The sequence below is a fragment of the Cottoperca gobio genome, chromosome 23 (assembly GCF_900634415.1).
Source record: "Cottoperca gobio chromosome 23, fCotGob3.1, whole genome shotgun sequence".
Taxonomy (NCBI): Eukaryota; Metazoa; Chordata; class Actinopteri; order Perciformes; family Bovichtidae; genus Cottoperca; species Cottoperca gobio.
In genome coordinates, this window is record NC_041377.1 from 9,584,007 (window position 1) to 9,869,690 (window position 285,684).

Consider the following 285,684-nt stretch of genomic DNA (forward strand, 5'->3'; position numbering starts at 1 on the left):
TGGGCCGGACCAGTAAAATCACAGCACAATAACCTATAAATAAAGAATAATAAGTTCAACAATATTATGCCTCAGTTTATCATTTGTGTGCATTACAACTTTCAGATCACAGTGTATCTACAAAGGCACAACACATTTAGTCACAGGTGTCTGGAACTGAACAATAAGTCAAGATCTAGAAATTATTTTAAACTTACATTAATTTCCACATCTGTGTAGTAATCCTGACACACGACGCCATACAAACTAAAGTGGGAACTATTAACGAAGAAGGTTAAGTTATCCTTGTAGATGTAAACATAAAAAATATATAAAGGTTGTGGCTCTTTTGTACTGAAGCTGCTGACTGACATTATATTGCACAATGTTAAATGTCCTTAAATATTTCCACTGTAAATATTAATTTTCACAGAACTATATTCTTCAGGGTGTCTGAAGCAGCATTTTACATTAAGTCGGTTATTAACTAAAATAATTTTAATTATTGTGGCCGATCTCCAGCTGTGGGCACCAAGAATCATGACAACCTGTGTGTGTGTGTGTGTGTGTGTGTGTGTGTGTGTGTGTGTGTGTGTGTGTGTGTGTGTGTGTGTGTGTGTGTGTGTGTGTGTGTGTGTGTTACAGTCTATGGAACGCACTAATTTCATGCGACCGTCACGGTTGATTAATCCGTAATGGTGGAGATAGAAATCTTTTCTAAAGGGACGGAGCAGATGAAGGACAAAAATAAAATAAGTAGCTAACATATTAAATAAAAGAAACACGTGTAATAAAATAAAATGTGTAAGCAACCATGGTAGAAATAAGTAGCAGCATAATAAAAGTAAGTGAGCGAGCAGCCAGTAATAACAGTAATAAAGAGGATAAAGTATAAACTGTACAGCCGGGCTTTATCGCTCCTGGATGTGTCCATATGATTTGAGAGGAGAGATGTTGAGTCAGAGCTCTCGGGGAGCAAGATGCCACATTAATGAAATCATAAGTATGATGTCACAGTCTTCATTTTTGTATATCCTGTTTTATTTTGAAGTGTTCACTCCCCCTTATGTCATGTCTAGTTGTACTTCCTGTCTGTGTGTTTTCCCTCTGTGATTGTTTTGTTCCTCCTGTGTCCGTTCACCTTGCCCTTGTGTTTTAGCCTCTTTCCCCATCTGTGTCTCGTTCCCCTCGTTTAGTGTCTGTGTGTATATATCCCTGTCTTTCCCAGTGTTCCTTGTCAGATCGTCATCTAAGTGTCACCCTTGCAGATGTCTCCTTGTGCTTCCTCGTGCTTCCCGTGTCATCCTGGTTTGTCTTTTCAGTTTACTGTTTACCTTTTGTTATTTTGTAAAGCTTTTTGGAATAAAGCCCTCTTTTTGTTATCTCCTCGTCTGCCGTCTTGCATTTGAGTCCTCATCTTTTTGCTACCGTGACATATGATTGTTGAACTTGTGAATTGTGTTGATCTTTAAAACAGGACGGAGGTCCGTTGGAAGGAAATATTATTACGGATATATTCCAATATTACCAGCTATTGAATGTAAACATGTTATTAATATACTATCACAAAACCCTTCTTTATTAAGAGGCTAAAGAAGCCTTCGTATTTTAAATAAGTCAATGTTAATGTTGTGTGTTTAGCTCACTCTCATGGGGTTAGTGAGAAATGGAGCCGGATTTAAATGTAAGAAAGAAAATACTTTTTAATCCTTTATTTATGTATAGAAACCTTCTGCTTTGTGATTACCTTATTTATTATTAATTTTCCCAAAAACAATTGCCCTATCTATGATGCAATACAAATATTTGGTTCATAACTAAATTGATTATATTTTGATGATTAAATAATAATAATTGCAAATATTATGGCCAGGATAGTTGTGACATGACATTTTCATATGGTCCCATGCTGAGGGATGAATGTGAATATGTATTTACTCCAGCTAAGATACGAGAACATGTTTGTGTTTTTGGGGTGAACTGCACCTTTAAACCCACATTAAAAAATTAAATCCAGCAGCTATACAAGAAATTAGCTAAATGATGGTTAGAATAAGTTCTGATCGAAGAATAAGAGAAGGAATCTGAGCAAGCATTCAGTACGTGACCCTTTTAGATACTCGGATATATTTTGGTCAGTACAAAAACAGTTCTGAGGGATGAAACTCTGCCCGAGTCGACGCTTGATGCCCCCCCAGCCATGCTCCATTGGCCCCCTACAGTGACAAACAAAGTTGGAGAGAGACCTTGTAACACACCCAACTGGCATTTCGACTCCCTGTCAGCTTCTGTCTGAGAAAACAGGAGAGAAAAAGCCGGTTGGAGCCTGCGGAGCGAGCGCAGCTGTCACAGAGCTGTTTGTCACTGAACACTTACACCCCATTTGTGGAAAAAGGACAGAGGAGCAAAAAGCAATCACTGGGCAATTTAGCAGTCTTTTAGCCTTCCATTGTTGCTGGTTGGGAGCGCAGCACAGCGAGGGGCGCGCGGCTGGGCTCCTATCTGATGCCATATATACACAAAACCTGTTAGTGCTTATTAGAGGAGAGGGAGTTTCTATTTCCCGGTAATGATAAATGAATTCATAGACATCACTTAGAGGCAGGGTCTCATTTACTGTGTTCAGATGGGCGGCTTTGTTTCCTGCCTGAGCACAAAGCAAAGCAGTGAGCGTCGATGGAAACACGGAGAACAGGAGCTGAAAGCAGCGAGGAGCCTGACATCACTGTTGTTGCTATGCAACACCAACTTCTACAACAAGTTGCTGCATCTAATTAGTGTTTATCCAGCGAACACGTGAAGAAGTGTTGAGTAAAAATAGAGAAGATGAAGAGAGATTGTGCGTTAGCTGGACTCTTTCCAGTAACTGTGATTTACTGAGGTTTTATATTCACATAATATTTACAATAGTATCCCGATAATCATCAAACATGCTTAAAACCTTACATTTAGTCAAGAATCAAATACTTGTATTGAATCACAGATGAGACAGGGAGCATCCTTTCCCTGAAAACAAACCATCCTAAATAAGGTAATCATAAATCATAAGGTTTCCATGCATATTTAAAGGTTTATCTTACATAATGATGTGTTCATGTTTTAAATCTATTTTCACTTCTCTACCATGAGACTGAGTCACACATGTGAGGACATTAACAATCCTGATAATTCACCACCATTAACTTTGATCGCAGGGCACTTTCCTCTGCTTTATAAGTGAGGCCAGACTCGTGCAGATAACAACACCGACTGATTATTGTCTGGCAGTTTGTTGCTGCTTTAAACAGTCACAAAGGATTTCGTAGTTGAAAAATATAAAAACTTAGCGTCAAAAGTAAAACGAACTGCAACACGGAACTTTGTTTAAGTAAGTATATGATTAATTAGACTCAATGCTGCAAAGAGAGACATTAAGTAACTCAGCGTTAGCAGCTGGAACACTCGTTGTCTTTGCAACTCCAGTGCAGAGGGTTGTATATTTATTATTTATTTACATTTTCAGCAATACCTGTTGCCTTACGTTCGACAAACAGCTCGTGTTGGCCCGTCACACTCTCTTGAGTGTTGGTGGGATACTACTCAAAATCTTTTTTATTGGCAAGTAAATTTGCACCTACAAGGAATTTGCTTTGCTAATCGTCAAATATATACAAAAATTAACATTATATACAAAATATAGACAGAAGGGACAAAATATAGAATGTAGACAATGTGTAATATACAATATAAGCAGTACGCTCATGTAACGTGTAGAGGGGGAGAGGGGGGGGGGGGGGGGGGGGGGGGGGGGGGGGTGAGAGACAGTGTCAGTGGGGGTCTCTGGCCTTGTTGACGAGGCCGACTGCAGAGGGGAAGAAACTGTTTTTATGGCGAGAGGTTTTGGTCCTGATGGACCGCAGCCTCCTGCCGGATGGAAGTGACCTGCAGATTGCAGCTGATCACCGTCTCTGCAGAGCGAATGACACGCTACAATCTGACCTTGTCCCGGTCAGTGGCGTACCAGATGGTGATGGAGGAGGTGAGGGTGGACTCGATGATGGCGGAAGTAGAAGTTTTTTGATGAGGGAGTTGGTGTTCAGCTCCCACTTCAGGTCCTGGGCGATGATGGTGCCCAGGAAGCGTAAGGACTCCACTGTGTCTACAGGGGAGTCACGCAGGGTGATTGGGGCAGGTGTACTCGTGCGGGACATCGATGTTGACGACAGGCGGCTGCATCAGATTATTAAATAATTTATTTTACTGGCAATCAGAGAAAAAAAGATCCGATAATTATAAAAATGCTGTGGATAAATCGAGCTGCATTGTGAATCACAGCCTCACAGAGCTGTGGGCTTCATCACACCAACACTCGGCTCATCCTGCTGCAGACAGCAGCTTGTTCTCCGTTGTAATTTGAATGTTATTTCTAACCTCAGTAAAGTAGAGTTCTTAATGATTCCTGATATAATAATGTCCTACATATACTGAAATGTCCTGCTTGGTGACTGAGTTTTACATTTCTAATCTCCATCTCGGTCCCTCTGTACTTTACTGTCAGACCCATCTACGTTTAATTCCCCTCCGTCCACTCCGCCCCGGCGACACGGCTGTGAACACAGCGAGGAACCAAGTGCTTTTGGGCGTGTTGTCACCAAAGGGTAATTAATCTGTCAGTTTATGAACCTCCACGCCTCGCGCTCATTTCCCTCAGCAGCAACATTTGGCCTCCATCCGTAACGTTTGTGGGCAGTAAGAGGGACGCTCCTTCAGGTGGAGTTTCACCAGCGAGTGTGAAGCAGTTTGTTCGTGGTTAATGACGCTCGAAGGATCGTTTGGTCATCTGCTGATGAGCAGAGCTGTGAAGCAAGTTAGGAGATCACAGAGCGTAGTGAATAATGAGAGAGAGAGAGAGAGAGAGAGAGAGAGAGAGAGAGAGAGAGAGAGAGAGAGAGAGAGAGAGCACCATTATGTTCATATCTGGCTCTCCGGTGGATTCCACAGTATTTTTATAATTAAATGATTATTGGTGGCAACAGGTGCTTCCATCACACCTGTAAGAAATCTCTGTCTTTTTACAGGAACCACGTGAGTCGCCCGCAGAGCATGTTCTAAAAATAGCACTAGTCGCCATGAAGCTCCGTCTAAAATTTGTATTTAATAGTTTTGCTGTTTTAAAAAAACAAAACAATAACACTTGAATTAGTCTTTATTTTAAAATGAGAATATTGAATAGAGATTTTAAAAAACAAAAATGTGTTATGTATATATGAACAGTTCATCAGAGCTAAATCTCCATTTCCCTTCAAATCAAATGTATTTGTATAGCCCAATATCACAAATGATACATTTGTCTCAGTGTGCTTTACAGACTGTACAGGTTACGACACCCTCTGTCCTTAGACCCTCGCATCGCACAAGGAAAAACTTCCTAAAAGAAACCCCATAATTAAAGGGGGAAAAATGGAAGAAGCCTCAGAGAGAGCACCTGAGGAGGGATCCCTCTCCCAGGACGGACAGACGTGCAGTAGATGTCGTGTGTACAGGATAAACAACACTTTTCGCTGAGACGCTAGCGGGAGCAGCTACGATGGGGCACTAGGTGCGTTTTTTATGGCAGAAAAGTGAAAGAAAACAAACTATTTTCACAACGATTCAAAGGAAGAATTATTTTTTACGACAGTGTAAGAAACGTGTGTATGTCTCATTTGCGGGGCGACGGCAAAGCGGCACATTGTGGAGACACTTCCGTACGTGTCACAAAGCTACCATGCTAACTAACTAACTAACTAACTAACTAACAAACTAACTAACTAACTAACTAACTAACTACCAGCTGCAGCACTGCGGGCAGAACAAGCTGAGAGTTAAAGCAGCTTTGGGCAGCAGCATCTCTTTTCACGAGGCCGGTGAACAAGTCACACAAAGCAACAGAAGCTTCATTTAGAGCTGCAGATTATTAATAAAGAACAAGAAAGCCTTTTCGGACGGAGAGGTGTTGAAAGGTGCAATGATATTATTGAAAACACTGTTCAAAGAGAAGAAAGGTTCAGATGTCATCTCCACTCTCTGATGTTACAGTTAGTGTAACAGGATATGATGTGAAGATGTGACAGTTAATGATTTCTTAATGTTTTTACAGAAGTGATATTTTGTACTAAAATATAACCGGTGTGATTTTGAACAAAATGCTACAAATGTTCTCATTCATACAAAACTGTCAATAAAGATATTTACAAAAACATCAGAGATGTGATAACTCTGACTTTCAAATGTTGAAATAGATTGAGAACATAAATAAATAATGTTTAAATATATCTGTTTCCTATCATGGTAAATCATTGTTAATAATCATTGTGAGGAATAATTAATCATTAACATGTGATCAGACAGTCTCTTTACATATATGAATATTTATTATTATTATTATTATTATTATTATTATTATTATTATTATTAATGGTCACACAAAGGTCGGTGACCCCTGATTTACACTAAAGTTGGCGTTTCTATGTAGATGAACCAGTGACTGTCAGCTTCCATAGACTGCATTATGATCCATCACATTATATATCTAGTCTTTTAGTCTATTGTTCATTTAAGATTGTTGATTTGTGAACCTTTGATGTTTCTGTGTTTAAAGTCAGACAAGACCCCCGTGATGCACATTGCAGTTCAGAGCTCTCTGCGCATAATGTTTGGAGACTCTGCTCTTCTGGGACTAAAGTGCCTTTCCAGCCGTTTACTTCCATCAGCCACTGCTCATGTCGAAGGTGTTGAACACTCACATCTTTCAAATATCAGTCGAACAGTGAAAGCAAACACATAATCCCCCCCGAGTCCTTGTGTTAGCGCTCTGCTGAGCTACGTCCGTGTGTTTCAATTACAGTTGGACTGAAGGGCAGTGAAGGACATGGTTAGTGAAGGAAAATGAATCCTGCTGAATTGTACAGGGACTGCCCACACACACACACACACACACACGCACTCACACACACACACTCATAGGTTGAGCTGTTTTTGTGAGTGACACATTGAGTTGATGATCATGCCACCATATTAAGCAGTCCCTATAGAGGCTTAGTATTGATCCAAACGAACTCCAGTGACACTCAAATATGTCGGATACATGTTGACCAACCGGTCAGCGCTTCATCTCGATGTGTCATGTGTCGGTTGTGATCTGTATCCTTTGTGTAGAGTTTATGTGCGTCATAAACTGCTCATTTAGCGAAGAAGCTAATGTGTCCTCGTGGATAATCTGCTACAAATGACGTGTTTCATTTCCTTACAGGTTTTATTCTTTGTTTTCATCGTCTGAACTACAAACGTCTCGCCCTCCAACGGACAGATCAGGCGCGGTAATAACTTCCATTAGCCCCTTTTCACCTGCTCCATAGTCAGGATTCATTAAGCTTTTCAGTTTATTAATCCACATGTAGTTAAGCGCTGAGGACCTCCAGGGTCCTGCTTAACAAATGAGATATCACCTGCCCCGCTATCAGCCGGTGACATTCGTACAGCGTGACCTTATATTCTGGCGTACTTCACAGAACAGTCAGGCAGGGTCGCTACCCTCAAACACACAAATTAGCCTCAAGTTAGAGAAAACTTTCCAATTTTAATTAAGACATGTCCTAAGTTTGGTTCAAATTAAGAAAGAGAAATGCTTGAGCCACCGTTTTACTAACACTTGACTTAAGAACTAATAAGATGATTGACTTGACTCTCCGATCAAACATGCTTCTGGGTGGATGAGATCTCCTCAAATAAATCATTAAGAAATGAAATGCACAGGCCTACCCTCTACCACAAAACAAACGTCCCATGGCCTTTATTAACTCTGGCAGTGTTGGTTGGTTGGTCTGAAACTGTTCATGAACTGGTTCGTTCTACCTTTAAACCTTTTTCCTATCAAGGGCCATTTCATTTATTACAACATCCTTCGAGGGCCGTACTAATTATTGATCTCATAACCTCTGCAATTTGTTTTAAGACACAGCCCATTCATTTCACCTTTCTTTTATGTGCAAAAAAGCAACTTTTTTTATCCATGTATCTTTCTGTTCTATCAGAAATCCTTTATTAGTCCCACAACGGGGACATTTATCTTGTCACAGCAAAAGAACATATGAAGTAAAAAGGCAGAACACAATAATTAAATAGAATAAAAAATAATATACAGTAAGTACCAAGAGGTTGATAGAAACTAAAGGGAGTATTGTAAATGGCAGTGATAATTGCACAGCAGTGGTGGAATAGTCTGTTCTTGGTGTGGTGGTCTACCTCTCTATCTGTCCATGTTTGTATGTTCCGCTCTGGAGAGAGCTGCTTGTTGGGCCAAACTCCGCCGAAGAGCGTTAACTTTATCCAAACGCACTCGTGCCTTTCAGCTCGTGCAGTTCGGCATGTTCGTGCTGTAATGACGCTCAAGATTATTTTTTATCACCGCAAGCGCGTCCGCACAAACTAGGCTCACTGGCCTTTTACTTCCTCAAAGAAATAATTGTTCGTCCATTTCTCCTGGAAAGTGCGACACATACGGCCAGGAGGCCGGCGGTTCCCCACCCCTGCTTTAAACTAACCAAACGTTTGTTGCATAATAAACTCGGGACAGCACCAGTGTCACAGATCACCTGTGGTGCGTTTGAAGGTGTGTGTTCTACATTCTCAAAATGTAAAGACTTGCAGACTTCTTTTTCACAGCACATGTAGCTACTGAGGTTTCTGTCCAGTCGAAGCTGAATACTGTTTCAGTACATTTAAGTTTTAAAAGGACATTATTAGTTTTTCCTTCATTCTTCACCTTCTCTTATGGCAAGTACAGGTTCCATACTTCTACTTATATACACCCACTCGTGCTACATTACCCTCTTCTACTTCTAAACTTACATACATAACGGCGTGTTTACTGTAACACCCTTTTATCCAAAGCAACTTCCAGCAGCGTTACAACATCGGTGTCTCTGAGCTCCACTGAATAGTGTAGTTAGAACAGTCAAAGTGGCACTTTAATAATCCCCACATGGGAATTCATCTGTGTTTGTTGCTTTAGTTAATCATTGTTATTGTTAAAATAAAATAAAAACATGACTTTGTCTTTTGTAAATCCATTCAGTAAATCAGTGTGATGTTATATGTCATGTCGACACCGCCCTAAATAAAAGTCCACAAACAACATCTCATGTCTCCCAGCCGTACCCGAGCAGAAGAGTAAAACAGCCCGAGCACCGTGAAGATGTTTCTTCTCTCCACAGTCTGCTGACCGTCGTTGTGCCTGATGTAGTTGCTAGGAGATTTCTGACGTAGCTGCAAAGTCTCTATAAACCAAGTAAATATTCTTTTCCCCTCGTCAGAAGTCAGGAGACTCTTCAGCTGGAGCTCTGACAGACGGGATCCCGTTGACCTTTGACCTTACTTTCACCTTATTAAGAAAGTTCTCAACAGAATCATTATGTAATAGATCTGCCACCTCTTTTCCTGCGGGGTCAAACAGAGAAATCCACCGGCAATCGGTGTAAATCTGCGAAAACATAAAACATATGATTTATAGCATTTATTCCTTTAAGTGTCGGGTTAGGGTTCCTCCTCAGCCTTTGAATCGTCTGTAGTGTAGAAATGAGAGAGCGGGACAACACGTCACGTGGTGACCTTTAGTAAATCCAGCATGAGGCTCTTTGTATGGGCTCAATGACGGAGAATTTAAAAAGGGAAGCAAGAGAGAGAGAAGTGTGTGTGTATAAACCTGCACTGCACAGGCAGCATGTCCATCCTGTCCACCAGCATCATCAAGCAGACATGGTTAAAGTATTTAAAGTGACAGCAGCACCACCTCCATCAGGCTGCCAGGTGACTACAGCAGGTACATGCTCGTGTCTTACAGGAAGTAACGTAACACCATGGTGCAGGGACACAGAGGGGGGGGAGACATGAAGATTTAAAATTATTGTATTGTATAATAGAGACAATGGGGAGCTTTGAAGGAAGTGAATGAGACAGAGATGGACACTTTGTCTCCCTCCTCTCTCTCTCTCTCTCTCTCTCTCTCTCTCTCTCTCTCTCTCTCTCTCTCTCTATCTCTCTCTCTCTATCTCTGCTCTCAGCGCTCACCTCCCCCCCAATCCCATGTCCTCTCTCTATCTCTGTTTCCCTCTCTTTCTCCGTCTCTTTCCCGCCCATCTCTCTGTCTGTTCTGCTCTTTTCATCCTCATATCTCTCTGGTCACCTCCGTCACCTCCGCTATGGATCAGTGGAGAGGGGGGAGAAAGAGGAGAGAGGGAGAAGAGGCTGGAAGAGATAGAGAGAGCCGAGGGGAGAGAGAGAGAGAGAAGGAGAGAAGAGAGAGAGAGAGAGAAAAAGAGAGAGAAGAGAAGGAGAAGAGAAAGGAAGAAAAGAGAGAGAAGAGAAAAGAGGAAGAGAGAGAAGAGAGAGAGAGAGAGAGAGAGATAAGAGAGGAAAGAAGAAGAGAAAAAGAGAGAGCGAAGAGAGAGACGAGAGAGAAGGAGAGAGAGAGAGAGAGAAAAAGAAGAGAGAGAGAAGAGAGAGGAAGAAAAGAGAAAAGAGAAAGGAAGAGAGATACACATACCTCTCTCGTATATCTCTTCTATGCCCCCCTCTCTCTCTCTCTCCCTCTCCCCTCTCTCCCCTCTCTCTCCCCTCTCCCCCTCTTCTCTCTCTCCCTCTCTCTCTCTCTCTCTCTCTCTCTCTCTCTCTCTCTCTCCCTCCCCCTACTCTCTCTCCCCCCTCTCCCTGGTAGATATGTACAGATGTAGTCTATTAGCCCTATTAAGTCGATAAACTTAATTATTGATATTTTATGAATAAAAGTTAAACTTGAACGTACTGAATCCAGAACTAGAAACCATTTTTTAAATTTCAATTTAGTTTGTAAGACGTATAAATAATAAAAACATTAACTGAACTTAGTTTGTTTGTTTCGCTACAAACCACCTGAAGTGACACGTGATGGCTGCGAGCTTCTGTGAGGAGTTAGTGAGGCGTGTCTTCAGACTCACATCGAGCTTCACAATAGCTCCTCAGAAACATATGAGTGACGTCAGGGAGACGACGTCCATGTTTTATACAGTCAGAGTCTGTTTTATTTCCTGCTTCATCTCCATACTCTCTGTTCAAACTGCTCCAATTATCTTACCCGAGAAGAGTTCTATAGGCTGAGCATGTTAGTCCTTGTGGACGACATTAAGGTGCACGGTTGCAAACACTGTGGAAACACCGCGGCAACGCCTGCATTCACTCCGCATCCCCAAAGTGTCAGGAGTTGCTTGGCAACAGGCACAGAGGTGAATCGCAGAGCTGAAATGGTGGCGTCTCAAAGCAGAGAGACTCACCTCTCGGATTTGGAAGAAAACAAGCAAAAACACAAATAAGCTGCCAACTGCTGAGGCAGCTTCACTAAATACTGCAGATCTGCTTTTCAGAGCAAATGAAAAATGAATGAATGAAAATCAGAAACATGCATTTTGTCTGCAGCTGTTTCAGATCCGCAAGTATTCATGGGACAGCTGCAGAGTTTTTAGGATTTTAACCAAGACAAAGGTTTTAAAACATTAAGTGTGGAGTGAAGCCAGGAAATCTCAGGTGTTGGCAATCAAGTGCAAAGTTAAGTCACAGAAGTCATTATGTACTTGTGGTCATCTTAAATATTTCAATATAATCTTATATATTGTGTACGATATAAACAAAACAGGGACCAACCTTTCAGGAAGTTAAAGTCCGGCGCGTTCAACACAATGCTAGCTTTAGCTGCTAATGCTACGTCCAACTAACCCATAATAACTGTTGTTGTGCACTGAACAGTTTTCTGTGTCACAGTATTTGAAATAATTGATTTATTTTAGTTGCACTTATATGACATAAAACAGTATCGTGGGATTACAGATGTGTCTGTATTGTTTTCTATCGGATCATAAACGTTGCGTTTAAATCAGGATTAAGTATCACCAGTGTTTCCCCTACCATTGTCGCTGCCCCCCGTCGCACGGTGAGCACCCCTCCAAAGCAGTAAACCTAGGGGAAACACTGATTCACCTATGGTTACTGATGTTCTGCTTCATTTCCACTTTGATTCAACATCCATTGCATTATGTATATTTCAGTAACAATACAAATATTGTTCTGATACGAAAGAGATTTTTTATTCCCACGTTGAAACAGTTTAAAATCAAACGGATGTTGTAACTTGTTCCGTCTGAACACACTTCATACATTTAACGTTGGTAGTGATGAGTGATGAGGGATCAGAAACATCAACACAACAACAGACACAAGGTTTCTGCCAGAATGAAAAGTTGCAAGAACACAATATGCTGCAGTGAAGGAGAAGCTCCTTTTATTAAAAAATAAAAAACATCTTCTTTGCATCCATGGAGACGGTGAAATATTGAGTTGTTAACCTTTAGTTGAAGCGGCCGACAGCACAAAGCTTCGTCCTTGGAGCTTTCAACAGAACTTCTGCAGCAGAATACGTCGTCTTTTCATCTCTGAGCTTCTGAATAGAAGTCCTTCCAGTCATCCTCCCATGCAAACACACACACACAGGGAAAATCAGACATTTTAAAGCCAAACAGCTGCTTGCAGATTAGTTAAAGGACTGTTCCAGATAACACTCAGGTAAACTTGATCAACTTGATTCAAGGGGATAATTGTAATGGTTGAATACCAAATACAATAATCCATGATCCAGATGCGAGCCGTGTCTCTGAGGTCTGATGCAGTTGGATCCTGAGCGCTAACCTTTCTCCTCCTGCTGACCTGAGCGGAGTCCTTCCTGTGGATTGACATATGGCTCTGCTTCAGGAGGAAGCCATCTGGCATAATGTTGGCTGGCAAGCCTTCACATTTACAGGACACAGGAACGTCTTTATGTATCCAGGGAAAGGTTATTACTGTGGCCGCTTCACTTCACCTGTACCTGCCTTTGCATGTAGATGTAGCAGCCTGTTTAGTACATAGTATATATGTTGTTTTATGCGTTTTTGAGGCATTCATTTCCATTTGATTCAGCGTGATCTTCAACTTATTAAGTGTCGTTTGAGGTAGATTCTCTGCAACAGGAAACACTGTGTTTTGGTTCTTGATACAGTAATTAGGTCATTGCTGTACGTCTGTATGTAATTAGCCATGTAGCTGTAACTCCAGCAGGAAAGATGTCCGCTCTCGATATTCTTTGGTTTTAAACCAAACGAAGAAAGAAGAGATTATGAACAAAGAGATTTTTGGACTAAAGATAGAAACGCGGACGGTCTGCCACGGACTCCAATCCACAAAGAGCAGCCGGACCTTCATCACGTTGAGCAATCAACACACAAAATATAAAGCGTACGAGTTACTGGATTACTAAATGACCTCACCCGTTAATCAGATGAATCGATTTCAGAAATGCCGTTGTGTAAAATAGCAGAACCAACCGGAGGAACGTTAACTGTGCAAACTCGTACATGGAGATGTGGTCACACAATTACTTTGTTACATATATCGGGACAGAAGGTTTGTGCCGGTGAGGTTTTTATCTGTAAAGGTAAACAAACATCCTCCTGGTTCAAGTTATCATTTGGACAAATGTTGGCAGAACTGACCAGAATGTACAAGAAGTCGCTGGTCTTTGCAAATGAATAGAAGACAAGTTTAGTTTTGTGAACGGATAGACACACTGTGATCCGGAGGAGGATGGTGATGAGAGCAGCTCAGCGCTTGCTGTTTATGGCGTCTGAGTAAACATTGTGTTTATTGAGCAGAGCCCACACACCTGGTCAGTGAGGGAAATAAACCTCCAACACAGCTGTACTTCTTCCTGCTGCAGAACTGAAAGGGGCCGTGTTTAAAGAATTCAAGTTATTATCACAGATGTTCAGACACAAGAGACAATGAAGTAACAACACAAATACAACGGTTTATTTACACTCTGCTTACAATGGAATGTGTTTTCTTGCAGGTTTAACTCATTTGAATTAAGTTAGTGTTATAATGAGAAGCAGTTTCCTTTGTCTTGTATGTGTGAGAGAATAAGGCTCCAGTGGTCTCCAGTTAAACTTAGTTTATTGGGAAACTTGCTCTGCAGACGTCACTCACCTGCAGCGAAACCTGGAAACATCTCAGCAGCTCTGACCAATCAGAGAGTCGGTCATCTGACCGGCGGGGACTTGATTACATTTGAACAAACATTACGGCCCCAGACCCCACGAGGCCCTCAGAGCTTTCACTGTGTGCTAATTTGTTTATGGGGATTTGATTACTTGCAAATTAGTCTAGGAATATGCACCACTGATGCACTCAAAGGTAAGGCTCAAGTTCAGGTACAGTATTACCTCATCGAGAGGCCTTGTCTTGTAGAGAGTTATAAGAACTTAATTATTCTAATTGATAATGTGCTTATAACATTCGTATTGCTAAATTAATTTATGTTTAATCTAATACCACAAGCTAAATGTAGGATTCTCTGCTATTCTATACTAGCAATGGATCAAATGTGGAAGTAAAAAGTTGCTTTGTGACAAGCCAACAGAGAAGTATCCTCCAGCATCAGATCCCTTCAGCTCATTGTTACACCGAGGAGCCGCCGCTGTCTGGACTCTGTGGCAAATTGTGGCCAAACTTAAAGTTGGGGATAGTTTAACTTATTGTGGCCAAGTGATGCGAGAGAGTCCCCGCAGCCAATCAGTGAAGAGAGTTCTCTGACGCACACCGGTCGTATTTTATTTTGCCCCCCCCCCCCCCCGACGCAGAGCATTTTAATTATTGCGGTTAGCCGCACTTCACCGCTCCCCGGTGTGTTCTTCCGTACTGGAGGTAAAATTTTAATGTGCCATTGAGAAGCTTCAGACTCAGTCGAAGAGGGAGGAGAGGGGGGGGAGGGAGAGGAGGGAAGAGGAGGAGGGAGAAGGAGAAGGAGGGGGGAGGGAAGAGGGAAGAGGAGGAGGGAGGGAGGGAGGGAAGGAGGGATCTCTCCTGTCTGGCCTCCTTTCTCTCCACAAATGGAGCCAATTGGTCTCTGGTTAAAAGCTGCTCTCAAATGCCTCTTTTTGTTTCTCCATCACCCAAGTTGATGTCTCTATTTTAGGACCATGGAAAGTGTAGTTTTGTGTGTGTGCGTGTGCGTGTGTGTGTCAGCTGGGTCTTTGCCCCCCCACTTGCCCTTCAAACAGCATCCATCCCCTCATAGATCACCATGGCAACAGGGCACTCTCAGGACAAAGGATGAGATATATTATTATTGAGATGAATATAGATGAAAGGGGGTTTTGGTATTAAAACTCACTGTTTACAAATGTAATTGTCTCAGATCAAGAACAGTGAATAATAAACACAGATATCGAGTGTGTACGTTCTCACCTATTTCATATATGTTTAATATGGATTAGTGCTTCACTGTAGAGCTGCATGAGAAACTAAAGTTATACAGAAGAATTGGCAACTGAACATCTTTAACTTTTTAAGTTTTTACTCACAAGTTGAAATCTTCAAATCTTTTGTCCGAGCAATCGTCTAAAACCCAAAGATATTAAGTTTACAATTATTGAACAGAGGATTTTTGTCATTTTTGTATTTTATTTATCACAGCTGGAGTCTCCTCTCCATCTTGTGACACAGAAAGGCAAAGTGCTGTACATACAGGATGTAATGCAGGTAAAACATTCATGATTTACACTTCAAATGCTGAAATGTACAGTAGATGTGACACATACTCCATGCACTGTATCTCTGCAGAGGTTGTGTCTGTTTCTTATGTAAGTCAAGTGGGTACACACACACACACACACACACACACACACACACACACACACACACACACACACACCACACACACACACACACACCATCTGCGGCGGGTCTGTCAGAGGCAGGACAGAGGGGGACGCCTCACATCAGCACACGTGTGACTCGTCCTCAGCTCCGTTCTGTCTTTTTGTTTCAGCTGTTTGAAGAGTCTCACTTTTTATTGGCTGTTTGTGGAGAAACAGCTGTGAGAAACTCCAGTGTTGCCCCTTTTAGTGCCGCCATTAAACAGTAAAACAAGTGTGATGAGATATATGAGCGTGACAGCGTTGATGGCTCGCTCTTCAATACACAGGACTCTTTCTGTCCCTGGAAAATATTTTAAGATATTTATTGTTTTGAGTAGGTGTTGCTAAGAACTTGTTTCATTAACTGGAGCAAAGTGGAAAGCAGCATCCCGGTCACGACCTACACACCTCACACGTAGCGTCAGAGTCTCTCAATCTCAGGCCGTTACTTGGCACAAAACACCTCAAACTGCACGCAGTGAGGAGCCATTGTTCAGCCTCCCCCGTCAGTCACCAGCCTCTCCATGTGTCCTCAGCCTCCACCTCCTTCAGGTCTTACAGCTTTGACCCTGATAGAAATCAGCAGTCATCTCATGCAGAAACCCATCAAAATGTAAATGTCTGTTTTGTAGCAGTGATGCTGTCATCAGTGCTGATTTTTCATTTGTCCCCTCCTTCTCTGCGTGACACCAGCAGCCTCAGTGACCTTCTCCACCAACACATTTCACCCATCACTATTATTAACCAGAGACCATCTTAAACTGGGGTCACAACGGCCCCTACCTTACAATCGTGTGAGGACACGATTAACCCTAAACCGAGCGAACCCGAGTAAACCCGAGCAAGAACACAGATCTCTGTCTTCTCTCTGTACTGTCTGTAGTTTTGTATTTCACTTAAAATAAATAGTTTCAAGTGCTGAACCAAGGCTGAGATGACTAAAATATAAATATATGAAAGAAAAGATTGTTCTGGCAACTAGTAGCAAAACCAGTTTTTAACGTTTCACCAAATTATTCTAGCAATAATTTGAACGATGCTAGAATGACATAAAAGAAAACACACAATGTCCCTTTAGAGGTGCCAAAGGTGGCTTAAAATATTCATTTCCGGTCTCATCCATGCTTGCAGGGCTTGCAGTTGAAAATCTGTCTGACTTTTAAAACTCCATCAGGTGAAAGAAAGCTTCATGTGGTGTAAAGCTCTGAAGATGATCCTGTTATTACCTGAGCTTGTAAAGACGTTTGTGATTAAAGCAAAGAAACTCGTATGTTTTACAACCTGATGCTATTTCTGACATTGACCCTCAACTCCCCGCTGCATCCTGCTACATCCTGTTCCCTTCACACAGCGGCTGTAACTGAGACCATTTCATGCATTTAATGTTGTATAAATATGACTCCAGGCCTTTATTTGTGGTCTAAATTTCTTTAAACAAGATTAATTCAGGGGACGGGATCAGACACCAACACGCAGCGAACAGACGAACCAGTCACAGTTAAATATAGTTGACTCTGTTTACAAAATATTCCAGTTTTTGCTTTTATCCCGAAAAAGACAATATTCCTACTAAGATGTTTACTCAGCAAATAACAATAAATATTCCACTAATGTTGCTGTTTACATGCAGCTGTCCAAATAGCACTTTTCCACCTGTAACGTACCATCTTACCTTTTCTTTTCTTCTTTCTCGGTTTTTTAGATATTTATGATTGTTTTTTTATCATCGCTGTTTATCTCTATTACCTGTATTCTGTTAAAACAGTTAAAAACAATCGTCACCATCGTCGCCGCCGCACACACTTTAGTTTCATTATCTACATGTCTGCTGCTGTGGAAGTCATTTGAAGGTCTTCTGTAAATCTCTACGTTATTACCTCCCGCTTCAATGCGACTCAAGAATTCTGGAGTAGAAATGTTTCTCTCTGTATTAAAGCAGCTTTTTAGATCACAATGATTGTCAGGGACAATTCAGTAGTCGCAGGATATTGGTACCCAATTGCACTGCCTTGTCTCAATGGAAATTAAATTAGATTTGTAATCACTGAATACAAAAAAGGAATTGGAAATAAACACAGTGTGAAAAAACTATTCAAAGATGATTTAATTTAGCACTCGAGCACAGAGCGAGTTTGAATATATCTCACTTCCAAATACCGTTTGGAGTGGAGCCAAAAGGGGCTGATTTAATGTCACACTAAAAATAATAGAAGTCATATTCAGTATTACATTTTGAGATTTAAAATATTGGTGCAATAAATGTTGCTTCATCTCTGAACTGCAGGTCCAGAATCACTCATGAAGAGCTGCAGCATGACACATGTCATACATCATGCACAGATGATAGATCTGCCACTTCTGTGACTCAGTGTCATGTTGTGATATTACACAGTAATGTTTACCATAATATGGCTGCGATGCCGCTCCACGCAAAGCCCCGAGGTGGATCCACTGCGCCTCACACCTGCTCCACAAGGTCAACGGTGAAATGATGAGAGTGAAAAGTGTCTCTTTTCCTGAATGCAATTCATCACTTTAGCATAAAATGCTGCTGTAAACTAAGACATGCAGGTAAAATGCCACGAGGTAAAGACATCACGACGTTACGGAGGAGCCGTGTCATTTGCATCATTCATCTTTATTGCGCTGCTCCAAGTCGCAGTTCATCAGTCGTGCGAGACGGGAAATGAATCTGAGGTTTTGCAAAGCGCAGATAGGAAGGAAACAATGTGGAGCGGAGAGGACTGAGGAGGAGGGGAGGGGACGCAGGGTCATGTCCAGACGTGTGCTGATGAAGGTGGAAGTGTTGGTTTATTGTGGTGGGTTTATGGAGAGACGCACAAGAAAGTTATTATTGTCTTCTGTCAATCTTTGCATGATTTCTTTGTGGGTGGACTTAGAACTCATAAAACATTGTTTACACACTAAGACACATTATTTTAACCACTTTCAAAAAGCCATGCATACACATGTTTTTGTTTTGCAACTCTCATTCATGGTGAAAGAGGCCGGTTAGCATGTGAGAGGCCTGATGTGCAGTTATAGATGTAAACGTGCTGAGCACATAGAAACCTCTGTGTGCTGCAGCAGCTTGTGAGTGAGAACAAAGAAGAAATCTGATTTTATAATCTAATGTCGATCCATCAATTTGCTGATTGACAGAAGAAATAAATTGGAAACAATTTTGATCAAGTATTTATTGGTTCCTTTAGTCATGTGTGAAGTTAGTGTCTTTGGGTTTTTGAAAACAAGACTTTTGAGTTTGTTAACTTGGACTTTGGGGAATTGTTTATTAATAATTATGGTATACGGCTCCTTCTGTAAGACGGGGTCACACTGAGGTATTAAATGGCTTTCTGAACTTTAGTGGTGCATATTGTTCTTTTGCCATCTATACTGCCGGGTAGCTTGTGAATTCCACCAAGGAATCAATAAAGTTTTATCCAAACCTATAATAAAACACGATAAATCATTTCTTGATTATATTTTGTATTACAAGAGTCTTTAAAGTAACTGAAGGTATCAAATAAATGTAGTGGAGTAGAAGTATAATGTAGCAGGGTATGGAAATACAATACAATACTGATAATAAGCATTTCAGGTGATATCAGGCGTCACTGATGAGGCCGTGAGACGCTGTGGATGATACAGAGAAGCAACGCTCGCAGCAGCAAAGTGATGAGCAGCGTCCAAAATCTATTCAGATGTTTCCTAGCAACAAGATAATCTGGTATGACAGAGCTGAGAAACAGCAGCACTGTTACCTGTAGGAGTTGTTCAGAAGCTGCATCATTTTTGTTAAGATGGTTATTGGATTACCCAACAAAAACAAAACAAAATGACCTTTGATGCGTGGGAGTGAAAATAGTTTCTTCCATCAGTAAAGTTTCCAGGTTGGCAGTGAGAGCGAGTTCACTTGTGTCTTTAATGTCTTTATTATCTTTATCTTAATGTCTTCCTCACGTACAGCAGCAGGTCATCAGTATCCACTCAGGGGCTCGGACACAGCTGAGGCGCACGATGCCACAGAACGTCATCGTTCATCGGTGCGGCTGCTCACGTCCTTATATTTATAGTTATCGTCGTTAGTGTGGACGGATTTTTTCTTTGTGTTGATGAAGCCATGACGCTGTCCGTGGTGCTGAAGCAGCAACATCAATGTATATATATATATATATATATATATATATATATTAGGGCTGTCAAATTAGCGCGTTAATTTTTTAATTAATTAATCACAGAAAAAATAACGTGACAAAAATATTGACGCAGATTAATCGCTCTCTTAGATGACCCTTGACTCTTTACGCCACGACGCGGTGCATCGGTGCCTGAAATATCACCTCAAAGCAAAGCACTTAGCAGCTAGCTCGGAGCTAGCTAGCACCGCCGCTGATGCTAAAGTGAGCGATCCATCTCGTCATCTCTCGATCAGGCGTCAAATGTACCAAATGTATTGCAATGGACTGCAGGTGGTAGAGGACAGGGGGTTAACGGAGGCTTCACACATCTCAAAGACACAACTTTAAACATATTGTTTATTGTGCAATGAAAGATTTTATGCCAGATTTAAAGTTGCACTTTATGTCAAACTGTTGGTCTGTGTTGTCTAAGATAAATGTGGCAAACAAGATATTGGAGAAATAAAAGACGTGTTGACAGTTTATAATGCTACTCATTGATTCACTCATCTTCCAAAATCATTTGAATATTTTTAAATGCTTCTCACAGCAAATATTGATATATGTGATTAATTAATCACAAAGCTTGTAATTAATTAGATACATTTTTTTAATCGCTTGATATCACTATATACCTCAAGGGTCCGCAGTCACATTACTGTGGTCTCAGTGTCTGTAACCTCAAGACAACCTGGACCAACACAGATGGGCTATTTAAAACACGAGCTGTTGCAGTCACATGGTCTCCTGTCACTTTCCAAGTAATGCCTGCTCTCTCATTTGATACAATGTGATTAACAACCAGTAAGTGATATAATGAAAACTGAAGACAGTGTTTATTTGAAGTGTGAAATAATCTTGACAGTTCAGTTAGTATTACAGCAACACTGCTTAACACCTGTGTAGGATATAGACATTATTATTGAGCACTTGGCTGCAGCCGACTGAGGTGTTTTGCTGTTTTTTATTTATTTTTAGACGTGCATATTTTCTTGTCAGAGCAAATAAATAGACGGTGGTGAAGAAGAGAAGAGTTATCAAGTGCTCTGTGCAGCCGTGATGAATGTGTGGCAGATGGGATGAAAGAGACGAGTTGACGGCATCGTTTGTGTGAGATTTTCAGGTACGTGTTGCACAAGAAGCAAGATCCTTATCACCCACACACACACACACACACACACACAGGTCTCTGTCCCCTATGTTGGAATGAAAGATAGGGTCATGTCAGAGAAAGGAAGTGTGACTCAGACTCTGTTCACACCTTATTCATAAGCGCTCCCTGTTGTAATCCATGTCTGGTAACAATGTGACCTGACAGCAGCTGTGCAGGCGAGTGACAATAACAGAAGACATCACATCCCGCTCGTCTTCATCACCTTCTCGTTTGTGTTTCACTGCACTGATGCGTTCCCTTAAATCACATCGCTGTTTGTTTTTCTTCACATTCTTGCGTCTCATCGTCCTCCATGGAGCCAAAAACAGCTATCTCAGGTGAAAAGACGGTTTTATTGTCATGGCAACGCCAGCAAATTGCAATCTGAGTGTTAAAAATATAAAGTTGAATGTGGGTCACATGCTTCAACAGGAGGGTTTCCCAGATGTGGCCCAGATCAACGCACAGAACTGCTTTTAGAAAACATCAGATCTGTGTCATATGGAACTGTGAGGTTGTGTGCTGCGAGGTTGTGTGACTAAGGTTGTGTGCTGCAAGGTTGTGTGACTGAGGTTGTGTGAGGTTGCGTGCTCCGAGGTTGTGTGAGGTTGTGTGCGGTTGTGTGCAGGGAGGTTGTGTGCTGTGAGGTTGTGTGCTGCGAAGTTGTGTGAGGTGTGCTGTGAGGTTGTGTGCTGCGAAGTTGTGTGAGGTGTGCTGTGAGGTTGTGTGACTGAGTTTGTTTGAGGTTGTGTGCTGCGAGGTTGTGTGCTGCGAGGTTGTGTGACTGAGGTTGTGTGCTGCGAGGTTGTGTGCTGCGAGGTTGTGTGCTGCGAGGTTGTGTGCTGCGAGGTTGTGAGACTGAGATTGTGTGCTGCGAGGTTGTGTGACTGAGGTTGTGTGAGGTTGCGTGCTCCGAGGTTGTGTGAGGTTGTGTGCGGTTGTGTGCAGCGAGGTTGTGTGCTGTGAGGTTGTGTGACTGAGGTTGTGTGCTGCGAGGTTGTGTGCTGCGAGGTTGTGTGCTGCGAGGTTGTGAGACTGAGATTGTGTGCTGCGAGGTTGTGTGACTGAGGTTGTGTGAGGTTGCGTGCTCCGAGGTTGTGTGAGGTTGTGTGCGGTTGTGTGCAGCGAGGTTGTGTGCTGTGAGGTTGTGTGCTGCGAAGTTGTGTGAGGTGTGCTGTGAGGTTGTGTGACTGAGTTTGTTTGAGGTTGTGTGCTGCGAGGTTGTGTGCTGCGAGGTTGTGTGCTGCGAGGTTGTGTGACTGAGGTTGTGTGCTGCGAGGTTGTGTGCTGCGAGGTTGTGTGCTGCGAGGTTGTGTGACTGAGATTGTGTGCTGCGAGGTTGTGTGAGGTTGTGTGCGGTTGTGTGCAGCGAGGTTGTGTGCTGCGAAGTTGTGTGAGGTGTGATGTGAGGTTGTGTGACTGAGTTTGTTTGAGGTTGTGTGCTGTGAGGTTGTGTGCTGCGAGGTTGTGTGCTGCGAGGTTGTGTGCTGCGAGGTTGTGTGACTGAGATTGTGTGCTGCGAGGTTGTGTGACTGAGGTTGTGTGCTCCGAGGTTGTGTGAGGTTGTGTGAGGTTGTGTGAGGTTGTGTGTGGTTGTGTGCAGCGAGGTTGTGTGCTGTGAGGTTGTGTGCTGCGAAGTTGTGTGAGGTGTGCTGTGAGGTTGTGTGACTGAGTTTGTGTGCTGCGAGGTTGTGTGCTGCGAGGTTGTGTGACTGAGGTTGTGTGCTGCGAGGTTGTGTGACTGAGGTTGTGTGCTGCGAGGTTGTGTGCTGCGAGGTTGTGTGCTGCGAGGAGGACGAATACAAAAATGTGGCAGGTTGATAAGAACACGACTTTCCAGGCATTTAAAGCTGATTTTAAATACTAAAGCTGCATGACAACAGAAGAGTGTCAGTGAGAGTGACGTGTGGGTCAAATTGGTTCACCTCTCTGTCACCACCTCGATTATCCAGAATCACACACGCCACACAGTGAAGGCAGGATGGCCTCGGTTCACACCGCCAGAAATGGGGGGCCAATTACAGCGGCCAGTTACCATGCCGACTGGAGGAGGTCCCTTTCTATAAAAAGCCAGTAGTGTGTTACTTTACATAATTCCAGTCACTTTGGATTTTCCACTCTGCTCCTCGAGACTAAGGGAGCTATATTACTGAAGCAGGTTTAAGGAGGCTCGTCCAATCACTGAGCCGCAGGGCAGCAGCTCCTCACGTCACTTCAGACCTGCAGCTCGACATGACGCAGGCGTGGCAGCTCCAGGGGGGGCTTTTTATTCTGATGTGGCCGGTGGGCTACGACAGCAGACACACCCCACTTAACCCATGTCTGCAGATCAGAGACGAGTGTTGTGGGGATGCTTTCAGACTCAGGGGGATCGGTACCAAACTATTTTAATTTGATACAATATCGAGACTTTTTATTACAACCGATACCGATACCGATCATTTGTAACATCGACTTCTTGCTTCTTCACAGAATGCTTTGTTTCTACGCCCCCTGACTTTATAGAGAATAGTGCATCGGACCATGTGTGCATGCTCGTAGCTCATAGGCCAACACACGAACATAAAACAGGTTTAAATGCCAACATCTGTCAATCAAACCCTGATGACATCAAAGTTATCAGAAAGACTGCAGAAAACATTATACAATATAATAAATAAATACATATATTACTGTTTTAATGAGAAAACTGTTACTCAATTTAAATGATCAAAATGAAAATAATCCTTAAAATGTCTTTTAAAAACGTACTCCTAATCTCAACAGATTTTGGAGATGAGGAAACTAATCTTAATATGTTCTCCTCTGTATTTTGACAGTAACTAAGATAATGGGGCAGCGCTCTCTCTCCTCCAGCTTGTGTAAAGTCGTACAGTGTTCCTCTTCACTGTTATGGGCTTTCACTGATTTTCTGGGGGAGGAAACAAAAGCAACCAGCAGCCCTTGTGACTGTCGTGGAGACCCAGTGACTAATATAGCAGCTAATCTGGTTCCTTATAGACGGATGTGTTTGCCCTGCTGGCTATTTTTAGTACAGACCAGTGAGTCATTTGATGAAAAGAATATCTCTCTGACTTCACACTTTAAATGCTTCCACTTCAGATTAATTAAAGATGAGTGGGTTTAAAAATGTGTTTAATTCGGAGGTGCTCTTACCTGCATTCCTCCTCTATCTCCCGACGCTTCATCGCGGACGAACTGCAGCTGTACTGAAGCCGGGAGGCTTTCTCCACATCACAGACACGGTGCATATTAATCTTACTCTGGTGTCAGCCTGCTGGCAGTGATTTAATTAGCCAATTAATGTTAAACAGAGGAATCGCACAGATTAGGAGCAATTCATATAAAAAATTATTATTTAATTGTGTTTAACATATAGATGTTCTGGGAGCGCTGCTCTCCCTCTCTGGACTTAATGGGGAGCGCTTGTTTTGGGTGACGACTGGACTGTCTGTACAGTGTGAAGCCCTCCACCGCTGTAAAGTATGAAACTCATCTGCTTTATGGGGGGGCTGGAATTAATGGTCAAAGTTTTCTCACACTTAACATCATTAAAACTAAAGTGCCTGTATTGACTTAATGTGGGTTAATAGAACATTATGTTAAAAACAACATTAATTGACCTGTTGAAGGTTCATTAAACACCACAGGAGTGCAGAGGACTTATAGCTCCTCCACGCTACACACAGGTCCAATATGTTACATTATCAGAGAGTATAATGTAGTATTATGTAACATATCAAAGTTTAAAAGGTCTTAACTCCCACATTATACACATTACAGTTGTCTCATACTGCACTAGCTGTTCTCACTAATCACACTGAATGAACTCAATCACTCAAATATGATATTTAAAAGCATGGAGGTTCGTCCACATACTTCCAAAATAACTTTAATTAAAGGTCCACTTACTAGCTTTTCCTGAGCTTTCAACCCTGCCGTTGCAAATTAGTTGCATATAAACGTACTTTGTGGGAGACGGGGTGCATGTGCAGATAAAGGCTCATTTTAAAAACCTGGTTATTGAATGTGATCTGCAGAATCGTCCAATGTTGATGTTATTGTCTGTCGATAACGTTGAGTTAAACACATCACACTTCTGCCTTCCAACTCAATTCATATAGAAATGGCCCCCCCCATTACTCCATTAAAAGTCCTCTACCGACTGTTTTAATCCAGAACAGTCACATGTGTAGACTTTGGACCACTGGCTATATAAATAGAATAGTTTACAATTTAACTTCATCAAGATATAAGAAGAAATTATTTTGGTTTCCCAAAACTGCAATCAAAGTTATTCAATCAAAGTCACAATGAGTTTGAACAATATATGAACTCAAAGACCATTTACTAGCTTTCAGACGCATCTCACAGCCTTCATCATCATTGAACACAAACTGATGAAGACCATTCAAAGTATTGTTCCCAATACCAATAATGAACGTTCATACAGAAAGTGAAAAGATTATAGCATTTAACTGAAACTTCAAATATTATTACTGCTTACCAAAGTAGTTATTTTCTACATTGTCTACAACCAGCCAGAAGCCCAGAGGGCTCATGGGAGAAAGCTTCTGCAGACTCAGAACCGATCAATAAACTGCCTTTGGCTTGATATGGTGTCCGAACTCTATAATAAAGAGGATTCATATCGTTACTGTTACGTGCCAGGCAGGTTGTGTGTTGGTCTTGCTGTGTTTTTCTCTCCTCCCCCTCTTCTCTCACCTGTCAGCTAATTAGGTCGTGATTACCTGATTGGCTGACCTATCAGGAGGAAGGGCCCTCAATAAAGGAGGACCAGGAAGAGCTGGGAGAGTCTCTCTTCAGCCTGTGTCGTGGTCTACTGCTGTTACCGTTGGTAAAGGTTCAACCTGTGTCCAAATTTTAACGCTGCTTTGTCTGCCGACCATGTTCAAGATGCAGAAAGACTCTGATGTGATCCATCGACATTGAATCATGACACACGCACTCAAGATGTTCACTCAATTAGCCTAATACAATCTACATGTTCGATCTGAAATGGAGTTGACGCGTGTCTCCGATGTCTTTCAGTGTTGCAGCTAACTACAATGGCAGCCTTCAAACATGCTGGACCACACCAGATTTCTCTACCATTATCTCGTCTCCTCTCAGCATCTGCTCTCTGAATGTGTCCGGAGAGAGAAAGCACACTTCTCTTGGCCTGATGCTTCAGAGACTTTATGTCCTTTTCTGTCAGGAATGTCTGATGTAATGTGTCAGACCATCTCAGTTGACAGGACTGACTCAGACTTTTACAAATAACTAAACATTTCTCTGGTCGACTGTTTATCTCCACCAGCTGGTGCATGAATCTAAATGACTGCTTTCTTCACTTTAAGAAATGTTGGATTCTGGCAGAAATGGCATGAAAATAGGAGCTTGTTGAGTTTGTTTATGGTGCATCGAGTTATGCTAAGCTAGGCTATCTCTGCTGTGTCTACACGTGACACTAAAGATTTCTCTTTCAGTCGGACATTGTGTTCGCGAGCGGTTTGTTTTGTTTTGTCCAAACCAATTAGTAGTGAGTGACTGATGTAAAGGTCCCACCAGCATTAGTTTCTGTGGACCTTGAAATTGCTGTAGCGGCTGTTAGTAGCAGTTTACTTTATGTTGGAGGAAGAAATATGCAGATTTAAGAGTTGTTCAGGATTTCTGTGAGTGGACTTACATCGAGCTGTTTGTCTCATCCTCCCCCTTTTCTGTCTTACGTTCAGATGTTTGGATACATCTGGATCTTGGATACATAGGCTGCAGAACACAGAGAGAGAATACCAATGTTCTCGTTGGCTGCAGGTTTATAGCAAACTGTGATTGAAACTTTAATTTTGGCTCATTAGAAACAACAGAATCTTGTACAGGTCACAGTCAACTCCAGACAGAACTTTTCTTTTCCATGTCGTCTCAGTATGCATTATAAACGTCCTATATTCTCACTGATGGAGGAGACAAATGGGAGACATCACAGGGCCACGATGGGACCAAAGCAATCATAGTGGTCTGAGAGTCTGGGCGATTACACAGCGGTCGACATGATAGAAGCCTGTGATTTAGGGGCCAGAGAGGAATGACAAAGTCACCCGGCAGATTAATGAGCTCGCCATCCAGATCGAGGACGCCGCCACTTGGTCCAAACCAAAACATTTAGAAGAGAGTGACCTGTAAAGAGAGATGTCAGTCAACTGGAAGGGGGGGGAGCCATTTGTTTCCATTCCTACGTGAACATCAGCTGAGACCTGAAACAGGTTTTGAATAAGTCATCGCAAGCAGTGATCAGTAATGTGGAGGGATTTAAAACAAGCTCTGCTTGAGGAAAGCACTTAAAACCAACACGACGACCAACATGGACGACATGAAAAAGATAATAGACATTAAACTAAAAAATTGAGATTTGCAATCGCAAACCGTCTTGATATTACTGACCTGTGAGAGAACAGAGTTAAACATGGAGGCCATATTATATGTGTTATACTGTTATACTGGGTGTGTTGAGCAACCTGTGGTGCACGTCGCTACGGTAGCCATTATCTCTCACCTGTTGTTTGTTCATCATCAGAAATGTATAAAGTACGTGCCAAAGTGCCAGGACCTTCAGATCCACATGACAACTACACAATCAGCTAATCATGCATAATTAATCGGTATCTAACAAGATGAAATGCAGATCGTTAGTGTACCTTTGTGTCTGACTGTAGGCTGTGTGTATTCACTGTGTATTGTTTCGTGTTAGTTCAGCACTTCTTCTTGACAGCTGTTTTGTCATTGATTGAGCTAAAACTAGTTCATAGAAGACATTAGATATTTTATAAAGTTGTCCAATGAGGAAATGTTATTGCAGTTCGTTAGCCAAGAAGGAACTCTTGTCAAAAATAAAGACAGGACATGAATCTAAGCAGCATGGATTTATTTTTCCTGGAGACTTCTCCTGGACTTTTTTTGGCTCCACAAACTGTAACTCAACTCTTAAAATAATGTTGGTCTCAGAGAAACTTTTCTGTCATGCGACTCCCCGGAGGCTGTGTCCCTCAAGCTGGAGAAAGGGGACAGAGTCTATATTGGTGCGCTCGTCTGCCATTGATTGATATAGGCACACTATTTGTATGCAAATGATCCGTCATTCAGCTCTGAATTGGGCAGTTAATGGTGTTCTCGGGGCGATCTGTCACTCTGTGTATTTGACAAGGCTTTCTCATTCACCAGCGAGTCTGTGGCATCTTTACTGATTCTGTGTATTGTGGCGCTGATCACTCAAGAGTGCTCTTTAGATAACCGAGAAGACTTTCACACACTCAGCACACACAACATAAGAGCAAAAAGCAAACTACCGCATACATAATGGCTGATGTGCAGCAGGTGCAGCTTGTATAAGTGGTCGGGGAACAAAACATGACAACTTTACTCTGGAGTTGAACCAACGCCTCTCTGACTGTTATTGTATTTACATTACACAACTGTACAGCTTTTCTCTCTCAGGGCTCTTTTCTGTCTATATTTAAGTTGGTCTGGAGAATTTATTTTCCTTAACAGATGCATTTCACGGCATGACAAAATTGGATGCAACAATATGGATTCCACGCTGCAATTTTCTTAACGTATTGTGTTTGTATTGCATCATTGAAATCAAACTTCTGACGCCGTATTTCCTGCATAAGAAGTCGAGTATGTGATATGCACTCAAGTCATTTAAGTCACACGCATTTCAGTGTCAAAAAAGGGGAGAAACAGGAAAAAGGTTAGTTCTCTTAGTCTTCTGTTTAAAGAAGATTGACACTAAAGCTCTGGAGAACTACAATAACCAAGAATCTGATATGTCCCATCAGAGAAACAAAGAACATCAGTTGATGCTAACAGGCTCCTCACTGTTTCCTGTTGGGACGGACTTCTGACAGCTGTGATGGCGGCCATGTTTGGCCCGTCTACCTGCCACAGAAGCTGAGCTGAGCTGAGCTGAGCTGAGCCATGAAGCAGAGCGATGTCTGCTGAGGAGTTAAACACAAAGTGACTGCAAGACGGACGCTGAGTCAGCAGAACGCTCCCATCAAAACCACGCTCTGCACTAAACATCCACTTCTACAATGACAATCATGAATTAATCCTTTGACATTGTGTGTGTTGTATGATATTTAAGTTATAGTTGTAATCACAACAGAAGCTGCACAAGTAAACTCACGTTTTGATAAAAACATAATTGCAACTGCAATCTGATTTCACGCTGCAAACAATGAAAGTAGTTGATTTAATATCTTCCGATGTGTTTTTGGATAAAAATTTTGCCTTTTAATAAAAACCGTCTCAGCTCAACAGTTAACATTTAGATTTTCTTGGTTCCAGGAACTCACACAGATCATGCCGATCCGTAAACTCCAGGCTCAAGAAAGTATTTTCATAAATGTGACATTAATGAAAACAGTTGACACCAACAGGAAGCAAACCTTTCAAAGATAATTTATTGTGATTATGCAGTTCTGAGTTTTGATTCAGGAAGTTAAAAGTGTTCCTGCTCTCCCACAGCTCCACCAGGGAGACGCTGTTAGTGTCCACTGAGCTACACCTTCCACACAACACCCACTCACTTTGGTTTGTCATATTTTAAGAGATTTTCTTTCTATAAAATTCTAATGAAGGTCGTCCCACGTCAGTCCGGTGTTAACCCACTGTGTGTCTGAATAATGAGGGAACACTTTTGTTTGGAAGTACGTCATCTATGCTTAAAGCTCCGAGAGTCAGAAATAGTGCTGGCATAGTTGGCTGCTTAACCGTGACTAAAAGAGGTCACCCACCTCAAGCCATGAGGAACATCAATGAAAAGGAAACACTTCAAAATATATATATTCCAGTTATAGTTGATCAAGGGCTGAATGAAAGGAAACCAGTGGCACTGGCGCTACATTGGAACAAAGTGGCTTTGTACTTCCTCTTCCTCTTCCCTGCTTAATCAACATCAATCAAAGCCCGTTCCTCTTCTCCACAGCCAACAGCAGAGGCAATGCACGTCAAACCCATTAGCTTCTTATTATCTCTCCATTTTAAGTTACACCTGAGATGTACAAGGACGAACAAAATCGAGATGAAGGCTGGCTCCAGCTGTACCTAAGCAACCAGCAGCTGGTTCTCATTATCAGAACTGTACAGAATATAACTTAATTTGTCTTGTATACATGTTGGCTGTCTTACAGAACAACGTCCAACTGAAGAGTTATCTTTAATTATACTAATTACTATGAACTAACACTGGATGCTGGCGTGGAGCAGCCACGGGTTAGTTTTTGATCATCATAACAAATGATTACGCGTCAGAGGTGTCCATATTTACGACAGCGGTGTACAAGAGGAAGGCCCTCTGACTCTGTAGGGGCGCTAGGATTACTACATAATGTCGCTTTCAGCTGCTAAATATTCCACCATGTCCACCAGCTGGGAGCTGACTACATATTTAGTCATGTAAACTTCTACGTGATGACGGGTAATGCAGTGAAGAGAAGTTTTATGGGGCGGTCGGATGTGCATGTACAGAGTGTCACGGAGAAACTACAAAGTTTTGATACTCAAAGTAACCGATACGGTGAAAAGAGTCCATCTGCACATCACTGACGTGAACGAGGTTAGCCCTGAAGTTAGCAACAGCTCCGGCTCACTTAAGGGGGGCTTCAGGGGGGGGGGGCAGATACCCTGACCCTTTAGTGACAGGCCACTCCTCAGATTTTTTCAATTTTATAACATTAATCGGTCAAAACGTAGGGTCGGGTAACGTTCATTATTAACATGTGCAAAGTGTTCTCAATAACAATAAGTCTTTGGGCTGAAGTGGCTTCATACCCAGAGCTGACACACTTTATGAAAGTGATCCATCATCTCTTCCTCCTCCGAACTGGGTCACCTTCAGTGTTGAGTCACTGTGTTGTTATCTAACTCACCTTTACTGCTGTTCTTCTGGCCAGCAGGTCAGAGAAGACGTGTTATTGTGAGAGAAAGACACATTGGACATCGCCTCTGCACGGATCTGTTGTCTAATCATGGTGGTGGCGTTCTCTGTCAACGTCTCCAGGATTAGCTCTGATAGGTCAGCAGAGGTGCACCGATAAACTTAGATTGCATTTTACTTCTGGTCGTGTGATCATCAGAGAAAGGGAAAGACTTTGAACAGTTTCCTGATTTCCAGATTTGTGACATACCAGCCGTTCATCCATGACACAGCTCGAAAGAGAAGATGCTCAAAGAGATGCGGCGTCTGTCAAAAATAATGCTCATCTTCTGCACACACAGCCACTTTATGTGTTGACAAGCTCTCTGAATGCTGACATCATGCAGCACCTCCCTCCTCGTCCAAAGAGACAAGTCTTTCAACCCTGGTCCTGTTTGATCCAATAGAAATAAGAAACAGCGTGTTGTATCCAGGCAACAAGTTCGTTGCCAGGTGACAGATACAGAGGTCCTGAGACTGCGTGCAACAAATCCACATGAATAAGACGAGAACATCAGTCACCTCCTGTAACTCACACATATCTTTGATAATCCTGCTTTGATCGCCTTTACCAGAAAAGCAAACAATGCACGCCTGTTTGCCAACATATGAACAGTGAACACCCTTTTTTGTCAACGGTAACAAATGCAAACAACCCAACACGTGAGCAGATGAAGTGACAGGAAACTGATCCCGCACCTTTCGCAGACCTTAATCAGCATGCTTAATTGCCGCATGGACTTTGATGTACACACTGCTGGCTTATCAGAGAAGACATATCCGCCAGCAAATATGAAAACAGCCATAAGTGGTGGGATTATTAAACATGTTTTTGCCAGAACGCCGGGCCTTTCATGTGGCAGCCATGAGCAGAGATAATGATCATTTCCAAGGCGCTGTGTGGAGCGACTGTATACTTTGATTTAGATGCAGCTGCTTTTGTGGGCCGGGGGGGAGAATATCCTAGTTTACGGTTTCTGGTATACATGGGACATTAAAGCTGCACTTATCGATTTCTTTTATATTGAAAAAGAATCACATAACTACATGTTTAATGTGAAAGGTACCTCTAGTGACAACACTTTTTTGCTTTTACTCCGCTTTCATCAACCCTGTTTTCATAAAAAGATAAGCCCATTGTATGCCGTCTGTCCAGAACTAAAGAAAAGAGAGTTAGTAACTAGCTTGTGAAGAAAGTTGTTAAAGCCATTTAAGTAAAGCTAAGCACTTTGAAGTTCATACTGTTGCCACCACCATAATCAGACATACAGGACCAGTCAAAGTATGTATATATATATTTAATATATATTGGCTGTTGCTGCTCTGACAGTCATAACTGTGTGCATTTATTAGTATTAGCATTAATATTAATATAATATATATATTATTTTTAATATATATACATATATATATATATATATACACACATACATATATATGTATATATGTATATATATATATATATATACACATACATATATACATATATATGTATATATATATATGTATATATGTATGTATGTATATATATATATATATATATGTATATATATATATGTATATATATATATACACATACATATGTATATGTATATATATATATATATACATACATACATATGTATATAATATATATATTTTTATTTATATAATATATATATTTTTTTATATATATACATATATGTATATATATGTATGTGTATATATATATATATATATATATATATATATATATATATATACACATATATGTATGTGTATATATATATATATATATATATATATATATATATATATACACACATATATGTATGTGTATATATATATATATATATATATATATACACATATATGTATGTGTATATATATATATATATATATATATATATATATATACACATATATATGTATGTGTATATATATATATATATATATATGTATGTGTATATACACATATATATATGTGTGTATATATATATATATATATATATATATATATATTAAAATATATATATTATATTAATATTAATATTAATGCTAATACTAATAAATGCACACAGTTATGACTGTCAGAGCAGCCAATATATATTAAATATATATTATAGAGTATATACTATATATTATATAATGTATTACACATTTTAGATTATGTATTATATAGTATCATTCAATCACGTTTTGTATTGTATCCTTGTATTTCCTTTTATGGGATCAATTCTTTAACAAGACTTTTAGTCCTTGTGAGAAAGTGTGTGAGCGCCATCTAGTGGACACACCACTGCACTACAACAGCCAAAATACGAGGGAGTTTCTAGAGAAATGAAACTTCCTTTCCTGTGAAGTGACTTCTGTTTCTGATCAGCTGTCAGTCGGTTTTAAGACTTTTGGTGGGGTTTGTGTCTCTACACACGTGCCAACACTAATAAATGCACACAGTTATGACTGTCAGAGCAGCAACAGTTACCTGTTCAACAAACACCTGCACATGAATAACCTGCAGTCTTTATTCATACGGTGTCCTGCTTAGAGGCACAGGGACCTTTTTTTTGTATTATTTATTCATATTCTGATTGTGAATTCATTATTTAATAACCCAGAATATAATTATAGTGTCTTGCGCACTGGAATTATTTATTAGGCTAAATGTTTATTCTGTAACACATTCCTGACACTCAGGAATGATAAACCTCAGTCACACGTGACTGAAAATTACAATAAATAGAAATGTAAGAGTGTTTCTTACCGACAGAAACTCTCTCTGAATGTATTTGTATCCATAATAAAAAGGTATTGGGAGAAACAGCTCATGAAAATAAATGTTTGTATTATAAATGAAGAAAATTGTTTGTGGTCCTTTTTGTTGTTCATATACAGATATACAGATTTTGAACTAGATGGTAGATCAGAAAAAAAAAAAAAAAAAAAGCTTAGATATCAGGGACTGAATCTGTATCACATTATTTTTCATATAAAAGCAGAATTCTTTTTTAAAAAAAGTGAACAATCCAATTACTGTTTTAAGTAATTTTGCCCGAGTCACCTTTATTTATATTCCAGTCACACAAATTAATTTATTAAATCCAGACCTCATTATACCCAAAATAAAAATCAAAACAAAGAAAGTTACTATATTTGAAAATAAACAAGAGAGCTTCACTGTTACTCCAATATGCTTCAGCAACTTAAGTATGATGTTGAAAAATAAGAATGATTTAAATGCAAACAACATTTGTATCACAAATCACACTAAGCTGCAGAAAGTCTTACTGTGTTTACATGTGCTGAAATCTACAAATACATGCTGTACCAAACAAATCCAACATTTCTGTTAACATCAGCTCTCCTTTAAAGAGGTAAAAGCAAAACAGGACAGTCGGGTGGTGAGATGTCTTATGCATGCATTTCTTATGCACTAGTTTTAGTGTCGTGTTGTAATTTTAATCCAAAATGCCCTTGTTCAAACCTCCCAGAGTTCAGAGAGCAGACCTCCTTCAGAAGACCTCCAGGTCTGCAGCATTGTAGACCACCGCTGTGTCCTCAGTGCCAACAGCAGTTTCCTCCTGACCCTCCTCTTCCTCTTCTGCAGCATCCTCCAATGACTCCAAGGCCTCATTGGTATCACTGGCGAAAGTCTCCCTGGAGACGTCATCGTGCTCCTGCAGGTTCAGTGTGCCAATGGCCTGCTTCATCTTCTTCGCCACCATGTGCCGCCTCCTCTTCTGGGCGGCCTTCTTGCTCTTGCAGTCTTTCTGGTGTTCCTCAAAGAAAATCTTCCTGATCTGGCCCTTGCTGATGCTGGGTGTGTTCTTCAGCAGGTAGAGGTACACCCCACCAGGCGTCCGTCGTCTGCTGCCGTCCATGGTGTGCACACCGCCGCTCTCCTCCAGTGTGGCAGTCTCTCCGAGCAGTTCTATGGCTTTTTTATTCCCGATGACTTTAACTATGCGCTCTATCAGGTCTTTTTTAGGCTCTTGCAGCCTGTGTGCGATCTCATCCGTCACCCTATCCTCAGGGTCGTCCTCTGTGAGCTCACATCGGCCCTTGATGTCCATCTCAGCCCTGGGGCCAAGTCTGTCTTTAGCTAGCCTCTTCCTCTTAGTATCCCCTCCTGCCCTATCCTCGGAGCCTCTCTCCTTCATGTACTCCTCCAGCTGGGAGTCCAGCATGCTCACTTCTCCTTCATTATTCACCTGTTTCTCCATCTCCCTCTCCTTGTCCATGATCTTACGGGCCAGGACAAAGTTATAAGTCTCCACATTCCTGCTGGACATGCTAACTTCACCTTCCATGCCAAATATGCCCAGTTCTGCAGTAATGGCATCCTGACACTGCTCCTCGACCACAGAACCCCAAATGTTGTTCACTTTGCGGCCTCCCAGCGCGCTGGGGACGGGCATGCGGGTCAGCTCTGCCCGGGTGGTGCGGGCAGGCGGCAGGGGGGCGTCGGATGCTTTCTGGCGCTTCCGGCGCCAAACAGCCGCCTCCTCGTCCGACGAGTCCGGGTCACTGTCGCTGGACTCCACCGTCCTACCAGTGCTGCGGTAAGCGGCGGCAGAATGCTGGGCAGCGGCTCTGCTGTGGAAGGACTGGCCGCTAAAAGTAGGAGGAACCTGGGCTGTTCCCATCTCAGTATCCGACCCCGACCCGGAGATCTCTCCATCTTCCAGATCACCGTCCATTAGATCTCCGCCACCCGCCATTTCTTTTCTGGAAGCCACACCAAAGATAATGGCTGTTGACTGTTGTTTCAATGCATCAGCTGAAGTTAAGGCTACGAATTAGCTATAATAGCTTACACAACCGTTAGCAGCTAGCGATACTACACAACTTAATATTAAACCTGGCAGAGAATCAAACAACGTAATGTTAAAACAGAAATACCTTCAAATATCCGACCGGACTCTCTGCCCTGCTTGGGATTGTATTTGAGCCTAGTTTGTCTCTTCCACTCACAGTGAACTGAACTGCTATGAAGAGGTTGACAATAAAAAGACAAACTTGAGACCTCTCAAGAAAATTCGCGCGAGGCTAAAGCGACATATCCGCCTTCCAACTGTCACACCCTTTCAAAATAAACGCGACGATGGGAAAAGTAAAGCATATTATATACTAATTAGTTTAATCCTACTATCATAGAAATGCAAAACATTTTACTGCACACTTGCTTTTCAGATTTTAATATCAGATAAAGTCATTTCGAAATCAATGGTGAGAGAAGTAAGAATAGAGAAAATAAGTAAATGAGCAAAGTGCACTGAATTTTAAATCCATCCATTTAATTTTTTGCTTTGTCATTTTAACTTTTTTTTATATGTTTATACAAAAGTATGACTACTTTTATCTATCTTTTTTTAATCATCTGAAAATCTTTCGGTTTTTATTTTTAAAATAAAATCAGCTCGTCATTTCCAGCGCATATAGGGTATGATTATGTCATGGAATCCGCACATGCGCAGTGTGACAAATAAACAATATGGCGGCGTCCTTACAGCGACTCACGTCTGCTGGGAGATATCTTCTTTATAGACATTTACTGAAGACACATTCTTCAAGCAGGGTAAGACGTTTGTGTTTACAGTAATGTTTTTGATATAATACTTCCTCGACGGTTATCAGTGTATAGTGTAACGGAGGGAAACCTCGTCATGGCCGATAGGCTCAGTGTTTGCTAACGGTTAACGTAAGCTAACAGCTGCAACATGCTAGGCTAGATTCGTTCTTAAAGTTTCGGTAATATTTTAAGTTTTACCTGTGTAGTACAGTTAAACGACGACATAGGTTAGTTGCATGCATTATAACTGACAGGTGGTTGGTAACAGCTAACCCCAGTCTTAAATGTGCAGTATCATCATGACTGGCTGTTAACTCCTGTGTGTCCTCCACCTGCAGCTCACAGCTGTACCACACAGACTCTTGGCTACCCAGGCTGCTCACCAGGTGGCACTAAATGTTCCTGAAACCAAGGTGACCACTCTAGAAAACGGACTCCGGGTGTCTTCTGAAGACGCTGGGCTTACCACCTGCACAGTAAGTGGAGAGCAATGACTCTCTAGTCCGAACCATCCTGAAGACATTTAAGGCTAAAGTATGTCTTTTGTTTTTTAGGGTAGAAAATGTATAGGGATCACAGTAATGATGTAAACAAATAATCTTTTGACCGCGACAAGACGGAGACAGAGACCTTTTTAAAAAGTACTATTGAGTACTACAACACTGGTCAATGCAGAAGGCAGCTTCAAGTATTTGTAGATATTCATTGCTGACTTCTTCCAGGTGGGCCTCTGGATAGACGCCGGCAGTCGCTACGAGAATCAGAGAAATAATGGCACTGCACATTTCCTGGAACATATGGCATTTAAGGTGAGATGGAAACAGTGCAGCAGTTTATACTTCTGCTAATTGGACCTACTGGGTTGTCTTCGATTGTGTCTTATTTGCAACAATTATAAATGTAAGTTTGCTTTAGATTTCTTTTTAAAGACGTGAGCAAATTAGACACAGATGAATTTCTCAGGGTAATATAATGCAAATGTTTATGACATGGAGCATTATACGGTTTATGCTTTGCGTGTGTGTGTCAGGGCACCAGGAAGCGCTCCCAGCTGGATCTGGAGTTGGAGATTGAGAACATGGGAGCGCACTTGAACGCCTACACGTCCCGAGAGCAAACTGTGTATTACGCCAAAGCTTTCTCTAAAGATCTTCCACGAGGTACAGTGATGAAGAAATACATGTTTTATAATCAATAATGGCGAAATCATCAGACGAGGCAGATGGACCAATTTCTACTCTGTAATAGTTTCCTTAATTTACCAAATTATAGCACAGCACATTGAACATCACAGACTGATATGTTTGAAAAAGAAAGTCAATGTTCCATTAATCTAAATACATGTTCTCCCTCCCAAGCTGTGGAGATCCTTGCAGACATCATCCAGAACAGCACACTGGGCGAGGCAGAGATCGAGAGGGAACGAGGAGTGATCCTCAGAGAGATGCAGGAAGTAGAGACCAATCTGCAGGAAGTGGTCTTTGATTACCTGCATGCTACTGCGTACCAGGCCACAGCTCTGGGCCGGACCATCCTCGGCCCCACCGAGAACATCAAGTAAGACCAAACATTCAAATGTAAAACCACTTCGGTCTACTAACACGTGTTGATGACTGTAAACCAAAGATGGAGCTTCCTGCTTTAGTACCATCAAATAATCGTGTTACACATTCTGTTCAAAAAGTCAACAGCAAGTATTATTCTACAATAGATTTATTTTATATCTACGCTAAATAATTAGTTCACCTACTAATAATGTATCGTAGTATAGTATCATTAATAAATATATATATATATATATATTTATATATATATATATATATATATATATTTATTTATATATATATATATATATAAATATATATATATATATATATATTTATATATATTTATATATATTTATATATATATTTATATATATATATATATATATATATATATATATATATATATATATATATATATATTTTTATTTATTTATTTTTATATATATAATTTTACACTGTAGAAGCTATTGCCTTTTGTATTGGGGAATGTGAGCATGATTTTGTTAAAGATAATAAATATGTATGAATGACATTTGGGTCTCATGTCTTCTCGTTTGTGTTTGCAGGACGATCAACAGAGGAGACCTGGTGGAGTACATCACGACTCACTACAAAGGCCCCAGAATAGTGCTGGCTGCTGCTGGAGGTCAGAGCTGTTTATCTCCTCACGTTTTATAAGTTGTTATGTTAGTTTAATATCAAACGGCATACTGAGATAATATTCATACCAAAGTCAAATATGATGTTTGTTCTGCGATGTGTTTTTGAAACAGGAGTTTCACATGATGAGCTCATCGATTTGGCCAAGTATCATTTTGGAAAACTTCCTGGTATATATAAAGGTGAAGCCCCGGCACTTCCTTCATGCCACTTCACAGGAAGTGAGGTAAGTCTTGTTCTTAAACCAGGTTGTCTAGGTTCAGTTGTTTCTGCCGTTGCATTGTAACATGCAAAGTCTTTATATCTAACTTTGTTCTCTTCACTGTAATGTTAGAATAACGCAGTTTTACTGACACTAGTGAACGTGTTCTGCTGTCGCTTCAGATCCGTGTGCGCGACGACAAGATGCCTCTGGCTCATATCGCCATAGCCGTGGAGGCGGTTGGATGGTCGCACCCCGACACCATCCCCCTCATGGTGGCAAACACACTGATTGGAAACTGGGATCGCTCGTTTGGTGGAGGTGTGGTGAGTACTGACTAAACCAGTCACTGAAGTTTGGATTTCTTACAGAGCTGCACTATTCTTGTTAATCAAGATCTAATGACTTGTGAGGATTTAGATTTTACATCAACAGTATACATGATATATAAACACACATTGGGTCAGCAGTTTAGTTTCCAGTTAAATTGTCGATCACTTGTTAGACCAATATTGATATATAAATGAGAAACCTTAATAAAACTCCTTTCAGCCAGTATCCTGTTTGACACAGTACAGGTTGCGCCTCCATCCTGTAACCTTCCCTGTTGTGTTTCGTCCTTTTATGAACCCAGAATCTGTCCAGTAAACTGGCTCAGATGGCCTGTCAGGGAAACCTGTGCCACAGCTTCCAGTCCTTCAACACCTGCTACACAGACACGGGCCTGTGGGGGCTCTACATGGTGTGTGAGCCTGGAACCATCAACGACATGATGCACTTCACTCAGATGGAATGGTGCGTTTAAACCAGAAATGCTGAGTTTGTTGTGGTCAAAATATAAAACCTAACTGCAGGTGTGATGATGACGACTCTTGTTGCTCCTCTTCAGGATGTCTCTTTGCACGAGTGTGACGGAGAGCGAGGTGGCACGAGCCAAAAATCTTCTCAAGACCAACATGCTCCTGCATCTCGATGGTGAGGCTGCGTCAGGCTGCACTGATCTGCAGAGCGTTGTGCTTCTTTTACTGATTCTTTGCTTTGTCCAGGATCCACCCCCATCTGTGAGGACATCGGCAGACAGATGCTGTGCTACAGTCGCAGGATCCCTCTGCATGAGCTGGAGGCCCGAATTGATGTAAGTAAACTGTCAAACCTAATAAAGACCTACATTTAAGTTTGAATGTTTTCTTTCCACTACTCTGAAAGAATACATTTTATTGAAGTAAAATAGCTCAAATAATTGTAGGAAAATATACAATTTCATTGGACTTTCCTCAGTTGTGGTAAGTTTGACTTTTTTTATTTCAAACAGGCAATCGATGCTACGACCATTAAGGACGTGTGTACCAAATATATCTTCAACAAGGCTCCTGCCATCGCAGCAGTTGGTATGTTGCATCAGTATAACTTGTACATGTTGTAGTATTTATTTACAGAAACACTTATCCTAATTCTTTTTGTGTCTCAGGTCCAATTGAACAGCTGCCAGACTACAACCAGATCCGCAGTGGAATGTTTTGGATGAGAGAATAAATAAAACACATTATTTAAGTATCTGCAGTATTTTTTTCCTCCTTAATTTTTATTATAAAATAAAGACCAACACAATAATGTTAAAATAACAGATCCTATTCTTTATGGTTCTTGTCATTTTTTACTCTTGCCTGAAAGTTGTTCCTGTGCAGCTTTCTTGGCTTTAACCATCTCCACCAGTTCCTGTCAGAGAAATAGAACAAGTATTTTAGAGGCTGCTGAATAATATTAGTGTCAATTTGAATTGAGTAGTAACACCACGGACAGACCAGCGCTTTCTTACCTTGTACCTCTTCATACAGTCTTTCTTGGTTCGTCCTGGAACAGCTCCAGCAATCTTCTCCCAGCGCTCAGTTGTGCTGACTGGGTAAGTCTTCAGGGCTTGTTCCAGAAGCTTCTGCTCCTCCGTGGTCCAGGAGGCAGCGTTACCAGCAGCTGAGGGACACATTGATTATTTTCCTCACTTCAACAAAACACCACAAGAGGAATAATTCTTCAGATACTCACCATCAAATCTCTCCGAGGGCACAGCATTGTCTATGGTGGGCGCGACTGCAGAGTGTTCCTTCTTGAACTTCTCAAAGGCTTTTCTGTTTATCTCATCTTTCTGCCCTGGATCTGTGGAAACATGCAGGAAGAAACGTTATAAAGCAACTGCAGTTTACCGTCACTTCATTCTGCATCCATGGATGTTAAAAAGACCAAATATGTGAATTCCATATAACCTCGTCTGTACATACAACTAGCCAGCTGTGTAAATCTTATTATCTGAGCTCACCCAGCCGTTGTAGATTCTTGGCTTTGTTAATGACGTCTTTAGCCGTCCTCTTCATGCCACTGGTGGAGTGTAGATTCATATAGTTCGCAATAACTTCCCATCTGGAATGAAAAAACCAATGTTTCTTACACAAGAATAAATGCCCACATATTAACAGTCTTTCTCCCCGAGTAGCATCAACAAGTGTATGGAATATAATAAATAAAAAGCCAGTGTTGTATGCTTTGTGGACATTGTGCGAGTGTCTACCTGGCGTTGGTCCCAGCAGGGAACAGGTTGACAGCTTTGATGAGCAGCTGGAGGTCCTCCTCGTTCCAGCCCTTCCCCCCCGCTCCTCCTCCTCCTCCTCCACTGGCATGGTCAGCACTGCGGGACGCCTGCCTCATCTGGACCTCCGCCTCCTTCTCCCTCTGCAGCTGGGCATTCACCTCCTGAACCTGAGGGGAACACCACCAACATGTTTGTACACTTGTGAGGTCTTTGCTGTTTATCTCTGCTATCAAATAAAAAGGGAAATGCCACAAAAGTGTCTTTTTACCTGCTTCTCCACGGCTACCTTGCTGTCCTCCTTGGAGCCTGAGGCCAGGATGTCGTTCAGAGACTGCATGCTGGAAACACACAAGTACCATCAAACACTGCTGCACATCTCCTGGAAGCATTGTGAGGGTCGTATTAGATTAACTTCTACATCCAGGTGATTTAGTTGACTGTACCTCGTCAGTTCCAGGCGATCACAGAGCTTCTCCACCTCCTCCATCATTTTTACACTGTCAGTTTCTTCATCACCAAAGTAATTCCAGTTCTGTGGAGTTCGAAAGCAACATTAAACAAAGCCCTATTACTGACGCAGTAATATGACTGTCAAAGAGCTTCACTGAGAGTGCACCTTGCAGGTCGTCCTGAGCTTCTGCCTCTCCTTCTTGATGGCCTTCTTCTGGATCTCCTTCTCTTTCTTGGCCTGCTGAGCGACCTGCTTGGCCTCCTCTTCCTCCTTCTCTTTCGCCAAACGAGCAACTTCCAGCTCTGCCTGCCGGGCCTGTAAGACACGAGGGAAACTGACTGATGAGCATTACGTCACTACTAAACATTACAGACAGTCTACCCAAAAACCAATCATTGTCATTTTAGTTAAAATTATTTCTTATTTATCTTATATGGGAATGAGAGATGGAGAGATGGAGACAGAGCACAAGAGAGGGACCGAGGGAGACACAGACAGAGCGAGAGCGAGAGACAGCGAGCGAGAGACAGCGACAGCGAGCGAGAGACAGCGAGAGAGAGACAGCGAGCGAGAGAGAGACAGCGAGCGAGAGAGAGACAGCGAGCGAGAGAGAGAGAGACAGCGAGCGAGAGAGAAACAGCGAGCGAGCGAGAGAGAGACAGCGAGCGAGCGAGAGAGAGACAGCGAGCGAGAGACAGCGAGCGAGCGAGAGACAGCGAGCGAGCGAGAGACAGGTTTTTATTTTTTTTTTTACTACATTTCAGTCTAGTCTTTTTTTGTCATATTATATGTTGATGTCTTCAGTCCCTTCTGCTTGAGTCACGTTAAAACAACGACACTACGTCTCAGTTGACGGATGCATATAACAACTTCCACATGACATGAACACAACCGGAGCCTCGTTGCGATGATATTGATTTGCCTCCTACAGACAGTGAACGGAGGCTTAATGAGACTCACCCGCTCCTTCTCGTCCTGCTCTCTCTTCTTAGCTTCCACTTTGGCCTTCTTCTCAGACTCCTTCCTGGCTTTTTCTTCTTCTTTGAATTTCTTTATTCTAGGGTCGAGGCTGTAGGCACTATCTGCAGTGAAGCAACACACAACCCATGAGTCTCACAAACATTCAGAAGTGTTTACTGGATGCTTTGTACAGACATTAAGTTTCATTCATGTTGCAGTTTGTGGCTCTGTACCAACTAGTGTTCGCATTCTGTTCATCTCCTCCTTCTTCCTCTGACCTCTGGAGGCTCGATTCTGCTTCTCAATCCATCTCCTCTCATCTCGACTGCAAAAAAGAAAAACACATCAGTGAGATCCTCCGGTTATAACACGAGGTCTGAACTGTGCATCAGCGCAGTGCTGCTCACCACTCCGCCTTCTCCTTTTCCTCTTCATCCAGGTAGGAGAACTCCCTCCATGAATCGAAGTTGTACCTTTAATGGAAATTGACGTACAAGTTAAAACACTTTGTTCTCAAACTAAATGTCATCTCTCTGTTCTGGCACCGAACAGAGAGATGCGTCTCATACGTCACTTAGTTCTGGAAATAGAATTTAAAATGATTAAATGATATTCACAATTTTCAATTACACAAAGAAAATGTATGCAACAACATTTTCCACTCGCAGCGAGCCGATTGGCCGACACAGAGAGACGTGAGCGATCGGGGGAGTAAATGTAGGAGGGGCCTGATCCTTTATTGTCGGTGAAGCCAAGTGTGTTTAAGGAATATTTCTGTAATGTTTTGTTGTGATCAACAGGGATGATTATTGTACTTTACTCTCTTACAAAATAAAAATAATAATGAAGATTCGTATAAAAAAAATCAATATTTCTTTTTAGGAATAAGAAGAAAAAAAACGTTCCCACTTACCAAAAAGAGTAAAAATTATCGACTTCTTCGAAAGAGGACTCCATGGTTCCGAGTTTGGGCACGTGCTTTTTGGAAGACCATCTGGCATTTCTCTCGAAAACGGGAGAATACACGTCGGTAAAGTTTTCTTTGCCTTCGTTCTTTGAAGGCACAGCGTTGTCGAAGGTGGGATCTACACTGTCGAAGGCTCTCCTCTTCACAGGGTCCGACAGGATTTCTATAGCTGAGGTTCAAAGAAAGACAGAAAACAGACGGTGAGTTCAGGGCCCTCCAGTAATAACGTTAGCGCTGATAACCATCCGTCATATACCTTTAGTTATACAGGTAAAGTAATCGTTGTCTCCTTCTACAATCTGCTCTCCTGCAGCTTTCCTTTTGTCAGGGTGGTGCTTCAACACAATCGCTTTGTCTGTTGAGAAGCAGCAGAGAATAAGTTTACTTCCACAAACAGATTAAAATGATCCACAAGAGCAGGATAAAGAAAAGTACTCACGTGCAGCTTTGATCTGTTTCTGTGTGGCTTTGTACCTCAAGTGTGGGACTCCGAGGACAGAATAGTGATCTTGATTCTGATAAACAAAAGTAACGAGTAAGTAAAGCGTTCGAATGATAAGCTGATGTGTCGCATTCATTAGTTATATTTTTTAGTAGTCAGTAAATTAATTCTACTACAAGTGAAGGTCCCTGAACCTACTGTGTGTGAACACGTGTCCAGTTTAGAAGTAGAAATACTGACCAAATATCACAAAAAAGGTACCAAAGTGTCATTATCATCCGCATCATGTTTTACTAATCAAAACTCTAGGGAGGGTTAGAAATAAGCCGTTTGTTGAGCGTCTCCTCTCGACGGATACCTTCCAGTCTTTTGGATCAAGTGTTCGGAGCATCAGGTACTCCTCCAGCTGAAACTCCTCATCCTCCGACTCCTCTGAGGACTCCTGTTCCTCCTCCAGCTCCTGGAAGGAGGCAGATGCATTCCTGTTCCTCCTCTTCACGTAGGCCTCAAACCATCGACCCACAGGCTCCACCTGGATCTGCACAGAGGCTGGGGGGGGGGGGGGGGGGAGTGAGAAGTGAGAAACCCTGCTCACAACGATACGGAGCCCAAACTGGATACTACATTTATTCAAGGACGGTATTAATATTTGACTGTTTCCAGGTATATAAACACAAAGGGATCTCCAAGAACTGACACATTTGTACTGAGTGGGACATTTTACAGCAACAGTCAACAAACTAAATGGCAAAACTATTTCTAAATTACCTCGAACTCATCTTGGGCAGTTCCCCACTGAATTATTTTTAAGAAAGGCCCAGACTAAAAAATATTTAGTTGATTTTAAGTGTTTATGCTGACTGACCTATTTCCAATAAACTTATGAGCACATCTGAAGTGGTTGTTTTGCATAATAATTTGTGGAGAAATGTTTTTACAGATCTATCGATTAAATCAACTTCACGACAAAATCTTATAATTATTAGTCAAATAAGAAAATCTTAAATCGAGGACCTTCCTAGTCTTTTTATTTATTAGCCATCATATATGCTGCTCAGTCAACAGCCATTAAGTGGGAAAGACAGGGAACATGAGATAAGAGTTTGATTTTTACGTGGAATATATTTGTATTTCCTTCAACAACAAAAAAAGAACCACAAGTGCTACTATGGTTTGGGGTGAACGTTTCACCCCTCCCCTTTAAAAAGGAAAACCTACAGCTATTTTTATCCTCATTGAAAATGGTGACAGGCTGAAGGTACAACAGGTGTTCAAACATTATGCAACACATAAGTCAATGAAATGTCTGAAAGTGTGTTAAATATCAAAAGGTGCCAACTAGCAACAGTTCAGATAATGTCAGTAGCTCTAATAAAATCACTGCAGCAAGTACAACCATGATGGGCAGCAGAAAGCAGCTCGGGTACATCAGGAAACACGGGGAGAAATATCAAGTAGGAATAAACCCAGAAACAACACACATTGTTAACACTAAAGCGACTTACTGTCCGCTCTTTAGCTGCGTGCTAACGATCAACACTCTTCATATATAATGTGGTAGCTTAGCTAGCTAACGTGCCCGTTGGCCTGTCAGTACTTACCGGCAGCGGCTGCAAACACAACCGTTTCATCACCGTCCCGCACTTCTAACAACATCTTAGAAGAATGGGCTACACGAACATTCAGGTGCCGAAATAATCAATTGAAAGTGTTGAAAGTGCAGAAGTTGTTGGCCCGATCATTAACACACCACATGGGCCTCTCTCTCCAAATGCCGAAAAACGAGCTGCGCTGTCACGCGCTTAACGACTCCGTGTCGGGACGATGGTTCCTCACTGTTGCAGTTCCGCATTAAGCGTTTTATGAAACATCGGCTCTTTGCTAAAAAAAACAACAACATACTAATATTAATTGAACATTTAATTAATATTTATTACGAAAAATTATATGAGCATTATTTATGTGACTCAAATGTTTTTATTTTATTGGTGGTACATCCTCAATAAACCTCCGACCTGTATTTCCGGTGACTGGCGGAAAGCGGCGGAAACTGAAAGCTGCTGTGTAATTGTACAGTTTAGCTGCCGGAGCAGCTCGGTCTTTTTGTTAGCGACAGTTTGTTCACAGATTTAAAATGCCGGACTATTTGGGAGACGATCAAAGGAAGACTAAGGAAGTGGAGAAGGAAGATGCACCTATCAGATGTATATCTAAAATATTATTTAATATCATTCTTAAATGTCCTTTTCTGAAAAGGAGCGTCGACATTAGCTACTTGGCTAACTTTAGCTCTGCTCTTTAAATAAACTGCTACGTGTTTACCACTGGCCACAATAACCGGTGTTAAATGTAACATTTAGGAACTTTGCCGTATGTGAATTCCGTTACTATAAAATGTGTACGTGTATGTTAATGAAAGGCTTTTGCTCATTTCGACAATAGAGCTAGCGGCCCAATGACAATGTCAGAATGCAAACTCATTTATGTTGTTTTTATCTCCACAGCTTTGGATGAAGGGGACATTGCCCTGCTGAAAACATATGTAAGTACGTCCTGAGCAAAGAATGAGCCAGTGTAGTTGTTAAAGCTGTGAAATTGGTTACATTTGCATGTGCTTGCTGTTTGTCGACAGGGTCAAAGCACCTACTCCAGACAGATCAAACAAGTGGAAGATGACATCCAGCAGCTGCTCAAAAAGATCAACGAGCTGACAGGTGGGGTATAAGAACATAAATATGCTTCAGCAGAAAATGTGTTGCTAATAGTTTTTCCTCAGTAGACTACTAGCTTCAGATGTTGGATGCTGGATTGTGTTTGAAGAAGTTCCTGTTGTGTTTTTTGGCTTTGACAGGCATTAAGGAGTCCGACACAGGCCTGGCTCCTCCAGCACTCTGGGATCTGGCTGCCGACAAACAGACTCTGCAGAGTGAACAGCCGCTACAGGTTGCAAGGTGAACTTATAACAGTATAAGATGTATTGCGCAGGTCTTAACAATATGTTACTATGTTCCTTCCAGTGCAAGAGAAATCTTTTGTTTTCATGTTGGAATTTGTCAAGTATATCCATTTCATAGTCCCAAATGTTTCTGTGTATTATTTAAACAGATGCACAAAGATCATCAACGCAGACTCTGAGGACCCCAAATACATTATCAACGTCAAACAGTTTGCCAAGTTTGTGGTGGACTTGAGCGACCAGGTGGCCCCAACGGACATCGAGGAGGGCATGAGAGTCGGGTGAGGCAGAAGTGTTATTTCAATCGCTCTAATATAGTTTAAAAGTCACATTTATGTCAAATATGTAGTGTAACAATCTGCTCAATGTCCCCTCTGTTCTTCCAGTGTTGACAGAAACAAGTATCAGATCCACATTCCTCTGCCTCCTAAGATCGACCCAACCGTCACCATGATGCAGGTAATGGATCTAACGTAGGAGAGCAACACCATGAAATCTGACGTTTAAACGTGTCAACTGTGCATTTAGATTATCTTTGTCTTTTTTCTACATTAAATCACATTTCAGTCATTTCTATCCTTCACAGTTTGTGGGTTTAAGTCGGAAAAGTAATTACATTTTAGTTTTAAATGTAGTCTTAGATCTCACCATTATAAAACAGGTTGAATGATTAAGAACGCAGCTTTACTCCGATTCCCTGCAAACTTGAGGCGTTATAGTAGCAGAGGTCAAGAAGTAGGAGTTTAGTCTCGCCAATAATATTGTCACAGTTGGTGTTTTTAATGACGACAACTCTTCTCGTCTTAGTCAAAGAAAAAAAGGTTGACAAACATATTTCATCCTAGTTTTCTTTAACGAAATTAAAACTGCACTGTCCCATAATAAGCTGTAGCAACAACTCTTTGTTCTCATGTTGTAGGTGGAGGAGAAGCCTGATGTGACCTACAGTGATGTTGGTGGATGTAAGGAGCAGATTGAGAAGCTGAGAGAAGTGGTCGAGACCCCCCTGCTGCATGTGAGTGTTCAGAGGAAACAAATCCCACAGCCAAACCACTACCGGAGCTTTTCCTAGACACAACAATCTCCCAGACTGAGGAAGACTCAGAACTGTCCATTCAACTGTTTTGGAGCGATTTTAATAGATAGACCTGCCATCACACATTTAGTTAACAGGAGTGAATAAGACAGCGGATCTATGCCATGTGAAAGAGTCCATCCTGATTGATCATCCTGCTTCTTTCTCCTCTGCTCACCAGCCTGAGAGGTTTGTCAATCTGGGTATTGAGCCTCCAAAAGGTGTGCTGCTGTTCGGGCCGCCCGGCACAGGAAAGACCCTGTGCGCCCGTGCTGTGGCCAACAGGACCGACGCCTGCTTCATCAGAGTCATCGGCTCAGAGCTGGTGCAGAAGTATGTGGGAGAGGTGAGTGTGAGAAGAGTTGGAGAGAAACCCCAGGCCGAGAACAACAGCTGTTGGATCTTGATAAATATTTATATTAATTTTGGATTCCTGCGTTTGTCTGAAGGGAGCCAGGATGGTGCGTGAACTGTTCGAGATGGCCAGGACTAAGAAGGCATGTCTGATCTTCTTTGATGAAATTGACGCCATCGGAGGTAAGGCTCTCCCCACTGTCCCATCCTTTTTATGTTCATCTACTGTATATTTTCTCTTATATATTAGTGTTATGATCCTTTCATAATATCTCAAGCTATGCTCACATCAGGGCAACATCCTGAGACATAACAGTGCCATGTCTGTAATATAAATCAAAACGATAGTAAAGAAACTAAACTGAATTAAAAACAAATAATAATGATGATAATATCCCCACAGAACATTAAAAGCAGAATACAATCTTCCACATTAACGCGGGACTTTATCCTTTTGTTTTGGAACCTGCCAGGCGCTCGTTTTGATGACGGTGCTGGTGGAGACAATGAGGTCCAGAGGACTATGCTGGAGCTCATCAACCAGCTGGACGGCTTCGACCCTCGAGGCAACATCAAAGTGCTGATGGCCACCAACAGACCGGACACTCTGGACCCGGCCCTGATGAGACCCGGACGTCTGGACAGGAAGATAGAGTTCAGCCTGCCTGACCTGGAGGTGAGCCGTCACAAGACATGCAGATATATTCTCCTAAATCTATACAACACTGTCAGCTCATCTCTACTTTGTGTAGCAGTTTCCAACTGCTTTTCTTTTGTGAACCTCTCGAGCCTCACCTCCCATTTGTTTTGCGTTTCAGGGTCGCACACACATCTTCAAGATCCATGCCCGCTCTATGAGTGTGGAGAGAGACATTCGCTTTGAGCTGCTGGCTCGCCTCTGTCCCAACAGCACCGGTAAGACACAGCAGCAATCAATCGCCGTCATTTGTCTCCTAAAAACACATACTTTCACTGTAGCTCTATTTTACATTAGTTTTTCGTCGCTACCTATTCTGAAAGTTTCATTCGGGGACAAAATAACACTGAAGTTTAAGGGGGAAAATTTGCCACTTTATGTGGACGTCCTATTGGTGTTGATGGTAAATGTTACTCCTCAGTGTGTGCTTGACTGAGAAAACTGAGTTCTCCTGCTCAAGTACCAGAAAGCATTGCACATGAGCTTCTGAGTCCCTGCTGATTGTACATACACTTTAAAAAGGTGGTAATTTTTCCCTTTGATCTTCTAAGATGCTTAATTTGCTGGCGTGGACTATTGATTACTAGTTACTCAAGATAACAGTAACAAATGTGTCCCATAGTGTAGTACTGGTGCGTGGCCACAAGGCTGCACTGTAACAGCAGTTTGTCACTGTCCAATGAAAAGCTTGGTGTTGTACCTCATCCAACAGATTGTAAAATATCTCAGATGGGTAAGAAGACCTCTCTATTACAGATACAATGATTGAAATTTTCTTTGCCGATTCCTTTTGTTTTTTGAAGGTCTGACTGACTACTGATTTCTTTCTAAGAACTATAATGGACAGCTTACAAACATTTTTGTACATTGGAATTTTATAATAAAAAAAATTCTATTTTCTCAAACTGCACCAAGTTACAGGATCTTCTTGTTATCAAAACGTTTTAAACATCATGCTGCACAGTTGAACCTGTTTGATTTTATCTAGATCTGAAGCCAAGAATATTTTAGCACTCAAACATTAAAAGCCTTTTTTACTTTCTAGCATCTCACCCTGAACCTGAAAAGCAACAAAAGCGACTGAACTTCTTCACAATATTTATTATTATGGTTGGATTTTAAGTTGTGATGTGTGTGTGCGTGTGTTCCCACCAGGTGCTGAGATCCGCAGTGTGTGCACAGAGGCTGGCATGTTCGCCATCAGAGCTCGCAGGAAGATCGCCACAGAGAAAGACTTCCTGGAGGCTGTTAACAAGGTCATCAAGTCATACGCCAAGTTCAGCGCCACTCCCAGATACATGACCTACAACTAAGTGTGTGAGAGAGAAGTTCCACTTTGGCTTTTTACTGTCAGAAGAAGTGGAGAACGGAGTCAAAAAAATATTGTCCTTTTGTTGTCATTCTTGTTCAATTCAAAATAAAGTTTATTCCAGATTTGAGTCTTAAGTGATTTGTTAAATAACCATGTGATCGTAACATTAAAGGCATCTGTAACATCTCAACACATACATCCTGCAACATACATATTACCTAACGACAGTGCTTTTGCTGGTTTGAAAACAATTACACAGAAATACTAAAATCCATCAGAACACAGTCTTTACATTTGATACCAGCATGATGAAAAGTCAGCTTTACACAAGTTTCCACCACAATGTGGAAAACCCCAAAACAGCAGCTTGCTTAACAATTGACTTCTCCCAGCAGAGCGTTAAACAAAGACTTTAAAGTGCAACTCTAAACGACCCCAGAGAAAGAGGAATAAGGCTGTAGCCATGTCACCTAGAAACTGTATTTTACTGCTTTATGCACCTTAAGTTACAAAGGTTGTCACACTCTTGGGTGCTTCATGAGAGGAAAAAACACCGTATGAACAGTTCATCCTGACTGCTGCTGCAGCATCAGTCCATCACATCTTCAGTTGGGTGCAGAATCTCAAATCTGCTGTGGGTTGTCAGTGATTTGAGCCTCGACAGTGGAGTGCAGCATCGTGGACGGTGGGGAACACCATTTCTGGAGTCATGACCCCAGTGAAAAACTGTATGGAGTCCAGCTCAGACAGAAGGCTTCCTTGTAGATCAAAGCAGAGAGATACAGTTCTCAAACAACAGTATTTACATCTGAGCTGTACCATAAAGGGAATACTTTACCCAAAATGATCATTTGTAAATCAGTTACCTTGAAGAAAACGTAGTTTTTGTCAGATGCCTCCACGGTGAACAAACAATTCAAAAACTGAGAAAAGTCTTGACTAAATAAAATAACGCGAGACAACAGCAAAACTAAACTCACAACCTTTGCAGTATATTCCAAGTCTTATTTAACCTCTACTTCCCAAACGCAGGCATTTTCCCTTACAGTTTAGAACAGGGGTGCGCAAAAATATTTGTATCTACAAAAGCGGAGCCCTGCAGAAAGAGTTTGGGAACCACTGATTTAGTGGGTGAATTATTACTTTAATGAACGTGATCATAGCCCATTAGCTCAAACCAACAGAGAAAAGTATCAGGATTACTTACTGCTGCAGCCGGCGATCACCACTCGAACGTCCACAGCTGCATATTCCTTAACAACCTGCAGAGACAAATACTTACATACTCACTGAGGGGAAATACTGAATGCCAGTGTTCCTGCTACAACATGCTTCCTCATGCTTCTGAACTGACACTGCAACAGCACAGGATATATCCCTAACCCGAGCCCTAGGCATAAGCCGGCCATATTTTCAGACCAAATGTGGTCCCAAAAAATGTTCACAACAGACATAATAATAAGTAAATATTTATATAGCGCTTTTCAAGACCTCAAAGCCGCTTTACAATAGTAGGGGAAGTGGGGGGGAGGGGTTAGGAACGAGGGAAGAAAGGGAAAGAGAAAAGGAAAAAGTAATAATAATAATAATATTAATAATATTAATAATAATAATATTATTATTATTATTATTAATAATAATAATAATAATAATAATAATAATAATAATACGGTTAACAGGGGGCTAGCAAATGATAGTTGAGAAGAGGTGCGTCTTGAGGCGGGACTCGAATATGGAGAGGGACAGAGTCACAGATGTCTTGGGGGAGGGAGTTCCAGAGCCTGGGTGCTGCCCTGGAGAAGGCTCTGTCTCCAAAGCTGCACAGTTTGGATTTGGGGGTGGAAAGGAAAGATGAGGTCAGTGAGATAGGAGGGGGAGGATGTAGATTGTGAAGAGGAGGGGGCCGAGTACTGAACCTTGGGGACGCCTTGGGTGACTGGTGCTGTGGCAGAGGAGTGGTTGTGATGGGAAATTAAGTGGGATCTGTCGGGACAGGTAGGACTGGAGCCACCTGAGTGCAGTACCCTCGATACCGATGTCCTTGAGTCTGGAGAGCAGGATGTTATGGCTGACGGTATCAAAGGCTGCACTCAGGTCAAGGAGGATTAGGATGCTGAGGGAACCGGTATCAGCAGAGGTGAGGAGGTCGTTGAGGACTCTGAGTAGTGCTGTTTCTGTGCTGTGGAGGGGGCGAAAACCAGACTGGAGGGGTTCAAAAAGGTGATTGGCATGGAGGTGGGAATGGCAACAATGCGTTCCAATGTTTTTGACAGGAAAGGGAGGTTTGACATTGGGCGGGAGTTGTTGAGAGGAGGGATCCAGTTTTTTGAGGATTGGGGTGATCGCCGCTGTTTTGAAGGCAGAGGGGGCGGTTCCATGGGACAGCGAGGAGTTGAAGAGGTGAGTGAGGTAGGGGCAGAGGACAGAGAGGCAGGACTTCAGTAGTGGAGTTGGAAGAGGGTCAAGGGAGCAGGTTGTGGGTTTGGAGGAGCTGATCAGTTGGAGGAGCGCCGTAATTAAGCATTAAGCCCTGTAATGTGAACGTAGCCTGAGAAACCCTGTTGTTGCAGTGAACCTGACGTTGAAAAAAAGCCGGTTATAATAACCTGTTTGATGGCTTTGGTTCCCACAGAGTCGATGAAGCTGGCAGGCGTCCAGTCCAGAATGATGGAGTGAATGGCGCTGAGAGGTTGAAGGAAGGCGGCGTCCTCTGACTCGAGTGGCATGTTGTGTCCGTCCTCCAGCTGACCGTTCCTCTGCTCCTCCACCACATGGTTATAGGACAAAACCTCATGAGTCACTCCCCGCTCCTTATCCTGGACCAATCAAAGAAAGGGATTTCATAAGAGAAAATATTGTCATGTTTGAGTCCAAAAACATAGAAGTTCAATTCACTGTGGTATTAACAGGTTTGATGAAATAAATCTCTTTAAAGAGTTCCCTCTTCCTGACACTACCTGCCACTACTTGACAGACACATAAATGCAAATATGCAGAATGCTGACACAACAAAGCTGACTGTGTACCCACGCAAAAAAGAAACCAGGGAGAGCAGAAAGCAGAGAACTCACCGCGCCACACGTCTTCAGTGAAGGGCTGTGGTTGCCGTTTGCCTTTTCCTTCTGCTTTCTTTGGGCTTTCCGGGCAGCTTGCAAGTCCTCAGGGTTTACTCCCGTCTGTAAAGACATCATGGATATTAGTAACACGCGAGTGAAACAGTTGGACTAGCTACTAGAATAGAGATGCAAAACAATTCTTGCTTAAGGCCCTGTCACACATATCCGTATGGCGGAAACATATAAGAAAATAGCTCACAATTTGTCAGAGTCCAACTTTTCATTGGATCGGAAAAGTGAACGTATACAGATACGCATGTCTAACCTATTGATATCGTATCACTTACTAATACAAAATGTATCAGACGAATACCCAACGAATGCATAACGTATACACAAATATGGTGTATAGAAAATATCGGCAATACGCTGGTTTACGTTGATATAAGGTAAGGCATAAGTAGTATTCGTTAAGAGCAGGCGGAGTTACGCTGGGGTGCGTTGTTGAACGCTGAGACTGTGAAAATGTTTTGCGCATGTTCAAAATTTCCTGACGTACCCAACGTGTGCCTCATAAGTTATGCAGACGTTACACATAAGTTACGTCACGTTAGACATAAGTGAATACTGAATACGTACGTGAATACCTGCGTGAATACAGTACGTGAATACCTGCGTGAATACAGTACGTGAATACCTGCGTGAATACAGTACGTGAATACAGTACGTGAATACAGTACGTGAATACCTGCGTGAATACGTACGTGAATACCTGCGTGAATACAGTACGTGAATACCTGCGTGAATACAGTACGTGAATACAGTACGTGAATACAGTACGTGAATACCTGCGTGAATACAGTACGTGAATACCTGCGTGAATACAGTACGTGAATACAGTACGTGAATACCTACGTGAATACGTTAGAGGTAAGTTAGATATAGGCTACGTCGGCTGACGGTGAATCCTACAGCCAACTTATTGATAACGAGTGGATAACCTATTCCTACCCTATGTTAAGATTATGCCTGACGACGGAGTAATTTATTAAACGTGAACAGTCTACAGTACAGCTAGCGCTCAGCTAGCGTTTTGGGAGCTTATTGGGGTTTGAATATAGTATATAGGGTCCCTGTGAATAGCTCATCCTCACCTCTTCACAGCACGTCTTGATGAATACATCAACCCATCATCAGAGAGCATGGAGGATGCTGAGAGGCTGCGACAAGAGTACATTCTGTTCTCCAGTATCAGCATGATGTGAACCAAATGGCACTTTTCCAGCTCCATTGGCCAGACGCTCTGATACGTTTTGTATAAGTAAGTGACATACGTATAATAATTCGTTATGTATTCGTTATGTATACGTCAGCTACAACACCGCTGTGGAAAAGTTGGACGTATTTGGACTCTGACAAATTTTGAGCTACTTTTCATATACGCCGGCATGTTTCTGTCATACGGAGCTGTGTGACAGGGCCATGTAGTAATTATTCAGTCCATGGGGAACTTTCTTTTATCATTTAATAAGTTTTAAAGCAAACAGTTTGCAATTGTTTTGTGGTGAGTGGTTGAACTGTGTTGGTGTTTTCACACCACATACTTCCTGCACAGCTGCAGTCTTTATTGTGTAACCTGGTTTTTCCAGATAAAATCTTATGTAAAATGAAATGTTTTGGCGAGACCAGATTGAATTAAAGGTTCCATATAATATAACTAAAAAAGACGAAACCGTTTTCACTGACTGAAACTAGACTAAAGCTTTTCTTTGACTAGAATGAGACTAAAATACTTTTACTCAGAACTAAAACTTGAAAAAAACTATATTATGTTGCATTGATTAGTGTTGGTAAGTGTTTCTTATATTAGATTGATTTATTGTACGCCTCATTGGAAATGTTGTCTTTGTACATCAGAGGTAAATACAATACACACCTTTAAAAACAACTTTTACCTTGTGTACAGTATTTTACATACACACAGGGCAGGATTACCTCCTCCTTGAGGGTGTACACACACACACACCTTCTCTCCACACACACACACACACACACACACACACACACACACACACACCTTCTCCTTGAGGGTGTACACACACACACCTTCTCCTTGAGAGTGTACACACACACCTTCTCCACACACACACCTTCTCCACACACACACCTTCTCCACACACACACACACACACACCTTCTCCTTGAGAGTGTACACACACACCTTCTCCACACACACACACACACACACACCTTCTCCTTGAGGGTGTACACACACACACCTTCTCCTTGAGAGTGTACACACACACCTTCTCCACACACACACCTTCTCCACACACACACCTTCTCCACACACACACACACACACACACACCTTCTCCTTGAGAGTGTACACACACACCTTCTCCACACACACACACACACACACACACACCTTCTCCTTGAGGGTGTACACACACACACCTTCTCCTTGAGAGTGTACACACACACCTTCTCCACACACACACCTTCTCCACACACACACCTTCTCCACACACACACCTTCTCCACACACACACACACACACACACACACACACCTTCTCCTTGAGGGCGTTCACATAAAGGTCACAGTTGGCGAAGTAGATTGAAAAGTTGAAGTAGAAAATCTTAATCCCCTCATTTTCAGCTGCCTGGGAACAAAACACACGTCACAGGCGTTCAGAGTTCAGACCAACAGAGTCGATGGGAGACTTTTAGCCTGTGTTCAGAGTTCAGTGTTTTTTCCTTTGACGGACTCACCTCTTCATACTCATCCACATCACAGTACAGCCCTGTGCCGGGAACATGGCCCAGTATGCCACTTTTAGGGCTGGAAGATGAGGAGAAAGTCAGAAACACTAATAAGTCTGATACAGAAAGAAGAAAGGCCAGTAGATTGGCTGAGGAGGGCTGCTCTTTTGAACCAAGGGCATATCAGGAAATAAAAAAAGAGAAATGTTAGACTTGTACTTCGCTCCAAGTCTAACCTTTCTATATAATGATGTGATGGTATTAGTAACACAGCTAAACACTAAACACACATTCAGACTAAAGACTTCTGCCTATAATCAGTACCTCTGTGTTCTGTAGATGACCGTTAGTATGGCGAATGCGAGAGCCACTAGGAGGCCATAATCCAGTCCCAACAGCACAGACGCTACGAAAGCCACCAGCCAGATGGCCTGAGAGAGAGAAGGGAAGAAACAGAAATATACAGATCACACACTGACAATATCACATTACATTAAGCACTGTAAAAGTGCAGTCTGTCTTCCTTTAACATTGTTAAAAGGTTCAAACAAATTTAAAATGTGCAAACCCTCCATGATTAACTCCACATGGTTCTCTTTCCGAGGGAACAATTAGATTAAATATCCCTTTATTCTCAGATTCATTAGGAAACTTGCGTCACAAGTCACACACAAAATAAATATTCTGATACAACACAATGCAGGCAGATTGATGAAGGTGTGAAAACATATGAAACAGTAAAAGAAAGCAGGTTGAGCTTGATTTGTCAGACTGACCAGTTCGATCTTGCTGGTCCTCCACAGAGCAGGAATGTCTCTGATCTGTTTGAACATCCCCAACAGGTTCACCATGATGATGGCAGCCAGCGCAGTCTGGGATACAGAGATGATAATACAACATTTAACTAAACTAAACAATGCATTAACTAGTTTTTGAGCCGTCAGCCACCGTTTGTTTAAGTGTCTGCAACTCCATTTGCTGCCAGACAGGTCGTCATCAGCAACAGCTTCACCCACCTGAGGGAGCGGCTGGAAAACAAAACCAATGGCCACCACCACCAACAGCACCACGAGCGACGCCAGCAGCCCCGCGATCTGAACACAAACAAATAACTGTGTCAACATTATCTCATTCTAATTATACTTTTACAACCCCAAATTAGTCAAGTGAGACTGTGTATGAGTTACCTGTGTTTTTCCACCAGTGCTCTCCTGCACCAGGCTCCTTGACATGGAGCAAGTGATGGCGAAGGTTTGGAAGAAAGAGCTGATGAAGTTACACAGGCCGAGGGCAATCAGCTCCTGAAAGCAGAACAACACAAAAAGGTTCAAATACATTAAGTGGAATCAAAATGTGAATGTCTTCTAAAGCTCGCAGGTGCTTACATGCACGCAGGGTTTTCTACAGTTTAAGGAAAGTTAGATTTAAGATTTTCTTTTCATGCTACTCGGAATGAAATCCAAGACCAATTTTACGCACAATTTTCCCGCTATACAGATCTGCGTAAAGTTAATGCGAGAGACATTTGGTAATAAAAATAATAAAAATAGAGGTTACCAATTATTTTGAGATTTTACAATGCAATGTCAGAAAAATAGATTCATAAAATCCTACTTCCCAAGGGTTAACATGTTTAAAAGATTGATATAAGACATTTTAATAAGAATTAAGGATCTATTTTTAGATTAATGTTTTCAATGCCTTTTAAGACTTTTTAAAAGGATTCCCGTGAGGGGATCAAAATTGCAACGCTGTAAAGGAAAGGGGTGCGCTGGATTTAAAACACAAGACAAAACAAGAGTGTCATTGCAAAACTGAATGGAGCAAAATAATCGTTTTATGTTGATTATCTTGAAGCCAAAATCGTAATCGATTAATTGCACAGCCAGGATGTGTGGCTCGTCAGCAGCTCCTCAGATGTCCAGACTCACCTGGTTTCCATCCACTTTGTAGTTGTGCTTCAGAGCAAAGGTCTTGGCAAGTGAGATGCCCATTGAGAATCCTACAATTGCAACAGCAAAGGAGTCTGTAATCAAACTGGGTAACAGAGAGAACTCTGGGGCGGCAGGAGGGAGAAGCCTGAGAACACATAAGAACATAAGACGTAAATAGACTACAATTATATAGCGCTTTAACTTTGCGATGACTCATAGCGCTTTACAACACACCCATTCACATGTCAGCGTACACACATTCACACAACACTTCGACATGTCGACTGGGGATCGAAACCGCTGACCCTCCAACCACTGGACGACCACTCTCCCTCTTGAGCCGTAGCAACCCCCACTTGTACTACATCCATCTAAGTGTAATATTTGTTTTCCTTTTTACGGCTTGATGTGGTGAACAAGAGCCTAAAACTACAACAACATACGAATGTAACCTACCCGGTCGGTATCTTCCCAACCACGTCCACTTTGTACTGATCTGATAGGGACAGTCCATACGAGACGCCGGTTGACACGATGACCACGATGATCTCTCCAGGAATGGGAATGGGCAGCTTCTTCTTGAAGCGCTCGTTGAGGTCTTTGACACCATACAGGAAGACGATGCACACAAGGCCCAGGATGAGAGTGGTGACATTGGTGCTTGTGATGTCACTGAACACCGCCTTGACGCTCTGGGACGAGAAAAAAACGGCAGTAAAAACTGAGTTTTCTTGAGGAATCAAGGAAGCACTTCTTGCATTCTTTACAACTATAAACCCTTCACAAGCTCAGCCCCACATAAAACTCACATAAATAGCAGAGAGGGGCCCACTGAAGCGCTGCGTTTTTACCCCCAGCAGGTACTTTAGCTGAGAGACGACGACGTGCACTGCTGCTGCTGTAGTGAATCCTCGCACCAGGGGCTCTGTGAGGTAGATTGCCACAAAGCCAAACCTGAGAAGGCCCAGGACAAACTGAAAACATTTAAGAAAAGCAAGAAGAAAGAAAGAGGTAAGGGGATAAGAACAAGCTACATAGTTTTGTTTCAAATAAAAACATGAAATCAAGGTGTTGATACGTCAACAGTGATTCAAACACCCTGCTGCTTTGTGTAAACACTGTGTTATAAGCGTGAGATGTTTAACCAAACAGACACTCTGTGGGGGTTAGACCAAATCAACAGGCTTGTCATGATAACCAACTTGGTTGGACGATATAATTTCCCAGAAATAATTGAGATAAACAATATTGTCATTTTAAAACCATTTTATGCAACTGACATAATGACAATATAATAGGATAATTATGCAAATAACCCCTTTCAAAGAACAATGAATCTTTAATTCTTAAAAATATTCAGATATTGGAATTGGAATGTGAAAAAAATATTAAAATATCCTAAATAAATAAAACATAAATAAAATAACACCACAGAACCAAAACAATAAATAAAATGGGCTCTCTTTCTCTGTAAAAAAAAGTTTGGGGTGTTTTTTCCGAGGCTGACCTGGATGATTCCCACCAGGGTTGTGAGCACGACGGCCACCTGCACCCTCCTGGCATCACGAGCCTCCACGTCCAGGACGGCAGACAAGTTGGATCCGTTGGCAGGCATGGTGTAAAACATGGAGTCTGGGGCCTCCCTCACTGCGACACCCCCGATCATCAGACTTATCACTGCAAAGGTGCCTGCAGAACACACACACACACACACACACACAGTCTGTCAAAATGTATTATGGCTGAATGGAGGAAATATTTAATCTTTCCAGGCTTGGTTACAGTTTTATGATGTCCACTGTAACTGAGAAATCATGTAGTGTCCCTTTAAGTGGAAAGGCCATCTTGCCCAGCAGCCAAGCTATTCCCTCTCGCTCTCTGGCAGAGACCAATTTTACAGTGCACCCAACTGCTTCCTGTTGTTCACTTCAGATCAGATCTTTTGTTGCAAAAGGTTGAGCAGGTTTGCTTTATTGTGCCCATGTGTCATTTGGTCCTAAAGGTAAGAGATGAAATGTGCGAAGGCTTGAAGCCCTTTCCTGGAAAGAAAGCAGTCAGATGGTAGTGTGGCAACTGAAATTTCACAGTCGTGCTGCTCACGTCAATTGTGGCCACAACAAACACATCAAACACCTCCTAATTAAAACGTGAGAAGGGATGGGATGATTTAGGATTTTCTAAAACACTCACATCGTGGTGAATATCCATCAGGATAATCATGAATATCTGCTTTTAGATGTTGTGCTCTGGACTTATGGAATGACCTACACCACACTAGGAATTGTTTTAACTAATCTTGATGTTTGTGTTCTTATATTTATGTTGTTTATTTATATAATATGTACAGATGACATCTACGGCATGTTTGTCCGTTCTGGGAGAGGGATCCCTCCTCAGTTGCTCTCCCTGAGGTTTCTTCCACTTTTGGGGGAGTTTTTCCTTGTCTGCTGCAAGGGAGTAAAGTAAGAGGGTGTGCTGTACAGATTGTACATTGACCAAAAATATAAACGCAACACTTTTGTTTTTTATATATTTATATGTATGTATGTATGTATGTATGTATGTATGTATGTATGTATATATATATATATATATATATATATATATATATATATATATATATATATATATATATATATATATATATATATATATATATATATATATATATATATATGTATATATATATATATATATATAGATGAACAAGCTTTTAAGAAGCTCTATATATATATATATATATATATATATATATATATATATATATATATATATATATATATATATATATATAACTGGTTCATAACTTAGATGACTTTGAGTGGAACTGTGGGGTCATGCACTTTAAGTGTGTGTGTGTGTGTGTGTGTGTGTGTGTGTGTGTGTGTGTGTGTGTGTGTGTGTGTGTGTGTGTGTGTGTGTGTCCAGCACTTGAACAGCAGCCCAGTTATCTAGAATTTAAGGGATCATGTCCACAGCAACTTGTCATCAGGCCAAGACCACTTTACAGTGCAGTCAACTGCGTCCTGTTGTTCACTTCACATCAGATCTTTTGTTGCAAAAGGCTGAGCAGGTTTAGGTTATTGTAACCATAACTTAGAGCTGACATTTGAGATGACTTGAAGGCCTTTCTAGGACAGAGAGCAGCCATATGGGTGAAATTTCAGGGGTGGGGGGGCTGAAAATTCACTATCCCGCTGCTCACGACAGCTGAGGAAATGGATATCCCTTTAACTCGTAGTATGGATCAGTCTGTCACTCGGGAATCTTCAGGTAGTATGAGTTGATACCAGAGTAGGGCTGTACCCCCTGCGTGTGTGTGTGTGTGTGTGTGTGTGTGTGTGTGTGTGTGTGTGTGTGTGTGTGTGTGTGTGTGTGTGTGTGTGTGTGTGTGTGTGTGTGTGTGTGTGTGTGTGTGTGTTCTTTGCAGGTCATGTGGAAAGTTGCTAATGTTTAGCCTTATAAATCAATGGCAGATTTACTATAAAAAAAAAAAGGAAAAACATTGGGTAAGGAACTTTCCAGGCAATATCTTGCATAAGGCCAAGTATTCCTAAAAATCTGTGCTCGCATTTAACTGTAAGTTTAGTTCTCACCTATGGATATGTGTCTGGACGTGCCAAAGAAGGTATACAGCAGGACGGGGTAGAATGAGGAGTACAGACCATAAACTGGAGGCACAGCAGCCAGCATAGCATAGGCTAGACCTGTGGAGCAGAGCAGAGGGGAGGGAGAGATGAAAAATAAACAGACCCAGAAGACAAGTGCATCACAAGCTCAGAGCTACAGAGATACCAAAACAAAGACGGTGTGAAGCTGAAAGCAGCCCCCCAGGAGTTGGCCGCTGGCCCTTCACACGTTTAACCGTTGTGTCATTCCAGGTGAAACTAGCCTGGTCAAACTTACTACTGTACAAAGCTTTGGAATACATTTCTGGCTTCATTAATTTGTGAAGGTAATGTTTTTAAAGCTTTCAAACATACATGGATGACAAATGAATAGGGGTGTAACGATACATCAATGATCAACAATCTAATATTATCATCATCTTTAAGATATGCCTTTATTTTGAAATTACCATGGCACACATTTACCATGGCACGCATGTTACCATTTCAAATTTAAATTCATTTCAAATTGTCAAATCATATTTTAGTTGCTTTTTGTGAGTTGGTATAAATGTAACTGATCGTGTTAAATGGCCAAATGATCCACTGACCTTGAGGGAGCTGCACAACTCCTGTGCTGAGACCAGAGACCACATCTGAAAACAGGTACTGCTTGACTGGATAGGATGGCAGCCATGTGAGAATAGGCAGAAAGCTAAAAACTGCCGCCTTGGCTTTCTTTGATGAACACCTGAGCGGAGACGAAGCGAAGTGGATTAACTTTTCAGTTTGTAATTTAAAATAAATTAAGCGTGACTTTTCCTGCCCAATTATAGAAAAGGCATCTTTTTAACTACATACAGTCTTCCTGGAATCAATGTTTATTTTTGGGAAATAGTTTCTGGCCCGACACACTGAAGAGACATATTTCTTAAATTTCACATCCTGCCAAAAACAGACATCCACTTGAGTGAGCGGGGAGAGTTACGCTTACCAAGGAATTCAAGTTAATAAAGAGAACTATGAAAAGGGGTCAATCATGTCAGCACAGGACAACGGACTATAAAGAGAAATTCAAACCAGTAATATACTGCTCATTCATTTTAGTCACTCTAGTAGTGTCAGCTAAATGCCAAAAAACAACATAGTATGTAGACTGTAGGACTATTTCCTTTCTGACTCTGAACCATACACTGATTCAGCACTTCAGCAGGACAAATCCAGAGGTTAATAGCTCAGTACAAACTTACCGGAACTGGTGGGCCAGCCTCTGTCGGAGGGTGGTGCAGTTTTCTCTGCGGTTGAGCAGCTGTGACCGGATAGCAGCTTCATCATAGACCGGGCGCTCTATCCTGTACATCAGCTGTGATTCTGCATCCTCCCGAGCGGCAGCTTCTTCTTGCTCCATAACAGAGGCAGGAGGGCAGATCGTTTTGAGTTTGTGTCTCTCTGATGTTGTTTATCTCTCCCGCTTCATCTTCTCCGTCATTGTTCTGACCAGTTTATCTTCATTCCTTTAACCGCTCCAACTTCAATCGTCTGTCTGCACTTGTCTTTCTGGTCCGAGGGCAAGAAAAGATAAGTTTTTTCCTTAACTGCCACTGTGGCACTTCACTGACAATTCTACCGGCCACTGGCTAGAGTTTTAAACACGGAGTCAGTAGTACCAGACTGTAGAAATATACCCTGTAACCTTAATCCCTGCCTATTTTTCATTTAGCTTTAATTGCTTTTAAAAATATACAAATTTCTTAACATAAGGAAAACCTGCCATGGTGGCCGGTGGCATTTCAGTCAGGTGCTTATTTCAATCTCCACCCAGTTGTTTGCCATTGTTGTGCAACAGAGATTTTAGAGATCTTTAGTTAGGAAGGTAGCCTATAGAAATATAAACCAGGCTCATGTGTACATGTGTGACTGAAATCCACTGCAAGATTTTCAAAGAGACACAAGAATATAAGTATATAACTTAAACAGAAAATAAACCACTAAACGTATGATACTAGTCACTGTGTTGCTATATGATTATAAAGTATATATGCATGACTGCATGGTTCATTTACAGTAAGCTTTTCTCCTGTTATTGAAAACACCTTTATTCAATATGAAAGTTTTGCACACTCATTTCTGTATCCCTGAATGAATGAGTTAGCTAGAAGACAAATGGGTGATGCCAACAACTTTTTACCAAGTAAGTAAGATTAGCGTTTAATGTGATATTCCCATATTAAAAATGGTATATTCGGAATAAAGAAATTAAGTAATTAACTGATGATATACCAGACACAGACAAACACTTAACCAGGCATGTTCTGGGGTTTTCAGTGAACTATCATCATTAAAAAATTAAGCAGATTTATTTATTGTTGTTTTTCTATCAAGTCTCGTCACGAGTAGCTGAGCGCTCGAGCGTCTTCCCGTTTCCTCTCCTCCACGATAGCTAGCTAACACGATATTAATAAAGGACAAACAGTCATTTAACTAATGTGACATCTGAATAAAGACGAAGAAAAACGAAGCAATGTTCGTTGTACAAGTATAAACCAGTGAACAAGCAGTGTGAGAGGCTTCTACTGTCCCTCCACAGCATTAAGCTAACATGAAGATGCTAGCAGAGCCTTACCTCCGTCTTCCAGCTCCTCGGGGATGCTGCCGGCTGAAGGACAATAAGAAGATATACACGGACCTCCCGAGATGAATTACCAGGGCAAAGTTCTGGAGGACAACAGAGAGCAGCAACCTGTTAAACTACACAGATAGTCTACGCCGAGAGGACTAATTACTCGAAGTGAAATTCCTCTCCACCTTCCGGTCGGCAAAAGATAGGCGTTGATTCTCACGCATGCGCAGTCTTCTTCCACTCAGGCCAGTTTGTAGTCATAAACGCTGTGAGCCATGGCTGCCTTTTAGTTCAACCTTTTTTATTCATTTGTTTATTATTTAACTATACATTTGGCAAAGGTTAGATTTATTTTTAGTAGTCATAATAATAAGTAATAATAAGCCCAACAGCTAGGCAATTGGGCATTTGTGCTGTGAATGTTTAAAAAAGTAGGGCTTTTCTAAGGGAAATTATATCACAGGTACAGGCAATTGTAATTTAAAAACCATGCCCCAGTTTAAAATATGTAATTTTTTCCCCCTTAACTGCCACTGTGGCACTTCATTGACATTTCTACCGGCCACTGGCTAGAGTTTTAAACACTGTCAGTCAGTGGTACCAGACTGTAGAAATATACCCTGTAACCTTAATCCCTGCCTATTTTTCATTTATCTTTAATTTCTTTTAAATATATATATATATTTCTTAACATAAGGAAAACCTGCCATGGTGGCCGGTGACATTTCCCTGTTTTCCACCTGATTCTCATTAAGGTGGTTTGGTGGTCCTCCAAACCACCGTCAGAGGGAGAGCTCCGTGTCTCGTGTGGATCTCTGGCTGGGGGCAGGGAGCTGGATGATGAAAACAAAACTGCCAGCGTCATGACGTAAGTGTAGTACTCACGAGGTGCCCTCCTGTGCACGGATTTTCTCACATACACCAAAATGAAGACCCCGCCCCCTGCTGATACTCCGTCAAACTTCTTTAAAAAAATTAAGTCCCCATCTCACTTTACTGTAATCTATCCCACTGACAAATCTTTTGTTTACCCAACAGATGAAGTTGACTGAGATGTCACACTACTTGTTCCTTATTTACTTGTGTGTGCTTTTATCTGCTCAGAAAGTTTGTTTTGCTTCAGATACAATCTTCAGTAAGATCACCTGTAGTTGATATTCATAAGTGTCAACACACCAAACCATTATTTATAAAAGTCCTTGATCATATAAGTACTTTTGTCCTCTGCAATATCAGTGATATGAAATATCACAATCATTAATAAGAAGTATAAACGCTACAGAAAAGGCAGTATAGAGTATACATGCTTCATACAGGCCTTCTGTATTTAGTGTTACATTTGAGACAGTATTAGATGCTGCCGTCTCTCGTTCTGTATTAACAGTTTGTTTCCATTAGGGGGCGACAACTAACTTTACCAGAGGAGGGAGAGAGAGAGAGAGAGAGAGAGAGAGAGAGAGAGAGAGAGAGAGAGAGAGAGAGAGAGAGAGAGAGAGAGAGAGAGAGAGAGAGAGAGAGAGAGAGAGAGAGATAGATAGATACTTTATTTATCCCGAGGGAAATTCAAATTATATTTAATCATAATATAAAACGTGTTTTTCTTGCTTTTCACTGTGGGAATAAGAAACATATATGAGGCAGTGCAAGATCGCTGTATCAGTTTGATTTATAGTATGCAAAGTTAGTGTGAATTAAATAGCAACCTGCAACAACTATGATAGAAATTTCTGTTTTCTTTAATTATGTTTGACTTTAAATCACAGAGTCACTGATGTTGATCAACTGTGATCTCAAAGCCTGTTTTATAAATGTTTTATAGTGCTGTTTGTTCTGTGGGGCAGTAAAAACAGCATTTATCGCTCTTTGATATCATGATGGGTTTTCTCTGCGTCTTCTGGCCACTTCCTGCTTCCTCCAGATGAAAGGTGCTAATGATGGACGAATTACAATCACAGTGATCTCTAGAAACAGATATCTCCATATGAGTGCAGAATCTCGTGTTAGAGCGGGCTTCGGTTTCATGCAGGTGAACAGTGTGTGTGGAGAGCAGAAGAAGCGGATGCAATGGCCAAAATGCAACGTTGGAGCCCATCAGCTATTGTCTCAATTTATCTTTATATTAGCTCAAACTTAACGTGTAAACTGGCTACTTGTGAAACATTCCCGTTGTAGAAGTCATCTCTTAATTCCAACTTCATTCTCACATCCTACATTTCTAATCAGACTGTAAACAATGAGCATCTCCCAGAAGAGGAAGTCTTGGCCTGGATATCCGCTGGCTACACGGGAACCCCCAATATATTGGCCGTTGCCCCCAGAGGCTTATTGTCGCTGATTTGTTCAGAGAAAGCAATCACAGTGTTGCTATTTAAAACTTGCTGTGTCTCAGTTTTAATCAGGCAACATTTTCTCATAGACTTCTATACAATCTAACTGCTTTTTGCAACAAAGGGACTCACCCCATATTAGAGATATGGGAGAGAATATCAAGTTTAACTTCTGCATTGGCAGGAAGAACCTTTTACCTACATTTCATTAATCTCAACTCGTTAAAGACTGTTCATGTGGAATTATTTCAGTGAAAACAATGCGTGTGTGTGTGTGTGTGTGTGTGTGTGTGTGTGTGTGTGTGTTTATGAAGTTTCCATCCAATCAGTGCGACCTCCTCTGTGGGAGCCTTGTGACATTAGGACCCATAGAACTGACAGCATGACCCCATCTAATGTCCCTTTTGAGCTCAGGTTGCTCAGCCAATAAAAATAGCTTGTTTCATTGGCTCATACGCAGGAAAACATTCTTGAACACAAGATTTCATTAACAACGATATTCTTCCAGGAGAATTCCCTCCATGTTTGTGAACTGATGGAACTGATGAACCGAATCATTGTCTAAAGATGTTCAATTAAAAATGTTGAATCCCCGACATAATGCTGAGATTAGTGGTGTGTTCTTTCCTTATACTATTGTATTTACAGACAGTTTAACACCATATGATTATGTACAGTACTCCACTCGTCTATGTGATTGTGTGTGTTGTTATTCTAAATACTCAGGTTAAAACCTTCGAGCAAAATTGCTCGTTTAATTTAAGTTTGAATGGTGCTGACCAATGAGTTTTGCAGCTCAAGCAAATAAGTGTGTTAAAATGTCAAACTTGTCCTTTAGCATTAGTTACAGAATACACACACACACACACACACACACACACACACACACACACACACACACACACACACACATACACACGCACACACACACGTCATGTCCCTGTGGAGGTAACACATCGTCCTCAAGAGGGAGACAGAGGACAGATCAGTGTGGACACGTCAAAGACGGCTTCAGTTGTAGCTGCTCTTCACTGTAATGTACAACACCACACACACACACACACACACACACACACACACACACACACACACACACACACACACACGTAATTATTCAGTCTATGGGGCACTTTCTTTTATCATTTAATAAGTTTTAAAGCAAACAGTTTGCAATTGTTTTGTGTACAGTTTTCTTTTTCGTTTTATTAGGCTAACCACTTTTATTTCTGTTGTTCAAATGGAAAGGTTGTCATGCACTTTGGGCAACCAAAAGATAGGTTTCAAAACATTTATAGTAGTAGTTGTATAACATAGTTTTAAAGAGAGTATATGGCCCCAGGTGAGTGGTTGAACTGTGTTGGTGTTATCACACCACATACTTCCTGCACAGCTGCAGTCTTTATTGTGTAACCTGGTTTTTCCAGATAAAATCTTATGTAAAATGAAATGTTTTGGCGAGACCAGATTGAATTAAAGGTTCCATATAATATAACTAAAAAAGACGAAACCGTTTTCACTGACTGAAACTAGACTAAAGCTTTTCTTTGACTAGAATGAGACTAAAATACTTTTACTCAGAACTAAAACTTGAAAAAAAACTATATTATGTTGCATTGATTAGTGTTGGTAAGTGTTTCTTATATTAGATTGATTTATTGTACGCCTCATTGGAAATGTTGTCTTTGTACATCAGAGGTAAATACAATACACACCTTTAAAAACAACTTTTACCTTGTGTACAGTACTTTACATACACACAGGGCAGGATTACCTTCCTCCTTGAGGGTGTACACAAACACACACACACACACACACACACACACACACACACACACACACACACACACACACACACACACGCTAAAGCACAATGATTACACATTGTGTACACTTTGTACACACATTTATTTGATGATTGGTGATGAGGAAGTGCAGCAACATGAACCTGACTATAACTGAAGCCTTTATTTAATTATATAAACATACTTTATACTTATTACTTTATACATTATTGTAAAGGAGAAGTTAATAAAACAAATCAAGAATATCAAAAAAAAATAAAGTGAAGCATTCAAACGCACAGCCATGTCTCAAATATAATTAGTTAATAAATAAATTCTAGTTTCTAATTGTAAACATGTTCTTGTTGTGGCAGCTTACACAATTTAATACTTTCCCAAAGCAGGCAACATCTGTTAATATCTGATTTTATGGTTCCGTATCATTGAATATTGCCACGAGATAACAGCCCTCAGTCTATAAAGTGTGACTATCAGTATGAATCACATTTATAAAGCTCATTCTAAAATAAAGAGCCTTTTGTTTTCTCGTCTTCAAATAAATCACAATCAACCTTGAAGAGTTCAGGAAGGAAATTTCCATCCTGGAATATTCGAAGATTACAGCTGCAGCACTTGTTTCAATTGATAAGCAAATGAAAAGCGGAGTTTCGTGAAGCTTGTCTAATGCGATATTCAAAATGTGCATTAAATATGTTTATGGAAACTAATTTAATGTTAGTCTTGGTCAGGTGAGTGAGTTTAGGATGGTTGAAATGTAAACCTTCATCCACTGACCTGCATGCTCCACACTTGAACAATGACATTAACCCAAAAGGTAACAGGTCTTCATCAGTCCAGCGGCTTTATTCTTTTTATTTTTAAGATTTATCCATCATCTTAAGTCAGCCCACATCTTCTGGCTCAAGCTCAACGTGGATTTCCTTCAACAGACGTCCTACTACACTTGTTTGAGTGTGACTTAAGGACTTGGAGAGGAACAAAAGAATAAACACGGCACACCACTCACTGCTCACCGTGCGGTGCTTGGAGGCATAAACACTTCGTTTCCTCTGATGAACCACCGGACGTCTGACAACAAGCTGGAGACAATGTGCTTAGCTTAGCATAAAGACTGAAACAGAAGGCAGATTTTTATATATATTTATATATATATATATATTCTTTTTTACATTTGAACAGAGTGCTATGAAAAAAACACACAGTATTCCTCTCACAAATGAAAAGTTTTAAAGCATAAAACGCAGCCCAATTACACTACAAGGCCCTTACATGGCCTATTACCATTAGCTTGTTTTGGATAATGTTAGCTTATGTTAATGCTAGCTTGTAGGTAGATATTGCAGCCTACCTGACTTAAGCTTTGTCCACAGGGACGCAGGTATTTTTTCTGTGTCGTCCGCACACAAACAAGTAAAGTCACTGGAAACTAAGACTTTCAGAAACTCTGTTTTCAGTGGTGACGGGAAAACAGAGTTGTTGGGCTGTAATTACATGTGTGTGTGTGTATTGCAGGATTTATTTTGAGAATGAAGGAGGATGACACCTCCTAAAGTGAGTGTGGACTAGGCCTGCGTTAGACTGTACGACTCTTCTTTACTTCCTGTAACGTTTCAGCCTCCACAGTACAGGCTGGAGACGTTCTGTTTTATGGGCTTCTTCATTTACCAGGATGTTTTCTGTAATGTTTTGCATTATCAACTTACTAAGAAGCTACTTAAGGAGATGTTTAAGCCACTGGGGAGATTGGGGTGGTCTAAGGACGGAGGAGTTTGCTCACTATTGTTGGGTTTTGAGCCCAAAGGGCGCTGAGATAGTCTTTCAATTGAATCCAGTAAACTTCTAGTTGATCAAGATACTTATTTATTTAAAGTGATGATGACAGCAATGTCAAAAAATACCCTCAGCCGAGGACACTTTCACACACCAAGTCCACAGTCCGAATCAATAAAGAGCCAGTTAGCTGTCTGTTGGTACAAGTGAAAGTGTTACAAAAACATCATAAACATTTTGCTATATTCTCTACAGAAGGGTGTCGTCGTCCCTCATTGGTCCATGTTGGCGCGGTTATGCCCCTTGGTGGGCCGTCTTGTAGGTGGCGAGATGGAGGTGGACCTGAAACTCTTTGAAGAGAACCTACAGTGCTTCATTCATGACTAATATAGTGCTCATTATACATTTGTGCAGAAATACATGTTGTGCAATAATACATTTTGATTGAGGTGTACGAGTACATGTGATAATCATTAAATGTGACACAATACAATCAGGAGTTTATTTACTTCTCACTATATAATCCCAAACTCAGATCCTAGGGGGACGGGGCCTTCTCCATCACTGCTCCACCCTCTGGAACTCTCCTCCTCACTCTCCACATTCATCTCTTAAGACTCACCTGTTCAACACAGCCTTCAACCAACTGACCGTCTCTTCTCCTTATCCTCCCTTTTTTTTCTTTCATTTGTTAGTTTATATATTTATCTTTGTGTCACTCACTCTGTCAAGCGTCTTTGAGTTTCTAGAAAAGCGCAATACAAATCTAATATATTATTATTATTATCATTATGATATATATAATCCCCTATACAACCAACATGTACTTAACGTATTTCCTTGACGCTTCACTGAAGAAGTAACAGTTTAATAACTACACAAAGACTTTTTAAATTCACATTTCTCTGTGATCCACCCCAACCTTTTCTATCATTTGAAACGAGGTTACATTGTGTCACGAAAATTTTAACAAAACGTTTCCGCTCATATTTAAAGTTATTCTGTTTGTTCTTTACTGACATTGTCCCACGTGAGGCTGTAAACATTGTATCTCTTGGTGTAGCTGCTCCTGAGTTAAAGCTCTAAATGTCCAGCGACAGTGTTCAACTAATGGCAGAACAATGTTTACTCTGTCCTCACGCATGATTGTCACAGAGAACAGTACATGGCTGCTAACATTAATCACAGAAGCAAACATGCTCATATACACATCTTTCTCTCCCACACAAGAACACACACTTTAAATCTCAGTGAGTCAACGCAGATATATAAAGACGAGAGGAGCAGAGATGTTAGATCAGCTTTAAAGACACTTGGAGGATCATGCTTTGACCCGTCTGCATCAGTAAGTGACATTTTAACTGCAGTAGATCTGTTGAATCACAGCATTAAGAAGTCTTAAATATTATCTACTGAGAAATGTATTTATGTTTTTCTCTGGAGATCTTCATTATCAGCTCCTTGTCATTCATCTTTGATTGCATCCGTTATCCTCGAACACAATCTCCACCAGTGTCACTATTTATTACCTGCGATGGGTTTAAAGTCTGAGCCATAAAAGACACCTTTCATGTGTCGAGCCTCAGTTACTTAGTGTTTCATGTACACAAACATTTAGCTGGAGAATCAGTTGATGTTTATTCTTGAGGGATTTCCTGATTGTACTTCTTAGTAAATCTGCCGTTTGTGGATCATGAACTTGTGTGGTTCCTCTCAACGTCTCTGCTGGGTTTCTATGTCGCTTCTCTCTAAACTTTTCCATCTGTAATCAAAACCGTCCTTATGTGTGAGTGAACTTGACCTCCTGCTGTCAGAAGAGATAACAGTATACAATAGTCTGATAAGTGTTAATAATACTCTGATGTTTTACAGCATCCATGAATGTTTTTCTGCTGTACAGAAAAGTGTAAATAATGAAATGAGTGTTTCAGTTTCACTGGGACAAAGTTAGTGTCCCGAGTAGAACATGCACAGAAACAGTTGGAGAAGCTAATGTGAAAGCTTTGCAGGTACCGTAGGAATAAATGTAGTTTAGTTAAATAACAATACTTACTTAGAAAATAATACTATAGAAAAAGTATTTCAAACTACAAATTGTCAATGCGCCTGTGGTACCAAATTTTAACCTAATATAAAACAAAAAGTCACATGCCAGTAAAACATACCACTAAGTTGAGTGTATTTCATACATTCTCTGTCTGTCTCACCACTTCTCTGTCTGTCTCACCACTTCTCTGTCTGTCTCACCACTTCTGTCCGTCTCACCACTTCTGTCTGTCTCACCACTTCTCTGTCTATCTCACCACATCTCTGTCTGTCTCACCACTTCTGTCTGTTAGCAGTCCAGGACTCTCTGTGAGATGAAGCTGTTCTTGTTCTCTGCTTTCTTTTTGGTTGCCGTTTGTAGTAAGAGTACATTCTCTCCTCCCTGATAAGAAACAGATCATGCAAACATGCTCAGAGAATCATATCTGCTGATATAAATGATACAAATGTGATTGTTACATCAGGCCTGTGAGCGCCAGTTAGGACGACACGTCTGAGAACAAGATTAATAACAGTAACATGACGAAGAGCAATGGACTCTTCTGTGTTCATCACTTAAGAACAGGAGAAATTAAATGTTTTATCCAGATAATCTTTCTAAGTTCCTTACAAACAGAAAGAGTTGTCAGGTGAGAGTTTGAGTTTCAGGTTACAATACTCATTTTGTTCAGCACTTCCACTTGTTGAAATAAGGACTACAAGCTTTCCTGTTTACTTCCAGGTGAACAGCTCATCAGACACATTAATACAATTAAAATAAATGTTTAGCCAAAAGAAAGACATGACTTGCTAAAACACAATATATGTACGTTGTGTTTACGGAGATATTAAAACTCTCCTGAAAGAAAGAGTGAATGATTTTAGTATTTAGAACATGTAGCAGTGATGCACTTCAGCCTCTTGTGGCAGAACTGAGTATTACAACAACAAACACTTAAATACAGAAATAAAAATAAAGATTTCACCTGCAAAAAACTTTTTTCCCACGTGTCCTCAAGTCACAGGAGAGAAAACTATTTAGAACAGACTTAGAAAATGTATTTGTGTCACTCACCCCTCAGGGTTTCCGTAGTACTCCTTCACATTACCTCAAACTTAACTTATTGTTCCAATAATGACAGGATAATACATTTATAGATTGAGTTCTGTGTTGTATGTTGTTAACATGTTGAAGAGTGAATGCAACACACACACCGACACTGTCTATGAGCACATTCTTCCCTTCAGTCACTTTATTATCAACGGAAAAATATCCATACCAGGTGGAAAGTGTCTGACCTTGGTGTTCCAGCAAATATCAGATATCAATCGTTGTACCATCGATGTTACTTACTGAACATGGTGCGATTAAACCAAAGCCATATAATTAGATCACACTGGTTTATAACGGTCATTTGTGTGAGCTCCAAATTTAACCCAGCAGTTGCTGCTCCAGTGTGTACGAACACGTTCACACATGAATACATGTTGAAAACATGTTTTGGAATTTGTCCTAAAATAGAGATTTTCTCATGAACCTGTTCTGACCCGAGCTTGATCCTGGACAAACAACAGAGACACACACACACACACACACACACACACACACACACACACACACACACACACACACACACACACACACACACACACACACACACACACACACACACACACACACACACACACTATAAATGGTCTTCAACACAGGGGATTTCAGGCCATGTACGAGGGCATCAGTATGAGGTCAGAGTGGACATAATTAAGACGGGTCGGGGAGAAAATACTCAGCATTAAACGCACAACATTCACCCATGAGCCTCACATCCACAGCTTCTATCTAAAGTCACAAACTCACGTTCACAGAGAGAGAATTAGAAGAAACTGTGTCACGAGTTTGTTAAAGTTACTGATCTGTGTCTGCACGTTTAGAATCAGTGGGCTGTCTTGTAGTACCTTACTTTGTTTGGAACAATGCACATTTGTTTCTTCTATTTTAACTTTGCATTGTATGTTTTCTTATTGTGCAAATAAACCTCCCTCAAAGCGTTTCTTGATGCAAGTTATATTTCAGAAGCAACTTATACTTTTAAGAAGTGATGGGGACATGTCCCCAGCGTCCCCAGTGTGAATGACACTCACTGGATAAATGAATCTTGGAATACAACGGTTGCATTCAATAGTTTTTTCCTCAAACAATCTTGGTTCCTGCAGACTATTTTTACCCTTGAAGTGCACTGCAGAGCGCTGCAGCCGACCTTCAGCAGTGTTTCCCATCCTGAAAAGCTACTTGATTTCCACTTCATAACAATGACCTGCCCTGTCCTGTCCTGTCCTGTCCTGTCTGTCCTGTCCACATCCTCCCTATCGGTACAATATCTTCCAAATGCTCTTTGGGGGCGGAAAGTCTCTACTGAACGTTGCAGGTTACAGATATCAGTAGGAACAATGGTCAAGGATAAGGCAGCCGTCCAGTCGTTGTGCTAAACAAGGACTTCATCATAGTTGCTGTTAATAATTACAGTCGTGATAAGCAGCTGAGGTGGCATTTATTGATGGCAAAGCTGCCTGAGGTCCCAGTTGATCTCCAGGAGCCGGAGGAGGAAGAAGAGAAAGTGGAGTTTGGATTTGAGACGCAGTTGGACACTTTCAGGTATGTGGGACAAGCCGTCTTGTACCATGAAGATAGGAAAGTTACTGGGAAAGAAAATGTTACTTTTTTTTTATGCTTTTGGGTTTGAAGTCTTTAAAATCAGATGATCTTCATAAGCAGCCGGAATTCCAGCGATGCTTCAGATGCTGGTGTATTCTGGCTGCTGTTGATGTTGGAAAAGTCAGGGAGACATCTCAGTGGTAAAATTCAAAACAAGCCTCTCTGGTGATGTTGTTTCTAGAGCTGAACGAGAGCCGGACAAACCCGACGCAGGTCCAGACCTGGCTCCTGTCATTCGCTTCTATTTGGAAGTCTGGACCTTTGTTGTTTGCTGTTAATGTTATTTGATAAGTGGTGTTCAAAGGCGAGGCAGGACCCTCTTCCTAACCTAATGTGATTAATGTATCTCAGAGCCACATAGAGACGAAGCGGCGGTCCTCCAGGCAGCAGAGGCGAGATGGTGAGACCGGGAGCTCAGCAGTATGTGGTGGCCAGGCCGCTGTACTCGGAGGAGTCCTTCGCAGAGGACCATGAGAAGGTTTACAGGCACCGCAAGACCATGCTGGACCACTTCAAGCAGTACTTTACGTAAGGCACACGCAATGCTTTTGCTTTTTGTGGCTCGTCATCACTGCACAATTAACCCCTGAAGAATGTCCTTTTTGGAAGTTAAGAAGGTGAAGAAGAGGAAGAAGTTGAGCTTCTGGGTTAAATTAGCTTCTTGAGTAATATTTATATTACTAAAACTGTACTTTAACTACCAGTACAACATATATATATATTTATCCACCAGTGTATTAGACTTTCTGAATTGTAGTGTGGTGTAAAGTATACATTATTTTCTTGAGAGATGTCATAGTAGCAGCAAGGTTTGAAAAGTGACTAATTTGACCCTGTTCTCCCCTACAAGGTGATGCTTTACTTTAACCCAATTCTTTTTCTTGCTTTCCTGCCTCCAACTGTGCTTTGTGTTTCCATCTGTGCAAAGGAGCTATTGTACTACTTTAAGTAATCACTTTAAGATCCGTCTGTCAGGTAAACACACCTCGAGCTTCAGAGACAGCGAGTGTTCCCCTCACTTGATTTCACTTGGATTTGTTTCTGCCGTTGCAGATGTGACGCCAAACGAGCCAAGAACGCGGCTCTCTCTCTGCTGCCCGTCATCGGCTGGATGAAAATCTACCAAATCAAAGAGTGGCTGCTGAGCGACATCGTGTCCGGTGTCAGCACTGGACTGGTAGCTGTCCTGCAAGGTAAAAGTTCACAACTCACTTTAAAGTATCTGAGTGTAAGCTGAACATTTCATTTATTCTTTAAACCAAACAGACATATATAACTTCTGTATTTCATCATGTCGCTGGCAAATACTGAAAACAACAGGTGCAAATTCACATTAGACACCAGACATCTGAGTCTAATACAATATATGGAACATTTTGACAAAACCTGGAGGTCTGACGCGTCTGACACTTCCAGTCAGACTGCACAGATGCCTTTTCAAAACCTGCAGACTGATTTTAACACCCTGCAGCAGACATAGTATCGGATCTGAAAGTCCTGTTCTGTCCTCTTTTATCTGGTGAAGCTGTTTACAGGTTGGCCTCACCGTGTACCATGTGCAAACTTGACCCCCTTTATCACTCAGCCCTGAGGTTCGTCACTAATTCCAGCTCAGGACTCATCACTGTACCTTATGCAGCATGGTCATCCCTCACTTACATTTTAGTCTAGAACATAGGTCTTCAACAGGGGTCTGCGGAGGTAAATTGTTATCAGATAAAGCAAAAGAAAATGACACAGAACTCTGACAGCACCCCCCCCCCCCCCCCCCCCTTTCGTTTGAAGCAAGGGGTCCCTGCTCCACGCTACACCAGTTTGGGGGTCCTTGGCCTGAAAAACGTTGAAGACCCCTGATCTAGAAGACCATCTTACTGACTTGAGATGGAAGTTTTTACTTTTGCAAAGCAGTCACAATGTCAGGTCGCACACATGGCTTCAGTTTAAAGTGCCTTCTATGAGTGTGTCACTGCGAAGACAGGATTAGAATAAAGGTGTCACTGCTAGCTGCAGATGCTGTAACTAACACACACATGACGACATATTGCTGCTTTGTTAATGCACTTTATTATGAAACGTATTGTAGTTGTCTTGTTATTTGTGGATGCTGCTCTTTGACCTGGTCTGACGTGTAACAGAGGCTTTAATCCCAATGAGTTAAATAAAGATATAATAAACTGGCTAAAAGTCCCAAAGTGCAGCTGACAGTGGCCTGATAGTGAAATGAAAATGAAAGGTTTTAGTTATCAGCTGCTTCATTCCCACACATGACTAAAGAGGAGACAGATGCGTCTTCAATCACTCAGTATCGGTATCGGTAGAAAAAAATCCTGTGTTTGGACATTCCTAGGGAGGGAGATCTTCAGAGGCTTGTTACTGATTTGCCGAAATGTTTTGTACATTATTCACGTGGTCGATGTGTTTGAACAGAAAATGACCATTTTTCCCTTCTGTACCTCCTAAACGGCACCGTGTAATCATTAACACTTGATATACGAGACTTCTCATCTGGTTCAGAACAATAACACGGTTATCTGAAGCAGCAGGTCAGATGTTCATTGTTGTTCTAAGTTTATCTTTTCATGTCAGAATAGGTTCTTTTAATATTTACAGAATGTGGTAATCCAAATCATGAATTATTTGATAAATTAACTGTATACACATGACTTTATGACATCATTTAAGTGCTCATGTGTATAATGTGTGTGTTGCAGGTCTGGCCTACTGTCTGCTGGCCTCGTTGCCCCCCTGGTATGGACTCTTCTCCGCCTTCTTCCCTGTCGTCATGTACTTCTTCCTGGGCACCTCCAGACACATCTCAGTGGGTCAGTCCAGTGTGTGTCTCTTGTCCCTGGCTGCTTGTAAAAGGCTACACCTCAGCTGATCTGCTTCCTGTCCCCCTCCCTCTCTTTGCAGGTCCGTTCCCGGTCTTGTGTCTAATGATCGGCTCAGTGGTCACCCGGTTGGTCCCCGACGAGGGTCCGCCCGTTAACATCACAGGGTTTGAAGGTCTGACCAGAGACGAACAGCGGGTGCTGGTGGCTTCTTCTGTGACCTTCCTCGTCGGTATCATGCAGGTAAAACTCCCCCACCAGATGATCTCTGTTCAACACTACTTAAAGTTCTTGTGTACAAAACAGAACATAGTTCTCATCACTTTAGTGGATCTGAAGTTTCATATACGACCACGTCATCACGACCTCTCTGTATCTCCAGCTGGCGATGGGAATTCTGCAGGTGGGCTTTGTTGTCATGTACCTGTCCGACACTCTGGTGTCCGGCTTCACCACAGCCGCTGCCGTCCACATCCTGGTGTCGCAGCTCAAGTTTGTGTTGGGGTTGATTGTTCCAGGCATCAGCGGTCCTCTCGCTCTCATATATGTAAGTCCAGAACAGCTTTCTCACAGTTTATGAGTGCGTGTGTCATTTGTCCGTTTGACTTTTAATTTGCCTTTTTTTCCAGACCTTGGAGATCATCTTCAATAAGATCGGCTCCACCAACGTGTGTGACGTGGTGATCTCTCTGGTGATCATCGTGGTGGTGTTTATTGTGAAGGAGCTGAATGACAGATTCAAATCCAAGCTGCCAGTGCCCATCCCCATAGAGGTCATCATGGTGAGCCACATTGTGCAACATGATCTTCATACACATTTCTATAACCTGAGGTGTTGAAGTCATATAAAGAGTGCTGTCTTTAACAATCATTAATCTGATTTATGACTTTATTTATGGCACGAAGCGTTCATGTCAGTTCAAGGAAACAAACTGTAAACTGGGAGTTAATAAATATCTCTTATTTTGAAACTGAATCTAATGAGTCAACAACTTCTGTCATTCCCCCTCCAGACCGTCATTGCATGTGGAGTTTCATACGCGTTTGACTTCAGGACAAGATATGGCATCGATGTTGTTGGCTATATTCCAAAAGGGTAAGATTTTGCATTTTGTATGTTCTGTGCAGAGCAGTACCGGCGGTGCAGCCCGGACTTAATTTCGCGTGTCATCACTACGCCTTTTGCTTTTCGCACGGGAAGTGAAGGAGTATAAAGAGGGGGAAAGTCGGCTGTTCGTGTCCCGTGTGAAACCAGTTGACAAACACTTATTTTAGACTAAAGCATTATCGTTTCCTTCACCTGAAGCAGTCACAACGTTAACCCCGTTAAACTGCGGCTGTGCTTCCAAATGAGCCGTTAAATGACCTTAAAGCTCAAAATAAGAAGACATGACACACGAATGTCCTGAAAAGTGAAGTGCTATTTATACACCTTCCCATGAGATCAAGTTAAACACAGATAATTAAACTTCAAGGCACCCAGTAGACAGAAGGACGAGTCCCAGATGATATTTTCCTCCTCGACTGCCTGCGGCCAAGCTTCAGCCAAATTGACATCATTTTGGTGTTTAAAGATTTGAAAATTACAACAATGTTCAGTTTTAAAAACGTAATATTTTTTATTACACTCCATTTAACGCCATTCTATTGGAGTTCAGGCACACATCTCACACACAGTCTTGACAAACGAAAACAATACTAACTACTAGAATCTTTAAGCTTCTCACTTCTCTGCATGAATAAATCTCAAACAGCTGCATCCAGTCAGGGCTTCAGGAGTTTAAACTTTACATTTAAAGCTACACGAGTTTCTGGGTCACTCACATCGTAAAGATAATGAGGGCATAAACAGGTGCGACACGTGGAGTTTTATCAACTCTCAGAACACAGGTACTCACTCTCAGACTGGGTTTAATGCATAACACACTTCTTTCTTTTATGCCATGAACCCGACCCACAATGACAACTGCTTTATGAGGTAGAATTCAAATCTAGTGTCTTTATTTAATATTCTGGAAATATTTCAACATACCAGATTTATGTCCGTTCTCAGGTACGAGCCTCCGATAGCCCCGAACCTGCACCTCTTCCAGGACACGGCAGTGGAAGCTTTCCCGATGGCCATCGTGGGTTTCGCGGTCGCCTTCTCCGTGGCAAAAGTCTATTCTGTGAAACACGATTACACCATAGATGGAAACCAGGTATGTAATGCTGCTGTAATGTACATTACAGTAAGCGCTACGGGTCTAATCAGGATCTAAATAACATGTTTTCTGTAGGAGCTCATAGCTTTTGGAGCCAGCAACATCTTTGGAGCTTCCTTCAAGTCCTTTGCTGCGAGTACAGCTCTCTCCAGGAGCGCCGTGCAGGAGAGCACAGGTGGCAAGACTCAGGTAAACTAGCATATAATGCTTTTTATTTATCAGTGCTTATCTAAGTAACCTTAGTTTTAACCCTCGACACGTTGGATTCATATGCACACACATACAGCACATTTACTCTAGTGCTTAGTGAGACATTTTGGGAAACATACAAGATGTGAATAGACGTTTACTAATAATGTCACATGGTTCATAGCAGGACAGTGGCTTTATAAACTGGGACCAGAACAAAACTACGTTTTTACTTTCAGTTTTCATGCACCTAAACTTCCGATAAGCTTCTTTAAGACGTGTGGCATCATGGGTAGTTTAACACACCTGTCCTGTGCTTCTCAGGTAGCAGGTTTACTGTCAGCCATCATCGTCATGATCGTCACACTGGCCATCGGATTCCTCCTGGAGCCGCTCCCGAAGGTAAACCTCAGATGTGCCTCACTGTACCAACATGTGTCGGGAGTTTGGCCTGTAATCTGACCTTTGACCCACTCTCTCACCAGTCTGTGCTGGGAGCTGTGGTCATCGTCAACCTGAAGGGCATGCTGATGCAGTTTAGAGAAGTCCCTTACCTGTGGAGGAGGGACAAACCAGACTGTGTACGTCACACACAAAATACAAACTTCTCTGCATTTGAAGATTTATTTCTTTGCTACCTGTGAGAGAAAGAGTTGACATACTGCCCACTTTTTAAAATCTCTGTTTCGCACCTTCTGTTCCGTCCAGGTGGTGTGGATAGGGACCTGCACGGCATCCATCTTTCTGGGGCTGGATCTTGGGTTGGCTGCAGGTCTCGGTGTGGAGCTGATCAGCGTCGTCCTCCGGGCTCAGTTGTAAGTCTTTACCTTGTCCTGACACAAAACACAACGTTTTTTAAATTTCAACATGAAATCTTCTTTCAAGTCTTGTTTTCCGTTTGATAAATGTTGAGTCTGTTTCATGAAAGTCTTGAGGGCTCCAAATATCGGATTTGAAAAAGTTTCCTTTTCTTTTTCCAGCCCTCGCTGCAGCGTGCTGGCCAACATCAAAGGAACCGATATCTACAAAGACAGAAAGGACTATATCGATGTAAGTGTGTGTGTGTGTGTGTGTGTGTGTGTGTGTGTGTGTGTGTGTGTGTGTGTGTGTGTGTGTGTGTGCGTGTGTGTTTCTACCAGGTGTCTTCTGTAACTAATGTTAACATTCAAACATTCAAAATGAAATATAAAAAAGTTTGAATCTGAGTATTTAGAATAACAAATGAATTATAATTCTGGATATAACTCCACACTTAATGTAGATTATTAGATTTATTTCAACATCAGATCCAGTGATTTTGGACGGGATGGGCACATCCCTATTATACCACTTTCATACCTCTTCCTTTATAAACACAAGGCTACAGCGGGTTAACTTCGCTCAGCACAAAGACTAGAAACAGAGAAACATCCACCATATCTCTGTCCAAAAGTTAAAGAACCAATAACAGGTTAGTGTTTGTCTAACACTAACCTGTAAAACTGCAAATTATCTTCTTGTGTGTCCTCATCTAACTCTAACATTTGAGTTTACTTATATTTCATACGTTTGGAATAAGCAGGAGGAGAGAGGTTTTAGTTTAGTCACCTTCAAGGCACTTGTTATACTTGACCAACTCTCTCAACTCTCTCCAGATATACGAGCCGGAGGGCGTGAAGATCTTCAGGATACCGTCTCCAATCTTCTTTGCCAACATTGAGTTCTTCAGGAACAAGCTGGTGGAAGCTGTAAGTGCAGTTGCAACAGATTCATGTTTTAATTGTTGGTCACACCCTCAACAATAATAATTCATATCTGGAAGTTTGTAGCACACATCTCATTCACACCGATGTGTCCCTCAGGTTGGATTTAACCCGTTGAGAGTGTTGAGAAAGAGAAATAAAGCAGTGAGGATGATCCGGAAACTTCTTAAGAAAGGGAGACCTTCAGTGGACGTCAGTAAGTAAAGAACACACTTTCACTTTCTGTTCAGGTTTAGCAGCGTAGAAATACACAATAAATATTTATCAAGGGTCTGAAGAGTGAAGCCAAAGCAGACACGTCTTAAACCTGCATTTTTATTTTTACAATGTCCAGCAGGGGGCGACTCCTCTGGTTGTATAGAAGTCTATGAGAAAATGTTTCTTCTTCTCTCTTGATTTATTACCTCAGTAACATTTTCCTGATGAGTTTATGTCTCAATCTGTAGTAGTCTTCTTCAACATGATGTTGATTTAGTAATTTATGGAAACATTTAGAGTAAAATAAACAGCGTCTTTAGGGCGGGGCTACCTGTGATTGACAGGTTCACACTTAAAGACTCAAGGAGCCATTTTTTCCTGATAGTATTTTGTTTTGCTTGTCACACAGCATTTACCGCAGGTCGACTATAATTGTGTATAAGATAAAGCAGGTAAAGTATAAGTTACTGTACGTGCCCCAGGTGACCAATAAGTACAATAAGTTTAAGTATTTCTTAGAAAGTATGGCGTGCTACAATCAGGCACTGCAAACCCCGAGTGAAGAACATCTGTAGGAGTTGTGTTATCGAGACAAACAGTTGGTGGCACTAATTCTCCAGGCGGAGGAAGAGAGAACATGATTAACAACCAGTCAAACTTCATATGAACAAAAACAATGTAGGAAATATGACGTTTCTGGGTTTTTCCAAGTATTGTTTAGATAAAGGTTTCAGTCTCGTCATCGCTTGATGACTTCAGTGGACGTTTAAGGAACATTTACAGGGATTTTTGTAAATGCAGCTTTTTCTATGTGATTTGGCCTTTTGTGCACCAAACAGCGTTTTAGATCACTGAAAAAAGGGCTTCTTTCTTTTTGGCCGAACCAAAAGAACCTTCCGCCTCATTTAAAGTCGACCGAACTGACTCGTGGCTGAATTGTTGCCAAAGCTGAACCTTAAACTACAATATGGTGCATCTACAAAGGTACTTTTGAGAAACATAATAACTCGCTCACTTACAGCAAATTATATTTTAAAGACAAATGATTTGAAATCATGTTTGATAATAATCTTGCGTCAAGTTGCGTCTCCAGAGCCGCCGTCTGCTCTCCTCCCGGCGGAGGGAGCGAGGCCTGCGCTAGTTAGCTCTTTCTGGTCTCAGGCGAATTTCAACGCTTCCATCATATAAATATATATTTTTTGCACATTTTCTAAACATTTAGATTAATATTTAACTTTACATATACACTTATTGTTACCAATTACATATAACTTGTGCTTTTACATGAATTTCTGTCTCAAATGTGAGAAAAATGAGCAAAATAACTTGAACTCATCATAAACCGGGTCGTGCTGCAGCTCTGTGTGAAAGACAGAAATGCACTGACAGTACTTCACATTACAGAGCGGCTTCATGAACACCTCATGTGGATCCATCAAGGACTCAGAGGATGAGAGCAACAAGGAGGAGTTGGACCTGCCGACCGACTTCAAGGACCTTCCTGCCCGGATCGACTGGAATGCGGAGCTTCCCGCCAACATCATTGTTCCCAGAGTGGACGTCCACAGCCTGATCCTGGACTTTGCTGCCGTCTCCTTCCTGGACATCTCCGCTCTGAAGGGACTGAAAACAGTGAGTTCATTCACAGCAGCAGCAGCAGCAGCTCTTTTTAGGCTGTTCTAAAATAAAACGTCTTCACCGTCTCTGCAGGCGCTGAAAGAGCTGATCCGGGTGGAAGTTGAGGTCTACATTGTGGCTTGTGATCGTAAGTATATTTTTCTTTTGTTCACTTCTCTTCCAACAGTGAAGCATGTTCATGAGTTTCTGCAGAAGAGGCCGTACATTTCCTCAATTGGGGATTTGGACTGACAGTGCTTTCTTTTTACCGTGCATACACATCCTCATTTCTTTTGCAATTAAATGTTCAGTTTCGGAATTTGTCAATTTATTTATTTTGCACAACAAATGCATGTTTTATATCTCCCCCTATGCATCTTTCACTGTGTTCACTTCTTGTGTTAAAATGCATTGATTTATGGTAAATCCCTATTTAATTTATATGATGAGCATTTTATGGAGCTGGTTTTACAACACTTAGCACAATCTGTATTTAAAGAACATGCAGGACAGATCATTAGTGACCTCTCCTCCCCTGCAGCTTACATCCTGAAGAAACTGCACGACTGTTGCTTCTTTGACGATGAAGTTCTGCCGTCAATGTTCTTCCTGACGCTGCATGACGCCATGCTGCACGTCCTGGAGAAGCAGCCAGGGTCTACAGAAAAGAAATCAGAGTTTGACAAGGTGAAGAAGACACATTCTGCATTTCGTGAGACATAGCAAACAACACAAACAGAATACTCAACTCTTCATGTTGTTCTGCAGATTATAACATCGGTCACAGTTCATCATCCCGGAGGCAGTTTGAGGAGCAGAGATAGAAACGTACGTATCCATTTGTGTTTGTGAGCAACACAAACCTGCTTCAGGTTTCATCTCCTTCACCGAGCCGTGTTCTGAACTTCATTCTTTGTGTTTCATTTCATCCATGAGTTGATTCTTCTGGGACGAGGCAAGTTTAGATCAAACAAAAACAACAAATTGCACAAAAGTTAAATTTCCGAAGATGCAAATTTGCTTCGCCCCAAGGCTCGCATAGAATGAAGACATGAATTCTGCGCTTGTGTGACCGTGCCTCAACACAAACCATGAACTGTACGCTACAGAATTATTACTAGAACAGTTTGAATGAATGAAAACAACTTGTTGGTAAAGTTATATAGCTTTAGGGATCCAGCAACATCCGATTAGACAATGGGGGGGGAAATGCAGACGTTGAGGTTTTTTCGCACTTAGTTGAAGTATTTTCAGCTTTCAGGAAGCTCGTGTAAAAAGTGCTTCACTCTCATTAAAAACAAATACATAATGGCCGCCCCAGGCTGCCAACATCAGGGCTTTTACCTGAAATACTTCTTTATATGTGACGCTATGAAAACACATTTTTAATGGCTTCACATGCGTCTAAATGAAAAAGATTGAAACACAACTCCTCCTCCTCCTCCTCCTCTTCGTCCTCCTCTTCAGGTTCCAGATCCAGAAACCAGGTTCTGACTTCTGCAGGAGAAGAAGAAGATTTCTGGGAGAAACAAAGTTTTACAGATCGTGCTGAACACCGATAGTGAAGAACCAGATGCTGTTTTTGAAGATCTATGTTTACATACACAGTATTTACTGTGACGTAAGAAAACTCATTTCATGGTGTTGATGTTTTTTATACTGTATATAGTGAATTTGTAGAAAATGTGGGTGCAATATATTTTACATGTTGTATAGTTATATTTTCATGATAATGAGAATAAATTAACTTCTCGGCACACTGGGACCAAAGCAATGTGAAAAAGTGGCTAAAATAAATATTTTATCACTTTGATGTTTCTGTGTATTTTTTTGTAAAACACACAATCTGTGTTATTTTTTAAAAATTGCCAATTTTCCTTAAACCACAATACCAGCAGACATGACGGCTATAAAGCCTCTGAAAGATCGTTTAAAACATTTCTCATGGAATTAGTAAAATTCATAAAGTTTCGTGAAAAGTCAAAACATTTTGACCTATAGAACTGTCTTTAAAGGAGTAATTACAATAATAATAATAATAATAAAGATTAAAACATTTGTGTTTTTGCTTTCCTCATTTCTCTGAAGTAGCGGGCTTCGTTGGAAAATGGTGATGTCATGTTTTTCCATCCACCAATCAGAGTTCAGCAGCGTTTGAAGCAGATCAGCTGAGTGCTACACTCATAAATATCTAAAGGACTTTTTTCTTAACGTTAAAGCTTATTTAGTAGAGAATTAATATTTAATTTTACAGAGAAATGTTTGTTATGTGATTTCTGCTTTAATACCCGAGGAGTTCAGTACAAGGATCTCTTCATCAAACTCTTCAGGGATTGTTCTGTTGTGCAAACATTTGTGCATTTTCCTCAAGTAGTTTGTGTTTAATCAGAAAAGCACAGAAGTGTAATAATAAGGTGAATACTGCTCCCGTCTGTTCTGGTTCCAGTGGCTCTAAGGTTGTTGCTGCACCACATTTGTTTGTTGGATTAATAACATTAATCTCAAAATCAGTGAAATTATAAACTCATTAGAAAGTGTAGTAACAGTAAATCTACAACAAGAAGCATTAGTAGTATTTTTAAGAGGTAGAAGTACAACATTGTTTTTGATGTATCGTAAGACAACAAGTGATATAAACCTGAAAAAGACGAAAGCAAACTCAAAATGTTTTTAAAACTCTTCATACACTCCACATATCACATAGTGGCGTCTAAGAATAAATACATGACGTAACAAAGTTCACACCTGCAGTCATTTAGTAGAGAAATAAACGTTTACTGCTCAATATATGTTGTCACATCAATCACGCCACAGAAGTTCATCTATATGGCTCCTCCGGTTTTCACTTTGGACACTTCAGATAAATGCTGTCCAATGAGACACTTTAAAAGTTCCTCCGCTGCGTTTACGACTCTCGCTGACCTCGTGTGTCCCTTTTCATCAGCCAACAGACACAGGTTTAATTTTTCTTCATTGATAAACTGGAAAAGTAAACCACATTAATGCATTGTTACATTTTCAGTCTTCATTTTTAAGTGAAACTTGTAAAACAAAGAAACATACTGATTGAAACATGTGGGGAAACCTCATCTGTAATCTCTTCAAAGTGACAGACGTAGAAAACAAAACATCCCACATTGAACCATAAATGTGCTTAATGATTGAACAGTGAAGACTAAACGGATGCAGGGATGAGACTGATCTCAGATTACACAGGAAAGAAACGGGCAAAGGTTCTTCATTAATCTTTCTCCAGAATCTTTCGCATTATCGCAGGATTCCTAAGACACCTGAGGTGTGAGGATGGCGACTCTGAGGAAACAATATGTGGTGAACAGACCCGTGTACTCTGAGGACAGCTTTGCTGCGGATCATGAGAAACTCTACCGGCTGCGCAAAACCCCCCTGGACCATGTGAAGGAGTATCTGACGTAAGAACCCAGAGTCTTTGATTTCACTTTATAACTTACACTCTTGATTTGAAATCTGCAAAAGTCAACAAAGTGCGAGAGCTTTTTATTTCTGTTGAATGCAGCTGTGATTCAAAACGCGCAAAGAATGTGGCGCTGTCTCTTCTGCCCATCATTGGCTGGATGAGGATCTACAGAGTTCGAGAGTGGCTGCTGGGGGACGTGGTGTCTGGGATCAGCACTGGACTGGTGGCTGTAATGCAAGGTGAGGAGCAGCACGCAGAGCCCAAGTCTGTTTTTAATTTGGCCCTGAATGCATCGTTAGTTTATTTCCTTTTTTAAATTTGCTAATTTTAGAGTTTTGTAAGTGTTTTTTTTTTAATATGGCTGCTTGTAACAGCAACTAAAATCACTGATGCATCTGAGAAATCTGGCCAAAGATCCCACTTTATCGATCCCACGCAGGGAAACGAAGGAGTCGCAGCAGCTGAAGGCAGTTTAGAGCATAAACTGTGAACACTTTATCTTTGGGGTATTTTTAACAATGTCGGTGCTAATGTGGAACAGACACTGATGCTCCCTGAGAACGACTCAATTCTTTGATTTATTTATATATCTGTATACAGTACACTAACTGATCAAACCTACAGCTCTTCAGCAGCCGTTTTCTGAAACTTCTTCTCCTTATATACACATTTATGTGGTAGAACAAATCGGCTTTTTGTCGTTTCATTAGTTTTTTTCAGAGACATATTTGCCAAGCTAAACATCCATTACTATTGAAATCTTCCTTGCGTGTTTGCGGTGCTCTCCCCAGGACTGGCCTTCTCCCTGCTGGCCTCGCTGCCTCCGAGCTACGGCCTCTACACAGCTTTCTTCCCCATGCTGACGTACTTCTTCCTCGGTACTTCCAGACATATATCTGTAGGTATGTCATGCAACGCTTATATAATTTTCTCTTTAAGTTAAACACAATAACTTGATTCTCCAAAACATGGAAGCTGGAAAATCTCTGAATTTATATAAATTCAACTTTATCAAATAAAACCTGATTGTTTTTTAAAGCTCAAACTCTTTATTAATCGTTGATCGTCAATTGTTTTTATTTACCCAACTGCCACCAAATAATAAAACAAGTTCCCTATAATTAGTTATAAACATATTACTTAAGAGTCTGGTTATGGATCTTATCTTCTTGACAAGAGGAGATAAGACTGGGTGTGATATCAGCGTCTCGCCATCCCTCCACACCCACTTCCTGCAGGTTCCTTCCCCGTCCTGAGTCTGATGATTGGAGCGGTGGTGACCCGTCTCGTCCCAGAGGACGGACCACCGGCCAACATCACCAGCTTTGAGGGCCTGACCCAGGACCAGCAGAGAGTCCTGGTGGCCTCCTCTATGACCTTCCTCGTGGGGGTTTTCCAGGTAGATTAGACTCCATACAAAACCCTTCTGCATGTTGCAAGCAGTTCCCTCATTTTATCTTCATCTCCAGCTGGCGATGGGAGTTCTGCAGGTGGGCTTTGTTGTCATGTACCTGTCCGACACTCTGGTGTCCGGCTTCACCACAGCCGCTGCCGTCCACATCCTGGTGTCGCAGCTCAAGTTTGTGTTGGGGTTGACTGTTCCAGGCATCAGCGGTCCTCTCGCTCTCATATATGCAAGTACCGGATTATTTCACAGTTATGATATTATGATGGACCACTCCCACTGTTTCCATCCTTCAGGAAGGAGGAAAACAAAGTGGGCCTTTAAACATACAGACAGCTCCGAGAAGAAAAAGTGGTTTGAATGTATGTCTAAAATGAAATTACAAAGTACCTTGTCTTAAAGGATTAGTTTGACATTTAGCTAATTAACAAAGGTCCACTCAGTTCCATTGAATTGGGAAGTTGGTAAATAGACATCTCAAAATGTGTCTTCAGTAAACAGGATAACTTAATATGGTACATTTTTCAGATTGCTGTTACGGGTCCAAAAGTTGGTACCACAGCAACAATAGAGAATTCTGTAAAACACAGATGAGCGAGCAGCAATGAAGACACGGAGCGATCAGTTTCTCATCCAGACTGCATATTATTCCAATTGACAATAAAATACACATTTATCTGAGAGTCAGTTTCTATTTCCATCCTTCATTGTAAAAGTGCAAAACATCTATAAACCTAATTTTCACAATATCACCCAGAATGAGTTACTTACTAAAGAACCTAGTATACGTCCAGTTTCCTACATTCTGCACATCATCATCTGTATGAGTGAATCAGGGCTACTGTACTGTCCTCGTGCAAGTTCAGCAATATAAAACTGTATTTGAAGCAAATGTCTCATCTGCAATTCTTAATTTGGACACAGCTGTCACTCAGAGAAATACAAACATGTTCAATATAAACCCATAAGGCTAAATGTAAACACATCACAGTAATATATACACATTTAAACTACATACATTACAGTATCAACAGTTTACATTACAAGTACAGCTCTGTAACATCTCACTGTTGTGTTGTTCAGCACTGTGCACATTTCATTAAAGTATTTAAACATCAAATAAAAACACTGCAAAGTAAATAAACCTAAAACCTGGCGACCTGCCTGTAAAACAACACTCAGGTAAACAAACCCCTTCAAAGCGGCGGAACATCAAACAGTTTCTAAAGTTCCACAGATTTATTAAAATATGTATAAAATATCTTTATACAAATAAAGCTCAGCTTAAAGAAGTTGACATTGATCATTTTCACCAACTACTAACCTGTAAAACCCAGAGCGAGCAGCAGCGCGCGCAGTTCTTCTTCCAGAGCGCACCTGAGGAGTGGGCGGAACTTCCGCCTAAAACAATCCGGGGCGCAACTGTTCCTGTGTCAGAAGTTCCACCTGGATGCTGCTTACATTTAACATCTCTTCACAATACATAAAGTAAAATGACGTGATCGTCCCCTACATTATTAGGGATAATATCAGGCGCGGGAAATCCGTGAAATTGACAGTTTGGCAAATTTAATTAAATAAACACAAAATGGTCGCACAGTTTTGGGGTGGGCCACTTTGCTAAGCTTCATAATAATTCTTGACAGAGCTCTACTAACATTAGGACAACATGAATTGTGAAGCAGTACAGGATATATGTTTAAAGATGTTGCTATCCATATTAAATCATGGACCCAAAACTGTTCTCCAGTAGTTTTAATCTTAAAAAGTGCATCATAATTTTATATTTACTGCTTTAATATAATCAGCTATCATCTGATATTCACACTGGCATGCTCAAAGTGCTGAATGTTTGTTTCTTTTGCACAGACTCTGGAGAAGATCTTTGTCCAGATCACCTCCACCAATATCTGTGACCTGGTGATGTCCATTGTGATCATGTTGGTGGTGTTCGCTGTGAAGGAGCTGAGCGACAGATACAAAGCCAGGATGCCTGTTCCCATCCCCATAGAGGTCATCACGGTGAGGAAGACTCTCCTGCCGCACAAATCATGTTTACCGTACTCCCATTAAACTTAGTTTGAATTTGTGTCAAAACGTTAAGCATCAATGCATTATTAAATTTGCAGTCTTAGATCATTTTTAACACAAACTATTAATATAAAGAAACATTTCAAACTATAACAGCTCGCTGGAACTAACTAAGCCAAATAATTCTCAACATGTGGATGCAAACATCAACAAACGCTGTCACTAATATTCATAATGCTAAACTTGTTTGTTAAGAACCGCACATCAGATATCTCACATAGAGGTTAAGAACCACACTTCAGATATCTCACATAGAGGTTAAGAACCACACGTCAGATATCTCACATAGAGGTTAAGAACCACACTTCAGATATCTCACATAGAGGTTAATATCTGTGTAAATATCTAATGCTAAATCAAATGTGAATACAGTAGTGAGACAGGAAGTGTTTACCATGTCTCGTATTCACTTTACTTAAAGAGCATCTTTGTTAACCATCATTATTTATGCAGCTTTTAAAAACCCTCACTGTGTGGGGCGTTCAAGGAAGCTCTGGCAGCTGGGATTTGAGAGTTGCTTCTCTCTCTGGTGTCTTTACTCACACAGACTATCATAGCATGCGGGGTTTCCTACGGCTTCGACTTCCAGACAAGATATGATGTCGACGTTGTTGGCAAAATGGTTAGTGGGTAAGTTTCCAGTTCTACACGTCATCAGTGGATTATATGATTATAATACTTCTTTACTCAAGTAACACTAACAAAACCACAAAGTAAAAATGGATTTGAAATCGTACTCAAATAAATGAAGTAATAATCGATAAGATAATCAGATAAATGTGATTTAAATACTATAGTTCTGTTGTTTTGACTTCCTTAAGAGGAAGATATGTTAGTGTTGTGGTTCCCAAACAAGGGTCAGGGCCCCTCCAAAGGGTCACAAGATAGATTGATGGAAGAGAAGGAAAAACAAAGTTCTGCTGCACAAATGTAAAATCATTTTATAGATGAAAATGTTGAGGGAATTTATTTATTTTTTGAGTCCGAAGCTAAAAAGGTCAATCGTTAACAATGAAATGTATTTCATAATGTTTTTATGTACAATATTAATCTGAAAAGTAACAAGTAACCACAGATTAAAATAAATGCAGTGGTGTTAAATGTATTTCACTCTGTAGTCGGGTCTTAATAAATGGAAAGTAAGAATCTCAACATTGTATTTAAGTACAGCATTTAAAATGCATTGAACTATTTCCCACCACTGTTCTGATGAATGCACATTTAAACTGTCATCTTTCAGGTATGAGCCTCCCATCGCGCCCAGTGTAGAAGTATTTCAGGAGAGTGCTGTGGAGGCCTTCCCTGTAGCCATAGTGGGCTTTGCCGTCGCCTTCTCTGTGGCCAAAGTCTACTCGATAAAACACGATTACACCATTGATGGGAACCAGGTGGGTGTCGCTCCTGGCTCTGACAGAGGAAAAACTGTTAATTTGTTATTCAAACAAAGCGAGTCCGAGAATAAGACTCCTCGTAATTTTGGTCGTGAAGATATAAAACAATACTGAATCTTGCTTTTAGCACAAGGTTGGATATGAGCTGTCATGTGGTGCATGTCAAACAGAATGCCAGAGAGGTAACTTGTCATTGTTCCGTGATCCCAGGAGCTCATAGCATTTGGGGTGAGCAACATATTTGGTGCAAGCTTCAGGTCGTTTGCAGCCAGCACCGCACTCTCCAGGACGGCTGTGCAGGAGAGCTCAGGAGGCAAAACTCAGGTCTGAAAACAAACTGTTACGAGGAAACAAACACAAAGTTTCGTCTCCAAAAAGAATCATTGTAATGTCGCTTTACAATCCGGTTTATATGACATTCTTTTCCTTCATTGGCACGTTAAAATGAAACATTAACTTTTTTATAAATGCAGATTGCAGGGCTGGTCTCGGCCATGATGGCGATGATCGTAACTGTGGCTCTTGGCTTCCTGCTGGAGCCGCTTCCCACGGTGAGACTCGAGAACGGCTTCTGACAACATGTAAAATAACGACCAGGGCTCAAACATTTCAGTGCATTTTCTGAAGATCTCAGGAAAACAGAGGAAATAAAATGTTTTTAATCTTGGCTGCTTCGGGCTTCCGTAGAGAATCATTTTGTTTATGTACCTCACATGGAGAGAGCATTTGAAATTGTCACATTGATTCATGTGTGGGCGTAAGCTCAGCTGTGTTTGTACTATGTCTACAGGTCTGACAGTTTCTCTCACACATACCTTTAATGTTTGACTTCCCTGCAGTCCGTCCTGGGCGCCTTGGTCATCGTCAACCTGAAGGGAATGCTGATGCAGTTCAGAGAAATCCCGTACTTGTGGAGGAGAGACAAACCAGAATGTGTAGGTGCAGTTCAGACGTACAGGATTATTATCCACCTGTCCCAGACTCTTCTCTGTCGGTGTTTGAGCTCAGGTGTGTCTGCAGGTGGTGTGGGTGGGAACATGTGTGGGGGCCATCCTGCTGGGACTGGATCTTGGTCTGGCGGTGGGCTTGGGGGTGGAGCTGCTCACGGTCGTCTTCAGGACTCAATTGTAATGAAGTTAAGACTTTATATTTGTTTCTTAATGTGCAAACTGACGGCAAAAATAAAGAATGAGAAAAGGATGGATTTACTGTTGGGGAGGAAAAATCATATCAAGATGCATAAAGCAAAATGCTCAAAATCTAATCTGGTTGTTACAGTCAGTGTGTGTGTGTGTGTGTGTGTGTGTGTGTGTGTGTGTGTGTGTGTGTGTGTGTGTGTGTGTGTGTGTGTGCCCTTTGACTGATGTTCAATTCCAGCTCCTTTAATGAGAATAATAATAATATATTATTTATTTATTTCCATGTGTTTCCAGCCCTCGCTGTTCTGTCCTGGCCAACATCTCGGGGACCGACCTTTACAAAGATCGTAAAGATTACCTTCATGTCAGTAAATGTAATAACAAGTTCAGTACAGTCGACGTTATCGCTCTGAATCACTTGTTTTATCACGAAGCTGATTCTCTTCTCAGATATTCGAACCAAAGGGAGTGAAGATCTTCAGGATGCCTTCGCCCATCTACTTTGCCAACATTGAGTTCTTCCGGGACAAGCTGGTGGAAGCTGTACGTACGACACGCCTCAGTGAGATTTACTTAGGAAAGAAAATGTGTATGAATGTAACTCAAACATGTTGTTGCTCCAGGTCGGGTTTAACCCTCTGAGGGTTTTGAGGAAGAGGAACAAGGCTCTCAGGAAAATCAAGAAATGTTTGCAGAAAAAGGACGATGACATAACAGAGGTGAGACTAACACTACTGCAGAGAGTGCTTCAAGGTGTGCGTCCTAAATACTCTCCTGAATCTGTCAAACAGAAAGGCGTGAGGGATTTGTTCTGCCACGGGACAGATGGGTCCTCCGTGAATGTGGAGGAGTTGGATCTGCCCTCCGACCTCCAGGACGTTCCTGTCCGGGTGGACTGGAACGCCGAGCTTCCCGCTGACGTCAGTGTTCCCAGAGTGGACGTCCACAGCCTGATCCTCGACTTCTCTGCTGTCTCCTTCCTGGACATCTCCGCTCTGAAGGGACTCAAAACGGTACCAAGTCATTCAGGCGTCGGAGTAATGTTACAGTCTCACCTCCACCTTTCCCTGTAGGGCGTTCACAGCTGTTTATCTTTGTTTTACATAAACACACCAATGAATACTATTACCAAAGTTATACCCTTACAGACAGACGGACGGACGGACGGACGGGCGGCAGACAGACAGACGGGCAGACGGACGGACGGACGGACGGGCGGCAGACAGACAGACGGGCGGACGGGCGGCAGACAGACAAACAGAGACAGACAGACGGACGGACGGACGGACGGACAGACGGGCGACAGACAGACAGACAGACATACAGACAGAGACACACAGACAGACAGACAGACAGCCAGACAGACAGACGGACAGAAAGTTTATCCCCTAAATTAGCACCTTGCTCTTGACGTGTTGCTCTGTAATAAAGTAGAGCCGATGTTCTCGTCGCTCATCAACTGCATTTGTAATTCTACACTTTGTTAAATGTCTAAAACTGTGGGATTATTTCTCTGTATTCTCCACAGACCCTCCAAGAGTTTATCCGTGTTGATGTCGATGTTTACATTGTTTCTTGTGACGGTGAGTGTCAGTAAAAAGCACAACATCCCAGAGTCCAGTGTGAGAATGAGGTGATATTACGTCCTGAAACTGTCCACAGCGTTCATCCTGGAGAAACTACACCACTGCAGGTTCTTCGATGAGGAGATTCTGACCTCCATGTTCTTCCCGACCCTCCATGACGCCACGCTGCATGTGTTTGAGAAGCACAAGGACACGAGCAGAGGCCGGGTGGTAAGTCAGTGAAATGAAGACATGTCATGTTGAGGTCATGAGGTCATTATGACAAAAGGTTTCAGTCCCGTTATATAACAGCTAAATAAAAAGTGAAGAGTGAAATACAAGTCGTAATGTAATATGTATTTCCCTTAGTCAGAATATAATTAATAACAGCAAACAACAAGTTTCAGTGTAACAACAAATGATGTAATAAATGACGTATTGCAGCAGTTATTACAAAATGCAGGAGTTGCTTTCTTCAAAATGAAAATGTAATAAAACATGCATTATGTAATAACCAACCAAAATGTCTTCATGTGTAAATGTAATATTTTTAGGAAAGCTAAGGAATACAGTCACCAACGAAAGACAATCTACTGAACTAATCGTATATTTAAAAATACATTTTAAGTTCATGATTGACAGCGTAAAATAAACATGATAACGATATAAAGACGTGCGCTTTAGTTGGTTATTACATAATTCATGTATTACTACAGCAACTCCATTATTCTCTAATAACCACTATAATATGTAATGTATATTGTTAGATTAGGCTGTTAATTACAAATGATCTTTCATATAGAAACTCACTGCTGGTGAAATATTGATATTTTCTCCTTTTTTAACGAACTTGACTAAAGTAACGTTTTGCATTTTGTTACGGCTCGTTGGGAAACTTTACACTTTAAATGCATATTAAAAAGAATATGAAACATGTTTCTCATAGTTGAAACCGTACATTAGGATGCTGTAAGATTAGAAAGAGATAGAAAAACAAAACCTTCATAACTTTTACAACTGACGCACTTTTCTTTCAGTTATCAGAAACCAAACTGTAGAAGAAGAGCTCCAGAGCAGACTGCACCATCTAATGTCATTAACAAAACTAATATTTTATGTACGGAGTTTTATTTTGAAATGCTGTAAAATAAAGACTCTTTGTTGTGACTGACTTGTTACTGTTTGTACGGAAGCCCGACACTGCCACATTTCAAACATCTTATTTCCCAATGATAACTAGTTAATAGTTTTCTTAAGATCAGGAGTTATTGGTTATTTATTTCATCTCAAGAAAACAATGTCAAATCATAAACTAAACATAGACTGAGGCTTATACTTTAAGACAATGACGTGAGAACGCAAATAAATTAACTCCTTACGACGGGAAAGCAGAGGAAACTTAATGTTTGAATCACGGCCGTGAAGCCTTGTGTGCTTAAACATTGTTCTTTCAATAAATACAATATCTTTTCAAGATTAAATGAAGATACTGAAGAATTGTGTAACAAGTTGTGTTCATGTCAATCAAATGAGTCTTGTTGTGGCAGCGCTCACTCAGACTACCTGCAGGTTTTTTGAAGACCAAATTTAAGATTTAAATGTATAGACCAAGATATAAAAACACATTAAATATTAAGATACAGAGGTTTGAAAGAATAAAGAAGACAAACAGCTGCTGAAGTCCCAGTGTTACTACAGCAGAATGAAAATTTGATTGAAAATCAAACTGAAAGACACAAGAAGAACTTCAATATCAGCTGCATGAACCAGACTGTGAATGTATAAAGGAACACGTTATTCTCGAGGGTCTTCTTTCATCAAACATGTTTTAATCACCAAAATTAAACGACTTCTTAGAAGGCTTCAAATGTTAAAATGCAAATTGTTCTCAATAACCTCCAAAGCAAACCAACCAGCTGGTGATCCTTCATCACATCAATGAGATGCACGTCTGCCGTTAAAAATTTATTGAGACATAGTTAGCGTCTTTCCATGTACAGCACATATGCATGAAATCAGCCGACATATATACAGAAATATTTACCATACGCTATTTAAAAAAAAAAAAAAAGGGGGGGGAAAGGGACATTGCTGCTCTCCTCCAAGTCTATCGTATGTTCAGCGGGAAGTTCAGTACACTTAACTTAAATGTGCAGCACATACACATTTGCTTCGGGGCAAATGTCATCAAAATGAAAGTCCTACATGCTGAACCCCTGAGGTCTACGATCACATTATTCAGACAAGTGGTATGGAACAGAACGACACACTGCTGCCCATTCATTCAGCTGGCCATTTACTGATAATAAGGCCGGTAGCGGCCCTGATCTGGGTGGTGGGGTCCAGGCATCTGGCCCTGGGGAGGAGGACCCTGCATTCGTGGAAGTGGGGGCCCTCTCGGAGCAGGCCACATCCCAGGACTGAGCCCTCCTGGCTGGCTGAACGGGGGACTGAGGGTGCCCTGGTCTTCAGGGAACTGCTGCATGGAGTTGGGGTTGTAGTGATGGGGTGGGGGGGCGTTGACAGGGGGGCCACTGTGTTGTGGTGGAGGTCCTGGGGGCGGGTGGTTCATATAGGGGGGCATCTGACCCATGATGTGCCCAGGTGGGGGGGTGATTGGTGGGGGAGCTGTGGACATGGGGGGAGGAGGGGCCTGGTTGTACACCATGTGTGGTGTACCAGAGGCTTGGGGAGGATGCTGCATGGGGTGGTTGATAGGAGGAGGCGGGGGAGGTGGGGGGCCAAAGTGCTGCTGCGGTGGTGCCATCATGTGGTGAGAGTGGGTCACTACAGGGGGCTGACCAGGATAGTCCCCGGGGTGGTGGTGGGGTGGCTGAGTGGGGCCCGGCCCACCAGAGAGGGGCTCCCGAGAGGCAGAGTCATCTTGGATGGGCACGGTTATGAGATTGCTGTGCTTACGGGTCGTTACCGTGGCGATGCGGAATGTCTCAGGACCAAGAGCGGCTGGGGGCGGGGCTTCGTGAGCCGCAGGTGGGGGCGGCTGACTGTAAGGGTCATGGCTGCTGTGCTGGAGGGGGTTGGGGATGTGAACATGGTTCTTGGGTAAGTGAGGAGGAGGCACGCGGAAACGGTCCGGGACCTCGGATGTAGGGGGCAAGTGAACGGTCTCCTGTCGGCCAGCAGACGACTTGGCTGCCCTCATGTGGCGGTGGTTGACATGGGCCTGCAGGTCACGCTGGGACAGGTAGGTGCGCTTGCATCCCGGCACAACGCTGCACATGTAGAGGGAACCGCGCTGGCACTGCTCGATGCGTTGCACTGGGTCTGTACAGCTGTACATGGTGAGGCTGAACACAGGGACAGAAGGTCAGCAACACAAAGACGTAATAAAACACATCTGAGGCGCTACATTACAAAATGCTGCATTAAGGTTCAGTAAATATTTTTAAAACAGATTCATCACTCAGAATGTTCCAATTATAATAAATGTTAAAGTGGAACTTTTAAGTTATTATGAAGTTAATGTTGATGTAATGGCTGTAGAGCTGCGACAACATCGGTATTAAACCAAGTTAATTTTTATTCGCTTTCAGGATTGCAATTCCGTCTGCTTCTGGGTCGCAATCTCCCTTTCACAATAAAAGCCCTTAACGTATACTTGGCACAACTGCCTACCAGAGAGCATTACACAAAGAGGCAACTCAACAAGGTAGAGGAAAAACTTTGCAACAGCAGCACCAACAATAATAGCACTTGAAAACACTAGCCACGAGCACAACACATGGTTAAAATGTCTCCAGACGGCTCACCCAGGGCACATCTTTTCTCCTTTCTTCTCATGAAGCAACGCACAGTCGTAACAGAAAACATGTTTGCAGGGGATCTGAGGAGTCAGAGGACAAGGGTTACACATGAACATGTTTCTGTGATGACCTGCAGAGAAACGTCACTTTAACTAAATACTTACCATTCGGCCATATAGCTGGATAGGAAGACCACATTTATCACAAAAGTGAATTGGTATGTCGTCCCTTTCTCCAATCAAATGCAACTGTTGAAACAAAAGGGGAAAGACACAGATAACCATTAAACACACTTGTATACAGTAACTATACCATTAGTCCTGAGGATCTACTTTTTAGTTTGCTTATTCTTTGAGGATGAATCTGATTATTTCCCACACCAGGAACAATAAAAAGATAATTATTTAAACCAGTCTGGAGGGGAGACGTCCTGCACTGTGTGTCAGACATAGTGATGAAGTGTTTGTCATTAATATCAGGCTGTTGCTGCGTTTCACTCCCCACAGGTGACGTACCTTATAGTCCCAAAACAGTGCCTGTGGGAATCTCCTCTGTACTGCAAACACATCACCAGCTTTAGCGCCACAATCAAACCTCTCTTCTTGTTTGAAGCCAAAGTTATCTGTAACACACAAGTGACAAATAATGATGTAATGTAGACAAACAGAGAAAGCCTTCATGTCTATTCAAATGTCTCCAAAGTGACCAGATTACAGATATCTCTAGAATATAAACTAAAATGTATTTCTATCTCGGAGACAGCACATCTGATGATTTACATGACACAAAACAAGACTGCCTTACTAGCAGATAAGTCAAGAACAACAAGCACCATGTTCAAGAGGAAATACTGCATTTGATCTAACAAGTGAGGAGACTGTTGAATTGTGTAAGATCCTCTGTGGATTCTTTGGGTTGCAGTCTATTATGGTCATGATGGGTGATTCATTGAAACCCTCTGGTGGTGCAAAGGTGAACTGTACGTTGTCAACACAGTTTCTAATTTATAAAATACTCTGCCCTCGGCATCTTCCTCCCACTCAGCCAGTGAGTCGGACCAAACACAACCGAGGATGGAGTGACCACACCAGGAGGATCGTCGAGATTGGAGCTGAGCTAAGCTAACTCAGCTAGGACCATGGCCATTACCCAGCCTGCTCCGGACTGATGTCTGGTCACTGGAAAATAAGATGGCTGAAATAATAACTACGGTTAACTCAGCAAAGGGAGATCAGAGACTGCTGTGCCCACATCTTTACAGAAACCTGGCTCCATCCTGGCAGCTCAAGCTGTTGCACTTTACGAGCAAAGCGTAGGACTCTGCTGGGATAACTGGAGGCGGACTCTGCGTTTACATCAATGATGATTGGTGCTGAATAGTCAAAGTTGATGGGCAATGTTTCCCTGATGTTGAGTTTGTAATGTGCAACTACTTTGGCAAAGAGGTCAAATTGTTGACCCTCACCATCACTGACTGAAAGACACTCACACTACCATCAAAGCTACTGCAGAATGTGCCTACCGTCTTCTCCAGCCTCAATTTTAGGTGGCCTGCTGCTGGGTCTCTGGGTGCGGGGCTGAGGTTTGCTCCTTATAGGCTGCTTGGATATGAGTTTGATGGGGATTCGTCTGCGAACATCTGGGCCACCCAAACACCCAGAACCATCACTTCCTTGAAGATCATTGTCTGCTGGGGAAAAAGTACACAATAACACTGCTGAATGTTATGGTTCAAATAACCCTCAAAATGAAACGATTCAAAAGGACAAGCCAACATTTAGTCAGTTACACCAGTTTGATGATCCAAATTATAGTGCATGATTGAACCAATGGAAAAGGTGAAATAAGACTGAATGGCCAATATCGTGTGATATTCGTGGAAAAATAAACAAAATGAACATAGCCTTTTTGGAGACAGTTTTAGAATTGCGCTTCAGGTAAATAGGATCTAAATCAGGATGTGGCACAGGTCTGCTGTCCCCAAGGTTTAAAGTTACATTACAGATTACAAATCCCATCTGATAAACTCTGATAAAGTCTTGTAACTTTGGGCAACAAGCTAAACTAATGTGACTATTGAAATCACAATTCAGGTATTATGGTCTTAGCGGGTCTGTCTGGAGGACCATAACTTAAAAAGCTAAGAAGCTAATAAATGTCAACACATATTCTGAAGACATGTTATGTTAGCTCATAGCTAGATTAGTTAGCATTATGCTAACGTTGGTGATGTAGCATTCGCGCCCCCAAGTCAATCGCAGCTAGCGGTTACGCCTCCAAACATGTGGAAATGCAATGTTTGCCATTATATATACACGATAGTAACTGTGTAAACTCTGTTGCAACATTTCATGTGACCTTATAGATTCATTTATAACTTCATGTTAACTTTTGTTTAACACAGCTGGCGTAGCGCTGCGTCGCTAGCCAGTTTTTAGCTAACGCTAGCCTGGAGCATGCTAGCTTTAACGCTGCTCTGGAAGATAATGGGTTGTCGTAGCAAACCCGTCTACAGATAGTATAATATATCGTTATCTGAAGAACTAATACAGCAGTAAATATAACTGCGTAGTGTTAAATATATCACATTAAAGAAGTTTGCCAACGTACGCCCTACTGAGTATTTTGCTTACCGCTTTGGTCCATGATCCAACGAGTGAACACAATGCATTGTGGGACAGAGAAGGAGAAGAGTGGAGGGAGAGGAACGAGGAAAGGAAACAACTCCGGAGAAAAGTGAAAGAGGTGAGAGAGGAAGATATCCCAAGTTAAGGAAAGAGAAACAACTGCAGAAAGCAAACGTTTCAGGACATAATGATTAAGAGGCAACGTCTGAAACCACAGCCTCAAGTTTATCTTTCATTTCTGATATACATAACTAATAATTTAGGGCTTAACCGACAACAGATTCTGCTTTTTTAAGAATATTATATCACCTAAACTTTCCTTTTTTTTTTCTTATAACTGAGAGGAGTTCCTTGCATCATGGTTTCATATTATGTTATTATATATATTGTATTAGCTCATTTGAATTACTTTAGAATCTATAATAATACTATTATTTTACTAATTACTAATATATCATAATTTGTTAGTTGATTTATATTTTGTATTAATAAGATGAATATGCAAAGTAACTAAAGCTTTCAGATAAATGTAGTGCAGTAAGAAATGTAATATAGTGAAGTAGAAGTATAAAGTAGCACAAGTAAAGTACAAGTATCTCAAAATTGTACTTAAGTACAGTACTTGAGTAAATGTACTTAGTTACTTACCACCACTGATTAATAGTTTCTTGGCTGTCGGTCAAATCATTTGTAATAAATCAATGTGCTCTGATATATGGAGGCACATCAAGACAAAAGGATTTGAATCCTATTTGGAAATAAATACTTAATTGTGAAATGTAATCAATATTGAATCACTTGTTGCAAATCAAATACCACATTATTAATAGCATTGAAATATTTTATTTAGAAAACATGATGTACATTTGTTATCATTGACATTTTCTGGAGAAATTAAATATTTATTTAAATCAGTAATGAAAATAATTGGTGAAACTCTTTGCCTTTCAACCCACTTCACCTAACTTTAAAACATTTATTTATTTTTTAAATCTGCCCGTCCTGATTATTTTACTGCGCCAAATTTAGTCCACTGTGCTTAACTTCTTGTGACACGACTGCAATCTGTGTGCTAAAATAATAAGGATTTGACGATGTGGTTTTCTTCATAATACATGTTGTGCTACCTTATGCTACAGTAGACTTTTAAGGTAACAGGTGCCTTGCTCAAGGGCACCTTGGATGGAAACTGTACCCTCTCCAGGTCCCAGTCCACAGTCAGTCAGTAAGACACCTGTATGGGCTATCGTGTCAAACTAAATGAAACCCAACAAAGAAATAAAGCAAAACTGGAACTTTAACATCTTACTTTTACATAAAATACACTGTAATACATACATGTTATGGTTATAATTCAATGAAATCCATTGTGTTAACATTTTGTTTATTTTGAATAAATAGCTGTGACACAGTTTTGTGTATATTGGAAAACAGAAGCAATACTAATTCACTGTCAGGTATAGGGAAACGATTTAGGAGGGCGAGCACTATATGTATTCAAAATGCACATTGGTATTGTAGGATTTGGCTGAAATCACAATAATGATGAAAAGTAGCCGACTGTGGGTTAGAGAAAAATACTTTTAAGTTTCATTGTGTGTGAGGCGAACTCACTTTAATTAAACTGAACACAATTTGTAGTTAACTGTTTTCGTTAACGGGTGTTAACACATGTTATAATTATATTAAAAATATATAAAAGCTAATATGTTAGTGTTGTTTGGTTACAGTGAAGGTCACTCATAGTTACTATGGCACATAGATAAGTCCCTATAGTTGCATTGTAACACATATTTATTTAACGTCAAGGCCCTTAGAATGTGACTATTGTTTTAATTTGATTTATAAAATAACAATGTCGCACTGTCGCATCATTCAGGACTCCAATGCTCAGCTGAGCTCAGTGTCTGAAGTCCATGCACGTCCCCCGTGTAGGCTGCTGCGCGCTCTCGTAACCATGTCGCCATTTTGATTCGAAAAATATGACTGAGTTTTTCCTGCTTTACATGCTAAACTTAGCCCCGCGTTTGAATTACTTTGTGCGTGAGTACGAATTACACTCTCTAAATCTGAACCGGTATAGTTACTAATGTCAAGGAGCCATCACCGTTGGGGAACTGTTTATTTGATAGACTTCAAAGCTACATTTGACTAACGTTAGCTAAGTTGAGCTAGCTAACAGTAGCCTGTGCTGTCGCAGACTGACCCCTTCTTCAAAACAAATCACTATTGGCTCACAGGCTAATGTATGTTAGCTAACACAGCTAGCTAACAGTTAGCCGGAAAGCTAGTGACTTAGTAGCTGGCTGCTTGACGAAAAAACTCAACTCACAATCTAACACAGACGGTAGGAATAGCAGCGGACTTTCAATCAAAGGTAAGTTTTGGACGGAAAGATTGTCATGAGTTTGAGCAACTAGCTAACGTTAACTCTGCTGCTGCATCGACAAAGTTGAACTTAAGTTGGAGAGCGATTTAAGTTGGCTAACTCGGCTCAGTAACGTTACACGTTAACTGTTAGGGGCTAATTAGCTTACGTGCTAATCAGAGGAAAGGAGGAACTAAAGTCAACGTTAGCTGAATTGTTTGTTAAGTTAGTGGCTTAAAGTCGCTAACTTGCCGTTAACGTTGTGTAAGAAGGTAAGCGGCTACATCGCCTCAATAATCTGTTAAACTGTTACATTACTTAACGTAACATCGACTATAAATTACGTTCAACAGCTACAGTTGTGTACCATCGATTTACCCTTACCTATTTTCCATCTGATTCGGATTAATCTTTTAGTTGTTTAATGCTGTAGGTCTTTTAAAATGTGGTTATTGTCTATCAGTTAACTAACGAGCTAGAGGTGAGTTAAGTTGTGATCTTCAGTCTGAGGCCAAACAGCGAAGCGTTGCTGAGTTTCTGAAATCAAGTAAAGTTTCACATAAGCTTGTACGTTAGTTACGTATGGATAAAAAAAAGAGCTCGTGCTTAAACAACTGGGACGAATGTAATCAAGACGACGACTTTTCAATGACTGCAAAGTAAATCTGCGTTGTTTTTTAATCTTGTATTATTTGGCAGTGGTGCCTTCACTGGAGTTGAAGTAAACAGAAATCTGAGCTCCTACCGCGAGTCAGTTGATGTGCACTTCATGCCAAGACTACAGCAGCTCAGTGCACATTCATTTAGTACACAGTGTGTTTCCTATTTTTTACACACAATGTGTTTCCTATTGTTACACACAGTGTGTCTCTTATTGTTACACACAGTGTGTCTCTTATTGTTACACACAGTGTGTCTCTTATTGTTACACACCAGTGTGTCTCTTATTGTTACACACCAGTGTGTCTCTTATTGTTACACACCAGTGTGTCTCCTACCGTTACACACCAGTGTGTCTCCTACCGTTACACACCAGTGTGTCTCCTACCGTTACACACCAGTGTGTCTCCTACCGTTACACACCAGTGTGTCTCCTATTGTTACACACCAGTGTGTCTCCTACTGTTACACACCAGTGTGTCTCCTACCGTTACACACCAGTGTGTCTCCTATTGTTACACACCAGTGTGTCTCCTATTGTTACACACCAGTGTGTCTCCTACCGTTACACACCAGTGTGTCTCCTACCGTTACACACCAGCGTGTCTCCTACTGTTACACACCAGTGTGTCTCCTATTGTTACACACCAGTGTGTCTCCTACTGTTACACACCAGTGTGTCTCCTACCGTTACACACCAGCGTGTCTCCTACCGTTACACACCAGTGTGTCTCCTATTGTTACACACCAGTGTGTCTCTTTTTGTTTGACATTATAAACAAATGGGGAACCCCCATATGTACCAATATATTATAAATGAGTGATGCAGGGATCATTTTCTGTTGGTTAATATATTCTTCTATCATTAAGTTTTTAAAGTCTGAAGTGTTTGGAGGGCCAACAAACTCAAAGGTAATCAATAATGTGAATGGAAGAAGCTCAGGAACTCATTACATCTGTGAAGGAGAAGTAAAAAGTAAAGTCACTGGTTTTTATTCTCATTAAGAACTATTTCAATAAGTTGTGACCGTCTGTGTATCAAACATTATTTCCAGATCTGTTCACATAACTTTATAACTTCAGTGTTCGTAAGAGGCAACAGGCTGATGGACTTTAGTTTGTCCCCAGAAGTGCACTGTTTACATTGTTTGATCATTTGGTATCTCGTACAATATGATAAACGTTCAGTCGCCACCAGTTGCATCTTTATTTACATTCAGCGAGTGTACAAGTGTAGGTGGAATTATCTTTTGCTTGAATTAACTTCTTTTTTAACTTGCATAATTACAGCCTATTGTTAGCTCACAACAGCCACACGACACATGTGTCCTTTTATGTGTGCCATTGTTCCTCTTTTCATCGACTGTAAATGTGCCAGTAGACTGTTTTGTTGAGGTTGTCTCTGGTGTGTTCTATTTTGGATGTAAAGTCAAGCATTTGCTTTCCTGCTCACTGTCCACAGGGAGCGTTCAGCGGGTTATTATTGCACTTGTGTACTCTGTAAATGTATGCCAGATGGACGCTGCTGCTGCTGCTGCTGCTGCTGCTGCTGCTGCTGCTGCTGCTGCTGCTGCTGCTGCTGCTGCTGCTGCTGCTGCTGCTGCTGCTGCCGCTGCCGCTGCTGCTGCTGCTGCTGCATGTGCAGGGAAGGGTCCTCCTCAGGAAAATAAAAAAGAGGAAACACTTCGATTTCCCTCTTTAGTTTTACTTCCATGATTAGATTAGCCACCATGGTAACCACACGAGAAAGAAACAAACTAAACATGCTTGAGTATTCACACAATCAAATACTTATTTGTACTTATTTTAATACATTATTTAAGATGCTTTCTACATTTACCATCATCTCATAGTGGGCAACTAAAGCCTCGGCTGCGGTGCCGATGAGACAGGAGAAGTAGAAGTTGACCAATCTTGTTCAGCAGTTGATGTATGCAGTGATGAGCGTGCACACAGTATGCACACAGCGGCTGCAGTGTAGTTCTAAACAAGTAACCTGCCTGAGGTTTTTGTGTGTCAATCATCTTTTATTGTCATTTCATAAAATAGGTAGTCTAAAATCTGAGGGATGCAATTTCCTTCTAAGTTTGTCTTGTAGAGAATCTCGACTATTCCAGCTTCTTACTGGTGAAGATGTTGAGTTAATACTTCAATGTTACAGGTATAACTACATTTTAAATGATATATTTTACTGGACTATAAACTGTCCAGAATGACTCGGTAAATAACCTCAAAGTTCACAACATACTTTTATAATGATTGATCCACCAAAACAGATGTGAAGTTGAACACGTTAATATCTGAATCACACATTTAGCCCCTTATAGAGAGTTCAGTGCAATGCCTTTTAAAATAAAATGTTTAACTATACATTTGTCTATTAGGTAGGCCTACATTAGTAAAGTTATATAAAATAAGTTGATACTGAACAGTACAACTTGCAAGATATACATTTTAAGTCTTTATTTATTTATATATATATATACACACATGCATACATATACACACATGCATACATATACACATACATACACACACGCATACATACACACACACACATACATATACACACACACATACATATACACACACGCATACATATATACACACACGCATACATATACACACACGCATACATATACACACACGCATACATATACACACATGCATACATATACACACACACATACATATACACACACGCATACATACACGCACACATTCACACGCAGTATTTGCGCAGGTCTGATGTCTGAACGTTGTGTCAACACTGTGTCCTTTCTTCTAAAATCTTGTTGCACAGCTGATCAATACTCTCCGCTGTATTTTGTGTTGTGCAGGTTATGGTGAGCCTCTCAGACTCTCATCTCCTAAAGAGGCCTGCGTTTTAAGAGGAGACCCATGCTGATAAATGCCAGGCCTCGCCACACTCTCTGTCTTCTGCACAAACACAAATGCCTGCCTGCCTGTGGGGGAGGTCTGATTAAAGATATCCATATTTCATCCACCGGTACGTGTTAGCATTTTACTGTGATTGATTTCATCTTTTTATAATTGTACAGTTTCTGACTACATCTGTATTACCTGATTTAACTGGGTAAATGAGTTGCCAATAGATTTATATAATTCCTAATTGACGTTTAAAGATGTCACCTCCACGTTACGTCACAGCATCAGAGTTACACTCCAGTATTTAACCTCTGACTCCATCTTTTTGTCATTTTGATGCATGGCATGATGCATGACATGCCTTTGTATAAAGGACCAGAATGCTCTACATTAATGTAGTATATATTGGAATACTCTTAATTTGATCATAATTGATATTATTAGAAAATTCTGTTTAAGAGATTTAATTTCTTCGAGTTAATACAAAAACGGTGCAGTCGCTGTAAACATAGTCTGTGATATAAAAGGATTTACTAGCTTACATCTGTGTTAACATGCATTTCTCTGCTTCCTTCTCCACCTCCACTTTTCTCCCCTTTCTGTTATTGTTGTGGCTTCTGCTGCGCCTCTCTGTATTGCTCCTCTACCTCTGTGTTTTTTATCCTTTACCTTCCCTCGCTCCTCTCTCTGCTGTCCTACGGCTCAGGGCTGTGTCCCCCGTCCCAGCGGCCACCATGTTTTGGAAGTTCGACCTGCACACCACCTCCCACATCGACCAGCTGCTGGACAGGGAGGACGTGTCGCTGAGAGAGCTGATGGAGGAGGATGACGTCCTGCAGGAGTGCAAGGCCCAAAACCGTCGGCTGCTCCTCTTCCTTTCCCAGGACCACTGCATGCAGGAGCTGGTCAGCCTCATCACCACAGAGCCGCCCGTCGACCTGGAGGAGAGGAGCCGCTTTAAGTGAGTCTCATTTGTCAGATAATCAGAAAACATTTCAGCCTTTCCACTTTAAAACCGTTAACTGCACTCAGCCTCCTTCTCATTGTCATTCTGATATTTTCAGGTTTCCCAACATTGCCTGTGAGCTCCTGACATCCGATGTGTCCATTATAAACGATAAGCTGGGCGCGGACGACTCTCTCCTTGAGGTGCTCTATCACTTCCTGGAGCAGGACCCACCCCTCAACCCACTACTGGCCAGCTTCTTCAGCAAAACCATCGGCAATCTCATTGCCAGGAAAACCGAACAGGTATGTTGAAAAAGATCGATGAGCGATGGTCTGGATTTACAGCATGTAAACAAACACTGAAAAGCTCTGTTATTACTTTGTACTAAACCGCAAAACACTCACAATAGAAGTGTAGCGGATCGCACACATTCACCCAGACTTAGGTTGCTAATTGGAACCAGAAGTATTGAGCACATAGTTTTATTTGGCAGGTGATTACCTTTCTAAAGAAAAAGGAAGGCTTCATTGGTCTGGTGCTGAAACATATCGACGCCTCGGCCATGATGGACCTGCTGCTTCGCCTCATCAGTTGTGTGGAGCCCGCCCCCTTGAGGCAGGAAGTCCTTCATGTATGTCCTCTTAATATGTCTTCACGTACTTCCCATAAGTAAACCTTATGCCTTTCAAAGCCTTTGAAGTATCCAACACCATGTATGTGTTTTTCCCCAAGTGGCTGAATGAGGAGAAGTTGGTACAAAGACTCACAGAGCTCATCCATACTGGCAAAGATGAGGAGGTGAGTGTCAGGCCTGTCCCCACGTTGTCATGATGAAGAAGCAGCTTTCATTCTGTTCATTAGGATTTTCTAATTCAATGATTTACGTTTCAGAGACAATCAAATGCATCCCAAACACTTTGTGACATCATCCGCCTTAGTCGAGACCAGGCCAATCAGATGCAGGAGAATATGGAGGCCGACCCACTATTGGCTGTACTAGAGTCGTAAGTTTACAATTATGGCACGCACCAATGACACGTCTTGTTGTGTATCAAGAGCAGACGTCTTCAGGCCTGGACTCTTCTGCAGCACGTGACAGTTGAAGCAGATTAGATGATGTAAATTCAAGTTACAACAACTTCCTGTTTTATGGCAAACGGCTTTTTTTGTCGCCACAGTAACAAAGTTCCAAGAAAACTTGAGATTTTACGAACTTTTCATCCGACAGGTCTCAAGATTATACCGGTTTAATCTCTCGGAGGAGTTAAAGGACAGAGCCTGGAAACAGCATCAATCGGCTTAAAGTTGCACAGTAAATAAAAAATGGCCAAAACACAGTTTGTTTTAGGTGCAACTCCAAGAGGCTTATTTGTGCGTCTTCACAAGATGCATATCCCTACAACACTTCATCCTTCTCATTGAAAGTTAAAGGTGGAGGCTTTACGTCCGCTCTGACTTTGCCCGGGCCTTAAAAATGTCACCGGATTGACTTTATGACTAAGCAAGTCAAACCTTCCCATCTGCTGTTGGTTAATGGCGTCACATGATTGGCCCTTTTCATGTGTGTTTTGTTCTTTGAGTCCGTTTGACGGTAGCTTTGGTAGGATGTGAGCTGCTACATGTCCACACAAGCTGGGCTGGTAAACACACTATGTCGTCATTGACTACAGATTCGAAAATTTCCCAAACTTAAGTGCAGAGTTATTTTAAAAGGTTGTGTGTACAAGGATTTTCTGGCAGAGCCTGTTTGACTAAAGCTTAGATTTTTGTGCAAGTTTGAGTTTGTTTCCTTCATAATGCTTCATCGGTGTTCAACATCTCAGCCACAATAGCAAAGAAGGTGGACATCTGGCAACACCTCATGAGCATTGTTTCTTAAATCTTCAACCTTTTGTCTTTCAGGCAGGAGAGTGTCGCGGGGCTCCTCAAGAACATGTTTGAGGGGGAGAGGAGTGAGGCCTCCATTGTTAACGGAACTCAAGTGCTACTTACCTTACTGGAGACCAGGAGGTCTGGGTGAGTGGACGGTCTCCTGTCGAGTGTTTGAGTAAATGTTGGGATGTTGTGGTTCCTCTGGGTCTGAGCAATAAACGGTTATTTTGTATTGTATTTACTCTTATAAGATAACAGGGAAAGTCATTACTGTGTTTGTGTGCTTATGTCCCACAGGTTGGAAGGGCTGATGGATCTGTATTCTCAGGGTTATGAAAGGTCTTACACTGTCAACAGCAGTATTTTAAATGCCATTGAGCCCCATTTAAAGGACTTCCAGCAGCTTCTCCTGGATCCCCCCAAGGTACAGTCATGAAGCAGGATACATTCTGAAGGGAGATATTAGTATTTGATTTGGTAAAAGAGCTTATAGTTGTATATTTAAAACTATGGTGACTTATCAGTACACATTAGCCTTGTTGTCCCCTCTGTTGAACAGCTGCAGCATTAACACTCACTTTTCTCATTCCCTCCACAGAAAAGTGCAATATTGACGACCGTTGGCCTTCTAGAGCAGCCACTGGGGAACGCCCGCCTTCACGTGGCCAGACTGGTGGCCGCCCTGCTGCAGACCAACGCCCCCAGTATCTGCCAGGAGCTCTGCAATCTTACCACCATGGACCTACTACTGGTAGGCAAAGCCTGAGTCATTGACATTCTGTAGCTCCTCTTTGTCGTTGCACACAGAGGTAGGATGTGTTCGAGCCCTCATACCTACATCGTTCTGTTTGTGTGTCTGAAAATAAGTTGCATCAGATTTGCACAAGGTTGGTCATGAGGCAGGAAAGCACTGATTACCTTATCGCACCACCTGACCAAAGGGCAGCTGCCTCGTATAAGACCGTCAAGCTTTGTGTAGTGCAGCAGACGGGATTACACTCTCCACTTAAGGCTTCAACAAACGCTTTCTTTCATTGAGTCATTTTCCTGTGGATCGGCTCATCGATTTGGCTCTAGCTCCAGTGTTGCTGGTTCGACGGCCTGGGAAGAAGTCATTTGGCTAAAATGCTTTAAAATGCACGACTGGTACATCTGGTCAACTGTATGAGGGAGGAGTCTCCATGAATTCACTGCTGCTCACAGTTCTGTTCTGCAGCATGTCACTGACTTCGCCTTGCATCTCTCTCTGGATAGGATCTGTTCTTCAAATACTCCTGGAATAACTTTTTGCACTTCCAAGTGGAGCTGTGTGTGGCGGCCATCCTGAACCATCCTTCCTCAGAGGAGCGGCCCAGCCCAGGCCTCCAGAACCACGATGGGAAGCCTGAAGCAGCCAACCCCGAGGGGGAGACAGTGGAGACAGGCAGGACCAGTGACCCACAGACCTCCATCCACAATGCCCTCGTAGCACATGTACGGCTTACACACTACACACTGCTGTTATGTTAATGTTTTGGTGCTCAACCTCAATGACTTCCTCTCCTCTTCATTCTGTGTTTTCGTTGAACCCTCAGCTCTTCCAGAAGTGTCAATTGGTACAGAGAATCCTTGATGCCTGGGAGGAGAATGATAAAATACAGTGAGGATCCACACACACACACACACACACACACACGACGAGCGCTGCTGGTGTTGCAGGGAAGTTGAAGGTAATTGTGTGTATTTGTAAAACTCAGGGGGGAGGGCGGCACCAGGAGAGGCAACATGGGTCATCTGACCAGAATTGCCAACATGGTGGTCCAGAACCTGGAGAAAGGACCAGTACAGTCCCAGATCACTGACCTCATCAAAGGTAGTCGTATATCTGAGTCCTAATGGCAGAGAAGTTTAACTTCAACTGAAAGGTGGTGAAAATTGATCCCTGTGTTTCTGCAGAGCTGCCTGAAGACTGTAGAGGTCGCTGGGAGAGCTTCGTGGACGAGACCCTGAGAGAGACGAACAGGAGGAACACGGTAGAGCTGGTGAGATTTCATTCAGTAGCTCTCGGGTCCTTCTGGATGAAAAGCTTTTTAAACTTCCTCTTATTTCCTCTTCCCTCCCAGTTTGAGTCCAATGTGTTGAGAGCAGCCAGGTAATCAGGACAGGACGAGCAGCCAGCACAGAGTCAGAGCAGCCGCCCCAGCTTCTCACAGAATTCTTTTAAATGTCTTTTAATAAATCGAAGAATATAAGCAACAAAAGGTGTTATTTTAATTGGTTAACAACATTAGTGTAGGGAGGTCACGATACCAGAAATCTTAACAATACGAGATACCACAATAAATAAATCCCAAATACTTCAACATGCACTCCTTCTTTACCGTTTACATGCTGGATCATAATTCCCTCTAATATCTGTTTTATGTAGCTGTGAAAACAACTTTCTCACCAAAAAACTACTTTTTCCAAGATTACATTTGAACACATCATGGTAACGTTATAAATTACTTTCCTGAATAGAGCTTGAACACATCATAATGTAACTCAATGGAACCCGTGTTGACGTTAGCTGTTAGCTCCGATATTTAGCCACACAGGACTGTGCTGCCCACCGGTTGCTAACTGCTAGCGTTAGCTCGCTCTGCCGATTTCCACACAGATTTGTTGTTCACATTGAAGCGTTATCGGGGAAACATCGGGTGATTCTCCTGGACGCGTCGACAGCGTGATTACTGCGTCCCAAACACATTTTCTATCGTCCCCGAGCCGCCATCAAGTATCACCCATTGGTGGCAAAGTATCTGTTCTCGTGACATCCATGCAATAGCGGCAGCGCCCCGTGCCCCCCCCTCCCCGTCAGACTGCAGTGATATCTGGTGATGTGTTTTCAGGATATTAAACTAGGGATGTTTACAAATTGCAGATGAGCATTTGCATTGCAAAAAACATAATTTGCATTGAAAGTGGTGCGATAGTCAGATTATAGGTCTGTGTGGCTCTTAGTGTCAAACCTTTGTCGTATGACGAAGACCCCGCAGGGAAGAAAAGCTGCTCCTGGTTTTCAAAAGAAACATTTCTTTATTGTCACATTTACTTCTATTTGTTTTCTCTATTCTACGTTTTCATGAATGAACTTTTTTTAAAGCATTTGTCATTAAAATGTCAACCTGATGTTTTAATATGTCGCTGGGCATCTGTACTTTACTGTTGGACACCAAACCTCCGCTCTGTGTCCTGCAGGTGAGCACCCACAACATGCACTCGTCCAGCGAAGACGACGACATGGAGAGCCCCTTCCCCAACGACCTGTCTCTCCAGCAGGTAGGACAGACGACACGCTCACACTTCACACCTCTGTTACTTGTGATAAATAAATTAATCTGGATAAATAAAGATCCACCTTAAAAAAAGTGCCATTTGACCTTCCCAGGCCTTCTCTGACTATCAGATCCAACAGATGACGGCCAACTTTGTGGATCAGTTTGGCTTCAACGATGAAGAGTTCAGCGAGCACGATGAAAATATCAAGTAAGTCGTAAGTCTTGTTGCTCTTGAAGGAAAATGAAACCAGAGCGCAGACATTTTAATTCTCAGTCACACTATTTGCTTTCAGTTTGCTAATATTTCATATTTCTTCTGGTTCTTTCCTCAGCGCCACATTTGACAGAATTGCTGAAATAAACTTCAATCTAGATGCTGATGATAATAGTGTAAGTGCTAGATAAAAGTGTAACTCATCAAAACTTACAGCTACTGCTGTAACGTCCCCACAGCAGCTGTTGTGTGTGTGTGTGTGTGTGTGTGTGTGTGTGTGTGTGTGTGTGTGTGTGTGTGTGTGTGTGTGTGTGTGTAACACAAGTACAAAGAGAATAAAGTTGGTAACGTGTTTGTCTGCAGCAGGCCAACGCGGCTGCTTTTGAAGCCTGCTGTAAAGAGAGGATACGCCAGTTTGATGACGCTGAAGAAGAAGAGGACATTTGGGAGGAGAAGGAGATGAACTATGCAACACAAGCTAAATCCAGAACAAGGTAAACCTGCTTCTGTCTTCTAGCTTTTGGTTCCCTCAATGCACCCGAACCCTGTCGGGTAACCGTCTCACATCTTGTCCCGCTCTACCAGGTTTGGGGTTTCTCAAACCTCGGAGGAGAGCTCCAGGAGCAGCATGGAGAACGGAGGCAGAGAGCGGGACCACGGATCTGAATCTGATGAGGACGAGGACTCGGAGCAGAACACATCAGAAACAGGTAGATTAGAAGACAGCAGCGACACACACAACACCGTCAAATGTCTTGGAGGAACTTTCAACATCGGCTCTCGAGTACCTTTTTGTCGTCTTGTTTCCAGGTCCAGGTCCAGGCTGGACAGCAAATTTCAGGGAGTCTGGAGGGACGGGAGGGACGGGAGGGACTGCAGCTTCCCAAACGCCAGCAGCGTGGGACAGCTCATCGAGGAGCAGCTCATCGAGGAGCGGAGCAGAGACGCAGGGAGGTGGCTGGGCCACCTTCACTGAGTTCCAGCCTTTCTCTGGGTGAGAAGCAAACCATGAGCAAGTCTGCCAGGGTGGTTTTCAAGAAACAACAACAATTTAAATGTTTTATTTTTCAGGTTACAGGTTTATTGATGCAACAGGACGTTACTTCATAGATGCATTGAATGTCTTTGAATAGCTCACGTCAAGTCACGGTGAAAAGTAGTTCATGTGTCGACTGACGTCTGCTGTAACACGATTCTGTGTTGTTGGGTCTCTGCAGTACAGAGACTGATCCCAGGTGCAGCTCTCCGATGGACTCGGGCAGCGGTGATGCAGAGAAACAAGCCAAACCAAACCACGAGAAGAGAGGTGAGTGTTTCCCTGCACCCTCAGAGCACAACAGCCTCCGTCCGTTAGAGATGCACCCTGAAACGTCTCGAATGTGTCTCGTGTCTGCAGATGTTAGTGCCTCCTCTGGGGCTTGGCCGGTGGGAGAGGGAAGGAAGGCTCCTCTCGTGGCCTCAGACAGCAGCTCCTCCGGGGGGTCCGACAGCGAGGAGGACGACAAAAATGCGGGTGCACCTCCCGCTGCAGCCGTCGCCTCTGAAACAGCCGCCGCCCCCGTCAACAAGACAGTCGACCCTAAAAGGTTTGCATCTCTGCATCTTTGAGCATTAAGCTGGTCGAATCCTCCTGTTGACCCGTCCCCCCTGCAGCCTTACACGAAGAGCTGCTCTGTGTGTATAAACATCTATATTTGAAACATAATCACCACATTGAGGTAATTATAGACCGGACTGGGATTTGAAATTACTGGATTCATTCTTAGTAAAGTACATCCTGAGACTTTGCAACTCGACAAACTGGAGCTTAAACTGAGATTTGCAATTTCAGAAAGTAAAAGAAGTTTGTAACTGGAGAGCTGGGTTACATTACTCGGTAGTGCACACACACACACACACACACACACACACACACACACACACACACACACACACACACACACACACACACACACACACACACACACACACACACAGCGCTCCTTAATCTTCTGGAGTAAAGGGCGTGAGAAATATTAGTAAACTTTCCCCCTGATGATTCACACGTATTGTGTAAGAGTTTCTGATCCCAGAGTGTAAATGCTCAAATGATTTTTCTGATTCCCTTTATGTCCATAAACAAAACGCTAAATGAAGTTCTTTTAAGCCCAAAATAGAAAATGTTTTCTTTTGCCCTCGGGTCAAAGGTCAGCTGCAGAACAAAGTGAACAGTTCAAAGACACTTGAAGCAGCAGAATGTGCTAAAAGCGTTTTGTGTCCCGCAGTGAGGAGAGTCCGGTGTCTCTGGAGAAACTCTCTCTGTCAGATCCTCCTCAAGCGTCGGAGCAGCCGGCTGAAGATTCACCCGTCACCGCACAGACCGACAGGAAGTGAGTGCTGCACACGTCCTGCTGAAACACTGACGCGATTCTGCAGAAATGTCATCGATTTTTGATGTTATCAGGAAAAATACATTTAGTTTTGGCACACTTCATGAGATCACTGGGACCTTTTGAGGAGCATTGCTTTTACTATTTAATAATGAATTAACTACAAAAGGATCTGCAGATTAAGAACAGTAATATCTGTGATGACGTCTGTTTGCAAACTGAGATTAGAAATTTATAGCTTTGTGTATTTACTTCAAACAACTGTCCACGTCAGGTGGAGGTTAACGGCTTTGTGTAGCTGGTTTCCTCCCACACGCGGTAGATGTGCATCCTCAGGTTCTGTGTTTGTGTGACTGTTTCCTCTCTCCTCCTCACAGAGAGGAAACGCCTCCGCCCCAGGAAGTGTCGGTCAACGGGCCGGTCTGAGCGCGAGCAGACTGCTAAATCCATCAGTGACCGTCGGCCTCCTCCGGAGTGACTCCCCTAAACAACCTCACTGCAACTACGGTGTTTGTACTGAATCACTCGGCCACGTTATTGGACCTGGACACTGCCAATCAACACCAATAATGAGGAGGCGGAACATGTAAACAAAAAAAAAAAAAAAAAAAAAAAATTAAGAAACAAAGCCAACAGACAGAACGGAGTGTAGAGGAATCATCTTCAAAGCCTTTTTTCCGATGTTGCACATAATTACGTGCGGTTTTAATGTAGCAGCGACCTTTGAACGACAGAATCCGAGGGGTAACATCAACATTATTATTTTTTAATGTCCTGAAAGATTTCTCTACCTGTTCCAAGCTGTTGGGATTTTACATGGTCAACCCCTGAATGGATAGCACAGGCTAACTTTTAATGATGCCTCAACAATAAATACCTTCTTTTTTTTAAAACTTTTTTTCTTCAAGCTTAAGAAAAAGCACTTATGCAGCCATTTACTGTACATTATAGCACAATGTAAGTGTTCTACCCTCCTGCTGGCTGTCTGTGCGCTCAGATCAAGGTTTTTGTCCGTTGTTCCCGGTTTGTTCCTCTTTAGCTGTTTGATGAAACGTCGTCTTGTCGTACGTCACCAGGTTTCTGAATGTTCTGAAGTGCTTCAGGAGGAGGCGGGTCGATGAACAGCTCTAATAGTATTACTGTCTTTTGCTCATGTGCAATAATATCAATTAGCGATTTTATTTAAAAATTTAATTCAACCTTTTTTTTAAAGAATCAATGTTTTGGTGTAGTTTGGGGCAGACAAATTTGGATTTAATCTCAACTTGATCGTTCTGATTTTTAAATAGTTTTTTCTTTAGTGCATGTATAACCGGTTCTGTTGACCTAGCTAGTGAGCGAAGACCTTCTGATTGTATTGACCTTTAAGTTCTTATTGCTACCCCTCTTAAATCAACCAAACATTATCTACCTATATACAAATATTATCTACATTTAAAAGTAATTTTACAAGCAATCTTGAGATTACTATTGTTGTCTGTTCCTTTTCTCTCCACCAAGCACTCACAGGACGAGAGCGGCGCCGTGTGTTTCTTTTCTTTTCTAAAGTTTAATTTTATTTGTCTGAGCAGCAGGATTGGAAAGAGGGCAGGTCTGGGTTCTGCAGAGCTCCAGGCCTCTTTGGTGTACTTACTTAAATCATTTGACAGCGATCGGGTTCTAGATCATTGTTTAAAAAAAATTGAAATTAAAAGTGTCTGGTCGACCACATTAATACCAAAAGCTTTGCTTTGCCCGTCTGGTTGTTGTCTTTCCACCTCTGCGAAGATCCAGCTGCTGTTGATGTGAATAAGACAGAAAAAACAAATCAATTAATGCAGCTTTTAGTTTGGAGTCTAAGTTGATGTTTGTAGCATATCGTCTGAAAGGTAGAAATCAATCAACCTAAAAGTAACAAAGCTCAGCTGATGAGTGAGGGTTCAATACGGACGTCTTTCCTAAATATCTCAACATACACCATGAACATTTATAAATGCTGTTTCCACTTTAAAACAGAAGATATTTTATGTATGAAAAATAAAAGTGTTATTGGAGGTGAAACGAGTCGATATACTCACACAACACAGACGGACATTTAAACCCACAGCTTTTATTTGGATTCTAAAAACTATATTGACATGATTGACAACAAGAACCGGCTCAGAAAGTAATTTCTAATATAAAAAAAAAAAAGGAGAAAAATAAATAAAAAGGATTATGTCGTGTCGTGGTTAATGAAGCCACAGAGAGATGAGTAAACGAGACGAGCTGCTGGATGCAGTCAGGACACGGGAGTCTCCCTTCAGTCCTACGTCACTTTGGTCCATCTGCTCCTCGGGGGACAGTATTTTAGGGTGCACAGGGGGACAGTATTTTAGGGTGCACAAGGTCACCTGAAACTGGATGCACGATCAGGATCAGGAAGTTGGCTGCGTACTTTATACGTTTTTATTGGTCTACCGATCACGTTTATTAATACACCACTAAATGTTTAGTGAGAAGAGACTGACGTGAACACCGGCTGAACATCTGTAACTCCAGGTTCTCTGTCTTTTATAGATATGAGAGTAAATGAAATGTCTTCACACTTCCATCTAAACTTTATGAGTTGAAACCGTTTTGTCAGGATCACTTTCCATCTGTGAGAACAAGTGGAAGGAGAACTTCTAAGTGTGTGTTATAATTCAAATGATGCTGAAAAGGAGTCAAAGCGTCCAGGTTTTAGTTTCTCCATGCACTAACATTAATGTTAATTAAAGATTCACCTGCCAAAACTTAGATCTTCCTTGTTTTCACAGATGGCTGAACCAAGAACGATTATCCTCTTAAACCTCTTAAGTCACAAACACAGGAGAAAAAAAACACATTTTAGACTTGAATGGATCATAAGATTGTTTTGTCCGAGTCCATTCAGCTCGTTGCAGAACGCGGCACCAGGAAAACTTCATGTCTGACATTTACTGCGACTGTCAGCGACATCCAGAACTTTATAAACTAACTCCAGGTCCACTCTTGCATTAATGGTTGGTATTGCGTAAGGACAACTGTGTTTACAATTTTAAAAAACAAAAACACATTGAGGGTTTACTTGTACATTTAAAAAAAAAAAAAAAAAAAAGCATTAGTCACATTAATACAGAAATAAACAAATGGCACATTGAATTCCTAATTTAAAAATAAAGTGGTGCTTGAGGAACTTTCTTACTGAGGAGACAAGTTAAATAAATTACTACCATAAACGTTACATACAAATCTGGAGTAGTATATACAAAGGAGTTATTAGACACACAAAAAATCTACAATTTCAAATTTTAAGTTCAACAAAGAGACAGCAGTAGAACCGTATTTTACATCGCAGGGTTAACAAGTGTGGGTCAGAGTGGTGTGTGTGTGTGGGGGGGGGGGGGGGGGTCCAGTCTGACAATCCATGACATAAAAAAGTGACGATGTTTGTAAACTTCCAGCTAAACAGAAGCGCCTCAAAATCATATCTGACTCGTGAACGTGAGCGGCCCGTGACCCGCGCTCTCACACGTGTCCCAAACATGCTTAAAGGAAAGTTCAGCTATTTTTCAACCTGAGTCTTATTTCCGAGGAAGTTTCTCATATTAAAGGGATAGTTCGTACCGACAGCAGACGGCAGTTATAGCACACAAGCAGAGAAATGTACTGCTGCAAATAAAATCCATCTCAGTTCAAGTGTGCTGCTTAATTTAGAATATTTCCACCGTTTTACCTTGTGAGACATTTTTACAGTCTGTGTTTCTTTGAAGAGCACGACCTCCCCGTCACACAGGGCCGGCGTCTGACAGTCACGGGAAATATTTTTAATTGAGCGTAAACTTAAAGTGAATCTTGATATTTCAGCTGCACATCGCTCAGCCTCCAGCTGGAAGTCGTCTGTTTCTCCAAACATCCAAACTAACCTTTAAGCAAGTAAAACATTTAAGATCATATGCACTAAGAACGCATCGGCACAAAGCTGAAGATAAGGTTATTATTCTCAGCTCTTGAAAGGTGGATGTAGATGCAGAGATGTGTCGGGGGAAGCAGAGTGAGCCTCCAGAAGCTTCCAGATGAAATTACATTTTACATCAATCCTTTCATGCTGGATGATCTTTTTAACGTTAGAGATGTAACTTAAAGCTTCTGGAGGCTGACACGGCGTACTCTGATCTACAGTCTGTTGTTGGAGTCAGAAGATGCAACTCAAGCAAACAAGAGTTGGTTCACAATTAGCATAAAGACGACAGAACCTCAGCTGGAAAATATCCTGAACTTTCCTTTAACAAACACTCAGTCTCTATAAACTGTAGTTTCTCCAAAGCATCCCATAATATCACTCTTCATTAGTATCCCTCCTCTGAATCTCTCTTCTATAGTTTTTTTTAAGATATCACTACAAAATAAATCCCTCCTTTTTCCTTCAGCATCCCTTAAAAAACGAGAATGTTAATAGTGGTTGTACTGATTAAAAAGACGGCGGTGAGGAGCAGAGTTTATCTTAGTGAGGGAAGTTTTGTCTACTTTGTAAACACTCTGAGTGAAAGTTCACCGACACTCGATACCCGACGGACTCCGAGCTCCTGCTTTGATCTCTGATTCATGGCTTTCACAGTATTTCACCATCATCGCCTGCGGACACACGTTGATCTCTTTCGGGTACAAATTGGAGATTTTGGAAAAGACAAAAGAAAAGGAAATCCTTCATGAATCATTGAGGAGGAGCACCCCCCCCCCCCCTCCCCCTCCCTCGTGTTGCAGCGTCACACTTCCTCCTAAATAAACTGAAGGGTGACATCAGGCAGTGAGAGGTGAAGAGACCTCTGAGGACCGGAAGGTCGAGCGTCTGTGTGTTTTAGTCCGTCGAACCCCAAGTTCATCTTTCAGTTCCTTGTTCTAATGGGTCGAGCACGCGGCCGGGCCGACAGCAGCTCCTCCGTCATTCCTCCCCGGGGGGGTCTTAAAGGGCGAGCGGGGTTTGTATGAGGGTTTACAGGTGGAGGGTCGGGAAAGATCTTCATGCTGCAGGACGCCTCACAGAAACGCAACAACGTGCTTTAATATGTCTTTGCATCCTGACACCAAGCGCTCATAGTGGTCAGAATGTTGGGGGGGGGGGAGGCTGCAGCTCTGCGGTGAGACGACAGCGAGTGGTTCTTCGGGGACTTTTTTTTTCTTTTTTCTCATTTTTTTTATAACAAAAACACTGAAACGTTGTGACGCAAAGTTATTAGTTCAACACTAGCGAACAGAACAGAGCGTAAGTGGTGAAAGGCCCCCGCCTGCTCCGCTGGGATCGGCCCCCGCAGAGACGTCCGTCAGGTGCCGCGGCACTGCTCATTCGTTCCGGGTTGCATCGCTCCTGAAAGAGTCCCGCCTCCTCTCTAGGCGTCCGACAGGCAGCTCTGAACACTGTCCATCCACAGCTGAGCGTTCAGGCTGTCCTGGGCACAGAAGTTGTACACTCGTTTGGTCGTCTTGAGCTGAAAGACAAAAGGAAAGAAGTGAATTCTCCACGTACATAAACACACGTGAAGATAAATGTTGTCCGTCTGTCGAAACATCTTGTCCTCAGTTTGTGGCTCTTCTTTATCTTAATGTGCTTCACTGTCGCTGCTTTACACTCGAGGCTCCGTCAGTGTCGTGTCCACACGTTTCAATCATATACTTGTGTTTGTTTGTAGCATCTTAAAATAACAACCAGCGGAGTCCTTTAACTAAAACTAGCTGAAGTCACGTGAGTCGCTGTCACTGTGTAGAACTTCCCTGGATTTCTATAATGTCATAAAAATCGACTTGGATCATTTGACTATTGTTTGAACACAACAAGCAGTTTGAAGTCGTTGCCTCCTGAGAAGATGTTGAGGACATGTTGGAGACTGAAATGAATAATAGATGACTTATGGAGACGGGATGTCCTGCGGCACATTTAAACACGACTACCCCAAACTACTTTATGTAACAATTATTTAGGCTCTCGACAGGGGGGACCATGTGATATAATATGTTAATATTATTCCCCTGGATCACGTGAGGCCGTGCTGCAGGTGAACTCACATCAAAGAAGGCTTTCTCCTCAATGTTTTTCGGCGCTCCCATGGCGGACGTCCCAGGAAACACGGACTCCACGTCACCCAGCTCAATCACACCTTTACACTCCTTGTCCTGCCGGCTCTCGTAGTATCTGAGCTGCAGACGCAGAGACAGAGAGAGAGAGTCAGAGTCAGAGAGCGAGAGAGAGAGAGAGACAGAGAGTCAGACAGACAGACAGAGAGAGAGACAGAGAGAGAGAGAGAGACAGAGAGAGAGACAGAGAGAGAGAGAGAGAGAGAGAGAGAGAGAGAGAGACAGAGAGACAGAGAGAGAGAGAGAGAGAGACAGACAGACAGACAGAGAGACAGAGAGAGAGAGACAGACAGAGAGACAGAGAGAGAGAGAGACAGACAGACAGACAGAGAGACAGAGAGAGAGTCAGAGACAGAGAGCGAGAGAGAGAGAGACAGAGACAGAGAGTCAGACAGACAGAGAGAGAGACAGACAGACAGAGAGACAGAGAGAGAGAGACAGACAGACAGAGAGACAGAGAGAGAGACAGAGAGTCAGACAGACAGAGAGACAGAGAGAGAGAGAGACAGACAGACAGAGAGACAGAGAGAGAGAGAGACAGACAGACAGACAGACAGACAGACAGAGAGATAGAGAGAGACAGACAGACAGACAGACAGACAGAGAGAGAGAGAGAGGCCATTACAAAAACTGATTCTGCTCTTAGAGGGAACTCTTTAGATTTTTCCAACATTACATTCAATCATTGCTCCACAGGTTCTCCTTCACCCCCCCTTACCTGATGTTTGGTCTTGTCCAGCACAAACCACCGTGGTTTCCATGGTTTCAACAACGCTCCTCTCTTAAACAGGATGCCTTCAAAACTCCTGATGAGGTAAAAAATAAAGACATTTTAGGGATTACTCTGAGTATTAACCACACTGATGATATTTACCTGTGTAAACAAGCATCACTGCACAGGGGGCACATAAAAGGCCCATAAGCACGAAAAGCGTCACGTTTGTAAAGTACACCTGTTTAAAATGGCCGAACAAGCTCAAGAGTTGTGAGGCTGTGAAACTGTTTCGATTGAGAGCTTTTTCCCCAGAACACTGCTGGTTCTGTGGAGTTTCATATAACGTTACTCTAAAAGAAATGTATATAAAATGAATGTATTTGTAATCTACTAAATGTTTGCCTCAATAGAGTCCTTTTCCTGAAACACAGCTGGATCTGTGGCGTCAGATGCAGAGCGTTATCAGTCAGTTATCACATATCAGGTGCTTTGTTTAATGTGAACAAATGAAGCCTCTGGCTGCGTTCTCAGCGCAGGAAGTCATGTGACACTTGAGCAGCGTGGGTCGTCTCCTCTAGTTGGTAAGAAGCCAGCGTGACGGGTACGGACCTGTTCTCGCTCTCCGTGCTCTGGAACTGGCTGTACAGCGTGCTGGTGCTCGGCCGACCGGCGACAGGGGTGGAGGTGGCGCTGGCCTCGCCGTCCAGAGCCAGGTTGATGGAGGATCCCCCGCCGCTCTCCTGCAGGTAGACGCCCTGAGAGCGCCGCTGGTGGCTCAGGTTGGACGACATCAACAGGGAGCTGGAGAACGACGGCTGCGGAGGAAGAAAAGGCGGGAAAAGTTCCGTGAGAGTTTGAATCTATGAAACTGTGGGAGTCTACACAAGCAGAGGCAAGATCCACCTGAGACACATTACTCATCTCAAGCAGGTTTCTGCAAGTTGCTTTACATTCCTCACTGAACCGAACGACGGCTGCTGAGAGGCAGAAATCTGAAATCCTTCGTATACTATAACAGTTGTTCCGTGGTGCGGAGAATGTGCTCGATTTGGATCTAAAACATGAAGTCAGCAAAGTCGGTCCTCTAAGTTCTTAACTGCATTCTGCTTTTTCACCACAAGATGTCAGTAGAAAACATTTCCCACCATCTGTAATATCTTTACATCCCATTTAAACGTTGTGTCCGTCAGTGAGGAGGAAATAAATGTGTGTTTCCTGAGACAACGGATCACTTCCACTCTCATACTTTAAAAGTCATTACAGACACGTGACACTGAGTCTGACATCACAGTAGATTAAGTTTACACACAGGCTTCATCTGTCAAATATTACATCGTGAAGCTTCTATACATTGGAGATTCAAACCGTTGGTCTCACCTTGCTCTCCAGTTTGGCGTCACTTCTCTGTGTGGTCTTGATTTTATCCCACGTGTCCTTCCACTTCTCCGCCGTCTGGCCGAGCTCGGCCTCCAGACTCTGCAGGTCCTGCAGCAGCTTGGTGATGGCGTCGGGCACCACCTTGCTCAGGCTGTCGTAGCACGGCCAAACGATGTGTCGCTGCGATTTAGGGCCGCCGCTGTCGGGCTTCTCCGGCGTCTCCTCCGCCACACGCTCCTGCCGACCCCTCAGCTCCCAGTCGTAGGACGGCCCCTCTGACAGAGTCTCCTCCATGTAGAAGTCCCACACCTTCAGGTTGGAGTTGAAGGTGTACGGTCGCAGCACCTGGAACCACAAGCAAGTGTTTCAATGCTACTGCTCGTCTGTCCCTGTGGACCGCAGCTGCTCACTAACAATCACTGAGACATTTAAAGTGCAGCGTCTCACCTCGTCGTCTTCAGGAGAGAACATGTAGTTGTAGAAGATCGGTGTTTTCTTGTTGAGTCTGTCGATGTAGTCCCACACAGACTTACACACCTGAGGGCTTTTCTTCTCGCCTTTCTCCTCATACAGCACTCCTGCACACACACACACACACACACACACACACTGTATCTACGACTGTGTGTTTCTGGAGATGGAGAGTTACAGTCAGTCAGAAAGGTTCTTACCGAGCTCGATGCGTTCGTAATCGGAGTCGAGCAGGAAGGTGCGGAAGCGGTTGGACACGTAGTGGTACGCCAAGAACTTCAGGTAGTACTGACTGAACTCAAACTCCATGGGGAACTGGAGGTGGATCTGAGGGGGGGGGGGGGGGAAGAACAGGTCAGGATTACAGTTTAACAGGGAAGATAAAGTCCAAAAAAGGACAAAGGTCATGGTTCCCTTTGAACTGAAGCTGCAACTAACGATTGTTTAATCTGCAGATTAATTTCTCGATTCGTTTGGTCAATAAATGTGAGGAAATAGTGACAAATGTCCCAGTTTCTCAAAGTCTAATCTTTATATGTCTTGTTCTGTGGGTCAAAAACCCAAAGATATTCACTTTAATATCATATGAAAATCTCCATATTTCCTGACATTTTTGCAAGAAAAATGACAAACTACTACTTATATAATAATAAAGTTATGCATACATGTACAAGCTCTACTTTGTACTACAGTGGGTGTCTGCATACATGGACGTGTTGACACATACGATCTTGTGCAACACGTCCTCTGTCAGTACAAATGGCCTCTTTTTGTTATTAAGAGCTACTTCCACACAGCAGAGCGGAAACATCCACAACACGCTCAGACGTATATAATATTCAGGGGAGGGGTCACACACAGCGGGGTCACTGAAGCTAAATTAATCCACTTCCTGTCTGTGATAAGAGGCCGTAACGCACGTCACTGAGCAGCAGAACAGGAAACAGTCAGACGTACGAGTCAACAGCATTATGAACATATAGAAACATAGAAATATATTTTCTTTTGTGTGTTAGTTGCTCACTTTGTTATTCTTTTATTGATAAACTCACAAGTTCTCAAGTGTAAAGATTTAGTGGACAATTAATGTGAAAAATCAGATTAAAGTGAGTCAGTATGAACTTAATCTGTTCTTGCAGGGAGCCGTGCGTACACTTCTTTGTGCTATATTTAAATAAACTAGTATTATTAATCTTTAATTAGCATGGCAGCAGTGGAAGCACTAGAGACGCTGTGCTTCTGCAGCATCGCTCACATGCAGCGCCGCAGACTCACCTGGTGCACGCAGTCGAGGAACTGCAGGAAGACGGGGGTGAAGCCGCTGTTCTGGCTGCCCAGCGTCTGTGCTCCGCGGTGGCTGAATCTGTGGCCGAACGACAGCCACTCCTTCTCAACCAGCAGCCGGAAGCCGTCAAAGGTGCGGTAGTAAGGATCCGACAGCAGCTGCACCAGCGACACCACCTGCACACGCAACAGGTCACATTCAGAACAGAACTCAACGCTTCTCATGAAGAACGTTTACGTTTCTGGGTGTCAGTCAAACCTGCGTGCTGACGTCCCAACCGTCTTCCAGGCTGACCATGACCGATGAGCCTGTATCCAGAAGCTCCACCACCAGCACAGACACCTGCAGCACCCTATGGAGCTGCACACACACACACACACACACAGTAAGAACTGTGAAGGTCACAGACAGAGCAGTGACTGTGTCCTGCAGGCAGCACTAACCAGAGCAATCCACTCGGACTCCTCCAGGCAGCGCAGGAAGCTCATGTTAGGGTCAGAGGTGGAGGAGCTTGGCACGCAGGCCTTCATCAGCTTCTTGAAGCTGTTCTTCACCTGCCGCACGTCACACACCTCGATGGGAACCACCTCCCACTGCTGGAACGAGTCCTGCTTCCCTCCCTGAACACGACAACACCATCAACAAGTTAATATTGGAAAACAAACACATTCATCTGTTTATAGAAACTCACAATATGACATTGTCTGCCACTAGGGGTCACTAAATCAAAACAATAACAAACTGATGGAGTTTAGTCTTGTGGTTCAGCATCCGCTAACGTTTGTCAGCTTGTTTCTTTGAGAACTTAAGATCCAGACGTTCGAGGAATTTATGAAGCTTCTGGCTACAAACAGAACGCTGACGCTACATATTACGCAGCACAGTTAACACTAAACATCACGTTTCTTCACCTTGAGCTGGGCCTTGTCTCCAATGATGTAGAGGTAAGCCTTCTGCTGGCGGAGGAACAGCGCCTCGCTCGGCCCTCCGTTGGACTGTGGAGACTCTTTCCCTGCCAGCCGTGTCCCGATGTCCGGGTTGTAGGCACTTAGACGCCCGCTGCCCCGGATACTGCCCCATTTACCTGCCATAAACACACACACGAAGTAGAGTCATGGAAGGAATCATGACATGAAAACAGAAACATCTAATGTGGAAGTATTTTTCATGTTGAAGTTGTTTAGCAGTGGTCTGAGCTTCTTCTCCACAGTCAGTGTTTCGCCTGCAGTTTGTAGAAACAGACAGGAAGCAGGAAGCTAAACAATGTTCTGCTGTGGACGTAATTAAGACACAAAAATGTGTTACGTGTCTAAAATACTTCCACAGCAGAACACTGCTTATCTTCCTGCTGGTCTGTTTCTACAAACTGCATCTACTGCAGGTCACACTGACTGTGATCCTTTTAAACAGCCATTAAAGTCGGAATGACCCTTTAAAACACACTGATATCTATAACGTCCACAGCTACTAACAGCCATGCTGGTGCACAAGGCAGAAATGATTGAAAGTATCCAGCCCAGTTTGTTGCATGGAGCTCAGTGACAGCTACATTTTATAAACAGAGTAGTTAAATCTTGATGCTGACATTCAACAGAGAGAAGAATCAAACAGGAAACAACAAACAAGATGTGAGAGAGCAGAGCTGCAGCAGCAGCATGCACACGCAGCTTTCTGAATAACACAACGGACCATTAGTCTGCAGACACAGCAGGAACCACAGCAAACACACTGATGCTACTGTTAGAAGAGATCTGATTGGTTAGACAGGAGGGCAGGAGGCGTGGCCTACTGTACCTCTAGGAGGGTTCCTGGCCTTGCCAGACACTTTGGGCTGAGAGAGGGAGATGACTTTCGCCCTTTGACCAAGAGCTGAGGTCAAACAACAGAGACGACCTGTTAACCAACAACGCTACACAATGGAGGATGTTTTCACTCACACACACACACACACACACACTACAGGAGCCATGTGGGGACACACGGACTCGTCTCACCTCCTCTGCTGAACGTCCCAGGAACATCCTCCTTGGTGCCCATCACCTGCTTCATCAGAGCGCCGATCTTAGGCTGCCTCAGCTTATCTGAGGAATCTGTGGACAGAAGAAAGCCATCACCCGTGTGAGCCCCCCCATGAGACAGTCACATGTCATGCCAGCGTGGGCTGGTGCACTCACCGGAGGTGCTCATATGTGTGGAGGTGAAGCCGCTGAGCGTGTTCCTGCCGCTGCTCTCACTGTAAGAAGGCATGGAGCTGATGATGGCCTGCAGGTATTTCTCCTGCTCCAGGCTGGTGGAGTCAGCCTGGTTGGGCACTACATGGAGAAGGAAACATCAACAACCTTTATGTTTTGGGAAACTAATGCATTTTACAAAATACTTCAGTTCTGTCCTGTAATATCCTGATCACCAGGCTGACGGCTCGTCGTCACCTGTGGCCCCTGAACTCCTCACTGCAGGTCAAGTATGCAGAGACTCGTCAGCTAACATTTGATTGATGAGTATCAGGGTTTCTGTGAGAAAATATTGGTGCCGGTCAAAGTGTCCTGGAAGATTTCAATGTCCCGGACAAATGAGAGGAATAGATTTTCGGTTTTCACCTGAAGCAGGAGCGTTAGGGGACTTGAAGAAGCCCACCACTCCCTTTGCGTGGAGGCCAGCAGATCGCAGCAGGACGGCCTTAGTTCGTGAGTTCCTCCAGCAAACCACGGGGAAGCGGTTCTGCCGGTAGCAGCGGCAGATTCTCTGGATCGTCGTGTCGGGGATGCTCTGAGGCACGATCAGCAGGCCGGGGTAGCTGCGACACACAAACACACATGAAGCACTGAAGACATTCTGTCTTTATATACGTGACCGCTCATCTCTGGGCTCTCACCTCCTGCAGACTGTGTACATGCGGTTCACTGTCGAAATCCTGAAAGGTTCGTTTTTAGAACGAGTCAGGCTGTTACTGAGCGTGCCCAGGCCCAGGCGCTGGTAGTCACGGCAACAGGCACGCTCCACGACGTTGCTCATGGTCTGTCTGTCGGACGAGCGGATGGTGGAGGAGAGGGTGAGCGAGCTCTGGTCCACTTCCTCTGAAACTGTGGAGACAACTTTAAAATCATTTCCACAAACACTGTAAGTCCACAGGTGAGCTGGGAACCGCCATGAAATGTAATACGTGTGGAAAATACAGAATTGAGCAATTTCTTGTTACATTTTAAATAATTTAAAGATAACATTTAATTTGCAGTTTAAATACAAATCCTGGAAGAAATTGATACACTTATAATAGAAAAGGTTTCAGTTATATATAAGCAGTGGAAGTGTAATAAAAGCCCTTTAATCGTAAAGTTTAAGTTAATGAGACACTTGAATGCCTTTTTGAACATTTCATGTAAAATATTAAACGGTGCACAAAGAGCCTGAAAAGAGCAACGCACCTGAGATTTCATCCTCATCGAGCTCCGACTGGAAGTTGGTCCTGTTCTCCCAGGTGGGGGGGGAATACTTCTTCCTGGTCACGTACTGACGGCCGATGGTCCTCTTGGCACTCTTCACCAGGTTTTTGGAAAGTGTCCTGACAAACACGAGGAGGGAACGTTATTAAAAATACACCACTGTGCTGATCCAACAGTAAATCCCATTCAAAGTCACAGAGCAGCCACTTCCTGTCGGCTCCTTCAGCACACAAATGTGCATTTAGATTTAAAACTGCAGCTGACAATGAGTTGATTTGACTTCATGTCAGTGTATAATCCACCGCCATGAATTCATGTCACGTGTCCACAGTATGAATTAATATGTCTGAATGGAGGTTTTGTAGCACACAACAGTGCAGAGATGGAAGAGATTTTCCACTGATGAATTATTCAAAGGCTCCTCTCAAGCGCCTTTCATTCTCCAGAAAATAAATGGTGTGTGTGTGTGTGTCTCATTATGGCGAGAACAGGGCATTCCTCATTACATTCCTCCAGTTAATCCCATCTGAGGCTACATAATGTCACTGTAAGATTACTCCTGAGGTCACCTCGACTCAAATCATCATAAAAAAAGAAGGAAAGAGCAAAGGGAGATTACAACAATCTTCTCTCGATGCATCATATCCATGAACCCTGAGAGGGACGCTTCGAGATAAAACATCATGTGGAGGTAACGCAGCCTAAACGCAGACAGAAATGGGACAAGATGCAGCCAGTGGGAATTAAAAGCCTCAGACCTGAGAGCATGTTTTTACTGACACTCAAGGTTTGATGCACATTGCCGTGACAGTACATGCACATGCATCACATAACATGCACCGCTTTAGAGTAAAGGCTCCTCCTGTTTCTGTAGCCGCTGCTGCAGAAAATCCTTTTTTCTTTGTGCAAACATTGTTTAGGTTCAAGCGGCCAAAGGGAACCAGGGTTTGTTTACACACTGACATGCACTCATGTGTTCTGTGCAGATTTGTAACATCAGCTAAGAAAAGGTTGAAGACAAACCTTGTCTGTACGGTCAGGGATTTATGTTTGTAATAAAAGAGCCTGTTAACCATGCAGTCAGCTGTCAGACTCGCTGTGATCGACCACCAGGAGTAACACATGTGAATCTTTCAGCAGAGGCTTGGCATGAAAGAAGCCTTTCACTCGCTGTCATGTACTTGTTCTTCTCTGCTGAAGGCAGGCTGCTCTTAGAGAAGTGTTTCACTAAATACCGTGGTGACGGTAACAACAACGCTGACAATCCTACGAACTTCATGACGTCGTGTTCAGGGAGCAGCGTGAACACGGCAGCGGGCTGCCTCCAAACTTCCCCTTCCTTACGTCCTGCGTCACATTTCTGTGTGCCTGATGCGCGTTCTGTAAAAAGTTGTTTAATAACCTAATCTTTGCCTCAACATACAGGAGAGCTCACGCTTCACTCTAACTTTAAGCAAAGTGCAGTAGCAGTAGCTCATTGACGTGGGAACATTTGACAGCATCACATCCTTACCGTGAGTTTCACCCTGTACATGTTTGTATACTCGAGTAACTGTGCTCCATTAAGTGATGACGTCTCACTAGAAGTGGTGCTTGAGTTTTGACCCCTTCAGACTTCTTTCTTCAATCGTGCACCTTGAAACCTCCACTGAGCTGTGAACATCTTCCTCCTTAAACACACGACGGCTGTATCATCGTGTCATTCATGTTGTGTTAATGTATTTGTCCATTTTATTTTCCCTAAAGAATCTGCTCCGTGGTTCACTTGTTTATGCCGCAGATGTTACTGTAAATGATTTGGACCTTTAGTCTGGTGACAAAGGGGAAGAAAATTTGTGAGCTCGTGTGTTAAATGAATAACTTGGTAAAGGCAACAGCTGGAGCAGCTGACGTTACTGTACTGTAACGAACGCTCTGTGCTTGACATGATGTTCTGAGTGATTTAACAGCCCGTCAGTTCCTTGTAGACACGCTGCTCGTGCTGCTGATGCTTCTTTGTAGCAAAAGTCTTCTTAGTTCTTTAGTTTCTCCTAAAAGCACAAAAACACTTTTGTGCACTGTTCATGGTTCCTTACTTGAGCGACTGGTTCTTGTCCTTGGTCTTGTGCTCCACCACCATCTTCCCGCACTGACCCACGGTGAAGGCGAAGGTGCCCTGGACGTGCTGAGGATAGCGTAGCTTGTGCATGTGCTTCCTGAAAACCTCAGCCAGGTCTGACGCGACCTCTTCGTCAAACGCAATCTTCATCAGCTGCAGACAGAGAAACGGTGAAATCAGAGAGAAACAAGAAAAGGGTCCGAGGGATATGTGTGTTCGGAGTTGAGAATGTACCTGGAAGGTGCAGGACCGGAGCTGCAGCCCCTCCTGGACAAACTGGTCCATGGGTAAAGTGACATTGATCCTCTTCTCCTTGGTCAGAGAGGCGATGGGGAACGAGCGCGTCACCACCTGCTCGCCCACTGCAGGAAGAGAAAACCTGTCAACAAACTGTGTGTGTGTGTGTGTGTGTGCGTGTGCGTGTGCGTGTGCGTGTATCATCTCTCACCCAGTGGGTCGTTGGGCGTGCCCTTAAAGATGAGCCGGTAAGTGGTGAGGAAGATGGCGCCCTCAGCAGGGAGCAGAGGCGGACCTCCCATCAGCCCCGTGGCCTCCTCGCGGCCGTCTGGGATCAAGTGGACCCGCATGCCGTCCATCACCAGCTCCTCACCGGGCAACAGTGTCGGCCTCAGAAGCTTGGGCTGCACAGAGAAAAAGAAGGGAAGATTAATGACAAAGGTTTAAAATGTATAAAGAATATTTCCGTACTAACAGTCTGATTCCAGAACAATTTATCAATGAATGGAAACTATTTCTGAGAAGCTGCCAATTTGCATCTCTGACTGATATTTCAGTGGGAACCCTGCGCAGACATTTAGGTCCAGCAGGATAATAAGGCTGCACTCTGACACTAAGATGATCCTTTGGAGCCAGGACGCCACGAGGGGTCTTGAGATGAATCCAAGGGGAGTAAATACCGGTACTGTATAGTTAAATACTATATAGTTAAATACTGTATAGTTTTACAGCTTCAAATAAAAGTGTTTAACAACAGAAAATCCCTTTAAACTCTTGCAGCCTATGATGGAGTTTCACGAGTAGCTTTGTATTTAACGGGTAAAGCAAAGAAAGATTTAAACTGCGGAGGGAACCCTGTTTCAGCAGCAGGATAATACGACGGCACAATTTTACAACTTTACAACGATGCCGATAGTGTTGCAGACAATACTCATGCATTTATGAAATGACATGATGCACCCCCCACTGTAATATGCAGTAAAACATGAGCGACTGTGCAGCCCTGCAGCATGTATATTTCATGACCACACAATCACTCCACTCCTCATTCTCATGCGATCACAACCATGCTGCGGTTACTGGCTGCACCACCTGCACCACCTGCACCGGTTGGGAAGTTTAGCCCAAAAAATGACTGATGTTGAAATGATGACAACACACAACATGATCTTCAGAGAGGATGTGACAAATGATAAAAGTATGTATAATCATATTCATTCAGGTGTGCTTATGTGATGGCTCACTTCATATTTCTTTAAAAATAAGGGCCGACGTGTTTTGAGAAGTCCCTGAGGATGCAAAGCTTGATTACAGGACAACCAACAGTATGAAATATGAAGCTTGCTTTGTCCTCCGGCCCTTTGCATCACTTCCTGTCTCCCAGTGAGAGCTTCCTAAGGAACTCCTCCTCTCTTAGGAAATGAAATACAACTTTGGAAACCGGTCTGCTAATCTGTTACACAACACATGTCCACACTCCAGCTGCAATCACACTAGTGCTGCAACTGAGGATGATTTATATTTAATATGATATAAAACAGAGAAAAGCAGGAAAGCTGCATATTTGAGAAGCTGAAAACAGCATTTTAAGCGATTTATAGATTATCAAAATAGTTGGTCAATATATTTTTTAATGATTTTAAAGCCATTTACCTCTGTAAACATTTATCTGCTGACGTCAATAGTCTGTAAAATATTTGTTGTGCTTTTGCTCAGCCTACAATCACATATCCAAGAGCTGAACTCATCCTGCCTGCACACCACTTAAACGCTACAAAACAAAATGCAAAATAAAAGGACATTGTGAGAGCAGAGGCAGGGAGACGTCTTTAGTGAAAGGACAACACATGTCACATTAAGCTCAGTGAACAGGACTAACAGCACCCTTCAGACTGAAGGCACTCTGCTGAGCTCCACCGGGCCTCAGACTCCAAACGGCACAACAAGGGAGAGCAATCACCCAGCATGCACTGCTCAGGCGTGCTGTGAGTCACACAGTTCTGTCTCTGGCGGAGAGACGTACCTGCCGTGACACTGTGAGCTGTAGGGAGTGGTGGAGAGGGGAGTGGGCGGGGCTGGCTGGGGTTCTGCATGGCCTTTGTCCAGTGGAACGTAAAAATAGGAATTGGTTACCTTTTGGATCGGAGGCAGTCTCTTACTCTCCCTGTGGACTGCGTCTAACGTCTCGATGTGCATCTGAACAATATCTGCACAGAGACGGACAGAAGGTTAAAGATGGAGGACAGAAGTGACAGATGTTGGTGTGATGCTCTCTGCGGTACAAAGAGCCCAGTGAGTGTGGCACGTCCTACCTGGTATCATGGTGTGGAGAGCCTTCAGGTGCTCGTTGGTGACGCCGCTCTCATTACACACTTTGTCTACGAAGCGGTTAATAAAGCGCACCACAGAGTTAGCCACGTCGGAGCTCTCGGCGTCTTCGAAGCCGCTCTCTGTGTCGTAGCTCTCCGCCATGCTGCCTGCAATACTACAGGACAAGAGACACTTCTGTGAACATGACGTACCCGTTTGTGACGTAGCCGTGTGTGACGTAGCCGCGAGTGACGTCGCCGTATGTGACGTAGCCGTATGTGACGTACCTGTGTGGGACGTAGCTGTGTGTGACGTAGCTGTGTGTGACTTAGCTGTGTGTGACGTAGCTGTGTGTGACGTAGCGTATGTGACGTAGCTGTGTGGACGTAGCTGTGTGGGACGTAGCTGTGTGTGACGTAGCTGTGTGTGACGTAGCTGTGTGTGACGTAGCCGTATGTGACGTAGCCGTATGTGACGTAGCTGTTTGGGACGTACCTGTGTGTGGCGTACCTGTTTGTGACGTAGCTGTTGCTGACACTCTCCACGTCTCCCAGGCCGCTGCTCCTCAGCAGGCGGTTCTTGCTGGTATCCAGCGGCAGCAGCAGGTAGCTCATCCTGTTGGCGTAGTGGATGGCCTGGCTGAACACGGTGCTCTCCTCCTTCTGCACGCGCTCCGTCTGCATTTCCTTGACGAGCGTCGGCCACAGCCGGCTCTGCTCTGACGCCAGATCCAGGGCGCTGATTTCCCTCCTGGTGCCCGACGCGTCCAGCTGCTCCTGAGAACAAATTAAAGGTTGATGATTAATCATCTCAAAACTGACACTCGACTCAGCAGGTTGGGAGACTCATTCGTCTCCCAGCTCTGGTAACATCTGGAGTGTAACGTCGGAGCTCACAGAGTTGTTTTGCAGCTCGCCCTCCTCCCCCTCCAGGTACAGAGCTCTGATGTGGTTCTGGACGTCGCTGTAGAACATGGCCTCCCAGAACTGCATCGTGGTCCACACTATGTGCTCCTGTACGCAGCTGTAGGCAAACTGAGTGATGCCTGCGCCCATTTTCTGTCAGATAAACACATGAAGAGACTTTTATGAAGGAGAAAAGACAAATTCCCCTTCCTCAGAGGATTGTAAAACCACGAGGGAACACTGGAGTTCTTGTGACTTCGTGGGTTCTTAGCTGGAAGGACTTTGCTGATTGTGAACTTACTCTGCAGAAGGCTGTGACCAGTGGTAGGAGGGCGGCTGCAATACCGTGTTCATCTATATGTGAGCAGTCCTGAACAGAAACAGATAAGCAATGAACCATGTGACGACTGGCAAACCATAAAATATATCATCTGAGGCTAATTATTTGACGTTTCATTGTATCTGCTTTAAACTCTGTCCTTGTTATACTGTTATACACATCATGTGTTTAGGACACACCCTAATACTTCCCTGATAATGCTTCATTGTAAACAACAAATCCATGTTTGAATCAACATCTCCACCAAATACCTGCCACACTAAAGACATTCCCATACTTTGTGTTTATCTCTGTTTTCCTTCCACGCTCCCATTCTACCAATGATTCTAGTGACATTCTAGTATTCGCAGGCTCACCTGTAAGGTGCAGTTCATCATTCGGACAATGTAGTCAAACTGCTGGTCATCCAGCACAGCTCGGTTCTGGAGGACGTGCTGATTGAGCTCCTGGGTCAAACAAACCCGGGCTGCCCGGCCCTTCAACGCCCGCAGCACAGCTGGCATTAACTGGAGGAGAACATATTTAAGAAAAGTTAAGTTCTGGAGGGTCACTTGTCGTGATCATCTAACGCTGGTCGTGCATCACTCTTTACCTTCTTGGCCTCCAGCATTTTGTTGTCAAAGATGTACGTGATGCAGTTCCTGACCACCTCCAGCCGGCGGGCGCTGTTAGCCATCACGTTGCCGTTCCTGTCCACGGTGTCTCCTGTGGAGAGACGTGAGACGTGATCAGACACTTATAAATCACCGCGGCACAGAAGCTCATTAAACACACGCTGTGAGAAAGACTGTCGGAGTGAGGAATTGACCAAATTACAAATTGACACACAAACACAGCGTCAGTCCAGCTCACCCAGTGGGGGCCCTGAAGGCACCATGCTTTTGAGCTCCGCCTTCACCACCGGAGGTGCAGTCTTGAGTTTGGAGGCGGCGTGGTCGATGAAGAGCTGCACCGCCACCTCGTCCAGCACAGGGAACGGCGTCTGACTCTGTGCATTGTTCTGGCTGTTTTCTGACGGTCGCTGGACTTTGTGCATCGCCACAGCGGGGTAAGGATTCTCCTGGAGGACAAACACAGAGAGGGAATAAAGAAGGGACGAAGTGGAAAACTGGGGAGCAAACAACGAAGCGACTGAACAACAAACAGCTGCAAGAGACACGAAGTTGTCTCAAACTATTACTCATTACAGACGGGGAGACAATCAGTCCTTTAAGCCCCGTCCTAAAACACTTCCTGAGTTTTTATTTCCTTTAAACAGTTTTCTTTTCTAATTCTTAATTTTTTTCACACTGTGTTTTTTAAACCCTGTGATTTATTTTGCTGCCTCTATCATATGTACAGAACATACGTTTTTGAAGAGCTGCTCCGCCAGCTCCTTGACGTGGTTCATGACTTTGTGCGGACACGTCTCCTCTTGTCGTATCCGCTCCACATGATTGGCTACAAGCTGTCGAAACAAGACAAAGGAAACAAATGTCAGCTACAACCTCTCATATCTGATCCACGTGTGTTTGATTAACCCCCCGGTCACACAGTGCCCGATGTGCCGACTCACGTCATCAAACAGGTCGGTGGCTCTGTAAGGAGGACCTCTCTCCGACACGAACCCTGCAAACGCCATGCCGTCCAACACCTTCATGAGGAAGTCGTCCTCCGTCAGCGACCTCTGACCCAGGAAGGCCGCCTGTGGAAACAGTTACACTCTCTGTGACGCTCTCTTAACACTCTCAAGCCTCTTTCACACACGCACTGCAACCCTGAAATGACCGAGACATTACCCGGAGGATCTGCATGTGAGAACGCAAATGTCCGAATTAGTTGAATCGGACATTTAACCCTTACTCTGCCAGCTCCCGAGTACAAAGTCTGTGTGAAGCACAATCTCATGCGTGAAGACAGCCGCTCATTGTGCAGAGAATTCACAGAGAGTGTGTTGATGGCGTTTTTTTATTACGGCTGGCGTGAAACCAGAAGAAAAAGGGTCATTCAGGAGATTCAGGGATTTCTGTCGGAAATCATCAGACAAATTCAATGAACGGATAAAGACTCGGGTGTTAATGTCCAGATTACCAACTGGCTACGTGACCGCTGTGTAATCCGTGTCTCTACGCGGGCGCCACCCTCTTCCCACACGGGGTCTGACACAGATTGATTCTCTTTTGTCCGGACTCTCTCGAACACACAGATTCTTGGTCAGAGTCGTTGTTCTTCACTGACCTTATGGAAGCGGATCACTGGTTCTGGGTGAATGCGGATGATGTGTAAACACCAGCGATATCCCTGGAAGAGCCGAGCGAACAGCCACAGGAAGATGCCCCGGATCTCCTTATCCTGAAACACACAGTCCAGTTAAAGCCAACACGCACGCACGCACGCAACCAGAACAACCTGCTGAGAGCAGACGACAGGTTTACAGCAGGACGGTTTTCTTACCTGGATCTTGAGAGCCGAGGGTTGCGTGGACAGCGGGGGGAAGGCGTGATCAGCCAATTCCAGCTCTGGATCCAAAACCTACAACAAACAAACATGAAGCCACAGTCAGTTTGTAACTGACTCCGACGCCTGCTGCATCAGAGACCCCAGAGAAATCTGGTGCCTTCTACTGACAGTAACTAAACTTATGTTTCAACTTTTACAGCATCGTCCTGCAGCCTTCAGCCGAACCAGCCTCGACCTCCACCGGGGAACATTATCGGACAATTCAACAAGTTAAAGACGCTTCTCAAACACTATGGCTACAATTCTCCAGTTTATAAATGTGAGTTTGTGTCCACGCAGCACATCACCCAGTGAACTCCAGGTTATAAGCCATAAAGCACACAGAGCAGCCGGTGACACAAACATGCGGGAAGATCTCCGGGTTTCACAATAAAATCTCAAGTTTATTTTGAGCCTCGTCATCTCAGGCATTCAGCCGACCCCGCGGTCACTGTGTCGAGGTTCAGCGGCTCGAGGACACTTTGACACACAGCTGACGTCGGAGCAATAAGCTGCTGTTGGGATTGTATACTTTTAATGGGAAGTGATTCTGAAACTGGTTTACAGTCCTTCAGGGTCGTTTAGTGTCGCTTAGGGTTATAACAATGACCAGCTTAATCACAGGTCGTCCAGGGGATCCCCTCGTCACACACTTTAAATTGTTTATTTTTCACAAGAGACAATGGACATCAGCATAGGATAAATCTGAAGATAATAAAACAATTGAAGGGATATCCAATACACATAAAGGTGAGACGCAGTAAGATGAATTATGGGTCAAACCAACTCATCAATACCTCCCAGTTCATGGATCCAATAAATAAATAAATACAATTATTATTATTTACTGAACATTCAAGAAACCGTCAGGATAATGTGCAACATGTGTTTGTGTAAATAAGTCAAATACATTTGAATTGCAACCACATTTAGATTCTGTGAAGTATTAATATAGTCACATTTCATCTAGAAGGGATTTGTTCCTGCATGAAACAAGAACCGCCGCAGATCTGCTAATTATCGCTTCAGAGCTTTTTATTTATGGTGACTTTCCCCCAAAAGGATTAATTTAATTTTCTTGAATGGAAAAATGTTAATAATAATAAAACAAAAATATATAAAAACAAAAATGTTTCCTTCATCATTTAATCTTTATTTAATTAAATTTTTAGTACATATTATTATTAATAGGTATATATTTTTACATGTCGGACAAAATATGAATCTTAATCCCTGAGCTCAATAGAAGTTTACTACTTCACAATTTCTGACATTAACTAGGAGCATTAGAAAATAATAAACAAGTCCGGGCTAACCCCACCGGAAACAGGTTTGGGCGGAGTATTGCAAAATAGATTGCAACATACCCAGAAATATAAAATAGAGTACAATCACAATTAATTCCGTCATTAAGCAGATTGATGTGATAGTGAGAATCATTCACTTTGTCCACGATGAAGAACATCCATTTCTTCAAGTTCAGGGTCCAGAACAAAGTCAAGAGACAAACGCCTCAAGATGTTTAGCAGAGCTGGTGATTTGAAGTATTTAGATTTACCACATGACAATCACAGGTGATTTAAAAAGCTCCGTTTTATTTTATTTTTCTGTGTTAGCATAACTAATAGAATATGTAAAGTTATCAAGTTTTGTTAATAACCGTTACAATGAAGGATGTTTCAAACTTTCACGACTTTGTATGAACCCTGATAAAGTATAAATGTAATTGTGACATAAAATACAATGTGCCGTTCTTCTCTGCAGATCCTGCAGCATCTCATCCAACTGCAAATGTAGAATTTATTTTTTTTACTGGATGCCAGCAGAGAAACATCTTCAGCTTCTAATTGGTTTAAGTAACAAAAACAGCACAAAGCATTTCTTAAATATTTAAAATACGACGAGAGTCCGTGGGAAGAGCAAATACAAAGTTGGCTTATCAGAGTTGAGATGGAGCAGTGAAGGGAAGCTCCCAAATAAACACATCCTTCCCTCTGCCTCAGTAACATCTCCAAGACCTCCTGCCCTGTGCATCCAGCAGAGGCATGACGTCCTCTGCTTTGTGCCAACAGTTTACCAGGAACACATCAGTCAGAAGGACCAACCAAAGTGAATCATCACGTTTTCAACAGCAAACAAAGCTCACCATCCAGGAAGTGATGACTCGGCATTATTAACACCCATGAGAAGGACTTTCCCACAACTGAAGCGATCTATTCATAAAGAGACGGATTGCAAATGTTTGTCTTGGATTGATTTATATTTGTTTTACAATAGTATCAGCTTTGCACAATATGGACACAACAACTATCCTGAGGGTGTGACTCTTGTGCAGCTCTGGCTTTTGAAGTTGTTTTCTCCTGGAAAATAAATGTTCTCTGTATTTAATGTACTTTTATATTTATTTCTGGAGATGTTTTTTCGCCAGACATTCAACTGTAGTTTTCTTATGTCTCTAGTGACGGCGAGCTCATCACTTTGGTCCAGACTGAAGAACTATTGGATGTTAGTGCTAAAGTGAAGCTGAAGTTCAGCCTCACAGAGCTGCAGACTCTTAAGTCTTGTTTCGGGGTAATCAATGCAACAAAAACAAAATCACATCCGCTCTTATTCAGTTCCGTAAATAATAAAACATGGAAAAGTTCAGGGGAGTGAAAACTTTTTATGAGCGCTGTATAATTCAATAAACAGTGTTATCCTAACTTGTTTCTGCAGAACAACGTTTACAAGTCTGCAGCATGTAGATAGCGCTGCTAATCTAATAATTATATCATAAAAAACTTTATTCATGAGTACAAAGTGCTTCACAGAGGGAGAAATGAAGGAAGATTGAAAACCAATTAAATAAAAGGACACTGACGCCTTATTTCCTCTGGCAAGTTGTTCCAGGGCTGTGGGGGCCGGAGCCCTGACTGTCCGCTTCAGTTTCAGCCTTTAGTTTTGCGTGATTAAGACACGTGCAGAACAATATATTGTATTAACCTGTTATTGCGCTTAGTGATGTCACGTGACTGCAACCATACAATAATCCAGTAAAATTATCATAAACTGAGAGGAATTTCCCGCAACAGCTCCCGTGTGATTCGCGTATCTGATAACAATCTCACTGTTACAGTATCAACCCACACGAGTTTCCAAACGTTAACACGGTGAACAGAAGCAGGAAATACATCACATGCATTCTGCAGATATCAATAACAGAATAAGGAAGCTGTACAATCATTTGTTTACATGCCTTAACAGATAAAAAAGCATTTCTCAGAATGTGGTGTAATGCTGGAAGAGGTGCAGTAAAGAGCTTCATGTGAGCTTTGTTTGAAGTGTTAGATATGAACAGTGCAGAGCAGGAATAGTGCTTGATAAGACATTCTTTAGTGTGTGAGGGGGATATGACGAAAATTAAACTTAACGGCAAAATAAAAACACAGAAGACTGTAACTAAAACTTTCTGTTCGATTTGTAAAATACATTTAAATGCTTAAACGTTTGGTAAAAACAAGAACGTCTGCATCTCCTGATTTCACTATAATTACTGTCTCCACCAAGACGTGAAGTTTAAATCCATAAAGTCCTTTTAGACATTTGTGGGATTTTAATGGGGATAAAAATGTTTGTGATGTGTTTTTTATCTTTTTGTACGTTTTAAAAACATCCAAAAGTTGCACTAAATTTATTTTGTACGCCGTTAACTTAACATGAATAAAACTGTTAAAATCATAAAATCTTCTGAACCAAAAACCAAAATTCAACCTGAAAAAAAAGAAATGCAAAGAGAAAGGAGGAAATCAATCCTACAAGAGCTTTCTGGACGTGAGATCAGTGTGTGAACGTGTTCAGAGTTCATCTCTTACCATAGAGAGCACAGTCTGGGTCTGCTGGAGGAGCGGTTCAGGCAGCAGGGAGATGTGCACACACTCGGGGATCGTCACCGTGCCGCCGTCCAGGTCAGCGATGATCACGTCCAACTGAAAACACACATAAATACACGTGTTGATGAAAGTACAGTAGCATGACACACACACGCACACACACACACACACACACATGCTGCTACTCGTGTCTGTCAACAGCTGCTCATTACATCAAACAATAAAACAGTCACATGTCACTGCGGTGAGGCTGCCCAGACGATAACCTCTGACCCTGAACACTGCTCGGACATGATAATGTGACCGCTGGACTAAACACAGCGTCTCGTTGTGATGTGTGTTGTTGTCTTCGATCGTGAGATCTAGAGTCATTATTGTCATGTTTATTGGTGTAATTTATCTTGGCACGGTCTGTAAACAGCATTGTATTAGAATCGACAAAGACAGGCAGGCAGCAAAAAGCCAGATGAACCATTTCTGAATGGGTCAGTGAGGGTTTACATGAAATGTTACTGTGATCAAAACTCAGATCCTTGTCTAAGTCACAGGTGTTTCTGTAAGATAGATCATTTACGTTTTATTTTGAAAAGCCATTTGTGTCCTTTTTGGGAACATCACTATAAAACTATACATTCAACTTCTAACACTAAGATTGCTTTTATTAAATCACATTTCTTCTCCACAGCTGGAAAAAGGCAGCAGGTGTTCCAACTAGTTTCCACACAGTGCATGCTGCTTGTTTGATGATACTGGTTGTTTGTTTGTGGTTGATGGAGTGGGCTGTGTGCTGTCAACACTTCTGCTGCTTCGATGGCAGCATGAAGCAGCTGAGCTGTCTGAGTCTGACCGAAGCAGCCGACACACCTTCAGCCTGTCTGGACGGACTTAAAGCCGTGCAACATTAATAAAACCACCTCCAGTCTAACCACGAGGACGTACACACGCGCATGAGAAACACATTTGAAAAGCTAAATGCTAACCGATGTGTGACTTTTAGAGACAATTATAGAGACGAGAACTGCCTGTCTGTGTTGTGTTACATGTTACATGTTACATTGTTCGTGTTACATTGAACTCACCAATTCTTGTGTCTCCGAGCGAAAGAATGAGTTGACGCCGATGATGAAGGGCGTCGGGGTGCTCAGGACTTCTAGCAGTTTCCCCGGCAGGATGGGAACGTAGGTGAAGCTGACAGAGACACAAACAGGAAGAGATTCAGCACATTCACTTCACCTGCACAAGATATTAGATGTCCTGACACAGAACATCCAGAGAAGGCTCTGAAGACGCAGCGTGGACCTCACACCTGTATTTGAGGGGGAACATGATGGCCAGCAGTCCTCTGCAGGCGTCCGTCAGTCTCTGGTAGCTGCTGGACAGGAACAGGATCTTATGTTCCGTCAGGGCGGCACAGAACAGATACAGCACGTTGATTATACCTGAGGAGCAGAGAGCACAGGTCACATGCTAACTCATGATCACATGTTGGAGGCCCGTCATGATAAATACGTTATCGTACGACATAAAGAGATGACCGGGGTGTTGCTCATGTGTTTACATAAGAATGTCACATGAATAAACAGCTTCCTCCCATTAGAAGAATTCACATTTATTGTTAACAGAGCTGTTATTCTATTTACGTTTTATTTATTTAGGATATTTAAGTCTGAATATTCTTAAGAATTAAAAGCTCTTTGAAAAGGTGTATTTGCATTATTATGCTATTATATTATCATTATATTAGAGGAATAAATGCTCTTAAATTGACGGTAATATCAAAATTATTTCTGGTACAATATATAAGAAGAAGTACAAGTTAGTGATCCAGTTAAACTAATTATATAATCATCTGCTGTGACAAACAACATTAACATCGAGAAAATCTATGAGAATTCATAATTTCCTGTTTTAGGTTGTTTTTTTAATAGCAACGGTTAGGAAATTAACTAAACTAGAGGACTGTGCAGTTAATAAATTATAACACATTTATACAGTTAAAAACCCTTCAAAATCTGACCTTTGGCTGTATGACTGTATATACATAATTAATTACATAATTAATATCTGAAGAAGCTTTTCGAAAAGGGGGCAGGTGCAGCATTAAGTTATAATTAAACATACCAAGCTGTCTGAAGAGCTGGGCCACGGTGCTGCCACTGACAGGAAGCGCGTCATCGATGGGCGTCTGGATGACTTGGCGGTCGCCGGCACCTAACGTGATCGTCCTCTGTAGAGCGAGACAGAGAGAAGGTGAGAAACCCAAACAACAAACGCTGCTTTCTTTTTTTTTTTTTTTATCAGGGCTCGACAGCAAGGTTTAATCACAGGTGAGCAGCGTGACTCAGCCACAGTGATGGAGAATCCGAGAAGCTTAGCAGGTACATCACATAAAACACAAGCCATTCCAGCTGCTCGGGACATGAATGGAGCTGCAAAACACCACCAGCTCCACCACGTCAATGAGCCTTAATGTGAGAGAGAGAGAAATCCCAGCGACATGACAGGTGTCATGCGGAGCCCATTTTCCTCCGCAGAAAGCAGATTAATCAGCGTGAACGTGTCCGGATGATTCATTTGTCCTGGGAGGAACTTAACATCTCCAACGTGCAACACTGTAGAGTCTGTAAGAAGGATCCATGTGTCTAATAACTATGTCCTCCATTACAGAAAGCCTGATTGACTTTGGACAACAGGAAATGTACTGTGCTCCAGACAGAAGACAAAGCCAATAAATATCGACTTGTGTGTGGTTTGGATAAGATCGTGTCCCAGAGTGGAAATGGGGATGATTTAGAGTGCAAAAATATAAATCAATACAGTCCGAGCACAACTAAGCATCGCAGATCACAGAATACCTCGGGGACAGGATTTCTGATAAACATGAAACACGACTTGTTATTTTTACAAAACAAATTTGAGGTTATGCTTTAAAAGCCCTCGTTATGCACAGTTATTGGCCAAATGAAAATGTGTGCGACGATCACGATTCCCAGACCTATTACATGAACACACTGCACTATTTTGAGCAACAGGTGTATTTTTAATCTCTTAATCTCGAGTGCTTTCAGGGATCGCAAACCAGATTGATCTGCAATTTGTTTCTGAAAAAGAGCTTCACCGAAGTCAGTCTGGCTGCGTGTCGCTGCGAGGGAGAAGTGCAGCAGGATGTCATGCTCTCTGCAGCAGCAGCAGCAGCAGCAGCAGCAGCAGCAGCAGCAGCAGCAGCAGGCAGCGGCAGCAGCGGCAGCAGCGGCAGCGGCAGCAGCGGCAGCAGAATACTGTGACCCAACATCTGATCATGAGGTGTTTTCTCAAAGCTGACGATGCATTAAATCACGTCTTCACAGGAGAACTTATAATTGCAAATGTCTTTATTTCCTTGCTGTATACAACTCCATTATATTAGGTTATAAACTAATTAATGATTTATCGTTAAAGTAATTTTAGTTATTTTTTGTCAGAAAATTGTTTTCAGCGTCAAATATTTTATGGATTTTAAGGATTATCTTTCTGTTTTATAATCATATTAAAGTGAATACATCTTACGTTTTATAGACCAAACTTTTAAATCGATCTAGAAAATAATTGGCAGATTAATTGATAATGAAAATAATTAGTTTCAGCCCTAAAACCACGTATTTAATTTAACTTACATATTTATACAGAACTATATTGTGATTATAAAGGTGGAGAGTTGTAAAGATCAGTTGTTGGTCACATATTGAGTTTGTATCAAAGCATTTTGATTGGTTCTCCTGCCAAAGCAGGTGTGCACGGAGCGGCTGAGGGGAACGGGGAACAAACGGAAGCGGAGAAAGCTTAGAGCTGATTGGTAAAGAGGCGAGAATGAAGTCAGGCCGGCGTACCAAACTCTCCTCTCTCTCCTCCTGGCCCGGCTACACACACACACACACGCACCGCGCAGGATAAGACACAGGTTAGAAACAACAGTGAGGTCACTGAAGGCCCAAACTTAACAACAATATGACAGAAATGTCTCAGCATGGCAAAACAAATCAGCTGCACAAACAATAACATCGTAAACATGAACTGCAAGATGACGGCTGTGTGAAAAAGTAAAGGATGAGTCAGTACACAGAGACACATGCAAAACAAAGTGCAAACAATAACAGCAACTGTTTAGAATTTGAATGTCAATGTTATGAATGAAGCTTCAAACTATTCAGTACAGCTCTAATATAAATATTATTATGTAAAGCTGAGATATTCCACACACACACACACACACACACACACACACACACACACACACACACACACACACACACACACACACACACACACACACACACACACACACACACACACACTGAGGTGTTACATTAACTTTGTGTAAATAAAATCAGATAAAAATATTTTGTTATTTCACAAACTGTACCGGCACTGTTGTTGTTGTTTTTTATATAAATGTGGACGGTTTTAATCCACATGATTAATGTAAAAAGGCAGCCCAGGTAACATGGACATTGATGTGACAGCCTGCACCTTTACAGAACATGTAAATGCTCTAAAGTTCAGACGTCTGCAGTCATCCTCAAACTGTACATATGTTTCCAAGGATACGTTTTCATGTAACAACAAACAAGCTTTTAGGATGAGGACTAACCATTGTGTCAAGCCAATTTTTTAAATGCCGCAAAAAAAGAAATGCAAATCCAGTGTTGAATCAAGTAACAATGTTTTTAACAATTAGCAAATTAGAAGAAAGTGTTTAGAATTTGTTTTTAATCTTGGAGGCTGAATATTTCATCCACACAGACACAAAAATTAGATTACAGGTAATCTAATCTGCACGTTTATATAACACTAACTATTTTCAGCAACACGCATTCATAAATACATAAAATACAAGTTCCACGTCAGCTTTAGAGAAGGTCAGAGGTGTGTGTGTGTGTGTGTGTGTGTTGACAGACTGTGTGGTAATAACAGACATTTTGTGAGGCTGATAGAAAAGTCCTGTGTGATTAAACATTACAGGAATGTGTGTAAGTGTGTGTTTGTGTGACTCTTTTCTAAGAACAGAACTGTTTGTGCTCGGATGGATCGAAGCAGTACGACCTCATTTCTAAGAGCTGTGTGCATTTCTATATTTATATGGGTGTTTGTTTGAGTCAGACAAACTGGGAGACTGCCTGTCCACCGAGGAGTGTTTTCAGATGTGTGTGAAACAAACCGTGTGTGTTGATACCGATTAGATCTGATTCTATCATTCTGATGCTTCTCCGGCCGGCAGGAAGCTATCTGCTGCCACGTGTTGTCCCCCAACAACTGAACTGTGTGTGTGTGTGTGTGTGTGTGTGTGTGTGTGTGTGTGTGTGTGTGTGTGTGTGTGTGTGTGTGTGTGTTTTAGAGATACAGGAAACTTGAAAATAATCAGTGTGATACTAAAACGTTATGAATAGCTGCAACAACTCTTATTGTTTATGACAAATATGAGATGAAAAACAACCTGAAATGATTAACACGATCCCTGTTTGATCACAAAACACACACAAATAAATCACTGAAGCGCCATCAATCACGCATGATTTAAAATGTCTGCAAGAAAGAAAACATTCCTTAAAAGGAGAAAACAACTCCGGTCTGTTTGATTAACAGAATCAATAACATGGAGCCGGCTGTTGATTGGTGAAGCCGAACGGGAAAGTTACCTGCAGACAGGCCAGCAGCCAGTCACAGGCCTGAGGAACCTTGTCTAAACTACAAACTGGGGACTCATCTATCTGTAACACAGAGGAGCCAGTGTACAGTAGGGTGCACACAAAGGACACACATGGGTTATAACATCTGGAAAGCACAGTGGGAGGGTTCCACCGATGTGCATTCAGAGGAAATAGACACGTCGTGCACCACGAGCATGAACATGCGTAAAAGGGATCTGCAGCAATTGGTGAGATAAAAAAAAATGATTCTTACAATATAAATGGGAAAGAAATATGAAAAGGGGGAGAGAGAAATAATAAGAAAAAGGTTTTGTAAATAATGCACACACGATGCTGGTTGTGCATGTTCATGGTACTTGTGTATACTGTCCTGTAACTTTAGCATGTAGGAACAATTATTTCACACAATCAGTAAATATACAAAGATTTCAACACAAGTGACGCCAGGATGCAAGTATTGAGTCGGTATCTCAGATATGACACGTTTTTTAAAAAGAAAACAAACATGTTTGTTTTGTTTATAAGTGATGTTATTGTGTTGTTTTCTTCCATTCACAACTCTGCTTATAAAACGTGATGAATCCATCTGTATCTGTTAAATTGCACTAATAATCCACAAAGGAGGTTATGTTGTTGTCCCAGTACTTGAACAAAGTGACAATAAAGTTTAATCTAATCTAATGTGTTTTCCCAGTTGCTAAACGTCTGCACTCGAGTGTGTTCACAGGACAGCAAACTGAGCTGAATACACACCGCTGCCCTCAGGGACCTGCAGCTCTGTGAAGATACTAATCCATAATATTCAATTATGCATCCACAAAGAAATGTACAGACACATTACAAGCAATCCGCATGTGAATATTCATAGTTTCTCTACATGCATACAGACATGTAATCATGAAGGAACACCACAGCTAATACGTTTCTGTTGTACTAAGCTAATAGGGATGCAGGTCGGCGATGCCATCAGTCCCTCCTGAACCATCTCTACTGCGCTGCACTGCTGACTACCTGCATGAGGTAACATGAGGAGCGTACAGCACCCGGCAAAGCCAAAGAGTTGTCAGAGCAATGAGACTGAAGAATGGAGTCACAGCTGTTAACAGGTGTAGTTTGTACAGGTGTGTGAGAGAGATCAACAGTTACCTGGGAGCCTCCGGCGATGGGGATGATACATGTGAGGAGATTTCCAACCACCGTTTCCAAGGGGACAGTCAGACCATCTACATGGACGGTGTAGATCAGACCCAGACAGTTCTGTTTAATCAAGGCGGGGACACAGAGGTTAAAGGTCAACACAAGCACGCCGCAGGGCCAGACAGCCGTTCACTTAATATTTACTAGATGACTTTACGTTGAGATTTGTTTCGAGTGAAAGAAGGTTCTGTGACTTGGTGCGGTTTAGGAGAAAATGTCAGTTATTTAATCGTAAATGTTTTAATTAATACAATTTAATTTAAATTTTCTATTTTTGTGTATGCTGTCAATCATAGTTTAGAAAAGAAAATCAGAAGGAAACTAAATCAGAAATTGTACATCTCTAATATTTACAGTATTTATTTACAATGAAGGACATGATGGCTGTAAATGTAATTAAATATAATTACAAAATCAATATCATGCAATAAAGCATTTTATCATTATAAGTTATATATGTAAGTAGAATAAGGTTAAGAATAAAGTCAATGAGCACAAACACATGTTGTCATTTTCCACAAAACATGCAGAAATGTGAGTATTTGGTGCCGTCGTGTGTCGTACCCTGAACACCTCGGTGTAGTCCAGTCGGGACACCAGCACCAGGCTCTTGGGGGCGAAGACCTGAGCTGATTGGACAATAGCGAGCTCATCATCCGCCTCATCGGCCTCGCTGGCCTCAACCTTCTGCAGCTGAACACAGAGAGCACAGAACAGGCTCACACAAACATATTTTATTTTATTTTACATAACAATATTTGTCAGAGGCAGAATCTGTGAAATCACTCACTTAAAATAGTGATCTTTCATTAAAATCACTTTGTTCTCATTTAAAATGTTGCCAAAAATAAACTGTTTGCACAAATCAGAGTCTGTAAAGAAATTTCATTCTGCGCTCTTCTGTGAAACTTGCCCTGAACTGCAGATTGTTGACACAAATGTAAATAGTTTAAAACTTATAACATGTGGAGCCCCATTTTATCAAACATTGGTAACACTTGTGGGCACTGTTGGATATATAGATTGCATTTTTCCGCCAATTTTCGTAAAATAATCAAAGAAATTAAATTTGCATTTTGTTTTCTCATTTATTGCATTATAACGGAGTTGTACTGCACAAGACATGTTTGTCTTCCCTTCATAAAGCCACGATTGTGCCGTTTCCATTAAGTTGACTTATATTGCAGTAAAGAATGAGGCAACAATGAGTAAAATGTGACAGGAGCCACAAAGTAAAGCACCCTGAAAGTGCGTTCAGAGTAACATTTCTGCTCCTGATATTACAAATGGTTGTAACTCAGTTGAGTCCGGAGGCTCTCACCTGTGGGTTGTCCAGGCCCTCCCAGAAGGTGAAGCAGGCACACGAGTGACGCTCTGAGTTTATGTCAGTCAGAACCGCTACAAAGAAGGAGGTAGGCTGGCGCTCAGGAACCAGCTGCCAACCGCTGGGCTGACAGAACTAGAGGAGGCGGAGGAGGTTAGACAGGTGGAGGTTAGACAGGTGGAGGTTAGACAGGTGGAGGTAAGACAGGTGGAGGTGAGACAGGTGGAGGTAAGACAGGTGGAGAGGTGGAATCGGAGGGTGATGGAAAGAAACGTTATAAAGAGAGAAACATCAGAGCACATAGAAACCTGGGTGACATATGAAGTCACATATTCTCACAGCACCTGAGTGATTCATCCGGGCTGGTCCATCATTAACACAAAACTGGTTCTGAAAACTTTCCGTCTACTCAGAAAACCACCGACGCTCCGACTGAGGGATGTGAAGAGCCACCAATGAATATTTTGCTCTTTGTGGGAAATCATTTTCAAATATTTACTTACACAACAAGAAATGTAAATAGCAATAATGTCTTTGCTGACTGAGGTGAACATTTTCTTTGTTAGGATATGAGACTTGAGATCATTATTCAGTACGTTGGCAGGTCACACATGGCAGAACGCTTTTATCTTAAAGGACCAGTGTGGAGCATTTATGGGGGATCCATTGGCAGAAATGGAATATATGGAATATTCTTTATGTTTTCATCAGCGTTTAATCACCTGAAACTGACAATCGTTAGCTTTAATGAGTCTTTCATATTTATGAAGCAACGTTTAGTTTCCTATTTCAGGTCCGATATGTTTTAACCAGCCGACCTTTATAACCAATGTGACTCCATGCTGATTAAAACTGAGCTGCATTATTAAAAGGAAAACTCTGACTTTTCTCCCACAACAGATTCAGATACTTCCATTTAAAAGAATTATAAACGTCTCTCTGTGAAACTGAAATACCATCCAAATAATGTGTTTATTTTGGTTTCTTCAGAGCAACATTTATATATATATATATCTATAAATAAAGTGAGCCTAGATGGGATTTACTTTCAACTAAACACATAAAAAGCTTTATTTAAGATGACAGGACAGAAGGACTGCTGACTCGAAACCTGCGAACCTTCCAGACTCACGGAAACATATAGAGCGTTATAGATGAATCACTCCTCCCTATAATTCTTTGTAATACTGCGGTTCATGTCTTGCTGCCGGGGGATTTGAACCCCGACAGTGTTCTACCCGCTGATCTACGCTGCAGCACAATGTGTCTATAAGTGTTGACTCACCAGCTCTATGCCTTGTGGGAACGGGCTGTCCTCCCAGTCTTTCTCAGGAAACCGCTGGAGAATGCGACCTTGACCTTCACCTTCAACTGCAGAGACACAAACACAGAGGTTAGTCCGCGTTATTATTTAGTACTAGTTTGTTGTCCGTTTGTTTCTTCAAATAAGCTCCTTTTCTAAACCATCTCACCACACTGATTTCTTTTGGTTCTGTTTGCATATAAATAAATTGTGTATTCATGTTAAAGGGGAATGTTTTGCCACAGCATGCCACAGATATAGCTCAAAGACTGGAAGCAGAGGAAAACAACTAGCCTCCATCAAAAGAGGAAGAATACACCTGACAAGTGTGTGAAGTGAAGTGTGTGAAGTTGGTACTTCACTATGAAGACAGGACATGAGGTGATGCAGTCACTGGGCCCAGCTGCTGTTAGTCAGTAAATCGCTGTGCTAATTTCTATTTCTACACATTAACCACTCATTCAACAAGGAGCTGAGTTTACATTCGGCTTCTTGCTTTGAGTGACAAAGTTACAACTGGGAATTTGAGCAGTTGTGTGCCTCCCCTGGTTGTAGAGCTGCTGTTGTCATTAAGCAACAGTACACTAAATTAACTGTAATGTCATGTGGTACACTCTGCTGGAGGCGACAGATACGTTCAGATCAAGTCTGAGAAACATAACATGTGTATTGTCAGGTTGCCCTTTTAAACGAGTCCATATCTGGCTGTTAAACAGTAGAGTGATGTGTTAAAATGCTTGTTTGCTGCTGGTTAATGAGGCCATTTGCACTGTTGGCCAGGATCCGGCTCATCACAGTGGCACAATGACACGACAAAGGCCGACTTATATAACCAGCACCACAAGCCCGTCTTTCAGCAGAGTCCCATCTGAAGCCCTGCAGGCTGCTTAATGGCAGCATTCATCCGCACAGAGAATACACTTATCCTCCCAATACAAAGGATGGAAATCCAGCATAAAGTTGCACAAAACTAAATATTATCCCCGTTTAAATAAAGGAGAGGTTTTCGCCAGCATTTAGACCAAACCTGGACAGTTTGGAGCAGAACACAACAGAGCATGCGGGCCTTTACTGAGGGAACTAAAACAGAAGCCCAGACACACGGAGACAATACACAAACAGAAAGTAGGCCAGCTCCCAAAAGACACAGGGAAATGCAAAAGTCATCCGCTCTCCCTTGTGTACTGGGGACATGTGGACGCTTGCGTGGAACTCTGGGATTAAGACATCAGAGACAAAAGGTTCATTTCCTTTTAGCTTTAAGATGAAAGCCTTCTTCTCCTGGAGAGGGAACGCCATGAAATGCTTTTTCTTCTAATTTTCCTGCACTAATTATGGCCTAAATGACAATCACGATTATTATGATCTATATTATGCATTGATTTTAGGGACAAAATATTTGTATTGCATTTAAATAGACAGAGCCGTGCTTTCACTTCCATGTGGTGCCAGTGCTTCTCAGTTGTGCACGTCTGCTCTCTGTTGTATATTACTCTTCTTCTCTGGACTGCAGCTGCAATTTCAGGAAAGTTTTTCAGAGGCTCAGCACGTGCAGCGGCATGACAGCTCCCAAAAACAAAAATCAAAACATCTGGATCTCCCCCTGGTGGCTGGTAGTTTAGAGAGCGGTTGATTTGATGTGCAGCTGTATCGTAGTTAATCATGTCCATTTAATTTGGGAAGCCAAAATCAGGATCGTAATTAAAATTGTATTAATTGTGCAGCCCTGTTTCAAACATCAGTCATCAAAAGTTTGTTATTCCACATGAGTGTGTGTATGTGTATGTATATGTATATGTATATATATATATATATATATATATATATATATATATATATATATATATATATATATATATATATATATATATATATATATATATATATATATAAATAAGTGCCCATGTTTATAGTAATTATTAATTAATAAAAGGTTGACATAAAAATAACATAAAAATAACAAACTTTATTTAGACTTAACACAACAGAGCTGCAAAGTGATTAATACACTTAATAGTCACATTATAATTATTAATCAGTCATTTAAATAAGTAATATTTAGAACATGTGACTGAGCCCCCCTGGTACACTGAGGAATCATCTGGTGCAGAATACCAGACCTGATTTTAAAAAGCAGTGCACGTGTCGCCTGGCACGGCCTTATATCGTCTGCTGTAATAATATGCTGTTAAAGGATGACGAGCTGTAGGTGTGTCAGGAGCACGCACACGCGCACACACACACACACACACACACACACACACACACACACACACACACACACACACACACACACACACCACACACACACACACACACACACACACACAGAGAGTGAGGCTGGTGCAGTTGCACTATAAACCAATAGTCTGGCAGGGTGGGGATTATTCAGCCAGTTAAAGCAGGACTTCCTGCAGCTGAGGGAGGACTGTATGAATGAGCCAGAAAATGAATCTGGTAGGAGTGACACGTAGGCCTCACAACCACACTCACACATACTCTCACACACACACACAGTCAGACACACACACAAGGCTAGTTTCTTGTTATACTCCTTTTCCCTGAACACAAAACAAAACCCAGTTCACTCCTTGCTGTGTGTAAGTGTCTCCTCGGCACAAGAGGCTTATCTCCACTCTAATTCAATTATGTCAAGAATATGTGCATGTATTCAAAAGGTATCTATGGAATGTAAACAAGACTTAAAGGTTTCTAATTGACCTCACAAAACCAGCAATTACTGAGAGAAATGAGAAGGCTCAGAGGAGATAGTGCCATCAAGCTAAAAACAAATTACAACCACAGCACATTTCAACTACAACATTACTTTCAAAAATATATTAGTTACACAAAAGAAAATCACAGAAAAAGACGTGCAAACCCAACGTATCTTCTATGACAATACCAAGCTGCTCAACATGCTGTTTTCTAATCTTTGCCAAAAAGTCTCATTTCAACAGCCCTGTTACCTTTGGCCTCTCTGGGATAATCAACCAGGCAACAGAAAGCGAAAGCAACCTCTGCATTTTCTGCAGAGAGCTGCAGCAGAACCGGCACAAAGAGCAAACTATGAGTGGGTGCTGGCAGGGAGCTAACGCCTCCACATCACCTGCTGGAACAACTTCTTGCATCATGCAAAGTGTGACCCGGTGAGACACAACATTCAGTGATGGACACCAGACTGAAAAAGCAAACAGTCATGATGCAACCGTTTCAAACCCTTTGGAGGCGAGTGTATATTCTTTAGGAGTGTTTGTACACTGGCTTAAATAATGTCTCAAATCTGATTGGCAAAACATTCAGTCTAGGTTTGACATGAAAAAAGAACTGATTGAATATTTAAAAATAAAGACACTATCTCAGATAGAACAAGCTGTATTATGAAGTCAATACAATTATTTTCAATTGCAATAGATATCATGTGTACAATATAGATCAACATCGTGAAATTAATAGACAGACATTGAAAAATGTTATATAGATTATAAACATATGAAGAATAAAACCCGGGGGACGTTGCCCAACAGATGAGGTCTAAGACACTCAACCTCCCAAACACCTCGTCTGCATCACGGCGTCATTTCACCTCTTCCAACCTGCCGGTTTGATTTTATCAAAGATATGGACGTGATACAGGTGTAAGGTTATGGAATTCATTAACGTGTCTTTGGTCGTTCAGATTGCTTGGATCAAAATACTCGTTATCAAATGTAATTTTTTCTAGCTCCTGCAGACTATTGGGTGTCACTGGATTGATCTACAGTTTGTTGGCAGCGCAGGATCTACATCAAACCCTGATGACGAGTGCAGACACTTAATAACAACAATGACGACATGGCAGAATCTAGCTTGTATGATGGCCTGCAGGGCAGAAAAACTCCTGAAGTCACAATATATCAATATATTATTTGTTCAACTTTGACAAGTATTTTTTTCATTCTGTCATTTCTCTTGATATACAGACATGTGCATTAAGTTTGGAGACGGGATGACATCTCTCCAGCTTCCTGTCCACACTCCATCCGGGACTTGAACCTGCTACCCTCCTGTTCCCAATCAAAGTCTGTACTTCCTGAGCAACTGCACGCCCTTAATCGTTTGTAGACGATTCTGCAGCACCGCTGAGAGAGAAGCTGCATCTCACTGAGGTACAGTACGCTCAGAAATTAAGGTCACGTCAGCTGTTTAAAGTGGACGATGATGATACCGTATGCCATTATGATAATGTCATAACGTTAATTGTGGTAATTATTCCGTTTTGTTTCAAGTTGATTATTACCTCTAATAACTGTTTGATGTGGACTGTATAACTTCCCTGCTCCTGAAAGGCGAGACAAACTCTTTACCGAGTCCCAAATAATCGTGTCTGTCCAGATATGTGCTGAATCCATCAGCTTATTATTCCTATCATTAGATTTAAATCCTAATATATCTCCTTGCTTACAGCATCATAATACATTGACTGGTAACCCTGCATCATGCCGTGCATCAGATTCTTTCCAACACACGGCCCTAATATCCAAACATACTGTACGATTACTCATTTTTCCTGCAGGTTGGCCTTTGGAAGTTGTGACATTCGTACTCATGTTTTATTCAACAAATCCAGCATCTCATCTTTAATGAAGCACTTACGTCTCTCACTGTAGTACGGGCTTCAGAGGTCACGCAAAATTCATCATCAAAACATTTCATTCCACCCGCGGCTGTTCAACATAGACACGATTTTGATATTCGATGCCAAAAGTGCAGAAAGAATTTGTGTCCAACTTCCTGTCAAAACTAATCTCAGTTAAAGTCCTTCCTTTTTAACCACAATCGTAAAGCCCAGGGTGAATGCACAAGTGGATTTGGCAATCGTCCACACTGGGTGTGTTTAAGCAGCAGGTAAAGAAATGTTAGAGCCCAGCAAAGAGCACTTCTGTTTGGCAGCAGTGAGCGGTCTGCAGGCATGACTGCATACCAGATGCTGATGTTAAAGACAACGGTTCATACTAGCCTGCAGTGTGAGAGGAATGTGAACGAGTGGAGTGGCCTTGCATGGACATCCAACAACCAGTACATCCAGGTTTTTGGACAATGTCTCTCGTCTGTTTGTCTTCGCCTCCTTTTTCTGATTTACTCCTTCAGCATACAGAACATCCTCAAATCTACGACTCAGGATATGAGTGCAGCTTTCCATCAGTGCATCTTGCCCATCGTTACATGACTTGCTGTGACAACAAAAATAGGTCAAATTGACCATGCTTTGACTCAAAACTGTAGATTTACAAGCATAGGTCTGTTCCTCATTATAACAGCTCATGCAAACACCAGACATATCTCATCCCCTCATTTCCAACAAGGAGACATTTCTCCAAAGTTACAAAAAGCATGATACATATTTAAAAATCCGCCTTAACAAAGAGTAAGAGTGACTACAAGTCAACTGATTTAACACCGTTGAAAGATTTTACAAGAACAAAACATTTTTTTGCTGTAAGGCTACTGCACGGTGTTTATGTTATTTAATTTTATATTATGTTATATTGAGTGTAACAGCAGCTGTGTGTTCAGTGTGATCAACACAATCAGCGAGTCACAATCAGTGCATTCAGTTCCTACAACGCTGAGCAACCAAACAGACCAATCAATGTGCAGACTGAGAACGGGGTCTTCAGCCCCCGCTGAAATGTTACCCGCCAGTAACAGACAAATCAGGCTTCCATGCTTCCTGGTTTGCCATCAAAAGTCACACACAATAGTTCAGCCTGGTCTCCAAGTTGAGTTTAGACATTTAAAATGGTTTGAAACAGGAAAACTTTGAAAGTCCATTTGTTGGGTCAATGAAAAGGATTCTGTTCAGTTTTTAATTTATACTAAGTACAGAACATATCGTCTGACATTATGACTAAATGGACTTTTTATGACCTGGTTATTAAATATAATTTCCTTCTTTAACCAGCAAACCGTTACCCTCAGTTAAACATCTTTACAGAGAACAGCAGTTGATACTAAGAATACTATCGTCTATGCAAAGACCTCTTGTTTGTTAGAGACGTATTAACAAACAAACCATAATACACAATAGTTCTTCTGATAAAATATTTTTTAACTAAAATATACAAAGCAAAAGATAGCTTTATTTTCAGACGTTTTTTAAAGACATTGGCTGCTTTAAGTTATTATTGATGATGTTAATGTTGAAACAAAACTATCATTCTACAGCACAATACTACAAATGCAATCAGAGCCTCATGCCGGCCACGATCAACAACAACAGAGCCATCGATGAACGTTCAGTCAGAACCTGAAGCGATGCTTCTTAGAAATAATACAAGATTAGCCTGAACAAATAAAGGTCACAGAAAAAAATTGAAAAGAGCGAGAGAGGCTGGCCTGAAGAGGATGAAATGCAGGAGCAGCAGAGGAAATGTGGGTCACAGATAGTGTGAGTGAGTGAGTGTGTGTGTGTGTGTGTGTGTGTGTGTGTGTGTGTGTGTGTGTGTGTGTGTGTGTGTGTGTGTGTGTGTGTGTGTGTGTGTGTGTGTGTGTGTGTGTGCGTGTGTCAGAGCTGGCGATGACTCCTCACACAGATGTCTGCTAGCATAGTGATACTCCGTGACACAGGATAGAAGAACACCGCCTGGTCATGTGATCACACTGAATTGTGGTGTGCGTGTGCGTGTGCGTGTGCGTGTGCGTCTTGGTGCTGAACCAGACCACAGCTTCTCGTTCACAGGCTTCCAAACCACAGTGACACGACATCAGGCGGTTTCCACGGTGACTGCAGCAGTCGGGACAAAAGAGCTCTGAGCTTTGTGTGTTTTCATGAGTCTGTATGTGCACGTACAGTGTGTGTGCACGTACAGTGCGTGTGTGATTTGCAACTATGCACAAAACGAGGAAAACAGTTTGGTCTAAAGCTCATTCCTGCATCAGTTTTTACTAATGAAACAATATCTCACTGAGTTTTACTGGCATTCCTTCCTTCATTCACAAGCTCGGTGAGCTCTTTTATCATGAAAACTTTCATTTGCACATCAATGCTGCAACAAAAATGTGATATATAATGTCAATATTATTATGCTTACATATAATAATACTCTATGTCAATGGTATATTTGGGGGGCAAATACAGCAGGAGCAGGTGCAGGAGGCCTGGCCTCTGACACGTATCGTAACAGCAGCGTAAATCTTGGTACATTTTTGCCCTTCGATCAGTTTTTAAGAGGCATTCTGAGATTTTTTGGGGGCATTATGTACATGAGGGGATCGGCCATCACTGCATTACTTTTCACAACAACAGTACTGTGTTGAGATAACATCTCCAGAAACCTTCATAGACTTGAAGCCTTTGGGTGAAAACATACAACCCTATGACATCATTATATTCAGGCTGTATACCACACCCTCTGACCGTGCTCTCTACTGTTCACTGTTACACACACATGAATGCACGGGCCCTCACTTGTGCACGTACACACACACATGCAGGACATCTTGTTGAGTAGTATGAAGGAGAGTCACTGATTAAAAGCAGCAGGACAGACTGAGCCCCCTCATGGAGTGTGAATTTGGGGTCAGATGACGGCAAATATGATGATGATCCTAGAAAACACGAGTACCGCCAGGTTTTCTGAATTTTGGCATCGACTTAGGTACCGTGATCCCTGATCCTGCATAAATAAATGAGTCAGTCCATGCTAAAAACTGTCTGAGTGACACGGCCATTTAGGAACCAAACAGAGGGTGAAAAAACCTGCTTAGTTGAGAAACCAGCGTTGCCGTGGAGACATGTGGGACATTTTCTTTGTACAAAAGCTCTTCAGCAAACTCAAATCCTTCCTGCAAAACTAATGCCCCCCTTTTTATCAACCGAACCCCCACAAGTGAGGCACACAGCAGCCAGAGTGACTAATCTTATTTCAGTTTGAGGTCTAGTCGTCACAGACTGGTGATTAATAAAATGAGTTTAATTTCTTCTCACTTCCTCTTTTGCTTCCGCAGCTACAGGTTGTCTGCAAGTGTGCTCTGCTTTAGTCGTAGACACCAAGCTGACTCAATAGAGCGGGGAAACCTGTCAACGCTCACACAACACAGGCCATCCACTTTCCAGTCACTCCTGGAAGTGTTTCTCACTAAATTACATCCAGGATTCAACTTACGCTGAACACAATCAAAATTGTCTCATTCACATTGTTTGGTGTTTTTATTAAACTGTGTGGTAGTGGTGTGATTACCACAGCAGCCAATCAGCCTCACACAAGCAACAATAACCTCCTATCTTAAAATCAAAACTGCTCCGGACACACTGGAATAGCCCCTCTGGGATTTGAATGATTGCTCCCTTGAGCACCAACAAGCTGACTGTGAGCAACACTGACTCAGCCTTTGTCTTGAGAGGGACAGAGACATTCTCAGGATTCTAGGGAAACCATCAAAGTACCAAGGAGCAGGGCATCCCTAAAACACACACACACACACACACACACACACACACACACACACACACACACACACACACACACACACACACACACACACACACACACACACACACAAGTGCAAGTGGTTTAATGCTTTTGTGTCTAAACTTTTGATTAAAGTAAGCCCCACAGCTGGGCTCAGATTATTAATGGTGGAGGCGATGTAATGCCATACCACAGTCTAAAATATTTTCTATTTCTTTCTCCACAACCATATGGCGACCCCCAGAAACTATCTTGCGACCCCCCTCGGGTGTACTGAGCCCCAGGTGGAGAACCACTGGTCTAAATTGTGGCATAAAAGACTCAAAATTAAAGCTACTGCATATCAGCATCACACCAAACTGCCACTGCTACCTTCACCCCAAAAATATGAGCATCATGGCGAGTCATGCACTGGTCAACACGGGACAAGCGCTAACCAAAAACCTGCAGCACACAGGAGGGGTAAATGTTGCCATGGTAATGCAGCAAACACACAGAGACAGCCACAAACATCTGAGTGACACACACTGACACACACACACACACACACACACACACACACACACACACACACACACACACACACACACACACACACACACACACACACACACACACACACACACACACACACGTCAGTGAACCGCAGCCACGACCCAGCGTCACTCTGTCCCCCTATGAAAGGCAGATTGTGAGGGCTATTTCTGGAGGGCCTGAAAGGCTGCAGCTCTGCTCTGGAGCGATGGAGGAAGTGGCTGCCCACAGGCAGGCACTGCTGGCAGCATCACACACACTCCTCTCTCCTCCACTCACTCGCTCGCTCGCTCCATCTTGCTTTCTATCTAAGAGGTTTCTATTTCCCCGCTAAGCTTCATGTAGCCTTTCCTAGCATTCACACTCTATTGAATGTATCTGTGAGCACAACATGAATTCGTCACGGGTAACGATAACGGAAATCCCGAATTCCATTCTACAGTATAGGGCTGAGCGAAAATTCAATATGACGTCTAAATTGATCAAAAATAAGCACAAACTGACTCAAATTTCTCAAAAGCTTTGATTGTGGTTTAGTTTTTACATTACCACTCAACATATAACAAATGGTCTATATAAACATTTTTTTATAAATGTGTTTCTTATAATTTCACTTGAATCTGTTACGTTCATTTCACACTAAAGTTCCTAATTTAATGAGAGACTCCTTTTCTCTGCAACCCTGACTAAGACCAAAAGGAGAGAACGCTTCACACCTATTCTAAAGTCTTTACAATGGTTACCTGATATTTTTCGTATTGATTTTAAAATGAATGTATTAGTTTATAATGTAGAACATGACTGTGCACCAGACTACCTCTCAGAAATGCTCATATCCTCCAGTTCTTTTCAGTTGTTCTACAAAGCAGAACAAAGGGTGAGGCTGCTTTCAGCTATGATGCTCCAAGTCCGCTTAATAAAAAGAGAAAGAAAAAGTATCCCCCCCTCACCTCCGAGATGAGTATGTGTATATCTCAGGAGAGGGTGTTATGGATCAAATCAAGTTATATTAAAATAATAATACATATTGAGATATAGTACATATATCTATATTTATATGATTCTTCGTTCACCGGAGGCATGCAAGAACATAAAGGTTTTCTTCAAGAATTCAAGGTAACACAATGATCATTTTGGCTTTTGTTGTATTTACTATGGTGTTGTAGCAACCTTAAACCTTACACATCGTTAGCGATGTCCCAAAAGTACAATCATGACAACACAGGCGGTAACAGCGACAACCTGAGAATTGTAAACACAACAGCCTGAATGCAGCTCAGTCCCGGGTGTGCCTCTTTGTGTCTGCTCTGGCCTCGAATGTTGTGAATGGTCCTAGCTTGACTGCAAGCTGCCGTGGTGTGTCTGTGAATGTGTGTATGTGTGTGAATGTGTATGTAGAAGAGGCTTCAGTGGAGGATTTGTGTGCCAGAGCTGTGACTCCAGCCTGAAAACAAGCATACTGCATTGTTTCGGGGCCGCCGCTGCAATGACCACCACTCTCAAACTGCACCGCCGGAGGCACACAGATGGAGCTACAATAGAGCCTGTATGTTAGCATCTGTGTGTGTGGTTGTGTGAAAGCAAGTGTGCCTCTTCATCTCTTTAATGAGACTGCCTCACACAGCTGCAGACACGCCCCTTTCCTGCTTTTCAGACATGACAGGGAGACAATCTGGATTCTCGCTCTAAATATGAGTCTCCCTCAGGTCCTCTCCCCAGTTTCCTGTTTGGGCCTTGGACAGCATGTGCAGGAGGCTGCTGGGTACTCGGTGCAGTGGAACCGCTGTCAAAACACAGTGACATGCTGTGGAGCTTCTCAAGAGACCTGTTTCTACGAGGACAACACCCCGGCAGAAACTATGGACTCTTCCAACCCACAATCAGCTATCTTGGCTCTATGTAAGATCCACTGATAGTATAACTTCTAGGTTGAGCACAATGTGAGCAACCTGACACCTTAGAGACAAATGTAGAGGGTGAATGGAAGATTCAAGGCTCAGCCCCCAGTTTAGCATCTGGTAAACAAGTCAAACTGCCACTTGGTTTTTTAACACTGAACAAAGTACAATCGAAAATCATAGAAAGAGTTGCAGGATGTTCTGTTTGTGCACACCCACAGGGTTTTGTGTACGCGCTCTAAAAGAGGCAGACCTGAAAACCTGTCAGTGCCCACGCTTGCAAAACATTCCACTGACTGAGTGACAACCAGCGAACACACACACACACACACACACACACACACACACACACACACACACACACAGGATGTATGAAATATTTAAATACAAGAGGACCATTTATTCTGATTCGTAGCCAACAGTTTCCTTTACAGTCATTTAGCACCACGGCTGAGAGAATTTACAAACTAGAACTACAAAACTATTAGTGGTGGGAAATATTCTTCCAAAACTGGTTTTACACGTAAAATTCTACAAAAGAAACTAGATATTGCTACTGATGGACAGTGATCCTGCACAACAAGGCAAAGCTGTGTAAATTATAATTATTTTTTTTACACGACGCTGTAGCAGATACTGATTATGGATTGGTGAGCATGCTTTCAAGAGGAACATGCCTACATATACAAGATCAAAATCACTCTCCATCTCTCATCAATGATGTGAGGAGCCATACAAAACCAGGAGAGCATAAGACAGTATTAGAAGTAAAGACTGTGTATTGATCTAACTGCAGAGGATGAACTTAGGAAGTTAATGATGGCTGCCGGTGCATCAGATGATGGCAATGATGATAATGATGGTAATCATTGGAACTATTGGAGATGTTTAACCCAATGCACGTAGAATGTTCAGTAAGTTACTGAAAACAGCGAGGTAGCAGGAGTTGGGCAAGAGCAACAATCTTCATCATCCTTAAGTGTTTGGTTTTACAAGGCATGGGAGATTCATGATTCATTAAAGCCACTGTGGCTTTAATGTCTGGTTCCCAGATGCTTTTTACTGGCTGCTTGTTCAGCTCTGCATTGCATTCAGGCAGAGTAGAACAGGAAAGAGAGTTTGTGCAGCGTTTGCAGTGTCCACGTTATAACATCCTGTAGTCACCCCCACTCTAAAACAAATACAAGGTGCAATAAGTGCCTTCATGCGATGAGAAAAGTGATGTTGGTTGCTCCAGCATAATCAAGATAAAAGCCAGTTCTTTGCCTGCTTTTAGCCACACAGGGCTTGTCATGTTACAATTTGCTTCTTCTGAATAAATCATAGGCAGAAATCCACTCAATATAAAATACTCTACCACGTTACAAGCTGCATGCTTCCACTGGATAGGCGGGATGAATATTTCATGATTAAACGGACCATTATACTGCACAGATCTAGGCCAAGGCTCCGGCTGAAGGGAGGGGGGCTCAGATAACGGTCCAAACCCCGTCCCGACAACACAAGAGAACAGAGCTCCGGTCCGAGGGGGCTCAGGGAGGGGCAAAGCAATCTGGGTTAATCCACACAAAACACAGACAAAGAAAACAATCAGCAACTCCGTCGAGGAGAAGCATCGATTTCCAGTTTTTAAAAAACACGCATAAAATAAAGTCAAAGCGGAAATCAGAAGAGTGTTCGTAGTCTGACTGTCCCAAGTAAGTGCTCGGGACCCTGCAGCCACAACACTGACAACCCGCTGTCCAGCAGACTGTGTGTGAAGTCCCGCTTTTAAAATTACACTTTTAAAACGGCGAAGGTTGCACTTGTAACATGTGTTAATGAGAGACAACTGGAGAAGATGAGACTGAAACTGTGAATAAATCCGTCTTAGGTCACAGCCAACCAAGCAGCCAGCCCCCCTCAGAGCTAGCCCGGCTAACGTTAGCTCGTACCAAATAAAGTTAGCCTGAGTTTGCTGTCAACAGAGTAAGACTGTTTCTTTTGCTAAAGCTAAAAACATGCCTGGAAGTTAAGCATTACATTAGAGTTGTGCGTTCAGTGTGTTCCCCCGTCAGAAATGCGTGACACCAGCTGACAGGTTAGCATTTAAGTACACTAATCCCGTGAGGCCTGCGCATCCTCGGCCCACAGTTGAAGACTAACTGCCGACTGACAGCACCTAGCGTCGGTCAGTTGTGAGCGGCGGCTTGGCCCGTCCCCGCCTCCCTCCCCGCCTCCGGTTACCCACGGCTAATAATACGCCGTTAAAGCTAGCAGGGCAGGCTAATTCAAGTACCCACCTCGCTTGTCGAGGTCGTAACCGACCACTACATAGTAGTCGGCGAGCCTGGTCATCTTTGGAGCTCACGTCGACAAGCCTTTCTCGTTAAATCCTCTTCTCTTTTTCCGGTCAATTTTCCATTTACGTCCTACCGGCGATAGACACATCACGGGCGACAGTAGCATCCTTCCAGCTGCACCCCGCCGCCATACTGTCAGTCTGCCTTGCCCTGACAGCGGAGAGCCGCGAGTCTGCGCAGTGAGGGACTTCCAGGGAGGGGCTGCTCGGCAGGAATGTCCCGTGTGAGGAGCCAAACCAGCTCAGGGGCCAAAAGTCTGACCAAAAAAACTATAATAAACCCAACGGTGGGGTGGACCCAAAACTAATTTAGTGTGACTTTATTTTAAAACGGATTTATTATTTCAGAGGGGGGCTGGAATTACTACATATACTACAGTCTCTCAGTACAGAAGATAGTGGTGATAACAAAAATTACTCGTTAAAAGAAATTGGATTTGAGTTCAATCTGGTGCCTTTCTAAATCTATTGTTTACCACTTCTCCAGTAAATAAAGATGCATACTAAATATCAGGATTCTGAGGGTCTATCTCTAATGTGGATCATGTAGCTCCACTTATGTTGGGAGTGATTTTTGTAAACGTCCAAACAGCCACGGTGCCAAACCACTTCTGATAATGGAACATCCTTTTACTGCTTCAACAAACATAAAATGTCAAGGAGATATATGTGTTGAAACTGCATGAGCAGCATTAATCCAAGTTTCTGTTGCCAAACAATTTGCCAAATTCCAACATCCATCTTTAGTAGCAAGCACTTTATCCTCAGTGAGGAAAATATATAGAACTTTTGGCTGAGAAACACTTGAACTATGCAAAGTAAGGCTGGAGAAAACCTTGGCATGATGCTGCGGTGTCACTTTGGATAGACAGATAACAGGGGGATGTGAGGAAGGCCTGATGGCCCACATCCGTGTGGCCTGTCCTTGGCTGTCACCACTGTCACAACCTCCAGAGAATTCCAACACTTCCTGTGCTGTGATCTTTGACCTAAAGTGCTTATCACTCTCTGGTTGAAAACAATCCCGAGAATGGGATGTCACATTTCTCTTTAAGAGCTTTGTTTTCCCAACACTCACTAACAACTTGTCTCCCTCTTGTCTCACACAGAGTGAGCGAAGGACAGCGCTCTGACAAGCAAAGCTGTGTTAACAGGAGATGAAATGCAACTTAAACCAGTTTATGATTACTATTTTCAGGGAGTCACTCTGAGGTCACCGCCGTGATTTAGATTCTTACAGTTGACGTTAACTATATCTTAACCTTGAACTGTACTTGACAAGTTTCCAAAGAGACAGAGAGACAAACACAGCAGTCTCTCCCAGACTGTCCTCTCAGGACATCACACAGTAATGAAATTGTCTCTGCTGGACAAACTTGACCTCTGCAAACGTCCGTGTCGTTAGCACTAATGCTGCCTTCGACTCAGCATGTTCTGCATGAAAGTGGAAAGTCCTTTTATCTGCAAAGAGACGATGCACGGATTTATTTAGCATTTCTGTGGCAAGTTATAGTCGAAGATACCGGAGAAATATACAATAAAAGCACAAGTTCTTAAGAGTACAGTTACTTTACTTTTTATATTGCAGTATTGCTACTTGATACCATGAAAAAGAATAACAGAAAATATATGTAAATAAAGGAATAGTTCAATATTGTGAAACTAACTCTCTGCAAGAACGTAAATAATGTTGAACCGTTTCATTGATAAGGGCTGCAACTAATTATTATATATAATATTAATTTAAACTGCTTATTTGCTAGAAAATGTCAGAAAATAATCAAAGAAAAATGGCAATTATAGTTTTTTTAATAGCATAATTCCTTGTTTTATGTTTATCTGATCAAATCCATATATATTTACCATCATGGCAAAGAAAACATAAAGATTATTACATTTGTAAAGCTGAAACCAGAGCTTCCACTGAAATAATGCATCAACTATCAAAACAGTTTCTGACTTATCGATTTGTGGATTAATTGTTGCAGCTTTTATTTCTCTCACAGAACCCAAAGTGTCAAAGTCCACAACAAAACATTTAGAACGTGAGTTCACTATAATCCAGACACAATTATTCACATGCACTCATTCTGTAATTATGATTTACCAACATGCACTGAAGGCAGCACAGACAGGAAGACGTGTACGATGCCCTACAGAGCAACACTCAGTCTTGTCACCTTTTATTTCTGGGAATGAAGCAGAAAAAGAATTCAACAGAAGAAGTCACTGATTCTGTGTAATTCACACATGCGGCCCAATCAGAGCACCAAGTGAGTCTCTGCAGGATGCAACAATCATGGGACTTCCTGCACAACACACAGGAAGTGGTTTTAAGGCCTCCTGCACATCTCTGTTCTTCACAGTGTTAGATGAAGCATAAAACATGCAAACGCTTCGTTACCAGCCGCACACGAGCCACTGAGACACACTCATGCAGGTAACTGGACTCTATTTAGTGGTGAACGAATAATAAACACACACTTCCCTGTGTCGTGTATCTCACTGCAGTAATTGGAGCTCCTCTATTTTCGTATTGTGGCAAAAGACTGTGTTTACAGTAAACTGAAGTGAATCCTCTTTGTGTCTAATGTGTTTTTACTCATAACACCTGAGAAGAGAAGACAGAAAAGTACATGGACAGTTATTTGTTATGTCAATAATAAAGATCGTATTGCAAGTTTAATTGAGAAAAAAGCATCTTATTAATGAGTGTTTGAGTGAAGCACTGAACACTTCCTTTAATACAACCTGAATATTATATAAATAATAATAATAAATGCACCTCTCCCCTGTAACGCAGGCTCTGTTGTAAATGTGTGATCTCCACAACCAAGCCTACTGAACGTGTGCTCCTTTATAGACTCTTAAAACGTGGCTTTAAATCTTATTTATTAAAGGTATTTCTTTATAACATTAAACATGTATAACTAAACAACACATCCACATTTAGATGTAAATCAAACTAAAGGTTTGACAGAGAGTTCCCAGCGCTCATAATAAGGCGCTGATGAGGAGATACAGTAAGTGGAATAACACGACGGTATGAATGTGTTTAGTGTTGAATCATACCGTCGTTAGGATAAGTTAGGATTGGATGAATCGATTAATTATTTTAGAGTTAAACATTTGAGAGTTGAGATCAAGACTGAAAACTATTACCACACATGTGGAAGCTCAGTTTTCTTCATTAGGCGCTGAGATCTCTGGGAGCTCCGCTGTTATCAGCGTCTTTTGTCCTTCGCCATCATCTTTCCCACACTGAAATCCAAAACCTCACTTGTCCACAACACTGTCCTGTGCGCTCCCTCCTCACACACACCACCGCTGCAGCCAAACAAACGTGAGAGGGCTCGGAGAGAGACAACAAGACGTTCAAACAAACTTGGTTGAGAATAAAGTTTACTGAAGCAGAGGAGGCCGACGGCCCGACAGTGGGAAAATGTCTCCAAACTGCTTCTTCATAGGGCTTCAACAATTACTTTAAAATCCAAGACAACGCCCTGTTATGATGTTTGTTTTTGTTGTCCAAATATACAATAAATGCTATTTGTTTTGTATTTGGAGGTTAACTCAGGCTGGTCCTCATGGGAAGCATCATAACGGTCCCTCTCAGCAGCTTGTGTTGATGTAACACGAGGTTCACTAGGGGGCAGCAATCATTAGACCACCACACTGTGGCTCCTACTGCATAACCAGTGAGACAAGGGTGGCTTGAATTCACTCCAAAATACTCATAACAGAGAACACAGATATTAACACAGATATTACAGCCACTTTAGAAACGCTGCACTTGATCTCCATTATCTGTGGCTGCGTCTCTTATTTGTGTAAGAAGTGGAGGCTGTGCTGCTAAGATGAGCCTTCTTTTGCAGGATTGACGACTAAACAAACCAATAATAATAATAATAATAATAATATAATAATAATAATAATAATAATAATAATAATAATAATAATAATAATAATAATGAGATCTTGCTTAAATGTGAGAAATATTGACGTAAAATGTGTTTTTCAACAATCAGCAGGGAGTCAGGAGCCGCACAGAAGGATGTAACACTCACCCTCCTTGAGTGGAGAGCTGCTCTCAGATCAGGTGCTGCGAGGATGGAGAACAAACACTTCCTATAAAGTGTTCTTCAGATACCAGATGAGCTGGTAGTTTCCTCTGAAGCAGGATCAACCAGACGTTCTCCTGAAGGAGCCACGAGTCCTCAAACCTGCAGCTGCTGCGTTTGTCTAAAGTCAGCTCAGACACTTCAGATGCTTATGCGAGGATGACCCCCCCCCCCCACACACAAGATAAGTCTCCTCAGTATCTACTAACAAGCATCGTGTGTGTATTAAAACCTGGTACATTTTATTCCTCCACGTCTGGAGCTCCATTGTTGTCCAGAGACTCACTGCTGCACTGGGTGTCATGTTCCTGCAGTTTGTTTTCACCGTCCTGCTGCCAGAAACACTCACCATCAAATGTGTATTTATCCTCCGCTGGTGTTTGTTCCGGTCTGAGTAATGACCGGCTTGGTTTTGTGTCTTTCATGGATTTGTTGACAAACAGAAAAATATAGAATTACAGCAAACGTCTCTTTTAAATACGGCCAGCGTTTGCATGTGAATGGAAATGTTTGCATGTCTACTTGTGGTGGATGAGGCTCGCAGGTAGCTGCTGGAGCAGCACGATGTTACTACAGGCGAGAAGCTGAACTCTAATTCATGTGATAGTTTCCCTCTGTGGTCAGCGTTGACCTTTATGGCGCCAAATGAGTCAACTGCTTCTTTGCACTGTTTACGCAACATGTAAAGCAGGCTAAGCCTTCAAAGACTCACATTAACAAAGACAAGACAGAGGACACCGGTCCCTCTGCTCTTTGATCAGTCCCCCCGACTCTTTTCCTGTTCGGATGAGTTTCAAAGCCACAGATGGAGGCCCACTCTGTGCCGTGTTGGCCCGTGGCACAGACTACGTACTCATGTTTGCTAATTGCCGCCTAAAACAAAAGTAAAACCAGTGCATGATTGAGAGATCAAACCCGGCGAGGAGCTTGTGTTCGGTTCTGATTCACTGGCTGCTGTCACATGCCAGGACACTCTTACATAAACGATCAGAATCAGAGACGTGACCTGTTTCCACAGACAGGAAGGTCAATGTGCCGTATTCAATATGAACAAATCCTCCCAGCCTGACGACATTAATGTGAACATCATGAAGCTTCACTTTTCAGAATACACAAATGAAAGCGATGAGTTGGTAACTTGTGAATATAAAGAAGACTGGAAGGATTCTTTCAAACGTCCCACCCTGGATTAGTGTCACCGGCAGGTCAGGCTGGGGCTCCAACTCTGCCGAGAAGCGACATGAGACCATCAAAGAAAGGCCGGACGATATAAGCGAGGGTGAGAAGTTGGCAACTAATACTGACGAATCTGTCCGAGCGAATATCACTCACGTGGCGCTTCACATTACACGCAAGGCAGCGTTAAGGCTACAATCCCGGCAACAATTACGCTCAACAAAAACTAAACACTTCGGCCATCTTTAAAACAAACGTTCGACTGTGATGAAGATGTTTCCAGAAGACTCTTCTAACCGTGTTACTAAAAGAATATTCTGTCTGTATTTTCCTCCCTCATTTCCCAAGTTATAGCTGTATCCAGGTTCCGGATAAAAATCGAACAAAACATGAACACATGTTGGAAAATAAATTAAAGATATTCAATAAAAATGTAGCAAACATTGCAAAATTCATGTCGTTCGAATTGACACCCGGAGGTTACTGTGCTGAATTTAATCCAAAAATGGAAATGACATATATACTGTATATATATTTTTTATTATCAGCTATATTTATAAAATATAGTTACTTTTCTACATTTTATATTTTTATACAAAAGAATGTGTTAAAATTGTAAGCAATAGCACCTTTTTTAAAGCTTTTTCATATTTCTATTGTAATTTTATTGTAATTTTCTGATCTATATTTAGGTTCTTGTATTTTTCTGTATTTTTATTTCCTCTCAATATGTTTATCGTATGTACCAATCAGCAAGGCACATTCCTTGTAAGTGAAAGATTGTTTGCTATAATCCTTAATCTGATTCTGTCATTTCTGAGAAAATGTTTTTTCATGTCTGTCAATTCTAAATATAAAAACATGTTTCCTGATGTTTAGATGATCCTGGGAGGATTTTTGCATCAACAAGAAGACAAATAACAAACATTACATTCTTACATTCCTCATGGAGTCTCTGGCTCTGTTATTGTTTCTGGTGCTCACAGACGTGTAGCTTCTCTCTTGCATCCACTGCACACAACCTGCACGTGTTAGAGGCCAGATCAGGTGTGTGTGTGTGTGTGTGTGTGTGTGTGTGTGTGTGTGTGTGTGTGTGTGTGTGTGTGTGTGTGTGTGTGTGTGTGTGTGTGTGTGTGCGTCGCTGCATCAGTCAGTTGAGTTTGAAAGGAAGGCGGGAGCTTGGACGCAGAACAAAAATCCTCTCTAATGAGACTCATCTGACTCATCTGACTGAGGTGTGAGTTCATGTTCAGACCTGAGACATATCCACCTCAAATCTGTCGCAACACGTTTCAGGTCACAAGTGATCGAGTCACGGTTGGGAACAGAAGATATAAACCACCAGACAATGTGTGCACATTTACAGCTCCCTGATGCATCGTAGTAGTGTTACCTAGCAGGAGCTTCCTTCAGGTGACAACAGCAACAAAGTGTGTGAAGGCAAAGTGTGAATGATGCTTGATGACAGGGCTGGAGGTGTGACTGGACGGACAGTTCGGGGGATTCTGCGAAGATTCCTGTATTTCCTTCTATCTGTGTGACACACTGGATGGACTGACGGCAGAGATAAGAGATAGCAGGAGGGTTTGGTCAGGAAGTCAAACTGCTGAAGAAATTCATAAAAAGTTGGGCAGTTTCTCCAGAGAATGTGCATGGGGGATTGTGATAGTGTAAAACACTTTGTGCTGAATAATAACAGAGTTTATAATTACAATTAGCATCCTGAGCGATCGTCCTGAGGGGACGTGTTTCTGTCCTGACCTTCCATTTTATCACTACGCTATATATAATAACATTACTCATGCGTCAATAATATGTTGCTGCTTTGAATAGAATAAACTTCATCGTCCAGCCGAGGCAGGAAAATAATCTTAATTATAGCGCTTAATAGTGAAATAATTACATTTGCCTCTATGATGCCACAATATGTATAATAGCCTTTATTTAAAATGATTAAAAAGTGAGTGTGCAATACTATTTTTATAGTAAACTCAACATATAGTGTATGCTTTAACAACATCAAGGAAGTTGCAGCTTTTCTGTGATAAAGTTTACAAAATAAATATGTGCTTTTTTATTTCTTTTTATTAGATCCTTAAGTCTTATAAAGTGCTTTAATGTGCTAACCCCATCATGCAGCCAGGATACTGTTACTGTGAGTATGGCAGATAAGGATGTAGCAGCACCTTTGCCTTGTAGAGGCAGTGAACTCCTCCCACTGACTATTTAAACCCACAATGTCACCAGGCGCTCAGCTTCACACTGGAGAACTTGATCTTGACCAACACGTTGGATTCATGGGAAAGAAAACGTACACATAAAGCTTCATTCTGAGCCCTAACCACCAAGAAGGTAAGAATCTTCTTTACTTAGCAGGTTTATTAATTAAACGTGAGACTTTACAAAAGTAGTTGCATATTGAGTTGAGATTCAGGAGAAAGTCTTCATGTGGTGCACAGGTTGTGATACAGAATCCACTGCTTTTTGTATTTTTGTATTTTTGTACAGATGTGTATTTTAAAATGTGTGTGTTTCATGAGGCGCAGTCCCACCGGCTCTGTGTTCCTGCAGGTTCATTGACCATTCATTCCTTCTGCTTTTTCCCAAGGTCTAACATCCACCGCAACACTTGGATATCTGAATCCACCTTCAACCTTCTGGGAACATTTTTCTTTTTATGTTTCCTTATTATTTATTTATTTTCCTCATTTTGTCCCACTTGGGATTAAAACTTCGCCCAGTCCGTGTGGTCGCCCCCACCTTCCCAGAGAGGGTGTAAAGTTGGCCCGGAGATGCAGTCCTTTCTCCCGCTTGCTGTGTATTGCGTCAGCCTGGTTTCCCTCCAGCAGCTGCTGGCTCTGCCGGCTGAGGATCGTCCCGACACGAGCAGGTAAGAGGACCCCCCCCCACACACACACACACACACACGCGCACACACACACACACTCACTCATGGGGTACAGGCATGATAAACGCGCCTGGAGCCGCAGTACAGTTCATTTAATTGTTATTAAATGCCACTTACTTTGACCTGCTCGGTTGGCGGTTAAAGCGCAGCGTTATATCCATTAGTAAATGTAAATGAGCTCTAATTATTAAATATGTGTTCATCATGCTTTTTATGATATTAGCTTTTAATGTGTAAATAAGTCTTTTGCTATTTTAAGCTTCTAGTTTTTCAGTGGAGCTTTAAATATTCAGACATTAGGACTGAACACAAATGGCTAAAACTCACATTTTTCCTCCAACTTATTTTATTGAATCTTTGTTCACTTTATTGAGTCAAGCAGCTTCAGTGAGAGGCAGGACTGAGTCCGTGTCATACATCACATCAGGAGAAGTGTGTGTAGACGTGAAAGTGCTGTTGTGTAGCCAGATAGAGGATGATAGACTGCAAGGTTAAAGGCTCTGATACAACAAAACACTTTCTCTCTCCTTGAGATAAGCAGACGTGGCTGTTTCATATTCAAATGACCCAGTTTACTATGAGAACATTGTAACAGTAGCACGCTCACAGTGTCATTGTCTTTATAGTCTTACTTCCAAAAGGAACAAAGTAGGTTAAAGTTTAAACTCATCATGAGGTCATGCAGGTTTTGGGTGCGTTCTACATCTTACATCTACAGTAAATGTGATATTTAACGATGAATATGAAAAGTTTTCTGAACGTTTCAAAGATGATTCTCTTCTTCCTCCACCTCTCGGTCCACACAACGTCACATGAGTAACTGTTTATAGAGGTTTCGTTATTTCCAAGGTGGGAAAACCAGTTTGTCCCCCAGCCGGGCCAGAAATACCAGCACTGAGATTTGTAAATGATCATGTGAGGCGCTGAATGGCACCTGTACTTTTCCAGCCCTTAAGTGGCGTTCTGACACACATGCAGTACAGTCGACATGTTTGACTGTGTGAGGGAAGCCTTTGGAGCTGCATTGTTGAAGAGCAGCGAGGAATGTGGATGAGTTGGTGTGTGAATGCCCCCCTCTGGTGGCTTTGGGATCCACAGCTGCTGGCTTAATGTCAGAGTCAGGGACGTGACAATCCATCCCGTCTATGCATCACCTCCAAGCTGTGAAGAGAATGACGGCTGACATTAGGGCTGCAAAACGCTTCTTTTCTTTATAGATTAATCTGCAGATTATTTTCTAGATTGGTGTAATGTCATAAAATAGTGAGAAACGTCCCCGTTTCTCTCCGTTCAAGTCTTTAAATGTCTCGTTTTGTCACTTTAATAAGGTATAAAACAGAGAAGAAGCAGGAAAGCTCCACATTTGAGAGGCTGAAGCATCTCAGCTGAGACATCAGGAATCCTGCTGTGGTATTTTAAGCATCTTTATTAGATTATGTTTAACATTTAGATTTGACAGTAAGTGTAGAGAGAGACAACAAATGTCCCGCTGCACTTATACTTTAACCATTAACCAGCGGGGCGCCCCCTGGTGCTTGATAACACAGAATAAAGGAAATTAATAGAATTCTTTTAGGGCAATTATTAAATGATAATTCCCTGATTATCATAAACATGTTCCACATTCAGAGAATAAAGCTGCTTTTAAAGAACAAACTTAACACCTAACACTGATAATATAACAGTGTAAGAAGATCTGGGTGTGGACTTCTCCTTCAGGCGGCCGTGTGTGCGTGTGCACGTGCTTCACAACACCTGCCCAGCACTGTAATCCCTCATCGTTCACACCTCTGAAGAAACTCATCCCCAGCTCTTCCTCTTGTGATTTATATCTTCCAGTCCGGGAGACTCTGCAGCAGTTTGGTTGGATTTATTAGTAGAAATGTTTTAGTGGAATAATTAGACTGATATAGACTCATATCTCACTTGTTGTAGCCTCGCTGCCCTTTTACTCATTTCACGCTGGAAGCTTAGAACATTTTATTACTAACACCTGAAAGTGGGGAACAAAATGTTTCCTATTCCAGTGCCTCACATGGAGGATATAACCTCAACCAAACCCAACAGCAACAATCACTTATACAGTAACAAGATCCCTCAATGGCTTCCCACCATGAACACAATTGGTGCACTCATCCAAGTCCAAAACAACAGCAGCTGTGGAGGGAACCCCACCCAAATACTTCCACCTCCTTCAGACCAGACTTCTAATAGATTGATAATTAGAAATCATGCATGTTGGGAAGTGTTATCAAGGCCTTTACACACATACACACACACACACACACACACTTCACTCACAGCAGAGTGAGAGGTTTCCGCCCCCCTCACTTCTCCCGCCTCACAAGCCTCCAGGTTTCTCACTTTGCACTTCTCTCATAAATGTCCGGCTTTTATTAGGACAGTAAATTCTCTTCTCTTAACTTTTTAGAACACCGCACATCATGTTCTGTTTCCAACACACACTGACAGCATGATAACAACACATATGAATACTCTATATTTCTTTCTACTGCTGGATGCGGCACTCAGATGTCTTTCATTCTTTCCCTGTTCTGTCTCCATGTTGTCCCCGTGTGTTCTGATAATGACGCGACAAAATCAGAAGCTGCCTGATGGTTAGAAACCAGGAGAAACTGCATGTTCCTGGGATCACATGCGCACCCTTCATTGTCGTTTTGCATAATGCCTGCAGGGTTTTTGTTGTCAGGGAAAATAGCCGGGTTTCTGCAGCAAAACAACAAGTTAAATATGGCTTTAGCAGCGAAGCGGCTTTACAATACAGATTCCAGAAGTGGGAAGCAGGTCATTGCTTCGAGACGAAGGACATGTAAAACTGATTTGCGGTGAAGCTGTTGTTACAAAGCTGGACCCGGGTATCATACATGACTGTGTGCGTGTGTTGTGGCCACAAGTTTGTTCAAACTTTGTCATAGCCAAATGAAAAACGATTCGTTAAATCATTAACCCATTATTGTTCGTGGATCTGAACTCTTAACATAATATTTACCTGAGAAACACAGAGAGTGGCTTCCTGCCGTGTTGATGTTTGTCGAGGGTCCATCCTCTTGATTCACTATCTTTATTCTGGCGTGTTTACATCTTATCAAGGAACAACAAGAACATCTCTTCATCGTGTATACAATCTCAAAAAGACTTTTACAGAATGATTGAAACCAGGAGCAGCTCTGCAGGAGGAGAGGCCTCTTCTTGTGCGTCTTGTAAACAGGACTGCTGGAATATATGTTCGGTATAAACACTTGTGTGGCTCCATGGGGGTCAATCTGGCCAAACCCCGGCTGAAGTTGAGGAGGGTGAAAGCCAGCAGAGAATTCCTCTGTGGATTAATGTCTAAGACCTAAATTCCCTCCTCCACATCCTTAAAGAGCAGGTTTACACAGAAAGACACACCCTGGAGGCATGAAGGTGCATGTAGACTATACGTATATACATATATATGAGGAGTAGCATATCGTGGGAGTGTGGATCAAAAGGATTGAGAAACAAATGATGGGAGTGTCAGAGCAGACGTAGAGTTTTTAACTCGCTGGCTGTAAGTTTGATCAATGTCCAGTTTTGTTTGCATAAAGTAAATCTGCTCCCGAACAAGTGAAACCAGTGTGAAATAAATCACCTTTATTTATATAAATCGTCCTGTTTCTTACCAACAACAATCTCCCCTCTGTTACCTATCGGGAGATTACTGATGAATGTGCTACATTTACTGCTGATTAAAGCTGCCCTTGGTAAGCTGCCCGCCTTCGCAACCGCTTCTCACTCGACCTCGACACATACGGCCACTTGGTCCGGACCCCTTGGCGTCACTTTCTAACGCACTGGTTAGCCCAAACTATGACGTAGCTGAACATAAACTCCATGTTGGTTTCACTGGGACAGTTGTCGTCGTCCTTAGTGGACTTCATCGGTCTTCAAACTGCGTCACCACACTTACGGAACACTTGCTCTGAGCCTCAAATATTGCGGCAGATGGGTTTACATCGTCGTTAGGAAAGTCTCATACAGACGCTAACGGGCGCCTTGAGCAGGAAGGGCATGCCATCGTCATGAGGCAGCGATGCTGGGAGGTTAATGCCAAACCAAAACCAAACAAGGCAGGACTAAGGGATCGGCTTTTATCAAACTGAAATCCGTGGAAATCATCTTCAGTTAAAAGGAATTTTTGTTTAAAGCCCTTAAGCTAAGATCTCGCAAGGCACGGAGAACGGCTGAACAATTACAGATAAAGGAGCTCGAGTATCTTTGATCGTCTGCCAATCACAGAGATGTTCATGACTGGAGTTGTGGGACACGGCTCCTAAAAGCCAAATTAGCCCGACTTGTGAGATCAGATGTGACAGAGTGAAAGAGCGTGGTAGTCTAAAGTCTTTAAGAGGATATAACTGCAGCTTTGCCCTTCGTTAGTCATACTACACACAGCCATTAACACAAAGGAGAAAGCACATATGTGAGAAATGTTTGAGTTAAACTGAACAATATAAAACTGTTGCAAACACTTTAACACTTTAACACATTTAACCTTCTATAAAGATCAAATATGATCTACCTCTTTCCTCCCTACGCTTCCAGGAAGTATTCACCTCTGTAGTTTCTGTCACGAGGTCCTTGTGGCCCCTTCAGACGTCCTTTCCAGCCAACAAAATGAAATGTGTGGTTCACATATGATTGTTAATACTGTATGCACCACTAAAGCAGCTTATAAACCAGAAGTGGAAGAAGTATTCAGATCCTTTACTTCAGTGAAAGTACGCCGATCACACTGGAAATACTGCATTCAAAACTCTGTTTTCAGCTTTGTGACGAAGCATTTCCAGCTGATCCAAGAGGCTTTTTAAAGACTTGATTTATCTGAAGAAGGAAGAGAACACATTAAGAAACACTTAATCAGTCAGTTCATCAGAAACTTCACTGGACAGGAAAGCTATAAGAAATTGTAATTAGTAACTAAAGACTAAAGTCAGAACAGACTTCCAGGCAGGGGCAGGCCTCGCTGCTGCCCTGTGAACAGCTTTCCTGTGCAGTCAAATGAGACTTTCCCTCTGCAGACCAGGTGGGTGTAACTTGGTGATGTGGCACCATGGCACACCAAGCCTGGAAATAGTGCTCGCCTCCGCCTGTGGCGTGACGCAACTATTTATTCAGCCACTGCCACTGTTGCACAGAAGGTCTTCTCCAGGCGACCAGGCCAGCAGTGAGCCGTCTGAATAAACCAGAAGAGTAATCCCACACGTACTACAGCTGTGAGCTGTGATGTGTCCTCCTCTCACCAAACAGAACCAGTGTTCATGGTGAAATAGTGCCAAACCTTATTTTTTCCTTTGAAAGCAAAGGGCAGATATATTTTCCCTGATGCTGGACAACCCTCATTACTAAAGTAGAATCTATTGCTGACATTTAACGTTGTCATCCTATTCATCTACTGGCTGGCAGGTCCAGCACTGTTTCTTCTCCCGACCAGCAGCAGTGATGAGGAACAGACAGGAGCCTGAGTTACACTGTGCTGTACAAACACAGACACTTCAGTGAGGAAGCTGAAGGGTCAAGTTGCTAGAAGCGACCGTCTTTGTCAAACAACGGACAGATGGCGAGTTGGGCGGCGCTGTGTTTGCTGTACCCTCCGGTCCACTGCACTGCAGAAGCTGTGTTTTGTAGGGTCTTCCTCTAAACTCTAGTTAGGTGATATTTTTGTTTTATTTGGCCAGAAATGTAAATGTCAAGATAAAAACAATTCAACCTTTTGTAATCTGGATGAATTTCCCCTTTAAAAAAGTGCATCTATTGTGCAGGAGATGTCAACAGTTTCACTTCATATTTAACGTTTTGAAACGAGGCAGAGCAATGTTTCTAAATCCTGAAACGCGTTGAGTTGCATCAGATTCGATCTAATCAACTGAGAGGAGGGGATAAATCTCCCATAGTTACTGTTAGCTGAAACCCAGCTGGGCATTAAAATGCAACAAGGTGCTGGTTTTGGTTATGTAATGTAATAAGCGACTCAGAGCACCTGTTGTTTATGGCAACATGTGAGAAGCCATTAACTTTTATGTTGTGTATCAGGAGATGGGCACGGTGTTCACGTGGATGGAGCGCCATGCTGCGTTCACACGGCAACAAGTGTTTGTTTATCAAAGCGGCTTCGTACGGCTGATCGGACTCTGCAGAGCTACCTGCGCCTTCAGTTGTTATAGTGAGAATGCTGGCAGGTGCATGTTTGAATATTTAAAAACCTTTTCCAGACTCATTCTATCCCTCTGCTATTCATTGGTGCAGGAATAAATTAAAGGATCTGCAACATTGGTCTGTTGTGCCATATCTGCTAGCCTTTAGCGTGTGCTGCAGGGACGATGATTTCTGATTCCGTTAGACTTCGGATTATTGCAGAGAATAAACTCTGACACAAGTTTATGACACTTACACCTTTTGTTCAGCAGGATAATCTTCTCTAACAAACACCACTTTTATGATTTATGAAGCGTAAATCGGCCACCGCTAAGCTTCCAACGTGTAATTTGATTTTGCGATAATCCAACAAAACTACAATTAGAAAATACTACAAACTGATAAAAGAGACCATGTATAGGGACCATGTATAACAAACACACAACAGGGACCATGTATAACAAACACACAACAGGGACCATGTATAACAAACACACAACAGGGACCATGTATAACAAACACACAACAGGGACCATGTATAACAAACACACAACAGGGACCATGTATAACAAACATTGCAATAGTTGAAATGTGATGCATCATACATCATACATCATACATACGATATGAAAGATTCTCACACATCTCCAGGACAAGTTTTCACCTGATATCTGTTTTCTCCTCAGGTTGGATTTCCTCAACAAGCTCATGGACCAGATTGAGGATAAAAGCCAGGCTCACTTCGTCGTCCCGTCTTCATCCCCGAGCCGATCCCCAAAATGGCTGCCCGGTTTCCTGAGACATCAACCAGCTTCAGGAGTGAGAACCGCTTCGCCAAGCCTGGCATGGGCTCGTCCCGCTGAGGCTTCACAGATGGAGCGGAGGGTGCTGAGAGCTCGTCGCCATGCTCACTCCGGACTGCGAAATGGTCACCACTACCCCCAACACGCCCAGCTGATGAGGGTGGGATGCGTCCTGGGAACCTGCCAAGTGCAGAACCTCAGCCACCGGCTCTATCAGCTCATTGGTCAGAGTGGCAGAGAAGACTCATCCCCCATCAACCCCAGGAGCCCCCACAGTTACGGATAAGTTAGAGATCCCCCCAAACACCCACAGCAAGTCTATCTATATCTCCATTTATTTATCTCTTAATGTATTATTGCTAGTCTTTGCATTAGACTTTGATGTAGTCCTTTTGTTTATCTATCTGAATATGACAATTATACTCCCCATAAATGACTGTTGTGCCTGAAGATTCAAATTCAAGATCATCACTGATCACAATGACTCATTTTTGAAACCCCCATTTTGAGTTCTCCCACCATCCAGTTGCCTTTTGAAGGACGTTGGAGTCTCAAAGTCTTCTTGGTTCTCCATCTTGAGCGCTCAGTTTGACGTCTTTATTCTGATAATATAAGAGCGAAGGCTTGTCCTCGACACCCTCCAATTGGCCTGGTCCTGTCTGCCGACTGACCTCTCCAGCGGCGGTTCTCCTGCGGCTCATTGGTCACACTTAAGCCCTTAATGTGGATTTCAATCTGCACTCAGAGCCGTGTCAAAACCAATGTATTCCCAAAACCCCCGTAAATGACCCAGTGAACCCTTTTACCTCTTGTTTCATGCCCCCCCTTTTTGTCAACTTTTGGAGCAGCCAGGTTGTTTTACAACTGCGTCTACAATAACAATATGAACACTGAGAATATTCCACAAGCTTGCCGTTGAACTGGGACTTTATCACTCAGCAGGGGTTTGTGTTTCAGGACCGCAGTTTACATCTGAAACCAGCCACAGCTTTGAGTTACTCGAGTTTAAGAGTCAGGACTTCACCACATAAACTCCACACTGACAATGAAAATGAAAACGAAGAGGGTCAGCATCCAGTGCCTTGAGAGGAATCTACAAAGAAACTCATTTCCCAAAAGGATCAGTTTCAGTGTTGCATTATTGAAGCCTGTCGGCCGCACAGTAGGTGGCGGAGGGAGCCTTGGAGCCTCGGATCAAGGCTCTGTCGCACCACTCCTGGCAGTTCTGGGCGGAGGCCCAGTCTGAAATATAAGCCTCTTCACGTGATTCATAAGTTCCCCTTGCAAGTCAGGACTTTTAAGTTGACAGCAGTTTAATAAAACTGACCTAATCACTTCAGGCATATGCCTGACAACAGCAGACAACAACATTTCCTTCACCTCCATAGTATCGGGTGGAGGTAGAAAGTAATGTAGCAGCAGCATGAAGCTCCTTCCTCCAGGCAACACTTGTGATGTGCAGCCTTGTTGTTCACATGTTTAAAGGGTTAAACTGTCCTGAAGGACCGCTGAGCGCTCTACTGCTACATTGTGGGTTTCTTATGAGAGTCCACAGCGACAAAAATGTTAGGTGTGCCCAATTTCAAACACAGTATGTTCACAAAATAGCGACGCAGCATCAAAAATACATTCCCTGACATTTCCTCCTCTATGTTTGTCCGTCTCTGAACTGGTGAGCTCCACTCATCTGGCATGCTAACGTCTGACAGGCCTTAAACTTACCATACGTATGTAACCCACATTTGAATTATATTACATATTATTTACATACTTCTAAACTTCTATTCCAAGACTTTACTATATGGTAGCCTCATCTTAACCTGCAGACAGCAGGAACACAGACGATGTTGTGATTTAGATCATCACAGAAGTATTACATCCTTTTGTTATTTTGCGCATAGTTTCACAAACATGAAAGTTTAGTATTCTTAAAAGCTTTAGTTTAAATACCTGGCGATACTTGACAAATCAAATGACTTACATGTGATCTACATCTTATAATAATGTAATCTTTTATATCTTAATCTGTGTCTTCTGATTCTGACATTTCGTCTCTCGGCCCACTCACTCTTTGGTCTTTTCTGTCTGTACTCACGGAGGTCACAGGGTGATAATAGTTCCTTGGTCTCTAATCTAATCTGTTCAAAGGCTTGCTGAAACATTCCCTCTGCTGTAATGGAGCTAATCAATGTCTCGTGACGGATCATTAAAAGGCTTTTCAAATGCTGAAAAATCCTGGTGGATCTCTCAACTTTTTAAAGAAGTCTGACTTCAGACACACGTGATGAGTGTATGTGTGGAGCTGCTGTATCAGGACTTATCTCCTGTGTTTGTGCTCTGGACCAGTGTTTCTTTTTCTTTCCGTGCAGTATATTTTTGTGACGTCAGGAGTTGCGTCATGTGGAGTTATGTGAGCAAACTGTACACGACCGCGAATACCTCCCCGTAGAAAACCCTAGAGCTACCAGGCTCTCTGGTGCAAAGAGGAACGAGTGCAGAGAGTATAATGTTGGTTTTGTAAGATAGTGTAGATCTCAGCAGCTCTGATTTCCTCCTTTCGGGTCACAGGAAAGCACTTTAATGCAAACACGTGTGTTGTGAACTCTCACTCGTTGTAATGAAGTTGTGAAAGTTGCACAAAGTTCCTCTTGTAAATGTTACATTTGAGATTGTCTAAGAATGTGTTTGAAGACGCCAGTGCACTCCATGTGGCGCCAGGATGACAGTGAACGTTGTGTGCACCTGTGAATATATAAATATATATATCCAGACAATCTATTTAAAGAAAGTTATATATTTAAGTTATCTTTGTATGTTAATATCTGTTTGTCACCAAAGACTATTTATCTCACTTCTCCTGCTGCTCCTTCATGGCAGGAAAGTCTTAACTGTAGTGAACATGTTACTGTGTGTTAATGTCCGTCACTCTGTGAAATAAAGAACTATACTGTAATGTGATGGAGTATGGAGTATGATTTAAGAGTGTGTGTGTGTGTGCACTCCTAAAAACACAGAAAGGCATACTTTACAGAATCACATGAGGCTTTGGAAAACAAAAAGGTTCTCAATATTCACAAAAGATGTTAAATATGTGATTCAGTATCTTTTAAAAGACTCTTTCTAATCATTTCCACCCTCCTCCATGTTACTGTGCGTCTGAACAAACAGTTCTGACCCAATTATCCCCAAAGAAGTCAATCATTACAAGTCAACGCATGATAAAACCAACAAATGTAATGTGAGCGGAGGACGATGTGTTGAAGCATCTGATCCATCAGCTGCCACGTTAGCGGTAAAGGTCGTATGACTGGACAGAGTTAATAAGTGACAGCAGGTTTGGTCAACAGCAGGAGCGATATTTCCACATTTTTACAACCAAAACGTCGAGTAAAGTGACGATATTCATCCCTTTAATACACCACACATCTGGGTATCACACATACACTATGAAACTTTTCTTTTTGGTTGATCTACTTCATCAAATGTAGGATTATCTTATATCATGTGGCCAGGACTTCCTGTAATTGTTCCGAAAGTCCGAACCATCTCAGAAGTTCTTTCACACTAGACAGGAGCTGGACCGGTTCAGTCCGGGAGGTTTCCCGCCTGTAATTTTGCTTCAGATCAAACTGAAAGTGTAACCAAAAATAAAGTCCTGCTGAATTAAATATGCACTATGAGAAGAAGCCAGACTTTTAAGAGGAGGAAGTGAACACAGTCATCTGTGTGATCCAGTAATACGGAGCTTTCTGTAATTACTTACATGACTCATTACTTTGCTTTTGTTAGCACTGCTCTGTCAACGGTGCCTTGAATTCCAAAGCCTCTACACCCCTGTGCGTTATGTATTTAGCACGAGTAGAAATAGCAAACAAGATATTGTGTTTTAACAAGCAGCCTATATTTTGGAGGTGCAAGTTTCACGTCCATCCTCACACATCTTCTCCAACTCTCAAAGTCAAAGTCGGCTTAGTGGTGGGGAGCATTAGCCAGACGGCGAAGAACACACAACATGTAAATAAGAGACGTTTGGAGTTAATGGAAGTCACATTTTTCTCTTTTGGTGCCATACTGACACGCAGCACAAACACAAATCCTTCTCCTTCAAATATCAGAGTCCACCTGGCACAGATGATGTCATAATATCATCCGGCAGGAACTGTGTCACACACCAGAGAACAATCTCTCCTGACATCTACAGTTGAGTCTCAGGCCAGTTTCTCAAAGTCATCAAAGAGAAGCAGATAAATCATTGTGAGAGTCACATCGAGTCGACACTAACAAGCGTCAGTCCGGCCATGTGATGCACATAGGTCACTTATTGCAGTGATTTCTAACCGGGTGCATGTTGCCTAAAGGAAAGAAAGAGAAATATCACATTTACTCACGGCAGATCTGCAGCAGAATGTTCCACAGCGTTCAGTGGAATGCAATCCTGCAGAGGCTCGGTGTCAATCAGAGATCTGACGCACAGAAGAGACGGAGAAGTGGAAGAAGAGAAAGTCAGTCCGAGCTCTGAGGCTTCTTCTGCAGGTTCTCCTCGCTACTGCAGGTCGGGAGTTTTCTGAAAAGCTCAGAGATGTTCAAGTAGTGGGGCGCTACGAACGTTCACATCCATCCAGGTCTTTGTCTGCTCGGACTGCTGTATTTTATACAAACGTTTGCAGCTGGTACAAAATAAAAGTACAGAAAAAGGTTGAGTAGACGTAGAGCCGCAACTAACGATCATTTTCATTATCAAACAATCTGCAGATCTTTTTCAAATAAATTGATTCATCATTTAGTCTATAAAACATCAGTGAAACAATCGTAACGTAAGACGAAGAATAGCATCTCATCGTTGAGAACCTGACACCATCAAATGTTTGGTTTTCTTTGCTTTGCATCTGTTTTGATGATAATTATTTTGGTTTTACCGGCCAAAACGTTTGTGTTTTGGTTCACTCGCCACTCTTATCATATTGTTTGGTTCTGATAAACCCGCTGTACCGAACCTGCTCCTCTCCAAACAGCAGACAGACACACTGACACCAGCCGGGGAACTTAGAGCAGCATGTTGCAGATACATGAGACCAAAGACTGCTTAACAAAAGAGTGAATAATGGACTTCTATTCATGTGGTCAAACAGCTAACACATTATAACTTCATAAACAAACAACAGCAGACAAGAAGCAACATCATGGACTTATTGTCCAAGTGATGACTTTTCTATTTTAGTAGAGGGAAAGTGCAAAAGTTGGTTCCGAGTGCTGGTTTGGATCTTTAGCAGCTGGATGTTTCCCAGATAGAAAGAGGCTTGATGAGAGTATAAAAAGCTCCTAAACAGCTTCTAAGTTGGGGGATAATATTCGGTGGCGTCTTCATGGCGGACTCAGAGTAACCAGACGATGTCAGTCTGATTTTATGAATTTCTTCCATTGGGTCATGGCAGACCTTTTTATCCTCTCTTTCCAAAAAAGGGTAATTGGCAACGAAATACCTTTTTCTACGAATGAAGACGACGACCACACTACACCAGAGTCCCACGAGACAGTCCATCCCTGGGCGTTTGGTAAACAGACAGAAGGCAGACTCCGTCCCCACCTTATGTACCTGTCAGGCCTCTGGATCCACGCTGACCCCCCTTCACTGTCAAAACATTTACATTCCAACACACAAAACGACTCAGGGCCAACCTTTATGTAACCAATACCGACATACTGTATTTCCAACACACGTCCATGCACATACTTTAGACTGAAACACCTGAATACATCTCGTGTATGTTCGGTTGACGTTGTTGGAATGCAGCTGATGTTCATACTGAGTGAAACAGCAGATTTCTCCGTCAGCTACACCCGCCTTCTACTCTGTTAGCCGACAGTTTAGGCCGTAACGCTGAGATAACGAAGAACCAGATAAGGAAGAACTGGAGGTTGGTTTCAAGGCTTCTGGGTTTCTCGGCTCCGTCTCAGCTGTATGAACATCAGCGCAGAGACTCAGTCTGACTCTAAAGGACAAACAGTGTTTACATGAACACTTTGGATTTCTGCAATCTGACTCCATGGTAGCGGTGCAGGAAATATTTACTTCCTTTGTCTATAGCTACGACTCCATTTATCTCGCAAAACCCTAACATTACGAGCAACAGATGCTTTTCCTCACCAAGGGATCAGTCAGAGTACAATACATTTTCATGGGTTTCACCTGAATTACAAACATGTATTTTCAAACTTACCTCTAATTCATGGAGCAATGCAGAAGTTGTATTTGCACAGATTGGAGATGCCAGAGAGCCTGGACAATAGAGGATAATACAATTATGTTTGTGTATTGATTAAAAAAAGACAGAAAAAAGAGAGTTAATGTGTTAACTGTTGGCTGGTTTATTCTTTAACTCTGGACAGAGCCAGGCTGTTTCCCCTGCGTCCTTCATGCTAAACTAAGCTAATCGCCTCTAAGCTAACTTAATCCGTCGAAAGTGAAACACGTGTAGAAGACTATTTCTATGGTAGAAGGTAGAAAATGTGTTTTCTTGTAATATTGAGAAGAAGTTTGTTTACTGGGTAAAGTTATTTGTGACATTTTGGAAAATATGTTTATTCATACAAATTAAACAAAGAGAAAATGTGTTCATTATTCACATTTAACCCTCTACTCCTGTGAACTGATCAGCAGCTGGCTTCATATTAAAGCTGCGTCCAGACAACGCTGAACTACAAATATTTCCTGCCTCCTACTAGAAAAAGTACAATGGAGCCACTCGAAGTTTCTGCTTGTACCAATCTACGAACGCCGACTTCAAGAAGCAGTCTGACTTCACACAACAGTAAACCATCAACTAAATGTCTGCCATGATCAGTTTCATGATTCAGTTTGTCTGTTTGCTGCTTTACTTTGTAAGAACACTCACCTTGTGCCTCGTTTTACTTCCTGTCTTTGTGTGTTTTCCCGCCTTTTGTAATTAGTCAGCCCCGCCCTGATTGGCTCTTTCTGTGTCCAATCAGCTGCTGCCCTTGTGTCTTTGCCTCCTCCAGCTGCGTCCTGATTAGTGTCTGTACATATATATGTATATATATATATATATATATATATATATATATATATATATATATATACATATACATATACATATATATATATATATATATATATATACATATACATATACATATACATATACATATACATAGACATATATAGTGTCTGTATATATATACACATAAGTATATTACCCTGTATTAAGCTAATACATACTTTCATATCATAAAACCTGTTTTAAATCACCAATGTTATTAGGTATTGTAAACTATCTCTAAAAGTTGTCTTCTATGCACAAACATGATTTAAAAACTCAAACAGACAGGAGGGTTAGGGTTTGGTATCACTCTGCATTTCTTGGTAAGAGAGCAAACAAGTGTAATTCTGAAAATGTGGGTACAGGCATCGGAGAATATTTCTATTGTACTTTAAAACAAACACATTGCTGCATTTGTTTGTGGCTCATGTGTAACACTATATGATGATGTAAATATTTTCTACAGCTTCAGTTTGCGTTATAAGTAAGAATTCAACAACATGAGTGTAAGTTCATTGTACCCACTATCAGGAGCACTTTGCTGACCCTTCCTGAACCCTGGCAGGGGAGCCATGGATATAAAAAGAGTTCGGTGTCCATGAGAAACCAATCTCACTGATCCATGCAGAGCCGAACATCTACAGAAAACTTCTAATATGTTCTGAAGACATGTCGACGGCAACACAAGGATTCCTGTTGTCACTTTTATTTACTTTGATGCACACAGAGCCGCCTGTGGTTCTCAACACACCACGGGAGGCAGATGAGTTTAGCTGCTATCAGTTTCCCTCAAACATCCTTTACCTCCAGTGCTCCCTGTGTTAAACATCGCTGTGTGGGTGGAAACACACTTGGGATACGAGCCGCGCATTCACCGCTGTGGGAACATCTGAGACTTCTCATGTTGGGAATACTAGACGTGACACTGCAATTACACGTTGTGTCAAACAATGTCTGCGTGTTCTGAGAGGCTGCCCAACGTCTCTGCAGCTGCACACAGATTAGGACTGTAATCGTGTGGTGTAAATTGAGACATTCTGTAGGTTTTCAGGGTCAGAGGGATCACAGCAGTCTGAGGTTGTGTATTTTAGGCTGCCAAAATTGCTTTGTTGGGGACGCCATGAGAGAACGTACACTGTTGTGCATGTGACTGCATATCGGTTTATATAAGTAAAATAATCAGTTTTAAAGGATAAGGCTGGCATTATTCTTTATTTATCTTAGTAAGAAACAGTGGGAGAAAGCATGGAACATGTGTGATAAATAGCTTATGTGTCTTTCAAGATATTAAATACATTTTAACCGGTAAAACTTCAATCAAAACATTTGGGGCGTCATGTGTAGGGAGAGGATGAACCAGAAGTGATGAGCAGACAAGATGATAAGATTCAAACACACATTCAGGTGTTTATGAGACCAAAACAAAACAACGACATGAAAACGTGAAATCAGAAGAACCTGTTGAAAACTTTGTCTTTACTTGTTTGTCAGTACGTGTGTGCGACAGTGTACGGTGACACACACACACACACACACACACACACACACACACACACACACACACACAGTATTTAAATTTACGATTTGTGGATTTGCTTGTTGGGGCAAAGTAATCTCATTTAATATTTATTACAACAATGGAGCTTTACGATGCATCAGGCTTTGATGCACACAACACTTGTTAGTGGAGATTTGTGCACTTCATAAGAAAATATAGAAAAGTATCATCTGGAAACTAATGTGTGGAAAACTACTTAAATCTAATTGGAGCCCTCACAGTCTCCATAACCAACGTGACACTGCACACATACACTCTGCTCCAGCCTGCCAGCTGTGAACAGCATACGTGCAGCCTTACACTCCTCACCAGCCACAGCCTTTTCTCAGCCTTTTCTCACACTGACCCACAATTCTTAACACTGACTGGAATCTCTGTGTCAATGTTGACGTGTGAGATGCAAATGCAATTTTATTATGGTTTTATTACCAACTCATTATTTTTCCAGTTTTTCTCTTTCCTTTTACTGTAACTGTCTCTTTGTCTGTCTCTACGTGTGAAGCTGCAGCACTCAGTGCAGAGGAGTCACCAGACTCACTGTGTTCAACACAACGTGATATCTGCTGGGTGTGGTCATGGGCAGATTAAGAGACAATGGGTACCTGGACGCGTACGTGTGTGTAAATTAATTAGCTCCTTGAGCAACACACCAACTCTTGCTCAGTGGCCCTCAAACTATGACGCTCCAGGTTCTCGTGTCACTTCTGGATTGCAAGGACGTCGTGTCTATTTCTGTTACATGCGTCATTTCAAAATAAATGTAGGTTTAGGCAACAATCCGTTTAAATCTGCAGGAGCGCTAATGTTAGCTGTTAGCAGCCGGTAGCGGCACCGTCCTGCTAGTGTGAGGTTCCATTATGATGGGTTCAAGCTCTATTCAGTAAAAATTAGTATTGGGTGAAGGCCTTTGATGGATCTTCATGTTCTGTATTACAGGCTGATGGAGTGGGACCCTGAACACCAGCTGAGACTCATTTGTTTGCCTTAATTGACCGGAGCTCAGGTGGAGCAAGTCTTTGCCTGAAAAGTGAACCTGGAGTCGACGGTGTTGATCTGTCCTATCAGCAGATGTTTACCTTCGTGCCGCGTTCATGTCCTTTGTGATGCTACATAACCTTTACAACTCGTCTGCCAGAGTGGAGCGTAAACATCCAGAGAACTCCACAGCAACCTGAACTTGAACTCTGACGTCCTGATGACAAAAACATCACACATCACCACCTCTGATGCAACCCCTGACGTCAGAAAACACCTTCATCAGAGACGGATGAAGGGGAGTGATCATTTACCCCCCCCCCGCACACACACACTCACACACACACACACACACACACACACAGAGCGGAGTACCTGTGACCTTAACCCTAACCGATTGCTACAGTAGATGGAAACATTAGCAGACATCCACTCCCACCACTAATAAGCATCTTACATCTGACTAGGAATACTAGTATAGCTCTGTAGTCGTGTAGCTCTGTACACAAGTCAGTCACAGCTTTACATACAGAAGATTTAACATATTTGATAAGGAATCACATTTTGGTGTTTTCTCAGGCGAGAAAGCAAAGAAACTGAAATAAATCCAACGTTTCAGATCATAATCTGTGACGTCATGCAGAAAGAAGGAGGCAGACAAAGATATTTTTACTTATTAAAATTAAAACTAGCTGTGCTCAACCAAAGAATATCTCTATATACTGGCAATAAGTGCTCCGTCACACAACTAGATACAAGTCAGCGACAGAATATTCCTCAAACATCTCCTGATGATGAATGAGACTCTGAAAAACTATGATTTCATTCAAAACTACAGTAACATCACCAACAAGTCCAATGATCAGCTGGTCCCTGAGTGAACACAGACAGACAGACAGGCAGACAGGCAGACAGACAGGCAGACAGAAAGACAGACGGAGCACAGTTACAGACAGACGGAGAGACACACAGACAGACAGACAGGCAGACAGGCAGACAGACAGGCAGACAGAAAGACAGACGGAGCACAGTTACAGACAGACGGAGAGACACACAGACAGACAGACAGACCAGAAAGACAGACGGAGCACAGTTACAGACAGACGGAGAGACACACAGACAGACAGACAGACAGACAGACAGACAGACGGAGCACAGACAGATGGAGAGACACACAGACAGACAGACGGAGCACAGACACAGACAGACAGACTGACAGACACAGACAGACAGAGAAACACACAGACAGACGAGACACACAAGACAGACAGACAGACAGACAGACAGAGAAACACACAGACAGACAGAGAAACACACAGACAGACAGACACAGAAACACACAGACAGACAGACACACACAGACAGACAGACAGAGAAACACACAGACAGACAGACACACACAGACAGACAGACAGAGAAACACACAGACAGACAGAGAAACACACAGACAGACAGACACAGAAACACACAGACAGACAGACACACACAGACAGACAGACAGAGAAACACACAGACAGACAGACACACACAGACAGACAGACAGACAGAGAAACACACAGACAGACACACACAGACAGACAGACAGAGAAACACACAGACAGACAGACACACAGAGACAGACAGACTACAGACAGGCAGACGGAGCACAGACATACAGACTACAGTGTTAGTTCAAACTGTGAAGTACCTCAGCTCATCAGATCCTTCAGAGGACTTTAGGACTGGCTCGCCCTCTGGCGGCCATGTTGGAACTGTGCAGCTCAAAGCAACTGGCTGAGATTTAGTGATTACAATTTTATCTTCATCACGTGACATGTAAGGATGGATTTATAAATGTTACACCAGTGCAAAGTTAAAGTCTTATAGTAAATATCAGCATTATATGTACGATTTCAATGTCACATTTGAAGCATAAAAGTACCAATAAAGATAATTTAGAGTTCTGATATTTTATTTCAGGTCAGCGTAGAAACACGTTTTCTTCCACTCAACACAATTAATACAAACACTTGTCACAGTTTCTTAATTTCACCTTAAACTAAATGCTACAGGTAACACTCTAAAGTCTTTACAGGTGTCTCCTCGAGCTGCAGACAACACATTTGTCACATGAGCAAAGAGTTTCCACTCTGCAAACACTATCTCATAACTCCTCAGCATGACATTCACCTGCCACACCTTCATGCTCACGTCCACCTGCTGTTCAGACATGGTATGTTCCACAGACCTCAGCTGTCACTCTCAGGTCGTACCAAGGAGAACCTTCTGGAGGGGTCTGGGATAAACCACTTCTCCCACAGATCCAAGTGAACAGCAGGGTAACTCCACGGTTTAAAGGGACCGTTCCAGTGCAGCAGGTGCGCCTCCTGCAGGAAGCTCTCTGAGTAGCGGGCGTCTGGACTCCAGCCTGGACACAGGAGAGCTTTTTGAAATGTACATGACAATATTTCAGGTTTCTTTATGTCTGTATGTTGCAGAAGAGTCCACTTCACACATTGTATATTTATACAGCACTTAGACCTGCTTTATAATGAGAAACACACAACATGTTTTCCATACTCTAAATCACCACAACATTTAGAAGTAAAGAACATTCTTCCGTATGAGAACCTGAACTCACCCAGGTGTCTGACGTGCCACAGGGGGTCCAGTGTCGTGTATTTGTCATGAAACACTATGAGCATGGGGGGAGTAGCGACGCCTCCTGCCATGGCACTGCTGTATATGTTCTGCCTGGGGGAGAAATATAAACTTTAGAATGTATATTGATGTTACAGCCTGCATGTGTGAAATAGAGAAAGAAAGAAAACAGCCGACACAACAAGAAGAGAGACGGAATAACATAATAATATTCCAATAAATTAATGAAAGATATAAACATATAACTTGGTTGGAAGAAGTTTTCCTGGAAATAAAAGTCTAAAATATTGATAGAAACTTCTCAAACAGTCTTGACGACAGAGAGTATGTTAATATGTTGTTATGGTCTACAATCTGAGCAGATTGTTTTATATTAATGTAGTTTTACAGCATCTCTCACAACCACAGATGGAAGAATTAAACCGAAGGCGGCGGAGAAAATTCTTATGAACAAAGAACCTTCATCGTCTTCAGTTTGTTGTTGTTGTTCAAGTCGATCAGTGTTTTAAATTCTCCGGAGCTTCACCTTTGAGCCGGACATGAGATGCAACGTGAGGGTTTACAGAAACGTCTGCTCGCTGTGCGTACCTGAAGTTCTCCTCCATCCACTTCTCCAGCTGTTTGGTGATCTTCTGCTTCTTCCACTCGCTGATATCGGCCACAAACACTCCAGGGTTGAAGGAGCACTCTCTGGGGTTGATGCCCAGGTCTCTCACTTCCTTCTTCCTGTAGTCCAGGAAGCCCATGTAATTTGTCTACGGGGAAAATAACATAGTGACGAGCCTGCAGCTGAGACACGAGGGAAAGGTTTGCCTTCACTGTTTCTTCCAGCAGCCATTGTTGCATTTTCACATTGATGTTAACACACAAAGTGATAGAAGACGTAAAGCACCACCTGCATGCCGATGCTGCGCACCATCTCGTGTGTGGATGGCAGGTCGCAGTCAGTGGAGAACGCAGCAGCGTGACCCGGCTTCAGCTGGACACCAAACAGATCCTTGATGTCACCTGAAGAGCACGAGAAGTGTTGTAATATAAACACACAGCACAGCACTTATATATATATATATATATATATATATATACACACATATATACATATATATATATATATATATATATATATATACAGGACTGTCTCAGAAAATTAGAATATTGTGATAAAGTTCTTTATTTTCTGTAATGCAATTAAAAAAACAAAAATGTCATACATTCTGGATTCATTACAAATCAACTGAAATATTGCAAGCCTTTTATTATTTTAATATTGCTGATTATGGCATACAGCTTAAGAAAACTCAAATATCCTATCTCTAAATATTAGAATATCATGAAAAAGTATACTAGTAGGGTGTTCAACGAATCACTTGAATCGTCTAATTAACTCGAAACACCTGCAAGGGTTTCCTGAGCCTTGAAAAACACTCAGCTTGGTTCAGTAAACTAAATCACAAGTATGGGGAAGACTGCTGATCTGACTGCTGTCCAGAGGACCATCATTGACACCCTCCATCAGGAGGGTAAGACACAAAAAGGAATTTCTCAAAGAGCAAGCTGTTCACAGAGTGCAGTTTCAAAGCACATCCACAAAACGTCTGTTGGAAGGGGGAAATGTGGTAGGAAACGCTGCACAACCAAGAGAGATGACCGCAGCCTTAACAGCATTGTGAAGAAGAGTCGCTTCCAGAATTTGGGGGAGCTTCAAAGACAGTGGACTGAAGCTGGAGTCCAGGTATCAAAAGCCACTGTTCACAGACGTGTCCGGGAAATGGGCTACAATAGCCGTATTCCCATGGTCAAGCCACTTCTGAACTCAAGACAACGGAAGAAGCGTCTGACTTGGGCTATGGAAAAGAAGCACTGGACAGTTGCAGAGTGGTCCAAAGTCCTCTTTTCAGACGAAAGCAAGTTTTGTATTTCATTTGGAAGTCAAGGCGCCAGAGTCTGGAGAAAGGCTGGAGAGGAGCAAAATCCAAGTTGCTTGAAATCCAGTGTGAAGTTCCCACAGTCAGCGATGGTTTGGGGAGCCATGTCAGCTGCTGGTGTTGGTCCACTGTGTTTCATCAAGCCCAGAGTAAATGCAGCTGTGTACCAAGAGATTTTAGAGCACTACATGCTTCCGTCTGCTGAAAAGCTCTATGGAGATGAGGAATTCATTTTCCAGCATGATCTGGCACCTGCCCACAGTGCCAAAACCACCAGTAACTGGTGTACTGGCATTACTGTCCTCGATTGGCCTGCCAATGCCCCTGACCTGAACCCCATAGAGAATATGTGGGGTATTGTGAAGAAGAAGCTGAAAGACACCAGACCCAACAATGCTAATGAGCTAAAGGCCGCTATTGAAGCATCCTGGGCATCCATAACACCTCAGCAATGCCACAGGCTGATTGCCTCCATGCCACGCCGCATTGATGCAGTAATCCGTGCAAAAGGATTCCCAACCAAGTACTGAGTGCATTAATGGACATTTTCAAATGTTTGATTTTGTTTTGCTGTTATAAATCTTTTTTTTTACTTGGTCTGAGGAACTATTCTAATTTTTTGAGATAGGATTTTTGAGTTTTCTTAAGCTGTAAGCCATAATCAGCAATATTAAAATAATAAAAGGCTTGCAATATTTCAGTTGATTTGTAATGAATCCAGAATGCATGACATTTTTGTTTTTTTAATTGCATTACAGAAAATAAAGAACTTTATCACAATATTCTAATTTTCTGAGACAGTCCTGTATATATACATTGTATATGTATATATATATATATATATATATATATATACATTTATACATATATATATACATTGTATATGTATATATATATACAACCAGGGGAAATGTTTTTGGTAAGTCATATGTATTTTAATTTTTTTAACTTATACAACAAAAGGCACAATTAGTGCCGTTTGGAAAGAAGAAGCTTCCCATTTCAGTTAGTATCAAACACAATGTAATGTAATTTTGTGATCGTATCATCTGATCTGAGGCCGCATGTTTTGGACACTCGGGTGAAGAGAGGGGCGGAGCTGTCAACTGATCACCATCTGGTGGTGAGTTGGATCAAGGGGTGGGGGAAGACTCTGGACAGACCTGGTAAGCCCAAACGGGTAGTGCGGGTGAACTGGGAGCATCTGGAGGAAGACCCTGTCCGGGAGATCTTCAACTCACACCTCCAGTGGAGCTTTTCAGACATCCTTGTGGAGGTTTGGGGCATTGAACCTGAGTGGGCGATGTTCAAAACCTCTATTGCTGAAGCTGCGGTGAGGAGCTGTGGTCTCAAGGTCTTAGGTGCCTCAAGGGGCGGTAACCCTTGAACACCGTGGTGGACCCCGGTGATCAGGGAAGCCGTTAGACTGAAGAAGGAGTCCTTCCGGGTTATGTTATCCGGGAGGACTCTGGAAACAGTTGCAGGGTACCGACGAACTCGAGCAGCAGGTGTGGGAGAAGTTCGGAGAAGCTATGAAGAATGATTTTTGGTCGGCACCAAGGTGCTTCTGGAAAACCGTCCGGAACCTCAGGAGGGGGAAGCGGGGAACCATCCAAGCTGTGCACAGCAAGGTTGGGACCCTGCTGACTTCGACTGAGAAGGTTATCGGGCGGTGGAAGGAGCACTTTGAGGAACTCCTGAATCCGACTAACACGCCCTCTATGGTAGAGGCAGAGCTGGAAGCTGATGGGGGTCATCGTCAATTTCCCTGTTGGAAGTCACTGAGGTAGTCAAACAACTTCACAGTGGCAAAGCCGCAGGAGCTGATGAGATATGTCCAGAAATGCTGAATGCTTTGGGTGTTGAGGGGCTGTCTTGGTTGACACGCCTCATCAACATTGTGTGGAAGTCTGGGACAGTGCCTAGGGGGTGGCAGACCAGGTGGTGATTCCCCTATTCAAAAAGGGGGACCAGAGAGTGTGTGCCAACTACAGGGGTATCATACTTCTCAGCCTCCCTGGTAAAGTCTACTCCAAGGTGCTGGAAAGGAGGGTTTGGCCGATAGTTGATTCTCTGATTGAAGAGGAACAATGCGGATTCCGTCCTGGACGTGGAACAACGGACCAACTCTTCACTCTCGCAAGGATCCTGGAGGGGGCCTGGGAGTACGCCCAACCGGTCTACATGTGTTTTGTGGATCTGGAGAAGGCGTATGACCGGGTCCCCCGGGTGATACTGTGGGAGGTGCTTCGGGAGTATGGGGTGAGGGGGTCACTTCTGAGGGCAATCCAATCCCTGTACGCCCAAAGCGAGAGTTGTGTCCGGATACTCGGCAGTAAGTCGGACTCGTTCCCAGTGAATGTTGGCCTCCGCCAGGGCTGCGCTTTATCACCAATCCTGTTTGTAATTTTCATGGACAGGATATCGAGGCGTAGTTCGGGGAGGAGAGGGGTTGCAGTTCGGTGGCCTGAGGATCTCATCGCTGCTCTTTGCAGATGATGTGGTCCTGATGGCGTCATCGGTCTGTGACCTTCAGCAGTCACTGGATCGGTTCGCAGCCGAGTGTGAAGCGGTTGGGATGAGGATCAGCACCTCAAAATCTGAGGCCATGGCTCTCAGCAGGAAACCGGTGGATTGCCTACTCCGGGTAGGGAATGAGCCCTTACCCCAAGTGAAGGAGTTCAAGTACCTTGGGGTCTTGTTTGCGAGCGAGGGCACGATGGAGCGAGAGATTGGCCAGAGAATCGGAGCAGCGGGGGCGGTATTACATTCGCTTTACCGCACCGTTGTGATGAAAAGAGCCAGAAGGCAAAGCTCTCGATCTTCTGGGCGATCTTTGTTCCTACCCTCACCTATGGTCATGAAGGCTGGGTCATGAAGGTCCCACTGGGACCGAAAGAACGAAATCACGGGTACAAGCGGCCAAAATGGGTTTTCTCAGACGGGTGGCTGGCGTCTCCCTTAGAGATAGGTTGAGAAGCTCAGCCATCCGTGAGAGACTCGGAGTAGAGCCACTGCTCCTTTGCGTTGAAAGGAGCCAGTTGAGGTGGTTCGGGCATCTAGTAAGGATGCCACCTGGGCGCCTCCCTAGGGAGGTGTTCCAGGCACGTCCAGCTGGGAAGAGACCCCGGGGAAGACCCAGGACTCAGTGGAGAGATTATATCTCCTCACTGGCCTGGGAACGCCTCAGGATCCCCCAGTCGGAGCTGGCGGATGTGGCCCGGAGAAGGGAAGTTTGTGGTTCCTTACTGGAGCTGCTGCCCCCGCGACCCGACCCCGGATAAGCGGTAGACAATGGATGGATGGATGGATATTACAGGTAATATATATATATATATATATATATATATATATATATATATATATATATATATATATATACTATATATGTATATATATACACACTTATCTGAAAGATAAATATTTTCACACACACCCTGGACAATGACATCATCGTCTAAGTAGATCACCCTCTTGTGGTTGATGTCGAGCAGAGGTAAGTAAAAGCGCACAAAGTTGAGCTGCAAAACAAAACAAAGTTATGACACGTCTTTGTAACAGCAGCTTTGTGTAACATGCACGGAACATGTATAAGTTAAGTATCCGTGGACTCACCGGATGTAACAGATCAGGTCGAGAAGAATCCGGCTTCACTTTTCCCTTCAGGACCATTGGGTTAAACTCCAATATCTTATACTTGATGCCTTTCAGTTTGGTCTTCACGATGTACTGTCTGGTGCAAAGAAACATTAGTTACAGAAACGATTACAGATTCAATACATTCAAAGTGAAAGTGCAAAAAGAAGATAAACCTCGTCAGCTTCACGGCGTCACGAAGAGTGACAACGTAGAAGAAGACGCTGGCGTCTGTGTTGCTGTAGATGCTGTTGATGGTCGCCATGGCTGCACCGATACGCTCCTCCGAGGCACATATGATGACAGGGACGACATTATCCACCTCTGGACTCACGACGGGAACTCGAGCTGCGCTGACGACGCCGTTCCAGTGATCTGAGAGAGAATGATTGTTGTCATGTGAGGAAACACATTTAGTACTAAAGTGAGTGTCGCTCTGTGGCACAGAGGAGTAAGAGATATCAGGCTTTACACACACACACAGCTAATGTTTGAACACTATTTAATTTGCTCTATAAAGATTTGATTTGTGTGGAGTCACCTGAGAGTGTGGGCCGGGTGGAGGCTCTGAGCAGGGAGCTGTGCAGCAGCACACACAGCAGCAGCAACAGCAGCACCAGCAGGATCTGGTTAACTGGAACACAGGAGAGGAACAGATTGACTTTCTGCTCCCCTGCTCAGAAGGTGGATTATTTTAGGTACCAAACTGGAGCCAGCAGGCGATTAGATTATTTTATTTATTTTAATAAATTGTATTTTATTCCTTTAATCTGTACTAAAAACAGAAGCAGGCTGGAAACACGAAGATGTGTTTACAAGTGTATTTGAGAACTTTGGTTTCCCTCCGCTCCCAGTCTTTGTGCTAAGCTAGGCTAACGTCCCTTTGTGCTCAAGCACCAATTTTACTGAACAGACATGAGACTCACAGCAAGAAAAATACTTTGTTAAATTATTTAAATATTATAGTCGCATCCACATACAACTGTGTAAACTTAGTTTATGTTTTCTTCTCATCTCAGCAGAAATACACGTTGTGTTTCATCTCAAATTAAGTCTTCAGTTTTACGTTTCTTTAGTTTAAATATTTGTGTTGCTCCTTCAAGTTGTGTCAGTTTCTATGAACGGTAGGATTAAATCATTAAACCCAAATCTGTTTGTTAACAGTTTGTTGTTACACATTGTGTATTATACCGTTTAAACTACACACACCTTGAAAGCCAGACTTTTTTTATGAAACCCAAAGAAAACGTTTCGTTTTGAAAGAAACTTTATTACATTCAGTCCAAAGAAAGTGCTGTTCACACACTGGATCGTTAAAGTAAACTCCTTACAGCCCGTCATCTGGTTCCCTCGTCACACCCTCCCCCAACACACACACACACACATGCACACACACACTGTTGGTGCACGTGCATGGAGGCTGGATGCTTCCCAGTGGGGTTCCTTTACTGGGCTCTGCACAAAGAAAAGCTGATACTATAGTCTGAATGTTATTAGTGTTACAGCCCATCAACAGGAACTGAAGACTTTTCCTCTCTGCCTCACAGAAATGTAAATAATAAGTTAAATCATAACATTACAATAAGTGCAAACAAGCAGGAGGATAAAACTCAGAACAGCAAGAATACTGCAAATCAGCCTTAAATAAAGCATCTGCCACAAATCTGCCACATTGCATTTGTATTACACTTACTTTTTCTGAGGAAAGCCATATGTCATGTTTGTTCCCAGCGACATCTGCAAACACACACACACACACACACACACACACACACACACACACACACACACACACACACACACCCACACACACACAAAGATGAAATATGGCCCTCATAACATTACGAGTGTGATGTCACACATATACATATATAACACTCACTACGACTACATATTGTAATACAAATATACAACATCTGCCCTCTTTGTATTTGTTTGGTTTACTTTAGTGAAGTTCTTCCTGGGCCAAAATATTTATCTCAAACCAGGAAGTACGTGTTCTTGTAAATTAACTTATGGATCATATCTTATAGTGTTGATGCATTGAACACACACACACACACACACACGCGCACACACACACACACACACACACAAATACATATTTTGCTTGTACCTGTGTGTTTGTCAGTTAACCTGCAGTAACCTCACTGAGGCCTGGACACACTTGACAACACATGTGGCTGCATTTTGTCTAAAACCTTCCACCACTTCCTTCCTTGCCGGTGCCCGGGCTGCATCAGTTTGCCTTCCAGCCTTTGAAACTTTTATATAACTACAGAATAGAGATGCTTACACAATAATGACTGTCTCTCAGAATCACTACCTGGCTTTCATTGGCGTCATCGTCTGTACTTTCAGTGTGAACCTCAGCAGGAAGCAGCTCATCAGTTTCACAGTAGTCTGATTGTAACAGCACTTCCTCTGAAACCTGCAGACTTTATCTGAACAGGCCTCTGAGCAGTTTGAGTCATTTGTTTCTCGATCGTTTGTCACATGTTTAGAGCTGCCCAGAAACATCTGGACCGGATTAGCTTCTGATACTGAACTGCCGAACATACTGCATTCGAACAATTGGTAAAAAATGCATTGAGCCTACATGTGATATTGTCAAATAAATGATAAATATCAGTATAAAAGGTTATGTCTTGCAATAATATATATAAATAGCTTCTTCAAGGCACCATTGAGGGATTAGACTATTCATAATGTTGTATTATGCAGCATCCAGCTACAGAAGTTCCTAAAAGCACGTAAATGTGTGTGTGTGTGTGTGTGTGTGTGTGTGTGTGTGTGTGTGTGTGTGTGTGTGTGTGTGTGTGTGTGTGTGTGTACGTGTGTACGTGTGTGTGAGTGTGTGTGGTGTATGGGGGGTGGGGGTCCAAACCAAACCCCTGAAGTCATCACACTGCAAGGAATTCCTACCTAAATAAGGAAGTTAACTTTTTCAGGACTAACATTCAGTCACAGGAGAAAAGGTCTGAAACATTTCATTGATTTGTAACGAATTCGTTTTTGTGCAATTTTCTAGGAAAGAAAAGTTTGAAAGCTTAAAGGAGGCACATCTCTTCCTGCATGTCTGTACAACCCTGTGTTCCACAGAAGTATTGAATTGCATTGACACACCGCAAAATATTTGTCATGCATCACATATTTGCCAAATGTTATTAAAGTAAAAAAGTCAAACGGACAGATTTTTCAGAGGCCTAAAGATCTTTTTTCAGTGTTGCAGGACACAAAGTTCTCTTGTCTAAAACATACAACAAGGTTACATAAATACACGAAACAAATGCCACAAAATACAATAGACACATGCACTTTAGAATACAGAGATAAGTGAGGGAGGACTGTCCCTGTTGCTTTGGAATATGAATTATCAGACAAGTAGCACATTTAAAATGTCAGAAATGTTCTTACCAGAAAAAGAAGGTGGTAATTACGGTCAGTCTTATTCCTGGTGTTCATGGTCCATGTTGTAAAACCTCTGAGGACTGAGCTCACCCTCACCAACAATCCCACTTTTCTCTCCCACTGCTTTTTTTTGCTTCTCCTCCTTTTTCCCTCCAGATGTGACTCATCTGGTTCACCATCGCTGATCCTTCGCTGTCATTTTGCCAAAAAACTGGATTCGCTTTCCCAATTTCACGGAATCAGCAGTAAAACTGAAAAATGTATTTCTCCCGTGAAGATTATATTTTAACCAGTGGGCTGTTCCATATATTTACAGTGGTATTTATTACGCGAACATTGGGTAGATTACTTATACATTCATATCCTGGACGACATAAGTGAGTTAAAACAGATTGGGAGTCTTTTAGCTGGGCCAAATTGTACTTCGTCATAAAGACTACATTTCCCATAATGCCCAGGGTATCACTCTGCTGGAGAGGACGACTAAAGTTTATTCCTTTTTCAACAGTTTGGGTCGTCATATTTGTTTTCTGTGAGCATGTCAATGATATATCATTTATAATAATAATAATAATACATGTTGATTAAAATAAATAAATTGTATTACTTTATGTATGGAAATTATGGTAACAGGGTAAGGTCATGGTTGGCCATCTAATATTTTGCTACTCTGCAAAAAAAAAGCTGGTAAACACTTTTCTCCAGCATGTCTTCAAGAAGCCCAGCTTTACTGTTCTCTAAAGTCTACTGTTCTATCGTTTGACCTGTGTGACTTTATGTTCCTGCAGCAGCCTTTAACCTCCACCCATCATGGACGAACACACTTTAAAAGTGCTGGTGAAGCTCACTCAGGAGGGGCAGCTAAGCTCTCTGGAGAAACGTATAACTTTAGGGGGCTCGGCGTCGGCTCAGACTGTCAGCAGCAAACACTTTGGCCGGTCCGGGGACACTCTGCTGCACTACGCTGCCAGGAAGGGACACCTGGACATTGTGGAGTATCTAGTAAAGCGGGTAGGCGTGGATGTGGAGGTGTACAACAACGACTACAAGAGGCCGCTGCACGAGGCTGCTTCCATGGGCCACCAGGCTTGTGTCAGCTACCTGCTCCGGGAAGGAGCCAAGGTGGACAGTCTGAAGAAAGCTGACTGGTGAGAAAGGAGGAGTCGCAAATAACGCAAAAATATATTTAAATTCATGTGGCGCCCTCTTCGGCTTTAAGAAGGAACTGCTGTGTATGTCAGCCAGCTCCCTTCGATAGCTCAGTTGGTAGAGCGGAGGACTGTAGTGGCATAATGCTGAAATCCTTAGGTCGCTGGTTCGAATCCGGCTCGAAGGAGTTCCTTTTTAATTTACCGAATATTTTATATTCTTGTCAAACATACAAAAGAAACAATGATAAAGAGAAAGAAAAGCACCAGCAGCTGGCGAATCGGTAGTAGCTTAATATGCAGTGATGGATAGTAACGAAGTACATTTACTCATTTTGAGATATTGTACTTTACTTGAATATTATAATTTTATGCTACTTTATACAGCTACTCATTACACGAGGCAAATATCGTATTATTAAAGTGATGAACACATTTATCATTACTTATAATCCAGTAATATAATATATGATTCTGAAATGGACCATTCTGCATAATGAGTACTTTTACTTTAAGTATATTTTGATGTTAATACATTTGTATCTTTGCTTGAGTAAGATTGCAAAGTGCAGGACCTTTACTTGTAACAGAATATTTTTACACTTTAGTTTTGCTACTTTGAGTACTTCTTCTACCGCTAATTTTTTCCACCCTGATGTAATGTTTAATAATTCATTTTTCATTTCATACATATACTATTAGTGTGTAAGCTTGTAATGTAGCTTCCAGTAGAGTCTGTGCCTCTTCTCTCTCAGGACTCCCTTGATGATGGCCTGCACCCGGAGAAACCTCGGCGTGATCCAGGAGCTGCTGTGCCGTGGCGCCGACCCAGCCCTGAGAAACAAGGACGGCTGGAACTCCTTCCACATCGCCTGCAGGGAGGGCGACCCTCTGGTCGTACAGCACCTGCTTCTCACCGCGCCGGACGTCTGGAGGACGGAGAGCAACACGCGCAGAACTCCACTGCACACTGCAGGTAACACATCCTCACATCCAGCTCATGGATGTGGTTTAACAAAGTACATTTACTAAAGTACTGTACTTAAGTATAATGTTGAACTTCTACTCCACTACATCTCAGAACTGCACTACAGTTATCTTACAGCTTTTGCATATTTTAATGATTAATTACAAACTAATAAATAATGTATTCTTAAAGGGAGACACTGCAGGTGAATCAGCTAAATTATTAACTAATAGATATCAGCATGAAACTTCCCCAGTTCATTACTTACATTGAGAATTGTTTTATATTAAGTTTTGTGAAATGTTACGTTTAAATATGCAAATTAATTATTATCTAATGCAAACCTTTGGTGAATTTAGGAGAAATCTACAGACGCAAATAGACTAAGTTAGTAAAATAAAAACATAAATGTGTATTTTTGGATGGTTTATTTCCACTATTCTGAAAAAAAACATGTTTATAAAAAGGTAAACGGTCTGAGTGCTTATAATATATAGTAATATCTTCTGTGTTCATTGTCAGATTATAACTCGTGCTCTCTCTGTTCATCCAGCGATGCACGGCTGTGAGGAGGTTGTGAGGATCTTGCTGGAGAGGTTTGTAGAAGTGTTGTATGACAAATCACATGGGCATTTTATTAGTAATGTGTACAGCCAAAGAAATGCTGCACAATATATTAATTCAGAATCGGAATCATTGACCCTCACGTTCTTCGGTCCTCCCCCAGATGTGTCTACACCCCAGACTGCACGGACAGCTGTGGAGTCACTCCTTTCATGGACGCCGTCAGGAACGGACACATTTCTGTGGCCAGGCTGCTTCTAGAGAAGCACCAGGTAGAACAAAGCATTTCAGTTCAGTAATGCTTCAGTGTCTGCAGAAGTCGAGATATTTATATGTACTTGTTTGTGCTGCTGGCGTCTCCAACGGCCGCTGACGCAGTCGGGGCTCAGGCTGTGCACCAGGTGGCTGTCACCGGCCAGGAGGAGGCGCTGTGGTTCCTGGTGAGGGATCTAAACGTAGACGTGAATCAGAAGGCGACTGACATCCAGCTCACGGCCCTGCATTACGCTGCAAAGGTGAGATCAGTGACTCCCAACCGGGGGTGGGTACTTGTGCCTTAGGGGGTACTTGTGCCTTAGGGGGTACTTGTGCTTTAGGGGGTACTTGTGCCTTAGGGGGTACTTGTGCCTTAGGGGGTACTTGTGCCTTAGGGGGTACTTGTGCTTTAGTGGGTACTTGTGCATTAGGGGGTACTTGTGCTTTAGGGGGTACTTGTGCCTTAGGGGTACTTGTGCCTTAGGGGTACTTGTGCCTTAGGGGGTACTTGTGCATTAGGGGGTACTTGTGCCTTAGGGGTACTTGTGCCTTAGGGGGTACTTGTGCTTTAGTGGGTACTTGTGCATTAGGGGGTACTTGTGCTTTAGGGGGTACTTGTGCCTTAGGGGTACTTGTGCCTTAGGGGGTACTTGTGCATTAGGGGGTACTTGTGCCTTAGGGGTACTTGTGCCTTAGGGGGTACTTGTGCATTAGGGGGTACTTGTGCCTTAGGGGGTACTTGTGCTTTAGGGGGTACTTGTGCATTAGGGGGTACTTGTGCCTTAGGGGGTACTTGTGCCTTAGGGGGTACTTGTGCTTTAGGGGGTACTTGTGCCTTAGGGGGTACTTGTGCCTCAGGGGGTACTTGTGCCTTAGGGGTACTTGTGCCTTAGGGGGTACTTGTGCTTTAGGGGGTACTTGTGCATTAGGGGGTACTTGTGCCTTAGGGGGTACTTGTACAGTCATTTGGGGGAACGTGGAAATATTGTGGAGCAGCTCAGCTAATTTGAAAAAATGGAAATTATACATTTTGAGCGTCATTTTGGTGAAGTTTTCTGCATCTATATTTATAGTGGAAATGTCTTTACTTGTGTAAAGAAAAACATAAAGTTTAGGCAGCAAGTGTCTATTAAAAATGTAGAAATATAGTGGAATATAATGCAGTAAGGCTCTCAGGCATTACTTCCAAATATTTAATCTACAGTAGATCATCTTTTCCTCATTTAACGTTATTATCCCTGCTGAGTCAACACACGTGTCGGCAGAATTTACTCTCCTTCCTCTTTTGTGACTTTGTTTGCTGAAGTAACATTATGAGAATAATGTGTCGTTTGTACGGAGTAGACGGAAGTATCAGGAGTGAGATTATAATATGGAAGTATTTTACTAACATACATTCCTCTTTTCCATCCATGTTCTTCAGGAGGGCCACACGTCCACTATACATACACTGCTGGAGCTGGGGGCAGATCTTCATGTACGGGACAGAAAGGGAAGAACTGGTAACACACACACACACACACACGCACACACACACACACACACACACTGTGGACTTCTTACACTGTTATATTATCAGTGTTAGGTGTTAAGTTTGTTCTTTAAAAGCAGCTTTATTCTCTGAATGTGGAACATGTTTATGATAATCAGGGAATTATCATTTAATAATTGCCCTAAAAGAATCCTATTAATTTCCTTTATTCTGTGTTATCAAGCACCAGGGGGCGCCCCGCTGGTTAATGGTTAAAGTATAACTGCAGCGGGACATTTGTTGTCTCTCTCTACACTTACTGTCAAATCTAAATGTTAAACATAATCTAATAAAGATGCTTAAAATACCACAGCAGGATTCCTGATGTCTCAGCTGAGATGCTTCAGCCTCTCAAATGTGGAGCTTTCCTGCTTCTTCTCTGTTTTATACCTTATTAAAGTGACAAAACGAGACATTTAAAGACTTGGACGGAGAGAAACGGGGACGTTTCTCACTATTTTATGACATTACACCAATCTAGAAAATAATCTGCAGATTAATCTATAAAGAAAAGAAGCGTTTTGCAGCCCTAATGTCAGCCGTCATTCTCTTCACAGCTTGGAGGTGATGCATAGACGGGATGGATTGTATAAAATGGTCGGGGGAGGCCTTCAGGGCCCCCACGTCCCTGACTCTGACACTCTGACACAGCTGTGGATCCCAAAGCCACCAGAGGGGGGCATTCACACACCAACTCATCCACAAACTGGTTTTCCCACCTTGGAAATAACGAAACCTCTATAAACAGTTACTCATGTGACGCCGTGTGGACCGAGAGGTGGCGGAAAAAGAGAATCATCTTTGAAACGTTCAGAAAACTTTTCATATTCATCGTTAAATATCACATTTACTGTAGATGTAAGATGTAGAACGCACCCAAGTGCTGTGTTGTCCCAAAATCTAATCCCATCTAAATCAAATTTTCTTGAATAATAGTTTGGTCTATAAAATATCAGAAAAATAAATGTCTTGTATCTTCAGTCCAAAGATCTTCAGTTTAATGATATAAAACAGAGAAAAGAAGATCTCTATATTTGAAAGGCTGAAAAAAGCATTTTCTACCATTTTTGCATGAAAAATGACTAACGGTTAATCAATTATCAAATAACTGGCGATAATCTTTCTGCTGATCGACCAATCAATAAGTCTATAAGTCGCTGCAGCTCTACTTTCCTCCCTTCTATGTTCTCATCTCTTCCCAGCTCTCCATATGGCCTGCATCGGGCAGCATGCAGACGCCGTCAGGACACTCCTGCAGCTCGGACTCAAAGACTCAGACGACTCATCAGGCACAGCAGCCCGGCAGCACGCCAGGAAACCAGCCGTAGTGCAAGTGTTCGAATGTGGATCAGCAGAGCCATCATAAACAATACCATCATCATACAGAGTCTGAAATGATTTCTGTAATATTAATTTAAGTAAAGAAAATAACCTGAAACATTGAATGTGATTTAAAGTAAATCAGTTTAGGTTGTGAAGGTTACAATAACTCTTTACTTGTATTCTTAAGTAACTATTTGTAAAAACTAGTGTATCTATGTAAATGTGTATAAAATAAATGTAGTTAATGTAGTTTTAAGCTCCTGATGTTAGAATATAAAGGTATTAGTATTCAGTACATTTCCTGTGTTGGTTATGTCAGTTTGTGGTCAGTGGGTTTCAACTCTACCAAAACTGTGTCACTCTTGGCTTTCAAGAAATATGTAAAAACTGCTCCTGAATAGTCAGTGAATGCTAAAACACTTGAATCCATCTTTGGCTGGCGGATCTAAAGGTCCAGATACATCTGTGTGACTCGTTCATCTGGCTCTCTGTTCATGCTCTGAATGCCTTTTGTACACACTTAACATTGTAGGTTAGACTTTTAAAGTTTTACCTTTAAATGTTCATCCCCTGACCTACAATTTCGTGCCATGTTTGAATATTGTAACACCCAGGACATTCATCAAAACCATCTGTAACAGTGCTGAAGTAGAACAGTCTCATGCATGTCAAATGCACCGTTCTTGTGCACGAGAAGATAATAATAATAATAAGCTTTATTTGTATAGCACCTTTCATACAAGAATTGCAGCCCAAAGATGACTGTCTGTCTCTAGGGGGTCGCTGACTCGGTGAAAGTTAACTTCTCACCATCGGCTCGGTTTGACCGGCACACACTGAACACCTAGAGCGAGCAGTCAGTTATTGATTTGCAACGCTTGAGACCTGTTAACCACGCCCCGTCTGGACCATGTGAGGGCACGTTCAAGAGCAACTGTTCAACAAGTTTAAGGAAAACTTCCTGAATGTAAAAGATGTTGAGAACATATCAATGCTCACCGATATCATGAAGGAACGAGCGGCTGTCACCTCCATGTTTAAGCTGCAGCTGACTGGAAAACATCAGCTGAGGTTGCACGTGTGGAATGCAGAGTTGTGGGAGTTGTAGTTAAGGTGTGTGAGGTTACATGATATCATGTAGACATCCATTATGTCATCATGCAATAGACTTTCACTCAGAGACTGTATCAAATAGTTTTAACTTCATTAACATGAAATCAAAGGTGCAGCTGATACATTCTCAGGACTTTATCTAATCTGAGACTTGCAGAAGGAAGTAAAGTGTGTTGAGCTTTCAGATATAAAAAACGTTGAAAGGAGCCAGTTGAGGTGGTTCGAGTATCTAGTAAGGATGCCACCTGGGCGCCTCCCTAGGGAGGTGTTCCAGGCACGTCCAGCTGGGAGGAGACCCCGGGGAAGACCCAGGACTCTGTGGAGAGATGATATCTCCTCACTGGGAACGCCTCAGGATCCCCCAGTCAGAGCTGGAGGATGTGGCCCGGAGAAGGGAAGATTGGGGTTCCTTACTGGAGCTGCTGCCCCCGCGACCCGACCCCGGATAAGCGGTAGACGATGGATGGATGAACTTGTTTCAACACTGATAACTCAGTAACATCTAAATCTAAAATCTAAACATTTTTAGATACGTGAACATTTCCATTGTTCCTAATTGGATATAAACATACTGCAACATTATTCAAGAGTCCCAAACTGCAAAGAAAGTTTGCCATGTTTGTTATGAATCATAAAAAGAAAACCCTAGAGATAAAATAACATTAACAGCGTGCAACTCCCCTGAAGATCATCGTTTGAATATCATGATGCAACATGTTGTGGAAATGATCTCTAAATAACCAGTTAAGTTGTTGAGTCAGTCTAAAGTTCAGGGACGACTCGTCCTCCATCAGTAAGAAGACACTTCTAGAGGAGCGTTTCACTTGTGTTGCACAAACTCACCACCAGACAGTCTGAAATCTAAGAACAAATAAAATGATCAAACACAGCTTTGATTTTTGACAAAGGTTTTACTTTGCAGTACAGAAATCATTTAAGCCCAAGACGTTTGTTTTTTAAAAGTTGTTCAAGACAGAATATATCACGGGGCTCTCAATTCAATACTGCTGCAGTACACATTTGGTCCTTCTTAAGCAATTACAGTCAACCACACTTCCCATGAATCTGCTGTTAATGTCTGGCTCTCCATCACTTTGCATGATACAGGATCTAAATGTCTCTGAAGCACTTTAGCAACTCAAGTTGTTGAACACATGTTTGGGTTTCTGCTGGACTAGTCACTCTTGTGGCTTGGTTTATAGTTTGTAACTGGCTGTGCTCGAGATTAGACAGTTAAAGGTTTAAAAGACACAAAGATATCAAGACCGCACACCCTTTAATGGCGGACAATTTGAACTGACGGTGGAGGTGCCACCTCACTCGGCCGTCTGCTGTCGCTGGGCCTGCGAGGAACACGTCACTACTCACATTATTTAATTCAGACTCACAAAGCCAAGCCACTTCTCTCACCCCGACATGACAAAACACTTGCAGAGACCAATAACTGATTAATAGATATTTACTTCCAAACGCCTTTTTTTTTTTTTTTTACAATGACAGAAAAATTGGACCCCCTCCCCCCCACCCGACATACCTGCTATGTAAGATACTATTGATTATGAATTATCATTTGATTTGGCATCTTTGGACTATGCATCAACTTTACATGATGAAGCAGAAGAATGTAGGGTTTTACTGTATATTAGGCATAACCAGTGTTTAGTGCAACATCCGTCTCAATGAGTTTTGAAAAAGCACAGCCCCCTCCCTGAACCCTAACCAACAATACTATATCATATCTCTCTATATATCATGAGCTTCCTCAAGGGGCAAATCATATACATAGATGATCAGCCAGCCCATTTGTGTGTACATTTTTGTGTAGGTTTTCTATTTTTTGTAAGATTTCAGTTGTCGGCAGCGTCGTCTTTGATAATCAGGAGTGTTGCGGACTTCGCGGCTCTACTCTACGGCGTCACCGAAGGTGTCCTGCTTCTTGCGCTCCATCTCGGCAAAGTCAAATTCTGAGCCCGTCATCCTCTTGTAGATGTCTTTGATGTCGTCACAGGTGGTCTCAAAGTGAGTTGTGGCATCATATGTACGGGAGATGAAAATCTAGAGGAGAAAAGTCAGATAGAGGTCAAAGAGGTCTTTTATCTGAAGTGTTCTTTCAGTGCAGAGAGATGAACAGGTCAGATTCTTGATTCTTAAAGAAATACTTCAACCACAAAGTATCATTTGTAAATCACTTCAACTTCAAATCACTCGCCTTAAATTCTTGAAGAAAACTTTGTTTCTCTCGCAGGCCTGAAGAATCCACTCCAGTAAAACTATATCAAAACATCCGTTTACTAACTCTTACACAACTCGTGCCGGGTCATCCAAGTCTCATTTATGTTTGTATTTAAGACTTTTCTCCATTTGTTGATTCATGCACCGTGGAGGCATGTGAGAAAAGCAAAGTTTTCTTTAAGAATTTAAAGCAACACGAGGTGAGTAACTGATTAACACATGATCATTTTGTGGGTGAAGTATTCTTTTCAATGATGCCAACAAAAGAAACTAAAATAAAAGTTTACACACAGTTTTTGTGACATTAAAAAGCGATGAAAAAGTGATCAGATGGAAGGAAACAGACCACAGAAGTGTTTCCTTTGTAGGAAGTTTAGCTGAGATAACTTTCCCTGCTCACACAGCAGCAGTAAAGCAAAGTGCTGCAGAGATGTTTCTTAAATAACAGCAAGTCTTGAGGTTCCTTCACCTGCTACAATGAGCTCCACATCCTGTGACAAACTTTAGCCGAGGGTATAGTATTTGATGTAGTAGTTGAGCTAGTTTACAACATAAACATCGACAGAGCTGATCTATAAAGTAAGAAGTCTGCTAACAGCATTAATCCTGCCTTTGAGCTTAAGATGCACAAGGAGGTCGTAGTGACATTTGATCTTATAATGGTCATTGTCACAATGGCTGGAATCCTGACAGAATATATTAACTGTCAAACTTTTTATATGGCCGAGTGTTCACGAAGCATTTTTTTCTGAGCGTCAGTGTCTCTGTTCCCAATGAGGAGAGAACACACACGGCCTGCCTAGAGAAAGATCTGCATCCAACGTGTTTCTTTAGTGTTGACACATCTGCTGAAGTCACAGCAAAAAATTGAGAAGAAGCTTGTTTTGGCTGTTCGTCTATCCTGAGCTTAATATCTCACACAGACACATCGAAACAAAAACCAGAAAGCCTGTTTGTAGGAGCAGATCGGGCGGGCGGACATTACATGTTGCCAGCGAGGGTGTGAACAATGTGAAACAAATAGATAAAGCGGTGATGCTAGTCTAGCATACCACGGCCACTAGAGGGCGATACGCATGAGATATTGTTGTCGTAGAAGAAACACTCCCAAACATCCTGCCAGAAAACAAGGCATTATGGACTCACGCTCTGAGTCTGAAACATTTCTATTAACTGAAGCGAGTGGAAACAAGAGGATGCTCAAATGGCAGAAGAAGGTTCCTACCTGGCTGTCGGTGCCCATGTCAGTGGGTGCAAACTGGTCACTAACACAGACAAACTTCTGCTCGATGGGCAGAAGCAGGTCCAGGGCTGGCTGGATCTCCTTCTCAGGGTCGGCTGTCTCCACTGTGGTGCTGACGATAGCGATATATTTACCTCCTGCGGCCACATTGTGAGCAGAGGAGATCATACAAACGTAGATGTCTGTAAAGCAAAGAAACTGAGGTTAATGAACAGAATAACATCATAAGTGGATTATACAGTAATAAGCTATGATAAGGACAAAGTCTTTTTTTTGTGCAGATGTATTTTATTTAAGATAATAAAGAAATGAAAGACTAATATTCTTTGTGCGCGCTCACCATGCTTCCTGTTGACCTGATTCTGAGGGATGATGATCTGGCAAGAGTTGATGTCGTTAGTGTTGGCGATGGGGTGATTCATGATGCAGATCACTCTGATCACCTGACCCACTTTGGTGGCCCGATCCATAGCGTAGCTGGGGTCGCAGATCAGCTGCTTGCACCTGGCGATCTGTGATGGGCAATCAGCCAAAGGTCAGAGGTTAAGGGAAAGGTTTAATTCCTGGAGAACATTCCTATGTTTAACAAAGGAATTCAACACATTCGAGAGCTAAATGCTCACCTCTCCCTCAGACTTGACTCCCACCACCTTCCCATTCTCCACCACGATCTCATCTATGGGCTTGTTCAACATGTACGTCCCGCCGTAGATGGCACTCAGCCTGGAATGTAAACACAAGGTGAGAAGTTACTTCCTATTATCAAAAGATAAGAGTTGAATGAACAGTAATGAGCTACATGAAATTATAATTTGACACAAACTATCTTCAGACCTCAGATCTGATAGTCTCCAGTGTTCCCTGTATAATGCATGCGTGTTGCTGTGTGTTCAGACTGGACTGAGTTATGACTTTCAGAAAGAGTAGTATGATTCTGACGCAAATTGCAAAAGAATTTTAAGCTCTGCTGCGACCTCTGACCTGTGTGGATATGCTCAAACTACAATAACTTGCTTTGCATTCATAGTTACTGGAATGTTATGGTTTGTAAGAGCTGTATTCACACTTCTGATGCTGCTGTGTATATATAGATATTTTGCAGATTTTCAACCAGCTCCGTCACTGCAGTGTGTGCAGACGAACGATGACACAGAGTAGGTGGAAAATAGGCAAAATATGCCTAAATCCCTGATGGGAACACCATTTACGTGGCAAATTAACTAGACTGTATTCTGCAGCACACAGATATAACAGAGTGGTACACATGTGTGTCAAAAGGAGAGTCCCTACCTGGCAAACCCTTGTGGCAGCTCTCCCAGGCCGTACAGTGGGTACAGGTATGGGCTCTTGCCATATCTGGCCAGAGACTCACTGTAAAGCTTGATCCTGTTTATTGTTTCGATGCAAGGTTGATCCAGGTAACTAAGGGGAGAGAGATGGAGACCATTTAAAACTCTACCAATCACGTGCAATTAAGGTATTAAAATAACATTTATCAAACCACTAGAGAAGTCACTGACTCGTCTGTACGGTAGAGGGCGAGGGAGTGGCCGGTGAAGTCCATGACCTCCTGGCCCAATTTAAACTTCTCAAAAATGGACCTCATAGGTGTCTTTTGGGGGTCGAGGCCTTCCATGGTTTTGGGGTTGTTCTCATCGAAGTTGGAGATGAACTGAAGGAAGTTTTTGAAGCGCCGTTTCTCAAATAACCCCATCAGACCTTTAGGAGACAGAGAGTTTGGACTTTTGACCCATGTTGAAGGCAACAAAGTGTGTGAAAAGCAACCAGCAGCTAAGAGTGTTAAGGGTTAGACGCAAACAACATTACTAACTAAAAACAAGGACTAAAAAGAAAAAAGGTAAAGATTTCTTTCATTGGATCTATAGAAAGACACAAATGCAGCAAATAAATCGAAAACATTTCCTCGATGGTTTCAAACTGTTCCCACATTTTATAACCCCGTTCAGTCGTTGTCACTGCATCTTCAAATAACTCACTTGATGACAGAGCCTCAGCCTCAGTAGAGGGGACTTTATGGATTTTGGTCCCCTTGTACACAAAGCTGCCCTCAATCACTTTGAAATCCAGGTACTGAGTCACCTTTGTGATCAGCAGCATGCGCACCAGCTGACCTGAGGGAAGAAGATGCAAACATCCACATTACTTTCACAAAAACATCAAATCAGGCTATTGCTTGATCAATGAAAACATTTATCAAATATCAACATCAATGTGATGTTAGAGCCTTTGTAGATAGTGTGCCTTGTGTTACTTGTGGTTCCTGCGGCTATTTACAGATGTTTTAAATATCAAAACCATACAGCACTAACAACAACATCAAAGAGACGTACAGCAGATATTTGGTAGACTGTGCAGGCACTCTGCGCTTTAAGGTCAGAGGTTTCCGTCTCAAAATAAAGCTGTATTTGATATACAGAAGAAGAAATACCGTTGGCCATAAGGAATTTAGGGATGAGGTCCACGTTCCAATCCCGGCCTTTTCCCATTGATTCAAGAGGTTTGCCCGGAAGGCTGAAGCGCTTGTAGAGCTGTAGGGAGACACAGAAGCAGACGTGACTCACAAGTTTCAGATTACACCAGATGAGCCTCACAGAAAGCAAGATGACCATTAAAAGGGGAATCCAGTGATTTTACACATCAAAGTCTGTTTACAGGCCTTGTGGAGCTCAACAGTAAAAAGTATTTCTGGTTCGGTTGCATCTACGTGGATTTTTGTGAGAGGTGCAAGTAATGAGGAAGTACAAAAAAAAAAGGATGTAATAGCGTATAAAGTTATATTACACATTACACATATACAGTATGTATGTTTTAAATATCACAAAGTCGAGCCAGCAGGGTCAGAGATCAACTTACATCTTCAAGAGGCGTGATGGAGGCACTCTCAGCTCCATAGTAGGAGTTACGGTCCATGTGCAGAACCTTCTTCCCCTTCACTGACATGATGCCTGATAAAATGCATTCCTGTTGGGAGAGAAACAAAACAGAAGAGGAATTAGACCAAAACCAATAGGATGCTGGGAAAGTCCACAGACCTGGTGCATCCTAATGATACGGCTTCAGTTTCCTGCATTTTTTGGGCCTTAAGGATGCTTAAGCAAGCTTATAGAATAGAATTGAAGCCTCTTTTTAATGGTCACACACGGTGAAATTTGTTCTCTGCTTTTAACCCATCCTAGTACCAGGAGTCTACTACTAGGAGTAGTGCCTTGCTCAAGGGCACCACGGCAGGGCAGGAGGTGAACTGGGACCTCTCCAAGTAGCAGTCACACTCCATTTTTTTAGGTGACTTGAACCAGCAACCCTACGGCTCACAGTCCAAGCCCCTACTGACTGAGCCACTGTCAGACATGAGCGAAAGGTCGTCTGTCTGGACAGCTTTCAGGTGTGAAAGTGTTGAGGGTGGAAAAAAATAAAAAGATGTTTTTGGAGACAAAAGCAGGAAGGAACAAAGTTTAACAGAACCAAGTGTATCCAAGAATTCAGTTCGGACACACCCAACAGCAACATAATGCCCGACATGCTTCTGTGGAGCTGGGAGGATGATGATAGCTTTCACATGGCTTTAAGTCTGAGCCTCGGTTATGATGAGGGAAAATGTGCATGTGTGCTGGAGCCTGGAATTCACACAGATCAAAGGCCATAATGTGATTACTGTGTGCACCATGTGACTGTTTGGACTTTACGCTAAAACAAGTTTTACTATCAAATGACAGCTAAAAATATGGCGGTGCATGGTATAACTTGTTCTTAGATGACAATAAACCGTGGAGCATAACTAACTGCCTTAGTGTAGAAACTGTGGCCTGTTATGACACAGGAAGTGTCAGGGTTTGTAGCATTTGTTTCTTTCAATTAGTATAAAATAGTATGACTCTTCAGAAGCCAAAACTTGCTCTACACTTATTACATTATGGTAAATGAAGGCTCACTCGCACAACATTTAATCTGTTCTAGTAAAGTCAATACAACCCTGACAGGTGACTGTCGAAAATTCAATATTACTGATGTTTTCTCCTCAATAAAAGCAGATCTAGAGAAAGTTATTATTCACGGCCTTCGTCTAGTTTCAATCAGGTGCACCAGCCGCCGCACATTTAGCTCCAGCGGCCCTAAATAGATTGCTTCCAAGTGTAACATGCAATGAACTTGTAAAATTATCGCATGGTCCATTATCTGTAACTTTAGTAAAGAAATGTGTCTCCACACTTAACGTGCGGTCTCCAGGACAGGATGACAAATGAATATCAATGAAATTATATTTAGCTGGCGGGACTGCACACCCTGTAAACCCTCCGTATTTCCTGTGTGACCATGAGTGGCGATATTATCTGAAATTGAATAGGATTACTGGACATGTGGTCAACCTCAATTTAACTTAACAACTCATCGCCCCTTTCATAAGCTCAGTGACATTCCTACTTCTGTACATCCTGCAACATCCGAGATAGCTTCTGCATAGGTGCTGTCCCAAATTCCCAGAATAAAACATGTCCCAGTGAAAACTGATCGCGACTGTAAATGTCTGGGTTTCATCGATTGTATGATCTTTCTTTGCCATTGACTTAAAGGACATACATTCAGGCTGCACATAAATCTCTTAGGAGAAAATAGCAGTTCTGATGTGTCACTGTCATTCATTTTGGGGCGACATGTGACTGAAGCGGACCTACTGCTGCTTATATAAATACAGGCTTTGACAGAGAGCCAGAGGCAGCATAGTCATCACTACCTCAGCCGGATAGTAGTGGTCGTGCTGACGGAGAGGAAACACACTGATCCAGTGTACAGTCAGGCAGAAAATCAAGCCAGTACAAAACATTGGGACCAAAGACAGTCTCAGTTCATTTTTTATCACATAAGACCCATAAAAATCAGAGAGAATGAGAAGCAACAAAGTCCAACAAAGAAGACAAGAGCTGGATGTGTCTCTGCAGTTCAAAAACATCCCATGAAATTACAATCACAGCAGGTCTATGCTAGTTGTGATTTTATGAAACTTGAACATTTCCAACACGCCTTCAAGTGTTTAAAGTCACAAGAATTTACATCTCTTACTTACACAGAAGATTAAAGTTCTACATGCAAAATATGCGAGGATTTTATATATTAGATGGGAATGTGTTGGATTCAGAGGACTTTTGATTCTTAAGAAAATTATTTTCTAGCAGCATTTAGTCAATAAAATAAATATAAAATAAACATAACGTAATAATGCAGGTTTTTAGTGATTGCTAATCACCCCTTGCAGGCCGATGCCAGAAACTTCTACACAAGCTTCCTTATTCATTACATTGAGTCAATGCAAGCATTGTGTTCCTTATACCATTTCCTTCTATTGGTGGGCATAAAGATGGCAGCAGCTGTAAACTTCTTATTGGAGAATGCAAAAGTAATCTAGTACTAGGAAATGAGCAATTTCACTTGATATACTTTGGTATAATTAACTTTAGGGCAACTAACAAATATTTTCCTTATGGAGAGATCTACCAATTTTCTTGATAAATTGCTGTTTCAAACTAAAGATTTGTGTATAAAATGCCAGAAAATAGTGAATAAAATGCCTCAACATGACGTCTTTAAATGTCTTGCTTTATCTTACCTACAGTCCAAAACCCAAATATATTTCAGTTTACTTTCACATAAGATGAAGAAACTTGAGAACTGACTTCACGATCAATTGATTATTAAAATAGTTTCAAAGTTTTGTTCCGCTGCACTTTTGTTGTTGGTAGTCAAGTAAAATATTTCTCCATCACTAATATTGTCCCCACTACCACTGGTGGTTTTCCAGCAGTAATTTGTGACGCACTGAATGATGTAAAACCACCAGTCTTGGTATATTCCTCAGTCCTCAACCACTGAACTGCCGTCCTATTCACTTCTGTCGTCTTCAGGCAAAAAGCTGCTTACTCTGGATCACCAAGAGAGCATCATTATGTGAACCAGACTGCATTTAGGTACAGTTTGATTTCACGTGCCAAGTCACTCCTCTTATGTGTCATTAGTAGTGGACAGATGGGAAAACCCATCCCCCAGTCGCTTAACCCAATGACGTAAAAACTAGTGTAAACTAGTGTATAACTAGTATATAGTATTATAATTATGTGTAACCAGTTGAGTTAGTAGCTATGGCAGTCCTAATGTTAGTGTGTAACATAAAAAATGGAAATATGTCAGCTATACAGAAGTTAATTGTTTATATAAGGAAATAAAACAACTGGCTGTCTGAATTGCGGTTTACTGAGCTCAGAGTATTTACAGTGTACTTTCGGTTCCTCAGTCTTGGTGGAACCACACCCAAATGTGAGCTAAATCAACAGCCTGCCCACCAGAACTTAACCAACCCCCTTTCTGTCAGGAAGTATAATTTCCATTGCATGGCAATGCTGACAGAGTTAATATCCGGGTAAACAACCACTACACTGATGGAAATAGCCAATAAACTGCCACCTCACACTAAAGTGTATCAGCAGTTAAAACGACTCAGGAAGTTCAAGTTAACTTACAGGTTAACAAACCTACTGATTAAACTTTCTGACAGTTACTATTAACGTTAGTCCAAACTAACGTTAATCCTGCCATTTCTGATAAGCAGTCACTTTGTTATTTTCCCAAATGTCTTCTCGTTTTTACTCAAAGTGTTGAGGCTTCATTAACTTTGAGACAATTATTAAGCTAATGTTATTATACGACGATTGAATTGTATTCCCCAGCCAGTTGAGACCACCGCACGTACAGGAGAAAACTCAAGACGTTAGTTAGTGAGCGAGCTACTTAACGTTTTTACTACATTCACCGGATAAGTAGCTAGCTTTAATACAATTACACCAATACTAGAGAAAAGGCAACAACCGAGTAGACGGGAACCGTAAACGAAAGATTACTCGGTGACGCTGACACGTCGTTATTCTGTTGTTAGCAGGCTAAATAGTTAGCTTAATTTAGATCAGCTAATGTTAGCAGACGAATCATCCGATTATCTTGACTGAGAGACCGGCGCCCAACTGCCAAATAACCGGTTAAATAACTGGGCCCACTACACCCACAGTTAACGTCATACTTAGTAACCACAGCAACAGAGTGACAGTTGATGGTATCTTGTGTACGTTAACATTTTACGTTAGGTATCGTTAATCTTTGCAGACACTGATAGCAATTGCAGATAGCATAGTGCTAACAGTTAGCATTAGCTACTTTGCTCCGCTTCCGTTGACTTAACAGGTAGTCGCTCCCTCTGGGTTAGCGGCTAAGCTATCTACTTAGCGCTAGCTCTGCTGATTAGGCCTCGGTAGCTCAAAGCCGAACTGTCAAGCGCGAACTGCGTTGGTAACAGGTTGCAAATCCCTTCCACGCTGCGAAACCGCATAGTTTAAATATCTCTCACCGTGAGTCCGGTGCCCAGGACGATAACGTCGTATTCTTCATTCATTTTTCAAGTCTTTAGTCCTCTGCTACTGAATATCGGGAAAGAAGAAAATGGAGATCAGCGGGGCTGGAAATGAGAAGGGGCTGCGGTTCAGCGTCAGGCGCCTGGGGGGGCGGGGCTTGTGCTGTCAATCACTTGAGAGAAGCGACGCAAGAGTGTCTGTTTGAAAACTGAGTGAAGTCTCCAAAACATATTTAACTAATATTTTGTATTGAGTTTTTGAGTACATTCATCATTAACACATTTACTTATTTCATTGCCCCACCCCTTCCCCACAGCATACACAGCATACACACACACACACACACACACACACACACACACACACACACTCACGCACACACCTGGTATTCCCCTGAGAACATTTTAGATTTTTCTATCAAAAATATGCAATTTCACATCATTTGGACCATTATTAATACTATATCAATACAGAGTCAGAGCAGATAATAAATGTATTCTGTTATGCTCCTTTCATTGATTTTACATTTATTCAGCTGGGTTGCTCCCCATTGTTTTAATGTAGTGGGTGCTTAGACTTCCACTTATTTAATATGCATATTCTGCTGCTGTCATTATTAATTGAACTCATTTATTTTCATCGTTTCTTAAAAAAGCCAAGAAATGCAGCAGTGAAGTCTAGTTAATCATATTAGTCCTGCTCGTGACTCTCACTTTATGTGTCAAATCTAATCCAAGGATTCTCTAACTGCAGTTGAGGCAGCTGATAGAAGGTGGAGCATCGCTCAACATGGTGACGGTGGTCAACATCACTGCGCTGCATGAAGCCTGCATACAGGCTCATCCCCACTGTGCCCGGCTGCTGCTGGAGGCTGGAGCCCAGGTGGGATCAACACCCATGGTCCCATGTGCGAAGGACCAAACCTGTCTTTAGATATGAATCAGAATCAGAATCAGAATCAGAAATCCTTTATTAGTCCCACGATGGGGAAATTTACTGTGTTACAGCAAAAGAACAAGAAAGTAAAGTGGTGAGTACACAATTAAATAGAATAAAATACAGTAACAATAGTGTAAGTACAAAGTTATTGATACAAAATTGTAAGAGTGAATATTGCACATGGCAGTGATAATTGGTGATTGTACAATCTGACCACTGCAGGGAGAAAGGACCTACGGTATCTCTCCGTGAGACACCGCGGGTGAAGCAGTCTGTCACTGAAGGAGCAGCACAGTGCGGACAAAGTGTCCTGGAGGGGGTGAGACATGTTGTCCAATGGAGATGATAGCTTGTCTCCCACCACCTCCACAGTGTCCAGCGGGCTCCCCAGGACAGAGCTGGCCTTCTTCACCAGTCTGTTCAGTCTCTTCCTGTCAGCAGCCGAGATGCTGCTGCCCCAGCAGACCACTCCATAAAAAATAGCAGATGCCACCATAGAGTCAAAGAAGGTCTTAAGGAGCCCACTGCACTCCAAAAGACCGCAGTCTCCTCAGCTGATAAAGCTGCTCTGTCCCTTCTTAAACAGAGCAGCAGAGTTATCTGACAAGTCCAGTTTATTGTTCAGGTGAACACCCAGGTACTTGTAAGATTTTACAATCTCAATGTCCGTTCCCGGGACGTTCACTGGTATTGGGAGAGAATGATGGCGCCTCCTGAAGTCCACCACCAGCTCCCTGGTCTTCCCTGCGTTGAGCAAGAGGAGGTTCCTCTGGCACCAGAGGACAACGTCCTGTGTCAGCTCTCTGTACTCCTCGTCATCCCCATCAGAGATGAGGCCGAAGAAATAAAATGCTCAAATAAATTGAGACATGGATCCATGGAGGGTCACTGAACGGGCCTAGCGGGCACAGTCACAGGGGCCCAAAGTGTCAGGGGGGCCCTGGCCTTCACCTACAAAATGTCACTCAAAGAGACACGTACCAACGAGGAAGAGATTCAAAATGACTACAAAAGACATAAAACGACTACAAAGAGACTAAAAAGCTGCAACAAGACTCACAACCAATATGAAAAGGTGCAAAACAACCACAAAGAGACAGAAGGGAACTACAAAGAGGGACTAAACAACCACAAAGAGACAGAAGGGAACTACAAAGAGGGACTAAACAACCACAAAGAGACAGAAGGGAACTACCATGAGACACAGTACAGCTACAAAGAGACACACAATGACTTCAAGGGGCAAAACAACCTCAGGCAAAAGACAATTACACACATACCAAAAAGAATTACAAGCTGACTCAAAACAACTACAAAGAGACACCAAACAACTTTGTCTCATTATCCACCCACGACTTCATCACACACACACTGGTGTCAGGTGATGCCATCTAATACAGAATAAATAATAAATAATACCTGTTAGAAGTTTGACCATGGATTTGGGTCAACACCTCTGTCACATAAGTAAGAACAAACATTATTTAGATCATACTGGTTTTAATGGTATTAGTCAGTGCACCACTAAACTTTTAATAAAAAAATAAAAAGTGTATTGTATGTGGTTGTTCCAGGTGGATGTATGCTCCATCCATAGGAGCACTCCTCTGTGTAACGCCCGTGCTCCTGGCAGCCTGGAGTGTGCCCGGCTACTTTTGGAATATGGAGCCAAAGTGAACCCTTCACATCTCTCACCGCCTCGCTGCTCCACGACGCCTGCATTCAAGGTGAACCTTTCAATATGGAGACTTTAAGGTTCCTGAGAACAATATTTTCACGTGTTACAGGTTTTAGCGTTAGCAGGTGCAAATAAATACCAGCATGACTTCAGTCAGTGCAATATAAAGCAATATACAAATCAAGTGTAGAAATTAGTCTCTGTGCCTCTTTCATTAAGTATTTCTTACTGTATGATTGTTGCATGTCGGTGCAGAACGGCAGCTTTAAAAGGAGTCTCTTGCTCTTTGATTCTAAGAGACACAGTTACTCTGTTATCACAGTGTATGAGGGGGGATTTAATCATACAAGGTCGACCAAAAACATTCAAATAATGTCAGCTGTAATGAATTCATAAGTCCAAACAAACAGGTCTGAGCTGATCTTCACTTCCTGCAGATAACATAGCTGCTCATAATTCAAAACACATTAGATTATCCACCATATTTATCTTATTTTATGAGGCTTTAATGTTACTCAGGATTGATGTGATCATTGCAGCTTAATTTGTGTTGTATTCAGTGTTGGGAAGCTACTTTGAAAGCTTTGCAAGCTACCAATTACATCACACTGGAAGAAGTTGAACTACAGCAAAGCTACACCAGGAAGAAATCTAGTTTGGTTAACTGAGGCTATTTAGAAAAAGTAGTTAATGTAATAAAAAAATAAGACAAAATATAATACAATAAAGTCACATGCCAGCAAAGAATACCACTCAAATGTGTTTATTTGTATGTGTTTCAGTAGTTAACTACACAAAAGATTGCACAAAAGAAATTATTTAAACTACTAAAACACTATAAAAATGTGACTGTATCTCATCACTCCCCAACACTGGTTGTATAGTAAATTGTGACGATGTGATTTTGTGTATTGTGTTGCATTATTCATCCTTACATAAAATAAAAGGTTCTTCCAAGATCATTAAATAGCCTATGTGGTGTAAACAACTTTATCTCCCAGCATGCACCTCGAGTTCCATATATAAGTCACGTGACTCCAGCCGCATGTAAACATCACCAGGAGGCGGCTGTTTACAAACATCTCATGTCTCTGCGGCTGGTTGTGAATTCCGTCCGGGAAAAAACAAAACAGAATGGAAATTGAAAATGCTATTCCATATTTCTTTGGAGACATCGGTGAGTGTGACATAAACTCGGCCGGTTAGACTATCCGGTTTTCGGATCGTCTTGACCCGGTTTGACTTCGGCATGTATGGTAGGACTGTCAACGGGAATGCTAACATGCTAGCTAGCTGTGGCCAACAGCTGTGTTATGAATATACAACCTTAAGTATTTGCTTTTAGCTTCCAGCGGTGGACAGTAACTAAGTACTCAAGTATTGTACTTAAGTACAATTTTGAGGTACTTGTACTTAAATATTTCCATATCCTGCTACTTTATACTCCACTTAAATTCAGAGGCTACATTTATTTGATTACTTGATTCAGATTAATAATACAAAATATAATCAACACATCATTTATTTATTATTTATCTATTTAGTATATATTACAATAAGCGTTATTGATCCTTTGGTGAAATTCACAAGCTATATAGTAAAATAAATAAACTCCTTTAACAGCTGCAACACTTTAGTGTTGAGCACATTAAAGCTTCAATAATTATTTTAATGTGTATATTATTATTAAATTGACTGTTGTGCATAATTAGTCGTTTTACTTTTGGTATTTAAAGTTTATTTAGATGCTAATTACTTTTGCTTAAGTAATATATTGAATATAGTACTTTTACTTGTGACAGAGTATTTCTACTAGTATTCTTACTGTGGTATTATATAAATTATAAATATAATTACAAATAGCTATCTATGCCGTGTATATACAGTAGGAATAGTCAACATGTTGTATGTTTGACTCCACTTAGAGGTGAATATCAACTGGATGTATTTGTACATACAGATGATATTAATCTTGGCATAGCTGTCAAGCATGATATTTATTGTAATATAAATTATGGTTAAAATCATCTGTCTACAGTTTTTTAAGAAACATCTACTAGAATTTATTTTCTAAGATGTGATAGAGAAAATAATATATATACATAATTTATAAAGAAACTTTTAATACATTCTGATAAATGTAGTTTACTTTAAACACTGTATTTACAGCACAGCTACAATAAAACAAGAACAGACGGTTAAATTGTGTATTTATTCACTGTACTGCTGCAGGCTGCTGGTCAGAGAGGACAGAGGTGCACAAGGCGGCGTCTCTCGGCCAGACCTCACAGCTGCAGCATCTCATCCAAAGCGGAGCTTCAGTCAACATCGTGGCGGTGGACTCCATCACACCGCTGCACGAGGCCTGCCTCCGCGGAGAGGCCCAGTGTGTCCGGCTGCTGCTGGACGCTGGAGCTCAGGTGAGCCGGGGACACAGATGCCACATCAGGGCTGACTTTTGTAGAGAACAGACGTTTGAATATTAATTTCACTCATTACAAATATTGAACCATTTCTCCGAGTTATTAGACAAATAAGGAGAGGAAATATGATTCTGTAGGAAAAGGTTGAAGTACTTTATGTATCCTTTGTCTGGAAATGCATCTCAGGTGGACGCGAGGAATGTAGACGGGAGCACGCCGCTGTGTGACGCCTGCTCGGCAGGTAGTTTGGAGTGTGTTAGACTCTTGCTGGATCACGGCGCCAAGAGCAACCCTGCCCTCACCTCCCACACGGCCTCGCCCCTCCACGAGGCCTGCATGGGAGGTGAGGGCCTTTTAGTTTCTGTGTGACATTAATCTTTATAATAAACTTGTATGACACAATATTTCTTCTCATTTCCAGGCAAGTCAGACTGTGTGAAGCTCCTGATTTCCATGGGTGCTTGTCTGGAGGCGTACGATATTTACTACGGGACCCCGCTACATGTGGCTTGTGCTAAGCAACACACGGACTGTGTTAAAGTGCTGCTCAACGCAGGCGAGTGTCAGGATGAGGAAATGTACCAAACCAGATGTTGCATGGCTTTAAATTTAGATCTTGTTATTTTGTTTACTCTCAGATTTTAAATCTAGATGGATGGTGTTTTGATTCCAATGCTGGTTACCTGACCTGCAAACAGTGTAGAGTCATACATGTGGACACGCCTGCAGATTTGCACGTTTCAGTCATATTGTGATGAAATCATATAGTGAGATATCGTGATACACAATTACGTTGACTAAAGTGATAATAACAAAGACGTACTGACTCAAATTTCTCTTATATGAAAAGTTTTAAGGGAATATCATTTTAAGATTGTAATTTTGTCAATGACCATGTTAGGGAAGAAAGTATTGAGAGACTAATGTTGGACCAATGAGCAAACACATTGTTGGTTTAGTTTTTTCATGGCTATTTGTTTACAATAATAAAGTGATAGAATCTCACCAGCTGCTCCGTGCCCCCGGCTCACCTGAGCTGCCCTTTTCCTTCAGGTGCTAAAGTGAATGCTGCCCGGCTACACGAGACTCCGCTGCACCACGCTGCCAAAAGCATGCAGGTTGAGATGGTGGAGATACTGGTGGAGTTCGGAGCCAACGTCTACGCCCGAGATCAGCACGACAGGAAACCTGTGGATTACACGACACCAGGCTCTCCCTCTGCAACCTGCCTGCAGTTTTATGAAAGTAAGTTATTCAGTAAAGAAGGAAGATGGAGAACAAACATGACGAGGTGGATGTAACAGTGTAGCGTCGACGTGGCACCAGCAGAGGGCAAGAGAGGATCACTTTTCAGTTCCAGGAAGTATCAGACAGATGACACCTGTTGTTGACCATGATGCCCATATATATACATACATAAATATATATATATATATATTTATATAAATGGGCATCATGGTCAACAACAGATGTTGTTTGTATATTTATATATATATATGAGGTAACAGTAATTGGATGCATATGAGACGGGGATGATTTTCACTTTTAATTCCAGCAGTTTTTAGACTTTAAAAACAAGCAGATGAGGGTAAAAAACATTTATATAAAAATAATAATTATATGGATATCATACAGTACTTTCCCCCAGTTACGTACAGTTACCAATCTCACTCAGAGTGCTCAGACATCCAGTTTGGGAGCCAGTTGACACTTTTAGCTTCTTGATGATGCTTAAACATTTATATCCGACTCCTTCTTCTCCAGCCACCCCCATGAACCTGCAGCAGCTCAGCAGGTTGGCAGTGAGGACGAAGCTGGAAACCAGAGCTCTGAAGGTCATAGGTCAACTGAATGTACCGAAACTCATCATCAGCTACCTCTGCTATCAGTGAGGGTCCGCTGGTGGACACGGCATCACATGTGATGACAGTAGACGGCTTCTTTTCAAAGCTGCACTTTCACCTCAAGACTTGCAAGTTACACAGTGTTGAGCTGCATCTCAGAATCAATGTCCAGCTTTCAGATGAAGTCCAATCCTTCTGTGTGACATAGTGTTATTGTTTTATCCCCCCTGCCCCCCACCCCTCTGAATACAAAGGGAGGTGGTTAAATAACTACTAGAATGCAAACACCTTAAGCAGTTCTGAGAGAAATGGATGTTCGAACCCCAGAACTGGACCCCGTCAGTCTGTGTGTTACCGCTCCAATGATAATTCTCTTGCCTACTTTGGATGTCGGTGTTTTCTACACTAACAGCAGTAACGATGCAGATGTACTGTATGTACGTAATGTTTTTATAGTGTGCATGTAAACTTACTTAACCTGCTGACAGGAAGTGATAACTCTGCACTCAGCATTGCTCCCTTCACAGCTGGGTTGATGAAGATGATTTTTAAAGTCTTACAGTTTGCATAAGTTGTTCCCAATGGAGGAACCCGTGTGTAATCTTAACTATAAATTGCAGCTATAACGTCTTAAATAGCATTTCATGTTAAATACATGGAAGAGTGTGCCTCTAATTTTAAATCTAATTTTAGATTTTAGAGGCAACATCAGAAGTATAGCTCAACTAAAGGTTGCTGGATTAAATCCTGGACTTGCCGGGAAAATGCATGCATGTCCGTAAACTCGCCTGTGTACCGTAACTGCTGAGTAACTGCTACAATGTGAAATGACTGAGCGTGCATGCTCAGTCACAATTCCTGGATAACAAAAGTCTGTCTCCGTCCCAGCAGCACTCAGACGCTCTCCAGATGCTCGATGATCAGTGCGCCTGGCGACAGCTTTGTTTCAAACAAAGGTTGGAGGAGGCAGCAATCCTGGCTGCGTGTTTATAACTCCACTAAATGTGCTTATAGAGCCGGAGAGCTCCGTGAGTTATTAGTATATTTAGAAGGAGGTGCAGGAAGTCGTTAATGAATTCCATAAAGTTGCTTTATTGAATCTCTTGAAGTTGAACGTTTTGGAAGAATATTTTATTTGTTTAAACTGTTTTGTTGTCGGAAGGTGAACATGATTCACTCCTCGACACCAGAACACTGACACATGAGTTAATGGTGGTTAATGATGGACGACATGCTCCCCTGAAGGGAAGCCTGAACATCTGGATCGCCCCCTGGTGGCTGGCTGCAGTACAGCTAATAAAGCCCGCTCCATGTTGGCGGAAGTACACGGTAAATATGTTTTATGGATTTTTCCCAAAGATGGTACATTGCTCTGCGTTCGTCATCTACTGCAGCTGATACACTGACTTCACATAAGTACCTCATACAACCACACACACCTGCAGTTTCCTGAGGTCACACCTCAGGATCTTTGGGTGTTTTCAGTTCACAGTTTTGAAATCTTTTGCTTCTCTGGAGCTGCCAGCAGACACACTCACCACCTGTCAGCTCTCATGGAGGTCTGCACCGGTGTATTGTGAGCAGCACGTCGTGCTTTCAGACCCTCATCCAGCTCGCTCCTCATTTCCCCCTGAATGTGCCCGGGCTGCACGGTGCTCAATATGGAGCTCGTCTGCTGCACTCTATAAATATGCCAACTTAGAGGTTTGTTTAATCAAAAAATAAATTCCTGGAAACAGATCTTCCGTGATTACAAGATATTCTGTTCATGCTGCAAGAATGCAGTCTGGTTCATTATAATGTTGGCCTGTAAATAATGTTTCTCTCCTTCGCTTTAAATATCTGACCCTCATACAGACTTTCTTCTCTTGACTGACGGGACTGGAAGTGATCTTTGCCGTAGAACTTCAGTGTCAGATTACTAAAGTCAGGTTTAATTTATTTAAGGTGCTACAAAAAACCTGACGAATCAACCACAGAAATGTGTGGTGAATATTTATGTTATTAAGCTGTACAGAAGTGTTGCTGCATATGATGAATATGTTGAATAAACAAAACTGTTGACGTGCTGCTTCATGTTATTCCTCCCAACACAAACTAACAGCATGACAGATGCTTCATCCGAACACACCTTTGCAGAAGAGGAACTGGTTAGTATTAAAGGAATAGTTCATAGATCAGTGACTGTGTTACCTTCAACTCTTCAAAGACAACATTTCTTTGCCTCCAAAAATGAAAAGAAGAATCAAAAATGTTGAGTTCAAGAAGTTACAGTGAACTAATAGGGAGCCAGAGCAAGAATTTATGATTTAAATGTGTAAAATATTTAACTGTCAGAGCTCCTTGTTTGTTGTGTACTCGCCTTTCAGAATTCTATAAAACTTGAGAATAAATCAAACTAGGGACAAAATCAAAAGGTCTGTGAATCTCACTACGAAATCAAATTGATCCAAGAATAAACTCAGTTGCACGTGTTGACCACTAGGGGGCGCCACGGATAAAGAAATCCTCTGTCCACCAAATGCTTGTGTTATTTGTGAAATGAGTTTCCCAGAGTGCAAAGAGAAAACAAGCTCCTGTAGCTGCAGCCGCTCTCCAGCCTGTGGATAATAAATCAGGCCTGTTGATTTACTCGCATCTGTCAGGAAACACATCTCTCAGTACATGAGGAAAATATCTTCCTCATCACACAGCTCTCAGTACAGGAGGAAAATATCTTCCTCATCACACAGCTCTCAGTACAGGAGGAAAATATCTTCCTCATCACACAGCTCTCAGTACAGGAGGAAAATATCTTCCTCATCACACAGCTCTCAGTACAGGAGGAAAATATCTTCCTCATCACACAGCTCTCAGTACAGGAGGAAAAGATCTTCCTCATCACACAGCTCTCAGTGTCTGGAGGAAAAGATCTTCCTCATCACACAGCTCTCAGTGTCAGGAGGAAAAGATCTTCCTCATCACACAGCTCTCAGTGTCAGGAGGAAAAGATCTTCCTCATCACACAGCTCACAGTGTCAGGAGGAAAAGATCTTCCTCATCACACAGCAGAGGGATCACATCTTGGCAGTGAAGAGGAGAAGAGGAGAGGGGAGAGCAGATTGTAGATTTGAGGCGCTAAGCAGACAGGAACTGGGAGGCTTTTGTTTGAGGATCAGATAAACAGTGAGCTGGATGCTGTGATGGTCCACTGCTATGCCCCCCCCCCCCCCAGACACTGCAGCCTGACCCCACCCCCCCTGAAATGAGCTGCAGATGTGAGACTGATTCTACGATATTCTGCAACTGGTTTACATAAAGACATAAACCCGCAGACGTGCAGCCTCAACATACACGAAACGTTTCATTTTCTGCAGCTTGATATTCTCCAATATGTGTTACTATAAAATTACACTGGGTAGTGCGTGAGATCCTGATTGGAGGAAGACTTGGGTCATTATATCTCCTTATAAATATACTTTATTTATTTATTTATTTATTTATAGTACAACAACAGGACAGTGGACTCTGGTCAGTGTCTGCTGTGAAATGTATTGTAATAGTTCTGCTATAGAAACATCACCAAACAAGTGTAAATCTGAAAATATCACTAATATCTGTACAAGTTTAAACATTCTGGTGTAGACACCTGGATCTGCATCCTCAGGTTGAACCATGTGTGGATGTACTCCACCTCATGTAACTCACTTCAATAAACTACTTTTATTTAACTAGATGTATAAAAGATGCAACATTAACGTCTTTTTTCAAGGGAAGCGTTCGACTTTGCTGCAGGATCTTCAGATTCTTCCACTGATTTGCAGAAGAAAAGTCTTTGAAGACAAACTAATCTCCGTGAAGGGAAGTATGTGACGCAGCAGCTGTTGTGCTTTTGTCAAACCACCAACTGAACCTGGAGGAAAGAAAGGAGAAGCAAAGACAAGTCGCTCAGTGAGAACTCATTATTTGTGAATGAATAATACTAAAGAATAAAGATTTGATGTCAAAGATCATCAACACTTTTGTTTTTTTTCTTGCATACTTGCAGAGTTCCCGTGTTAAACCCACTTTTATCATTACAATGCTCTGTGCTGTGAGTTATTCTCTGGGGTCAACTGTTCAGAATGTACTCTTTAATCTTTATAAATACTCAGTATTTACAGAGAGCATGGATCTCTGTAAATACTGAGTATTTACAGAGATCCTCAGAAGTCTGTCTGACGTCCTGCAGCCTGATCACCACATCAGGAGTCTGAGAAACAAACTAACCTCAAACCCAGGAAACACATCATATAAATTAGACGTTGAAGAAAACAGCTTGAGATGATTAACACTTTGATTATAATAATTTATTGATTAGACGGTAAATGAAAGACTATTTTAATGAGATTCTGGCCTCCACCCTCCAGTCTGCTCCCACACTTACAGTCAAACAGAGGAAATAACACACACGTGTGTCTGGACGACAACGCCCGGGGTTACACACACACATGTGCAGGGACACTTCAAAAGCAACGAGATGACCGAGACATCTGGTTGTATTTAGTGGAGGGAGTCCCCCGTCCTGGAGTTTCCTTCCCAGACGCTTTCGTTCTTTGCCAGCGACTTCTGGATGAATGGACAGAAGCTTTATCTGGCTATAGACTTCTGTACCGACAGAGAACAAATGTTCCCAAATACTGAAGGGGTGTCGGTGAGTGAAGGGTTAAAGGAGGTGCTAATGAGAATAAGACACAAGTCTGCAACACGAGGAAGAGGAGGAGGAGGAGGTGGAGGAGGATGATGATGATGAGGAGGATGATGAGGAGGTGGAGGAGGTGGAGGAGGAGAAGGAGAGTCCACAGGGAGATCTACAGGGTGAAACACCCTCACAGGGACAGCTGACATGTCTGGTGTCAAGAACATGGCTGAAGCTCCCTTTAGACAACGACTCAGACTGGAAATTCAATTTAAAAAGTTCTAAAATTGTCTTAAATATGATTTAATGGGTCTTAAAATGAACACTTCACTGTTGGGTTAACTGCACTTTATCAAGAGGGTCGTAAGTTACTTCATTTTTGAGAACAGAACCACACTGGACATAAACGTTTTCCACCCCGGTCACATATTACATGAGCTTCTTAAGATTTAGATTTAAACATGTTTAATTCTGCTTCACTTTGCTGTGGTGGGGAAGTGCAAATACAAGCAGACGTGGAGGGAGGGAAGCCCTTTGTGTGAAGCAAACATCAAACTCCGGCCATCTCTATTATTTTCATTCAAACAGATTTTCCTTCACACTTCTGGAAGTATGAGTAAAAGTGCGTTACATTTTCTTTGTTGAGGTCTTAAGAATGTCTTAAAAAGATTTGAATTAGATTCAGAAAGTGTGCAGACACCTTGAACTTATTTTGTGAGGACGTCGAGATAAACTACTTTCTAGTTTAAAATACATAAATGAAGAAGTGGCTTTCACTCCAACCCTCTGGCTCGTTGTGCTTCATGTGTTTTTAATGACTCAGTGAGACATTCAAAACCAGTCATATTCCAAATGCATTCATTTCAACTGATATGAACATCTAGTTTCACGTCTTCTTCAACACAGCAGGAGGTCCATTCAGTGAATTATTATCCTGCTTAGAGAATAATACACGATAAATCAGGGTGTGCTTTAGGGCGGGGCTACCCTGTGATTGACAGGTCGCTATCACAACGTTGTCCGTTGTTTTGTCTTACAACTTTTCACAGTTTGTGTTTTCACTTCATGACAGATTAATGAAACATTAGTCGCATAAAAAGGTGTTTTCCAGCATCCAGGTGCGCTGAGCTGCAGCCTCTCGTCTCACTTCTGGTTCCAAATACCAAGATGGCGACGGCCAAAAGGCCAAACTCAAAGCTTCAAAATGGTATTCACACACTCTTAACCACAATATGTAGCATCCAGTGTTAACAGCTGACTGTCTGTGTAAATACATCAAATGCAATCGCAATTTATTAATATAATTACTGTTTACCATTCGCCACATGTCTACATGACGTCTAACCTCCAACAGCCTCGCAGGCAGCGTTGTGGCTCCGATCTGTCAGTCTCACTCCTCCTGAGAACAACTCTTCAGTACAGAATGTGCAGCGCTGTGTTTTCAGACCGACAGCCATTAATTAACCTTTATCGCCTCCAACACGCAGAGACTGCAGCGTGTTGTGACACTGCTCTCATACCTCAGTCTCCCAGAGGAGGAGTGTGGTGGTTGTAAATGCCTCAACTTACATAAGACCTTGTTGATCGCTTGTGTCCTGGCTTTGGATTGGTTAGTTAGATGGTTGACACATATTTAATTCATGTTTTAAATCAGTGCTCTGTGTTTAATGAGCTAAACAAACAGGTTCATGACTTTGTTCTCAGGCTCGACTTGTTGGCTCTGACACAAGTCACCTACTTTCTCACAAGACTTCCTTGTGCAGTGAACTGAAAGTAGACTCCTGTGTACTGGACGTGTCTGCTGGGTGCTGGGTGCAACATCTGCTCAGTGATGCCACCACCTTATGGCGTCCATACTTCCAAAAGTGTCGTATGTCCACAATGTGCATGGGACCAATCAGCTGCTCTGAACATAGAGAGGTAAAAAAGGAATGATTTTTGAATCTGTAACTATTTTACTTTGCTGATGACACACAGAGTCGTGCATCAGATGGAGGACAGGCGAGTGTGCGTGTCTGTGCACAGATGATATCACGTCATCACCATCATGTTTTGTCATATAACAATTACAGCAATCATATCACATCCCAGCAGCGTTAGTAGTGTACAGAATAGAAATAATATTTATATTTTTCACCCTCTGGTATCTGATCAGTACTCGGTATCCGATACTTAAGTTCAGGTATCTGTGAGGGAAAGATTGTATGAGAACATCTGTAATTACATCTGTAAATATCTGATGTTGGTGCCGTCAGTTCCTGCAGCGCACAGAGAAAGATGATTATTTAATATGCTGTGACACATCCACTCACACACTCCATTGAATTCAAACAAGATAAATCAAAGCTGTCTAATTAATTTGTCTCCAAGTTAACTGGTGATGTAACCACAGGCGCTGAATGGTCCATATTGTTCTTCATGAAAATCTGTCTCACGTAGAAAATGTCCTTTTACAAGAGTTTTAATCCCTTAAAGTCACAGTTATTATTTAAAGATGAATACCAGATGTCAAACCTGTGAAGACTGAAGACCTGCAGGGGAAGTTTACGCCCTTTAAGCATCCAGCACATGCACCACGTGATAAAAGGACACAAAATATAGACAGTAAAATGAATACAAACTAAATGCAAACACAACACAAGCACTGCCTGTTGTGTGTACTGTTGTGTAACCTGTGTAGCACGCAGCGTGCAGGTGAGGTCAGGAATGTGAATGAACATGCATTCAGAACATTGCGATACGGCGACAGCAATTAAACGAAGATTCACGGTTGATTCAACAAAGCGTTTTTCTGCAACACTAAATCACTCCTACTGTAATAATAGTTTATAGGAAGATTATCCCGAACATATCAGCCTGGCGCCTGTGACCAGACTCGTGGCCCTCACTCCCTCACTTCATCAACCTCCTTATGTTGGGTTTGCAGGTGAGACTTTATTTACTGTCTCACGTGTTTATCTGGGGAGACGACGGCACGCGGGGAAACATTCCTGGAGGTAAGGCACGACACCCCTCACAGCTGAAGCCCTCTTCCACTGGACAAAAAACACACTAACATCTGGTTTTTGTCCTCCGTGGGAACGGTTACAAATGACCTTCATTCATTTATCCAGCTCTGATCAGCAGGGAGGGAAACATGACACCTGGGTGGACATGCTCACAATTTAATATATAATAAATCAAATCAATTGGCCAATTATTATAATTTATTCATGTACAAGACATACAGTTAATAGTGGGGTCTTCCTTATCCCATGTGGGCCAAATAGAGTTGGGATGACACAGAAATAAAATAAAAGAATGAAAAATGAATATGCGCTCCTGAACCAGACTCCATTGACACAAACAGTCATTTTACTTTGCTGATGACGTAAAACACACTTCATACAAACTCGAATGAAACTCATCAAAAAGTATTTTTAAGTTTTATCTTCACTTTATCCGACTGTTTTTATCCATGTGTCCTGACTGTGTCACCCAGGATAATGGCTCCATAAATATCTTCTATACAGTGCAGACCTTGTGCAGCAGCCTCACATTTGACCCTGAGCTGCAGGGACGCTGAGCTGCAGAGACTCTGAGCTGCAGAGACTCTGAACTGCAGAGACTCTGAGCTGCAGAGACTCTGAGCTGCAGAAACCCTGAACTGCAGAGACTCTGAGCTGCAGAGACTCTGAACTGCTGAGACTCTGAGATGCAGAGACTCTGAGCTGCAGAGACCCTGAGACTCTGAGCTGCAGAGACTCTGAGCTGCAGAGACCCTGAGCTGCAGAGACCCTGAGCTGCAGAGACCCTGAGCTGTAGAGACCCTGGCTGTAGAGACCCTGAGCTGCAGAGACCCTGAGCTGTAGAGACCCTGGCTGTAGAGACCCTGAGCTGCAGAGACTCTGATACCCTGAGCTGCAGAGACCCTGAGCTGTAGAGACTCTGAGCTGCAGAGACTCTGATACCCTGAGCTGCAGAGACCCTGAGCTGTAGAGACCCTGAGCTGCAGAGACTCTGATACCCTGAGCTGCAGAGACCCTGAGCTGTAGAGACCCTGAGCTGCAGAGACTCTGATACCCTGAGCTGCAGAGACCCTGAGCTGTAGAGACCCTGAGCTGTAGAGACTCTGAGCTGCAGAGACTCTGATACCCTGAGCTGCAGAGACCCTGAGCTGTAGAGACCCTGAGCTGTAGAGACCCTGAGCTGTAGAGACCCTGAGCTGTAGAGACTCTGATACCCTGAGCTGCAGAGACCCTGAGCTGCAGAGACTCTGAGCTGCAGAGACCCTGAGCTGTAGAGACCCTGAGCTGCAGAGACTCTGATACCCTGAGCTGCAGAGACTCTGATACCCTGAGCTGCAGAGACCCTGAGCTGCAGAGACTCTGAGCTGCCCCCCCCCCCCCTTGCACCACTCTTTCAAAACTCAGAGGAAAGTTAAATTGAGATCTATGATCTCACATTTGACACACATTTTTCTTCCCTCTCCACGTCTCCTACAGTTTCATCTGTATGTTAACAGTAGCACGGCTGCAGAAGTCAAATTACTATGTTGAAAATACTGTTTTCCACAGGAAACACTTACTCACACTTTCCAGGCTCGCTGCTAAAATCAGTGCAGGATAAGAGGGAAGGGGATGAGCGTGATTCCTGGAAACTGTCCACACCACCACCTCCACCCGACGCTATCCTACTTCTAGTACAACTGAGAAGTGTGTGTGGTTTGTGTGTGTGTGTGTGTGTGTGTGTGTGTGTGTGTGTGTGTGTGTGTGTGTGTGTGTGTGTGTGTGTGTGTGTGTGTGTGTGTGTGAGGGGGGGTAAAGGTGAAAGGTTAGCACTGTGAGGTGGAGTGAGTGAGAGGGTCAGCCAGCTGGCTTAGACATAAGGAGAGCTGGTGGGGGGTACACACACACACACACACACACACACACACACACACACACACACACACACACACACCACACACACACACACACACACACACACACACACACACACAGCTTTTCCAAACATTTTCATGGATGTGAAAACAAGGCCAATTCCTACATTTGCGTTCACATGTCCACTTTGGTCTTCGTGGCATAAATGTACTAAGTGGATTCCCAAAACGTGTGAGCGTGCAGACTGTACCCATAGTAAGCACACCAACTGCGTGAGCTCCAATTTTGTTCCACACTCCAGTCCAGTTAGTGGCGTACGCACCTCTCGCTGGTTTGCCAAGAAGAAGAAGACAAAATTGTTTTGAAGAGAGGTTGTGTGAGGAGAGCCAGGAATCTTTTTCATAGTAGCTAGAATTCCCTCTCTTGTGGTTTGCTCGGGACACTTTGGTGCACTGAAAACTATTCACATATTGAGTTGCAGACATGCCCCGACTGTCACAGTTGAAGGACTGCTCGTGGATTTCTCTCTACAGAGCAAATATTGTCTTTCGATGTGTCATATCCAGCCTGATAAATCTCCCCTGTGCCTTTAAACCTCAGACATGTCGACCGGTCACATTGTGTATTGGCATGTCTGTAAGTGAGCAGCACGTATCCCCCCGGACCCTCTCAGGATATTGGGTCATGTCTGGTTTCCTCGCGTTGTGGCCATGCAGCACGGTGCTGGACGTCTGCTAAGGCAATTGTCGCGGCAGTGAAAGATATTGTGATTGTTGCAGCCAAAATAAGAAATAACGATGTGAACGGACTGAAGTTTTCCATCAGAGGCGATATGTTGAAGGTCTGCTGCGAGGGGCCGAGCACTCTGAGTGCAGACACATGTAATAATAGCTGCAGTGTGTGTGTATGTGTGTTTTTCTGAATTGGCAACTGAAGAGAGGGTGTGTTATTGTATGAAAGTGGGAGAAGTCAAGGTGATAAATGTGTGTGTCAGAGCATGTATTAGTGTGTGTGTGCACAAAACGTGTCCAGGCCCACAGCATGTGTGTATGTTTAAGAGCAGAGTGTGTGGAGCTCTACTCATTTTCTCTCATGCCTCCACAGTAAACAAAGTCTCCAGAAATACAGAAAACCGAACATTTTAATACAGACTTCCCGTAGCACGATTGTGCAAGCATGAGACTGTTTTAAATAGTTTTAGAGAAAGTGCATGTGCAGTGGTGGGCCGTCAGGGCCAGCAAGGCCTTCTCTGCTGGCCTAAACATCATCAGAATATACATTTAATGTTGATATATTTTTTCCACAAATATGTATTAAATTATTCCCCAGAGTCTATTCTCTTCATTTCATAGCTTTCCTCTTGGTTGCGCTGCCTCAGATCGAGATTTGGAGGTCTGGCCTTTATGTTAGAGCTTTTATCCAATCATATTTCAGCCATGAATGTGTTGCCAGGGTCCAAGAAATCTGCCCTGAGGCCTTCAGAATCAACAGTGCGGGCGCCTGTCGCTTAAAGTAAACGGAGACAAACTGTGGTGTTAACCAATCAGATTTCGAGTTGGCGACATCGGGGCCAGCTAGCAGGAGTACGATAACGTCAGCACCTCCACGTCTTTTGATTGGATACGCACTATTGAGAGGCAGAGCTAGCAAACTTTGAACGAGCTAATTTGTGTAGATTTCTACAAGCTGTTTTTTTTTTTCAACCCACAATGGCTGAAGGAGGAGAAGAGATCGATTTGGTCTCAGATATAATTACAACGCCATTTTCAAGACTAACCTTTCAAGAAAAGATAGACATCGTGAGAAGAGAACGGCCAACCCCGACGCTAGCGAGCCTATCACAGCTGGGAAAAGGGTTTGTCCGCCACTTTCAAATCACTGAAACTACGAGCGGTACCCCCGGCTCACAGCCTCCGAGAGGCACTGCACATTGTACTGCTGGGAATGCCTGCTATTTACAACTAAATGTTTCGTAAATATTAATATAACTCTGTTGTTAGGGTGATGCAACGCCCGGTTATACTGCGTTTCTGTCTAAATGTATAGTTTCTAGAGCCATGGCGTCATAATGATGGTATTAAGAGGTGGAATAATTCAGGTAGGACTGTGTAGGACATCACTGAAGGCCTAGGTGAAAAACAAAGTTTCCCTAAAGAATTCAAGGCAACACAGGATGAGACACACAAATGATCATTTTGGGGGTGAAATGTTCCTTTAATGGCGCCTGACTGGAGGATTAGCGCCCAACTCACCCCAACAACACATTCAATTGCATTTCCTTTGGCAGATTTTCTGTAAATTCATTTAAAATGTGCACAAAATGTTGCTGAATATAGAAAGAGAAGCACAGGAGAAGCTTTGCCAGCTGGCAGCATTACACTTTGCTGTGAGTTTATTATCCAGTATCATCTTTCTGAGGGAAAATCCTGCGCGAATATTTTACAAGACAATTAAAATTCTTCAAAGTCCTTCAAGCACGTCAGTTTCTGGGAAATTCCTTCGCACGCTAAGAAACTGTTGACGGAGATATTTTGGAGTCGGTGTCTGTGTGTGTCCTAACTGGAGGTGTGTGTCAGGGTCGGCTGGCAGGTGTGCTCCTCGGGCTTTCAGGCCGCGCAACCAAAGGTCAAAGGTCAAATTCTTAAAGAGCCGGCCTGTGCCGGGGGGGGGCTTCAGAGCCTGACATCAAGATGCAAACTTAGCGCAGCTGACATCCGCTGCCTTTCTGTCGTTGAGTCGTCTAATTCTTAGAGATGTAGACACGATGTACAGATATGTAGAGATGAGACAGCACCTACTGAATCAGGCCGTATGTAACAAACCGAGCACAGGTCAGATGTGTGGAGTCTGCAGAGAGACGTGCTGCTGTCCGTTTGTGCTCATAACGATTATTAAAGGAGGGGAGACTGCTTTACACCGTCTCTGCAGTGACATACTTTGTTTTTGTTCTGCAAGCAAAAATCCATCTTTTGTTGCTCCGCTTCTATAATCCCTCTGCAGACTCTCAAAGAGCAAACGTCTGGTAGTTCGGCTGAAGCTGCTGTGTGTGTGTGTGTGTCGACAAACGCTCTGGCAGTGTGTGTGTATTAATCACAGATTACCGGCTTTGCGTTAAATCACTCGCTGTGTTTACATGGACTGCTTTATTTTGACATGAAGTGAGTTAAGACTCTGAATAAGAGATTCTCATGTAAACAGAATTTCCAGATAACCTGAAGTATAATTAAATTTAAACACACAGTGATCCAGCACGTTAATGATCAGTAATTAGTGATGATGACATTCAGGTGTACTCTCGATGAGATTAATAAATCATCTGTGTGTAATTATATTTCCCTCTCTGCACTGATTTCTTCACAAATCATTTCTCTTGTATGTTACTGATTGTAGGTCAACAAAGCTTTAAGCAACAGTTCCCAACACCACATCTGATACTCAGGCAGGAAACTAACTATATAACTACATAACTTTAACTCTACATAACTAGTCCTGTCCAGCTTCAGATTTTGTGTTATCTGAGAACTTTAACCCTTAACGGCGTGTTTTCAGTTCATTTTAACATTTTTGTTCTGTGTAAAAATGTGTCGTTCAGCCTCGGCTGCACTGAGCTCCTCCCTCGTTCCAAGAAACCAAGATGGCGGCGGCCAAAATGCCAAACTGGAGGCTTCAGAACTGTACGACTACAAACCACTTCTTACATCCAGTCTAAGCTTCTGCTGCTCCTGAAGCTGTTAATAAATCACAAAAGCTTTAGAAATAAAAGGTGTTATGACATCCAAACACTTCCCAAGGCTGTCACCACGAGAAGGCTTCTCTGTAGTGTCATCACCACATGTTACTGTAATCATTAGAGGTGTTAATATGAACACATCAGTTTCTTTTATCACTTTACAATCTAGAACACACGTAGGTAGGCTTTGCAACAGAAAGCAAATGTCTTGAGCGTGTAAACTCTGAACCAGGAGTTTAATGAGGAGCAGTTTGCCTGGAGGGAAAACCCAGCGCTGACTGTGTAATGAGCTGCGACTTCATAAATCAATCAGTAATTACGTTCAGATTTAGAGAGCAAATTGATTAAAGACCCAGCACACATGTCCTCTGCACGTTCAATACAACTACTGCGAATAAATCTAATCTAATATTACGAAAAAAATATTTTTTGCAGCACTAAATGTGCTTAAACCTTCACTATCAATCTTCAGTGGAGAATCATTTGATGAGAACACACTGAACTCACTGACAAACGAGTTTCCATTTGTAAAACCGTTTTGCAAAGTTCTGGCAGTGCTGAATGAAGAACTGCTTTTCAAATTTCTGCTTCTGGCCCAAACACTTTACTCACCGCAGTATTTTTAGATGCTCCGGAGCTTCTTCCCTTTGGTCTCATTTTCAGCTGATCGGTAACACAGAACAAAGCTTCGCTGTCCGATCCTTCAGTAACCTGTTGTCACAGCGTGGTGACACATGACCTCACTTCTCCTGCATCTCGTCTCTGATGCTCGGAATAAACAAATGCATCTAAAAAGCACTAAACCCTCAAGCTAACTCTCTCTTAGCTCCGTTTTGTTCTCCACCAGCTCCTGAGTGGTAAAGATCTGATCTAAAGGACTGCAGAGCGTGAGGTTCACATAATAACCTTTAAACTGTGCTTTGTGTTCTGAACAAAATGTCATCTCTTCATCATTTAATCCTGTTAGACACGTGTGTGAAATTGTCATAAATAGCGGGTGAATCCTTGAGTTATGGGCCAAACAATGACCTTTGACCTTTGACCTTTGGAATTCTAATCGGGTCATTATTAAATGGACGTTTGTGGCACATTTAAAGAAACTCCCTCAAGGTGTTCTTGGGATATCGTGTTCACAAGAAGTAGACGGACAAACATCGGCTGTGTGTCGTCCGCATCACAGGGTGAAGTGAGATTTACACTTAATTGTGTCACGGTGAGAAAGATGGAGATCAATAAAGCTCAAGAGTTCCTCCTCCGGTTTGTTGATATTAATCTTTTCCTGCCCGTCACTTTCCATCAGATGCCTGCTGGGAAACTTCTCCTTTCCCCGGCCTCACACCTGTCTCTCTGTCTGGTCCGGTGTTTCCACAGTTCCATCTGTCCCTGCTGCTCCGTGTCCGTACGCCCAAGATGGAAAACAGCTGCTCGCTCCTGGATTTCCCAGAATCCAGTTGGTCTTGGAAGACTCGCCGTCTGACGGGCCTCACCTGCAGCTTTACACTCTGCCGTCTGGAGGGGGACAATGAAAAAACTTCTTCTTCTGCTGGCCAGAGCCTTTGATCCACACACACACACACACACACACACACACACACACACACACACACACACACACACATTTCATGGGTCTGGCCTCGTCCCTCATGTTTTACCTGTTCGACCTGATCAGGTGCTTCGTTTAAAACGTTCACGCTCGTTTATCTTATTTACGTCAACATGATGCGAAATCTGACTGTTGAAATGTTACCTGTTACTGTTACTGCCCTCTGGTCTCCATGAATAGTTGCATCACCTGATGAAGTGGGCTTAGATTATTGGGGGCTGGGTCCAGGACACAAACACACACACACACACACACACACACACACACACACACACACACACACACACACACACACACACACACACACACACACACACCTACACCTACTTTTCTCTCCTTTGCTGTTTGAACTTTTACTTCCAGACACACACACTTCCAGCCTGCCTCTGTCCAACATCTGCTTTGGCGAGACATTTAATTTCACTTGTTACGTCAGCCACTCACTGACTTCCAGGAGAAGCCATTAGAAACATGACACTGGAGCTCTGAGGCTCCAGACAAAGGAGGCTTTTCACTGCAGCAGCCGTGACTGTTCTCACAACATGGCTGCCGATCAGAACGTGAATATTTACAAGACAAAAGCAGAATTTTAAATGTTTAATGTACGGATTTGAGTTTTCAGGACGTGAAGTGCAATACTGTAGCCCAGTTTGGATTTTTTGATTTAAGTCTTCGTATAGTTTGTCATAAAAAAAGTGATGATAATGTATAATAGTCATGAAAAAGTAACATTCTAGTTCTCATATAAAAGTCATAGTATAGTATGTCACTAAAAAAAGAAAGTCACAATAATATGTCGTAAAATATGTTATATAAAATTGATAATATACTGCGCCACAAAAATGTCATTAAAAAAGTAAAAATAAATCATATTATAGTTTTCATAAATAAAGAAATAAAAAACATAGTGTAATATGTCATAAAAAAGTCATAGTATAGTATATCATAGTGAGTAATATAGTCTGTTATAAGAAATATATAAAACACTATGTTATAAAGAGTGATAGTAATGGACTGTGTTTTATATCGTCTTTGCGACCATTAAAAGTGTTTTCCTACATCTTTGTGAAATATGGGACAAATACATCGATTTAATTTCAACATTAAATGTTTCAGTTAATCACTTCACCAGTAAACTTCATAAGAAGCTCGTGTTGTAGAAACTAAACATCGTCTTGAAATACACCAACAGTACAATACCTCAACAACACACACATAAAGTCCATGATATCCACAGTTTCTGTTGTCATTACCAGCCACTGTCCCCTCCATCCTCCAGATTATATATTGGGGGGGGGGGGGGGGTCGAACTGGAAGCTCAGGCTGGAAAAAGAGACGGTGGGTGAAAAGAGAGAAAGCTCTCAGTGGGTGTTGCAGTGCGGCATGTAACCACCGTACAAGACGAAAGGACTGTGTGTGTGTGTGCGTGTGTGTGTTTGATGTGCCAGATCTGTGGGTCCATTAGCTGCTCTCAGAGGAAACCAAATCTTTTCATGGCTGCTGTAAGTCACTTCCCCATGTGGAGCTGCCAGGGCCTTTAAACCTGTCTGCTGCATGCATTAGAAAGGAGGTCATATAAATAACCCCTGAACCAGTGCTGAGTGTGTGTGTGTGTGTGTGTGTGTGTGTGTGTGTGTGTGTGTGTGTGTGTGTGTGTGTGTGTGCGTGCGTGGTCCCCCTGCCTAGGAAATGAAAGTCCAATTACACTGGGCTGCGTCAGGCTTATTAGTGCAAAGTGTGTTTATACAGAGAGTTGTGGAGGGAAAGAAAAACAGAGCGGAGTGTGAGAAGGAGCTGAGATCAGCAGCAACACATGCACACACACAAACATGCACACACAAACACGCACACACACACACACACACACACACACACACACACACACACACACACACAAACACGCACACACACATGGATTAGTGTAACTGACAGACACAAGCTGATGAGTTCACGAGATGATGCCAAATGAACATTATTAGGGTGGAGTAAGATAAGTGCTGTGTGTGTCTCATTGTGCTGAAGGGAGGGGAGAGGACAGTGAAGGTCTTTCATTTCTCCATGCACAACATTTGTATTTTATTTCAACATGTCGTGTGTGTGCCATGGATGCATTTTGTGATATGCAGGAGAATTGTGTCCTTTGTGGGACCCTTATGTCAGTTTATTTATAAGCAGGGATTGATCATGAACGCTCTAGAGTCGCCTTCTCTTATAATATCATGCATGTTCAGCACAACCCAACGTGTTCTTCTTACGGGTGAAGTAGAATATTCTGCTGATGAGAGTCAGAAGCTACAGAGCTGCTGCTGTATCCTGTTTATTTATCTCCCTGGGAAACATGGAGTCGAGCTTCACGGGTTCAACCTCACAAAATCAGAAGCAGGCATTATTATATATCAGGAGTGGTTTGCGGAGAAGATGAAGGAGAGAAGATGTAAAGATGTGAGCTTTGAATAAGTACACAGACACTCCCTGATGTGTTTGAGGCATGCTGCTTACGAGCACCAGCGATCACTTTCTAACTTTCAGATGGTCTCAGCCTCAGACGGAGCCGCTGCCCGGAGAGAACATTCCAGTCAGAAACGGACGAAGCTGCGGTCGTGTTGGATCGACGAGCCGCATTTAGACGAGCCTTTTGGGCCGGAGTTCAACACCCACACATTTGCTAGCACACGAGCAGATTCAGTAGCTTTACAAACGTCCGCTTACACACACATGCGCAAGAAAATGCCTGTTGGGATTACTCCATCCCGTGATCCGCAGTCTGCCGGAGCGTGTCGGACGCCAGCCATTGTTCAGTGCTGCATGAGCTCCGTCTGTCAGAGCGCCAAGCCGCACCAACTGAGGACCTGAGGGAGGACGGTGGGGAGGACGAGGAGAGTGTGTGTGTGTGTGCTCCAGAGTAGAGGGATTGTTAGAGCCAACAGACTGGGGTTTGGGAGGATTCCTAGACATTCATTCTGCAGAGCCACGTGTTTAAAATGTCCAGTGAAGATGTAATGACGAGGTTTGGATCACAAATGCAAGTTATTGTCTCCTGTTGCTTCCAAACAGCCTGGAGAAGCTTTTTCAGACTTCAGAGCTGCCAACCTCCACAAAAAGTCTTTTATTTGACTCGACTCACCAAACCCTACATTAGTTTGACAATAATTGCTTTTGACATTTTGGGTTTTGTAGTTTACAACAGAGAGAAGGGGAAGAAATAGGGTAATGGCATGTGGGGATAAAAGTCAATTCAAAAAAGCTGCTCAAGGCTAGTATGCTTCTTTAATGACGCACGTGTACGGTCTGCATGTGCAGAGGGGATTGTGGGTAAGTGTGGTTTAGAGAAGCCGATGTGTTCACCTCAAAAATCTCAACTGACGCAAAGACCCACACGGAGAAACCCAAAGCAGTTTGTAGTTTGAGTTTTCCGTTGTTGAAAACAAGATTTCTGTCTTTTATCATCAACTCTTCTTCATCTCATTTCTTGTTTGTTCATTTGCACTTTTAACTCTCCGAGGTGGAACCAGCTTTACAAACTCAAACTCAGTTTTTCAATTCTGCAGAACTTAAAACCCTTTAGTGGACTCTCGATGAATCGGCTGAAATATGCAAACCACTGGTGCAGACCTTTAATGTTACGAAATGTTGAAAACACCTTTTTGCAGATCCATTAATGCAGGAACATGTTTTTGACGTGCTCATGAAACTAAAAACACATTTTGAACAAAGCGGTATTGTTATTAAACTACATTAGTCTGAATATAAGCTCCATGTGCTGCCTCTCTGCTTCCTGTGAAGGAGGCCATTGTTGCACAGTTCTTTTGGCAGCTCACAATCTTTGCAATGACAGACAAATGGTACCTCTGGCTCACCTGCTTCAGCTGCTCACAAAGGGAGGATTTAGTGCGCGGAGTTGAGCTGCCTGCTTGGTTCACAGCCTCCAATGAGAATCAGGGGAGTGAAGTGAGAGAGGGAGAGATGAGGAGATGGTATGGAGTAATGCAGCTTATCAGATAAAGCTGTACTCTCTGCCTGCCAGCTCATTACACAACTAGCACGAACATTTGCACAAAAACTAACACACATTCATCACCGCGGGTTCCCAAAGATTGCATGCAACTATAAAGATTTATTTTAGTTCATGTTATTAACACCTGAGAGCCTCTCTCCATACTCAGAGTAACGTTGGTGGAACATGGAGGAACATATGGAGCGCTTAAATTACAGGTGGCAACATCTCCGGCCCCCCAGCTGGTTACCACCTGAGCTACTCGCTTGAAACAAACCTAATGGATGCAATAACTTCAAAAGGGGAAATGTGTTTGAGAGTTCCTGTTCTTCTTCCTGATACCTGCAAGAAACAGGACTGTACTGGAAACTGGACAAATTACTAATCCAACAAAAATAACAAAACCCTTGTTGACAACCAACACGTGCTGATTGAGAAAGAGTCTCCTGACAGTTAATTATAATATTTACACTGGAGCACTACCAGTAAAATAAAAGTACATTGAGCTTCGCTTAACTGCTATATCCTGCTATTATCTCCCAGCGCTGTTTGGCAGGTGTTACTGTTTCGTGTTAAGGCTAAATCAGAGGTAATTGGCCCTCATTATATCCCCGTGAATCATGGGAGCCACGGCGAGGTGACGTGAAGTGTGCAGGGAGAGGGATGGAGGGGTAAATCTGGGACAAACTATAATGCACTCCTGCAGGCTCATACACACACACACACACACACACACACACACACACACACACACACACACACACACACACACACACACACACACACACACACACAGAGGTGGTGACCCCTGATGAATGAACAAAGGCTACGTGCATGAGGGGTGAGAGAGTGTTGGCAGGTCAGAGTGTCGGGGTCAGAGATCACCTCGACCTGCAGAGAAAGCAACTGATATACTCACAGCAAGGACACACACACTTCCTGCAGCCAATTAGAAAAAGTAGACTTCTGCTGCACGGGGTGGGGGGGAGGGGGGGGAGAGAGAGAATCCCAATAACACACACATTATAATGCTGAGCCTGGACAAACACACGGCAGGCTACAACAAAGAGGAGACAGAGAGAGCAAAACAACACCGAGTGTGAGGATCTGTGAAAACTCACAGCGACAGGAGAGCAACAGCACGGCAAGGATCTGGATCTGAGTGTGTAAACATGCCACAGATCTTACCCACCAACACATTCACTTGTACCACTTTGTCCTCAGTGAATAAACTTGAGATACATTTGAATGCTTCCGTTCTGCCTGCTTGTGTTAGTTCTTCATCTGCCGGCCACAATGTTTGATTACTTTTGCAGTTTGTCAGGTAATAGCTACACCATGAGTGTAGAAGAAAACTAAAACTGAGCAAGCAAGGTATAGTGTATATTTGGCTTTTCTTTTTCAGTCTAGAAGCTTCTGGCATTATTTCAGCCGTCAGACATTAAGCTACAATGAGGGAAACAAGCGAGTATTGCGTGGAATGAAACTCATAGATCCAAAGTTACAGGTCGGATTTCTGTGCTAAAAAATGTCTGCACTCGTGGTGCACACAACCAAAATCTACCAAATGCCAGACGTTACAGAGAGAGAGAAGGAAAACGAGTCAGCACTTGTAGAGCTTAAACATATGTTTTTCTTTGGCAGTAAATAGAGACAAAGGCTGAGCACATCAGTGAGCCAAATGTGGGCTATTTTCAGGACAGCGTGCAGGAAATCAAAGTGCAAGAGTGAGTGAGGACGGAGCAGATGCAGTCAGGTCAACAACACGGCCTGAAGCCTCAAGAACAAGAGGGGGGAAAGGTAGAAGAAGAAGTCAAAGCTGTGGGGTCTGTTCAAGAGAACTGGGTCCAAAGGAAAGGCCGAGACCTCCGCTGTGCAGTCAACTCACTGGAGCTTTTCCTCAGGAAACACGGGGAGGGAGGGGGCACACAGTCGACCCCGGGCTCCGGCCTGCAGATGAAGTGCTAATTGAGTCCTGTGGTGGATGACTTTCAAAAATAGGCTTTCCCTTGTTCCAAAAACCCCCCTCAAAGGCTTCTTCGCCACATGGTTCAACTGAGTGTGTGTGTGTGTGTGTGTGTGTGTGTGTGTGTGTGTGTGTGTGTGTGCGTGTGCGTGTGTGTGTGTGAGTGTGAGTGTAAAGGTTATACAACAGCACTGTAGGTGCAGGAGCCAGGGAGGTTTTTAGAGAGGCTTAGTGAAAAGCGCTGAGAGAGCTTTTCCTAAAGCTCTGCACTGAACTACTTTCAGATTTTGCACTCTTCTCTTGTGTCAGCGTTCTGAGCGCCGGCAGGGCCCCCGTCATACAGACTTATTGATGATAACATTTTGACCCACAGTACTTACCCATTAAGATAACGACACACGCAGAAACCCACTGGATGATTTTAAAAAGTAGCTTTAAAAAGGATTCAGTCGGACCGACGTTTGTATCTGTTGGTGTGTTTCTGTGTCCCGCAGGTCACTGTCCAACAGGACTCCAGTTAAAGTGTTTACATTTACAGTTTACAGTGTTTTCTCGTGAGCTCCTTGTATTACAGGCTTTGAAGGACTTGACAAAGCTCATCTCTTTGTTTACAGGAGCGTCATCTGTTTGCAGATGGATCAAACTGAACTCGGTGTTTTAAAAAGCTGCATGGCTGCTGCTTGGGTGGCTTCATGTTCAACGTTGTCTACGTGGACATTTCCCCCCCGTGACAAGAGAGGCCCACTTCGGGATGAGCTGCAGAGGTGGGGGGGAGATCAAGTTTCAGCAATAAAAAGTCAGTTACCCCTCAGTTTTCTTCTGGTCTTTGCCTCCGTCAGCACGCCTCCAGACCCTCCACGAACACTCGCCGCTCTCCCCCCTCCTCTCCGTCCTCGGCTTGCGTGTTGTCTTTTGACCCACTTTGACAGAAAATCAAAGGCGGGCTTTGCCGTGTCAACATCACATGCAGCAGGAGTATCACCGTCAGGCTGAGATGGAAAGAATGAGCCAAAACAGATAAAAGCAGGAATCCTGCGCCGCAGCCATTAGGGCGGCTCTGTTCTCTAAAGTCTGGATCACGGTTCACTGAACTCTTGGCCTTAAAGCACAAAACTGGGAGCAATTTGTCGAGAGATTTTAAGTTTGGAATCCGTTTTTCGACAGGCGACTATCAGTGTGTCCACAGTCAATTAACCCCGAGGCTCACATGTCGATGGTCAGCTGTTTGTTTATTTACTCGCACACAATGAGATAAAGAAAGTTATCTTCAAACAGAAATTGATATTTTGATTGAAATACAAGGAAATACAATACATTGGCACTCAGGGTGACAGGTTTAAAGTCCTCACTCTTGTTAATCTTATATTATGCTCGACTTCAGATACAGATTGTGTTTTCCATAATGAATACATTGCTACTGATTCCAGTGATTATTTCCATGATTTCCATGTTTTCCTTGGTGGACATGTGCTCTGACCGGACATGAGCGACACACACGAGGCTGATGAATGACTCTTCACCTCGCTCCAGCCCTCCCTGTCGGTTTTTCCTGCCCTGGGGAGACCGGGGGCCTTGCAGAGCAGATCTCCTTCGGATTAGTGAGGAATGCAGCTTCATAAGGGGGCTTCAAATGCACTTTTCATTTCCAAAGCGCTCAGCCTCTATCAATAGCAGCCTGCTGTGAACCCAGTGCCTAAAAACAAACTGGACGCTTAGACTGAAGCTTATCACAGCAGTGGCCCGCTACTGTATGAACAACCCCCCGCTGACATCTTTTCTTTAAGTGCTTCAAGAACAAACACACACATATTCTTCACACACACACACTTATATGTTGGAAAAACATGTACATGTGGGTGGAAAGACACACAAGTCGTATATTACTTATACTTTACTTAAAGCTACAAGTCTGATCTGTGTTCTTTACCAAACAGCAGAAATGTATATTTTATTAAATATATACATTTTTACTCCTGGTTGTGCATTAATCGTTGATGGAGACTTTATTATGAAGCAGTAACGCCAGCGTGCCGTCTACAGAGCAACTTCTCTCGTTCTCTACGTGATCAGTACGTATTATTGTGACATTATAAAGTTTGTGTTACATCATTATTATTATTAGCATTTACGTGTCTTTTAATTCAGCCCTGTTGCTGCACTGCTCTGTGTGTGTGTGCGTGTGTGTGTGTGTGTGTGTGTGGGGGGGGGGGATGTTCAGTCAAACACAAACACGTACTGTGATCAGTTCGTACTTCTGAGTCAGTGTGACTCCTGTCTAGTAATCTGCAGTCAGACAATGTGCAGCAACGGGGACCAAATACAAACATGCAGCAGAACAAACTTTTACTCTGATTCAGGCAAAGAAAACTCCCAGACATCAGGTTGAACCTGTAGTTCGACAGAATGAGTCATACGATGGTGCTGGTTTGACACCCACAGGGTCATTATCCGGGTTTGTTGTATAGCAACTGCAGCAACATTGTGCTGCAGTGAAAATGAAAACATTAGCATGAGTCATCTTGTTGTGTTTGGGTGCAACAACTGGCCAAAGTCTCCTGTGAACAATGAGATGCATGAGCTGCTTAACAGATACTGTGTTATTCACCCATTCTTTAATAAATCATCGCAATCAGTGCTTATCAGCTGATAGATATGGTTCAGAGGGGGGTGGGGTGAGGGGATTGGTTATCATCCAATCAAACAGTTGAGCACTAGTCTAATGTATCAGATGGTCTGCACCTACAACAAATCCAAGAGCAGCCTGAGTGTGAGGCTGAAGCTGCAGGAAATCTGTGCAAGCAGCGATATATGCGAGTGCAAGCCTGCAGAAGGAGTCATGCTCTCACATTGAAAAACAAGCTCTTGAATAAAGATAGTAAAACAGCTCCATACTTAATGTCCACGATATTACAAACTGTTCTCAGCGCCTCTTCTTCATATAATAAACTGCGGTCTCAGTTTAGTTTGATGTATTTTCTCTCAGATTATAGTCGCAGTTTTGTGGTTGACGGTGTAAATTGAAACAAAAGAAAACAAACTTCTTGATTAGGTTTAGTAATTTCACTTCAGTCGGACTTTGTAGATGAGATTGTGATCAGCAGTAACAGATGTATTGATCTGCAGTGTAACGCAGCTCAGCTCTGTGAAACCTGTTAGCCTTTGGTCCAGTGAGATAAGAGCCCACAAGAGATAAGAGCAGTTTCCCTCCAACACTGAAACCTTTTCTTCCTCCTCTTAGGGTAATGGTGGGACTTTGAGAGGCTGCTATCTCCTCCAACATACTTTAACTTCTCAAGTGCTGTTCACTTGGTTCAACACAAAGAACGTCACCTCCAAACCTCCAGACACTTAAATAATAAATGTGTTCAGCACTTAGTACAAGTCACCGGCCATTAGCAAGCACAGTACAAAGAAAGCATGCTGCATAAATGTTTAGGAGTCCTGCCTTTTCATTTCAAACCCACTGATGGAAACAACAATTCTCAGTTTAGTGTTTGCAGAAGAGGCTAAATGTGGCTTTCAGGCTTTCAGGAGCTCCTCTGTGCTCTGAATGAATGTAGAGAGAAGTGTGGCCCTGGGGAGCCGTCACCCTGCAGCACGTTGGTCCAAACATGGCTTTGCTCACCATCTCCTCAACATCCAGATCTGGCAGATTCTCACATGAGGGTGGTCCATCACTATCAGTGTTTGGATTATCCCACCTAAAGGCGAATACACAGAGTGTGTTGGAGCTGCAGTTTACAATGAGCTCATACCTTTCAGCTGATCTCACCCTGCTGGCTCATATGTGAAGCATGAAGTCACCCAACTCCTATAACAGCACCCACACACCAGCAGAGGGACACCCAGAGGACCTGACATCATCCAAAGCCGAGGAGGACGTCAGCATTAAGATATTCACTGACTGCATATTTTATCACCTGGTTCACACAACGGCAGAAGGTCAATAAAACTGTAATCTCACACGTCAACCTTTGATGCTCTGCTTACTGTTTTCTCAGACGTGCATGAGGGAACGTGCCTTTCTAGATTGAGCTACAGCTCAGTGGAGGAGGACATCGTTACAGCTATAACCCTAACCCTAACCCAAAACAATTAATAATAGTAACACAGGTGAGAGGGAACATATGTATATTTGATTTCCCTTTATGATACGAAGGCTCCACCATGTTTCCACAAAGTGATGCAGAAACTGATTTCTGTAATGCACTTTGAAACTTTGCACGACAAAATGAATCTGTGTCTTCATCAACATATCTGTTTGTAGAAGTGAGCTGCTGCTGTGACTGATTTTATCCACAATTGAGCCAGAATCCAGAAGTAAATGAAGATAAACTGCAGATTGTTTTGTCATTAACACACTCTACAACTAACTAAACAACACTCACAACTAAACAACAATAAACTGAAAGCTGGCCTGACAAGAGACGTGTAGGACGCTCAGAGTTCAGAGCAGCTTCTGTCATGTGGAAGAGCCTTCAGATGTTTACCCGGAGGTAGACGTGCGTGTCTCGGTGTTAGCATGGTGTACGTGCAGCCACACATTCCCTCTGAAGGTAATAGCAGGTTAATCTCACTCATATCGTTGCACCTGTGTTTTAAAGTGATGTCACGGTTTGATAGGGCAGGTGTGATTTTTACAACACTCTCAGTGGAGATGAGGAGCAGCTCACAGGATGATCGTGTCCTTTCATTTGTCCTTCTCGTAATATCAACAACAGATAAAATCCCCTCTTATAAAAGTGCAGGGGAGCACACGAGTCCATACATCTGTGTAAAGGTCACATTCAGCTTTACAGACAATATTAACTCCATATTCCCTTCACTGTCTGAACACAAGTTCTCTACCCAGTAGGTAGACGTCTGTGTGTGTGTGTGTGTGTGTGTGTCTGTGTGTGTGTGTGTGTGTGTGTGTGTGTGTGTGTGTGTTAGCATGCTGTACGTGCACACACTGTAGGTCATATCTTTGCCCCCATGCATGAAATGTGAAGACTTCAGGGAGAGAGAGGGGCCCGACATACACATCAAGTCGTCATGGAGCAACATTAGCATTTATCTGGAGTCGTGTGTGTGACCACCTGATGACCGGAGCTTCAATATTTCCTTTTCCTTTTGACTCCTGTGGGAAATATCAGACTGTTTAACAACTAAACGCTCCTTTATGTTCACTAGCTGGTTGCTAACGTAGATTAATCCTATGAGGGGGCTGGAGGAGGTAGATCTACTGAGCGCTCTCAGAGTGGGCCCTGCAGTTTGCAGACAGACAGATGTCTCATTTACAAACCCGAATTCTTCAGGTCGACCTCCTCCTGACCTGGCCCGATTCGTCTATTTAACTCGACTTACAAAGTGAGAGGTGACTTTGTGACAACACAGCAGCTCTTACTGTTCTCCAGGCTTGATGAATGAGATGGCAAACAAATGATAAATGCCCCGGTTCCCCCCGCAGAGAGGAGCCACATGTGCATTCAATTCAAACTGCTCATGTGAGCCACACACAGGAAGAACAGGGAGTCCGAGAGAGTGTGTGTGTGTGTGTGTGTGTGTGAGTGAGTGTTTGCACAGGCACAAAAGAGCCTTTGTCGCCCTGCGGCACAACAGGTGAATGACATCATCCGTCCAACTGTGGGACTACAGAGAGCTGGGATTAAACGTGTGTGTGTGTGTGTGTGTGTGTGTGTGGGTGTGTGTGTGTGTGTGTGGGTGTGTGTGCGTCATTCACTATCATTTTTCCCATGAGAAAAAGAAAAAACCCACATATAATACATGACATGCTTGTTGGTTCTAATCATATCTGTGGAGGAAAAGCTAAAGGAGAGAACATGTACACACACACAACACACAACACACACACACACACACAACACACAACACACACACACACACACACACACACACACACACACAAAATGACTTCATACATGTTGCAGCAACTAAAGTTAAAACACAGAGCAAATAAAAACATAGAAAATACATAGACATGTATAAAAATAAATACATGTTAGTGTTGTGAAGCAGCTACAGTTCTGAGCTGGACCTTAAACACCAAACTAAATGTTTTAAAGTGATAGTATTTAAAGTATTATTTTGAAAATGTTTTTTCTTGCACAGTTACAAGAGAAGATAACGATTATTGGCATTGTCGATTAATCTGTCGGTTATTTTCCCGATTAATTGAAGATGTCGTTCAGATCTGGAGTTCTAAATGTTACGTCTGAGCCAAATGTCACGAGTTCATGAGGATCCCAGCGGCTCCTGTTTGCACTAAAAGACAGAGAAGAAGAGTTAGAAACGTAATGTGCTCGGGCCCTAATAAAACCCACCACATCACACACTTGTGATGCCTCACAATGTGCTACCCTGATGACACTAACACACACCCTAATGACACACACCGCTGCTGTCAGTGTTTACTCAGCGAAACCTTCCTGCACGTGTGACATCATCACACATGTGACGTCACCGCTTCACAGATCGTCACCCACACAACAATATTCACACGTTTCCAGTGTCAGAATGAGGTCATCTGGAGCTACGAAACAAATGAATAATACATCTGCACACATGTTCTGCAGGAGGCAATAAGTTAATCACAGTTCATCAACATGTACGGTGTTTGCTTAAAGGCTGACTGTGAATGTGTGAATGTGTGAACGTGTGATGGGACCGGATGTATTTGAAGGCCTGAATGTTGAAACCTCAAGAATACTAGACTTTATGAAATACTTTGAATAAAATGTTTGTATCTGGACAAGTAAGAGTACAAACCAAACAAAGATAATAAGAGTAAACATAAAATAATGTAAGAGAAGCAGATAATGTATATTATAATGTTGGATTATAAGGATGCATTCATGTGCTCATCACTTCCATGTTGCAGCTGTTAAGGGTGGAGCTCCTTTATTATTATTATTATTATTATTATTATCATTATTATTATTATTATTATTATCATTATCATTATCATTATTATTATTATTATTATTATTATTATTATTATTATTATTATTATTATTATTATTATTATTATTATTATTATTATACATACTGCTGGGTAGCTTGTGACTTTCACCAGGGAATTAATAAAGTGTATCTTAACCTATAATAATACTTGATAAATGATTTGTAACTACCTTGTAAGTAACTTAAAACAAATGTAGTGGAATAAAAAGTTAAACGTTTTCCTCTGAATTGTAGGAGTAGAAGTATAAAGTAGCAGGAAATGGAAATACTCAGAAGTATACACACACAACTCTCCTGAAGTTTTCAGCATCACCAGCATGATTAAATGCTTTACTCTCGCTCCACCGCAGCTCTTAAGACTGATGAGTATTCCAGCTTTGTCGCAGAAATCTGGTTTTGTTTTCTCTGCGAGCGACGACAGTGTTTACATGACAAATGTAATGATCGGAATGTTAATCAGGTCACAATGAAAACACAGCCGTGAACACGGTGTGTGTGTGTGTGTGTGTGTGTGTGTGTGTGTGTGTGTGTGTGTGTGTGTGTGTGTGTCTGCAGAGCACTGATGTGGTGGAATACAGCTCCTGATGACAACAGCAGCTGCCGCTCTCCTCTGAGGCTCCATGTGGCTCGTAACCCCGCAGGCGTCACACGGATCCCACATCAAAGGCCGCCCCGACACACACACTTTAATCTACTGTATGGCATTCTGCAGTGTGACCTCTGCCTGCATTGCTTTTAAAACCTGCTGTATACATTTAGTGCTCTCAGGATTGTAATGGCTCTGGTTGTTGTTTAAACCACACGAGTGAACATGGAGGGTCTGCGACATCCTGGTAACACAGACAGACTTCAAGTGCAAAAACCTCTTCGCTCCAGTTCACAACTTATTTTTAGGAGCTCTGCACCTGGTTAGACGATCATATCTTCTATTTTGAGCAGTGAACATGCATGAAGTGTTTAGTCAATCTAGCTTAAAAAAGAGAGGACACTTTAAAATCAGCTCAATGTGACAAAGAGACGGAACAACAGCTGAAGAGGAATTAACCCGTGATTGAAGGTTGAACCTTCAAAAGCAGCAGATAGATGTGAGGGGAGCCGCTCACCTCTGGCCCGGACCTGCTCGACTGGATTTATTGACGTCTTCCAGACCTGAAATTCTTGGTTGACAGCCGTGTACGATCCGCAGCACATTCAGTTCCCACAGTGAGAACAGCCCCTTTCCTCAGGTAACACATACTCACTGCACACCAGCACCGTGTGCTCTGCAGCTCAGATCATCAAGCACGAGGTTTGTGTCTTCAAACCTTTTTGCAGAGAGATCTGCCATATTTCATTTAATCTGAGATGGAACTTTTCTAAAATACATAAGTTCACTGCATTCTTTACTTCATATTTCTACTATCCCTCTGTGGAAACCTTTCACTCTCATAGGAAATGAAACAAGAAGTTTGAACCTGAGTTTATCCAATTATTTCTGCTCTGGAAACTAATGCAAATGAGCACATATTAAATATTAGATATTAGAATTAGATAACTCCTCATTCGTCATACAAAACACAATTGTCTTTATGTGAATAATCAACAGGGGAAGTTTCATGGTGATAAATATTAGTTAAGTATTTGATCTGATTCACCTGTAGTGTCTTTATTCCCTTTAATTCCAGTGGAAAGTTTCCACCTTGAATATTTAGTTTCCTACATCAGAGATCAGAATGTGTTGAGCTCCAGCAGATCACATGTGTACCTGTCTGTCTTTGTCTCCACAGGCGGTTCCTTTGTCTCACCTCGTCCCTTGAAGACTGAATTTATTGTATCTGAGCCCAGAGGTCAGACGGGCTGATGGGTTCCTGCAGCGACAGCAGCCACAAGAACAGAAGCGGGTCATTTGTAAAGTTTCAGCCTGCGGAACGATGAGAGGGAGGATAAGATACAGAAACCAGGGGGGGGGGGGGACATGTCCCGCCTGGAGACACAGGAGAAACACAGGACAATGTGTCCATTTATAAACACTGAGCTCATGCAGATCGTTGGTGTGCAGGCGTGTGTGTGTGTTAAGCAATCTACGCTTTGTTCTAAAACACCACACAAGTGGAGCGCTCAGGTGGAGAACGAGAGGACACTTCAGTTCTACGTCACCTGCTTTAGAAACAGATCGGTGTGACGCTGTGAGGAGCAGAGGAGGTGAGAGGATATCTAGAGGAGGTGTATGTCTGGTGTGAGGAGCAGCAACACTTGTTTTATGGGGTGCGAGAGGGAAAATAGATGTGATGTCAGCAGTCACTCTGCCAAACATCTCCATCTTATCGAGTCATTATTAGTATTGAGTCACAGAGTTACGAAAAGTTCAGTTAGGAAAAACTCATTTTGAGAAAAAAGTCACAATATTCCATAAAATCATATGAAGTAATAATATTAAGGAAAAGGGCTGCTAAGTATAGGTTGAGTAGATTAAATATGAATGTGTTATACATTTCCTCATTAAATACTTTCTTTGTAATATTCCAACATTTTTTTCTTTCAAAATATCTTAACTTCTCAAAATGTCTGTTTTCTAAATGTTTAAGGTTTTTAGAGCTGCGGCTGGAAACAAGGTTGATGAATTAATACAGTGTTGTCGGCCCGAAAACCAAAACACTGAGCTGAATGACACTAAAACGCTGCACAGTTGGTGATAATCCTTTGTGGGTTCGGCACCTTCACGCAGTTTTCTCACAGCAGAAACCTCAATAAAACTAACGGAGCAGTTTCAACATATCGCAGGCTGGAGGAGCCTGTAAGCTCACACTCATCCTTCACCTTTACTGCTGCTTTGATGAAGAATCTTGTAATGTGTCGGGGTTAGAGCTCAAGACTAGTTTCCAGGTAGCCCCCAGAGCTGATATTGAATGTTGCGTAACAGTCGGTCAATGTCATCTGCTGCTGATATGACGGCTTTGCTTCCAAAGCAGTCCGTAAAGCCTGCAGTGAAAACTCATTTTTTTTACCTCAAACACAGCAGGACACAAGGCTTTGAAGAGGAGCGGACCCTGAAGCACCTTCACCTTGTGAGTGTTTCATTTCTAAATATGATTAAAAACAAAGCAGAGAGAATACCACTATGTGCAAATCAGTAACAGAATATCTTTCAGCTCGAGGAAAACTGATTGTATAACCAAACTCGTATTACAAAATAACACAAAGAGCAAAACAAAATGCACAATGTGACAGAAGTGAAGACACAATGATCTAAAAAGCTTTTGGGACAGTGTGTGTTTCTCCCAGGCAGCCAGACAGATGTCAGTGTGGGCAGAGAACGGTATGCACTCTGCAAACCTCAACCCTGCTCAGGCAGAGAATCTAGTAAATAGCAGCAGTGTGACGATACGGAGCAGGCTGGTGATCTGTGAACGTTTGGTCTCAACCGCAAGTTAAACCAATATTTGACGTGGACGTGTTTTGGCTTTCGCTCGCCGCACTTAAACCTCCCTGTAGTTACAAAAGCCAACTTTGCAGGGACTCATGAATGAAGGATAAAAACAGCAACGCTGCAGGAGGAGAGCTCCTGCTTCACCTTGTGACCTCTCACACGCACACACAAATTGGTGTTTGAAACATGGTGTCAGAAGTCCTGATGTCTTCTCACAAGATGCCAAACTAAACCTGAGAACAGTGATATAAAGCCTGAGCATGATGCAAAGGGTCCAAACGAAGCAGACAGGTGTTATATAAAGAAGCACTGCGAGTGTTTACAGCTCACTAAAGGTACTTTATTATTATTATTATTATTATTATTATAATAAGCATTTGCCTTCTAATTTTCATTGTAATTGGCAAAATACTTAATTACCAAACATTCCAGTAAGTGTCCAGCAGCTGTTGCAGGAGCCTCAGTGTTCCGGCTGAACAAGACACGAGAGCTTTGGCAGCTTCAGCTAGAAGAAGATTTAATCATCGCTTAAAAGATGGTGAAGATTTGCACAAGTTGCAAAAACCTTCTGACACTGAATCCCCTCGCTTACTGTAATATGTCTGATGAAATCTATGGTCTACTGAAGAGGACAGACATGAGAAAGACATGAGACCAGGGGAGAGTCTGACACATCAGGCTCTTATGTCACTACAATGTAAACGTTTCTTATTTGAACACAAACCAGGATCTGTTGCCTGAACCTGACAAAGTGTTTTTGTTAACCCCGTAGTGTAGAAGCTACTCAGTGTTAGAAAGTGAAGCCGGGCCAAGCGTCCGCATGTGATGAATTGCAGAACGGGTTGCAGAGGCCGAGTTTACTGGAAGACAAAGATCCAGATCCAAAGAGCCGGGAGGGAGGGAGGGTTAAAGTATACCTCATCCTTCTTCATACTACCTTCCACCTTGTGTGTGCACATCAAACACCACGAAGGACAGACTGTCCAACGCTTTGCATCATTAGTCCAATTTGTATTATTATTGCATCATTACTCTAAAGACTTGAAAACACACAGAGTTTCTGGAGAGAGCTCGGTATTGTGATGGAGCTGGGGGGAAACTGAGACAGCTGGCTTTCCACTCCACCTTCCAGTCTAGACATTGAGAACAGTCAGAGCTGGATTAACGTTCGTTTCAAGGAGACGTAAATACATGAGTGATTCCTTTCTGCCCCCTTTTACTTTGCTTCCAACTACAAGTCGCGATGACTCCATTGAAATGAACTGATTTTACTCCCTTTCTCTCCTTAATACTCTCCATCTCTCTCCAGGGACGAGACACGTTTGCGGGTGGCAGAAACAGATTGTGATAACGAAAAAGGTGTGAAAATGTTCAATAAATCTGGAGCAATACAGGATAATTAGGAGTGGAAAACAGGAGTCTCCCGGGACAGTGGGGAGGGTTAGTGTCTGAGTAAGAATGAGAAGAGATGCTGCAGAAACTCTGACATGGATTCCTCTCACTGCGCAGGATCTGACAAGCTGATGGACAGATACGACGACTCGTTGGTGGATTGTGGTCGTACGAGTCGACAGAAACCTCTGGTGACTGCATGTGGGCTTTCAGCTTCCTTGTTTTGACTATCATGTCTTCCCATTGGGCCCTCGTCGTTTTCCATTGAGCTTGTCTGCAGTTTTGTGTTCGACATCTTACCGCAGTTTAACAACAAACCCATTATCTGTAATAAATATCTGGACTGGTGGCGAGACGGGACAATGAACACATTGTTTCTGAGAGACATGAGCTCACTAACTGGCTTATTTATCTCCGTGCACAGCAACAGTTAAGGTATGCAGACAGATATTACTTTATAACACTTCAGCTGGGAGGTTGCTACTTCGAAAAGCTTTGACACATTGAGTCCAGCTTTACACAAACAGTTAATACATCAATTACAATTCAAACAGTTATAAACAGCCAACTGTCAGAACTATTCTAAATGTTGTATATGTGTTACAGAGCCCAGAAGATGCAACTCATGGACGTCTACTCAGCCTTCATTTCTAAATCCCGAAGAAGCATTTTATCATCATTTGTATCATTGAATATCTAATCAACATAAATCCCTCAAGCAGCAGTTACAGTGATCTGCAGGAGCCTCACGCTCACATTTAGATTTAACCTTCATAACCTGCCACATTCTTATACTAAGCCGTCGCTGGTGGTTCATCAGAGCCAGTTAAAGACTTCTACATGCTGCATGTTCAGTCTTTACATTCCCTCAGTAGCTCGTTCCCTTCTGTGTCTGAGTAACAAGATACTGAGGCTTCAAAGAGCCGCTGGGATGTGCGGGGGTGTTTTCATTTGGGCGACAGATCTATCTGGGAGTATGTTTCTACTGTAATGTCAGTTTCAAAGGTCATTATCCCGTGGAAGTGATTTTAAAGTCCTTGTACTTTAAAATCTCACGACTCACGATACTTCTTTTATCAAGCCTGTTTCTAACACCACGTCTTATAATGTGCCTGTTTCACATGGAGTCCCACATGCTATGCCTTTAACATGTATTTTACTACTGACACTCTGGAAACGTTTGCCGACACTTTATCAGCGGTATGGTTTGAGGGATGGTCCACCGCTTTGTCCAGAGCGGAATATCTCAACAAATATTGGATGGATTGCTGAGACATTTTGTTAAAACGTTCATGTTCCACAGAAGAAGAATCGTGAGAGTTTTGGTGATCCCGTAACTTTTCCTTTCGCGCCACCAAGAGGTTCGTTTTTGGGGTTTTAAGAGAAATATCTCGACAACTTTCCATCAGCCTCTGTTGTACTTTGTGTTTAGTGCTAATTAGCATACTTAGCATGTTGATGTTAGCCATCGACTTTTATCTCTGTGTCAAATGCTGACAGATGTGTGAGCTTCAGCATTGTCCTGAAACGATACACAGATCAAGTACAGAGAAGGACACTTCAGCATGGATTCAGTCTGAGTGCACATCAGAGGACTGATCTGCTCCCTGTGACTGTTCTGTTCTGGAACATGCTGAGTGATATCAGTGATACGAAGGTTGTGGCCTCCTGATGACTCGTCCTCTTCCTCTGTGTCTCAGTCTTGTTGTGTCTTCCTGTCCTTCTGTTCTCCTCTTATATCCACAGATAAATGTCTTCACTGTAGACTCACGTATAAAGTATCTTCAGTTTTCCGGTCAGCTGTTGATGACACCTTTGTTTCATAGGGGAGAACTTTCCATTGGTTGGACAGTGAGGAGTTAAAATGTCTGGTTTTAATGTTTATATCCAAGCAGCTGATGACCTCCTGGTTTCTGAGAAAACTTCCCACGACATTAACGGCTCACATTCTCAGAAATCAGGAGAGTGAAAATATCAGACCACCATGACTCTGTTGACACATCAGCGAGCGTGCAGGTACGTCAACGTCTGTTTCTGATGCAACATGAAGGGCCATAGTTTTAGTGCAGTCAGCAGATGTGTCTGGTTATCAGAGCATCAGTGTTTCAGACACACTTCTGTTGCTCTCTCACCTCCCGAGTGTGAGGTGAGAGCAGGTGAGAGAGAAAAGGCTCCGTCTACCTCTTTTATATCTATATTTTTTCATTTCGTACCTGAATTTAGGTTCATAAATACGTAAACGTTCTGCTACATTAACTTTGGAAGTGTTGTGCAACAGAGCACATGTTTTATTAATCATACACCTTATGCATATGAACTATAACTGGAGATTGTCCGTGTCAGAGACGTTTTAGTCGAGGGATGGCGCCTGAGCAGAGCGTGCAGGAGGCCGGACATGTATTACTACTAGTTTTAGTTTTAATGAGCGGGACTATTTCTTTGCTGGGCTGAGTCTCTGCTCGACTCCTTTAACTTGACTTTAGGTGGAATCACAATTCAGACTTCCAGAACAGACTTTGTTCATGAATAATGTGGATTACATGTTTAAACAATTCCTGCAATATTCTCTTCACTGTCAAGATAAAAGTTTGGGAAAATCCAACTTCAATTAGCAAATTAAAACCTGCAGGCAAAGTGTTCAGCAACGACACGAGAAACGAGACACTGAGGGGGATAAAGTTACAGTCTCTCTGTTGGAGTGCTTGAAGCGATTTAAATATTGTCACAACCTGTCCGGGAGTTACACAATATCTTACCCCACCTTGCCACCAACATATCAGCAATCAGTCCTCATCAGCTGAACAATAGATCTACATTCTCCCTCCTCACCTGACAGGTACGCCTGCCGCCGCTGCAGGGCCGAACCTGAGGTTCCCGTCGGCGTGCATCGAGCTGAGAGGGAAAGGGAGTTTTCTGCATTGCTTTTCTCACGCCGGTCGTATCCACATTACAGAGGATTGTCTTACAGAGAACTACCAGCGTCGCTCGATTACTGGCAGTTAACTCAGAACAAAGGAGAGCACGGTGACAGCTGGTCAACACGTAGAACAGCAGCTCCACAGAAGAGACAAAACTCACATTAACCCGACACACAGACGCACCTGCAGCTCAAGGCAGCGCACAACACTGTTCAACTGACAGGACACATTTAAGAAAGGCACACACAGATTCCACCATCTTCAAAAGACAAGAATGCAAAGCAAACACATGACTTGTTTATTGATTCCCTGTGTTCAGAGCTGGCATTTTTCTAATGTTGAATAATATAATGCCGCTCACATTCAGCACAATACATCCGACTCTGAACTGCTGAATCCCAAACTGATGATCTGTGAGTCTCCTGCTCAGAAACAACTCTCTCTCCCTAAACCCAGATCAGCACGACGCTGCCAACACGCTGCTGTAAACCAGAGGAAATGAACAATGACTACCTTTTAATAATTAAAGATAATAACATCCATCAGCAATGACTTCATCTAATGAGCATTTAATGAAAAACAACATAGTTTGTATTCAATGTGCAAGCAGAGAAATGAAACCTTAACCTTTCACTGCTGCTCTGGTTTTATGAGCATCCTCCAGGCTCCTATGAAAACACTCCCCCCCCCACTGGAGCCGTCATTACTGAACACACTGTTGTTGTGTGTAGTCCAGAGGTCACTGTCATTAGTCTGATGAGGACCTCAATGTGCGCTTCAATGTTTCCGTTTCATTTTTGCCAACTTGGCTCAGTTACATCAGATCTCCTGACTCGCATTATGTTCTCCAGGTAATAGCTTGGGACATTTTGGGCGGAGCAGACGGATGTAGAGATGTAGAGATGTCTGATTGAGCCATTTATTTGGGTACGGCATATAAACACAACAGGGTTGTTGGTTTAACAGCTGACCCGAACCCATAGATTCATTGATATGGATGAGAATAGAGACGTCACAATGACATTTAAATGGGATGAACTACAAAGTGAGATTTGGGTGACGGACATGAGGATTAGCGTTGGTTCTGGGTGGGTACAGGTCATTCTGTGTCCTGACCATAGAGCCACAACTAGTGTGGAAGTAGGGCAGGTTGAAATATACCAGAAGATGCAGATTAACCGGTTAAATTCAATATTTCTTGTCCTTGTTGCTCTGACTTTGGGAAGCGTGTGCTTTTATAGATGTGGGAGATGAAACGTATGAACTCGTGCTGCGTTTGAGGAGGGAGAAGACCTCAAACTTAATTACATCGCGTGCTCAGTTCATCCCACCTGGAGCACATGACTCAGACTGCAGTTTCAAAGTCTGGATGGAAAACAACAGTAAATCTATCTTTGTCTCTTAAACTTTGAAACATGTGGGAGTCTATCAGCTGTCAATCATTTCTGAAAGCCTCAGTTATCATCTGTGAGTACAGTCAGCAGCACGATGAAGGTTACAGCCTCTAACACGACTGCAGAGTCAGATGAACACCTGTGACGGTCAGGAGTTACTGATTGAAACATGTGAGAGAGAGAATTGTAAATTCAGCTCGACGTGACTCACAGTTTGAGTTGATAATTGTAGGAATCCTTCATTTTTTAAAGTCCATTTCTTCTTCCACATCTGTTGCACCACACGATGCCTCTTTTCCTTTCAAGCTAATCTCAGGCTTTTCCTCTTCCTGCTGGTACTTACCTCGTCACCTGCTCTGTCACTTCAGAGCGGCAGAGGAGAGCCTGCTGGCAAACAAAGGACACTTTGTTCCAACCTGTCCGGGAACATCCAGCGACACAAACAGAGGCTTGCTGGCTGACACTCAGAGAGCCTCGACTGTAAGACTCAACCTGAGCCAGGTGTGGAGGTGCAGTCAGCGCAGGTCAGCCTCAGGCACGCTTTGAACTTCTGTGATGTCACAAACACAAACATCTCCCTCCGCAGAGATGCTTTACCAAACATAAAGTGTTTATTTGTTTCATGCAGACATAAATTTAATTAATATGATGTCAGAAACATTGTGTTACATCTGTGTCTGTTCAACAATCTGCCTTAAGGGATTGTTTTAAACTATTAAACACTTGACTGCATATACATTCAATGTGAATAACTTTGTATTTGATGTTTTCTTTCTATACTTTTTTTTATCTATACTCTATACTAAAACACTAAATCTCTTTATTTGAAAGATTATACATTTGTGTGACGTTTGTTGTTGCAATTATGGTAGTGAATCAGTTCCCAACAACATAAATATAAAACATATTTACTAAAAGAAACAAATGTCGCAAGTGCCTTCATAATGAGAAAATGCATCTTTATTAATAATAATAATAATAATAATAATAATAATAATAATAACAACAATATAAAAAATAAAGAAAATAATAATAATAAAAAGAAATAATAATAATGTAAAAAAGAAAGAGAAATAATAATAATATAAAAAAGAGAAATAATAATAATAATAATAATAATAATAATAATATAATAATAATAATAATAATAATAATAATGGGAAAAAAGCTTTTTTTTTTTTTTTTAACTCTCTGATAATAAGGAAATGTATATTAAGGGAGTTTCCACACAAATAAAAAAAGTAATGCCTGCGAGCATTAGACGAACATAAACTCCTGTTACTTTAAAGACTTTCTTTAATATTCACTCAAATTAGGTTTCAGACTAAATCCTCCTCAATCAGTTCAGAGAGCAGAGAAGCTTTATAAAAGGGCCGGAGGTCCTGAGTTACAGGCCGCTCCTATCTGCTGAAGTGAGGCGTGCATTAAGTGGAGGAAGGATGAGAAACAGCTGAGTGTGCAGATCTCCACCTCTCTTAAGTCTTAAAGAAAGGGCGCCCTCACACTCTGATTGGCCGAGAGGGGAAATGCACCGAGCTGCTCTTAATTATTAATTTGGAGCCAACAGGTGATCTGAATAATCTCACTGGAGTTCATGTTTGAGATTACATGTGCGGTGTTTCTTAAAGATAATAACACATATGGCACAATTTAAAAGTAAATCTGGGTCAAACTAATTCTAACTTTAACTGTAAATGTTTTTCCTTTTTTTTTGACAGTCTTGAACGTTGCTCTATGGATGTTGATTTCAAATTTAAATAGTAAATAATTAACCAATTATTGGATGTGCTGTCATGACATTTTGTACAGACTTTCCCCTCATGCCATCATCATGTCAAAACTTTGTCTTTGGTTTAAGCCTGAATACCTGCAGAACTACAGACGTTCTAGTCACAACACTAACATCACACCTGCTAAACATCAGCATGTTAGCATGTGAAGGTTAGCATGTTAGGGTTAGCATGTGAAGGTTAGCAGACAGAGAAATAAAGATCACACCTGAACCAAATATGTGCATGGAGAATGTTGACCCCGTGTTTTAACTGCCATTCCAGAGTGCGTACTTGCGAGGTGTGCCATATTTCTCTTGGGTGTGATTGTCTCTAAAGGCGTGTTCAGACTGTACACAAAGCTAATTGTCTCGCCTACTTCTGGAAAGGTGTAGCTGTACGTGTAGCATACAATAGCTTAGTTGTTGTACATTAAGCTACACAACAGCTAAACTCAGACAGACTGGCAGACGCTGCTCTGGGTCAGGAGCAGTGCGTTTCCAGTTCCAGGCCTGGAGCTCGATCTCAAGCTCAATCATTAGTTGGCAGAAATCTGCTTCGGTGGGGGCCGTCTCACACAAACATGTTTTATAGTGTTCGATAGAACAAGGGAGTGAAGGTGTGAGTAATCCAGCACCGTATGAGTAATGAAATAACACGACGTGTTCTCGGAGGTGGTGAAAGAGATCCAGGTGGATCGCAGGAGGCTGACACGCAACCGACTGGAGGAGAGGGCTCGACTCAGGCGAGGTCAGACGGCAGCCGTGACCTCGCCGCTTCCCAACACCGCGCTAATGTGTTCGGACAAGTTCACACCAATAATTTATAGAGCGTGTTATTTAAAGCCTGGAGCAAGTTTACCTTCGATTCGATTCAATAGAGCAAGTGAGAAAAATGTGATCAAAGCTCCTGCGGCACTAAATACCTCAACATCCTCCATGAAGGAAACGTGCGGTGGCTCAGTTCATCATACAATCGTTGTGTAATATGGTTACGTTCACATCTACAGACGACTGTCAAGCACTCTGACGCAAATCTGTGATACTGACCGATATAAATGAAATGAGATTGATTTGATTGATACAGTAGACTAAGTTAGGGATAAAGTTATTAAGCAACCGCCGGCTGGTATTGTCAAAATAAAAGCCTTCAGGGTTGAAGACCCCAAAGACAAAATCATTAAGTAATTTCCTGTATATGTGTAGTTTAATTAAAAGAAATATAGAAACTTTATGACCCAAAAATGTAAATAGAAGACTATTTCTATGTTTGTAGAGAGAATCGTCGAGGCCCATCGGTACTAAGTATGAAGGCAAGACCACTTCGGTTGAATACCAGACCAGGTCCACAAAACTGAGTCTGAAATGTGCATTTAGATCAAAGTCACACTGACTGAAACGTGAGCAAAATAAAGAAGCGGGTCACTTTCAGCAGGCGCACTATGAACTGTAAAACACACTGAGGGTGTGAGAGACCTCTCACCCTAACCTGCTGGTGAACACTGATCTACAAACATGACGGCAGCAGCAGATGTTTTCATGAGATCGGTGGTTACTGGTAGAGACACTTATCTAAATTATAAAAAGTGCAGACGTGAGAACTCATTTGTGGAATCTCAGTTTTGACTTATAAATCAATCCTTCCATAAGTACTTACACATTCTCACATATAGCTGTTCACATCGTGCACAACATTAACCTTTATTGTCCCATTTTATGTCCTCAGAACCATCTCACTAAACACATCTTCCCGCTCCCCATGAGAAGCCAGCACCTGTCCACCGATGGTACAAAATGCCTCCCGACTCATATTTCCAGTAAAACCGCAGCCCTCACTTCTCCACCTCTGACCTCGACTCTGACCTGTGCAGCTGCAACCGGGTCGCCACATCCAAACCCTGCGGGGAGGCCCGATGCGTAGGTGTTATGAAACCAATCTTTCTGCATCTGTGTTGACAGACTTTATGAGCGCGGGTGATTGAAGTCTCCAGGTCAAGGACCAGCAGCTGGACACTGTGTGGTTGAAAGATGCTTTAAACATCAGGCTGCCCTCACGTCCCACTATAGTCACTTTATATTCTTACTTCTTCATTGCTGTGACTCAACGCAGTAGAAAGAGGACAAACAGAACACACAGTAAATATGTTTGTGTTATTCTAATCTTGGTTATGAAACATAATTAATACCAGTTTGTACTTTAATTCTCTCCACGCCCTGACGGTGGAGTCGCTCACCGGAGGTTTGTGACACAAAGTGACAGCCAACATGTTCCAATTAGTGCTTTCACAAGCGGCTGAATGACAGGTGGTATTTTACATCTGCATTTCAGACATTCAGCAACAGCTTTCTGCAGCGTTCCCACGCTCCTTTAAAAGCCTCGACGATACGGCCTGAAGTGCATTTGAGAAGGCTTGATATTTTAAAAGTGCAAATATCAGACATTTCACTCAAACAAGCCTCAGTATGGCTCGGGCAAATAAGACTTGCAGGGAATAACATTGTTAATGTTTTGGAGGAAACAAATTGTTTGCTTTTCCAGGTTTTATCCTCGTAGTTTGGAAGCTCCTCCGTCTGCCGTGGACTGAACAAACAGTCCAAGTCATAATACGGACATTCGTACTTTAACGACCTTCACAAACACTGATTTCCCGTCTGCCACAGAGAAAACTGGGCTACAGCTTTGGAGCTTGACCCCAAGTGACTCTGACATATCTGACATTTCCTTCTTAAATGGCGCCTTGGTCCTGACCTGGACTCCACTAAGCCTGTCTGGGAAACGTAGTCCTGCCTGGAAATCTGACATAATGAAGCTGAAACAGGCTGAAAGAGCAAAGAGGGGCCATTGAGAGCGAGTACAAGGACACAGAGAGGATTAGTTCTGCCTGCTGCGGGGTCCTCAGGGACATTAAGTCCCCAGGTTTAACACAGGATCTGTGGGCATTGCTTCACTGAAAGGACACCAGCTCACTTTGATGTCGGAGAGTCTGGAAATGGATCACAGAGTAACGTCCTCTCCGTCACCTCATTTAACTTAGAGGGTGAGGTAGAGGAGGGAGGAAGGTGGGGACAGTGAAGACCAGTGGTTTGTATATAAATACCTCTCTGACCTTTATCTCAGCTGTTTACTGTCTGATTCAATGTGCAGAACATTATTTTATTATCTCATAGCTACCAAGTGTCTTCCTTCTAACTAGTCAAATACCAGATATCTTAAAAAACATAGTATTGTATTGGTCTTTTCAGCTGGTTTCTATTTATCTTATCGTCTTATATACTTATTAAGTCATATATTATTGGATGTTTTGCGTCTGGCCTTCACGTTGTTAATCCCCGTCCACACGGCGCTGCACAGTGTAGCAGACAGACTGTGGGTGGAGAGCAGAGCCACATGGGATTACGGCACAACAATGTTCCCCAGGTTCACTGGCGTCCACTGTTTTGTCTAACAAGAGCACTGTTATGTAGCGAGGAGTGGGACGTGGGGAGGAGGACAGATGGGGCCTCCAGCACATTTTCCATGTTTGTTTCCAGGCCTTTATGTGCTAATCTGTGTGACGTGTGCACTTACTTAAATAAAAGATTACTTTAGGTTAAAGTGTAGTGTGAGTAAGCGTTACATTTTTAAAGAGAAGCCGATGCTATATGTAACATCTATGATGTATGTATATGTCTAGTTAGTGACAAAATATACTATGTCCAAACCAACAATATATATACCTTTTCTATAGATGCATCTCTGCATCCTGTACACACAGGTGATCATCAATTATACAACAGGCTTCCTCAGAATTAACTATAAAAGAAACTTCTCATGACACCACGACGGGTGAAACAAGCATTACGAAGCACATTAATAACATAACTTGACAACAACACAGAGACATACAAACAATATAAACTCCACACACAGCTTTCACACAACTCGTTTCCCCAAATGTTAAATATTATAATATAAAGAGACAGACATCTTACTTCACTAATGGTTAATAGTTTACGCTGTGTAGCCTAATTAGCTTCGTTCCTACCCTCACCTATGGTCATGAAGGCTGGGTCATGACCAAAAGAACGAGATCGCGGGTACAAGCGTCCGAAATGGGTTTTCTCAGACGGGTGGCTGGTGTCTCCCTTAGAGATAGGGTGAGAAGCTCAGCCATCCGTGAGAGACTTGGAGTAGAGTCGCTGCTGGAACCAGCTTCCAGTTTGTGTTCGGGAGGCAGACACACTCTCCACATTTAAGAGTAGGCTAAAGATTTTCCTTTTTGATAAAGCTTATAGTTAGGGCTGGCTCAGGTTTGCCTTGGATCAGCCCCTAGTTATGCTGCTATAGGCTTAGACTGCCGGGGGACACCTCCCTGCTCTCTTCCTTCTCTTCCTCTCTCCTCCCCTCCCTCTCTTCTTCTCCCTCTCTATCTGTATGCATTTATGTAAATGTTGTTACTAACTCACCATCCGGGGTATCATCCCTGGAGTTTCTGTGTCTCATGTGGCAGGTTGCCACTGATAAAGTTTACGTCAGGATCAGGAATCGTGGCTACGCCTGCTGCCCTGGTCCTGCTGGACACCGGGAAGCCTTTTTGACATTTTCCTGGATTCATCCAAACTTTCTCTTTTTCAACACAACATAATTTCTGTCAAATGTTGTATTTGTACTATGTTGTTTATCCTGTACACACGACATCTACTGCACGTCTGTCCATCCTGGGAGAGAGATCCCTCCTCAGTTGCTCTCCCTGAGGTTTCTTCCATTTTCCCCCTTTAATTATGGGGTCTCTTTAAGGAAGTTTTTCCTTGTGCGATGCGAGGGTCTAAGGACAGAGGGTGTCGTATCCTGTACAGTCTGTAAAGCACTACTGAGACAAATGTATAATTTGTGATATTGGGCTATACAAATAAATTTGATTTGATTTGATTTGCTCCTTTGTGTTGAAAGGAGCCAGCTGAGGTGGTTCGGGCATCTAGTAAGGATGCCACCTGGGCGCCTCCCTAGGGAGGTGTTCCAGGTACATCCAGCTGGGGGGAGACCCCGGGGAAGACCCAGGACACGGTGGAGAGATTATATCTCCTCACTGGGAATGCCTCGGGATCCCCCAGTCGGAGCTGGAGTATGTGGCCCGGAGAAGGGAAGTGTGGGGTTCCTTACTGGAGCTGCTGCCCCCGCGACCCGACCCCGGATAAGCGGTAGACGATGGATGGAGACATCTTACTTCACTAATCGTTAATAGTTTAAGCTATGTAGCCTAATTAGCTAGTATCCACAAATATCTCTAAAAACGTTTTACCCACTTAAAAAAAAGAATATTATTGTTAATTAGCTGGTGTATGACATTGCATAGAATATATACTGTATATATATATATATATATTAAAAATATTTCCTTACACAAACAATGAGGATAATTCAAATGTCCTGCATAATGTGCAGTTATCAGGAAGAAAAGGACGCTGCAGGTGTTAAAGTCCCGAGAACAACACGAGACCTCCAGGGCAGGATTTCAGCTGACACGGATCTCTCCGGCTCAGTTGGTCCTCCCTCCCTGAACTCCTAACACCAGTTTGGACAACACATGCAGAGATTAGACGAGGGATCAGTGTTGAATTTAGCTGGTAATTATGATAATCAGCCCCTGTTTTGATTATAGATCTCCGTCTTTGGGGGGGGGACCACACAGCGCGGAGGAAATGCCTCCGGGGGGTTCAATCTTACACATTTCCTCCCGGGTCGAAGCGCTCAGATACGGATCTGTGTGGTCTTCAGACTCGATATGCATCCGTCAACTCAACTGCAGGTTTTCCACTCGTATCTCTAAATGTTTGGGAATTATATCTTTAAAAGCATGACAGACGGGACATTCTCAAAGTGAAATGAACTCCTTACAGGTCTTTACAGTTTACTGCTGTGGAGCCATTGTTTCCAGGCAATATGATTCTAAACGTTGCTCTTTCATTTATTTCAGTTATGTAACGATTTAAACTTATTATACATCTGCATTCAGAGTTACGTCAGCTGAAGGCCTCACATCTGAACGTAAACCTTATAAGCGCATGTTATGTTTGGACTCTGCACAAAGGAAAGGATATGAAAACAATAAATAGGTACCAGATGATGAAGTAAAGTGAGTTTATTACAGTCATATAGTATTGTTAACGTTAGCGAGACTTTTTATCAGATAAGCACTTCTTGCCAAAACAACGTTTTGGTATGAGACACTGTGTACACGGATGGAAGTGTCACTCAAAACACAGAAATCACTTCTCAAATCCTTCTTTCATGAAGTATGAAACACATGCAATGTTCTCACAGGCCTGACAGAATATCTGGATGTGAGGCTTTTACTATATTTGAATTCTTTTCATTTATTTTTTAATAATGTTGAGGTTTGGACAGAACAAATATTGTGCAGGAGGCACTTTGATTGTTCTCATTATTTTCAGATATACAAACCAAACAATCAATCAAAAAGATTCATTAGTTAATAGTTCAAAATGAGCTTGACCAACGAGTAATAATAATAAACAGGGGGCATTTTTCTGCGTTGAGTGTTTTACTTTTAAAGACTTGGCTCATTAGCTCTAAACTGTTACACAGAAGAGTTTCATAACCATAACTATCACCTGGGAATGTGGCTGCTGGAGCCATTAAAGAATATTTATGAATAATCTTCCTGCACCAGCTCCTGAGCCAGGAAGCTGCCGGAGCGTCTCCTGGGAAATGAGCTGTGGCTCCTGATGCAGACTTGGAAAGCTGCAGGACCATTTATGGGTTGTGGTTCAGTCAGAGAGGAGCTGCAGAGCAACAAGCTCTCAGTACAATCTGAGATAATCTGAGATTCTCTGGTTTCATCTGGACCAAAGAGCTCCGTTTTCTCTGCTAATCTCTTTTCAAACATTTGGAGGCTTGGACGGGAAAGAGAACAGTAAACAACCCGGTGACAGATTTTAAAACAAAGCGCTCACCAGAGCAGCGTTCATACCTGACAGAGTGAGTCAGTCCGGTGAGGCAAGCACAGAGGACGCCAGGACACTATTTTAGACTTTGCTTAATCTGTTAGTGAATGCATGATATGTGCAGCAGATTCCTGTTTGATAGATCTCATGACGCAGAGAAAAGCTAAATCAAAGCGGAGCATGCCTCCAAATATAACCTGCCAGTGCTCTCACTCAAAGTAATATGGAAAAATGCCTCTTAAGGTGCTCGATAAGCGTCGTATTTGCAAGTTAATACACCACTGTTGGCAGGTCATGTGCCCTCAAAGCTCTGCTGCTCTCCGCAGCACTTTAGCTCAGCCAAGGTCAGCACAGAGAGAGATTACTCATTCCCAAACACTCACAACATGAACAAATCTGGGAAAGTTTGGCATTAGAGACATCCAAGCAAAACTCCAGTTAGCTCAGAGTGAGCGGTCACTTTCATTTGTGCAAAGCCCCCGGCCTCTTCAAGAGGAAATGAAACGAAGCTTGAATCTTCCTCGAACACAGAAAGCAATATCTTGGAGGATGAATATCATTTCACTGAACATCACACACTCTTGTAAACATTTATTTTCACGTCTTCTTTCAACTGGAACACAGTTTCTGCTGCGCACAAAGGTTTAGATTCAGACCAGGTGAGCTGATGTTGGATTGTTAACTGAAGTCATTATGGAAAACAGATCATTCTTTGGTCTGTTGTGAAGCTGTTTCCACTTATTGCTCTCACAACATCACATTCACAGCCGACAGCAGCAGAGCGGAGTCATTGAGAAGCAGATACACAGCAACGCACAGCAAAGTGTGTTAACATGAAGCACAATAACATCAGAGCAAGTCTGCAGCAATCTGTGATGTGGGGATGCCAAATGGAGCTAACGACTGCAGTGCTCCTCTGGACTCCGCTGGACTTCTAAGAGTCCTTTGTGTGTCTTCAGTGCAGTCGCTCGGTGCGTCAGTCGGACACACTGTAACCTACTAACATTGTTCTGCACATCACTGCAGGTTACGAGTTAAAGACCTGCTTTTGTTTTGAGTAAAACATCCCCGAGGGAAATTATTTCCATCATCATTTCAAAACACATGACTATTTTAGTGAGCCTATAATTGTTCTTGGAGGAATTTTCTTTCCCACCCTCACATGTCAGCTCCTCAGGCGAAAGGAAATCCATGAGACAAAGTGATGTTTGTCTGAGAGAAGAGCACATTGAGCCGACGGCTCCTCTCGGCAGCATGTGAGTGATGACTGAACGAGTTCCTGGTCTGTCAGGACGAGAAGAATTGAGTGTATTTTGACATAAACATGGAGTCCAGGTTTTGATGGAGGAGTGCTGTGAACCCGTTTGACCTCCAGTCTTCCGAAGTCGCCCCCAGGCGCTACTTTGCTGGTTGGATTTCATTTAGCTTGTTGGTGTGAATTAGTTAAACTAATCTTAACGTTTCATATCCAGAGAGTTCTACCATCTTAAAAAGATGTTGCATTCAAGCACCACAGAAACAAAGAGAAGCTACGCAGTTTGTACACCATCACATGTCTGCATGTTAATCTCACAGACAATCCCTCTGTTATATTAGCTCCACTCGTGTGGGGCTGTGTGGCCTTTTCACCATGCATGAGCCCCTACTGAATGAATTCATGGCCCACGTGTTCCCCCGGCACCGACAGCTCTTCAACAAGTCGCAGTGTGTTGTTGTGCCTCGTTTAATATGCTGCAGAGGGGTTTTCTCCAGCTGTTTACCCACCATGTTTGGCAAATCAGTCGTTGCATGTCGTCCTTTTGTCTGTAAGTTCCTTCGTGGGCAAGACTGCTGATGTTCTGTCAGTTTAGACCGGCTCATATACAGCAGACCTCATGTTCCTTCCTAACCCTTGGTACCGGATGGAGCCAGATTACTATTTATATTAATTAAGAAGTAGTCTATGGAAGCGGACAAAGTTTAAACAAGTTATTTATGTCATTATCTTGAAATAACAAATGTTGTTTACTCCATATAACTACTTAAAGGCCTTTTATGTTTAATTTATGAAACATTGTTTTCTTGTGATCTCAAGTTAAAGTTAGGTTTTCTAGGGAAAACAACATTTGTTATCTCAAGACGATGACTTAAATAAATCTCAAGAAAACAAATACAACTGAGAAAGAGAAATGAAAAGATGGATTCCACTCTCACGTCTGTAAACCAAATATGAATCGAACCATCTTAGCTTAGCTTAGTTTAGCTTAGCTTAGCATTGTGACTGGAAACATGTCATGAAATGCTAGAACATCCAGAGAATGAGCTAATCTATGAAGAGGTGGTAAATTCCTTTGTTTCATGTGTCATACAGACATCAGAGGATATTTGGTCCCAATTTAGTGAAACAATTCATCACTTTTGTCATGATGAAACTGAAATGCTGACCACATTGTGATACCAATGTGTCATTCAACATCCAATCACAGTTCCTCTTATTCTGAATGAAAACCACAAAGTCTGAAACTCACACTCACAAAATGAGCTGTTCTGCTCCCTGAGAGGTGGATTCTGCCACCTCAGCTCATTGTCACTTTGCCTACTGACCAGCTTTAGGTGTCACTTCCACATTATAGTTTTGGTAAAAGAGTCGGACCAGCAGGGAAGTTTCTGCTTCCCCCAGTTGATCTGATCTTTCACAGTGACTCTCTTCCGCTGGCTGCAGCCACGGGGCAGATACTGAAGCTGTCAGGGTGTGTGTGTGTGTGTGTGTGTGTGTGTGTGTGTGTGTGTGTGTGTGTGTGTGTGTGTGTGTGTGTGTGTGTGTGTGTGTGTGTGTGTGGAGGGAGATAAGTGTCAAAGTGCTCTGTCAATAGCACCGATGAGCTGCTGGGAGTTCTGGTGCGTTGGAGAGAGCGTCCTGCTGTGTTTGTGTCTGGACTGATGCTCAGCTGGGGGTGTTGAACAAACGTTATGGTGCCGGTTTGTTCCATAAAGTACAAGATCTCCAAAAGCTTTGTTAAGTAACAGCAGCAGAAACTAACAGTGTGTGGATCTTAAATTCTCCTCCAACACTCAAAAGAAGCTTTTTCTGTCTCATGGATGACGAGCAAACACACATTTAATTATCCAGATTTCATTTGAGCAGGGTGAACTTTTAGCATAGCTCCTACTCTTTGGGTGGTCTCCACAAAAACAATCTTTCACATTTAAACCACAACCAAATCAGAAATCTCTGAGTCCAATTTCCAATTACAGCAAACGAAGCATCTTCATCTGATGTTTTCACCATGAGAGAAGGAACTTCTCTACACGGAGCTACAACGTCACAGGTTTACCTTTTATACCTCTGGTGGTGAACTTCTGCCGTGTATATTAATGATAATTCTGCCTTATATTATAACTTTTTTAAGTTTACTTTTGAGTCTTTATTGATAGCAGATGGTGAAGACAACCTTCCTCCCAGTCTACAGTGTGACTGAGAGGACAGAGTCTCTATCATGAATCACAAATGAAACAAAGAAGATAAAGCAGAACTTGTGAAACGTAAACTGAAATCATCCTTTAACACTCAGCATTCACAGACTTGAAGACTTGAAGCATTCTTAAGAAGTATCGGTAGACCCGATAATATGAATGAGGTTTTGTTACTTACTGATGGAGTGGAGACCCTTCACCTGCTTCACCTGCTTCACCTGCTCCGTCCTCGGGGCTCTTTCGGTAAAGTTTCAACAGTCACCTTCCTTTACCTGGGGATAGCTGCTGTAAGATGTTGAGTTGCCTCTCATGCAGTGTATATGTCCAGGACTTTTATCTTGAAAAGGAGGTCGTGACCTGGAAGAAGTCCGAATTGCATCCTGAAAGTGGAGTCACTTCTCCACAGCCTGTAATCAACATTAACTCTTAATGATGAGTTAGAGCAGAAGTGTGTATGACCACTTTAACTCTTCCTAAAGAGGTGAACGCTGCTCTGCTGTGACGTCAGAACAACGACGTGACTTTCATTGTTTAATACCCAGAAATACCAACAAACAGACTTCTGTACAGAACAGCTGAATGTCGAGTTACTTTGCTGCTCATTCCACAAACAATAAAGCTGGTCCACGTTCAACTTCCATTAAAGTAAACGGTGGACTGTATGCAGACCATGAGCGAATGTTTGGAGGACGCTCAGCTCCCGAGGCAGACATGAGGCCATTACTGGGTTCTGCCAAGCAGACAAATTAAAAGGGAAGAAAACCTGCAGAGCAAAGAGTGAGTGTGACGTCCGAAACGAAGCCGTCTCTTTATTTTCTTTCAAGCGATCACTTTACTGCGGCCCATCCTGCATCCTCACAACACCAGCATGTACTGAGCAGCCGGTCCAGTTTTAAATCCTTTAAACCCGATATGTTTATTAAAACATTGGAGAGGCTCTTGTGGATCATTTGTCTTCCAAATGGAAATCACAGACCTGAGGAACTGGAGCTTTTCTTTCAATAAAGACTTTCAACAAATATGTTTGTTCAAACAGACCAGGCAGCAATGTCGCAGTTTGAAAAACGAAATCCTGACTAAGTCCTACACTAGAAATGCTTCTCTTGGCTGACATGGAACTGACTGTTTCAGTTTAATGTTAAGCTAAATCCATAAGGATCTCCTTCTTCTGACCATCATCTGGGACACTCGTCTATTCAGTGTCATGTGAGTCACACGAGGACGAGCAAGATGTTTAAATTGATTTAAAAAAACAAAACATTTTGGGAACAACTTATTTTCTTTCTGACTGAGAGTTGGAAAAGAAGATCCTCTTGTCACCTCACTCCTCGTACACCACCCTCACATCTGCCCCTTCACTGAGAAGCTTCAGCAAACAGCTGGTTAGTTTAGCATAAAGGCTGTGAGCAGGGGAAGAGCTGTGCCTCCCAACACAAAGCTCACCGAGACTCCAGTACAGCTTGTCTTAATACTTCTCTTTGTACTGATTAAACAAAGTACCTGTACATTAGTGAGCTCTCAGGTGCTGGTGTGAACATGAGACGTCTCTCTGCTTCTTTATGCTGAGTCAAGGCTAATCAGCATGTGAATAATCACATTTCTTAAGTAAGAGTGAAAAAAACAAAGACAAGAAAGTTAAGTTGCAAATCTTACACAGGTCTTTATTGTTCTTTAATTACATACAGTTCATAGCAAGCAAGTTGCTCTTTTCTTCTTCTCATCTTGTGCACACGTACAAAAACCTTCTTTTTCGTCTCCCTTCCTCAACGTACTTTTTTCCATCGATTACACGACTTTATTTTGACCAGCCGTCATTCATCTGAGCAAGAGCTCACATCAACTTCTACAGGAAGTTAACGGAGTTTAATATCTCGCATTGACGATCTATTTCAGTTCCAAAACACAGCTGTCTCCATCTTTTCTCTCTTCCCTTCAATCTTCAACAACGTTCTCTTATTTCCTTCGTCTTTTCCATGTTTACCTGTCCTATCCCTGAGGACAGGTGAATACATCCTGCTGCCTCTACAAGTGCACGCAGTCCACAACTAAAGCTCCATGCAAGATGCTACACTCAAAAGTGATGTTTCATTCTGAAGTCAGCTTTTTAAAAACCAACATGGCTCAGTTCAAAATTTTGTTTCAAAACAAAACTCCTCATCTCTTCTCATGATTCGACATCAGATGATTTGCTACCACTATTGTTCATAGTGACGTTTGTTAGAGACAGACTGAAGTCTCTTCTCTCACTGGATTTAAATTAATGCCTCGGACTGCAGTAAATGCAGAAAAATAAAAAGTGTCCAGGTCCTAACATCTGTCATTAAAAGGAATGTATAAAAATAAGACGTCTTCTGATTCATCTAAAATCAGACTTTTACAGAGGAATTTGTAGTTTTGTGTAGTACATCTCATTTTGGGGGATTCTCCTCTTGCCTGTTAATCATGCTCAAATCTTCAAATAACTTCACCTAAAAGCTAAAACAGTGCTGCTTTATGATACCTAAAAAAATACTACAATACATTTTAGAATATAAAAATGTAAAACTTTCATTAGCCCCCCAAAAAAGGTCTAAAATAATGTTTAAATATCAAATTAATAGTAAACAGAATTTAATGCAACACCTCTATCTTCAAGAGATCAACACACGTACGACACACACAGATTCATGTGTGAAATGTGTGTGTGCTTCTCATTATGCTTCCCTTTTCAAAACTCCAGAATACTGCGTCTCTGTGGGACGCACTTGGATGGAGGGGTAAGGTAAATAGCTGCCGAAGAGGACAGTAACACAGAACACTGTTGTAATAATACGCTCGCACACAGACACACATAAATACAAGTCCCACGCTTCTCCACGTTGTCTTTTAACGTTTAGGTACAAAAAACAAAAAGTCCACCCAGGAGTCCATTTTCTCCTCAGTTCACACCATCGTCTCCTTTCTCTTCCCTAAAGAACACAGAGACTTCTTGTCCTTTTTGGATTTGTGTGATGTACGTGAGAAGAGTGGCGACGACGAAGATGATGACGTCGTCGACAAAGATGAGGAGGAGGAGCGGGATGAAGGGGATGTCGGGGTGGGGCTGGGGGTTGTGCTGTTGCACGGCGAGCTGGGGGCAGACTGAGAGGTCAGCTGCAGGTAGTTCTCATCCGCTTCCTCCATGTGGACGATGGCAGAGACGGAGGAAGGGCGGCGCTTGGAGCGGGCGTCGCTCGCCGGTGGGGAGGGCGTGGAGGGCTCGCTGAGGGGCCGGTGGACGGAAATGGCGCTGCGGAGACAGTTGAGCCACTGCTGCTTGTGGAAGACGTCGTTGACCTGCAGCGTGTGGGACTGTGCCTGGCTCGGGTCCTGGGAACGCACGCGGAAAATGTTCTTGGCTGCGGAAAAAGTGGGGAAACGTAGAATTAGCAAACTGCTATATTTGACAGAATGCATATAAATTCCTTCGTTAACTGCTATAAACTTTTTGACTTTGATCTCACCTTTGTCTGCGTTGCTGAAAGCGCCTCTGAAGGAACCGCCCATTCTAACGTCTCCGTCCTGCAGATCCTCCAACACAAGGCCGTGCACTGGGATTGGCTGCCGGTAAACCTGGAAACACTGGCGTTCGTTCCTGGTGACGGGTCGGGTCAGAACCAGCAGCTCAGTGAACAGGAACACGTGCAGCTTCTGGAAGGAAACAAGAAAAATATTAAAACCAGATATTTTACATAACCACCAACAAAGTTTTGGTGGGGGTCAGCAAAGCAGGCAGTTACAGCCTGATCGCCTCATATGGGATGTAAGGCTTGTGATGACGAGTGGACAGCGTGTGTGTTTCTCACCGTGCCGCTCTTGTTACGCAGCTCTCCGTGACACAGCAGGCTCTTGCACTGCTCGATGAGAGGGTCTCTCTGCCTGTCGTCCAGATATTCCAGCTTGTCAATGTAGTACTTGCACTCAGACTCTCCCTTCTTCATGTTGATGTCAGACAGCACACCCTGCATGATGGTGATCTGAAAACCAGGAGGAATCAAAATATAAAGTTCTGCCAACAGATCGAGAGATAACGCCAACGTCCTGAGTTCAATAAATCTGTGCCCTCGACTTACCGCTTCCTCCAGGCTGGCAGCGTCCTGGTGCTCTGGTGGAGTGTGTCTCAGTATCTCTTTAAGCAGAAGTGGGTACTTGACCAGGCGGGAGCGCGGGATGTCCAGGAAGCTCCACAGGTCCAGCTTCCTGCTGAAGGGCGACTCAAGGCAGCGCTGCAGGAAGTCCTGCACCCGCCGGTCCTGCTTCTTCTGGTCCAGCAGCGCCTTGGCAGCCAGCTGGTTGCTGCAGTAGTCCTTGTAGGCATTAAGCCTAGGCAGCTGGAGGGGAATGACACACTTAATAATGCTGCCTTTCTCACTGAAACTCCAGCTGAACTTTAACAGAATCAAAGCGGTCGAGGTCCTCGGTGGCAGGACACTTACCCAGTTCACGACAATCTGTCCGATCTGGCCCACAGTCCCATCTGGCCCTGTGGCTTTGGAGAGTTGCGCCAGGAGGTCCTCATGCAGAGGGATGTAGGCATCCAGGTTTCCGAAGATGTGAGTGAGCTCCTCCTCTGACATAATGGAGAGCTTCAGCATCGGGTCGTGGTATGCCTGTGTACGGGAGGAGAGCCAAAACGTCAAATAACAACATCAGGCCGAGTGCTGAGAATAGCTTGTGAAGAGCAGTAAGGGCACAAGAGAAAGACAGAGGAATAATTCCTGTCTTTTTATAGTTCTTGGCTTGACTGCATGGAAGACATGCCAGACTTTGATTTAATCTGTTTGCTTAATATGTACTCCCTCTGAGATTTAAAAGTACAAACCTTGCGTGCGAGCTGGAGGTCCTCGATCAGATCCTGTTCTCCACGAGACAACTCAAATATGGCCTGAGGAAGGGAAGAGGAGAAACAATAAGATACCTTTTTAGCAAAACACACAAATCAGGATGTCATTACATTAGACTAAAGTACGGTTACTTAGGTCAACTGTGTTTAAGACGATACGAAGTTTATGGCTTCTGACAGTTGGCTAAGATGTCTGACATATTCAGGACAAGTGGGGATGTAGAGCAGGAGTCCGGGAGTTTGTTGACTTGTCAGGTACATGTGAGCTCACAGACTGGGAAATGATCCCGGGATGGCTTTTAGCCCCGGTTTGACCCTTTTACACAAATACTACAGGGATATGTGACACTAGTGTGGTAGACAGGTTGGTTCGCCACCGTCTGGGTTTCTGACTGAGCACACTCATTCATCCACAACTTTGCCCCTCGGTGACCTAACCATGTTCCACAATGTGAGACTGTTCATGTCTCAGTGCTGATTCTCACCTCCTGTCGCTTAATCTCTTTGGTGGAGAAAGTTCCCTTCTGGTGGACGTCAAGCGTCTCCGACCACAGCATGCTGTTCCTCCTTTTGGGCGGTGTTGGGGCCGCTGCCTTGTTGCAAGGCTTCTGGGGCACGCCCGGCGACTTGCCATCGCCCCGGAAAGAGGCCTGCAGATCGGGAGAGAGGAAGCCCTAGACGTCAGACATGTTACGATTGGAAGCCCAATTGTTTAGTGCAACATGCAGAACAGTGAAGAGGTGCCTCTTGCTCCCTTTCTGTGGGAAGTCACGGGAGCTTACCTGGATGGTTTGGCCGAAGCGCCGGACGGCCCCAGTCTTCACCGGAGAGATAAGGCTTGCTAGCGACGTCACCCTGCCGAGAGGACGGACACGCTTTGTGCTGGGTTCCTGAAAAAGCTAGGGAAAGATGGAAGGAGAGATTAGTCAAGCAATGCTATCATATCTCATGTCAAAGAGAAGTGGGAACTTTTCATTCTGCGTGCAGAAACACTGAACAAATTCATCAGTTACGCCAACTGTGCGATTTTCACAGACCTAAGCAGTAAGTCCAGACGCTCCCTTGTGACTTCCCTGAGATAAAACACACCAAGTCAAGCCATAAATCCTCATTATTGACTCCACTTCCTGCTTTTGGGCCGAGGAAACAGTAACTGGGGCCGATGTCGAGCAGACAGACAGACAGAGATACTGAGGAGGAGGAAGCTCCAGCAGCTGTTGGTTCCATCATGTGAAGAGTCTTGAGCCAGGCCAGCCCACTGAGCACAAAGACCCTTTCTGACTGCGGATCTGGAGGGGAAGGGGGCCTGGAGGAATTCTAGGAATGCACGAGACCCTGCTCTCAGCTGTTCAACACCCTCCCCACACGCACTCTGCTGCTTTCTGGCCTGACAACAGCTACAGCGCCACTTGAGAGTGGATCTGTTCCTTCACTCAGTGTGAGATAAATGCTTCCTTATTGCTCCAGCTCTTTAACTTGCACACAAAGCAGTAGGGACGGTGTGTCAGGACTGTTCAGTAAAACAGACCACCGCTGTGAGTCGGGGGAAAGAGCAGCAGTCGTAAACAGTGAGTCTGTCCCCTCTCAAGTGTTTACACAGTGCGGCGTCGCAGGGGGTGCAGAGCGGTGTTAATGGCTGCGAGTCGAGACAGGCTCTCCAACAGGCCTTGCGTGAGAGCAGCACTACACCTGGGCCAGGTGACCCCCCCACCCCTCCCCTTCCCTCACCCATGCCTGAGGCTGGGAGAAGAGAACTTCTTGGCTTTGTGCCAACAACAACAGACAGAAATCAAAGAGCAGAAGATCTGAGGTAATGATTTCAGCCCACAGAGCCTCTTCAAAAACATGACACGATGAGACAGCACCAGCCATAATTAGTATTTCCAAAGTGTACACTCCCCACACAACAGTTTGCATTTGAAGAACTTCACATTAACTTGCTCTCTGAAATCGAGCACCGCAGTGCTAAAAGCCGAATGCGTTTTCTCCTGACTCAGGCCAAATGGGATTTTGCCTTGGCTCAGCGAATCTGGGAAACAGAGCAGCCATTGAGGCTCCAAGCTCTGCGGACACAGCTGTGGAACAGATCCACTCAGTCTGATGTGGCCTGTATGCTGCTGTGGCGGCGGTCGAGTCATGGTCTGCTCTGGGTCTCCCCATTGGACCAGAGAATTCAGTAAGCCCTCTAGTGGCAGGGGCCAGCATAGAGATGCCACATGTTGACTCGCATGCAATAACAGGATTTCTGACTTGGAACTAGACTTGCTTAAATCTAATTTGTGACCTTTTAATATCAGTAGACAATGAAAGTAATGTAAAAGGTGTTATTTGTTTCTGGGGGTTTCCAAAGTAAATATTGGAAACGCGTGTTCTGCCCCTCCTGTCCTTTGGGAACCGGCCCCAGAATAACAAAAGGCCACTAGTCCCACTCTTTGTTTATCAGCCGTAAAGTGAAACAGTGCAGACAAACTGGAAAAGTTGCTTTTCCTTGCAGTTTCGACGCAGGAACTCCGTGGAGTTAAGGCTCACTTTAGGACGGATTGGGGGTTTGTGTTGCTGCTTTGGATACCATCATCATTTTAAAACACCAGGAGTTTTCTCAGGGATCCCAGAGGTGCTTTTTTTTTTTGCTTTCCCTTTGATGTAACTTGGTGAGTGCTGTGAGCTAATACACCAGATGTGTCCCTGGGATTACAGCACAGTTTGAGCTGATAGGAGCGGAAAGCAGAACAGTCAGACCACAAATGTAAGAGTCGAGGTCATCAATAAGTCAGCACACTGCGCAAACTTAAAAAAGGGCGTCTCATCTGTTAACTTCTATGAGAACAGGACTCACTTCATGAATTGTCCTTTGACTTCTCCTTTATCAAGTAGTTTACGGTCAATGGAGCTACATCTTCCTGAAATCTCTTTCGAAGGAGAAGCATCCAAAGCCTGAAAGGGGGAAGGAAGTAGATGAAGCAGAGCATGCCTTGGTTTCTACATCTGTGGCTCTTTAATTGTGTCATCAGCTGAAGGAAAGCTCTCAGACTGCCGAGCTGACTTTGAATCAAAGATAACCTGGTTACCTTTCAAATGTCAGAGGTCAAAACAAGGAAAGTAATTCTAGACAGGGTTGTTGACTGAGATTTTACCCCCTGCCGCTTCACTGTTTGTGTTACTTTGAGTCTCCAGCTGTCTGCTGAGATGCATATTTAAGAGGAGGAAGGGAATACACAACACTAAGGGACAGTGCACTGCTTACAGCTTCATAGGTGCAGTGAAACTCAATGACTAACTTCACAGGTTAGGCAGTATCTCAAACATATGGCACAAAGTTCAAAGTCTCATTTGAGAGGAAGAAGGCAATTGAAAACACACAAACATGAATACACATGCACTGTGTGCTCAAGTGAGATAAAAACAGGGTTAGGCGCTGAATCACTCACAATCTGACACAGAGGTTTGACTTTATCTTAAGGAGATCCGGACAAACGTTTACCAAATGACATGACATTTCTCAACAAAGCAAAAACAGTTGTGAATGTTTTGCATCTCACCTCTAAATCTTTGCTGGCTTGGTTCTGGTCGTCTATCACTTGCAGAGTCCGTTTGATAGGCACCAAGCTACCCAGTTCATCGTAAGCCACCATAGCTTTCAATAAAAACACAATATCCTTTTTTAATCCTGGCGATTCAGCTTCAAGTAATCCACATCAGAGAAACGAAGGTTGATGAAGATAAAAAAAAACGTATAAATAATAAATACACCTTCCCCATACGAGTCTTCTCCCCTCCTGTGCTCACACACACACACTTTCTAAACTTTGGTCTGAGGTAGATTGAGGGAGGGAGGGCTTTATACTGGGAGGACAGACAGGGGAGGAGCAAGCCCCAGAACTCATGGCTGCAGATGAGGCAGGATCGGGTTTACTTGGAGGTGGGGAGACGCAGCCCGCAGGCTCTGTTGATCCGTCCACTGAGTGAAAACTGTCCTGAGAATTTCTAAGATCTTGGGGAAAGCTTAGTGCTAAACGAAGTAGACACAAACAACTGTAATGAGGGTGAATGCATGTTGGAAAAACACTGAACCCTATCCAACATGCTTTGGGCTTTTCTTCATGGAACTGGGTTAAGGTTCGCAGTAAAGCCTGAGAAGTTTTACATTTTTGACTTGAAAGAGTAAGCTGAAACATTATAAATGATCCCTCACATTTGGTTATAAAAGAGTTGTAAAAAGATGCTGCAGATAAACTACGCGCTTTGCTGTCACAATATAAAAATACCTAGAAATTAATTAAAAGTTAATTTTCTCTTATTGATTTTAATTCAGCTAAAATGGCATTTTATCTGGTCAACATGAGGATTTACTGCTTTTCTCTGTTTTATATTTCTCTTGGTTTTGGACTGTAGCTGGAACAGAATAAGCAATTTGAAGACTTTAACTTTGTCTCTGGGAAACTTTGCCGAGCAGTTTTCACGATGACCTGACATTTTAAAAGATTAATTGGTAGATAACTTGATGCTGAATACAGTCACCTCATATATTCAAACAACAATAGATTTATCTGAGATAAAATATTGGCTTTCCTATTGATAGTATCACTTATCTTTCAGTGTTTAAAGATATAGAGCTAGTTAGATTCAGCATAAACTCTTTGTCTCACCACGTGACTGATCAGTCCAATCAGAAGCAAAACACAAAAGGATCATTTAGTTTCAACTTCTATCAGGTCTGGTATCAGCTACAAACACGACGACATTTGTTTAATATACTAATTAACAAACTACAAAGTCATGATTACTCGACCATTTCTTGTCAACTAATCATCAAAGAGGTTCCTGCTCTGAGAGGCAACGCTCTCTATCAGGGTCATCAGCTGGGGGAGGTGATCAAATAGAATATCAATAGTGGGGGCACTGTGACACACTCAGACAGATGTTTGAACTAAACCTGTATATTGAATACTGGGGGGGGGGTGTAACTGCCGCCCATATGCTGATTGCTCTCTTGTGGGGGAAAGAGCAGCAGGCTGGCCAGTTTCAGGGTACATCCACACTTTAGAACGTGTAACTTCTGCTTTGTTTACGCCTCCACACTGAACCTGTGCAGTGAAAACGCTGCCGATTCCTTTTTAGTTTGAAAAATCCGGCTTTGAAAATGATGAAGCAGAAAGCCAATCTTATTCCGGAAGGAAACAAACAGCGTAGCCTCAGTAAAGACAATGAAGCGTTCTGAAGCTGAAATCAAACGTGTGTGCACTCACGGGGGAGATTTGGGAAGACAGGCGAACGCACACGTGGCTGAAGGAACCACAGGTTCTACACAGCTGGTGTACAAATACACAAAATAAAGTTGAGGTGTTGGGTCTGATTGAGCGGCTAATGAGGACGTGCTGCAAGGCAGGGTGTCACAATGTGCGTGTGTTATAGGCAAATGGACAAGCCTGATCATGGCTCTACTTCATCCTCCTGGGTCAACGTGGAGGTGTGAAACAGGACAGACGCTTCATGCTGGTGCTGTGTGTGCGAGTGTGTGTGTGAGTGTGGGTGACAAAACACAGATGCTGATGGAGGTGTATAGATGTTCACACCTTGTTCTTAGGTTTTGTTGCCGGAGCGGTCAGAAGGCTCATCTGCTGCAGACCAACAGGACGCTGCGTCTGGATTACATCATCTATTCACTTCAGTGACTTCAGTGTCAGGACAAATCAGGATTCAGGTTTCAAGTGACAGCAGAGCGAAAAACTATGCAGACTGAGGAGTCAGAGAGGATCTAATTAAAAAATGAATCTGTCTGTGTGTAGTCTATGCGTGCCTGCAGAAGACACTGCGAGGCCCTGCTGTTAGTCACTCTGTACGGGTAGACCGGCTGAATCAGCTGTACGTCTGGCCCAGCAGCTATAAAAATTAAACGCAACATGGCTCGGCCTGCCCGGCCTCATAGCCTGTAGTCACACGGAGCTGCAGCTGGAGCACAGCCGTGATTTACACTCCGAAATATGTCTGCGCTCAGAGTGCTGCAGTAGGATGAGTAATGCAGTTTCACCGCTGTCTAACCTATGCCGTGCCAGGGACGGGCCGAGGCCCGAGGAGCTGAGCTC

General features: G+C 42.5%; 16 protein-coding genes, 3 long non-coding RNA genes, 1 other non-coding gene and 1 pseudogene across 35 annotated transcripts in view; 10 read left to right on the plus strand and 11 right to left on the minus strand.

Annotated features, from left to right (window-relative positions):
- Window positions 1–34,077: 34,077 nt before the first annotated feature.
- phax (phosphorylated adaptor for RNA export) lies at window positions 34,078–36,143 on the minus strand. The gene is made up of 2 exons (XM_029462285.1): window positions 35,950–36,143; window positions 34,078–35,775 (listed from the first exon to the last, which is right to left on the minus strand). Exon 2 carries the CDS (start codon window positions 35,766–35,768, stop codon window positions 34,560–34,562), a length of 1,209 nt encoding a protein of 402 aa, XP_029318145.1. The 5' UTR covers window positions 35,769–35,775; window positions 35,950–36,143; the 3' UTR covers window positions 34,078–34,559.
- A 328-nt stretch (window positions 36,144–36,471) lies between these two features.
- Window positions 36,472–40,661, plus strand: pmpcb (peptidase, mitochondrial processing subunit beta). The gene is made up of 13 exons (XM_029462282.1): window positions 36,472–36,625; window positions 36,958–37,095; window positions 37,342–37,428; window positions 37,650–37,779; window positions 37,978–38,176; window positions 38,733–38,812; window positions 38,940–39,052; window positions 39,211–39,354; window positions 39,663–39,823; window positions 39,918–40,003; window positions 40,075–40,163; window positions 40,341–40,416; window positions 40,497–40,661. Exons 1-13 carry the CDS (start codon window positions 36,542–36,544, stop codon window positions 40,559–40,561), a joined length of 1,452 nt encoding a protein of 483 aa, XP_029318142.1. The 5' UTR covers window positions 36,472–36,541; the 3' UTR covers window positions 40,562–40,661.
- Window positions 40,592–46,260, minus strand: dnajc2 (DnaJ (Hsp40) homolog, subfamily C, member 2). The gene is made up of 16 exons (XM_029462281.1): window positions 46,031–46,260; window positions 44,788–44,978; window positions 44,427–44,502; window positions 44,244–44,342; window positions 43,934–44,156; window positions 43,428–43,493; window positions 43,254–43,345; window positions 43,021–43,142; window positions 42,226–42,375; window positions 42,053–42,141; window positions 41,878–41,947; window positions 41,589–41,776; window positions 41,340–41,440; window positions 41,069–41,179; window positions 40,845–40,996; window positions 40,592–40,744 (listed from the first exon to the last, which is right to left on the minus strand). Exons 1-16 carry the CDS (start codon window positions 46,083–46,085, stop codon window positions 40,676–40,678), a joined length of 1,854 nt encoding a protein of 617 aa, XP_029318141.1. The 5' UTR covers window positions 46,086–46,260; the 3' UTR covers window positions 40,592–40,675.
- Window positions 46,261–46,451: 191 nt separating this feature from the next.
- psmc2 (proteasome 26S subunit, ATPase 2) lies at window positions 46,452–50,945 on the plus strand. Its single transcript, XM_029462284.1, has 12 exons — window positions 46,452–46,633; window positions 46,934–46,971; window positions 47,062–47,143; window positions 47,281–47,380; window positions 47,535–47,666; window positions 47,772–47,844; window positions 48,305–48,400; window positions 48,642–48,806; window positions 48,910–48,997; window positions 49,288–49,490; window positions 49,633–49,729; window positions 50,667–50,945. Exons 1-12 carry the CDS (start codon window positions 46,564–46,566, stop codon window positions 50,822–50,824), a joined length of 1,302 nt encoding a protein of 433 aa, XP_029318144.1. The 5' UTR covers window positions 46,452–46,563; the 3' UTR covers window positions 50,825–50,945.
- Window positions 50,816–65,009, minus strand: slc26a5 (solute carrier family 26 member 5). Of its 3 annotated transcripts, none has more exons than XM_029462279.1 (18): window positions 64,813–65,006; window positions 63,440–63,742; window positions 62,801–62,940; window positions 62,178–62,288; window positions 60,089–60,270; window positions 59,391–59,555; window positions 59,038–59,273; window positions 58,579–58,726; window positions 57,835–57,948; window positions 57,664–57,741; window positions 57,424–57,519; window positions 56,972–57,078; window positions 56,657–56,726; window positions 56,455–56,547; window positions 53,895–53,999; window positions 53,430–53,639; window positions 52,031–52,085; window positions 50,816–51,581 (listed from the first exon to the last, which is right to left on the minus strand). In XM_029462279.1, the coding sequence occupies exons 2-18, from the start codon at window positions 63,595–63,597 to the stop codon at window positions 51,466–51,468; spliced, it is 2,184 nt and encodes a 727-aa protein (XP_029318139.1). In that variant the 5' UTR covers window positions 63,598–63,742; window positions 64,813–65,006; the 3' UTR covers window positions 50,816–51,465. The 3 variants fall into 3 exon arrangements, with proteins under 3 accessions (XP_029318139.1, XP_029318138.1, XP_029318140.1); XM_029462278.1 differs by having other exon boundaries at window positions 63,440–63,746; XM_029462280.1 differs by lacking the exons at window positions 50,816–51,581; window positions 52,031–52,085; window positions 53,430–53,639; window positions 53,895–53,999; window positions 56,455–56,547 and having other exon boundaries at window positions 56,694–56,811; window positions 63,440–63,746; window positions 64,813–65,009.
- Window positions 65,010–75,229: 10,220 nt separating this feature from the next.
- On the plus strand, window positions 75,230–86,040 carry LOC115028394 (chloride anion exchanger-like). Its single transcript, XM_029462165.1, is given in 22 exon segments — window positions 75,230–75,386; window positions 75,798–75,974; window positions 76,500–76,639; window positions 78,158–78,268; window positions 78,360–78,520; window positions 78,660–78,824; window positions 78,907–79,059; window positions 79,291–79,373; window positions 80,331–80,478; window positions 80,557–80,670; window positions 80,995–81,072; window positions 81,156–81,251; window positions 81,379–81,485; window positions 81,651–81,720; window positions 82,305–82,397; window positions 82,512–82,583; window positions 82,585–82,608; window positions 84,015–84,242; window positions 84,321–84,375; window positions 84,769–84,914; window positions 84,996–85,055; window positions 85,695–86,040. Coding segments are annotated over 21 exon segments (2,262 nt in total). The 5' UTR covers window positions 75,230–75,386; window positions 75,798–75,843; the 3' UTR covers window positions 85,722–86,040.
- A 1,113-nt stretch (window positions 86,041–87,153) lies between these two features.
- On the plus strand, window positions 87,154–96,421 carry slc26a3.1 (solute carrier family 26 member 3). The gene is made up of 19 exons (XM_029462166.1): window positions 87,154–87,658; window positions 87,763–87,902; window positions 88,455–88,565; window positions 88,902–89,062; window positions 89,133–89,297; window positions 90,938–91,090; window positions 91,707–91,789; window positions 92,400–92,547; window positions 92,761–92,874; window positions 93,024–93,101; window positions 93,390–93,485; window positions 93,571–93,677; window positions 93,984–94,053; window positions 94,140–94,232; window positions 94,313–94,408; window positions 94,481–94,702; window positions 95,218–95,272; window positions 95,352–95,485; window positions 96,292–96,421. Exons 1-19 carry the CDS (start codon window positions 87,531–87,533, stop codon window positions 96,310–96,312), a joined length of 2,175 nt encoding a protein of 724 aa, XP_029318026.1. The 5' UTR covers window positions 87,154–87,530; the 3' UTR covers window positions 96,313–96,421.
- On the minus strand, window positions 92,126–93,642 carry LOC115028396 (uncharacterized). The gene is made up of 3 exons (XR_003834558.1): window positions 93,507–93,642; window positions 93,366–93,419; window positions 92,126–93,121 (listed from the first exon to the last, which is right to left on the minus strand). It is a non-coding gene; the product is annotated as an uncharacterized LOC115028396 (long non-coding RNA).
- Window positions 96,422–97,061: 640 nt separating the features above from the next.
- Window positions 97,062–101,795, minus strand: cbll1 (Cbl proto-oncogene-like 1, E3 ubiquitin protein ligase). Of its 2 annotated transcripts, none has more exons than XM_029462470.1 (6): window positions 101,652–101,795; window positions 100,541–100,705; window positions 99,534–99,640; window positions 99,183–99,266; window positions 99,025–99,098; window positions 97,062–98,562 (listed from the first exon to the last, which is right to left on the minus strand). In XM_029462470.1, exons 1-6 carry the CDS (start codon window positions 101,662–101,664, stop codon window positions 97,551–97,553), a joined length of 1,455 nt encoding a protein of 484 aa, XP_029318330.1. In that variant the 5' UTR covers window positions 101,665–101,795; the 3' UTR covers window positions 97,062–97,550. The 2 variants fall into 2 exon arrangements, with proteins under 2 accessions (XP_029318330.1, XP_029318329.1); XM_029462469.1 differs by having other exon boundaries at window positions 100,541–100,708; window positions 101,652–101,767.
- Window positions 101,796–103,542: 1,747 nt separating this feature from the next.
- On the plus strand, window positions 103,543–118,305 carry ppp6r2a (protein phosphatase 6, regulatory subunit 2a). Of its 3 annotated transcripts, none has more exons than XM_029461717.1 (24): window positions 103,543–104,022; window positions 107,514–107,683; window positions 108,269–108,523; window positions 108,627–108,813; window positions 109,005–109,142; window positions 109,244–109,309; window positions 109,403–109,515; window positions 110,414–110,527; window positions 110,681–110,807; window positions 110,982–111,134; window positions 111,638–111,856; window positions 111,958–112,022; window positions 112,120–112,235; window positions 112,319–112,404; window positions 113,603–113,683; window positions 113,811–113,890; window positions 114,015–114,072; window positions 114,263–114,390; window positions 114,482–114,606; window positions 114,707–114,890; window positions 115,114–115,202; window positions 115,293–115,482; window positions 116,161–116,265; window positions 116,643–118,305. In XM_029461717.1, the coding sequence occupies exons 3-24, from the start codon at window positions 108,297–108,299 to the stop codon at window positions 116,689–116,691; spliced, it is 2,700 nt and encodes an 899-aa protein (XP_029317577.1). In that variant the 5' UTR covers window positions 103,543–104,022; window positions 107,514–107,683; window positions 108,269–108,296; the 3' UTR covers window positions 116,692–118,305. The 3 variants fall into 3 exon arrangements, with proteins under 3 accessions (XP_029317577.1, XP_029317575.1, XP_029317576.1); XM_029461715.1 differs by having other exon boundaries at window positions 103,544–104,022; window positions 113,793–113,890; XM_029461716.1 differs by having other exon boundaries at window positions 103,554–103,688; window positions 113,793–113,890.
- A 29-nt stretch (window positions 118,306–118,334) lies between these two features.
- Window positions 118,335–164,764, minus strand: sbf1 (SET binding factor 1). 5 transcript variants are annotated; one of them, XM_029461709.1, is made up of 43 exons: window positions 164,574–164,764; window positions 151,389–151,474; window positions 150,101–150,238; window positions 149,344–149,472; window positions 148,729–148,839; window positions 147,571–147,642; window positions 145,765–145,794; window positions 144,020–144,125; window positions 143,205–143,337; window positions 142,978–143,086; window positions 141,881–141,994; window positions 137,985–138,062; window positions 137,769–137,882; window positions 137,107–137,235; window positions 136,900–136,998; window positions 136,404–136,611; window positions 136,144–136,256; window positions 135,908–136,057; window positions 135,513–135,581; window positions 135,203–135,364; window positions 134,817–135,082; window positions 134,309–134,481; window positions 134,130–134,203; window positions 132,208–132,400; window positions 131,994–132,121; window positions 131,737–131,912; window positions 129,644–129,780; window positions 129,094–129,301; window positions 128,819–129,015; window positions 128,396–128,533; window positions 128,216–128,311; window positions 128,016–128,090; window positions 127,133–127,305; window positions 126,665–126,841; window positions 126,480–126,581; window positions 126,212–126,397; window positions 125,137–125,263; window positions 124,913–125,043; window positions 124,466–124,810; window positions 123,698–123,903; window positions 123,092–123,179; window positions 122,305–122,436; window positions 118,335–121,730 (listed from the first exon to the last, which is right to left on the minus strand). In XM_029461709.1, the coding sequence occupies exons 1-43, from the start codon at window positions 164,626–164,628 to the stop codon at window positions 121,632–121,634; spliced, it is 5,832 nt and encodes a 1,943-aa protein (XP_029317569.1). In that variant the 5' UTR covers window positions 164,629–164,764; the 3' UTR covers window positions 118,335–121,631. The 5 variants fall into 5 exon arrangements, with proteins under 5 accessions (XP_029317569.1, XP_029317570.1, XP_029317571.1 ...); XM_029461710.1 differs by lacking the exon at window positions 147,571–147,642; XM_029461711.1 differs by lacking the exon at window positions 128,016–128,090.
- Window positions 164,765–172,012: 7,248 nt separating this feature from the next.
- adm2a (adrenomedullin 2a) lies at window positions 172,013–182,770 on the plus strand. Its single transcript, XM_029461719.1, has 4 exons — window positions 172,013–172,084; window positions 172,177–172,281; window positions 172,538–172,819; window positions 179,701–182,770. The coding sequence occupies exons 3-4, from the start codon at window positions 172,722–172,724 to the stop codon at window positions 180,101–180,103; spliced, it is 501 nt and encodes a 166-aa protein (XP_029317579.1). The 5' UTR covers window positions 172,013–172,084; window positions 172,177–172,281; window positions 172,538–172,721; the 3' UTR covers window positions 180,104–182,770.
- On the minus strand, window positions 172,645–186,793 carry LOC115028177 (uncharacterized). 3 transcript variants are annotated; one of them, XR_003834530.1, is made up of 7 exons: window positions 186,711–186,793; window positions 186,036–186,094; window positions 185,298–185,446; window positions 184,206–184,280; window positions 179,679–179,997; window positions 175,848–175,939; window positions 172,645–173,998 (listed from the first exon to the last, which is right to left on the minus strand). It is a non-coding gene; the product is annotated as an uncharacterized LOC115028177 (long non-coding RNA). The 3 variants fall into 3 exon arrangements; XR_003834529.1 differs by lacking the exon at window positions 175,848–175,939 and having other exon boundaries at window positions 172,647–173,998; window positions 184,206–184,484; XR_003834528.1 differs by lacking the exon at window positions 175,848–175,939 and having other exon boundaries at window positions 172,649–173,998; window positions 186,711–186,792.
- Window positions 186,794–191,347: 4,554 nt separating this feature from the next.
- On the minus strand, window positions 191,348–201,669 carry glt8d2 (glycosyltransferase 8 domain containing 2). Its single transcript, XM_029462357.1, has 10 exons — window positions 201,027–201,669; window positions 199,303–199,346; window positions 198,151–198,243; window positions 197,786–197,984; window positions 197,589–197,706; window positions 197,410–197,494; window positions 192,944–193,056; window positions 192,637–192,803; window positions 192,029–192,141; window positions 191,348–191,815 (listed from the first exon to the last, which is right to left on the minus strand). Exons 2-10 carry the CDS (start codon window positions 199,319–199,321, stop codon window positions 191,637–191,639), a joined length of 1,086 nt encoding a protein of 361 aa, XP_029318217.1. The 5' UTR covers window positions 199,322–199,346; window positions 201,027–201,669; the 3' UTR covers window positions 191,348–191,636.
- Window positions 201,670–201,674: 5 nt separating this feature from the next.
- On the plus strand, window positions 201,675–207,105 carry ankrd16 (ankyrin repeat domain 16). Of its 4 annotated transcripts, XM_029462353.1 has the most exons (8): window positions 201,675–201,707; window positions 201,809–202,168; window positions 202,924–203,144; window positions 203,689–203,731; window positions 203,863–203,971; window positions 204,050–204,214; window positions 205,378–205,456; window positions 206,688–207,105. In XM_029462353.1, exons 2-8 carry the CDS (start codon window positions 201,831–201,833, stop codon window positions 206,849–206,851), a joined length of 1,119 nt encoding a protein of 372 aa, XP_029318213.1. In that variant the 5' UTR covers window positions 201,675–201,707; window positions 201,809–201,830; the 3' UTR covers window positions 206,852–207,105. The 4 variants fall into 4 exon arrangements, with proteins under 4 accessions (XP_029318213.1, XP_029318214.1, XP_029318215.1 ...); XM_029462354.1 differs by lacking the exon at window positions 201,675–201,707 and having other exon boundaries at window positions 201,749–202,168; window positions 204,053–204,214; XM_029462355.1 differs by lacking the exon at window positions 201,675–201,707 and having other exon boundaries at window positions 201,749–202,168; window positions 206,043–206,819.
- On the plus strand, window positions 202,269–202,356 carry trnay-gua (transfer RNA tyrosine (anticodon GUA)). The gene is given in 2 exon segments: window positions 202,269–202,305; window positions 202,321–202,356. It is a non-coding gene; the product is annotated as a tRNA-Tyr (tRNA).
- LOC115028525 (uncharacterized) lies at window positions 203,639–204,139 on the minus strand. The gene is made up of 3 exons (XR_003834571.1): window positions 204,038–204,139; window positions 203,843–203,956; window positions 203,639–203,723 (listed from the first exon to the last, which is right to left on the minus strand). It is a non-coding gene; the product is annotated as an uncharacterized LOC115028525 (long non-coding RNA).
- A 1,707-nt stretch (window positions 207,106–208,812) lies between the features above and the next one.
- Window positions 208,813–218,958, minus strand: gdi2 (GDP dissociation inhibitor 2). Its single transcript, XM_029462302.1, has 10 exons — window positions 218,802–218,958; window positions 214,271–214,378; window positions 213,846–213,945; window positions 213,394–213,528; window positions 212,917–213,115; window positions 212,687–212,818; window positions 212,020–212,119; window positions 211,737–211,908; window positions 211,379–211,578; window positions 208,813–209,976 (listed from the first exon to the last, which is right to left on the minus strand). Exons 1-10 carry the CDS (start codon window positions 218,844–218,846, stop codon window positions 209,824–209,826), a joined length of 1,344 nt encoding a protein of 447 aa, XP_029318162.1. The 5' UTR covers window positions 218,847–218,958; the 3' UTR covers window positions 208,813–209,823.
- LOC115028641 (ankyrin repeat and SOCS box protein 13-like) lies at window positions 218,894–221,557 on the plus strand (annotated as a pseudogene).
- Window positions 221,558–222,469: 912 nt separating this feature from the next.
- LOC115028605 (ankyrin repeat and SOCS box protein 13-like) lies at window positions 222,470–225,748 on the plus strand. The gene is made up of 6 exons (XM_029462478.1): window positions 222,470–222,599; window positions 223,655–223,842; window positions 224,032–224,188; window positions 224,267–224,401; window positions 224,899–225,090; window positions 225,610–225,748. Exons 1-6 carry the CDS (start codon window positions 222,557–222,559, stop codon window positions 225,735–225,737), a joined length of 843 nt encoding a protein of 280 aa, XP_029318338.1. The 5' UTR covers window positions 222,470–222,556; the 3' UTR covers window positions 225,738–225,748.
- A 50,627-nt stretch (window positions 225,749–276,375) lies between these two features.
- The window catches only part of net1 (neuroepithelial cell transforming 1), a 23,348-nt gene continuing 14,039 nt past the window's right edge, over window positions 276,376–285,684 (minus strand). Inside the window, exons 1-9 of one of the 2 annotated variants that reach the window (XM_029462350.1) lie at window positions 283,141–283,395; window positions 280,384–280,500; window positions 280,087–280,251; window positions 279,581–279,643; window positions 279,195–279,368; window positions 278,832–279,089; window positions 278,565–278,735; window positions 278,223–278,409; window positions 276,376–278,117 (exon numbers count right to left, since the gene is read on the minus strand). In XM_029462350.1, the coding sequence (XP_029318210.1) occupies window positions 277,663–278,117; window positions 278,223–278,409; window positions 278,565–278,735; window positions 278,832–279,089; window positions 279,195–279,368; window positions 279,581–279,643; window positions 280,087–280,251; window positions 280,384–280,500; window positions 283,141–283,233 (1,683 nt within the window). In that variant the 5' untranslated portion in view covers window positions 283,234–283,395 and the 3' untranslated portion in view covers window positions 276,376–277,662. Of the gene's footprint in view, window positions 278,118–278,222; window positions 278,410–278,564; window positions 278,736–278,831; window positions 279,090–279,194; window positions 279,369–279,580; window positions 279,644–280,086; window positions 280,252–280,383; window positions 280,501–283,140; window positions 283,396–285,684 lie in introns of those variants that run through there. The other variant, XM_029462349.1, reaches the window with a different exon arrangement.

What these genes read in the sequence shown, in the direction of transcription:
- dnajc2 (XM_029462281.1), bottom strand. Translation starts at nt 46,085, where the DNA reads ATGTTGTTAGAAGTGCGGGACGGTGATGAAACGGTTGTGTTTGCAGCC. An exon ending in GAAAAGGAGAAGGCGGAGTG is followed by an intron (nt 43,346 to 43,427) that starts GTGAGCAGCACT and finishes TCTTTTTTGCAG; the next exon opens with TCGAGATGAGAGGAGATGGA. An exon ending in CAGAATGCGAACACTAGTTG is followed by an intron (nt 43,143 to 43,253) that starts GTACAGAGCCAC and finishes GCTTCACTGCAG; the next exon opens with ATAGTGCCTACAGCCTCGAC.
- psmc2 (XM_029462284.1), top strand. Translation starts at nt 46,564, where the DNA reads ATGCCGGACTATTTGGGAGACGATCAAAGGAAGACTAAGGAAGTGGAG. An exon ending in TCGAGACCCCCCTGCTGCAT is followed by an intron (nt 48,401 to 48,641) that starts GTGAGTGTTCAG and finishes TCTGCTCACCAG; the next exon opens with CCTGAGAGGTTTGTCAATCT. An exon ending in TGAAATTGACGCCATCGGAG is followed by an intron (nt 48,998 to 49,287) that starts GTAAGGCTCTCC and finishes GGAACCTGCCAG; the next exon opens with GCGCTCGTTTTGATGACGGT.
- slc26a3.1 (XM_029462166.1), top strand. Translation starts at nt 87,531, where the DNA reads ATGGCGACTCTGAGGAAACAATATGTGGTGAACAGACCCGTGTACTCT. An exon ending in TCCTCGTGGGGGTTTTCCAG is followed by an intron (nt 89,063 to 89,132) that starts GTAGATTAGACT and finishes CTTCATCTCCAG; the next exon opens with CTGGCGATGGGAGTTCTGCA. An exon ending in GTCGTCTTCAGGACTCAATT is followed by an intron (nt 93,678 to 93,983) that starts GTAATGAAGTTA and finishes ATGTGTTTCCAG; the next exon opens with CCCTCGCTGTTCTGTCCTGG.
- LOC115028605 (XM_029462478.1), top strand. Translation starts at nt 222,557, where the DNA reads ATGGAAATTGAAAATGCTATTCCATATTTCTTTGGAGACATCG. An exon ending in CCACGAGGCCTGCATGGGAG is followed by an intron (nt 224,189 to 224,266) that starts GTGAGGGCCTTT and finishes TCTCATTTCCAG; the next exon opens with GCAAGTCAGACTGTGTGAAG. An exon ending in CTGCCTGCAGTTTTATGAAA is followed by an intron (nt 225,091 to 225,609) that starts GTAAGTTATTCA and finishes CTTCTTCTCCAG; the next exon opens with CCACCCCCATGAACCTGCAG.
- slc26a5 (XM_029462279.1), bottom strand. Translation starts at nt 63,597, where the DNA reads ATGGAGCAAGAAGAAGCTGCCGCTCGGGAGGATGCAGAATCACAGCTG. An exon ending in AGTTGTGCAGCTCCCTCAAG is followed by an intron (nt 62,289 to 62,800) that starts GTCAGTGGATCA and finishes TCTGCTCCACAG; the next exon opens with GTCTAGCCTATGCTATGCTG. An exon ending in GTCCAGACACATATCCATAG is followed by an intron (nt 60,271 to 62,177) that starts GTGAGAACTAAA and finishes TGTGTTCTGCAG; the next exon opens with GCACCTTTGCAGTGATAAGT.
- ppp6r2a (XM_029461715.1), top strand. Translation starts at nt 108,297, where the DNA reads ATGTTTTGGAAGTTCGACCTGCACACCACCTCCCACATCGACCAGCTG. An exon ending in CTGGAGACCAGGAGGTCTGG is followed by an intron (nt 110,528 to 110,680) that starts GTGAGTGGACGG and finishes TATGTCCCACAG; the next exon opens with GTTGGAAGGGCTGATGGATC. An exon ending in AAGACAGTCGACCCTAAAAG is followed by an intron (nt 115,483 to 116,160) that starts GTTTGCATCTCT and finishes TGTGTCCCGCAG; the next exon opens with TGAGGAGAGTCCGGTGTCTC.
- adm2a (XM_029461719.1), top strand. Translation starts at nt 172,722, where the DNA reads ATGCAGTCCTTTCTCCCGCTTGCTGTGTATTGCGTCAGCCTGGTTTCC. An exon ending in GATCGTCCCGACACGAGCAG is followed by an intron (nt 172,820 to 179,700) that starts GTAAGAGGACCC and finishes TTTTCTCCTCAG; the next exon opens with GTTGGATTTCCTCAACAAGC.
- glt8d2 (XM_029462357.1), bottom strand. An exon ending in CACCCGGCCCACACTCTCAG is followed by an intron (nt 197,985 to 198,150) that starts GTGACTCCACAC and finishes ATTCTCTCTCAG; the next exon opens with ATCACTGGAACGGCGTCGTC. An exon ending in GTGGCACGTCAGACACCTGG is followed by an intron (nt 191,816 to 192,028) that starts GTGAGTTCAGGT and finishes TCCTGTGTCCAG; the next exon opens with GCTGGAGTCCAGACGCCCGC.
- cbll1 (XM_029462469.1), bottom strand. An exon ending in AATTGAGGCTGGAGAAGACG is followed by an intron (nt 99,641 to 100,540) that starts GTAGGCACATTC and finishes TGTGTGTTACAG; the next exon opens with ATAACTTTGGCTTCAAACAA. An exon ending in TCCAGCTATATGGCCGAATG is followed by an intron (nt 99,099 to 99,182) that starts GTAAGTATTTAG and finishes CTGACTCCTCAG; the next exon opens with ATCCCCTGCAAACATGTTTT.
- sbf1 (XM_029461709.1), bottom strand. Translation starts at nt 164,628, where the DNA reads ATGACCAGGCTCGCCGACTACTATGTAGTGGTCGGTTACGACCTCGAC. An exon ending in AACAGCTACGTCACAAACAG is followed by an intron (nt 134,482 to 134,816) that starts GTACGCCACACA and finishes CTTGTCCTGTAG; the next exon opens with TATTGCAGGCAGCATGGCGG. An exon ending in AGCACGGAGAGCGAGAACAG is followed by an intron (nt 123,180 to 123,697) that starts GTCCGTACCCGT and finishes TTACCTCATCAG; the next exon opens with GAGTTTTGAAGGCATCCTGT.
- phax (XM_029462285.1), bottom strand. Translation starts at nt 35,768, where the DNA reads ATGGCGGGTGGCGGAGATCTAATGGACGGTGATCTGGAAGATGGAGAG.
- pmpcb (XM_029462282.1), top strand. Translation starts at nt 36,542, where the DNA reads ATGGCGGCGTCCTTACAGCGACTCACGTCTGCTGGGAGATATCTTCTT. An exon ending in CTGGGCTTACCACCTGCACA is followed by an intron (nt 37,096 to 37,341) that starts GTAAGTGGAGAG and finishes GACTTCTTCCAG; the next exon opens with GTGGGCCTCTGGATAGACGC. An exon ending in CTCTAAAGATCTTCCACGAG is followed by an intron (nt 37,780 to 37,977) that starts GTACAGTGATGA and finishes CTCCCTCCCAAG; the next exon opens with CTGTGGAGATCCTTGCAGAC.
- ankrd16 (XM_029462353.1), top strand. Translation starts at nt 201,831, where the DNA reads ATGGACGAACACACTTTAAAAGTGCTGGTGAAGCTCACTCAGGAGGGG. An exon ending in AGTCTGAAGAAAGCTGACTG is followed by an intron (nt 202,169 to 202,923) that starts GTGAGAAAGGAG and finishes CTTCTCTCTCAG; the next exon opens with GACTCCCTTGATGATGGCCT. An exon ending in GTGAGGATCTTGCTGGAGAG is followed by an intron (nt 203,732 to 203,862) that starts GTTTGTAGAAGT and finishes GTCCTCCCCCAG; the next exon opens with ATGTGTCTACACCCCAGACT.
- gdi2 (XM_029462302.1), bottom strand. Translation starts at nt 218,846, where the DNA reads ATGAATGAAGAATACGACGTTATCGTCCTGGGCACCGGACTCACG. An exon ending in CCATCACGCCTCTTGAAGAT is followed by an intron (nt 213,946 to 214,270) that starts GTAAGTTGATCT and finishes GTCTCCCTACAG; the next exon opens with CTCTACAAGCGCTTCAGCCT. An exon ending in GGCTGAGGCTCTGTCATCAA is followed by an intron (nt 213,116 to 213,393) that starts GTGAGTTATTTG and finishes TGTCTCCTAAAG; the next exon opens with GTCTGATGGGGTTATTTGAG.